This window comes from Chionomys nivalis, chromosome 9, assembly GCF_950005125.1.
Source record: "Chionomys nivalis chromosome 9, mChiNiv1.1, whole genome shotgun sequence".
In the NCBI taxonomy this organism is placed as follows: Eukaryota; Metazoa; Chordata; class Mammalia; order Rodentia; family Cricetidae; genus Chionomys; species Chionomys nivalis.
The window spans coordinates 24839597-25098946 of NC_080094.1; the positions used below are offsets into that span (position 1 = coordinate 24839597).

Genomic DNA, 259350 nt, shown 5'->3' on the forward strand with positions numbered 1-259350 from the left:
GAGATCTGTAGTATATACCCTTTACAGACTGGCTCTTTCCCCACCCTGTTGTACTGGGGGGTGGGACCGAGGACCTTGTGTATGCCAGAAAAGGCTTTATTACTCAGATCCACGGAACCAACTTGGCTTCTCCCAGGAACTAAATAAGATTCCCTTCTCTCTTTTCTTGACTTAATACCTGATTTCTTTTAAGTGTTAGTAATCTATTACAGTTTCCTCAATCTCTTTGAAAGGCCATCCGCTTGCTTTGGTAATAACAAAGGAAGCTACTTGGACTGTCCTGTGTGGATTGCTGTATGGACACACATCTTCAACTCATACACAAAACACCAGGAGACCCAGCTGATGACTCACACAGTTCAGAGATGGTTTAGTTTTATAGAAGAAATGTTGGGTCATCTTCCCAAGTGACTGTGGTATCCTGAGTTCCTGCAGCATTGAGCGACTGTGTCCTCAGTCAAGTTTGGTGTCGTCAACATTTGGAGTCTTAGTCATCTTAAATGTGCTCTTGTCATTTTGATTTTCATCTCCCCAGTGACACATGATATGGGACATCTTTCTCATGCTTACCCGTTGCCTGCGTGCCTTTTCCAGCCTTGCTCATTTTGAAATCAAGTTGTTTTCTCATGATTGAGTCAGAGTACTCGTTGTACGTTTTGGATACTAGTCTTTCATTAGATAATTATTTTGAGAACGTATTCTTCAAGCTTAGGATTTTTCTCTCTTCCTTCTTGACCTTTGCCCAGGCTGGCCTGACATTTGCTATGTAGACAAAGCTGACCTGGAATTCATAGCAGTCCTTCTCCCTTGGTCTTGCAAGTGCTGGAGTTACAGGGATTAGAACTTATTACTACATAGGCAAGGTCGATGAGTCAGTTTCTTCTTTCCTACTTTTTAAAATCTAACACTGGCTCATCCCTCTGATCACAGAAAAAGACAGATGAAAACATGGAGACAGATACAATACAAAAGCGTAGTCTGTGAAAGAAGAATTTATTCTGAGATGGGACGGTTGCTGGAGCCCAGGAAATTGAGGTTGGCCTGAGCAGCACAGTGAGACTTTGCCAAAAAAAAAAAAAAAAAAAAAAAATGAGGAGGGGGTTGAGTAAAGTGCTTGTTGTGGAGCCGGGCAGTGGTGGCGCACACCTTTAATCCCAGCACTTGGGAGGCAGAGGCAGGCGGATCTCTGTGAGTTCGAGACCAGCCTGGTCTACAAGAGCTAGTTCCAGGACAGGCTCCAAAACCACAGAGAAACCCTGTCTCGAAAAACCAAAAAAAAAAAAAAAAAAAAAAAAAAAAAAAAAAAAAAAAAGTGCTTGTTGTGTAAGCCTGACAGACTGGATTAATCTGAGTTCAGCTGGGCATGAGCCAGGCATGGTAGGCATGCCTCTATTCCCAGGGAAGCAGAGGCAGACAAATCTCTGTGAGTTTGAGGCCAGTGTGGTCTACATAGTGAGACCCTGTCCCATACCCCTCCCCCTGAAAAAGTAGCTGGGTAGTACAAGCCCAGCACCTCTCTAAACGGAAGCAGACGGCACCCCTCTAAACGGAAGCAGACAGCACCCTCTAAATGGAAGCGGAGGCTGTGGAAGCTTACAGGGCTGCTAGCCTGGCTCACACAGATGCAAACAAGATGCCCTGTCTCAAATAAGGTGAAAGGTCAAAGGTGAGGACTTACACTTGAGGTTTTCTCCTGACCTCTGTATGTATTCTGTCATGGTCTGCTCCCACCCACAAACACACACACACATTTTTTAAGGATTTTATTTTATAAGTATGTACATTTTGCTGCATGTTGGTGTTGATCTTGAGGAGGCCAGAAGAGGGCATCCAATTTCTTGGAACTAGAGTTACAGATGTGCCTGGGAACCTAACCAGGTCCTCCACAAAAGCTGTAAGTGCTCTTAACCTTCTGTCTAGCATCCCCCCCCCCCCCCCAGGGAGTTTTGGGTAACTGTACTTCATTACATTTAAAACCTGGCACTGGAAAGATGGCTCAGCACATAAAGGTGGCTCACCCCTGGAACCCACATGGTGAAAGGAGAGGACCAACTTCTACAGTTTGTCCTCTGACCTCCACTTGAGTGCTGTGGCAGTGCCAACCCCCTGCAATAAATAATAAATACGTTCAAAAATTAAAAGCTGGTCAACTGTGGTAGCATTCACCTATAATTCAGGCCCTCAGGAGGCAGAGGCAGGAGGATCAGGAATTTGAGACTAGCCTGAGCTACATACTGAGACCCTGTCTCAAAAAATAATAATTTAGAATTTTGCAAAGGAAAAATTATTAAGAAAATGAAGCCAGGCCAGGTGGTGGTGGCACACACCTTTAATCCCAGCACTCAGGAGGCAGAAGCAGGCAGATCTCTGGGTTTGAGATTAGCCTGGTCTACAGAGTGAGTTCCAGGACAGTCAAGGCTACACAGAGAAAAAAAGTGGAGCCGAGGCGAGCCTGTCTCAGTCACCTCGGCCAGTCATTACCGTAATATCCATGCAACAAAACAACCCCAGGAAGCAAAAGCTGATGATAATTATTTCTCCTTCCCATGTCTGAAGACCAGCTGGGGTTTAGTCAGCCTGGACTGGGCTCAGCTGGGCTTGGTGCCACCCTGAAGGCTGGTCCAGATTTGCTCCTCTTACCACTCATTTTCATCAGGCCACATTCTATTCAGGGACAGAGGCTGGAGGGTAAGATCAGAAACCGCGTTCTAAACTTCTGTTTCCTTTGCTTTGGCTAATGTTCCATTGGTCAGAACAAGTCTCATGGCCAAGCTCAACATTGGTAGGACAGGGATGGGTGCTCTTCGCATGAATTACTGAATGGAAATAGAATAAATTTCTATTACAAGGTTGTAAATAAGACCCTGGGCTTTGCTTTCGGACTCCAAAGTATGTATTCCAAACCACAAAGCAAGAGAGCAATTAATTAGGTTACAGACCAGGTAAGTTATGCTGAGTGTATGTGTATGTGTGATTATAAATATGAGAAACACGTGTGTGTGTGTGCGTGTGTGTGTGTGTGTGTGTGTATATATATATATATATATATATATATATATATATATATATATGATGCTGGGTTTAGATTTTGTCCATGGTTGCCGTTTTATGACTCTCTCCTCAAGTCAGGCCATAAAAGCTAAACTATGTCTTCTAAGACTGTTGTGGTATAGAATGTGATAGGGGCTTCCTCACTCCAGTGAGATCCTAACCATAGGAAAGCCACATAGAGAGGACTAAAAAAAAAAATCTTCCTAAGATAGACCTTGCTGGGTTTTCCCACCCAGTTTATTAGCAATCACGCCTAGGCAATAAAGTCTCCATAAAACGCCGAAGGACAGGGTTCAGAGAGCTTCCAGATAGCTGGCTGTGTGGTAACTTCTATGGAGTGGCAGGTCTAAAGAGGACGTGGAAGTGCCACGTGGCCCCTTTCCCACTGTGTGTTTTGTCATCGTCTTCTTTGTTGTATTCTTTATGATAAAACAGTAAAGCCCCACTCTCTTCCTGAGTTCTCTGAGCAGCTTGAGCAAAGTGATGGAACCTAAGGAGGGAGCCATGGGGCGTCTAGCTTATAGGCAGCCAGTGAGCCTGACTAAAACAATCTACAACTTCCATCTGGCATCTAGTGTGGAAGGCAGGAAGTCACGGGGACTGAGCCCTCAACCTGTAGGATCTGACAGTGCCTCCTACTAGTTAGGGTTGGAACTGAGTTGGAAGAAACTCAACTGAGTTGGTCCCAGTGGCTGACCCTTGCTGGAGGGCAGCTGTTAAATGATCTTTGCACTTTTGTGGTCACAGAAATGTTGGCTGTAGCATGAGAATGGGAAGAAGAGTCACCTTGTTTCTCTCCCGAGAATGGAAATTGAAACCCAGCTAGCCTCAATCTCCTCTGTTCTTAGACCCAGTTCTTAAGGTTAGACCCATGAGCTACTGAGGGATGCAGACTGACTTCGGTAAGTTCAGGGTTTGTGTGACCCTAGGGGATGCTATGATGTAGATGCTTTGGGAGATACAGTAATACCGAAGAGTCATTGCACTCTGTCCCATTGTCACTATCCCGTCTTTCCCTCACGACTAAAGCTAACTGCCGAGAACTTTCAGCTGAGGTGATGTGCAGAAAGGCTGCCACCTTCTCATTTCTTCTGCTTCCTGTCAGGTGCATCCTGGCCACCAAGAGCATCCTTTACGAAGTACCAGGTCATCTTATCAGTAGTCCCACCTTCAGACCCAAGACCATCGTAGCAATCATGATGGCTGCGTGGCCATGGAAAGTGGCCAGCATCCCTGAGGGAGGTCTAGCTTATATGATAGTATGGCTCAACAGGAGAGAAGTCATCTGTGGTGTCCTGACAGTCCCAGCTCCTGGAAGGCAAAACCATACAGTATCCAGGCCCCAGTTTGGGAGGCAGAGTAATGGCCCCTGAGAAAGGTGTGCATGTGTGAATCTCTGGCAGCTGAGAAAAATATTGCCTTGGCAAAGGGGACTTTGTAAATATGGTTCAGGATCATGAAGTGGAAGGACTGTTCTGGCTTATGTAGGTGAGTCCAGTGTCCTTTAGAGGATGCTGTAGATGAAGATGCGGGAAGACCAGAAGATGGAAGTAGAGCTTGGGCGGTGTGCAGTAGCTGAGTCAAAGGTGAAGGCAGCCTCGGAAACCAGAAAAGGCAAGGAAGGAAGCCCTCTCCCCCCAAATTTCCAGGAGCAGCCAAATCCTGTCAGCCTGTTTGGCACTCATGGCTTCCCCACTGTGAGATCCAGTGGTAACCATGTGCTGTTTGGCACTCATGGCTTCCCCACTGTGAGATCCAGTGGTAACCATGTGCTGTTTGGCACTCATGGCTTCCCCACTGTGAGATCCAGTGGTAACCATGTGCTGTTTGGCACTCATGGCTTCCCCACTGTGAGATCCAGTGGTAACCATGTGCTGTTTGAGGCCACCCATGCTTGTGGATTTGTTACAGAAACAAAAGGAAGCGGGTACAGCTAGCACATATTTCAGGATGGCTAGAAAACCTGGAGCATTGCTTTTAATTTTCTTTTTCTTATGCATAGGTGTGTGTGTGTGTGTGTGTGTAGGTGCACATGTGTGTGCATGTGTGTAGAGGTCAGATGCAGTCTGTCTCCTTTGAGATGAGTCTCTCTCCGATCTGGAGCTCACCAATCAGGCTAGACTACCTGGATATCGAGCCCTAGGCGTCCTCTGGTCTCCACCCCTGCACAGGAATGGCAAATGCACACCTCACACCAGCATTTTTGGGTGAGTTCTGGAGGTTGCTCAGATCCCTGTCCTTGCAGGACAAGCATTTTATGGACTGAGCCATCTCCCCACCTAGATTCTCTCTTTTCTTCGCACTTCTGGTCTCTGGGAAGGTCCTTCTTCTCTCTATATGTCAGACAGCAAGAAGGCAAATAGACATTTGGAACAGAGAAGCTGACCTTTGAGAAAAGCCTTTGACATTCGTATCTTTATTTAAATACTATTTTAAGCTTCCCATTTAAACCGCAGCTATAGCTTGGATTCAATCATCTCAGGCAAATAACAAATACCAACTTGGAGGCCCTGAGAATGGCAGATTGCAGACGACTAGAGTCAAGAAGAGGTTGTGAAGTCCACCCCCTCCCCCACTCGACAGCTGGACAGTCTGGGGCTGGAGCGCGTAAAGCAGGGGCGGGGGGGTTGGTGTCTGGAAGTGGGCCCAGAGGTTAAGGACGTCACAGGCACTCCGGGGGCTTGGCTCTGGGGCTTGGCTCTGCTCATGGCCTGCCCATTAAGGCTGCTGCTGATACTGGCTCTCAGTGGCTGTGTAGAAGTCATCCAGCACACTTTGGATGTATTCAAAGGTAGGCCGTTCCTCTGGTCGGTTCTTCCAGCACCGGGTCATGATATTATAGAGCTCTTCTGGGCAGTGCTCTGGTCGAGGCATCCGGTACCCATGCTCTAGTGCCCGGATCACCTCTGGGTTTGACATGCCTGAGAAAGAGGGTGGAATTTAGTGTGTGTGTGTGTGTGTGTGTGTGTGTGTGTGTGTGTAGTGGCAAATGGAGCTGTCATTACCATCTGACTATATGGGGAAGATACAGAAACTAGGCCTTGATAGCTGTGCACTTGCTGAGTTTGTCCAGCCACCAAGCCATACCAATCTCATACGAGGCAGAGCATAAACCAACCTATTTCCACCACTCTTGGTTGTCATTTTTTCTATCGTCTGTCTGTCTGTCTATCATCTATCTTTATTTTTATTTTATGTGCATTGGCATTTTGCCTGCATGTATGCCTGTATGAAGGTATCAGATTCTCTGGAACTGGAGTTACCGACAGTTGTGAGCTGCCATGTGGGTGCTGGGAATTGAATCTGGGAGCTCTAGAAGAGCAGCCAGTCTTCTAAAGGGCTGAGCCATCTCTCCAGCCCCTGTCTTCATTTATTTTTGAGACAAGGTCTCCCAATGTAGCTCTGATCCTGGAACTCACTATGTAGACCAGAAAGCCTCAAACTCACGGAGATCCACCTGCCTCTGCCTCGGTTAGCATTAAAGGTGTGCACTCCTGTGGCTGTTTTTTAATTACAGTCTCAGGCATCTGAATGGATGTAGGTTATATAATCTTCTGCCTGGATTTTACTAGTATACCCACAAAACAAGTGGCCAGACTCAAGGCTCTAAATAGGATCATTTCCTTATTCTACTTAAGTTTACATTTGTTATCTATAAATACAACCATGAAGTATTTATGATCACCAACTCTACTTTTATTTTTAGTTTTGTTTTTTAACTTGGAGGATTGGTGAAGAAATGGTTCAATGATTAAAAGCAGATTAAGAACCAAAGAAACCTTAAATGTCTTACCTGGATATCTATATACCACCCTTAGTGAATCAACACAAATGTCCGAAGCTGCTTCAATGCCAAGACAGCCCTCCTTTACTATCTCTGCTTCTTCTGAAATGTGACCCAGTTCATCAGCTTATCTCTGCTGCCAGTGTACCACCCTGTACCCAGGTGCCCCCAGTTCATCAGCTTATCTCTGCTGCCAGTGTACCACCCTGTACCCAGGTGCCCCCAGTTCATCAGCTTATCTCTGCTGCCAGTGTACCACCCTGTACCCAGGTGCCTGGTGACACCTGTTCACATACTCTCATCCATTCACACGAACCAAAGCCTGTGCCCTTCACATTTATTTATTTTTATTTTGTGTGTATATATATATGTGCATATATACACCATATATATGCTGGTGTCCCTTGGAGGCCAGAAAAAGACACCAGATCCCATGGAACTGGAGTGATATATGGTTGTGAGCTGCCACCTGAGTACTGGGAACTGGACCCCATCCTCTGCAAGAGTAGTAAGTACTTTTAATCTTTGATCCATCTTTCCACTCTCAATCATACTTAAGATTTTATCTTAAAGATAAAAATCATTCAGGTGTGGTGGTGTACACCTTTAGTCCCAGCACTTGGAAGGCAGATGCAGATGGTTTGCATAGCAAGTTCCATGCCAGCCAGGTCTACATAGTAAGATCTTGTCTCAAAAAAAAAAAAAATCCTTTGACTTCCTTCCAGTCGTCTGCCATCTCATGGCTTCATAGACACTTCCGTGAGCACATACATTCTTCACCATATCCAGGCCCTGCCAGTTCTGACCTCCCCAGATCTCATCTACTTCCTTCTCAAATAGTTGAGCTCTGATTGCTTAGGTGCAATAGGGTGTGCGAAAAAAGAGATAGCCAACAACCAATCCTTACGTGCAGGCTGAGGAATGGTGGATGGTGGTACCTCTGACAAGATGGCCATGACCAGACTGGGCTCTAGACAAACCCCTAAACCCATGTCCCTTTCCCTACCTGGGTAAGGGATCCGGCCGTAGGTGACAATTTCCATCAGCAAGATACCAAAGGACCAGACGTCTGACTTGATGGTGAAGGAACCAAAGTTGATGGCTTCAGGGGCTGTCCACTTGATGGGGAACTTGGCTCCTGCAGGGTTGGGCAGAGCAGAGTCAGGGTGAGTCTGGGGAGCACTGAGGGCTGGGACTCTGCTAGGGTGAGAGGAGTCAGGACAGGGGCTCCTGTTGCCCCCTGCAAACAGCGATGTCCCTGCAATGAGCCTCCCAGATCCGTGGTATCAAGACACATTTGTCTCGAGGATGGACAGCTGAAGCAAGGGGTAATGGGCAGAGGGAGATAATGCAGGTGCTGTCTCTCCTCCTTAATTCAGTTGACCCCTTGTGAATTATAACTCTGAGAAGTGGGGTCCTAGTGGTCTTTGGGGATGGAGGAGCTTCAAGGGGGCCTGAGTCCAGGCAACAGCTGATACCTAAGCTCACCTCCCCAGCCATGGGATGCAGGAGAGGATTCCAGCTGCTGCCCGAGGTTTGCCCTAGTCACTGGGTGTTCCTTCCCTACTCCCTCCTTCCCTCTAGAATGGGTTTGGTTAGCTGTTTGTGGGTATTTGTCTGAATTACAGTCTGATTGGTGAACGTGGTCTGTAGCCGCTCCTTGGTTTACGATTATTCTCTGATAAACCCACTGTGAGGCAAGAACCAGAAGTCAAAATTGCCTTGACCACTTAGCACAATTAACACTCAGTTCAGCAACTTCCCACCATGGCTTCTTTGTTTCCCCTGGTGACTAAATCAGACTTGTAGCTCACTGCTCTGGCTTAGCATCATGAGGGAGGACAGCATATCATCAGACTGGGAACGAGATCAATATCCAAAGGGGTGTATATTCTTTCTTTCTTTCTTTCTTTCTTTCTTTCTTTCTTTCTTTCTTTCTTTCTTTCTTTCTTTCTTTCTTTTTTTGATTTTTTGAGACAGGGTTTCTCGGTGTAACTTTGGAGCCTGTCCTACAGGTTTCTGTAGACCAGGTTGGCCTTGAATTCACAGAGATCTGTCTGCTTCTGCCTCTGAGTGCTGGAATTAAAGACATGTACTGCCCAGCTCATTCATTCAATTTTTTTTTAAAAGATTTATTTATTTATTATGTATAAAGTGGTTCTGCCTGCATGTCAGAAGAGGGCACCAGATCTCATTATAGGGTTGTGAGCCACCATGTGGTTACTGGGAATTGAACTCAGTGCTTTTGGAAGAGCAGCCTGTCTCTCCAGCCTCCAGTCATTCATTTGATGAGACAGGCTCTCATGTAGACAGGCTGGCCTCAGTTCACTACAGAGACTAGACAGGATGATCTTGAACTCTTGATCCTTCTGCCTCCACCTCCCTAAGGCCTTGATTGGAGGCATGTGCCCCCCTTTGCAACTATTTCTGTGCCCTCACAATGTGGAAATCACAATTCTGGAGCTCATGCTCCCCTCCTCTGCTCTTAAGCACTCTCTGCTGCCACCTGCCGTCCATGTCCCATCATGGCTGGCAGAGCACAGGCTGAATGCTGAGGGGCAGGACCAGCAGCTGCCAAACAGCAGGGCTGTGGGGTGGAAACAGCTAGAAATCTTCAAGCAATTCCATCTTAAAGACTTCAGCAGGGCATCTGGTGATCCCATAGGCTGAGAAGCTAAGCCACCATTTCTAATGACCTAATATCAGCAAGGCACACATCACCCTAAGCAACCACGAGCATGGGAGCCTTTCAGAGCTGGACATAAACCTGACTGACTTTATCATGAAAGCAGCGGCATCAGGGGAAGGAAGTGGCTTAACCAGGACCCAGGGATGAAACTGGGGTCACTTAGCCCCAGACTCTCGCTGCAGTCTAAACTGCCATGTTGACGCTAATGGCTCTTAGGGTTGGGTCCTGCCTGGGTAAAGGGCCAGTGTCACTGCCAGCACCAGTGACCAAGGCCTCCCACCTGTGCCACTCTGTCACACGAAGCTATCTTTGTAACTCCTCCACAGACAGAAGGCAAATGGGCCTTTTTTGGTCCTGATTCAATTAAAAATTAAAGCTGGCTTTGGAGTTGGAGCATGGCTCTCCCCTTCTCTAAACTCACACGTTTGTTAAAGGAAAAATCAAAATCTCTGTCTCAGGTCAGAAGAACCACCTGGTATGGGATAGAAGAAAATACAATTTATGGAACTATTCAATTGCCATTAATCTCATCATCCTTTGATTTCTATTTGATTCTTTGATACTTTTATTAAGGTATAAATATTATCTCAAAACTTATAAGATATATATTTAAACTTTCTGTCACGATATTAATGGTCATATAGAGTACTAACGAATTCCAGAAATAAGCTTCATTTAGCTTCCTATACCTGATTTTAGGCTTGAGACTGAAGCAGGTAACTAGGAACTAGGTTTGTGTACCTGAATGTAATTAACAGATTGTGGTCCTGTAACCTTTTGGAGATCTGCTGCATATGACATTGAAAATGTTAAAGTTTTCTGCAGTGAACCATGACCATTCCCCGGGAAAGGCCTCTGAGATCTCCAGGGAGATGATGGGGCCCTGCAACGATGAATCCACCTAGATTGTGATAACACCGCTAAGCTAACAAACACCACCCAAAGATCAGCTTCAGACAACAAACTGCTCAGGACAACTTCAAAGCACTTAGTTAAAATGGTCCAGCCTCATAGACTACTCCAGTCAGGACTTCAAATAAGTCTTGTACTTTCCCATCACACTGAGACTGGACAACAGCAAGCTCTCCCAGGGCTTGGACTTTATCTCATTTTCCAGGGTTTCCTAAAGATGTTCTTGCTCCCAGACACCAGGAAGCAATTTTAAGAACACAATGCACACATTCCCAAGAGATGGGGTGAGTGTTTTTGGTCATTTGGTGGGTTGTGGATGTTTATCATCATTTGGGGGGTTGGTTGCAAGCTATTTATTGGTCATGGTCAGGAAGGAAACTAAGCAAAGGAACTTAGATTCAGGGATATCTTTTTGAAAGATACATAAAAGGGGGCATATAAGAATGATAGGATAAAAGGGTAGATTATTGAATCTACTTTTAAACTAAAAAGCAACTATTAATCTCTATTATTTTACATTGGTATGGATTTTTGTATATGGATACCAATTTAAGATTGTTTTGTTAGAAAATACTTTATACATGTTTCTACTCTTGTTTAAGGAGTTTTGTACATTGATACATAGGCTACAAATTTAAGGTTATTTTTGTTTTAGCATACTGTATATATGTTTATACTCTTGTTTAAGCTATTATACCTATGTAGTTCATCTAAAAATGTAAAGTTCTAGTCCTTGAAGGCTACTACTATAAACTATTTAGGACAATTAAGAAATGCAGGTTAGTAGTTAGTCATCTATAACAATCAAATTTGTAATCATGTTAGGTATATTTTCAAAGTCAGACATATATTTTAGATAGTATTCAAACACTTCAGAAATCTACAGATATGACATTTAAGATGTTTTAGTAATGGGGCTGGAGAGATGGCTCAGCAGTTAAGAGCACTGGCTGCTCTTCCAGAGGACCTGGGTTCAATTCCCAGCAACCACATGGTGGCTCATTGCCATCTGTAATAAGATTTGGCGCCCTCTTCTGGTCTGCAGACATATGTGCAGGAAGAACACTGTATACATAATAGATAAATAAATCTTTTTTTAAAAAAGATGTTTTAGTAACATAAGTCTTTTCATGACAGTGAGACATGTCTGTTCCTGGCAGCACCAATCTATTTCAGAGAGGATGATGGGCATCAAAGAACCTTCATATGGAGTTTGCTTTCATTTGTGGCAAAGTTAGCCACTGGGCAAGAAACTGTCCTTGTCTTAACTGCTGACACTGTGCTGCTGTCTAAATTGGACAAACAGGACACAAAAGAAAACAACTGTTGAACTTTGCCGAGACAAGGTAGGACAGTCCTTCTCAAAATTTCTGCTTCTCAGAAAAGTCTGTCAGATATTCTAGACCTGTAGGCTGAAAATGGATGCCCCAGTGTTGCCGAGGAGACTTGGGTGACTGCCCGGGCAGTCAGCTGTTTCTGTCATTTCTGTAGTTTTGTAAGTTGTTTGCTCTGCATTTCCTGTTTATTCGGGTAATACTATATCCTCCTTGGGTCTCTGAGGGGTTGAAGACTAGACAGTTATATCATTTTCTTTTTTACAAAATTTAGTAAAGATGTTTACATAAGAGATGTAAAGTTTGTAAGGTTCAGTGACATAAAAGTTTAAGTTGTTTATCTAAGAAAATGTTTTAAGGTCTAAAAGGATATTTTTAGGATGGTAATAAAAGTTATGATAGAAAGTGGTTTAGGGATAAAACTTAGGACTCATCAAGATAGGACAGATAACAGAGAAATTTCTGTGAACTTGCTAAATACAAATGGACTGGGCACTGCAAATGTAATTCTTACCTGATAATTGTTCTATTTATTTATTTATTTATTTATTTATTTATTTATTTTCAATACAGAGTTTCTCTGTGTAACAGTCTTGGCTGTCCTGGAACTTGCTCCGTAGACCAGGCTGGCCTTAAACTCACGGAGATCCACCTGCCTCTGCCTCCTGACTGCTGGATTGGCTTTTTAAAAATATTTATTAATTTTATGTGCATTGATATTTTGCCTGCATGCGGGTCTGTGTGAGGGTGCCAGATTCCCTGAAACTGGAGTTCCAGATAGTTGTGAGCTGCCATGTGGGTGCTGGGAATTAAAGCCAGGTCCTCTGGAAGAACAGCCAGTGCTCTTAATCGCTGAGCCATTTCACCAACCCCAATTGTTCTTATTGTGTACAGTTTTGCTATGTTAGAGTTAAAGCCTTTCCTTTTTATTTAGACAGTCTGGGGCTATTTAGGAGGAACAATATGAGCTTCACAAATGACTTTTGCCTGGTTTTGGATTCCCTGCCTGTGGAACCTCCTGGCGTCTGCTCTGTTTAGATTCACTACTTTCATTTGGATGTCACATCTCCCCTTTAGCTGCAGGTGGCATTGGAGTGTGATGTGATGGGAGTGGAACCTAAGGCCTTCTGTGTTAGCCAAGTCTGTGCTTCTGCGTGCCCTCTCTAGCCCCCGTGCCCTCTCCAGCCCCTGGTGTGGGTTTTTTCGCTGCTGCATGATGCCACACTCTGTGGGTGACGCGGTTGATATGCTCGTCCTGTCTGTGGACATTTAGATCGCTCTGTTTTTGTCTCCTACACATAAAGTTACTCTCACCTCTCTCTGCTACCTGTATTTGCCGAAGTCGTCACTTCAATCTGATCTGAAATGTTCCTCTTCAAGTCTGTGTGCCATTAGTGTTATCATCCTGGCAGGCTCTGGAATCACCTAGAAGAAGAGCCCTTGGGCGTGTCTGTGAGGGACTTCCTACATAGGGTTAATTGAGGTGCCAAGACCCATTCTGCCTGTAGGCAGCACCATTCCGTGGGCTATGGACCACATAAAAAAAGCGAGCTGAACACCAGCATCTGTCTATCAGTGTGACCAGTTCTATACTCTTCCTGACCCACCAGGATGGACTGTGCTCTCTAACTATAAGCCAGTTAAAGCCTTCCTGAAGTAGCCTTTGCTGGGTATTCTGTCAACTAGTGTGCGCAAAGAAGGAGCCAGCCAAGCCTGATGCAAGGGTTAGTCTAGGTCAGATCTCTGCCCTTTCCGATCTCTCTTCCAGGTGTCCACTACATTGTCTCACAGCCCTTCCAGGAGAGCAGTATTTCCTACCTTCCCGAGCTGTGTACTCATTGTCCTCAATGACCCGTGCCAGGCCGAAGTCAGCGATTTTACACACCAGGGATGCAGAGACCAAGATGTTGGCAGCCCGGAGGTCTCGGTGGATGTAGTTTCTCTGCTCAATGAAGGCCATGCCCTCTGAGATCTGCACCGGGAAGAGACAGCGTCACTCTCACATGCTTAATTTTGGTAAAGAATTGGAAAGAAATCTTTTTTTCCAACATAACATTTTTATCGATTGTTTGAGAGTTTCATATAATGCACTCTGATCACACTTCCCAGTCCTCCCAGGTCCACCCTTGTAAGCTCCTCCCAGAAAGAAAGAAGAAAAAAAAATAAAAGAAAATAAACCCAAGTCTATTTTGTGTTGCCCGTGTACTCACTAGCATGGTTGAACTCTCAGCGGCCAGCCCCTAAAGACAACCGCGTCCTTCCCAACCCTCACCCTGCCAGAAGGCACCAGCTACGAGGAGCTACACTTCAGCATCCTATCAATGGCTTCCTATCTAGACGATTTCTTTTTTTTTGTGGGGGAGGGGACAGCGGGGCTGGGGAAGAGGTTGTCACGGAAGCCTTTTATGTTCCTCTTTCTCAACTGTGAGTCTGCACTCATCAATACTACTGCAAAAGTAGCTTCCTTACTCTTTACAGTCAGTGACAACATGGATCATGGACTTCCACATGGTTTCTGGCACTAGTATGGACGACGACAGACATTCACAGCATGGACCGTGGACCTCAGCACGGTCTCCAGTGGCAGTACAGACCATGGAAATCAACATGGACTTTGGCTGCCACACAGACCCCAGACACCATCATGCCCCTTGGTGGCCCCACAGCCATGGACATCAACTTGACTTCAGGTAACAGCAAAGACCACAGCCATCTACATGGTCTTTGGTAGTAACGTGTTGTAGGAGGCCACTTTTTCATTTCCTGGCTGCCCATACTCCTGAAATAATCATGTAGAAACTATATTATTTAAGTCACTGCTCGGCCAATCACTTAAGCATATTGCTAGCTAACTCTTATATCTTTAGTTAACCCGTTTTTATTATTTCATATTTTACCACGAGGCTCATGGTTTATTGGCAAGGTTCTGGCACCTCTGTCTCTGGCTGTGGCTACATGGCTTCTCCTTGACTCCACCTACTCTCTCTATATCTCTTCCAGCCTGACTATATTCTGTTAAGCCATTGGCCGAAAGCAACTTCTTTATTAACCAATAAAAGCAACACATATACAGAAGGACTTTTCACACCAAACTTAGACACAGACCTCAACATATCCTCCAGGGGCAGCACAGCTCATGGGCATCAGCACAGCCTCAGCTGTAGCACGGCTACAGATATCAGCATGGCTTAGGCGGCAGCCAAGACCAAGGGTATCCACATGCCCTTCATGGTAACACAGACCACGGGCATCAGCACAGCCCTCAGCTGTAGCATGGACCACAGACACCAGCACAGCCCTCAGCTGTAGCACAGCCCACAGACATCAGCATGGCTTAGGTGGTAGCCAAGACCAAGGGTATCCACATGCCCTTCCATGGTAACACAGACCACAGACATCAGCACAGCCCTCAGCTATAGCGTGGACCACCGACACCCTCATGGCCCTTACTGGCAACACAGACCATGGACATCCATATGGCCCTCAGTAGTAGCATGGACCACAGACATCAATATGGTCTCCATGGTGGCACAGACCACCGACATCCCTAAGGATCTCAGACATCAATGTGGATGGAGGGGCAGCACGGACCACAGATACCAGCATGTTCTCCAGCTGTAGCATGAGCCATGGATACTGACAAGGCCTTTGGGGGCAACATGGATGATAGGAGGCCCAGTCCAGAGAATGAGCTGCTCTTCATCTTGGACATCTTGTTGCTCAGAGTCAGGTCGATCGTGCCACTGGGCAGTGTGCTCAGGAAAGAGCCTGCACAAGCCCAGGCTGCTGCACTACTCTGTCAGCCCTACTCAGCAATGCCATGCTGCCCTGTCCCTGTCCACCGTAGGCTTCTCCCACACCTGTCACCGATGTCGCATCTCTATCGCTGCCTCTCTCCATCGCACAGTGCTGCTCTGTTCCTCCCTCTTGCCCACCTGTCCATCACACATTTGATGAAGTGGCGCTGAAAACTGCAGTGGGTTGCACAGCATGCACACGCGCACGCACACGCGCACACACACACGCACACACACGCACACACGCACACACACTATACATACATACATGGAAACAGCTTTATGTGAAAATATTCATTGCAATGAGTCATTGATCTGGTCCAAGGTATCTGATTTCTGAAGCACCGTAAATACTGGACTATCGCCGAGACTTGTTTTGGATATCTGGCTGTTGCTATCTGGCTGTTGCCCAGAGTCAGGGTGATCTAGTGACAAGGCAGGGCATCCAGGGGCAGGATCTGAGAGAACTCCAGTCCACTGCACCCCTCCCCGCTCTTGATGCTGGCAGGCCCAAGGCTCGCAGCCTGAGGGCAGTGCTGCTGTGCCGAAACTCTCTCCTTGTCCCATGGCGCTCTCCCACATCGCTCCCATTCCCGGCATCTCTACATCTTTGTTCCATCATTCTCTAGGTGTGGCTCTGCTCTTCCATCTTCCAATTTCGTGAGCCCATTCCTTTAAAGCATCTTCCCATAGGACCTGCTTTTAAAAAAGTTGTTCCACAGATACTGTGGGCTCTGCAGATGCCTCCTGCACTGAGCGTCTCTCCACTGAGCCGCCATGGGTTTCTCAGGCTTCTTGAAGCTCCTCCACTGGCCTGCAGCAGGTGTTGAAGCCGCTGCCATCTTTGATCAGAGCCATGCTTCAGTTTTTCATCTTCGGTGGCTATGATGTATGTGCTCCTGGATCTGGTTCTGCAGCACCAGCTCCTCCATGTGCTGTATACTGACTTACAGTGTTAGATCTCAGCCGGGATGGCAGCCGAGTTGGCCATTCCATGGCGTGCGGTCAGTGTGAAGAATTCTTATTCTGGAAGCTTCTGGTAGAAAGATACGTGGCTGTGACTTAGAGATTTTCTTACTTACAAAGGTTAGGACAAAAGAGATGGAAGATAAATCTTGGTTGCCAAAAGGCAGCATGTACAATTTACAAAACTGCCTGGGAGCTTTGTGGAAGTAGAACCATCATGATCCACTTTACAGAGATTCTTGCCCTGACTATCAGCTTCAAACCCGGCTGACACTGGATATCCCAGAGTAGATTATCTGCGGAACCCGGGGAGGCAGAGTTTGATCAGACAGACCACAGCAGAGCCGGCCTGTAAATGTAAAGCCAGAAGGGACCAGGTAGTGCACTTCCAAAGAATGAACAGCAGGGGGCGGCAAAGGCAGTGGAAACAGGCCCAACTGCTGAATGCAATCTCAAGACTGATTTTGTCTGAAATAGAGGTTGTAGTGGAGGAAGACGGGTTTTGACCTGGAGAGTGTGGAAAATTTATAGGGCATCCTTAGGAGAATAGCTTGAAAAGTTATTAGGGTGATGATACTGCAGATTATTTACTATAAACTAATAAACAGAGAAGTGTCTTTCTTTCTCTTTTCTTTTTCTTTCTTTTCTTTTTCTTTCTTTTTTTTACTATGGCTTGGGGAGGTAGTTTTGCTATCTCTTTCTATAGGAGGGAAAATGAGAGCCCAGAGAAGTAAATAACCAGCCCATAGATACATAACACGTAAGTTCCAGAAGCAGGGCTGTGAGCTATGGCTTTGCTGAGTCCATCCACCCTCTGTGCCTAGTGCTTTTCCTCTGGCTGACACTCATATGTCCCTGGTTCTTACATGAGCTCACTGTGGGCCGGAACACTAACTAGCTAACTAACTAACTAAATAAACTTGGGGGTAATGGAAGATCATGGCTAAATAGCCCCAGGGTTGGACCTGCTCATCTTGATTCCCAAGCTCTGTGACCTTGAGCCTGTCTCCCAGGGTTCCTAGGGAGATTGACCTCTAAGATTGTCCCACAGGTAAGGACATTGTCTTCCATATAGAGTCATTTCAGAGGTGGCAGGTGGCTAGTAATGCCAACAGTGTGGCCAAGTCTCTTGCCTTGTTTGTTTTCTTTAGCAGTGACAGGGAGCGTGTGACTCTATTTTCTGAGACAGGTTTTTTTTTTTTTTTTTTTTGGTTTTTCGAGACAGGGTTTCTCTGTGGTTTTGGAGCCTGTCCTGGAACTAGCTCTTGTAGACCAGGCTGGTCTCGAACTCACAGAGATCCGCCTGCCTCTGCCTCCCAAGTGCTGGGATTAAAGGTGTGCGCCACCATCGCCCGGCTTCTGAGACAGTTTTATGTAGCCCAGGCTGACCTAGAACTCACTAAACTACCGAGGATAACTTTGAACGTCTGGTCCTCCTGCTTCGGCCTCTCAAGTGTTCAGATTATAGATGTGCACCACCATGGCTGGTTTATGGGGGGCTGGGGGTCAAGTCTGGGACTTCATGTGTACTAGGTAAGCACTCTACTGACTCGGCTACATCCCCAGCCCCAACAGGAGCTCATGCTGCAGCCTTTGACTCTTGTCTGGCAAGGCTCCTGCTGGTTTGATTGTTCTACTTTAGTAACAGGTCACACTGTTGTTCCTGGAGGATTGGGGTCACTGGGACAGCAGTGCCAGGCCTTGATTTCCATACGCCTCTGGCATTCAGGGCTCTGGAAGTAGAGCCTCTGGCTAGACTTTGCCCGTGGTTCTGGTATTTGCATACTCAAATGAGTTATGACCTGGGCCTCACCACCAGGCTCAAATTTGCTCAGCCGCAAATTTCCTCAGCTCCCACTGGGTTGCACGCCATATCCCTTTCACCTGTACCACCCCGAAGCTCTGTTTGACCAGGCTCAGCCCCTTTATTTTCTCTTTGGGCTTTTGTACTGGCGTTTTCTTTTGTCGAGACCCTCTTTCCTATTCCTCTGCATGTGCAGAATTTCTAATCCCCAGGAGCCTCCTAGAGACTACTTCCTGGTGACTCTTTCCCTGATGGCTCCTGGACCAAGCCATGCATTTCCATAGCACCACTGTCCGCCATGTTTCTCCACAGAGACCAAAGAGCATGAGACAGGGTTGGAGGAAAACAGCGTCTATGTTGTGTCAAGAGGGCAGGACAAATGACAAAGAGTGTGTCTTTTTTTTTTTTTGTATAGCGCTGGGACTAGAACCCAGGGTGCCATGCACCTAGCAAAACTCTGTCCCACTGAACCATTTTTGTTATGCTTGTTTATCTTAAATGGGGTTTTAAGATGTGTTCCCAAGGCTTGCACGTCCCTTCTCTTTGCTGGATTCTGCTCTTCAGACTGTGAGCCAGGGCCATGAAGGGTGGTAGGTGGAGAGAGCCCATGGTTAATTCCCTTGGCTCATACGCAAGAGAACTGTACGAGGCAGCGGTGTTTGCCATTTTCACGGTTGTTTTACCCACCCCTCCCCTAATCAGCCCTGCAACTTAGGCCAGCTGCAGAGCTGCAAAACCTCCTTGGGCTTCAGTTTCCTTTTTTTTTTTTTTTTTTTTGGTTTTTCGAGACAGGGTTTCTCTGTAGCTTTGGAGCCTGTCCTGGAACTAGCTCTGTTGACCAGGCTGGCCTTGAACTCACAGAGATCTTCCTGTCTTTCTGCCTCCCAAGTGCTGGGATTAAAAGTGTGCATCACCACTGTCTGTCCAGCTCAGTTTCCTTATCTGTATTTAACCTTCTTCTTCTTCTTCTTCTTCTTCTTTTTTTTTTTGACAATTAGTAGCTCAGATCTATCTTGGAACTCCCGATTGTCCATCTTCTGCCTCCTGAATGTTAGGATTACAGCCATTCGCCATCGTGCCCTCACATTCTTCACACCTCAATTTCAGGACTGTAAAATGGGATGGCAGCTACCTTCCTGTGAGCAGACTCTGTTTGCTTGCCAGGATCCACCCCTCTTGTCCAGCACTGGCTCTGGTATTGCTGCTGTGGCTGGTTTTGGCCAATGGGGTACTGACAAGTCAATGTAAACAGAGGCTTAGCCACCAGTTGCTCCCTGGCTGGGTCCCTCTTGGAGCTCTCATGCTGGCCTATAAAGAAGCTGTGTTGAAATACTGAGTGATGCCAGACAGTGATGGTGCACGCCTTTAATCCCAGCACTTGGGAGGCAGAGGCAGGCGGATCTCTGTGAGTTCGAGGCCAGCCTGGTCTACAGAGTGAGTTCCAGGACAGGCAATACTGAGTGATGAGAGGCCACACAGAGAGAAATTATAAGGATTACCTTGGACATTCTACTTAGGTCCCCTCGGTTCACAAAGTGGTTCACCTAGCCTGCTACAGTCAGTCCAAAGAATCATGGAAAATATTCAAAGTTATTATTTCAGGCTACTAAGTCTTGAGGTGATCTGTTACATAAAGGATGGATAACTTCCCTGTAACTCAGAGGGAGAGCCTTCTCTGGATGTGCAAGGCCCTAGGTTCCATGCCTCACACCCAAAACAAAACAACCAACCAAGCAACAAAATGATTTCAGAAATTGGAAAGATGGTTCAGTGGTTAAGAGCACTGGCTGCTCTTCCAGAGAACCTGGATTGGGTCCCATTGCTGCATGGTGGCTCACAACCATCTGTAACTCCAGTTCTAGAGGATCTGATTCCCTCTTCTGGCATCTGAGAGCACCAGGCACGCATGTGACACACAGACTTACATGCAGGCAAAAGACCCATACATCCATATATAAAAAAAATTAAAAATTAATCTTTTCTAAACCAGGCGGTGGTGGCACACACCTTTAGTCCCAGCACTCGGGAGGCAGAGGCAGGCGGATCTCTGTTAGTTGGAGGCCAGCCTGGTCTACAGGAGCTAGCTCTAGGACGGGCTCCAAAGCTACAGAGAAACGCTGTCTCGAAAGCCCCCCTTCAAAAAAATGACAGCTATTTACATGCATTTATATTGGATTCTGTAAATCATCCGGAGATGCGTTAAGCACTACACAGGAGAATGTGCCTGGGTTATTTGTAATACTTGATTTTCTATAAGGGACTTGAGCATGCACAAGATTTTGATCTGTGGGGTCCTGGAACTGATCCATGTACATGTGGAGGGGTGGGTATTCACACAAAGGACACAGAGCACCCAAGTGACGTCACCTCTCCTGACCGTCATTGGCCTAAGCTTACCTGGGCTGAGAAGTCAATGAGCTTCGGCAATGGCTGCTTGCTCCCCTCTTCAGTCTTCAGAAACTCCAGCAGGCTTCCTGCAGAGGGGAGTGAGAAGGAACACTGCCTGCTAGTCCGTAGGGAAACATTGTTTTCATAGTGGTAGAGGGTTTTCGTCTTTGCAGTACAGGGACTGAACCCAGGGCCTCACATGTTAGGCAAGGGCTCTACTACCGAGCTACATCTCCAGCCAGCTTTCATTTTGAGACGGCATCTTGCTATATTGTCGGGATGGTCTCCAATTCTTGGGCTCCAGCTCTCTTTCCACTTCAGCTAGCAGAAGAGCCACAGCTACAGGCTTTCATCACTGCCCAGCCACGATGCTAGAGTTAGAAGCGTCTATTGCTGCTCCTACTATCTGAGTGCTAAAGCCTGAATTTCTCTGAAAGGACTTTTTGGTTGCTAGTTGGACTCTTTGATTGATGCAGCCTCATGAGACTTGGTGCCTGCGGCCTGGCTTTAGGAAGCCAGCTGACTGTAGATTTAGAAAATGGAAAAGGTTTTGAGATTTCAAATCACATTGGATGATGCTGTGTGAGATGTTAATCCAAGAATGAGCAGGGACTGAAAATGACTATGGAATAACTCTCTTAAAATAAATAAATAATAATAACAACAACGACAATTAAAAAAAAAAAATCCAGAAAAGCCAGGTGTGGAGACACAGCATTTGTGAGGCTGTAATCCCAGCACTTGAGAGGCTGAGGCAGAGGGCTGTTGTGAGATCGAGGCTAGCCTGGGCTACATTGTGAAGGCCAGGGCAGCCTGGGCTACAGGGTGAAATCCTGTCTCAAACATTCCTGAGATATACTGAATGACCACACGTAGGGTAGCTCAAAGCTTAGTAGCCTGAAGTGACGACATGAACATTTCCCATGATTCTGTGGGTTGGTCATAGCAGGCTAGGTGACCCACACGGTAAGGAGTGATGATAGAGGTGGAACATTGAAGATGATGTCTCATCTTTATGGTCTCTCTCCATGTGGCTTCTTGTCCCTTAGTACTCCAAGCAGGGTTTCTTTATAGTCCAGCACCAAGGTTCTAAGATACAAGTCACAGGAAGCCATGTGCCTCTTCTGTTGTCTTAAAGACTGCCCGCTCCCTGCTATGAAGGCCCTGCCCTTCCTCTCTGTAAACTGCCCATCACGTGATTTCACTCTGTGAGCCAGGAGGCTGGACTGGCTGTGCACTGGCTGACTGTTCACTGGCTGTGCACTGACTGACTGTGCACTGACTGACTGTTCACTGGCTGTGCACTGACTGACTGTTCACTGGCTGTGCACTGGCTGACTGTTCACTGGCTGTGCACTGACTGACTGTTCAATGGCTTTGTGAGGATTTGTTAGTGGTGCCAGGAGAGCCAGGTCAAGGTCATCTTTGAGTTGGAAAGAAGTCTGCTTGGGCCACTGTCTGGCCTAGCTCACGCACCTTTGGCCATGAACTCCGTGACGATAAAGATAGGCTCCTGAGTGACCACGGCGTGCAGCTTCACCAGTTTATCATGCTGCAGTGTCTTCATGAGGTTGGCCTCTGCCAGGAAGGCCTCCACAGACATGCTCCCTGGCTTCATGGTCTTCACCGCCACTTTGGTGTGCTTGTTGTAGGTGGCTGGAGAAAGCACGGAGCAAGGAAGGGGGTTAGGATCCAGCATTCCTCGAGGAAACTTCCCTGCCCACCTGCTCCTTTAAGATAGAGAGAGCGCGCACCACTGTGGGCTCAGCTCTGGGCTGGAGACCCGTTCCCTGCTCCCTAGCAGAGAGCAACTCAACAAACCACCTCAGTTCTCTGGGCCATGCTTTCCTCATTTAAGTGAAATGAAAATAAGCACCCAGTCTGAAGAGCTGTTTGCAAGAGTGAACAATAGCTTTCTGTGTGAGCTTGGGCACGCATCTGTCACTCCGGAGCTCCTAAGGCTGTGAAGCAGGAGGGCCTGTAGCTCCAGGCCAGCCCATGTCTCAAGGGCCAGACGGGAGCTCGGTGGCATAACACTTGCCCCGCACATGCAAGGCCCTGAGAGCGTGATTCCCAGCACTGTAAATTAACAGCAGTAACAGTAGTAACCCTTAAACCACTAATTAGATTGTGGCACAGCCTGCCACACAGTGTTTAACACTGCCTTTAAATAAAACTGCCTTGAAATAAATTCCAGACTCACTATGCCCCACAGGCCCTGCTTGACCTGGCCATGCTCACTTTTCTGTCCTTGTCATCTACCAAGTTCACCCCCAACACACACAACTAGTGACTGAGCCAGGGCCTCATGCTGGGAAAGTGCTCGACCACTGAGCTACGTCCCCAGTCCCCTTTCACTTTTTATTTTGAAACAGGGTCTTACTAAGTTGTCCAGGTTGGTCTTGAACTTGAGTCCTTCTGTCTCAATATAGTAGCTGGGATTATAGGCCTGGATCTCTAAATTCAGTCTTGCTTTTTAAAAAACAAAATAAATTCTCTCTCTCTCTCTCTCTCTCTCTCTCTCTCTCTCTCTCTCGTGTGTGTGTGTGTGTGTGTAGGTCAGAGGACAGTCTTTGCCAGCCAGCCTCCGTGTTCCACTGTGGATTCCAGGGATTGAACTCAGATCATTGGGCTTTTGCGGCAAGCCTTTTTACCTGCCGAGTCATCTGACTGGCCTAACTCTGGCTTTTATACCCTAACCACCCTGCATACACCTGTCCCTCAAGTCTTCAGCCACACTCTGTCCTCTTGCTCCATCCCACCCTGCTTCAGGGCTCTTCTTTCTTTCCATGTGTGCTTTGGATGTCAGGAAGATCAAATCCAGATTTGTGGGCTTCCTGCAGTGAGAGCATAGGGCCTCAAGGGACAGCTTTTTTGTTTTGTTTTTATTGGTCCCAACTTTGCTACTCAGATCTGTCTTTCTTGCATTTCCTTATGGTTTCATTCTTTTATTCAGTACCTGGCATACAGTGGGCTATCAGTAAATGTAGTTGAAACACAAGCTTTTAAATCTTACTGTGTGGTGGTACATGCCTTTAAGCCCAGCATTTTGGAGGCAAAGGTAGGTGAGTTCGAGGCCAGCCTATTCTACAGTTAGTTCTAGGACAGCCACAACTACACAAAGAAACTCTGTCCCTAAAAACCAAACCAAAGCAAGCAACCAACCAACCAACATGCTTTATCCGGCCTAATGTTTGCTTCTCTACGAGCTGCTTCTCCTAGCTGCCACACAGGAGAGTGTTAACACGGCAGGTCAGGCATTGTGACCACCTACCTCCCCATGAAACAGGAATTTCTGATTTTAAAAGTGGGGCAATAACCACAGGGGTGCGTCAGGCCTTTCTGGCGCCCCACCACATCTGAAATGTCACTGTGTGGCCCATGATCTGAACAGCTAAGTCTCCACCTGAAAACTCACATTCTTTCTGCCACTACGAATTTTCATCATCCCTAGAGTTCCTGAGTATGCCAGCTCCAAAAGGCAGGCTGCCCAGCTCCACACAACAGAGGGTATTTATTTGCCATCCAGGACTTGGACAATTGACCTAGAGGGCAATTCTTTGACCCTCAAGCCTGACCACAAAGGCAAAATAGTGATTTCCCAGCAGGTGATTTGGTTTGTTATCTGAGGAGTGGCCCTCTGGGGTTATTATTTAAACCTCCTTCTGCGGTTCGATAGCCCTGCACTGGTAGCCCCGCCCCGCACGGCCCTGTGCCGCTCTCGCCACAGACCCTTACCCATCCACACTTCTCCAAACTGCCCAGCTCCAAGTTTCTTCTCCATCTGAAGGGATTCTCGAGGAATCTCCCAGGCATCTTTCTCCCATGGCTTCTGGGGTTTGGGAGACACGCACGGCACTGACAGCTTCTGGCAGAGCCCGTCCTTCCCCTCTGAAACAAAGTGCCCAGTCAGCAGATGGTACATTCCCCAAAGAGCAGAACAGGACGAGATGCTACCTCTATCCCTCCACCCCCGGTGTCCAACAAGCCTATCCCTCAGGATCGCCCCACATGGCTGGTCAGGAGACCTCGGAGCGCTTCGATGCTTCATGCAGAATCCCATGTGACTGAGATTCTGAGAGACAGGCCCTTCTCCGTGGGGGATGATGCGATCCAGAACTTGCCTAGAAGACACCAGACTGGTTCCTTCTCTAGAACCAAACAACCCTTGTAAAATACGGCCAAGGTGTCAGGAATTAAAGCTGTGGCTGGCGGTAGCCTCCCAGCTGGGCTGCACCATGCAGTGGGGACCAGCTGAGGCTCTGCAGTCAAATGTGCGGGCCTGGCCTCGGGCAGTACTCACTCTTGTAGTGGGCCACAAGTTCCTGCAGGCTGCTGAAGGTGCTCCTCGGGGAGATGTAGAAGCCTCCACTGTCCAGGGTCCGGATCTTATAATGCTTCACCGTGTCCCCGTGCTGGGCGTCACAGTCTCGAACAGACAGCGAGTAACTCCCTGCATTAGTCCAAGAGAAGCCCGTCAGAATGGCACCTCGGAGCCCTGGCCATCTGGTGTCAGTACCTTGACGTCCTTACGACTGCCTGGGAGGCCTCTGCTGGCCTCATGTGAGCTCATGGACACCTGGGCAAATGCTCAGATCGTTAAGCGTGAGCTGACGCATGGGGCTGCCTGGGTTCCCACCCTAGGTCTGCATTCTCAGCTGTGAGCCCTTCTAACGACCACATGGCCTTTTGAGGCCTCAGTTTCCTCACCTGTAAAATAAGCGTAGCTGTGCCATTCCATCTCCTCACAGTGCCCGGTGACAGGCAGAAGTAATACTTGTGTATGACTTGGGCAGTCAGTAAGCTGGACGTCACTATCACTTCATCATTTCTGATTTATCATCTATCCATCCACCTATCTATCATCTATCTACCTACCTATTATCTATCTATCTATCTATCTATCTATCTATCTATCTATCTATCTATCTTCTATTTAATGATGAAAAAGCAAAGATGCCATATTAATTTGGTAAAGAGAGAGAAAGAGATAGAGAAATAGAAACAAACAAATAAATAAAAAGAGAGAACATCTGTCCTGGTTACCAACATGTGAAAAGTGCACTGTGGTCAGCTGCATAATGGTCCACGATATTTGTATGTGAATCCCTGCCCCTGGGAATACGTGATAGAACCCAAAAGGCTTCGCAGCGAATCCAGAGGGACGTGGTTAGGGAATGCACAGGTGGAGACAGGTGCTGGAGAGGAAAAGCTATGAGCCTAGCCATGCTGGTGGCCTCTCAAAGAGCAGAAAGTGAAATGGGGCCCACCCCCACCCTGTGAATTGTGAGGTGATACAGATACACGGCTCTAAGCCACTAAGCTATGACACAGACCAGAGACACACAAGTCTTCCAGTTTGTGGCCACAGTTCGCCATGTACAAGCTGTGCTAACGAGCCTCTCTGCCTTTCATTTTTTTCTTTGTTAACAGCACAGTGTCATGGGGTTGGGGGAGGTTTAGACTGCTGAATGACAGCTGACTGTACATGCCAAGCCCTGTTCTAAGCATGCTGCTAAACAAACAGCGAACGAAGAGGAAGAGTACACATTTCAATACATTAAGATTACACGATGGATCAATGGGAATAGAATGCATTTTAACAAATTAAAACTACATGGATTACATTACTCATCATAGCAAATAACCTCATAAGGCAGAGGCTTTATAGTATTGCCAATCCCGTTTATATAGGTGAGGAAACTGAGCTAGGAGGTGACATACCTTACCTGGAGTCACATAGCTGGTAAGTGGTACATTTGAGTTCCAAACCCAGTCAGATGGCTCGAGGGCCCCTCCTTGGCCACCCTGTCCCAGTCAAGGCCTGGACAGGGTGTGCAGGATCTGGGAAGCAGCCAAGCGCTCAGGGCCTCATTCTAAATCTATCCGATCCCCAGCATACCCTCACCCGCAAGGGCTGTGGAAGCTAGCCCAGCACACTCTCCTGTCTGCAGGTCTGCCATGGTACCGTTTATTTCTCTGCTTCTCTGCAGAGGTGGACAGCCCAATCTCTAAGCTATCCTAGGCACGGATGGAAGCAAAAGGCTGGGCCTCCCTACAGCCTAAATGATTGCTGACCTCAGACACAGATGGAAGAACTGGTCCCAGACACACAAATGCCCTCAATGTCCCCAAAACTATGTGCCTCACAGTTACAATAAGGTCACACTTTATACAACTGGTTTGACCTGTTCAAATCAAGTGACTTTGAGAGCAAATGACAATCAAAGGCTCACTGCACCTGTGGAGTCTAAACTCGGCGCCTGCCGCGGTGCTGCCCTGGGAAACTCACTGGGGCAGTGCTGGGGGAGCCATTCTCTGTGGTTTGAGGTTATATGTATACATATAATATAAATTTTAAATACATATATTTTAAAACACCCACTCAAGATGCCACTTTTTCAGTACAGAAACTTCAGGACAAGACTCCGGACATCTATCCATGACTTCTTCTTATCCACATGTCCCCAAAGAACTCCCCCTTATATCTTTATGGGGTAGGGCATGCATGTCGTGGCATGCTTGTAGAGGTCAGAGGACAATCCTCAGGAGTCGGTTCTTTCCTTTTTCCATGTAGCTTCTGGGAATCAAACTCAGGTTGTCAAACTTGACATCAGGCATCTCTGGCTAAGCAATCTCACTGCCCCCACCAAGAGAGAATTTTGAGTGAGTCCCAGAGGTGGTTTTGGGTCTAGCTTTAGCTCATCCCAGACTGTTTTCTTCACCAAGGAGGAATGGGACTTGTAGACAGGATACAGTAAAAAATTCAGCCAGGAGCTAGTGGGGACAAAGTGTCAGCAGGAGGTTTGTTTGCCGTCAGGGTTCAAACCACTTCCATTGACCTAAGCCTGCATCTGCTGGAACTGAGGAGAGCCACCCAGCAAAGACCCTCAGCCTTCCCACTGCTCAGAGCAGAAAACCTGGCAGCACGGCCACTTGACTGAGCTGCTCAGCCTTCCTCAGAGAATGTCCCTAGGGTTGGAGCTGGCACCATGGGGCGCAGGAAGGCAGGGAGGACAGGCATCACCTTTGGTGGTCTCACTGTCCCTGATCATGAAGGAGCCTAGCACATTGCCAGGAGCCAGGAGTTGGCGCTCTGCATCCTTCCGACTGGTACCCTTGAAGAACCACCTGCCAGGAATGAATGAGGACACTGTGAGCCTCAGGATGGACCGGCATGTTCTGTTCACATGATGCCCAGGCCATACTGGGCAGAGCCCACCCAAACACCTGACTTCAGGTAGCGTTTTTCTTACTTTTGGATGTGAGTTGGTGGAAACAGCTATTCTCTCTCTCTCTCTTTCTCCCACCCCCCGCTATTTTGGGTACTGATGGAAAGTTCTTGTTGAAGCAGCTGAAGCAGTTCTCACCCTAGCCAGGATAAGGAGCAGTTTGTGTACCCGATGGGGTCCCGAGAAGATGTCAGCGTGCCTTAACCCTGACAGGTGACTCCATTCTGTTCTCTGCTTCCTCGGTTATCAAAAAGGGAGAAAAATAGCTAACATTCATCTTTTTTATTCTCTAAGACAGGGTCTCACTATGTAGCTCTGGCTGTCCTAGAACTTACTATATAGACAGGCTATCCTTGAACTCACAGAGATCTGCCTGCCTCTGCCTCCCTAGTGCTGGGGATTAAAGAAGTGTATGAATAGTTCATCCGTTTGTTTTTAATTATTTCTCCCCCACACCATATGTGTGTGTGTGTGTGTGTGTGTGTGTGTGTGTGTGTGTGAGAGAGAGAGAGAGAGAGAGAGAGATGGTGTCCATGGAATCTAGAAAGATGTCAGATCCCCTGGAATTAAAAGCAGTTGTGAACCTCTGTGTCAGGAATCAAACGAGTTTTCTGGAAAGGCAGCAAGTGTTCTTAACCACCAAACCTCCAGCCCCAACTTTACCAAGAGACCCAACTCTATGCAATTGTCACCTTTATTATTCTTATTTTATAGTGATCAAACTGGAGAACCAAGAGGACATATAGCTTGTCTGCGGTCATGCAGCTTGGAAGTGGAAGAGACAGAATTAGAACCCAGACAGCCTAACTCCAGAGCTCATTCTCAAGAGGGAGGCAGACTGTGCACATGCAGACAACCAGAAAAACCAATGTCCCTTTTTGCCAGTGGGATATGTTCAGAAGGAAGTGAAAAACAGGCTTCTTGGGGGCCATCTTGGACAGGGTGTTAGGAGAGGCCTCTGTGACTGAAGCATGGGAAAGAACCAGCCAAGCTGAGAGCCCCAGGAAGAGGGGCTGGGCAGGGATAGAACACTTACTCCTCTGTCTCCAAAGAGTTAACACGAGCCACGTAATTGCTTGGGATGTAGCCTTCTTTCCGGGTAGCCAGGGATCGCGCCCTCCACCACTCCCCAGACCTAAGGGAAAGGAGGGAAAGAAGAGCACAGGAACCTTTCAGTCTCTTGTGGTCTCCACTCTGGCCTAGAAAGTTCCCCCTCTTTACACACTCAGGAAACCAGGAGGGTGAGGTGCAGGGCACCCAACACGGGCCCAGGACTAGGGTAGGGAAGATGATGGTCTCCACAGGAGTTTGGGGTCACAGATCACATGCCAGGTCTTTAGATCCCTTCTCTTTCCTGAATTCCAGCCATAACTGGACTACCCTTACCCAATCCAGGACCTGTGTCCAGGAAGCACTCACATTAAGTGGTTCAGCTGGGGCCTGGAGAAGAAGGCTGTGGGCTCAGGGTTTGCCTGTGCATGGCCAGGTCCCATTCCGGGATCTCAGTACAATCTGAACTCTTGTAGCGACCCCTGATGGTGAGAGCTGTGACGATCACAGGTGGGGGCCTCAGAGACACCGGATGTCTGAGTGCAAAGCCTCCTGGAGGGGCCAGGCCTGCGGGGACACCTGAAGCCCAGTCCCAGGAGCCTTAGGGAGGCTTTGCGGAGAACACCCGCCTGGAAGGGCACAGTCCCTGTCACCGCTCCTGTTACCCCAGCAAGCCCTTCCTCCTCTATGGCATGTGGTCAGATTTTTATCTGTCCTTTACTCCCAGAGTCAGACAGGCTCTAGGGTTCTTTACTGATGCAAAACAGGACTGTAAGCCCCGCGGGTGGGTGTGTCTTAGGGGGAGCAGGCTAGAACTCACTCTTCCAGGACCACCATCTGGTCTCCCTTCTGGAAGCTGAGGTCTTCACGGTGAATGGCCTCGTAGTCGTAAAGCGCAACCACGATGACGTCTTCAGAGCCTGCCGGGAAGGGAGATGCAGTCCCCAGCACCCCACTCTGAACCCCCGGGCACCCGACTTCTTTGCCTGACTGAACAGCCTTCAGGGCTGGGTGTGATGCTGACTTTGTCCACATCGCAGGGCAACGCTCTAGAAACACGGGAGCCCTGGGAAGGAACTCGGGTAATTCAGAGGATATTCAAGGATGGTGTGCTGGTTAGTTTTTACCAACTTGACACAAACCAGAGTCACCGGGGAAGAGGGAACGTCAGGTAAAGAACTGCCTAAGTCAGACCGGCCTGTGGGCAAGCCGGTAGGGCATTGTTTTCTTGATTGATGGTTGATGTGGGAAGGTTCAGTCCACTGTGGGCTGTGCTTCCCTTGGACAGCTGATTGTATAAGAAAGCAGGTTGGGCAAGCCAGTAAACTCTGTTCCTTGGTGATCTCTGCGTCAGTTCCTGTTTCTAGCCTCCTGATGACTTCCTATTCTGACTTCCCTCAGTGAGGGACTGTGACCTGTGAGTTATAAGAGAAAATAAACCCTTTCCTCCCCAAAGTGCTTTTGGTCATGGTGTTTTATCACAGCATCTCTCTCTCTCTCTCTCTCTCTCTCTCTCTCTCTCTCTCACACACACACACACACAACCAAACTGATATAGGTGTTTTTTTGACTTTTTCCTACTAGCTACAACACAAAACCTAAGTTAATAGATGGCACGCAATGCCACAACCCCTGATTCCAGATACTCACCCTCCACAAACCCTGGGGGCATGCTGTTGCTGTTGCTTGGCCCCTGCAGGAAGAAACAGGAGAAGGACATGTATAGAGATGAATATTTTGCATTGGTATGGATCTTGGTTTATTGATACAATTTTAAGGTCAATTTTGTTATATGTATACTTCTGCTCTTGATTAAGGTATTGTGTTTGTATAGCTCATTTAAAAATGTAATGTATAATTAAGAAATACAGGTTGATAGTCATCTATAATAATCAAGCTTGTAGTCAGTTATGTTTTCTAGATGTACAGAGATATATTTCAGATGGATAGTTATTTTTCAAACCTTTCAAAGACTAATAGGATATGGCATTTAAAATGTTTTAAGAACTTAGGACTTTTCATGACAATGAGACACAGCTGCTCCTGGCAGCACCAATCTCCTTCAAGAGGAAGATGGTCATCGAAGAGGCTCCTTATGGAGTTTATTGGCCATTTGGGCAAGAAACTGCTCTTGCCTGGACTGCTTGATGGTATGCTGTATAAACAACAGGAACCACAGAGAAATGACTGCTGAAGTTGCCTAAGGAAGGTGAGACAGTCCTTCAGGATTCCTGCTTCATGAAAGAGTCTGCCAGACATTCTGCAGGACACAGAAGAAAGTGACTGACAAACTGCCAATAGAGGCAAAACAGTCTTTGAAATTTTCTGTTTCATGGAGAAGTCTGCCGGATACTATGGACCTGTAGGCTGAAGATGGATGCCCCAATGTTAGAGAAGAACTTTGGGTGACTATCTAGGCAGTGAGATGTCTCTGTCAATTCTAGAGTTTTGGAAGTTGCTTACAATACACTTCCTGTTAACTTAGGCAATATTCTGGGGTCTTTGAAAAGTTGAATAAAGATAGTTAGAATTTTCATTAGTTATGATAAAGGATAAATTAGATATAAAATTTTAAAATCATGAAGATAGGATAGATGATAGCGTATTTTCCTAAATTTGTCAAATGTAAATGGACTAAATATTATAACTATAATCCTTGCTTGGTACCTGTTTTGTTATATGTAATTTTACTATATTAAAATTAAAACCTTCCTTTCAATTTAGACATAAAAGGGGAGGGAATGTGGGATTCCCCTCTGTATGCAGTAAATATGTTTTATTACTATTGGTTTATAAAGAAGCCGCTTTGGCCTGTGGCAGGGCAGAATAGAGCTAGGTAGGAAAAACTAAACTGAATCCTGGAAAAAAGGAGGCAGAGTCAGAGAGAAGTCATGTAGCAGCTGAAGGAGACAGACACTGGATGGAACCTTACTGGTAGGCCACAGCCACGTGGCAATACACAGATTAATAGAAATGGGTCAATTTAAGATGTAAGAATTACTTAATAAGAAGCCTAAGCTATTGACCAAGTAGTGTTGTAATTAATACAGTTTCTGTGTGATTATTTCAGGTCTGGGCAGCCAGGAAACAAACAAACAGTCTCTGTCTACAGACATGGGTCTAAAGTATGAGGAACCTGTCTTGAAAGGACACCTAAGGACATCTTGTTCTGGCCCTAGGTCCTTGTAGGAGAGGATTACAGGCATAAGTTGGGTCACTTGGGTATAATAAGGGGCAGAGCTTGTTCAAGGATGGAGATGTCTTAGGTTGTAACCTGGGCTCTTGCTGTGGAATACTGGAGAAGGCTGGACTGATCCTCCCACAAAGTGAGGGAACTGGTCTAGATCAGTGTTTTTTTTTTTTAGAGATGTCTGAAGGTACCTTGGGTACCAGGTTTCTCAGGGACAGACTCCATCATGCATATGGAGCAATCTGAGAGTTCAGCCAAAAAGGTATGGCCACCAGGACCATGGGGCTCTAAGCATCACTTAGAGGACTTCACAGTTGTTGCTGGGTGCTAACAGCTACTTCTGCTGTGGTGGTTTGAAAGAAAATGGCCCCCAAAGGGAGTGGCACTATTTGGAGGTGTGGCCTTGTTGGAGTAGGTGTGATCTTGTTGGAGGAAGTGTGTTACTGCGGAGACAGGCTTTGAGATCTCATACGTGTTCAAGCCATACCCAATGTCTTAGACCACTTCCTGTTGCCTGCAAGTCAAGATGTAGGATACTCAGCTGTTTCTCCAGCACCATGTCTGCCTACACACCACCATGTCTCACCATAATGGTAATGGACTGAACCTCTGAAAGTGTGAGCCACCCCAATGGAATTTTTTTATAAAAGTTGCTGTGGTCATGGTGTCTTCACAGTGATAAAAACCCTAACTAAGACATCTGCTGAACATTACATTATCGGAGCTGGGCATAGTGGTACACACATGAAGTGGCAACTCTGGGGGCCAAGCAGAATGGCTGTGAGTGCCAAGAAGCCTGGGCTGCAGAGTGAGACCCTGTCTTCAAAAGCAAGCATACAAACAAATGGATCATTATATATTTATATCAAACACGTACACATATTTCCTGTGGACACACACTTGGTGGTGGATTGGTAAATGCATGGAAAAGGATTTTTAAATGTTCATATCAAACGTTAACAATGCCTTTAGGGGATGTGTCACTTGCGGAGTTCTGTAATTCATGACTTTTTATCTTCAACAAGAGTGTGCCCCATCACACATATTCATTTGAGGGAGCACCGAGGGATACTTGATTTTTGTTTGTTTGTTTTGAAAGATTCTTAAAGGTTCTAAGATGTCCTTAAGGAAGGTGCCTATGTCATTCAGGGTTTCTCAAACAGATTTAGCCTGGGAACACCTTCTCTGAGAAACCTTCTCTTCTCTTACCTCCACCTCTGGGCCAGAACTAAGAAGGAGGGAGCAACATGAGCTGACGACTGCACCCCGTCATCTGTCCTCAGGAAGGACAACCCAAAGCTGTCCTTTGGAACCAGGGCTTCTCAAGTGAGGAAAAGACCCAGGAATGGCTAAGGGTAATGGTATGTAACCAACTCGGATGTGACGTCACCAGTGTGAGAAGTTTGTGTAACCAGGCTGTGTGAACAGAAGTCACGTACAAAGAGAGGGAGGTCACTATTGCACTATTTCCCCTTCCCAGGAATAGTTGTATTCAGAGCCTCACACATGGAAAAGGGCTCAGAAGGCTGGCTGGACCTGGGGGAAGGGTTTGCCTTCACAGTGGGCTGTCACTGGGTGAAGGGACTGTATGCCTTTGGAGCAGGCTTGGGATTGTCCTGGAACTCACTCTGTAGACCAGGCTGGTCTCAAACTCACAGGGATCCTCCTGCCTCTGCCTTCCAAGTGCTGGAATTAAAGGAGTGTGCCACCACCACCCAGCTCGGCCTTTCTTTTTTAAAATAAACCTTGAGTTCTAGGGATTGAACGCAGGTTCTTGGGCTTATGTGGGAAGCACTGTGTGGACTGAGCTATCTCCCACTTCCTGTATTACACCTTCCTTTTGTTAAGCACTCCTGCTGTTGCTCCTACAGCCACTGTGGTGGTCTGCATAGGCTCCTGCCTTTGAACACTTGGTCCCCACCTGATGGCACTGTTTGGGAGGCTGAGGAGGTGTGGCCTTGCTGGAGGAAGTATGTCACTGGGGGTGGGTTTTGAGAGTTAAAAGACTCATACCATTTCTGGTTTCTTCTCTATGGCTCAAGATGTGAACGTTCAGCTTTTGCGCCAGGCACCATGCCTACTGCCTGCTGCCTCTGCTCCGCCATCATGGGCTCGCATCCTCTAGAACTATGAGGCCAAATAACCCCTTCTTCTCTAAGTCGCCTTGGTCATGGTGTTTTATCGCGATAAAAGAAAAGTAACTAATAGATCCACTATTGCTGTTTTTGTTTTGCATGTATGTAAAGTACGTTTATGCATGTTCATGTGTGTGTACATCTGTGTACAGCTATGTGTGTATATGGTGCACACATGTATGGAGCCCCTGGAGTGGATGCCTTCCTCCATCACTCTCCACCTTATGTATGGAGGGAGGGTGTCTCACTGGCCAGCCTGTCTAGCCAGCTTACTCTGGAGAGCCTGTCTCTGTCTCTGAGTGCCGGGATTGTAGATGCCACTGGGCATCCAGACTCTGGTCTTCCCACTTGAGCAACAGTCCTTTGTCCACCATGACATCCCTCTGCCCCAATAGCACTGCTACTCTCCTTGCTGGGACTGCTGTTATACCCTGGCCAGGCAGATGGACAGCCATGCTACTGCTGTTGTCATGGGTCTGCTTGCACTGCTGTAGACAGGGCCCAGGCTCAGGGCCCACACTTGACTAGATTGTGAGGCAGAGACCTGAGCCAGGCCCTGGTTGCCACATAAGAAGCAGCTTCCATGCCTGGGGAAGCATGCTAGAGGTGGCTCATGGGTGCCATCCTACCCTAAATTCACTTAATTGGGCCAGGGTCAGAAAGGGCTGGATAGCTCCCTGAGGTGTCATACTCACCAGCTTGCTGGAGGACGTGGGATCCGGCACATACACAGGACCCTTCTGATTGGCACTTGGCTCTGTTTTCGAGACCTTGCTTCCATCTCGAAGGAACTTGGACTTCATGCATCCCATCCTGTAGCCAAAAGAAGGGAAGACAGGAGTCTTCACAGCCCCAACCTGCCTGCCAGTCCCGAGTGAAACTGGGTCCTCAGCTGCTTCCTGACTCATCTGCCATGCTGCTTGGCCAGAGCCCACATGGTATCCTGGGCTCTAGTACCAGCAGAGTGGGGAGTCCATTAGGAAACTGGCGAGACTAACGGAATCAGCACGGCAGAGCTGTGGAGCAGCGTGGGGGATGTGAGTGGTGGGCAGTGTCGGCTTGGGGTTAGGAAACTGAGCGGATGCATGGCCCCTGCACACCACCACACCTCACTTGTCGTTCCTACCCGCAGTCCCAGGAGGTTCTCCACCCCTACTGCGGAGCACTGGAAGGATGGAGAAAACTGTAGCAATGGGGACCACTCAGTACAGCCTCTGGATGGGGCCCCAGCACCCCGACATTGCCACTGTGTGCTAAGTCCCAACAATGAAGGTGTGTAGCTTGGTTCCAGTAATCCAGAAAAATAACTGGGCACCACATTCCTTGTATTACGGTTGACTTATAACTCTATCCTTCTTTCTCATCCTCCCTTCCTTTCCTCTTCTTTCTAGTGGATTTAGCTGGTCATTCATTCATTCATTTGTTCATTCAAGTTACACTTAAAAAAAAAAAAAAAGACAGGTTCTCCTGTATCCTAGCCTAGCCTGCAACTCAGCTGTGTCGCTGAGGATGACCTCTGTCTCCACCTCCCAAGTGCTGCCAACTACAAGCACACAGCCTCACATACCACCTATGTGGAACTGGGGTCCACCAGGACTCTGTGCATGCTGGGTAAGCAATCTTCCAACTGAGCCCCATTCCCTGCCAGCATTTATGTTAGTTTTTCTAAACCATGAATAAGACAGGCCAGTACATGTCTGATGAAGCTCAACTGGAGATGAAAAGGAGACAAGATAACAAGGTCACGGACAGGTAACTGATAGGACAAATTTGGTGACAAGTGTGAGGTGTGCCACTGTGGGGGACTACCGGGCAGGGCTCTGGAGACAGGACAGCTAGGGAAGGCCTTTCTTACGTGACATTAGCCCCGGTTTCTGAGTCCCACAACTGACTCTCTGAAGGCAGAGTCTGGCAGGCAGCAGAACCAGCAAGTGCCAAGGCCCCAGGGTTGAGATGTATTTGGAGGGGTGGGGCTCTCCAAGCAGGAAAGGTACGTGACAAGACCACACATCTCACAGGCCGGAAGGAACTGGGTTTTCCTCTAAGGAGGGTGGGAACTGTGGAGGCTTTGGGGTTCAATTTGGGCATTTTTACTTTATTTTTATTTTCCAGACCGACTGTTACCCCATTGCGCTGCATCTCCAGGGCATCAATAGCACTTTAGGCTGAATCACTGGTTGGGAGAAGTGTGTGGGACTATGGAAGCAGGGTACAGGCCCTGTGGGGAGAATGCTGCGGCCTCTAGCCAGGGTGATGGCAGTTCTGGGGGGCCTTAGAGGAGCTAGGACCCCACCTCTTAGGGGCAGACCTCTCCAGCTTTGCCGCTGTATTCCTCAGAGGAAACACGTTCACCTGTTTGTTTGAGACCGCCTTGCTATGTAGCCCAGGCTAGCCTCAAACTTACATTCTTTCTGTCTCAGCCTCCTGGTGCCAGGATTATAGCTGCGTGTCACCACACCTGGGTGCTGACCTAGTAACTTAATTGTAGGGTGCTGAGGGCATAGCTTGGTGATAGAGGGCCAATTTTGCATGTGTGAGACCCTGGGATTGGGACCTAGGGATGGATTCCAGCAGCGCATACATGAAAACTTGACGGTAGAGTGACTCAAGTATTTCTTCTTTCATGTGTTTGCTGAGAAAGCAGGCTACAAGCCACTGTGGAGGAAGTGCTGGCTTCCCCGGCATTGCACGGCTCTAGGGCAGCGAGAACTCGCTTCTATTATGACCAGACCACTGGACACACTCCATCTCATGGGATCGCAGAAGCTAAGAAGGCTTGGGTCTGGATAGTGCTCAGATGGGAAAATTCAGTTATACTTAAGCTGTTAAAGCCAACCTGGGTTACACGAGACCCTCTCTCAAAATAAACAATTTAAGTCTTGAACAAGAGCCAAAACCCAACATGATTTCTTCTATTTACCGGCATGTACAAGTGAGAACACGGTCAGATTCCTGGAGCGCTAGAGCATTAATCTGAAATTTCATGACAATGAATCAACTGCTTGCTACTTTAAACCTGAAACCAGCATCTCTTGATCTGTGAGAAAAGTTCTGGGAAATGAAGTGTCATCTTGGGTGTGTGTTTTACTTTGCATAAGATCACAGTACACTTGGTACGTTTTGATCAGTCGGAGGAACTTGCTGCCCGAGGCAGGGCGGTGCTGCTGCGGTGAATCTGCTGGCCCCAATCACAGAGCGCTTATTAAGCATCATTTACATGGATTATTTACATATTCATGAAGACCCAGTCCCAGGCCCCTCTCAGAAAGGATAGTGGGGTTCTCTTTTTTTTTCTCTTTCTTTCTCCCTTCCTTTCCCGGGCTGTGAATGGAACCCAGGACAGCATAAATGTTGAAGAACCCAAGCACTGAGCTATGTCCCAGCCTGGATGGTGGGCTCTGTCTCACAGGGTGGGTTTTCTAAGGTTGCTGACAGAAGTGAAATGGCTGGGCACAGTGAGCCCCATGGAAACCTCAGCCCTAATATTTCTATTTATGAGCAGATGTGCCACCAAATGGGGACATGCGGTAGGAGGCATGACTCAGTGGTACAGCACTTGCTAGGCATAGAGGGGCCTTGAGTTCGAGCCCCACCCCCTACCAGATAACACACAAACAAATGGCTAAGAGACAAGGGGAATCTGCAGCCTCCACACAGCAGGAACTTTTGAAACAGGAAATTCCCATCACTTTGGAGCAGGTGTGCCCATGCCACAGCATGTGTGTAGGTGGTTCAGAGGACAGCCTTGGTGGCTAGCCCTTTCCTCCACCGCGTTCTGAGACAGAGCTTAGTGAAGGAATATTCCTGGAAAGGGGCGGAGTCTACGGAGGCGGCTGATTAACGGATTAGATCCCCAGTGATGTACAGAGAGAGGTTGCAGCCAAGCCCAAGAACGGTTAAGCCTAATTACATGCTATCCTGAGTTTCCTAAATAGCCATTCCTTGGCCACTTCTAACATCCTGTGGCTAACATAGAAACCTTCTGGAATGGACTGATTTAACAAACCCGATTTTCCACCAAGTGAAGGGCTAAGAAAGCGAGCCGGCAGCATCTAGAGCCTAGAGCGGAGACTCTCCCTCTCTGCAGTAACCACCTAACTCCTGTTCCCACTGACGTATTTAAAAAATGTCTCAGGCTGGAGAGATGGCTCAGCCGTTAAAGGCTAGGTTCACAACCAAAAATGTCTTGATTCATGATTCTCTTTGTCTTGCTACTATAAAAACTTCATGAGTCAGGTGGTGATGGCGCATGCTTTTAATCCCAGCACTTGAGAAGCAGAAACAGGCAGATCTCTGTGAGTTTGAGGCCAGCCTTTTCTGCAGAGTGAGTTCCAGGACAGCCAGGGCTGTTACACAGAAAAACCCTGTTTCAAGAAACCAAAAACCAAAACCAAACAAACAGAAAAACAAAGCCAAAACAAACCTTCATGAGACTTCTCCATGTTGGATCATGGAATTTGGACTGACCTGCATTCCTGTCTGCGGTCACTCAGCTCCAGGGTAAACTCACCCCTTACAAAAGGGATGTCCACAGCACCTTGTTCTCTACTGCATCTTCCAGGCTAGCTGGGCCGAGAGCTTCAGCGGACCCATTCTTTCCTCCACCTCCAATTCTCCCGTAAGGGTGCATGGGGATTAGGCACCTGTGCTTCTGTGTCCAGTTTTTATGCAGTTCTGTGGACCCAAACTCAAGCTGTCAGGCTTGCCGGGGAGTATTCTACTGCTGAGCTACCTCCGTGGCTGGTCACCTGCTCAGAGCACCCGCGCTCTTTACAGTAAAGTGTCGGGACATGGCTTTTGCTGCATGGATCGAGTCGAGAAGAGAAACCTGAACACACAGAACGGAAGCCACATTCATATGGAGAAGCCACTGCTCTAGACAGTGGTAGATTGGTTGTGGCCTGCAGCGGGGTGTGGCGAGTTTTGTTGAATGGAGGCATCTTCGGTTTTAGCAGATGATGGGGGTTATGGAGGTGGATGATGACAACGGTGGTACATTATAAATATTTAAATGCCACTGAACTACACATTAAAGTGGCTAAAGTGAGAGATTCTGTGACATACGTATTTCCTACAGTCTGCTTCTATGTCATATTTATCATCTCTCTTCCCTCAATCCCCTCCCTCACACACCACTCATAAAGATGCAAATTTATATCTGGATTCTGCATTTGAGAGAATCCATGCTATTTGTCTTCCAGAGTTGGTCTTAATTGGCTTAGCATCTTTAGTTTCATCCTCTTTCCTAAGAATTGTGCTACTTATTCTTCTTTAGCGCAGACTAATCCTCCATTCTGCACATGCGTTTCATCTCGCCATCCGTGCAGCTGCTGGGAGACCTGCAGTGGTTCCACGTCCTGGCTGCTGTGATTAGTGTGGCAGCAGACGAGGATGTGCGGCTGTGCTGACTGACAGCCCAGAGGAGACAGCTGGGTCAGATGGCAGCGCTGGTCAGTGTTTTTGAGGAACCTTCATGCTGGTTTCCATAGTGGCTGCTCTAGCTTTCGCTCCCGTCAGCCAGCAGGGACAGGGGTCCTTTCTTCACGTCCTCTCCAGCATTTGTCCTTGGCTTTCAGCTTTCTTTTGTTGAGACAGGCTCTCAAGATGGATCCCAGACGAGCCCAGGACTCGTGGCAACCCTCCTACCACAGCCTCATTTGCTTTCTTGATGATAGCCATTCTGACTGGGTGAGCGAGAATCTCAGTGGAGTTGCATTTCCCTGTTGACTAAAGATGTTAATTTTTTTTTTCAAGTACTATTGGCCATCTGCATTTCTTTCTTTGAGAACCACCTATCCAGTCCATATCCCACTTCTAGATCTGGGTTTTTGATATTTAACTTTTGCAGTTTTAATATTACAGTTATCAATCACTTTTCTGACTTACAGCTGGAAAATACCTTTCTCAGTTCCACAGACTGCAGAGCGATTTCACACAAGGTCATTCATAATTCTTGGAGTCCTCTCCAGAAAGTTCTCTTCTATGCTTCCCCGGCAGTTTCATGTCTTGCACGAGGGTCCATTTTGACCTGGTTTTATCCAGAGGAGATAGAAGAATCTATTTCCATTCTTTTACATGTGCATACTCAGTTTATCAGCTGTGGATTTCGGCACTGACCATCATGCCTTGACCAGAGAAACTTCTCTGATGAGACCTGAGAGTGGCATTAATCTATGGATGTTTGGTACAATGTCTGTTAGCAAAATAATAGAAGTTTGTTCACCCCTGGAGCTTATGAGCTCCCCAAGAGTGGATTCGTGGCCAGATTTAAAAAAAAAAAACAAACAAAAAACTAGGCATGCATTTCCTTCTGCAGAAGAGGCTTTAAATCTAATCACAAGGCTCTTGGCTACTCCTCCACCATTTCTGCCGCTGCACCCAAGGCAGTAAACTGTCACCTATACCTAGAAAAACAGATGCCAACCATTCCCCCTCACATGAGGGTCCTAGCTCTGAACCTTTAGATTTGTGTGTTTAACTTGAAGTGCCTGAAGAAGGGGGTCATTGATGGGAAGGGGAGAAAGAAAGTTTTTCCCTCAATTCTGTGAAGAATACCATTGGGATTTTGATGGTGGACTATGTTGAAATTGTATATTGTTTTCAGTAACATAGCCATTTTCGCAATATTGAGTCTGCTAATCCATAACATGAAAGTGTCTTCATTTTCTTTCTTAGGTGTCTTGAAGTTTTTTTTACGGTGGAGGTCTTTTACCTCTTTGGTTAGATTTATTCCTGGGTAGTTTTTAAAAGCTGTTATGAATAAGATTCTCTTTCCTGATTTAGTTTTCTACAGTTCATTGTGCAGACATGGGAAAGCTACTGATTTTTAATGTTGACTTTTTATATGCAAGGTATAAGTGTTTATCAGGGCTAAGAGTTTTCTGGTAGAATTTTTTTTTTTTTTTGAGACAGGGTTTCTCCGTAGCTTTTTGGTTCCTGTCCTGGAACTAGCTCTTGTAGACCAGGCTGGCCTCGAACTCACAGAGATCCGTCTTCCTCTGCATCCTGAGTGCTGGGATTAAAGGCGTGAGCCACCACCGCCCGGCTCTGGTGAAATTTATAGGCGCTTTTGGGTGCAGTATCATAAACCAGGCATGACAGCTTATATCTGTAAACCCGGCACTTAAGAGATTGAGGTAGGAGGATCATCATGAATTTGAGACTAGTCTGAGATACATAGAGAGTTCAAGGCTAGCCTGGCACTACAGAGAGACCCTGTTTCAAAACAAATCAAATAAAACCAACCCAGAAACCCAAGAGTATAGGATTACGTAATCTGCAAATAGGGATGATTTGACTTCTTTCTTTTCTATTTGTGTTCATTCTTCTTGTCTTATTACTCTGGCTAAGACTTGAAGCACTACACTGAACGAGAGTGGACAGAATAGGCGCACTTATTTTATTCCTAATATGTGAGGAAATGTTTTCAGCTTTTTTCTACCTACTGTCACATTGACTGTCAGTCTGTGGTACAAAGCCTTTATTCTGTGAGGACCTATTCCTTCTATTCCTGGTTACTTCAGGGATTTTATCACAAAGACATGTTGAACTTTATTGAAGGCATTTACTGAATTTATTGAGATGATCATGCGATTTCTGTCCCTAATTCTACCCATGTGTTAACCACGCATCAATATTACATTTTCTGATTTGTGAACATTGCCAGCCATGCTTGCATCTCCGGGGTGAAGTCAACCTGGATGGTTGGTGAGTGTGTTGAATTTGGTTTGCAAGAGTTTTATTGAGACTTTTTTGCAACCATGTTTTTCAGAAACATAACTGTGTGTGTCTCATATTGCATTAGGGTAAAGTTAGTTTTGTACTGTGAGATTAGTTCTCTTTTCTTTCTATTTTATAGAACAGTTTGAGGAAACACTAATATCTGAACCCTCCAATGTAGAGTGAAGGCTGAGCCTGGGAGTTTGGGTACTGGGTTTGCCACAGACTGGTTGTGAAACTGGACAAGTCACCTCCCTCTCTGATTTTCATTTGTTTTCTTTCTGTAATTAGGAGATACTTGATTCTCAGGCTTGTCTTGAGGTCTCCTGAGACAGAGTTGTGACAAACTTTCCAAAACCCCCACACGACCATTTCTTGTCTAATGCGGTTCCTAAACAGGCACTGAGAGTGGAAGCTGCCCCCAGTCCCACATTGCCTCGGAACTTTTGACTGTGTCTAGGACCATCCTCAGGACGCTCTCTACTCTTAAGTCTGCAGGTACCACATGGAAGAGAAAGAAAAAAGCCAGCTATCTTGGCTGGTCATTTCCAGTGCTGTCACGCTGACTGCAGGTCTTCTCAGACTCCAAGCCAAGGAGGGGAACGGACCTGCTTGAGCATCCTTGGGTTGGGCATGGAATTCTGAAAGCATTAAAGGTCTAACCCCACCTTTGCTAAAAGCTCACCCAAAGCAAGCCTCCATTTCTCCGAAGTGAAATGAGACGTTCTCTGAGGGAAGCAGCTGTAGTTTCTTCCTACGTGGTGTCTCTTTGTCTCTTAGGAGCAGCTCCCCAGTTTTCCCCTGAGGACCACTCTCTCAGGCTCAGTTCATGGACTGAGGTAGCCTTGGCTCCAGTCTCCTGCATGCTGTGTAAATGTAGGTCTGTGACCAAGTTGGACCAATCAGAGCTGTAGCCACAGAAACCAAACTGGGTGTGGCTCAGTTCTGACCAAGGAGCATCAGTCTGTGGCCTCTGTCTGAGGCATCCAGATTCCCAAACTCAAGTGCAGCCTGGCTTGAATTTGGGGTCTTGTGAGCTTTTCAATAACCTCCTCTGCTCCTTGGGCCAATTTGAATTATATTTTTGTTCCTTAATACCATGTGTAGATTTCTGCCCAGAACTTAAGAGAGACTTAGGAAGAGGTTGCAATTTATACTCAAAAGTAAATGGCTGATTAGCCAAAACTTCTCTGATCTCAGACTTTGGTACAAGAGAAGCTGAACTACCAGGTCCACAGATGGTGAGGATGGGGACTATGAATCTTGCTAAGTTGGTGGCACTGAAGCCATTGGTACCTAATGAGTGCCTGGCACATGAGGGGCCCGCCATCCAGGTTTGGGGAGCGAGCACATTGTATTCTCCTCTCTACAGGCCTTACCATACAGAGCTGTAAGCCAGCAGAGCAGATTAGAAAGCCATTCTTCAGGCTGGGAAATGAAGGCCCTAAGAAGAAATTCCCATAGCCAGGAGCAGTGGCAGGGAGCATGAGTCCTCCTGCCTGTTCTTCCTCCTGGGGTCAGCAACAGAGGCTACTGCACAAGGTGTGGGGGAGTGAGGGACCCAAAAAGGAAGCTCAGGGAGGCAGTGACTGCTGTGGGGCCTGCGGCTTACAACTGCCTGCTTAGAGGAACTTTGTGTTCTTAGAACAGCTCAGCCATGAGACTGGGGCATCTTTCTAACCAGAAGTTCCTCTCTAAAACAGTTTTTGGGGTACAGGGTCCCTCAGGCACCCTGGCTACATTCTGAGAAGACCACCTTTACTCTATGTGACTTGACTTTGGTGGACATTTGGGGGTCACCCCTCACTCCTCACACCCCTCCTTTTGGAGACTTAGCTCGCTCTGGCCAGGCTATGAGTTCCATGCATACTGGAAGAGTCTTGAGGTCCAGTCCTTCATTCTCAGGTGGAGTAAAATCTCCAGAGAGGATGCACAGTAGGCCCTGGGTCACCTGAAATCTAGGGACTCCACCACCTAGAGGAAGATTCTGGCTTCTGCTTCCAAGTGTGACCCAGCTAGAAAGCTGGTGTGAGATACTTGAGCCCCAGTGGCTGGTTCAACTGCCAGTCAAATTCTTAGGCCTTTACTCTTAGGCCACCGGCCAGCTCCAGAGATCAGCAGCACCTGTGAACTTCCCCGGGATGTTTTAAATCTCATTTTATCTGTCTTGAGGCCAGCAGTTTGAGAGGTTCAGGATAAGATCTGAAACCACCTGGGTGAGAATCTCCATTCTTTCTCTTAAAAATGCAAGCGTTCTTTAAAATGCAGCCCAGAGGGCTAAAGAGAAGGCTCAGTGGGCAAAGCACTTGTATGCAAGCATAAGGACCTGGGTTCGAATCCCTAGCACCCGGGTGTGGCAGCACATATCTGTGACCACAATGTTTTGGGAGACAAGAGCTAGGGGCACCTCTGGGGCATGCGGGCCACCAGCCGAGCTTCACATTCTGTGAGAAATTCCAGTCAAGGGAATAAGGAGGAGACTGTGGAATAAAGAACAGGCCGTGAACCTAGCAAATTCCTGTGGCATCCACAGACACAGGCTTCCTCGGGACCCAGGTTTCTTGGCAGCAGTTACAAAGGTATCTGGGTGAGGAGAGCCTTCCAGTTTGCTCATTTTTCTTCACAAAACTAGGTGCTCCTCGCTGGAGCGGGTTGTCCCCTTTACATAGAACATGGTGGCCAGCTTGGTGACAGGCTACTTTTCACTCTTGCATGCTGCGCTGTTCTCAAGTCCAACACCCAGCTGTATCTCACGGATGCAATCCTCAAAGCCACGAGAACATGGTCTGAGGATGTAGCTCAGCTGCTAGAGTGTTCAGATAGTATGCACAGAGCTCCAGGCTCCACCCCAGCCCCACAGATGCCGAGGGCTCCTGCATGTACCCGGGACCTCAGCAATCAGGAGGTGGAGGCCAAAGAATCCAAAGTTCAAGGCTCTCCTCGGGAGAAAGGTGGGAAGGAAGGAAGGGAAGAAGGGAGGGGAAGGAAGGAAGGGAGGGAAGGAAGGAGGGAGGGAGGGAGAGAGAGAGAGAGAAGAGAGAGAGAGAGAGAAGAGCTGGAGGTGGGGCTCAATGGTTGAAGCACTTGTATGCAAGCAAGGGATTGGCCTTCATAATCCCTTCATAAATGCTGGCTGGGCATGGGAACCTGTCTGTAATTTCAGCGTTAGAAGCTGGAACAGGGAATCTGTGGTGCAAACTGAGTAGGGAGACTAGCTATATCGGCATACTCTGGGTTTGATTGAGAGACCCTGCCTCAATGAATAAAGTAGAGAGCAATCAAAGAAGGTTCATGACATCTACCTCCAGTCTCCTCACACATACACCACACACATACCACACAATACCACACATACAACCACACCACACAATATACACCACACACACACATAAAGAAAAAAGAAAGAAAGAAAAGCCACAAGAACACATCTTCCGGTTGATAGAGCTCTAGACCCTGGTTTAGTTTATATTTTGGAGGGTGTGTTACTATCTTAAAGATTAATTTTATTACTTTTAATTATGTACTGTCTACAGGTGGATATGTGCACATGAGTACGTACGCCTGTGCAGACCAGGGATGATGGCTCCCCTGGAGTTACAGCCTGATGAGGGTGTTGGGAACTGAACTCGGGTCCTCTGGAAGATCAGTAAATGCTCCTAATCACTGAGCTGTCTCTCCAGTCCCAAGGAGAGTATAGACTCAGAACACTCTATCAGGAGATATTAATTGCACAAAACAATCGTTTTCTCGGTGGCATTTTCATACATGTATATAATGTACTTCCATCCTATGGCACACACATGTTTGGTTTAAAAAGTCTTCTCTTGGGGTTGTTGGAATGGCTCAGAAGGTAAAAGCTCCTCCTGCCAAGTCTGAGGACCTGGGTTTGAACCCTGGGACCCACATGTTGGAAGGAGAGCACCGATTCTCACAATTTACCTTCTAGTTTGCACACCCACTTATGTGTATATAGACACACAGATAAATGCAGTGAAACCTCTCTGTTCTCCTCTGAGACATTAGCACACACATGCTAAAAGTTTAAACATCACAGTGAATCTGGGGCCCCTTTAGGTCACTCCTTTCACTCCCTCCATGCCCCTCCCCTCCCTAACCTGGGTAACCTCTGCTAACACCTGGCCTTGGGTTTGACAGTTGTATATGCAAGCAGATGCTGTGCATGCCCTGTCCCTAGCCGTTACCACCGAACCGTTCTGGAACATTCTGGTTGGACTTCCAACTGCCGGCCCCAGCTCCTCTGTTGTAGAGATCGCTCTGTGACTACAGGTGTTTGCTCTGTCTGAGCTTCACAAGCTGACAGGCCAGCAAACCACACCTACAGGAGCAGCCCCCAACCAAGGACTGACAGGCAGGAGGCCAACGTGCCAGTTCTCTCACCTCTGACCTGGCCTGGTGCTGCATCCACATGGCCTGTGGGATGGGGCTCTGGGAGCCACAGTGGGAATTGCTGGGTTGCTCCCTCTTGCCTACTTCTCTATCAAAGGTTCTGGAATCAACTCCCAAGTAAGCTATTTGCAGTTGAAACTTCGTCTGGGTCTGTTTCTGGGAAAACACAGGCCTGTATACCCACTGAAATTGTGAGCATGTGTTTTGCATGTGCGTGTGTGTTGTGATCATGCTATCCTTCTTGTACTCATTTTCCGGCTGGGTAGACTGAGTCAGAGAGAAGGGGCTAGTGTGACATGCTACGGCTTGTGTAAGACAGGCTCCCAAGCAGGCCCTCAAGCTCAGGCCTAACTGCTATGTATCTGTCCATTTCTCCTGCCCACTTGGTAGTTACTCATGTTCAAGTTCAAGCAACGTTCATTGTTTAAATCATAGCCCCAGGCACAAGAGTAGTGATGTCATTAATTTAGAGTTACCAAAGAAAAACCTTCATATGTAAAAGATATACATGCAGCTTAGTATTGCCTACAGCTCAGGCATCTACTGGAATCTTGGAATGCATCCCTCGTTGACGAAAGTGAACGGCTATCTATTGCTTTGTTTTGTTACAGACAAGATTTCACAGCCTAGGATAGCTTCAAACTCTTGCTGTATAACCAAAGATCACCTTGAGTTTCTGCTCCTCCTGTCTCTTCTCCCAGATTCTGGGATTGCAAGAGCACTCCACCACACCCAGCTCTGCTGCAGTCAGAGTGGGATTCCTGGGCAGCAGCAGTATCTTTCCCCAGACTTTTGTTCAGGGGTTGCCCTAGCAATGTGCATTTTAACATGCTTTCCTGGAGATGCTGGTGTGGGAATCTCAGGCCTGGATGGGAACAGTAGAAAGTGCACTTGATTGATAGTTAGTGCTCCAAGGACTTTTCCTCCAGCTCTCTCTCAGACTCAGCATGTGAGTGTGAGTGTGTGTGTGTGTGTGTGTGTGTGTGTGTGTGCTCTGAATGGCAGCGCCACTACTTGGCCCCCTTTCCTTCAGTTCTTAGTTTCATCTTCAAAACTGAGGGAGCACCTCAACCCTAGATCTGAAATGTCCTAAAATCCGAGACATTTTGAATACTGACAGGATGATCCAAGTAAAAAAATTGTATCTGATCTGAGGCTATGAGTTGAAGTAAAAATGTTGGTGCTAATAGAAATATGACATTAGTTGTCTCTGGGTTGTGAATAAACAATGTGTAAAAATCATGGGTGTTGGTGGCGCACGCCTTTAATCCCAGCACTCTGGAGGCAGAGGCAGGCGGATCTCTGTGAGTTCTAGGCCAGCCTGATCTACAGAGTGAGTTCCAAGACAGCTAGGGCTGTTACACAGAGAAACCCTGTCTTGAAAAACAATAATAACAACAACAAAACAAACAAAAATCATAGGCTGTGGAGATAGCCCAGTTGGTAAAATGAGTGTCTTGCAAACAGGGGGACCTGAGCTATGCCACAAGAATCCATCAGGGGGAAAAAAGCGATCTGGGAGTTGTGCTAATCCAAGTGTTAGGAAGGTGGAAACAGTTGGACCCTTGGGACTCAGTAGCCAGTCAGCCCCACCTACCCAGCAAGCCCCAGGCCAATGAGAGACCCTGTCTTCAAAACCAGCGTGGACTTTGCTTGAGGAACAACACAGAGGTTGTCTGTCTTCTGGCCTCCATGTGTGCACGAACACCTGAGCACACACCAAACCGTACACGCACACAGAAGTCTCGATAACATACACAAATTTCCTCTTTAAACTTAGTTTTCATGCCTCAGATGCCTCCCTGTATACTTAAAATCCAGAATTCTGCCATAATCTGAAACTCTAAACACCTCCAACCCTAAGCAGTTTGAATCGGGGGCAGGCAAACTCTCCTTATCATTCCCATCCCGCAGCTATGGAAACAGAGGCACAGAAAAGCCAAGCTCCGCGTCCAGGATCACGCAGATCTGTTTCCCTCCCTGAGCTACCCAGCTTCAGCGGGAGACTTAAAAGAGCATATTTTTACAGAAGAGGAAGGGGAATCCAGAGTGCAACCAGTGACCTGGCCGGGGTCTCACAAGCAGGAGTTTAAGGTGGATTATGGCCCTTGTGTAAGAGGTTCTGGAGTTTGGTGTAGGGGTTAACCAGGAGGGCAGGGGAAGAGGTTGAAGAAGAGACTCACTCAAGCTGCTGTCGGGCCTGGGTGTGGCGGGCATGGGCATGTCTTGCCCCAGCTGCTCCCTTAGCCCTGCCCGCTGCCTACCCTGCGTGACCTTACCACCCACCCACCCCCACTGGGAACTGAATGGGCATTTCCCTCCCCTCCTGCTTCTTCTTCTTGGTGTGTGTGTGTGTTTGAGCAGAAGGGGAACCTGGTGGGTCAGAGAAGCGTCAGCTCAGCAATGTCACTCCCCTGCCTGAGCTTCCTCTATCTAAGGCTATCCCATGATCGCTTTGGGCAGCGGCAATTCCCATTCCCTTCACCTGGCTACCTGGACACCCTCCACCCGCTGTCGACGGCGCATCCTACCACCAATCGGTTGCTCCTGGGACTGTCCCTTCTCTGCTCACCGCGCCGGCAGCCCTCCCTGGACCCCAGCTCCTTGGCGCCCAAGGACCGCGGGTTCTCGGGGTTCCATCCCACCACCTCACTCACCTGGGCGCCCGCCCCTCGCCTCGCGGGCAGCCCGGATCCTCGCAGCTCGAACGACCCCCCAGCTCCGCGGTCCCTGGCGGCCCAGGAATCGCAAGCGTGGAGCAAACGACGAAGACTTGCGGGCTGCGGAGGCTGCGACGGCTCTCCGAAGGGGTCGAAGTCGTTTGTCCCAGAGACTCTGCTTCCTTCCCACCCTTTTGAGAGACACCGGGGTGAGCACAGGCTGGAAGCCGCGACCCTGAGGCTCTCACTGGCCATCTGGGAGCCTTAGCCGCGCCCTGGGCGATGCAAACCCCGCCCCCAAATGACCAGACTCCGCCCCCTAAAATACTAAACCGACTCCCACCCGTCTGTGCCCAGTTCTTAATCCACCTCCAAAGAATTTCAACATTCCTTGCTAACTCTGTCCTCAAGGGCCCTAACCAGGTCTTGAATCAGACCCCAAGCGTTGATCCATTGCCCATAGATTCCCTGTCGCCTCACTAATGCACTTAACCTCGCGTTGGTTTGAACCAGTACAAAGGATTCTAAAACCCACCCTCAGGGATTCAGACTCCCTACCCAAGAGACCCAATATCCAAAGACTCATGTGGCACCTAAAGGATTTTATTGTTTTACAATAATTGATTGATTGATTACGTGCATGTGTACAAACACTGGTGCTTCAGCGTGGTGTGGAGGTTAGGGGGACTCAGGTCTCTCCTCCCACCCTGTGAATTCCCCGGGGTTGAAGTCAGGTCACCAGGTTGGGTGCCAGGCACCTTTACCAGCTGAACCTTCCGCCCCCTTGCCCGGCAAAGGAATTTTAATTTTACTTTCTGCTCTGACCTCAAAGATTCTAATCCACCCAAGTGAAGGGTCCTAATCCCTGTTCTCTAGATTTGTAATCCAACCTTCTGAAAGGATTTTAATCTCGAGGGAGTGAGTGTGTGTGTGTGTGTGTGTGTGTGTGTTGTAGAGGATGGAGTCCAGGGCCTCGCCCCAGACAGTGTACTACACCATCAGCAGTCTCCGGGATTCTAATCCCATCGGTGCCAAATCTTGAATCCTGCATTGAGTTATCAAATGATCCTACCCTTCATTTCAAAGATTCCCAACCAGCTGGGGAAGGAATGGATCCGCCTTTAAGTCTAGCCACGCCCCCAGGATTCTGGGGGTTCTCCACAGCCCCTTCAGTTCCCCCCAGCAAAGGGTTTTCCTTCTCTTTGCCAGCGCTTATTCAAACTCCATGCAAAGCTTGGCACCCACACGCAGGAATTCTCTGCCTTGTTCTGGGCAGAATTTGAGATTGCTCAGAAGACCTCCCAAGTTGAAGAGGAAGAAAGTCTGACTGGCTGACCACGGAGGCCCTGTTTGCTTGGCATCCTGCCCAGCACGAGACAGGGACAGAGAACATCCATTTAAAAAGACGGGACCGGCACTCTAAACTGCGGTGCTCCAGCCAGGCCAGACCACCAGTGCCTCTCAGTTTATGCATGCGTGCATCATGCCATCAGCAGCAGCTGATGTGTATTGGGTATGACCTCTTCTGGGCATGACCCAGTGGTAGCGGCACCCCTGAGTTCCACTCACTAGGTCCATTAGTACCCTTCCCCCAGTTCTGACAACCAGAGCTGCCTCATAGCCTGGCCAACTGTCGTCTGCCCCTCCCCCAAGACACAACCACTACTGAGAAAGACACTCACCCTACACTTACGTGTTTGTTATGTTCTTTAATATATGCATGCCCTATTTATAAAAATAGACTGAGTTTTGAGCAGGTTTTATTGACTTCAACACAGAAGTGGAATTGGTCTGTGTAGGAGTAAACAATACTGGTTATGGACAGTGAAGGAGACAGAGATGGGAAGGGAGCCAATGAAGGGTTCTGTCTGCTGAGACTAGAGGCAGTGTATTGTGTACACACACAGACACACACACACACACACACACCACACATTATCCTCTTTGAGACAAGGGCCTGGGCATTTAAACATTCCTGCGGGGTCTTAGGGGAGGGATGCCTAGAGGGCATTAGGCATCCAGCACTCTGGCCTGCCCCAGCCATGCTCCCAGGGCCTCCAGGAAGAGAAAGGCAGGTCCTGGGGTAGGCCCAGGGGATATTAGATATGACCAGCCTTTGTTGCATCTTTGTTGACAAGGTGTCATTTGATGACAGAACCACAGAGGAACCAAGTTCCTTTTCAAACCATTTCCCAGAAGTTTTTGCTAAAGTAGTATTGTCATAAAAATTGTCATTCATGTCCCTAAAGTTCCTATCATGTTTATTGTGGCATAATTAAAAATATTTTTATGAGGCTGGGTATAGTGGTTCATAGCTTTAACCTTAGCACTTTGGAAGCAGAAGCTGGTGGATCTCTGTAAGTTCCAGGCCAGTCTGATCTACACAGCAAGTTCCAGGCCAGCCAGCGATACACAGTGAGAAATTTTATTCTTATTGTGTGTATGTGTGTATGATATGCATGTGAGTGTGGGTTCTTAAGAGCCATGGCATGTGTGGGAGCAAATTTTGGGCATCGGTTCTCTCCTACTATAGGACTGGGCTGTCAGTTTTGCAAGGCAAGGGCTTTAACCTACTGAGCCCAGATGATTTTTGGTTTGTGTGTGTTCACTAGTGTGTGCATACAAGACAGCTTGGTGGAGTCATTTCTCTCCCTCCACCTTGCCTAGGGTTCCACTTCACTGAGGTATCCAGGCTTGCATTGTGAACACCTTTACCCATGGAGCGATCTCACCAACCCTGTTGTGACATAATTTTTTTTAATAAACAAAAGGCATAATTAGGGCTGGTGAGATGGCTCAGTGGGTTAAGGCATTTACTACTAGGAGGGTGACCTACCTGGGTCGGATCCTGGTAGAGGGAGAGAGCAGACTCCTACAAGTTGTCTTCTGAGCACTGCATACATGTCATGTCACGTGAACACCCGCACACATACACACTCAATAAATAAGTATGATTTAAAAATTTGCTGGGTGGCCGGGCGGTGGTGGCGCACGCCTTTAATCCCAGCACTCGGGAGGCAGAGGCAGGCGGATCTCTGTGAGTTCGAGGCCAGCCTGGTCTACAGAGCTAGTTCCAGGACAGGCACCAAAAACTACAGAGAAACCCTGTCTCGAAAAATCCAAAAAAAAAAAAAAAAAAAAAAAAAAAATTTGCTGGGTGGTAGTATTACACGCCTTTAATCCCAACACTTGGGAGGCAGAGGCAGACGAATCTCTGAGTTTGAGGCCAGCCTGGTCTACAGAATGAGTTCCAGAACAGCCAGGGCTACACAGAGAAACCCTGTCTTGAAAAACCAAAAAATAATTCAAAGGTACAGTTATTAATATTAATAATTATTAAATTATTCGTAAATCTAGGCAAGTAACACTTGCCTGTGGAACCATTCCCTTAATCAGAATTCAGAATATTTGGGGCTAGGTTTACAGCTCAGTTGATAGAGGGCTTGCCTAGCATTCGCAAGGCCCCTGGTTCGATCCCAGACACTAAATAAATGGGACACAGTTACATACACCTGCAATCCCCGCACTTGGGAAGGGGAACAGAAATTCAATGTTTTTTCAGCTACTTGGTGAGTCTGAATCCAGCCTGGGCTACATACTGAGATCCTGTCTCAAAAGCAAACACATTTATTTCTATGTCCCCAAAGGTTTCCTTAATGAATTTAAAGAATTTCCTTAATTCCAGTTAATTCTTCCAGCTCTTACGTGACTTCATGTAATTGGCAAAAGATTTTTTATTCTTTTTGAGACATGATTTCATGTAGCCTTGGCTAACCTTGAACTCACCATGTAGCTGAGAATGAGCTCCTGATTTTCCTGAATCCAGCCCCCAAGTGCTGGGCTTACAGGTGTGCACCAATATTTTTGGTTCATTGGGTGCTGGAGATTGGAACCAGAGTTTTATCTGTAGTAGACCATCACTCTACCAACTGGGCTATCTCCCCAGTCCCTACAAATTCATTGTTTGTCATTATAGATTAGCTTCGTACTTTCTTATAATTTCACATAAACATAACCACAAGGCATACTTCTTTTGTTTCTCTTCTCTCTGCTCACTTACTGATTTCTTGAGATTCTCCACATTGTTACACGATCCACTAGTTTGTCCTTTTTCGTGGCCGAATAGCGTTCTCCAGTAGAGACTTGCCGCTGTCTATCCATTTGCTCGCTGATAGGATTTGTGTTGTCTTTAGACTTTTTGCCGTATGAACAAAGCTGCTGCAGGTGCCAGGTTAAAGCCCTTGAGAGAGGCCCTGTTTCTGTTTCTCTTGAGTGACTGGGTCTGGAGTCAGGTGACTGTCTAGCTGTACCGTAAACTACTAAGCTGGCAAAGTGTCTCTGTGGCTCGTGTTTCCACCAGAAGCTTGTGAATTTTAAGTCACTGCCTCACATCCTTGCCATTTGCTATTCCCATTTTTAAATTTAACAAAGTTCTCAAGCTGGAGAGATAAGTCAGAGACTAAGAGCACTGGAATGCTCCTTTTCTAGAGGACCAGAGTTCCATTCCCAGCATTCACAAGGTGGCTCACAGCTGTCTGTAACTCCAGTCCCAGGAAATCACACACCCTCTTATGGCCTCCATGGACAGTAGGCATGCACATGGTGCACACACATATGTGCAGTCAAAACATTAACAACAACAACAACAATTTCAGTACGATATATTATTTTTTAAAAATCCCATCTAGGGCTATTGAGATGCTTCAGGGGGCTAAAAATGCTTGCTGTCAAGTCTGATAATCTGTTTGAGCCCCACCAAGATCTGTGGTGGAAGGATGGAAATAACTCTTATAAGTTGTCTTCTCCTCTCTCATGTTCTCTCTCTCTCTCTCTCTCTCTCTCTCTCTCTCTCTCTCTCTCTTTCACACACACACACACACACACACACACACAATGTAATAAAAAATCTCACCTAGCTTTGATATTTACACTAAAACATTTATATGATTACAGATTTGATGCTAAGTCAGTGTGTAACCAGACTTTGAAGTGGCAAACTCCTGTCATTCATCCATCCCACCGTTGTCGTAGACAATCAGGCTGACTACTGGAAGACTCTGGGAAGCTCAGCTTTAGCATGGCTACTTGCCGGTTGGCTTTGGTAATAATCAACCTCTTTGAGCCTCAGTCTCCTCCTGTCAAGTGCAGATGAAAATGGTGCTGACCTAAGGAGGTCACCGAAAGAATCAAACGTAGAAAGCTTGGGCCGATATCTGTGGTTGTCTGTACTGTTGAGACTTGAAACTTCTGGCCAAGCTCTGACTGGAGCAGTGCTCAGAAGCCAGTGCTGAACCACCTGCCTCATTCCAAAGACAAAAAGCAGCATGCAACCTAGATAGATGCTGCCTCCAGGAGGAAGATGGCCTGGAAAGAGTTTTTGCTGCCATTGTAGTCTAGTGACTGAAGCAGAACCTGGCAGGAAGCCACCTGGTGGGGAATGTCTAAACCTAGATTCGTCTCTTCTGTCTCCAGACAGAGGCAGTGGGGTTGGAGTAGAAGCCATGAATGGTATCAATAATAACTTTTCTGTTTTTTCAAGACAGGGTTTCTCTCCGTAGCCCTGGCTGTCCTGGAACTCGCTCTGTAGACCAGGCAGGCCTCGAACTCAGAGGTTCTCCTGCCTCTGCCTCTTCTGAGTGCTGGGATTAAACATGTGCACCACCACTGCCCAACTCAATATTAACCTTTAACTGATAGAGAAGGGAGACTTGATAGGGTTTTGAGAGAAAAGTGAGCAAACTAGACGAATTTTGAATAGGATCCACGTGGCTGCTAAGTGAAGCATGAACTACAAGAGGGCGGACAGGCTAAGGAAGTCAGTCAAGGGCAAGATGCTGTGGCTTGCACTAGAGTGCTTGTAACTTAGCAGTCATGACCGCCCAGAGAGATGATCGGGATGTGGAGGAGGCCTCATGGGCTGTACTGGGAGAATCACTGAAGTCTGGAAATAACCCAAATGTTTATAATTTAGGGCCTGGGAAAATAAAAGAATACTAAATAGTTGTCAAAAAGAAAAAGGATTTGTAAAAACATAAGTATTTCTATACACTAACCTGAAGAATCTACAAGAGAAGTGAAGAAACTCCATTTAGTCTTTCCCAGTCAGTGAGCGTGCTGGGATCACCAGGAGACTGTTTCAAAAAAATAAGGGGGAAAGTGACTGAGAAAGACACATCCCTCACCCTCCCACACACAGACTGTCATTGTGTGTGCGAAACACAACGACAACTTGATCTTAAAATTCATGTGGAGGAGGCCGGGTGGTGGTGTCGCACGCCTTTAATCCCAGCACTTGGGAGGCAGAGGCAGGCGGATCTCTGTGAGTTTGAGACCAGCCTGGTCTACAAGAGCTAGTTCCAGGACAGGCTCCAAAACCACAGAGAAACCCTGTCTCGAAAAACCAAAAAAAAAAAAAAAAAACCAAAAAAAAAAAAAAACAAAAACAAAACAAAACAAAAAAAATTCATGTGGAGGGGCTCAGAGAGATGGCTCAGTGGTTAAGAGCGTTGCCTGCTCTTCCAAAGGTCCTGAGTTCAATTCCTGGCAACCACATGGTGGCTCACAACCATCTGTAATGAGGTCTGGCCTGCAGATATACACACACACAGACAGAATATTGTACACATAATAAATAAATATTAAAAATTATTTAAAAAAATCATGTGGAAGTGAAAGCATCCAAAGCAGCCTAAACAGTCTTGAAAAGGAGCAAGGATGGCGGACTCATGCCCCCACACTCCAAAGCTTACTGCAAAGCTACGGCGACAAGATGTGGCGGAGCAGGCGCAGGACAGATATTATCGTTCAGTGGAACAGAACTGAGAGTTAAAAAGTAAATACTTAATGCCCAGTTGATTTTCAACACAACTGCTGAGACCACTGAATGGTGGGGAAAGCAGAGCCTTGCAAGGGGCGCTGGGACAGCTAGAGAGTCGCTAGTACAGGAATGCGCCACACACCTTCCTCACATCTTACACCGGAAGTCTGGACAGGTCAAGAACTGACTGTGCAAGCTAAGGTTACGGTCGGAAGGACACAGAAGCAGATCTCTGGCTTTGGCAAAATCTTAAGTGCGATAAGAAGATGAGAGAAAAATAGGTAGCTTGGACTTGAACAAATTAGAAACGTTACCCAGCATTCAATAAACTGGGGCAGGGGGATCCTGAGGTCAAGGACAGCCTGAGGTACAGAGTGACAAACACAAAAATGCATTAAAAAGTTTGTCTTTTTATTATTGATCCCAGCACCTTATCAAAAATGTCACTTCTCCCATTCTGTGAGTGGTGTTTTTTTCCTTCCTTCCTTCCTCCCTCCCTCCCTCTCTCCCTCCCTCCCTCTCTCCCTCCCTCTCTCTGTCTCTCTTTCTCATTTTTAGTTTTTATATTTGAAAGAGGATTTTACTGTGTATCCCTGGCTGTCCTGGAACTCACTATACATATCCAGCTGGCCTCGAACTCTGCCTCCCAGCACTGAGATTGAAGGTGTGTGCCCATGCTCGATCATTGTTTTCTTGATCGTATCATTCACAGCACAAAAGTTTTATTTATTTATTTTGAAGGTGGTAGGGAATGGAGACAGTGTCTCATTATGCAGCCAGATGGACCTAGAATTTTTAATCCGTCTGCATCTCCCTCCTGGGTGCTAGGATTACAGGCATGTGCTACCTTGCCCAGAGTCAAAAGATAACATAATTTTAAAATGGGCAGGGAATATAAACAGGCATTTCCCCAAAGATATTATACAAATGGTCAATAAGCTCATGAAAAGATACAGATTGAAAGACAACCGGGGGGCCTGTAAGGGGGATCAGTGGGTGAAGGTGCTTTCTGCCAAGCTTAAGGACTCGAGTTCAATCTCCAGGACCCACAAGGAGAAAATTGACTCCTTCAAATTGTCCTCTGACCTCCACATATATGGCTTGGCATGCAGGCACACACATGAACACACACTCACACTAAAAATGTAAAAAAAACAGCCTCTTTGATAAAGGGTCTATCAGTTCCTCAGAAGGTTATAAGTGGAAATTCCTAAGACCCAGCAATCCTGCTCATGGGTATATAGCTAAGGGGACTGAAAATATATGTTTACATAAGGGTCTGAAGTCTGAGAGCAGCTTTATTCAAAACAGCCCCAAACCAGAGGCAACTCCAATGCCCATCAATGGCTAAACAAAATGTGGTCTATCTCTACAATGGGCTATTAATAGACAGTAAAAAGGTATGAATCAATGATACTGATTTCAGCATGGATAAACTTTGCTAACATTATACTGAGTGAAAAAAGTCCCCAAAGTTCATATATGTGTGACAGCATTTACGCGATGTGTGCAGACTGGCAAATATACAGGTACAGAAAGCAGACAGTGGTCGCACTGAGCTGGTGACTGCTAATGAATGAAGGGGAGGGTAGTTTGGGTGGCTCAGAAGTGAACTGTGACAGATGAATATCTCTGTGAAGGATGAATATGTCAAAAACCACTGCGCTGTCAAAGCCAAAGGGTGAGTTCTACAGAGTGTAAATAATGCTTCAATGCAAACATTTTAAAAAAGATTGTGTGTGTGTGTGTGCACGTGCGCGCATGCACATGCATGCGTGCCTAGGTGAGTTTATAAGTACCACATGTGTACAGGAGCCTGTGGAGATGGAAAGAGGGTGTTGGATCTCCTGGAACCAGAGTTATGGGCTGTTGTGAGTGTTCAGGTAGATGCTGGGAACTGAACCCAGGTCCTTTGGAAGAGCAGTTAGTGCTCTTAACACCAAGGTGTCTCTCCAGTTCTGTTGAAGTCGGAGCCGCAGGCTATGTTCCTGGCACACAGCCGCCCACATGGCTAGCTTATGCCCTGAAATAATTACATGGAAACTATTCTTTTAAACACTGCCTGGCCCATTAGTTCCAGCCTCTTATTGGCTAGCTCTTACATATTGATCTAACCCATTTCTAATATTCTGTGTAGCACCACGAGCTGGCTTACCAGGAAAGATCTTAACCTGCGTCTGTCTGGAGTGAGAGAATCATGGAGACTCACTGACTTGGCTCTTTCTCCCAGCATTCTGTTCTGTCTACACCCACCTAAGGGTTGGCCTATCAAATGGGCCTAGGCAGTTTCTTTATTAATTAATCAATGAAAGCAACAGATTAGAAAGAAATCACTCCCACATCACAGTTCCACTAAAACACTTTAAAAAAAGAAAAAGAATGAGAAGCTCCTTATGTACTAATAGAGTCCAAATGTCAAGATACATGGGTAATTGGGAAGAAAGCAACATAGTGTTGGGTGGTTATACTGTTCATTAGGTGCATAGAGCAAGCGCTAAGGACCATACTGGACCGAGTCAGGATGGATAGTTGAACAGCTGGATGGTCTCCCCCTGGGAGGGGACTCGTAGGACGCCCTTTTTCCTTGTCACTTGTGAGCCATATTGTCACTTGTGAGAATATGTTAACTATTCTCAGACAGCAAAAAGACCTTTAATTTCTTTGATGTTTCTAAAGGGTTTTTTGTTTGTTTGTTTTGTTTTTTTGTTTTTGAAGACAAGGTTTTTTCTGTGTATTTACAGCTGTCCTGGAACTCACTCTGTAGACCAGGCTGGCTTCTAACTCACAAAGATCCTCCTGCCTCTGCCTCCCTTAGTGCTGGGATTAAAGGCTTGCACCACCTCCGCCTGGTTCTAAAGATTTATTTTTATGTGTGACGGGGGGCCCGAGGAGGCCAAAAGAGGGTCTTGGATCCCCTGGACCTGGAGTTACAGGCATTTGTGAGCTTCCTGGTGTAGGTGCTGGGAACCAAACTCAGATCCTTTGGAAGAGTAGGACTTGTTCTTCACTGCTGAGCCATCTCTCCAGTCCAAAGACTTTTTAAAGAAACAAAGTCAGAAACTTCTTGCTTAGTGTCATGGTGCACGTTTGTCACTCCAACACTTGGGAGGTGGAGGCAGGAGGATGATGAGTCTAAGGTCATCCTCAGCTGCCTGGGGAGTTCTAGACTAGCCTGGACTACAAGAGATCCTGTAACATGCCAACACCCCAGAGATTTTGTGAACAAAATAGAATTGAGGTTGTGCAGGATTTTTAGAGGCCAAGGAATTAGGAGGGTTGTTCTGAAGGTGTCCTGTCGGTTGGGCCTGGGGCCGAGACAGCGAAGGGCAGAGGCTGGGCTCACTGTCACTCACCAGCTGGGGTCTCTCTGCCTTCAGTTGCATGAGCTGTTTTTTTTTATGGTTTTTCAAGATAGGGTATCTCTGTGACTTTGGAGCCTATCCTGGAACTAGCTCTTGTAGACCAGGCTGGCCTCGAACTCACAGAGATCTGCCTGCCTCTGCCTCCCGAGTGCTGGGATTAAAGGCGTGCGATAGAGTCAAACAATGGTAGAACAAGAACTCAAATTCTCATGGCCAGTGGGTGTACTTTAGTGTGGCCTGTAACAGTGATGTTTGTAGTGTGTACAATCAACGTATCAGGGGTGGGAGAGGGGCACTGGTGAATGGAGGACTCAGACAGACCTCATCCCAGAAGGGCAGGACCCAGGCAACAACACAGGACCCACTTAGCAGTGAGCAAGACACTGGCTAGTTCCCGGATACTTTTCCTATGTCTATGGGCATTTGCATTCCGTATTTTGAGTTCCTTGGGACCATTGTTGGTTATCTCCTATTCAAAACCAGCTGGGTACGGTGGGGGTGCTGCAATCGTTACTTTGGGCCTCCAGTATTTCCCCTTTTGTTTGCAAAGCAGCCACAGTCATTTCGCACACATTTGTACTGACAGAGGTCACTACTGTCCTCCTTTACAAGAGGGGCAAGCATTAGCCTCAGAAGACAAGCCTTAAGATGTCCCCAGCAGCCCCTACCAACTCCCCGACTCTGCTCCCCCCAAAAGCTCCTCCATCCTCCAACTGTCTGCCCCCTCTCTTGCTTTTCTTTTCTTTTTTTTGATTTTTCGAGACAGGGTTTCTCCGTAGCTTTTGGTTCCTGTCCTGGAACTAGTGCTTGTAGACCAGGCTGGCCTCGAATTCACAGAGATCCGCCTGTCTCTGCCTCCCGAGTGCTGGGATCAAAGGCGTGCACCACCACCGCCTGGCCCTCTCTTGCTTTTCAAAGTCAGTTCAGGGAGGATTCTTGTTCCCGTTTCACAGGTGAAAAAAACTGAGGCTCATTTAGGTAAGAGCCACCAGTGAATGTTAGGATGGAATCCCAACTCTTCACTCTCCAGTTCTGATAATATATGCATTCCTTTTTCCAAGTTCCATCATCATCATCATCATCATCATCATCATCATCATCATCATTGTGTGTGCATGTATCCCAGTGTACAAATGGAGGTCAGAGGACACCTTTCAGGCGTCAATTCTTTCCTTCCTCCACCTTCTTAGGCAGCTTCTGCTATGCTTCATAACCTAGGCAAGCTGGGCCCCAACTTCCAGGAGATTCTGCTGCCTCAGACTCCTCTCTCACAGTAGGACTGTTGGGATTATGCACGTTTATCCCTGCACCCAACTCTTCTTTTGAAACATGGGTTCTGGGGCTTGACTCAGCTCATCACACTGTGAGGCAAGGCACTTTCACCCACTGGCCCCGCAGGGTGTTGTTTCTGCTGGGCTAAGGGAGCACAAAGATGGATAAGGTAGTCTTGGTGCTGGAGCAACTTCGCAACTTTCTATCCAATCGTTCAATTACAGAGGCACACACCGAAACCTGCCATTTAGAGTGAGGGGGAAAAACGCTGTATATATTGGGGTCGGGGTGGAGGATGAACACTGTGAACTGTATTGGTGGAGGACACAGCCCAGCCTGGGTCTCACCACACAGGGGTTCCTGTGGTGCCTGTGGGATGAGCAAAGGCTCAAGGCCACCCGATGCGTGACAGGAGGGTTAATCTCGTCAACCTGACGAGATCCAGCGTCACCATGGAAACAAATGTCTGGGCACGCCTGTGAGGAACTGTCTGGATTGTGTTCACTGAAGACTCACCCTCAGTGTGGGCCGTGCCGTTGTATGAGCTGAGGTCCCAAATGGACTAAAACAGAGAAGAGGAGCTGAGCGCCAGCGTTTCTCCCTCTCTTTCTGACTGCAGTGTGACCAGCTGCCCCCTGCTACCGAGCTCTCCCCCAAAACTTCCTTCCTGCAGTTGAGGTCTTTCGGTGTTTGGTCATAGTGATGGTAAAATAAGAAGACAGTCGGGGTACAGGGTGTCACAGGCAGCCCGGGAATCCCAGCAATGGGAGGGGCTTGGTCTGCTTGTGAACTCCCCACTTCTCATGGGGTACAGGGCTGCTGCGAGGAGGTGACTGGGACACCGGCCTAGGGAATCTTCAAATCTTACCTTCCCAGGCATGGTCCTTGCTCCTGGAACAGGGGCCTGTTCAGGGCCAGGTGTGATAGGAGGTGCAAGGGAGGGGAGTGGGGGGCAGCGGAGGTGCTGGGGGAGACCTTGAAGCTGCTTTTTCTGCCCCCATCTGTGTGGCGACCTCCAGCTGATAGGTCCTCCCAGGAGGCTGGGGAAGGGTTGAGTTTCATAACACTCTCTCCCCTTCCCCCAGTGTCCCCAGAGGGCAAGAAAAGAGGAAGCACTCTGTGGACTTCCTCTTGGTCAGGATATACCAAGCCAGGCTCCTCCCTGAAGGGGCAGAACCAGACCAGCCTGCAGCATGGCCATGTTCCCCACTCCCATTTGGCTAGAATCCCCCCTGGCAGGGCTGTCAGATCTGGGAATGGGAGAACAATCCCATCTCTCTTTTTTTTTTTTTCCGGGGTTGTGAGGGTTGGACACTGGGGCTCAGTATCCCTGAGAAACCGGGTCGGCCCATGATCTTCTGGCCCCTGTCTGCACTTCTAACATGCTGTGGGTGCCAGGTGAAGCTCCTCATCTCTGAGCCTACGTCTTAGAGAAGTCAAGTCCTCCCCCACTTGGCATCTTGGTGATGTGTGTGACTTAGTACCAAGGGAGTCCCATGGCACACGTGTACTGGAGTGTGGGAAAGGCTGGGCAGGATGGTTCATTCATACCTGCAGCTCTGTGTGTGTTCTAGGCCAGGCTGGGCTGCAGGATGAGAAGAGCATGGAGAAGGTTGATACCCTCTGGATGCATGTGACTAGGGGAAGCCTGGAAGCCACACACCACGCCACGTGACTAGGGAAAGGTCTGGAAGTCACCCACCCCGCCCACGTGACCATGGAAAGGTCTGGAAGCTACCCACCCTACCCACATTACTAGGGAAAAGTCTGGAAACTACCCACCCCACCCATGTGACTAGGGAAAAGTCTGGAAGCCACCCACCCTGCCCTCATGACTAGGGACAAGTCTAGAAGCTACCCACCACACCCACCGGAAACTGGGTAACACCGAAGAGGAAAAGATGTAGGATCAGAGAGGGGAGTGACTTTTTCTACATTTGGCTTTTCTTTTTCTTTTTAAACTAGAATGCTTCTGTGCCATCAAAATAATAAAAATAAACGAAGGAATCGGTGCACGTTGGCACAAAATGTCTTGCTTCCCAAATGATTTACAGTGCAGTGTTTAAACATGTAACAGAATCGAAGGGATTTTGCAGTACTACATCCACTGCCTCTCCTCTATCATTAACATATTACCTTCCTTATCACATGTGTGCACCAATTCATCGTGTGTGTTGTGTGCATACATCACTTGTGTGTTCATGTTCTGTGTACAAAACCACTGACTGCCCTTCGAGGCCATTTTCCAATTATTTTGTTTTGGCAGGATCTTTCACTGAGACTGAGGCCAGACTGTCAGCCAGCAAGGTCCCACCATGGTGCTTGGGGTCACAAGCGCATGCATAGCTTTGCTCAGCTTTTTATGAGGTGGGGGGGATTCAGACTCAGGTCCTCACAGTTGGGTATCGAGTACTCCCACCTGCTGAGTCATCTCCCCAGACTCCAATTCAGCTCCTAAATGCCAGGCAAGGGTTCTACCACTGAACTAAACATTCCTTCCAATTTATCATTTCTTCCTTTCTTTTTTGAGACAGGGTCTCACTGTATACCACAGTTGGCTGGAATGTGCTACATGAACCAGTCTGGCTTCAAGCTCACAGAGGTCCACCTGCCTCTGCTCCCAGGTGCAGGGGTGAATGCATGCACCACTATATGACTTTATTTACTTGTCTTTATTTTGTGTGTCTGAGTTTTTGTCTGTATGTGTGCAAGTGTGCCACATGCATGGGTGAGAAAAAGGTGTTGGACCCCAATGAACTAGAGTTACAGGTAATTGTGAGTAGTCACACGGGTGCTGGGAACCGAGCCTAATTAAATGTTTTCCTTATAAGGGTTGCCCATGGCTTGCTTATAGTTTCAGAGATTCAGTCCGTGGCAGCCCACAGGCAGATGTGGTGCTGGAGGAGCTGAGAGTCCTATGTCTTGCAGGCAACAGGAAGTCAACTGAGACACTGGGTGGTATCCTGAGCATAGGAAAACTCAAAGCCTGACCCCACAGTGGCACACTTCCTCCAACAAGGCCATACTCACTCCAACTAAGTCACTTCCTAACAGTGCCACTTCCTGTGAGATTATGGGGGCCAATTCTGTCCAAACTACCACAACCCGGGTCCTCTGGAAGAGCAGCCAGGGCTCTTTAACTGCTGAGCCATCTCTCTAACCCCATAGTAATTACTTCAGTATAATCAAATACATAACAGTAAATGTTCATTTGCTGAGTTTTTAAAAAAATCCATAGAAACAGTGGTGGTGCATGCCTTTAATCCCAGCACTTAGGAGACAGAGGCAGGGAGATCTCAATGAGTTTGAGGCCAGCCTGGTCTACCAAGTGAGTTCCAGGACAGTCAGGAAGGACTATTACACAGAGAAACACTGTCTTGAAACCGCCTCCCCGCAAAGCCATATACAGCTCTATAAAATTAAACCCATCAAGCTATATATTTTCACGACTCCAGAAAGTTCCGTATTGTCCTATAGTGTGTTCATGTTGCCCATATCCTGAATCACCACCACTCACCACAAGCCAGTGGTGCAGTGAGAAGAGAGGGTTTAAAAGCATCTGTGCCAGCAGTGATGAGTCTGGGAACAGATGCACATGTGGTTTGCTCCCCCGAGGTGCAGAGCATGTCTGTTCCCATGGTATCCCTCACGGAATCAGCCCTAAGTAAGCACTCCATCAGGACATCTTGACTGTGTTAGTTACACATCACTGGGTAAAAAACTGCCCCAAATTTAGTGCCCTTAACATAGGCATGTTTACTGTTACCCAGGGTCTCTGGGTCACAAATCTGGAAGCAGCTTAGTTTAGTCATTCTGGCTGGGGGCCCAGTCTCTTGTCAAGCTGATCCGCCGTCATCTGAAGTTTTAACTGTTCTAAGATGCCTCAGTCACATGGTCGTTAGCAGCAGACCCCAGTCCCTCACCAGGTAGACCTCTGCCCGTGTTCTTGGGTGGTGGCAGGCTTCCCTAGAGTGAGGAAGCCATGACAGCCAAGAGGAATGTCTCAGTGACTGCACATGGCATCTCTGATCAGCTGCAAGAGGGGTCTGCACGGAGCGTGACTACCAGGAGGTGAGAGTAACTGGAGAACACGGTCTCTGTAAACACATTTTCAAATGCCCCAGATGTCTGCCGTGTGAAGGGTGATGCCGAGCTCCTGGAGGGGGGAGTGAGTCAGAAGGAACCCTTCTTTATAGGATGTGTGCATGCCTGCATGCTATAGGTGGGGATTGCAGGTCAACATATGGAAACAGACAGCATCTATCGAGCTCAGTAAATAGCACGACAGGAGAACGGAGGTTCTTTTCTCTTTCTTTTTCTTTGTGTCTTTTACGTCATGTATCTCAATCCCATTTATTTCCCTGTCCCTTACATCCAACCTTGGTCCCTTCACCCACTTCCAAAATAAAACAAAATTTAAGAGAAGAAAGGGAAAAGAAAAAAAAGGAAAAAAAATAAAATCTCATCACGGAAGCTGCAGTGCGACGCAGTGAGTCACACAGTAAACCCTTCTGTCCATGTATCTTCACTTGCAAGTGTTCATTGCAAAGAGCTATTGGTCTGGTTCGAGGCCTCTGGTTTCTGCTGCACTATTGGTATTGGGCCCTCACTGGGACTCCTCTTGGATAGCCTGCTGTTGCCCTGTATTGGGGAATCTTGCCTCTTTGGGTCTTTGGGTCAGGTCCCTTCATGTGCTCCAGCAATCATAGATGAGGTGGATGTTGGGGCGGGCCAAGCCACAACCCTGATCCTGAGCCTAGGCAGTTGCAAGGTCCACCTGCCAATTCTCCCCTGTCCTCACCACCAGGGTGCGCTCTCCGGCATTGTCCCAGCTAATTCAAGGAGTGAGGGGTGGGCCAGTTCTCCTGCTTTCACACCCTCAGGGTTTGCTCTCCCACACTCTCCTGAGTGCTACAGCCGGTAAGGGTCAGGAGCAGCTCTCCCACTCTTATGACCCCTTGGCCAGCTCCTTCACTTGTCTCAGGTGTTGAAGGATGGGAGCAGACGAGTAGTGGGGGCAGCAGAACAGTGGTTCTTAAGGATAGCTTTGCTATGAGGTGGATACATGACTCATAAAGAGAAAGTCTCCCCCACCACCTCCCCCATTCTACAGCCGACACACTCCCCAGCTCAGAACTGACTCAGGAAGGGGGGAGTGTACCTGTATCTGTCCAGAACTATTTCACAACCATGAAGGCATTTCCTATGTTACTTTAAAGCACATAGGTCAGCACCTTGTCTGTTTCCCCCCACTTACATTATGGTGGAAATACTTCTGAATCAGCACAGAGAGCTACCAAATCCTTATTTACGGTTGCATGGTGTTCTATTTTCTTCAGAACCTACAGTTTATCTAACTGGTCCTCTGTCACCCACTTCCAGGTAGGTAGCTGCACTGAAATACTGACGTCAGTGCCTGGTCCTCCCAGCCATAGCCTCAAAGTCTCACATGCTATGAATGTTGCCAATTGCCCAGCTGACAAATAGCTTCCCAGCGTAGTATCAGTTTTGACCTCTTTCTTCATGAGTGAGGTTGTCTATTTCATCACAAGCTTCAGGGTCATTCATATTTTGTTTCCTGAAAACTCTGTGGAACTCCTCCTGATTTTCTACTAGGATCTTTCATATTTGTGGATCTCTTTAGTCATTAAAGGCTCTATCCCTTTGTCTATGTGATGAACTTGAGAAATGGATTTTCTTTGGAAACAGGTGTCTTTTCGATAGAAATTTCTGCTAGTCACATCTGTGTCTACATATCATTGCACAGAGTCTACCAAGCACGCTAGAACCTGCAGTGACGGAAGGCGGCAGTGACGGAAGGCAGCAGTGATGGGGCACTTGTCAGTTTGCCCACGGTGGCACAGGATGGTGCCAAAGACTCTGCACTTGCCATAGGAGGGATCAGGAAAGACAGGTTGGCCTGGCTTTATGGCCTCAGTTTCTCTGCCTTGCATCTGAAACACCCCAGGGAGGACAGAAATGTAAGAATGGGGCACCCAAACCTGCCCCTTTGGCCTGGGGAAGGGGTAGTTGGACCCAGAATTTTCAAGGAACATTATTTAAAAGCAGAGAACCCGGATATGGTGGTTCACACCTGTAATCCCAGTACTTGAGAGGCGGAGGCAGTAGCATTGCTGAGGGTTTGCAGCCTGGTTTGCAGAGTGAACTCTTGCCTCAAAAAAAAAAAAAAAAAACAAACAAAAAAAAACACCAGAAACTGAAATGCCTTAATGTCAACTACTAGAATGTAAATTCCAAGCAGCCAGTGTCTAAGTTCTAAGTGATCTCCTTTCCTCTTTGAATTGACCCCCACCTTTCTTCCTCTGCCCTGTCTGAGATCTTCTTACCACCTGACCCTTGCTCCAGCCTCTGCCCCATCTCCACTCTCCTCTGCTCTCTAATTCTTTCTCCTCTCCAGCAGCTCCTGGCCTACCCCTGCAGGGCTTCTCAATCTTCCCACTTCTCTGATTTCCTCCCCTATAAGCTCTGCCCACTCTGATCCCACATCACCCCCTTGCTCCTCCAGCAATAATAATGTATGTATTTATGGAGCACCTGCTATCTATCTATCTATCTATCTATCTATCTATCTATCTATCATCTATCTATCTTTGAGCTAGCTCTCTCAGTATGTAGTTCTGGCTGGTCTTGAACTCGAGACCCAGAGAGCCCAGCTACATAGTAGGACGTATCTTGTTCAAGCTGCACAATGCTCCATTTGCAATGTGCTGCTATCTCCATTCTTACAGATAAGAAACTCAAGGAACAGAAACGTTTAAGAGGTTACCCAATTTTACCCAACTAGCAGATAACAGCTTTGAGATTCAAACCCATTCGGTCTGATCCTCCACCATCTCACATTTAACTGCTTACCATGCTTGTTTGAGATTAGGATTCCCCTCTGTATGCTGTGAATACCATTGGTGAATAAAGAAACTGCCTTGGCCTGTTGATAGGACAGAAATTAGGTAGGTGGGGAAAACTAAACTGAATGCTGGGAGAAAGAAGGCAGAGCCAGAGGGAGAAGCCATGGAGACACTGCTGGAGACAGATGTGCTGAAACTTTTGGTAGTGGTGATGCACAGATTAATGGAGATGTGTTAAATTAAGATGTAAGAGTTAGCAAATAAGAAGCTAGAGCTAATGGGCCAAGCATTGATTTTAATAATATAGTTTCTGTGTGATTATTTTGGGGCTGAGCAGCTGGGAACCAACAAGTGACCTCCTCACAACACGTTTAAGTTTTCTGCCTCTGCCCATGCTGGGGGTCCTGCTTAGAAGATTCTCCCTCTCCATTGTCTACCTGCCTTGGCTGTCATAGAAGGTCTTGCTCATAAGTCATATCTGTTTCAAAGTCCTTTCCAGATTCTTCAGAAAATTCTCTTTGGTTTTATAACTGAAAAACTTTATAATGCCACTTAGTGTCATCATCATCACTACCACCATCATCATCATCACCATCATCATCATCATCACCATCATGACCATCATCATCATCACCACTATCATAACCATCACTATCACCATCATCATCACCATCATTATCATCATGACCATCATCATCACCATCATCATCACTATCATCATCATCACCATCATCATCACTATCATCATCACCATCATCATCATGACCATCATTGTCATCACCATCATCATCACTACCACCATCATCATCATCACCATCATCATCACCATCATCATCATCGTCATCACCATCATCACCACTATCATGACCATCACTATCACCATCATCATCACCATCATCATCACCATCATCATCATCATCATCACTATCATCATCAACATCACCATCATCATCATCACTATTATCATCATCCATGACAGGCCCATACCCAGGCTGGCTTCAAATTCATAATCCTCCTACATTAACCTCTCAAATGTTGAAGTTACAATCATGTGCCTCCACACTCAGCTTGTGTTGAGATCTCCCTCCAGATTACATGTGCCACTCCACCCACCCACACACCCACACCCAGGAGCTGCATTGGCAGGAGACGTGCTCTGTCTCCCTCTACTGTCTAGCATAGAAGGTATTCTCTAAACACTTGAGGATCAAATGGCAGGGGCCTCGGCACTCATCCCTGTCACACAGTGGGAAATTTCCAGAAGATGTGTCTCCAGCTGGAAAGAAACACGACAGGAGGAGGAAGCTGTAGTGCCCTCAGGTAGGAGAGATCTCCATGTAGGGGACACTTTCTGAGAGACAGTTTTACTAATCTTACCGTAACTTACCATTTGGATCAAACTCCCCAGGGGAGCCAGCTGGTGATGAAGTTCCACACTTGAATGATCCCCAGAGGTCTTTGGGAGCCAGCTGCTCTACCCTTGGGGATTTCCCCCTCTTCTGATGCCAGGAACTGAACCATGGGCAGAAGTGACCCTGGCAGGATGCCTTTGTGTCATAGCAGGAAGTGTGGCCAGAGTTCCTAGGCTCATTGCTTAGACTACCCCAGCCAGACCCATAGGACCTCTGACAGCAAGTGGTCACATGACTTTAATAATACGATAGTTCTGGGGCAAGCATGAACTTCTCTGCCTGTGAGGGAAATTGCCCCATCCTCAGGGATATGGGGTAAGAACCATTCTAGTGTTTCTCACAGTGCTGCCATGGTACCCTGGCTATGACTATGGGCAAAATCTGAGTTCTTAAAAGCCCAAGGCCTTTAAGAGAAGCTGTCTCCCTCAGCAACTTCCTAAGACCCCTGGGGCCTCAGACCCAGTGTCACCAGGCATCGCCACATCCTTTAGGGTAGGAGGCAAAGCAGGAGCGAGGCTGAAAAGATGCACTGTGTTGTTCAGTCCAGATTGCAGTTCACTGTACAACATGGCTCCTTGACATCTCTTCCTTGATCTCCAGGCAACTCACTCACAAGGTAAGGAGAGACACCTGGTAACATCATACTTAAAGAGCATGCTCAATAGGACACATTTGTTCGATAGCCAGCACTGTATACCAACCGCTCTCTACGTGAGTTCTCTGGGTCACTAGCACCGCTAGAGTTCAGGTTGGCAGTGTAAACTTCCGGTTCCATGTCTACCCTACCTAGTCAAGAACTCTGGGTATGTGGCTCAACAGTCTGTTCCAACAAACTATCCTGGAGGCACAGGGGCACACTGAAGTTAGTCAACCAATGCTATGGAGAAACTTAACAGATGGGCAACATATTGGGAGAAGATATGTGGAACACCAATATCCAACAGTGGAGTGATATCTAAAATTTGAATGCTAGTCTTGCAAATGAATGGAAGTGGAAGTGGAAGTGAGCAAGCAGTACAGTAAAGGAGCAGTTCAGAGCAGCGGAAGCTCAATGTCCAGTATGTACAGAAGGAGGCCCCAAATCTCAGGGTCAGAATATAGCTTAGCTGGGAGAATGCTCACTTGGCATTCATAATGCTCAATGTTGCACAAGCCAGGCATGGAGCTGTACACATCTTTAATCCTAGAATTTAGGAGGATCAGAAGTTTGAAGCCAGCCTGGGTTACATGAGGCACTATCTCAACAACAAGAACAACAACAATCTCAGGATTAACACAGAAATGAAGAATGCATGGTAAATATATATTTGTCTGGTGTGTGTGTGTGTGTTACTGGGAATTGAATTTAAGGTCACATACACACCAGGCAAGCATTCTACTATTGAGCTATATCCCAGAATGAAGATGGATGCTAAAAAGAAATCCCACACTAGCTCAGAACTGAGTATTAAAAAAGGGTTATTTATTTAGGGGTAGACTCAAGATCACAGACCTCTGCTCGAATGGAGAACAGCAAGTGAATCCCGCAGCAGGAAGAGAGAGCAACCATGCTTTACATAGGCATTTATAGTATAAGAGTCCATGCCCAAGTGGACGGGTAACTTAAAGGCTACTGGCTGTAAGAATTCCTACAGCACCTCCCCCTTTTGTTTAAATACGAGAGTTCTAAGCCTAACACAAAATTATATACAATAAGAACAAATATCAGGCATAAACATTAGAATTACAACCAGCATAAACAATATCAAGCAAGAAACATGTGATAAATGTTTCAATAATTATCCTGTCCTAATGAGTTTAAGTCTTGTATTATATATAACTTGGCCAAGTCATGAGAGGAAAGTTACTACAACTATCTAGTCTTCAAGTTCATCGAAGATCCGAGAAGGGAAATAATATTATTTGATTAAACAGGAAGTGCAATCAAGCAACTTTCAAAATGTGCAACAAATGACAGAGACAACTGGCTACCTGGGCAATCACCCAAAGTCTCATTTGCAATGTTTGAGCAACCAACTTTGGCTAAGGCCTAGAGTAACTGACAGACCATTTTCAGAGGGAGGAAAATTTTCAAAACCATCTTACCCTGCCTTGGCAAGGTTTGACAGTCTTTTTTCTTGTATCTTGTTTGTCCTGTCCAGATATTGTGCATTTTGTCAGTGGTCAGTGTATGGTCAGTTTGTTTCCCAAAGGCCAGTTTTGCCAAGAAGAAAACAAGCTCCAAGTGGAGGTCTTCAGTGCTCAACATTCTCTGGGGATAGATCTGTGCTGCCAGGAGCAATTGTGCCTCACGTCAACAGAGCCCTAAGTTATTTAAATGCCACATTCTACAGCTCTTTGGAGTGGTTGAAGATTACCTATCTATGCAGAATACAATCTCTATGTATCTAAAGAACCTGATTAGTCTAACTATAGGTATGACAAACGTGGATGACTATTGACCTATAATTCTTAATACCTATATAACTTAAAGACTAAGACTTCATATTAGAATATTAAGCAATCTTTACACAACTGTGCAACAAATGAGGACAATAACCTCAAAATGTAAACAATGTATAAGTATCTTGATCAAAGGTAGAAATGTATATTGCAATATGATAAATATACCCTAAAATTGTATCAATATACAAAATGTCTTAAGCAGAGGTATAAGCATGCATGCATACAATATGACTAAGTAACTTTGCCTAGAATAGCACCTGAATCCTGCAGCATTTACAGTATAAGAGGCCACGCCCAAGTGGGGGTGTAACTTAAAGGCTACTGGCTGTAGGAATTCCTACAGCACCAGTATTTCTTAGGCTTTTTTGACGCTGAGTCTTGTTTAGTTGCCACATCAAACTGATAGAGAACAATTATAGTCAGGCATTATAAGGAAACAGATGATCGCACAAGGCAAAAGCATTGTTTGAAAGCTATGGTTGGGCTATTTTGGAAGGGTTTTGTGAAATTTAAACACACATATCTGGGATCTACTAATTTCACTTCTGGCAGGGCTCAAAGGAATCATCACGTGGGTCCACAAGGGCCGACTACAGAGATGTTCATCATAGCAGTGTTTGTAGTGTGAGAGGTTGAAAGGAAACTGGGGGCCATCATCAGGGGAATGGAGAAATAGAGGGAGTGATTAACTTGGAATATCTGGCAGCTGTTGAATGCAATAAGTTAGATTTTCCCACAAGAATATGTTTAGATCTTAAAAACACTGCAAACTGGGCTAGGCATGGTGCCGTACACCTGTTATTCAAGCACTCAAGTGACTGAGGCAGGGGGATCTTGAGTTGGCTGTAACCTTGGTGACACAACACGACCCCACCAAAAAACAAGAACAAAATACCACACACTGACCATCCAACTCAAATTACAAACTTTATGAATAGAAGCCGAGGAATTAGAACCCATACCAATGTCACTTATGTTGTGTTCATGTGCACACAGCGTTGCACTGTGTGTGTGTGTGTGTGTGTGTGTGTATCCACTTGCATGCAGGTGGAGAACAGAGGTCAGTGTTGAGTGTCTTCTTCAGTCTCTCTCTGCCTAACCCGGTAAGAAAGGGTCTCTCTTTTTTAACCAAAAATTATTATTATTAGTGTCTGTGCATGTGTATGTGCAGTTTGGTGGTGATGACACCACCGTGCGCATGTGTGGAGGTCAGAAGATAGCTCTGAGTGGCTGTTTTCCTTCTTCTACCTTTATATGGGTTCTGGGCCTGGAATTCAAGTAGCCATGTTTATGCAGCAAGTGCTTTACAAGTGAGCCATCTTCCTGGGCTGCGGGTCTCTCACCCACACATACTGATTAGTGGCTACTCTCCGCACCCGCAACCCCAGCTAGAGTTAAAGACAAAGGGGACCACACTGGCTTTTTACATGGGTGCTAGAGATCTGAACTCAGGCCATCATACTTTTGTGGTAGGGGCTTTGCTCACAGTGCAATCTTCCTGGCACAGCATTGTGCGTTTTATGAACAGGGATGAGTTTTGACTGTGGTGTGGAGAAGAATGTGGACGGGAAGGGATGGAGCAGAACATCAAGAGAGCCTTGCATGAACCAGTGATGAGAGGATGGTCACCAGCCACAAACCCAGAGGGAATCTGGAGCACAGTCCCAGGGATCACATGATTTGAATTTGGCCATGAAAGGCTTTGCGAGGTTTAGCAGACACATTTTTATCTCTTCTTGAAGTATCTGGCCCTCTCTCAAGGCTCCCCGTCCTCACTCAGGCTGTGCCAAGGGCTGGCCTTGTCTTAACCTCCATAGCTCACAGCAGAGCCTGCCTGCACAGTTCTTTGACTTGCCCAGCTCCAGGGCAAGCGTCTACAGAGTCCTGAGTGTGTGTTTGGGACTTGGGCACAGGGCCAGGCTATGAGACCACTGTGAAGGTCAGTCCTGTTTTGTCTTCAAACTAGAAACTCCTTCAGTCTTTATGATAGCTCATTCCACCCACTGCTCCCAGAAAGGATAGGGAAACTGAGTCAAGAAACATTCCAAGTGGAAGGAAACAGCTTTTATTGGGCCTCTGCATGCTAGGCTAAGGTCTTGACCTCCATTCATCCCCATGACCACCTGTGAGGAGAGTGAAATGGAAATTATTGCATAGATATGGAAATGAATAGCGATATCCGAGAACAGGGGCATTCCCTCATATCCATTCCATAAAAAGAAAAGAAAAAAAAAACCCCAGACATCAACAACAAAAAACTTCTCAGTTTCTCAGCTTGTAAAATCGAAGAGATGTCTCTGGGCTCTGGAAATGGTCCTGGTTTGAGGTTGACTGGGGCATGCAGAGAGCTTCTGTCGGCCAGTAGGTGGAGCGATTCTTCATCCTGCAGAGAACTCTAGGGTCTGGCTCTCCCTAGAGTAAAGCCACCTGCAGGACTTTCTCAGTATTGCAGAAATTTAAGCCCTGGAAATCCAACTGCGGAAACAGAAGCCTAGAAGGCACAGATGGGAATCCAGGATATCTAGGCACTCGCAGGAGGGTAGCCCACAAGCAAGTGTGCAAGAGCTTAGGCGGGCAGCAGGGCTACAGGTAATTGTCTTCACCCTGGTCGCCCCCGCCTGGGGAAACATCCTCGTAGACATCGTCGTCATCGGGGGCCAGAGCCTCAATATCGTGTGTAATGTCCGTCAGCAGCTGGTGGAAGGTCTGTGCCTCGGGCCGCTGGGCTGCCCCGTCGTAGCTGCGCACGGCAGAGGCTGATGTGGAGCTCATGCTGCGCTTGATGCGGCCGAAGCTGTCGGTGAGGATGCCACCCTCGCGGATGCCCACACTCTCTAGGAAGCTCTCGAAGTAGCCAATGTCCTGGTCCGGAATAAACGGCCGCATCCCTACAGGATACATGGCAAGGCGATTCCTTCATTCAGCTAGCCTGTAGAGTGTCCCTCTCTGGAAGACTGAGTTCAAATCCTGTCTCTGCCAGTGTGGCTTTACCTAATATTATTTTTTTAACCTCATGAAACAGCAAATGACCCAAGACTCCTCACATATTGGCTAGCTTAGTATATTCCTAGAGTTACATTCCCACTTCGTCGCTACACAGCCTTTGTTAAATAACTAACTCAAACCTCACTTTCCTCACCTGTAAAAACAGATATTTTTACCTGTTTTGGTGCAAATGTAACAACAGTTACTTCCCACGTTGAGGCCCATAAACATTGGTTTTTCTCCTGGCCCTTTCTAGCTCTTTGATTTTCTTCCTTTACTTTGCTACTCTGAGCCTCAGTTTCTTCACATGAAAATGGGCACAAAGTAAGTGTAATTACTTCCCAGAAGTGGGGACAGTCTATGAGCTCACGCTTGGCTCATGATAACTGCCAAACACATCTTGTCTGCTGCCCAAATTATTCCTATGGTGCTTATGAACCCCTCCACTAGCTGTGTGACTCTAGACAACTTCCTTTGCCTCTCTGAGGCTGAGCCAACATAGGCTGTGTGTGTGTGTTTATGTTTGTGTGTGCGCGCACGTGCACATGTGGTCACAACCTGACCCAGCTTTGCTACCCTAGGCTAGCCTTGTTCATGCCAGCTGTTTCTCGGAAATTCCTTTTCCTTTTCAATACTCTTGCTCTCCTTCTCTGTCCCAGGGTCTTGGCCTTAGGAGCTGGAAGAACAAAGCCCTCCCAGGTGGAGCCGGGCTAGGGATGCCTGGAGCCAAGGGGTGCTGGGGCTTACCAATGAGAAGGAACTTCCGTCGGTCCCCGTAGAGTTTCTGCAGGCCTGCACAGAAGTCCTGGATAGGCAGCCCCAGGCGATAGTCTCGGAGCAGAATTGCAAACTGCTGGATCTCAGGGGGACCCAGCTTACTCCGCAGCTGTGGGAGTAAGGGGCACCCTTGGAGACCAGGTTCAGAGCACAACAATACTCAACTGCTGCTGAAAATGCCGGAGTTCTCTCTGGCAGCCTGCCTGGTCCAGTCTGCCCCCCCCCCCCCCCCCCCGGCAGAACATCTGGTCCTTTGCATCTAGGAATAGGATGTGTATCCAGCTTCCCGAGCCCCAGTCCTTTAGTGATCATCTCTGTGGTCTGACTCTTGTTTTCCTCCTCTACATTTAGGGTGAGGAGGAAGCCCCCCCCCCACTTGGGGTTGTCAAAAAGGTCAAAGACAAAAACGCACAAAAACGTGCTTGGAGCATTCTGTGCTGGCTAATGCCAGTCAAGGCTTTTCTAAACCTGCCTCTCCTAACCACACCTCCCTCCCTGGCCTCTGCGCGATTCCTGCAATGCATCATGCATGTGCGGAGCACTGCCGCCCCACTCACCGTGACCATGTAATCCTGCAGCTGCTCGAAGGCCCAGCTGCTGTGGTCGGTACTGCTGCAGTGGGAGCCGTGGAAAGACGGTGTGGATGCGCCACTGTAACAGGCTTCAAATGTGTCCTGGGAGCCATTGCTGCAGAGACAGGAGGAATAGACCCTCACCAACCTCTGTTCCTTTCCCTAGGGCAGGTTAAAGTCGGTTGGGCCTATATACCAGGGCTCAAGACCCCTTCCTAGACTCATCTTGCCCTCCAAGACCCTTCATGAGGCCCAGCATCATTGAAGCTCTCTCCTGCTATCAGAACTCTGGTCATATTGCCTTCATTAACCCATCCGGGGCCTTTGCTCATGATGTTCCCTGTACCTAGAATCCTCTCTCCTCCCCACTTTCTCACAGCTCATGTTACAGTCACAGAGCCCCTAAGAGTATGTTCTGAATCCTTGCTGTTCCTGTGTGGCTACGTTCATTCTCTGCCCTGTCTCTTTTATCCCCAGCTCAACTATTACCAGTTCTGGGAAGCCCTCCTGGTTCCTCAGTAAAGCCCGTTCTGAATCTTCCATAACCCAGGAAGCTGCTCTTCAATGCAGGTTGCCTCCTGTGCTAAATTGTATGGCCCTTGCTTTCTCCTTCTGGAGTCCTTTCTGTAAACCAGACTGCTTGGCTCATCGTGGAGGGCTTTGTTTTGTTTTTAACAGGGTCGCACATGACCTCGACTGGCCGTTAACTCTCTGTGCAGCTGAGATTAGCCTTGGACCTTTGATCCTCCTGCTTCCACCTCCCAAGTACCGGGGTTGCAGGCATGAACTACCAAGCCAGGTTTATGCTGTGATGGGGGTTGAAACCAGGGCTTCTGATGTGCTAGGCAATCAGTCTCTCAACTCAGGTGCACCTCCAACCGCACGTAGGAAGTTCTCTTTATCAACCGCTTTTAAAATAGGATGTTCACTCTGGGCTCCTGCCTCGCTTGGTTTTTAATTTGTTTCAGAATCATTTTCTATTATTATCTACAGGACAACATAGCTTCCCGGCCAAGAGTGTATACTCTTTTTGCTTTTTTGTTTGTTTGTTTATGATCTCATGCTGCCCAGGTTAGCCTCAAATTCATTATGTAATTGAAGTGGGTTTCGAACTTCTGATCCTATGGCTTCCACCTCCTAAATGCTGGGACCAGAGACCCTGCAAGGGTGTAGACTTCTGAGGTCACACCCCAGCCTACTTGTGCTCACAGTCCAGGTCTATGCAGTTTGTGGTCTGTTTGACCCTTGCAATGTTAAACTCTGTTTCCCTAGACCTCAGCTTTTCTGTCTGTAAAAGGGGATGATGAAAATTGGTGTCACTGTGAAAATGGCAGCAACTAATATTTGCAAAGCACTTCAGGTCATATGTCCTTTGTGATAGATAACCAGCCACATAGCTGCCAACAAAAGCCAATGATATGCTTTTCAGCATACAGCCAGCTCAGCAAGCTTGTCATTGTGTGATTTTGCTCTCCTTGGCCAATTCATGTTGGTTATGGACTAGCCTATGCACACACAGGCATAGGAAGGCAAATGTAGTGCCAATAATAACAATAGTGGGGACAGGGCATATTACTTGCCAACACCAGAGTCCTTAATAACAGGACTTATTACTATAGGTTTGATCAGGACTTCATTAGATTTAAACTGAAAATCCCGTATCTTGGGAAACTCCTTAATCCTGAACAAACTGGGATGGGCAATATTCTTAAGAGAATTCTTTAAATTTTATTTTTGAGTCAGGTTTCATGTATCCCAGGTTGGTCTGGAACTCACTATGTAGCCAGGGTGACTTTGAACTTCTGATTCTCTTGCTTCCACCTTCCCAGTGCAGAGGCTACAGGTGTGCATCATTTAATATAGTGTTAGGGGTTGAACCAGGGCTTTGTGCATAGCTAGGGAAGGAGTAGTCCACCAAGGAGCTACAAGCTACAACCCTGGTACCCAGAATGTGTTTTAGCCTCCATTTTCCATTCTTGCTTACAGCTAGTTCTGACCAAGCAGCCAAGTTCTAATTACTAAAGTGTAAGCTAGATGAGACGTGCGTGTGTGTGTATGTGTGTGTGTGTGTGTTGCTAGGAATGGAGCCCAGGATCTTTGGTATGCTAAGCATGCATGGTGACGCTGAAGTACTTCCTGGCCTCCATTCTCCCTATAGAGGCTACAGCTTAGACCATGAGTCACTCTGAGGATGGTGAAGAGGAAGCTGTAACCGGAAGACAGGGTGGGGCCCAGAGGACCAGGAAGCTCTGAACTCTCGTTACAGTTTATGTCATTGCAAGCCTACCCTCCTCAGGGTTTTCTATTATACAGAGCCAACACTAAAGTAAACCAATGTTGTTTCCAGCATTAGCTGTAACTTTGGACTCTGCAGGTCACTAAACCTGAAGCCCTCTGTGGAACCCAGATCTGAGTTCCGGTATCTTTAGGTCTTTCAGGGTCTATCTGGAGCTCTGTTAACCTCCCACCCTTCACACAAATCAGGGTTCGGTCCCTTTCCCTCGTGCACACTAGAGGAGTGGCCCTGTTTGGGTAGGGGCATCCCCGACAAAAGCAATACCCACAAGGAGCTGCAGCAGCTCAAGTCGGCGTCATAGGCAAAAGTCCCATCTGTGCGACAGCTCTCACCTGGAACCACAGATAGAAGTGTCAGAAGTGACGTGCAGGGACCAATAGCTTAGGTTCCCCGAAGCCCCAACCTTAGTGGCACCCTGGGATTTAGCTCTGGTCCAGTCCCAACATAGAGTCAACCGTGGGCAACTGACCTCACTAATCCTCTTAGCATCTGCCCATTTGCTGGGATACAGGGAGGCAGATGAGAGCCAATGGGGAAGTGTTGGCAAGTGTGTGTTTAGGGGAGTCAGGACGATTCTGCAAGGGGGAACAGGCTTGGGAGCCTGAAAGAAAAGTAGCATTATTTGTGGAGACTGTGCCTCCTCCTCAGTCTGCTCCTCATCTGCCCACGTATGGCTTTTGCATCCCAGCACACTCAGGGTCACTTGGTCACCCTGACTTCTCAGAGGCCAGTTCCTCATTACAGGTTCTCACAAAACTGTCTGTGCTTAGACATTTATCTCTGTGACTATCCCATGCAAGGTACAGGAAGGCAGGGCCATGCCTCAGTTTGCCCACCATCACTACCTCTTGCAGATCACAACGGGGCCCGAGACAGTAAGTGCTTGGTAAATGTCTGTTGAATGAAAGCACCTGTCGACTACCAGATAAGTGCTCTCATTCCTCCATGGGGTTTGATGAGTTAGCCCAGTTTCCCAGCAGGCACAGCTGCAGGTAGGAGGGTCTTCAGAAGGCCAGTGCCCCAGCTGCTGGAGCTGTATAAACAGAGACCACCCTAGAGCAGGCTGTGGAGAGGAGAATTCACTCAGTGGCCTCAAGAATAGCCCACACAGAGGTTGTTGCAGATAGAAGTTTTGGAACTAGACAGATTGGGTTTAGATTCTAACTCTGAATTACCAACTGTGTGACCTGTGAAAATTTATTGACTACTCTGACAATGTTTTTTTATTGTAAAACTGGATCCACGGGGCCTCAGAAAGGCTCCTCGCCCCTTTTCCTTTCGAGACAGGGTCTCACTATGTTGTCCTAGCTAGCCTGGAACTTGCTATGTAGACCAGACTGGCCTTGAATGCATCGATGTCTGCCTGCCTCTGCCTCCCAAGTGCTGAGATTAAAAATGTGTACCACCACCGTACCTAGATTTTTCTCTTTTTTGAGATAAGGTTTCTTCATTGTAGCTCAAGTTGACCTTAAACTCTGCTCCTTATTTTACCAAGAGCTGAGGACTATTGGCATATGCCATTATGTCTAGCTCTGAGAAGTTTTTTATTTTTTAATTACACAAAATTATATATTTTTGTATATATATTATTGGACTTGAGTTTGTATATGCCATGGTGCCCATGTAGAGATCAGAGGACAACATTTGGGACTCAGTTTCTCCTTCCAGCCTGTAGTCCTGAGGATTGAACTCAGGTTGTCAGGCTTGGCAGCAGGCACCTTTCCCCATTGAGCGATAGCTCAATCTCACCAACCCAGACTCTGAGTGGTTTTCATTTATCCAAAGACTACCTGTCTATCTCTGCAGTGTGCCCAGTCCTATGCCCAGGTGAATGAGGCAAGTAGGTTGTTATGAAGATTCAAGAAGACTTGGCACCTTGCCATTGTGCTTGGCACACCATTGGCACTCAGTGAATGCCCCTGTTAGTCTCACTATTGTTCCAGTCCTTGATTGCATACATGGATTAATTCAGGCATGACAATCTAGGAGCCTCGTGGAGTGAGATGGCTCATTTAGCCCACAATGCGCGAGCTGAACTTCTGCAAAGCAGGGACACCCAAAACAAGTGAGAAGTTTCAGGTGCCCAAGTTCAAACTCATCCCAAACTTGACAACAACCTGATCATCTCTTAAGAGGTCATCATGAAGAGGGACCCCTAGAACAGGGGCACAGCTCAGAACCTCTAACAGCCTTTACTAGCCCTGACTCAGGACATCCAGCCTTTCCCAGTGCTTTGTGTGAGTTTGGATACTCACTGCAGCTGGAGAGCCATGGCCGCTTAGGCGTGGGTCTGTAGTGGTAGCCAGCCCGGTCTACACACTCAATGCTCTGGTCCCCATAGATGATCTGGAAGACTTGACAGATGAGTGCACAGGACTCCTCAGCAGCATCCTGGTCCAGGGGAGGAAGAGAGCTCAGCTCTTACCCACCATCAGGGCACCCCTGCGTCCCCAGAGGCAGTGTGAGCCAGCGCTGAGACACCCCACCCCAGACTCCCTTAAGTCAATTCAAGACATTTCCCCCCAAAATTATATGGCTCCTCTCTTGTTCTTATGACCCTTCTATGTCACTCAGAGGTGACTCTGACTCCTCTACCATTAAGGTACATTTCAGATTTCCAGGGGATTCATGGCCTATCATGAAATTTATCTAACATAGGGTTTGTTTAATTTACTGTACAGGGGCAGCAGCTGAAGTCCAGGGTGGAGATGGGACACTTCAGAGAATCAAAATCTTAGGTTCAGTGCTGTTAACTATTACTGGACACAATATACAGCTATGGGCTGCCTGGTACCCAATGCAATAATGGAAGCAATGCGATAATAGTCTCATGATTGAAAAAGATCATGCTTGCCAGGCAGTGGTGGCGCACGCCTTTAATCCCAGCACTCGGGAGGCAGAGGCAGGCGGATCTCTGTGAATTCGAGACCAGCCTGGTCTACAAGAGCTAGTTCCAGGACAGGCTCCAAAACCACAGAGAAACCCTGTCTCAAAAAACCAAAAAAAAAAAAAAAAAAAAAAAAAAAAAAGATCATGCTTATGAATATACTGCCTCTAAAAAAGCCTAAGACAAAAAACTAAAATGTAATTCAGGATGGGTATCTAAGGTCATAGCAGGTACAGGTATTAATACGAAGGCTGAAACTTACCATGACCCTAGAGTAAACAGGTTAGATGGGAACCCCGTTTTATAGTTAATGCTGGCACCAGGAGTTTTAGCTCTGATTGGTGTGCTTGGGACCACTGTGTCTCAGACAGGAGGCCAGAAACTCAGGCCCCAGGGAAGCAACTCATTTACTTATTCATTCCACCACAAGGCCAGGACTGCAGCCTTAAAGCCCACACAGTAGAGGGGATAGCTAAGGCATATTGTTGCCTGTCTGGGACCCAATTTGAAGGCCCTTTGAAGGCCCTTGGTTCTACTGACCATTTCTTCTCCTTATTTCATTTTAAACAGCACAAACTAAACTTTCCTGTTGAAACAGGGTCTCTTCCTCCCTTCCCTATTACACAGGCAACTCACCTCCTATCAGAGCCTAGTACGACCCATCTGATCCTAGCTTTACTGTATATGTGTCTATGTGTCTGTCCTTTTTCATGTCCTTATCACCCTAGTCAAGTCTCCAGGATGAAGCTGTGTGGAAGGCGGCAGTAGAGTACAGAATAAGAAAGGGCTGAGCCAAAGGGGTGGAGCAAGACATCATTAGCCCAGCAAGAGAAGCTAGGTACGGGCAGTGCGGGCAGTGCGGCGCATAGGATTTGCATATATTTAAAAACAAGGCCAGTGGGATTTATTGACAGAGTAGATTGTGTGTGTGTGTGTGTGTGTGTGTGTGTAAGACAGAGACAGAAAGAAAGACAGATAGACCAAGGCCCCCTGCAAGGTTTCAGCCCGAGCCACCAAGGATGGAGCTACCATTTAATGAAACATGGAGGCGAAGGTGCTTTCAGGTTTGGGAGGAGACTGGGAACTCAATGCGGGTCAAATTCACGCTGCAATGACAAGCAGACCCTGGAAAAGACAGGCTGAGTGGAGATTTGGTTCGAGACGAATTTCAGGGTGTTCTTTGGGTTTTAGAAGGCAGCAGGGTCTAAATCATCTAGAAACAAGTGTGGATAAGGGGAGCAGATTGCGGATAGCGTCTGGACAACCCCCACTTTAAGAGGCTGGAGAGAAAAGGAGGTACCAGCTTCCAAGAAGAAGCGCGGGGTAGGAGCGGGGGAAACTAAAGGAGAAGCCAGATGCCAAGTGAGAAGGTATCTCAGCCTGGGGACCTGAGCCACCGTGCTGCTCCAGGGACTGGCCACCTCTCCCTGCAGACAGGCACACTCATTGTCCAGAGAGGGCCCAGGGCCCTGGGGCAGAGGAAATGTTTGCAAGGCTCAAGGCTTGAAAGTGCCTGCTAGACTGGGTACTCCTTAAGGGAGAACACCCAATGGCTTGCTCACCTCCATACACACAACGTCTAGCCCAGTGTGGACCACACAGCTGTACTAAATAAACACTATGAAGTCAGCCAAGCAGTGGTGGTGAAGGCCTCAGGAGGCAGAGGCAGGCCAGTTTCTGTGAGTTCGAGGCCAGCCTGGTATACAGAGATACAGAGAGACAGGACAGCCAGGGCTACACAGAGAAGCCCTGTCATGAAAAACAAAAACCACACACACACACACACACACACACACACACGTATATTCAAGTGTGTGAGAGCAAGGGTGAATAGGGACAGAGGTGACAGGCAGGGCAGGCAAAAATGATGGCAAGGCTTCTGCCTTGGGTGGCTACCTTAGTTATCAAGAGTAAGGCTTTGAACTTCCTGTGTTCTAATCTTGAAGTCATCTGCTTTCCGCAGGACCTAAATTTTGAGCCTGCATCCTTCCCTAAGGAATGGGAACAGGTGTATTTGCCCTAGGGGCTGCTGTGGGGATAAAGTGTTAGTGGTGTCCCATGCCTGTCTTAAGTGGATGCTTCACTTGTGGGTGTTGTGATTAGTGCGATTTTGACTGTTAGGGTATGGCAGTACCAACACTGCCTCGCGCTCACCCTGTTGGCCACAGCGAGGATGACCAGGTTGCAGTAGGCGTCGGGGCTGGGGTTTTGGGGATCCAGCGGGTTGGGGCCGGGGTGGCGTCGCTCCCAGCTGCCGCCTACGCCGCCACCCGCCTGCCGCCGCTCCCAGCTGCCGCCCGGCTTGCCCGCGCCGCCGCCCGCGTGCCGCCGCTCCCAGCTGCCGCTGAACGTCTGTCGCCGCTCCCAGCTGCCTGATGCCCGAGCTCCGGCGCGCTGCCGCTCCAAGCTGCCGCCACCGCCCGCCGCCCGGGCCTCGGCGCCGGCGCCCCCGCCCCACGCCATTCGCCAGTCCAGGCTGCAGATGGTGTGGCGCCGCTCCGCCGTGCCCACCCGCCGCTTTTCAGGCGCGGCGCCCGGGGGGCCCGGATCGCGCCCCGAACCTCCGGGGCTGGCGTCCACGCCCGCAGGCACCGGGTCCACGCCCAGACCTAGGGGAGGCCGGAGATGGGAGGTCAGCAGCAGGAGACTGCGGCCTTCGGAAGCCATCTGGAGGGCCGCCGCACAGTTTTGGGGTCCCTGCACTAAGGCTCCGCCCGGCACCAGTGCCCGGGAGCTGACTTCGTGACTTTCTGGATCTGCCCTGGGCCTACAGACTCCGCCTCCAGCCTTGGCTCGGTCCCAGACCTCCAGGGTGGCGATAGCATGGTCTCTCCGCACCCCACCCCCACACCCTAGTGCTCTTCCTCTTAGATCTACTTTCTGAGTTGAAGGTGGTGGTCCAAGTTGTCCCTTCTCCATACCCTTCATTTGAATGGTGACCCTGGTCCAAGCATTCCCGCCTTCCTAAGCGACTTTCCCTGCTATCTTCAGTCCCTCCCCGAGACTGCTGACTGAAATAGCCTACAAGTCCAGAATCCTCCCCTAGCCCGAGGGTGTCCCCTACTGTCAGAACCGAAGGGTTATGTCTTTTATGACCCCCCCTTTAAATTGAACTCTACTAAGGTAGCCCTGTGTTGAACTCAGGACTTCAATTTCGCCCTACCCAACCTCCTTAATCTGGTCAGGCTGCCCAACCATCATCGTCAATCCCTGGCTCTCTGATCTTGCCTATGGTTTCTTTCGCCGTCCCTTAGTCTCAGAATAGTGTGCTCAGGTTTTCTGCCATCCCTCCCCCAGCCTCGGACACATCCTTGGTGCCCTTCGGGTTGGCCTCCCACTCCCCTCCCCCACACCTCACCAGTCTTAAGCACTAGCAGGTGCAGCGCGTCGTCCTGCAAGTAGGAGGCAGCGGCGATCTCGTGCGTGGGGATGCGCAGGATGAGCTCCTCGTTGTCCCGCCAGGTGAGCAGCAGGCAGCGGGCCGACAGGCTCAGGATGCTGTCCTGCTCGGGCGTGGTCTTCAGAGGCAACTCCTTCAGCTGCTGCGGGGTGGGTCGGATCACCTGAGCCCCCAGGGACTAGGGTAAGGGAAGGGGACCCTGCCCTCCTCCCTCCTCCGCAGAGCCTCACCCTGGCAGTGTCTAGCAGCTGCAGGAGCTCGTCTCTGCTGGAGGGGTTCAGTGAGGAAGTCACCCAGGTGAGGTGGCCCAGGAACTGGATGGGAAATGGGAGGTCACCGTGGAGCCTTGGGAGATTCTAGCCTCCTTGTTAATGCAGGACAGGCTGAAATCTCAATGATAACCAGTGTGATGGCTAATTTTGGTTGTCATCTTGACTACATATGGAATCAACGCAAACCCAAGCAGCAGGGCACTCCTGTGAAGGGTTTTCTTGATTGTATCATTTGAAGTCAGAGACCATCTTAAATCTGGGCCACACTGGTGGCAGCGCTCTCCCTCTCTCCCTCTCTCTCTCTCTCTCTCTCTCTCTCTCTCTCTCTCTCTCTCTCTCTCTCTCCCTCTCCCTCTCTCTCTCTCCCTCCCTCCCTCTCTCCTGTTCCTGTTCCTCTAAAAAACCTGGGGTAATACATCCAGTATCATTCATTCACCTTTGTTTTAAAGATTTAAAGACTCAACACAGTATAGTTAACTAAAAGTCTGGTTCAGTATTATAGCTAGAAAGGGTTAGGTTGGCCAGATTGTAGTGGAACATGCTTGTAATCCAGCACTTGGGAGGCAGAAGTAGGAAGTTTAATGTCTAAGTTCATCTTTGGGTACGTAGCAAGTTCAAGATCTCCCTGGGTGACATCAGATTCTGTGGGGTAGGGAGAAGGCTTGATTGATTACATGTGTCAGAGCCCACTTTTAACAGCTAGCTCATATTCACTAACACATGGCCAACTCACTCTACGAGGTTCTGCAGGAAGCAAAAGTCACTAATGTAGTGTTCCCTGCCCAGCTCCACTGCCATGCTGGTGATCAGGTTTAGAGCTTCTTTACCTGCTAGGCCAGACTGCCATTTTTCATGTTTATGTGTGTGCATATTCCTGTAAGTGAGTGCAGGCATATGCCACAGCACCTGTGTGGACGTCAGGGGATAAGCTCTTATTTTCCACATTGTCGGAGGCAGTGTGTGTGTGTTTTATACTTTACATGCCAGAAGAGCTGGTTCCTCAGCTTCCAAGGATTCTCCCCCTCCCCCTACCTTCTTGACTGTGTGTGTGTTTTTTTAAGGGTCATAAGTGAATGTTTTGTGTGCATCTGACTTTACAAGAGTTTGGGGATTGGTATTTTGGTCCTCAAATTTGCCAGCAAGCACTTTACCCATTGAACTATTCCCCTCTCCACATCTGCCCCAGGCTCTACTATTAAATCTTGAAGGAACCCTGGGAATTGTCTTGCCCAGTGGCTCTCCCTATACCATGCGTTATAAATCCTTTTAGTGACCTCATTGCAGATTAAATGGAAAGGAGCATTGAATTAATATATCATTTCTTTTTTTTTTAAATGACGTTCTCTTGCCAGATGGTGGTATTGTAGCAAACAGGAGACAGAGGCAGGTGGATCTCTGTGAGTTCGAGGCCAGCTTGGTCTTCAGAGTAAGTTCCAGAACAGCCAAGGCTTCACAGAGAGACCCTGTCTCAATCAAACAATAAAAGTAATAAAAAGCTTTATTGTGGGAGTTGCCAACCAATGACTGCTCTAACTTGAGGCCCACACCACAAAAGGGAGCCCATGCCCAAAACTGCCTGAACCTGAAACTGGATAGTTCAGGGGCCTGGGGTAGAACAAAACAGGACTGACAAAAAAAAAAAAAAAAAAAAAAAAGTCAACTGATTGCTGACACTATTCTGCTCTACTCATAGATCAGTGGCGAGTCCAGTTGTGATCAGAGAGGCGTCCTCCGACAGCTGATGGAAACAGATGCCGAGACTCACAACAGAACTTGAGGCAGAGCTTGGGAAACCCCATCAGAAGAGGGAAAGAACGGATTGTAGGAGCCAGAGGGGTCAAGACCACTATGAGAACACAACCCACAGAATCAACTACCTAAGGCTCATAGGGCCCACAGAGACTGAAGCAACAATCATGGAGCCTCCAAGGGTCGACCCCAGGCCTTCTGCATGCATGCTGTGGTTGACTAGACTGGGATTTTTGTGGGACCCCTAACAGTGGGAGTGGGTGGGGGCATCTCTGGCTCGTTTGCTTGCGTTTGGGGACCGTTTGTTCTGTGTTGCCTCGTCCAGCCTTGATATGAGGGTTTGTTTTCCTATCTAGTCTAACTGCATTTTGCTATATTTTGTTTGGTGTCCCTGGGAGGCCTATTCTTTTCTGAAGGAAAACAGAGGGGCAGTGGATCTGGGGGAGAGGAGAGGTGGTGGTGGGGAACTGGGGGGATCGGAGGGAGGGGAGGTTCTGAATAGGATGTATTGTACAAGAGAAGAATAAATAAAAAGAAAAAACGATGCTCTCAGTCAATATGTGAGTTCCCCATTCATTCTTAGTTATAGCAACATTATCATTTAAATGTTATTATTCAGTATAAGAATTAACATTTTATTACTTTAATTGCAGTCTTCTGGGATAATCTCACCACGCACATTTTTTCTTTTTATTCTGCAAATTTTCAGTCCTTGGTTTTAAAACATATTCATTTTCTGGCTTTTCTCTATTTATAGGGTTGCCAGATAAAATACTAGATGTCAGTTAAACAACAATTTTGTTTTTAGGATTTTTTTTTGTACCTTTGGTTCCATTTAACATTTGGAGCATATTTATGTTAAAACAAATAATCACTGCTCATCTGCAATTAAAATTTGATCAGGTAGCCTGTTTGTTAAATGCCCTAACCCTACCTCACACCAATCTTTGGCTGATGAGAACCTGGCTTCCCTCCCCAGTGCTCCTTCGTGGTGGTTCTAAAATACAACGAAAGCTTTTGAGTAGTAAGGAAGTCCTCTACTGTGACTTCTCCCCCTACCCCACCTCCAGCCCTGCCTCCTGCACTGGACATGCAGCCTGGTGCCTTCAAAATGCCAGGCGAGTGCCCTACCACCGAGCCACACGTCCAGCTTCTCCCTTGCCTTTAACTTGGACACTGAGTAGTGGAGACTTCAGACAAAAATCTCGTGAGTAGGCTGAGCTTTGGAGAACACAGCACAGTTTTCCACACAGCCCCCTGTGGGGGTAGGTTCTGAGCCCCACGTTGGGGCAGGAATGCTGGGGGATCCGTGGGTAGGTGTCACCTGCTGAAGATAAGCAGCCTGTGGCTGTGAGGTAGGGGGCTGCTCCCCAAGAGCCACAGCTTCCTTCATGTGAAACAGGGTGTGTCAGGGGTCCCCCCACCGTCTCATGCTCACCTTGACCTCTTTCTCCAGGTAGTCACACAGCAGAATGTGGGGGTCGATGAGGTAGTCGGGAGGATAAAGAGGCATAGAATGCAGGGGTCTGCGACTGGCATTGCTCCTGAAGGCAGCCTGGCGCGCAGCCTTTGGGAACACCAGCCTTCGGATGGGGGACACAAAGCCCTGGGGGAGACAGGAGAGTCCCAGTGACAACAGCGCTGGCTTGACTGAGCACGCATGAGCTGAGTTCTGCATCTACAACCTAAGTTAATCCTCCTAAACCTGCAGGAGGAGCAGCCCTGCGCTCCTCTTTCCCAGCTGGAGCAGCGAAGCCCCATAATGAGAGCTAGAATACCAGCTGGTGACAGTCCAGGTAGGCATCCCAGTTCCCAAACCTTCCGGGGAGGGTGATGTTCCTGCCAGCCAGATTCAAAGAGCAGCCAAGGCCGGCGGTGATACCTGGAGCATGTCTAGGCATTTGTTAAGCTATCGCACGTTCGTGAGTTAGAAAATAAGCAATCAGTAAGCGGAAGTATAATCCAAAGGCACCAATATAAAAAGGCCCAGGATGGATCAAGGCTACAGGTGCAGATTCCAGAGCACAGCCCAACCTAGCAGTGCCCAAAGCTTTGCTCCAGAGTTGCCATTCTAGATGGGCATTCCTGGACCACCAGCAGTAAAACCTGGGAGTCTGAGAAACGTTGCTTCCTGGTCCCATCCCAGATTTACTGAATCTGAAGCTCCAGGGGCTCCCCTCCCTGGTAGCATCCTAGAACTGTCTTGGCAGTTCCTATAGCTCTGGGCGCTGGGACTACATATGCCCCAGCCAAGCAAATCACAAATTCTGGTAGCATGTGTCGCATGTTGCTCGACTTCTCCATAAGTCAAGTACGAACAAGAGAAGCCGCCACCTAGGAATGTGCATTCAAGACTACATGTTCATTCAACAAATATTCATTCATGCCTGTGCTGGGTGCTGGGATTTGGGAAACACTAGACCCGAGTTTTGCTTCCAGGGTCATGATGTGTGGCCTGAACTAGTACATGGCAGATTTGACTGTGCTTGAGAATTCTGATTCAGTGTGTGTGTGTGTGTGTGTGTGTGTGTGTGAGTGTGTGTGTGTATAGGCCATGTTCACACCTGTGAAGGTCATAGGACAACCTCAGGTGTGTTACTGGGAGCTGTCCACCAAGCAGGTCAGGCAGGTTGGCTACTGAGCTGCGGTGATCTGCTGTCTCTGTCCCCTACACTGGGATTACAAGCATATACCAACTACTCTGGCTTTCTTTCTTTTTTTTTTTTTTTAATATGGGTTAGGGTCTCCATGACTGTGCAGCAAGCACTTTGTCAACTGAGCCATCTCCCCAGCTCCCATGTTGCCCTTTGACCCATGTGTATAACCTGGAGATGAGACCCATGGTCTCTGATTAATTCTGACATACCACCATTCAAGTCTCTGAGGGACCATCATGGAGTCTGCAGTAGTGTTTCAAAACTCTGAGAAATGAGAGCCGGAAATCTGAGAGAAGCTCTCCAAGCAGAGGAGAAGCTGAATAAGACCCCAGAGACTTCAGAAGCAGAGGGAGAGGAATCAGAGGGCACCGAGAGCCATGCATCTATCATAGCTGGATTATAAGAGACAAGCCATAAGAGCCTTCAGAGCTAGTTAGAACTAGGACGCTGTCCTATACCCATGAGTGGTGTGTGTGTGTATGTGTGTGTGGTGTCTGTCTGTCTGTCTGTCTGTCTGTCTTTGCCCCAAGTGGTCCAGTCCCACCTTCCATCCCCATCTTACTATCCAGTACTCCTTGTCCCCATCTTTCAGCCGCTCAGTTTTTCTAATTCCTACCATGGATGGAGCATGCTGTTCCTTAGCCCCACACACTCTTCCCAATTTGTTTTCCTTGTACCCATCATCAGCTCATATGCCCAACTCAGCAATCTAGGACTGGATACCCTAACGCTGCATCTTCTAGCACTGAGCACAGCTGCTTCGCGGAACATTTACGTTAATTCCGTTTGTTGCCTTGAAAAAAAGTAATCGTTGTTTTCCTCATTAGACTGTGAGCTCCCAGAAGTGGAGACCTTATTTGACATTGCTTATCATTGACATCCCTAGCACGAGGCACAGTTCACAGCACAGAACAGGTGTTCAATAAGCATCTATCAAAAGAATTGGCCTTACTGGGTGAGTTCTAGCACTCAGGAGCCTGAAGCAGGAGAATTGCTGTGAGTTTGAGGCCAGCCTGGGCTACGTAGTGAGTTCGAGATCATCCTGGGTTACAAGACTAGATCCTGTCCCGTAAATCAATACAGAGACGCAAGAGAAGACATGTGTGTATGTTGGCCCCAGTGACTCACATGGGCCATATGTGTCCATACTGGGGATTTTTATCTGGGATAAAATACACAAGTACCTCTGAACTGTGTCCCCTACCCTCTTTGCACTTAAAATTCTTATTATCAGTTTGCAGTTTTGGGTATCAAACCTGGGGTCTTATGCATGCTAGGCAAGTGTTTGACCATGGAGAGACACCCCCAGCCCACTTTCACAATTTTGAGACAGGTTCTTACTAAGTTATCCCAGACCGACCTTAAACTTGCAATCCTCCTGCCTCAGTCTCCAGATAGCTGGGATTACAGGCCTGTGCCATCATACTGACCTCATGAGAATACCTTATAAAACATTCTGAGCTGGGTTTCTTGGGTGAAGAGGGCTCTGGGCAGATGGGGATGGAGTGGAGTTGGAATTATAAGATGTAGCAAAACAACTCAAATTCAGGAAAAGAGGAAGATGGGGAGGGGACTTGATGATTTGGGCTGAGAAGTGAGTTCCTGCACCAAGGTGGGAGACAACCAGGGAGCAGGTGGGAGGCCCCAGCCTGGCTGGGCAATCTGCCAGCCCATAATCACCTTGGCTGGGCCTTTCTATCTGGGAGAGCAGGGAATGTGTCTGCTGGGTGTCTGTCTGTCACTCTCTTTGAGAAGCAGTAGGAAGCTACCCCCAGGATGTCCAGAAAGCAGGTTTCCCAGAAAGACCCCATCTGTCTCTCGGGACAATACGGCAGAGGCCACTAAGAGTAAAGTTTAGAACAGGGTCCAGATGTCTGGCTGCCAGGGACAGAAAGTCAGATCCTTCCAAAAGAGAGAGACAGAAGGTCCCTCTGGTGCCTTTGCCACCTCCGTGCCAGCTCCTCTCTCTACCCCAGCTTCAGGAAAATTTCTCAACCCTGTCCCTCGCAAACTCCCACCTACCTTCTTCCCCTTCTTGGCTTCATATTCCATGGTGAAACGGTTCCTCTGGTCCTGCCACCCTCCTGGCCACCCCCGCCAGACCCCCCTCGCTTCCTTTGTTCTTTTTCCTGCCTGGTCGGAAACTCCACCAGCACCAGAGTTCCTGCCCCTCCCATCTGGTGGGGGCTGGGGTAGGTGGAGAACACTGCCTTGGGTCCCTATAACTAAGGATGGGAGACAAAGGTGGTATCCAAGGGCTTGGCAGTTGGAGCAGACGGAGGAAATTCCCCCAAGCTGGAGATCACCTTTGGATCATCCCCTGTCTGCCACCAACTTTGCTGGATGACTTTGAAACCTGCTGCCTGCTTCTCTGTTTACAGCAAGAGAAAACCCTGCCTCTCCCTGAGAAATAAACGAGGGAGTGGGTGGAAAGTGCTTCAACTGTGTCCAAGCAATTTAAGATTAAATTAATAATAATGATGATCGTTACTTTTCAGAGAGGTGGTATATGGGGGCCTCTGGGACTGGCTGCCTGCTGCTTACTTAACCACTTGTGGCTCAATTTCCACATTCAGCTTGACCTTATGGTCGCTTAACTAGGATTAAATCCACTCAGAAGAGCTGCTGTAACATATTAAGTACTCAATAAATATCAGCTACTAGAGCTGATGGTGTTGCTCAGTGGTGGAGCACTAACCTAGCAGACTACAGGCCCTGGGTTCTGGCCTTAGCACTGAAAATGAATGAATAAATAAATAACCAAATTCTATCTTCTTATCTAGAGCTCCTGGGCTGCTTAACTGTCTTTTTTGGCATCTTTCATCTCTTTCTTATTCTTCGCTATATCTGGGAACCACGCCTTTTGTTATATAAATTAAAAAAAATATCCAGCTCATGTATAGATCCTGGCTCAAGGTCACACAGGTGGTGTGCTCAGCAGACATTCTATACTGGAGGTGTGTGTCCATATAGTGAATATGAGGCCCCAGGGCTTCTAGCTTGGCTGGACCTGAAGTCTATGTCTAGTGCTGCTGGGACGCTCACGTCCTGTGTGCCTTACCAAGCATACTGAGGGACATTTGAGGGTCCATGCATACCTGCCATGGTGCCTGGGTCTGGATGCTGAAACTCTCCCTGGCTGCAGTGAGCATTTTAAGCTCTGGGTCACACCCAAGGAAAGGTGACCCCAAAGCTCTACCTTGGTAGTCAGGGCGTGCCAAGAGAGACATGAGGCCATAGATAGTAAAGAGTGGGTGCCAGGACTTGGAACTCTTTGCATGGTGCTTTTGAAAGGGTAGGTGAAAGGTCAGGGCTTTCATTGCTTCTGGGTGTGTGAGCTGCAGGAGACCCCCAGCTCTAGCCATTTCTGTTTCTCTTTCACATCAGAAAGGAAACAGTCCAGGCAGTTTGGTGCAGGACTCACAGCCTCTCCCTCCTAAGCTTCTATATCTGCCAGTCACGTCTGAGCACCAAGACAGGAGACCTTCGCTCAGCCTGTTGGGCCAATGAAAAGAGACCAGGACATGCAAGTCCATCCCTGACTCTGTTCTAAGCATCAGAATTGCTCCTTGACCCCTGAGCCAGTCTGGAATTCCCACCCTTGCCATGATAGGAGGCTGTGACGGGTGGGTGTCCCTGGTGCTTCTGTAACTGGCGTTTGCGAGCCTTTCCCTTCCTCTGGGCTTCAGCCTCCCGACTGTAATTGGACCTTATATTATTCCAAGAGTCACTAATAGGGCCAAACGTCACTGCTTGGACTCTCAACGAGGACAAGGAGAGTTGTGGAGACAACGAGGAAGACAAAGTAGCCTCTGTGTTGCCTGCTGCACCAGGGCCATGAGTAGATTAAGTGCTTAGTGTCAGTAAATCAGTCAGAGACAGAGGACCTGGGTTCAATCACGAATGACCTTGAGCAATTTACACCCCATCTCAGAGCCCCAGAGTCCTCACGTGTTAAAAAGCAGGGATAATAATGGCACTCTTCTCAGAAAGCTGTAGCAGGGACAAAATGGAAGAGAAACGTAATGGCAACACACATCACCAAACTCAGTCAGTGAATCAAAAATGCGGTAAGCAGAGCCAGCGAAACCCCTGTTGTCAGCCTCACCAGCATGGCGGTCAAGCTCTAGCCCCGTTAAATCAGCCGCCTGGGAGTCCTAGGCAGAGAAGGGAGATGTGACAGCTGCAACTGACCTGGAAGAACCCTGCTATATGGCAAGCAGCTGGCGGGAGAAGCCATTCCTGCTCAGCCTTGAAGGGCGAGTGCAGGCTAGCTTACTCTAGGCGGAGGGAGCAGGTTGAGCACACACGTGGTCCTGAGTTGTGCCGCTTCCGGTGGCAAGAAACAGCCAATTCCGACCACAGGTGGCCCAGCAGGAGTCTGATTGTGAGTGTTTGCAGGGCTGGTTAGCTGAGCAGCTCCACAATGGCTTCAATGTCCTTATGTTTCTCTACTTCGTTTCCTGAGATAAGTTGTGCCGTGAGATTTACACAGTGAAGACTCAAAACCTGGTACTTTAAGATGTGACAGGATTTGGATATATAACTTTGATTTATTTTTCATTCATTCATTCATTCATTTGTTCATACATACAGACATACATTCATCGATTGGTTTTTCAAGACAGGGTTTCTCTGTGTAGCTTTGGAGCCTGTCCTGGAACTCGTTCTGTAGACCAGGTTGGCCTCGAACTCACAAAGATCTGCCTGCCTCTGCCTCCTGAGTGCTGGGATTAAAGACATGCATTCAACTAACTTTATTTTTAAAGATAGGATTTCATATAATCTTGGCTGGCCTCAAACTCACTCTGCAAACAAAGATGGCTTCGCAGTTCTGATCCTCCTACTTCTACTTCCTTAGTGCAGAGATCACACTTGGTGCTGGGGAGGGAACCCAGGGCCTTGCACATGCTAGGCAAGCACACTGCCATCTGAACTCCAGCCTCAGTCCCCTTCCCCCAACACTGAGACAAGGTTTTTCTGTGTAGTCATGGGCTGTTTATGGTAGTTTGAATGTAATTGGCCTCCATAAGCTTATAGGGAGAGGCATTATTAGGAGGTGTGGTCTCATTGAAGTAGGCGTGGCCTTGTTGGAGAAAGTGTGTCACTGTGGGGTTGGGTTTTGAGGTCTCCTATGCTCAAGCTACCCCTCAGTGAGACAGACCACTTCCTGTTGCCTGTGGGTCATGATGTAGGCATCTCAGCTCCTTCTCCAGCATGTCTGCCTGCCTGTCACCATGTCACACCATAATGATAATGGACTAAAGCTCTGAAAATATAAGCTAGCCTCAATTAAATGCTTCCTTTATAAGATTTTCCATGGTCATGGTGTCTCTTCACAACAATAGAAACCTTAACTAAGACACTGTTCTAGAATTTGCTCTGTAGACTAGGTTAGCCTCAAACTCTGTGATCCATCTGCATCTGCCTCACAAGTTCCAGATTAAGGCTGCATGCTACCATGGACAGGATATATATAAATATATATATATTATATATTAATTAGAAGAAGCAGCCCTTTCCCCTGGCTAGCAGCACGGAGGCCGCACGATGCCTGGAGTTACTGTAAAAGATGTTAACCAGCAGGAGTTTGTCAGAGCTCTGGCAGCTTTCTTCAAAAAGTCCAGGGAGCTGAAAGTTCCCAAATGGGTGGACACAGTCAAGCTGGCCAAACATAAAGAGCTTGCCCCCTATGATGAGAACTGGTTCTACACACGAGCTGCCTCTACAGCACGGCACCTGTACCTGCGTGGTGGTGCCTGGGTTGGCTCTATGACCAAGATCTATGGAAGACGGTAGAGAAACGGTGTCAGGCACAACCACTTCAGCAGAGGCTCCAAGAGTGTGGCCTGCCGCGTTCTCCAAGCCCTGGAGGGACTGAAAATGGTGGAAAAGGACCAGGATGGGGGCCACAAGCTAACACCTCAGGGACAGAGAGATCTGGACAGGATTGCGGAGGGTGGCAGCTGCCAACAAGAAGCATTAGAACAAAGGATGCTGGGTTAATAAATTGCCTCATTCATAAAAAAAAAGAAGCAATTAACTTGAAATCCTACTGTTATAAGGGCCTGTATAAAAAAAGGAAGAGATTTGACACATATAAAAAGACACTGGGGACATTTGTGCAGAGACAAGTCCCCCTGAGGATGCAGTGAGAAGCCAGATCTGCAAACCCAGGAAAGGGGCCTCAGGAGAAACCAACTCAAAATACCTTCATCTTGGACTGCCTCCAGGACTGTGAGAAAATGGTTTCCTGCCATGTCCTTCTCTCTGTGGATCAGGTCAGGAGAGCTCTAGCAAGCAATGTATCTAGCAAGATGGCTGCAGAGTAACAGATGAGAAGTCCCTCAGGCAGATGACACCAAGCTCCTCCTTCTAGTGTCTTTTACTTTTTTAAAGATTTATTTATTTATTGAGTATACAGTATACTGGTATGTATGCCTGCAGGTCAGAAGAGGGCGCCAGATCTCATCACAGATGATTGTGAGCCACTATGTGGTTGCTGAGAACTCAGAACCTCTGGAAGAACCTCTTAACCTCCAAGCCATCTCTCTAGCCCATCTTGTGTCTTTTATTCTGGAAGAAAACCCTGCTGGTGACTTTTCAAAAGACTTCCTTTAGGGGCTGGAGAGATAGTTCAGCCATGAAAGAGCACTTGATGAACGCAAGTTCATTCCCAGCACCTACATGGGAGGCTCACAACCACCTGTAACTCCAGTGCTAAGAGATCCAATGATGCCCTCTTCAGACCTCCTGGCACCAGGCATACACAAGGTGTACATTCCTGGAAATACTCACACTCATAGCAAACAAACAACAACAAAACAAGCATACAAGCAGAGAAACCAAAAACCTTCCCTTAGGAGACAGTGGTCCAGATACACCAGCCAGGATTCATAACTGAGAGCCTCCCAACAGCAGCTTCCACCTGATACTTTATCTTTCATCATAACAGCCAAGGCACAGAGTCTAGACAGGTATAACAGCGCTGTGTGTTGGGATCCAGCACAACCTGCCTTGCTGCATCGCCCCATCGTCTGTATGGCAAGGTGTCTCTCCATCCAGTTCAGCCAGTGCCTTAGGCTGAGAGCGAGGTGCTGCCCCCTCCTTTAAAGAGATGCCCTAAAGTAGTACTAAGTTCTGCTGCTCACATCTTAGGGGCCAGAACTTGGCTCTGTTGGAAAGGACATCTGATGGATCTTCCTTCAAGGTGCCTCCAGCTTGCTTAGGTCCAACCATAAATGAACAGAAAATACCAGACTCCTAACTCCTGCCTGTCAGTTTCGTTACTCCCTAAGTGCCCACCCTCAAACCTGAGGTTTAGAGTAGAAAACTCACAGCCAAGTGTCTCTGCAAGGTCAGGCATAGAATAAGCTCTAAAATAAACAGGAGGGGAATGATAGAGATGAGCCCACACATGGTTTTCATGGAACAAAAGACAAATGTGATGGACAGGAACATAAGACCTAGATAGTGCATAAGATCATAGCCTCCTGATGACCCCAGAGATAGAGGAGGGGTCATGTCTTAGGATATATAAAGATTTCCTCAGCCTCCATTAGTGAGCCTCCTCTAGGCTGACATCTGACTTTGCAAGCTCGAAAAATAAACTGCTTCCCTTCAACTCCTCTGAGACTTCAGTACTCTTATTATGAAGCAAGGATTAGACTTTTCTTCTATGGTCACACAAAGCGGCAAAGGAGGTTAGGAAATGGAGTCTTTTATCCAGAGTGCCCATGTAAGATAAGAAGTTCTTCATAAAATAGGGGAACAGGGCTAGAGGAGAGTCCTGGAACCAGCTCATGTGCACACAAGCACCCAACCCCTAGCCAAGGAAATTAACACTCTGAGGTCTGATTTATGCACACGGGGGCCAGCACCAGTATCCTCAGGAAGGCTTTCAGAAACAGATTTCTGCAGGAATGGGAGGTGACTGTTATTTAAGATGTCAGCTAAGAAGGTTTACTGCTTCTGCAGAGGACCCCGGTTAGGTTCCCAGCACCGTTCTGAGGTGGCTCACAATGGCCTGTAACTCCAGTTCTGGGAGATCTGGCTCTCTGGCCTCTGTGGACACCTGAGTCCCACAGCACCCATGTAGAGGTCAGAGGACAATTTGCAGAAGTCTGTTCTCCCCTTCCACCCAGTGGGACCTGGGAATCAAACTCAGGTCATCGGGCTTGGCTGCAAGCGTCTCTCATGGCTCTGCTGATAGTTAATCTTGGGGTCAGTTTGGGGTGAGAGACACCTGGGAAATGAGTCAAGCACACTTCTGAATTTGTCTGTGAACTCCATTCCAGAGACAACAGCATGTGGCATAGAAGCTGAGGGGGAAGGCTGCCCTGAATACAGATGGCACTGTCCTATGACTGGGAGATCAGGCAGAGCAGAAGCCAAAGAGGAGGGAAATGGCTTTGTCTCTTTCTCCTCTTGTCTGTCACACGACAAGCCGACGTACTGTACCACAGACCTCCTGCCATGATGCTCTGCATCAGCACACACCCGCCCTGAGACAAGGGGAACCAAGAGGCCATGGAGATGGAAAGCCATGATACATCCTCCCTCCTTCTAGGTTGTATTTTCAGAATTTATCTGCTTGTCACAGTGCTGGGTATCACTAACATGTGCTTCCAACAGTGTTTGGGGGCCGGCTTCTAATAAGTCATCATCAGCCAAGAAAGTTGATCTTTATTGTCGTGGCCAGGGAGCCACGAGAGGTTTTGCACCAAGAGAAAGCCACCATCAGACTTGGAGGAGGACGTAAAACAGTGGTCATCAGACAGAGGTCTTTAGACCTTCCCTCACATCAGGATCTCCAGACACCTTTTTATTCTGGAAATAGGGTCTAACGTACCCCACACTGCCTTGAACTTCTGATTCCCCTGTTTCTACATCCCATGTGCTGTGGTTCCACAGTGTGCACTATGCCAGGCTGAGACCTTCGGAAATACAGAAGCCTGTACTTGGAATGAACCCTCTCTATCACTTCTTGGCCTTTTGGCTAAGATCAAATGGTGTGAGTCCCTGCTAAATCTAGTTGTCATACTCTCTAGTGTTTGGGAAGTGCTATGTTAAAGTCAAATCCAGGACTGGGTACAAACCAATGGTAGCATGTCCCCTAAGCATGCGCCGTGTACCCAATCCCCAGCATGGGGAGAGTAGAAAGCCTACCCCGAAGGCATCTCTTAGGGCCAAGGCCCCCAAGAAGGTCAGTTCTTGAGGGTGGGCCCTGTTTACTCTTCTTGTTCGCTGTACCTAGAATTTGCCCTGGAACACATATCCTAAACGCTCAATGCATACTTGAGTTGAGCTGGGAACTCTAGGCAGAGTCTTAGTTTTGTAAGAATTCATTCTATGACCTTGGAGAAGTACATTCCCATCTCTCACCTTTTCCCCCTTTTTCTGTAAAATGGGCTTGGAGTGAATCCCCGGAAAGGTTCTGGTTGTTTGATTGAGGTTCTGTCCATCTGGTCTGGATAAGGCCCTGCTCTTTCCCACTCAAGCACCTTTAAAGGATTCGGTGGGTTTGCGGTGGAAAGCAGTCTTCTTCATCTCCTAGCCCTGGCCCAGAATAGCCAAACAGGACACAAACAAAATGTACTGAAATGACTTTTAATATCTTATGTTGCAGCAAAATTAAAAATATACAAAAAGTTTGTGGTGTACAAAAGTCTCAGTACAGAAGCCCCAGCCTGGCCCCTCCCCTGCCCAGGGAAAGCTGGAAAGGGCGGGTTGGGCTGGGGGGCTGGGCATGGCACAGATGTAGTGAATACCAGGATGGGGCCTAGGGATAGGCTAAGAAGCGGGCAGAAGTTGGGGCTGGCCACAGAGGGGAGAGAGGACATGGGGAAGTCCCCTGGAGTGTGCTGACAGGGAGATTGGGCCCTTAGGCATGGCTAGTGGTTCCTGTGGACGTGTTGGATATCAGAGGCGAAGGGATTCTGGTGGGATCCCCCTCCCAAGGGACCTTGGCTCGAGTCCTAGCTTACCACCAGCTTGCCTTGTGAACTTGGGCAAGTTGCCTCCCATCTCTGGGCCTGCCCCATCTGTAAACTAGGAAGTAACTGGATAATTAAACCACCGATGCCCAATGTGGAGGTCCCAGGCCCCACCCAAGTGTCTGCAGGGGCAGGGCCTGACACCGTGAGTATTCTTGAGGATTCCGCATTAAAGTCATCCAATACAGAATGCAGATGTCCTTCACACTTGAGTCCTCACTGGGATGTATCTGCTATCCACTCAGCTTTAATCTAAGATAGCGAAACAAACGCTTTATTAAGGTGGCTTTTGAGGGAGAAAAAACCAAAACAACTTCTCGAGCCACAAAATCCTCAGGGAATCCGAGGGTTCTGAGGATGGTTCGGACCCCTTCTTATGCCTGGTTTGGAAGCCAGACAGGAGGAGGGCAGGGAGAGAGAGTCTTATTAGGTCTGACTGGACTCTGAGACTTGGGTGAAGGGAGGGAAAGGAAAGCCCTCCTCCCTCCTCCCTCCTGTGGCTATCCTCACTCCCGCTTTGTCCCAAGACCCCCTCCACTATGAGATTATTGCAGGCATCCTGGGCTCCCACCATCCAGCCTGGCCTGGGGACTCTGAAAGAGTTGTGCATAGAATAAAGGCCAGCAGTGCTGAGGAGGGGGTGGCCTCGGGGTGAGGTTACAGTGGAGGGGCTGAGCATGGGAACACTAGGTGCCCTGGGATTCTGCCTGCAGGAATCAGACCTGGTTGGAGAGGACCCTCTGCCTTGCACCCTTCTGTGTCCTGATTCGGGTCTTCCTGTCCTCGCATCTACTAGTAGAACTCAGTATCCCAACCCAGAATGGCACACATGTTCTGTTTCCCTAAACCCAGGGTCTCAGACGTGTCCTTAATTAGAAAGGGGACTCAGACCCCTATCCCACACTTCCTCTGTGGATTGGCACTGATCCTTTCCCTTCCAAGGCAACACCACAGAGCACTTCCTATAGATTCCTTCAGCCTTATACAGGCTCAGTCTAGGAAGGAGGCAGATGCCAAAGAGATGTGGGGCAGCCTGGGATGGGATCAGGATTCTTGGCGTTCAGTTAGCAACCTGTGCCTAAACTCTCCCTCTGCTTGGAAAGATTCCTCCTGAAGGGAGCCCCCAACCGGAAAAGACTCCAGGTCCTAAGCAACCTCCTTGGCACATAAGGGACCCCTTATCAGATGCCGGGAACAACCAAGGAACTGGAGTCTTCCAGACAACCAGGGTGAGATTTAGGGTTAGACCAAGCCAAATCCCAGAGGCTCCCAACATCCCTGAAGGCGTTGATGCATTAGAAGTCTCAAACTGGTGGCCATTAGGTTGCTTTCCAAAGTCTAAATAAACCTCATTGCTCCTTGGCACAGAACACCCTCCTTCTGCCTCCCCTATAGTTCTGCTCTCTCGAGCCTCCACTCACCCTACTTTCCGTTCTGGTGGCATCTGACTTTATTTATGCCCATGCACGCTGCCTCAGAGAACCTTCCCCTCATTGCCAGGCCTTTGTAGACTCCAGCCCCAGGCAAGCTGCAAGGGAAGGGCTTGCAGAACCTTAGTCTTCAGGGGAGTGTTTGGGGATAACGGTCCCAAGCTCCCACATTCTCAATCAGAAACCTGCACATTCTCAGCCTTGCTTGCCCTCCTGGGCCTCTGCTTCTCCAGCCCTTGGGGTGACACACTTCAGGGAGACACAGGTGTAGGGGAATCCGGCTGAAAGTAAGGCAGATTTGGGGGAGATGAGAGGAAGGGACCAAGCCCACATTTTCAATAGTCCCTGCAGGGGAGAGTGGAGGCCTGTGCTGCCGGCTGGGGTGACCGTTACAAGGCACATGGTACATCGGTGGGTGGAGGTACGGTAAGAGGTGCATGGTGCCTGGGGAGGTTTGAGGAGCACAGCCAGCAGCTGGAGTTGATTTGAGGGTGAAAGCTCACAGAACAGGAGGCGCGGTTCTACATTAGGAAGGGAGGGCCTGGCATTTCTGTTCCCAAGATGGCCTGTTATGGCTGCTCCTGAAGAAATTAAGACAGACCTCACTTTTATTGACAAGATGGCCTGTTATGGCTGCTCCTGAAGAAATTAAGACAGACCTCACTTTTATTGACACCCAGGAAAACTCTGTGGTTCCATTTTACTTGCTGTGTGACTTTGGGTAAATGTGTGGCCCTCTTTGTTTCTTCTATATAATGAATATGAAGGTCAGGTGACTTTGGGAACCCTTCCTTCAAGGCTGTAGTCCTAAAGTCCTCTCTCACTGGAAGAACCTTACAGGGACCCTGGGAATCCAGACTCCATTAATGGTCTGGGAACAGGAGTGAAGGACCCCAGGGGTCCATTTGTGGCTGAGGTAGATTGTGTCACAGAAAGGAACCAAAAACAGCTCCAAGATGGGGCCTTTCCCCATTCCGATTCTTTGTCCTTGTGAACCAAAAACACGGGCCGATAATGAGAGAGGCCTCAGGCCAGGAAGGATGGCGGCCTGAGCTGGGGAGAGGGGCTACTGCGGGGTGGGGGCGGGGAGATGGGCTCTGTCCTGATAGTGGGAAAGGCGAGGGCCCTCTGACACAGCCTTGCAGGCAGGGGTCCTGGGGAAAGCTCTGTGAGATTGGGGTGAAATGTGGCCTTGGCTTTCCTGCAGCCTCAGGCCATGCCTGGCTCTGCTTATCCTGCTTCCCTGCCTGCCCTGGCCTCCTTCAGCAACCAGCTAAGGAATCTGAAACCTTTCCTTCCAGGCTGCTGGAGAAAGGGGCATCCACAGAGCCATTCTAGGGCCTTGGGGGTGGGTGGTGGTTAAAATAGCTTGCCAAGGGTAGCCCAGATGTCACCATACTGATGTGTGGGATGGAGGCGTAGCTCTTGTAGGGTGCCACACACAGCGGAAACAATGGAGTGACAATTCCTGGCACCATGAGCCCTGCAGAATCAGGCTGCTTGGGTTTGGGGCCCATGCCCAGTGCTCCATCTTACAGAGAGTGTGACGGGTGTATAGCTCTGGGTAGAGGGAAAAGGGAAAGGGTGACTCCCTCGGAGCAGCCTGCATCAGGGTGAGCTGTCTGTCACTCTGGAGGCCTCTTGAGGGTCAGGGAAGCAGAGGGAAGAAAAAGCATTCCACACTGACAGACGAATATAGCTACCCACGGGGCCAGGCAGGGTGGCTCGAATCCTGGGTATGATGTGTGCTTGTGTGTGCATACACACGGGGTGCCCTCTCCGCCTCACCCCGAGTGTAACTCCCTCCCAGTATCCTCAGCAGATCAATCGTTGCCACATCACCACGGATGGGGCAGCCAGGAGTCTAAGACCTTGTGAGAGAAGCTGGAATTCTGGGCCTCAGTTTTCTATCTGTAACTCCAAGAGAGGCTGAGCCAGGGAGGGTTAAAAATCTTATTTGCATAGTCTAGGATTCTCATGGCCTCCACACTTCCAGCCCAGTCTGCACTTGTCCCCATAGTCCCTGGCTGTCCCTTTCCAGTGAGCTCACCTCAGTTGGCATAGGGGAGTGGCAAGAGACTCCAGGCCCTGCCTAGAGCGCCACCTTCTACTTCACAGAGCTGCCTAGCTCCCTAATCCCATACTCCCATCAATAATGTGCCCTGGGCTGTCAGTATGGGCTGTCCCAGGCTGGGGGCACATTCTAGGATAATGGTCCCTTGTGTAACCCAGGATGTCTGGACAATGGGAATGGGTCACAGACCTGGGGTCTTGTCAGATTTGAGATAAAACAAATCAGTTTCCCAGAGAACCTCAGTTGCAGGGTGGCAGGAAGCCAAGATTTATGTCATGTCCCCAGAGAATTTTTTTTTTTCCAGCTGAGAATCACTTGGCAGCAGAAATGTCTCGAGGGTTCTGAGGACAATTTCCTTTTAGAGATGATAGGGCTAGGGACATGGAAAGGGATCTAGAACTTCCATAAACCTTGGCGACCTAGAACTAGAGCACCCATGCTAGAATATCCCCCGTGGTCCATGTTTCCATATCTCCTCTCCCACTGCCCATGGCAGAAGCTAGAAGCATCCACATCGGAGCAGCAGGTTCCAGTGTCCTTGATCCTTAGAAGAGATCAGCAGCTCCCTGGGACCTGTTTTCAAGAGGTATTCTAGAACTAAGACGTCTCCCCAGCTAGAGCCTCATCTGTAGTTGAGCCAGATGGAGTACCACTGGGGACATTTTATCCGCTGTGCTGAAGGCCTTCATCTCCAGGGAACATCTCAGATGCCCATCTGGAGCAAACAGCACCTGTGACCTCTCACCTGAGGGGTCTAGACCTCATCTGTAACGGAGCTCCCAACAAGTGCACCTCCCAAGCAAAGGCACCCACCCCACACTTGGACCCCTTCGTACTGCTATCACCCCTCACTCCTTGGGGGTCTCCTCCTGCCAGTGTCTGCACTGTTGGATCCCCAAGTTCTCTCTCTGACTTCCTGCTCTAATCCTCCTGCTGTCCAGTTCCCCTTCTTACAGGAACTGTGCCAGTTCTGTCCAGAGATCTGTCCCCAGTCCATCCCACAGCCTTTTCATCCTCTCAGGGATCCCCTCCTGTCACAGGCAGCCCCTCCCCCACCCCGGGCAGCGCCTTTCCTCTGGTTGGCCCACCAGGGGTGATGTGGGTGATTCTAGGCAGGGGAGAGGGTTGAGACCCTTGTGCCAAGCATAATATGGCATGCCCATGAGAGTGGGGCAGTTCGTGAGGGGGTAGCACCAGTTGACGCCCTGTGCCCTGGTCCAGGGGAACTTAGTGAATGGGTCATAGGGCTAAAAAACGAGACCTAGGGTCTCCACAGGGCTGCCCTCTCCCCTAAGGGAAGCCAGTGGCGGGGTCATTCTTGGATCCAAAGATCTACTCCCACTTAGCCTGGTGGCCCTGACATACAGACTCAACACTGTGGTCAATGTGGAGTCAGTCAAGCCTGTCCCTGCTGGGAGGCAGACGGTGTCTACACTGTAGTCTCGTACTCCAGCAGCTCCTGGGAGGTGCCCATGCTCCGGTACTGCAACCTAGGTGTGGCAGGTGAAGAATACTCCAAAGCCAGGATGGTCTTCCGGAGCCGGCGATCAATAAAATGAGCATCCCAAGCTGGGTACTTTTTCCGAGGCAAGTCAATCCGAATGACAGGCCCCTCTGTCCGCAAGGGGCGAGCTACTGGCGTGGGAGGCAAACCAGGTCGCACCTGGAAGACAGGTAGTGTAGGGGTCCCGGCTCGCTCACCTCCCACCGAGGCCCCGTCCCTCTCAGTGCCTGTAGTCCTTGGCAGCGATCTCGGTGGACTTGTGATGGCATCAGCTGGAGGGGCGCAGGGCCCCGGAGCTTCAGGGAAGATGCAGCCCGGTGCCTGGGGCCCCAGCATGGGCCCGTTGGGATGCAGGAGACAGTAATAGACACACATAAAGAATATGCCCAGTGCAAAGCTGGCGGCCACCACGCAGACCAGGATGAGAGAGTAGAAATCGGGGGAGAAGTTCCGGCTGGAGTACCAGAAGCCGGTGAGCACTGCGTTCTCCAGCAGCACGATGCAATAGTAGAGCGTCACCCGGCGGCGGCTGCGGCCCTCCTTGACGTTGAACCAGCAGAAGATGTAGATGATCCCCACCACCATGTTGTAGATGATCTCTTCCCACTTGGACATGCAGAAGTCTGTCTCACCCTGGATAACCCAGAAGGTCATGATGCACCAGTGGGCTACGATGAAAATGCCAAAGTAGAGCTTGTAGACGCTGGCAAAGAGGGCGAAAGCCAGGGTTCGGGCTGCAATGGTGAACAGGTGCCACAGCACTTGGGCTACAGCACCCTTGTAGGACAGGGGCCGCTTGTCATCTCTCGAGTCTCTCAGTACCTTCTGGTAGGATGCCAGTGTCCAGGCCAGGGACACAAGGGAGGCAGAAATGGAGAGGGCTGTGGAGACAGGGTAGGGATGGGGTGGGCTGGGTTAAGGGTGGGTCCAGGTTGGGTCTGGAGAGGAGGTTCTGGGTCAGGACCTGGACTGTGAGGAGGCGTAAGGGAAGGATCTGTGGAGCAGGCGTGAGGAAGGTCTGGTTGGGATCTTCAAGGGCAAGGAAACGGGGTGGGGGTAGGGAATGAGGCGGGCTGCTTCTGTGGGTATGGGAGCATAAAGGGAAATAGATTTGGGCTCATTTTGATCTCCATGGGCGTTAAGTCTAGGATTCTAGTATGGGGTAGACAGTGCTCAGGGGTCTTGGTGGGAAATTAGGGTCCAGGACTCTGGGAGTAGAAGAGGAGGTCAAGAAGGGATCATTAGGTCATGGAGGAGTCGGCAGACCCATCAGAAGATAAGAGGATAAGAGGGTATGGAGGGGCAACTAGAGCTAAGCAGAGGTAGGGAGGGGATCGCAGCGAGATACTGAATTCTGGGCTAGAGAGAGGGAAAAAGGTGTCCCCAGGGGGGCTGAAAACTAGTGATGGAGTCTTGGGACACTGAGGGTGGGTTAAGAAGGGTGTGGGTGGGGCAATGCTGGGGCAAACAGGATCTGGTGCAAGGGAGGAGACTAGGACATCCAGTGGAGGGTCTCTGAAAACCGAGGGGGACTGGGCAGGTCTGTAAAGCAATGGGTCCCGGTGGATGCAGGCTAGGACTCAACAATTTGTAGAACGCAGAGGGCAGAGGACTCCCTCAGGGCCTAAGGTTTGTTGGAGGGAGTAAAGGGCAGTGGTAAGATATGATCTGCCCTGACAATCGGGGAAGGAAAGAGAGGAGCCCAGGGTGTCTAAAGGGTGGTGTCAGAGTGGATGAGACAAGGCAGGGGGAAGGGGAGGTCTGCAGAGGCCTAGAGGGTCTTGAGGGTGTGGTTTCCTAAACCCTGGCCAGGCAGGACAGCCTTTGGGGCGGGGCGCAGGTTCCCTAGGGGCCAGCAGGTGGCGGGGCTCACCAGTCAGCAGGTCTGGCTCTTGGTTGTGGTAGACCAGCAGGCTGAGCTGCAGCACCAGCTGTGGCGCGCTGCGCAGGAAGGTCTCCAGCAGACGAAGCATGCTTACATCCGCGCTCTCGAACAGCATCCGCCAGTAGAAGTGGCGCCGCAGCCGCTCCCCGCGCCAGCGGCTCTGTAGCCCGAGGTACAGGGCTCGCAGGTACCTGCCGGGAGGTGGTGCTCAGAACCAGGCTCTTCCCGGCTCGGCTCGTGTTCCCGCCCACCTCAGCCTCCCCGCCTGCGCCAGGGAGAGCTCCCTACCTGGATGACCTACTCTCTGACTGTCAAATGGGCTGGACTCTCCTAGACGTGGTTGCGGAGCACCGAGTGCGTCCCTTAGCTTCTAGCCTAGTCCTGTCCCCATCTCCAGTTTTGGGGAAGGAACTGGGGGCCAGTGACCCCATGACCACACAGTTAGCCAATAGCGGAACCAGAACTCAATTCTGGGCACTAACCACTAGACAACACCGCTTCTCGATGGAAACTTTGAAGAGGTTTGGCCACGGGTTTCTTGTATGGATCACAGCTGGTGCCAGGCCGCAGTCCTGACCCACTGCTCCCTGGCCTCAGCTGCTCACCCAACAAACATATTGGGTTGTTTGACACAGGCCACAGATTCCAGGGCATTTGACAGATGTCCTCAGAGTCTGACTTTTACACTTGCTGTTCTCTTTCCTGGAACATCCCTTCCTGTTCCTTAACCCCACCCCAGCCCCAAACCTACGTAAGTCTTGCTCCTGTTTCCAATATTGGGCTTTTGCTGACCACAGCCTCCCCCCGAGGTAGGAGCCTCCCTCAGCCTCTCAGCCCCCAGTCCCAGTTCTGCTCCAGATCTTGCCACAGTGGGTTGAACTTCCCGGCTAGGCACACATCTCCCCCAGCTCTAAACTCCGTGCCAGGGACTCCATCACCTGCTAAACACTGCACACTCAGTTCTTAGCACCCAGTAGGTGCTCAACCCACGTAATCACAAAAGAATGAATGCCCGGCTGCAAGCCTATTGACTTTAGTAACTCTGGTAACCTTGGAGTAGACAGGAAGGATCTAAGCCCCGAGTTCAATTCCGGACTCTACTTCTCATTTACTCTGTTGAGCATGTGCTCATTCCTACCCAAGTAGCAAAGAGGATAGATGTTCAAGAGCAGTGTTCACGTGGGATGAGGATTTGAGTCTAATTTCTCCCTGTGCCCACAGAACCTGCCTTTCCCCAGACCCTGAAAAGCTTTGGAAATGACAGGTTAGCTCTTTGACCAAACCACAGAGGGATTCTCTAAAAGTGGCTTCCCAGAAGACAGGAGGAGAGGGTCTAACACAGATCCAGTGACCTGTTGCCTGAATCTCAAACTGAGCCACTAGGGATGGGAAAGTGCTGGCATTTCTAGGCCATTGGAACCATGGGATCAACAGATACACCGTGTGCTGACAGCTTATGGAAGGAAGTGTGGTGCTATAGGGTCTCCGTATGAAAATTAGAGGGCTTGGTGGCTCCGACCCTCCCAGAACTAGTGATCTGTGTCATAGACTTTCTCCCCAAAATGTGGCCAAGAACATCCAATTTGGGGTCCTCTTGTCCCCAGTTAATGCTGCTGACACTTCCCCAATACGGCACTGATTTTTAACATCCATCCTCTCTGCTACTTGGGTAGCCGGGGAGAAAAGGGGACTGTTTCTTTGGCTGCTTGGCAACCCCAGAATTTTACTGCATTTCTTATGATGAATGGTGATAAGTCGTTTCCTCGTGTCCCCCAGTTTTCTGGCGGCATCATTCAGCCATGTAGCAGCGTGCTTCGACCTAGCTCAGTACTAGGTTTGTGCCTCTACGTATCTCGCCCTTCCCTTCCTCCCTTCCATGAGACTGAGATGGGAAACTTTGGCAGGGAAGAGGGGCAGTCAGGGAGAATTTTCCCCCCTCTCCATCCCCTCTCTCTTTCTCTTTCTTTCCTGACAGTATCTCCTGTACTCCAGGCTGGTCTAGAACCGAGTAGCTAAGGATGCCTTTGAACTCCAATCCTCTTGCCACCATCCGAGTGGTGGCATTACAGATATGCGCCACCTTGCCAGGTTTTGTTTGTTCTGTCTCTGTTTTTAAGGTGGGTTCTCATGTAACCCAGACTAATTTCAAGCTCCCAAGTTAACTCAAGCTGGTACTGAATTCCTAATCCTTTTGTTTCCATCTTCTACCTCCCTTCCTATAGGCACTGCAATGCCTGGTTTTAATTTCTGTTTTCATGAAAACATCTGGCATCAGGCCTGGTGGCACTGTCTCTAATCCCAACACCCGGGAGGTTGAGGCAGGAGGATCACAAGTTCAAGGCCAGCTTGGGCTACATAAAGAGATTTTGTCTCAAAACCAAAACCAAAACACATCAAATCAATCAACCAATTGAGCAATGAAATACAATAAAAAAAAATACTAGTGGTGGGGGAAAGCTGGAGAGATAGCTCGTTGGTTATGAGCACTGGCTGCTCTTCCAAAGGACCCAGGTTCAATTCCCAGCATCCACATGGCAGCTCACAACCATCTGTAACTTTAGTTCCAGGAGATCAAATGCTCTCTTCTGTGGGCATTGCATACACATGGTACAGAGACATGTATACAGACAAAACACACATATGCATAAAATACAAAGAAATAATCTTGCACACACATACTTGAGGAGAGCAGTAGAGGAGAACAGTCAAGAGAATGGGCAGATACAAAGTGCAGAGGCAATGGGAGCCCATACCCTTTAAGGGGGATAGGTTGAGGCTTGCTGTGCTTCACTTAGACTGAAGGCTTCCAATGAGATGGGGCACAGAAAGACCAGAATTGTGAAAGTTCATCAAATCCTGCAGCCAGTTCTAGGCTGCAGAGCTAGGGCCGTTACTCAGCAGTGGGGGATGTGCTGAGTATGTGCAAGTCCCCGGGTTCCATCCCTGAAAAAAGGAATCGGAACCGGAGAGCACAAGTTTAATTTTTAATCTGAATCCCAAAATTGGAGGTAATAGGATCAGCTCGGAGCCTCGAAAGCCTACTCTGAGGACTGCATTGGAGGGAAGCCAAGGAAAGGCTGGGTTTGGTCCAGGCTAGAGTGACAGGGATGAGCTAAGGGGATGATGCACCAGATCTGGGAAAGAGAACAAAGGACTCTGAGGACTATGGGGTGGAGGGACAGGTGGTCCCCAGGGCTGCTGAGGGCCCGAGAATGCAGACCTTCATTCCAGGCCTGCCCCCACTCCCTTCCTCGTTCTTGTGGCTTCGAACAGGAAGGAGAGGCCAGCTGGTCCAGTGAGAAGGGGCCTGGGGAGTTGGAGAAGAGCAATACCCTGGAAGTCTCTCTGAGGCTAGAGGACCATCTGTTTCCGCCCAGGTTAGGATGAGGGAGGTGCCAGCCCCGCCAGCATCCGTCACCACCTGGCAGACCTCCTGCTACTTCCCCGCCCACTCCTACTCTTTCCTCTGCCAGCTTCCAGCTAACCGCAGACAAAGGGCTCACATCGTCCAAGACTGAGATGGAGAGGGTTGGAAAGGAGGCTTCTGCCACCTGTCCATGGTGCTTGGGGGTCAGAGGGTAGCACAGAATCCACACTGCAGCCTAGGGACAAAAGGCCTAGCCTTTTTGAGCCCAGCCTCACTCTGGTCCTTTTGGCAACGGGACCAAAGCAGTGGCTGTGTCTTCCAGCCAGCACTAACTACTCACTGCCAGGGACCTGGGAGATGTTCACGGGCTTAGGGGAGTGTTTGAGGCTTGTGGGGGGAAATTGGCTTCAAAACCCAGGGAAAAACTGCAGAATCAAAATTAATAAATGTTTAATTAAATGTCTGCAAAACAGAACATGATGTCAGCTAGTCATTTGCAATTTGGCTTTTATCTAGTTATATATAATTTACATTTGATGTTTGATGTGACTGTGTTTTAATATGCTTGATAGATGTTGCGCCACAGAGGTCTTAAAACAACACTGTCCAGGACATGCAACCTCATGTCCCCTGATCAGTTTCTCCTTCTCTGAAACAGGGCTGGAGCCTATCATCCTGTATGCACCACTGTCACCAGAATGAAGATCCCAAAGGCAGAATGGAGGTATACTGGGTGTGTGTGGTTGTGTCCCAATCCTGCCCTGGACCCTGCTTTATGGTCTTGGATAGTCTCTGCTTCCCTGAATCTAATCTTTTTCCTTATTGTGAGAATCAAGTGATAGAGTTAGTAGGAGTTTTCAAACTGTAGAGGGATGTGCACATAGTGCTGGTGGAGAGAAGAGGAGCATATATTGGGTAGTGATCTCTGGCTCCTTCTGACCACTAAGCAACTGCTCTTCAAACCTCCACCAGAAATCCCACTCCACTCTGCTGCCTTCTCTGTTTGAAAGAGGCAGATTTCATCACGGATGGGACTGGTAACGCCCACACAGGACACTCCATCTCTAAGCAAGGAATCCTGACTTGCTTTTTTCCAAAGTGCATCCAGTGCCACTCCCATCCACCTCTCCAGTCCCTGCTCCATCCGTCTCACGGGTGGGGGCCACCACCTGGTACAGGCATCTCCCGTCATCTCTTGTCAGGATGACCACAATCTCAGCCTCCTCTGTGGGTCTCTGTCCAGCCACTCCTGCCCCCTACAGTCCATTCCACAGATAGCAACCAGCGGGTAATTCTTAAAGCCTATTGGATCGGGTCACCCCCTTTCTGGAAACCTCACACAGGCTTCTTATCACACTTGCAATGAAACCCAAGCTTCTCCCCTCAGCTCACAGGCTCCCAACCATCTGGCCTGCCCGTTTCTCTCACTGTATCTCAAACCACTGTCTGCTTGTTCTCCACACTCCAGCTGCATTGGAAGTCCCTGCCAGACTTGCTCCAGCCTCAGGACTTCCTTACTCACTGCAGGCTCAGCCTGGAATGCCCTTCTCCAGATCCTGTTCTGGCTCCTCATCAGCTCCCCTGACACATTCTTTGAGGAGACCACCCATCCCACACTGGTATTTCTCCCTTCCAAGGATTATTCTAGTCCATCACATGCCTGCCCGACTCCTCCTGATCCCCCAGCCTTTATCTCCTGAGTGCTGGGATCACAGACATGAGAAACCACATCCTGTTTCTGAAGCACTGGGATCAGTCCCAGGGCTTCGTGTGTGTGATACAAATTCTTTGCCAACTGAGTTCCATCCGCAGTCCCTAGACAGTTTCTTTCTGTTCAGTCACTGGTGCTCCACGAGGTAGGGACCTTGCTTGTCCTGGTCACCAGAGTGTCCTCTGCTTTTACACGGGTAGAAGGCAGGGATAAATGGTGATTGAAATGATAAATGTGTGTCTTCTTCTGGTCTCGGCAAAGCCTGGGCCTCCATCTCAGCCTGCACGGAGTCAGAACACTTCTCAGATCAGCACCGCCCATTCGTTCTGTTGTTCTTCCGGGAAGCCTTCCCTGGTGCCTCTCTAACGTGGCTAGGCTCCTTTCCTCTATGATTCTCAGATGTCCGTGGCCTGAAGCCAGGGTGGGCTCTTAACCCACAGGCCACTGTAGGTTATGACTCCACTTTACAGGGCTAAGGAGACAGCTACTGGGACTGAACTTTCTGCTTCCCAGTCTTTGTCAGTTTTTTGAGATAGGGTCTTGCTATACAGTTCTGGCTGGCCTGGAATTTGCTAAAAATTCCAGATGGCCTTGAACTCATGAAATTCCTCCTGCTTGGTTCTCCCAAGGGTTAGGATTACAGACCTAAACCCTGTTGTGTCATTTTTGACTTCCTGTCTCTAAAACAAACTAAAATTACCGCATTCATTGGTGTGTGTGTGTGTGTGTGTGTGTGTGTGTGTGTGTGATGTGTGGAGGTGGGGGACATCCTGCAGGAACCAGTTCTCTCCTCCCATGAGACTCAAGTCAAGTGGTCAGGCCTCATGGTTGGGGCCTCTGCCTTCTGAGCCATCTTGCCAGCTCTTATGCTAAGAGAGGAAGCGAAGCGTGCTCTAGAAACCCAAAGAACCAGTAAACATAAACAGCTGGGGCTGGGAGCAAAACTGTCTGGCCTGAGAAGTAAAGAAGCCAACAGTGTCTGAATCCATCTGCTCGAGCTCCTCAGCTCCCTCAGGACCCCATGACCTCCATGAGCAGAGTCAATAAATGGACAGAACTCACTCATCTTCCCCTCTCAGGTCACCCCTGTGATCTTGCATCTTCTAGAGCCCAAGGGATTTGCTTTAATGCGAAGGAGGGGGAAACAAGAGGGAGGGGTCAGTGTTCCTGAGAAATTCTGGGCTTAGCACCCGGCTTACCCCATCTCTCTCTTGTTGCTGAGTCACCCCAAGTCTCTAGCATGAGGTGATGTTTCTGTCATTGGTTTTAGTCTCTCTTCAGATAGGCAAACCTGGCCTCAGACCCCAGGTCATTGTCTGTTGCTTGAATGGCCATCTTCTCTATCCTTTACCATTGTCTGTCAATTTGTGAGTCTCTTGCAGGGATCCCGAGCCAGCCCACCTGTCTATCCTGCCAACTATACATCATTCTATCATCCAGAGACTTTGTTCATCTGTCTGTCCTGTGGACACAAGCTTTGCTTTTCTCCCTGTGGATCTGTCTGCCTGGGGCTCCCAGTCCTTCACTGACTGGTCCATCTGCTGGCCTGCTGCTCAGCTCGTGGCTCGGCGTGACTGCCCGCTTTCCAGCCATCCTCCACCGCTTGATTCTCTTCTTCCTGACTCTGGGTTCCTTTCTGTCTGTCTGTGTCTCTCACATCCTCAGCTCCTCCATCTGTCGGTCTCCGAGTTTCTGAGAGTGTGTTCTCGCCCCTCCCCACACCCCTTTGGGGCTCTGGGCCAAAACCACAGCAGCTTCCAGAGGCTTCCAGGCTCTGCCCGTTCCATCCAGGGAAACAGCCTGTTAAAGACCTCTGTCTCCAAGATGGGCCTCGCCCTGTGACCCCTGCAGGCTGAGGGTGGGGGCTCAGGAGACAGCAGTACGCCCACCCTCCAAGCCCTTCACCTCTTTGTAGGACAACAGAGGACTGTGCGGGGCCTATTGATGATGCTATCAACTCACATTAAGCATCACCTCCCAGTGCAATTGTGAAACCAGAAAGTGGTAAGAGAAGACACTTAAGCAAGGCTTCTTAAAGGAGCTGCCCACTCAGAGGCCTTGTCGGAAGGGAGGCCTGGGATTTTCTATCAGGCATGATGGTACTCGCCTGTAATCCTGTGCTTGGGAAGTCAAAATAGGAGGATTGGTGGTCTGAGGCCAGTCCAGGTTGTACAGTGAAACTCTATCTCAAAATGCAAAACAAGGAAGCGGAGGCAGAAGGATTTCTGTGAGTCCAAGTCCAGCCTGTGCTACATAGTAACTTCCAATTAGTCTGTCCTCATAGTGAGACTCACTAAACAAAGCAAAAAGTCAAAATTACTCAGCATAGAGGAAACCAGTGGGAATGGAGAGGGTTGGCAGTCAGGAAAGATTTTCTGGAAGTTGCCATTGCTGATTAGTCTGAAGCAGGCACATGAGCTAAGCAGGTGGAAAAGGGAGGGGAGGGAGAGCCTGGCAGAGGAAGCAACCGGGGCAAAGGTCCTGAGGTTAGGGAGAGGGAGAAAGTGAGAGATGAGGAGCCACCATGAGGACCCAGGAAGGTTTAAATGGGGGCGATGGTTTTAGAGGTGCTGCTTAGGTGTGGGGAACTCAGTCAAGGGGACAAGAGTGGAGGGTGGGTCGCTTGCCAGGTGAGAGGAAAGGTTGGCCTTTTGACAGTTACCAGGCATTTGGAGGAGAGACTTGGCACCAAGTCCAGTAGTGGAAAGCACTGGAGTTGTGTGCCCTTCACTTCAACAGGGCATGGATCAAACTAGCCGAGGAACAAAGTCCCCACCTGTGACTTCCGCAGTGCAGCCCAGGAAGGGGGGCATCAACACCCTTTCCCATTGGTTTGCCCCTCAACGCTGAACACTCCTGCACGGATGCGAAAATAGTCCCTTCCTGGGGTTGGCAGCCAAAAGAATCCTAAATGTCAGTAAAGATTGTGATTTTACACGTTTGGCTCCCATTTCATGTGGTGCGGGGAGCCAGGCTGTCTCCCTCTTCCTTCACAGCCCCTCTTCTCTGCTGGCCTCAGGCCAAATACTTCCGGCCACTGTTTTAGGCCCTAGCTAAAAGTCGGAGACTTCCTCCCATCCCGCCCTGCTCACTAGCTCCCAGCCAGGGTCCAGACTCTTGCTTCGTAGAAAAACAGACAGCTGTTTTTGAGCAAAGTATTTGGGATCAGGTTCTGGCCTCTCACAACCCTCCTTTCTCTGAGCCTCAACTTTGCCATTTATGTTATGGGTTGGTGATGTGCAGGAGAGACTAAGATTTGGCATCCTGTGCTGTGAGGGACCTTTGTTTGCTCTTTCTCTTCCCCTCAGTCCCTGGGTGGAGCGAGGATGTCAGGAGATGGTGGGGAGGGCCTTGGTTCCAATCTCCTGGTGACTTGAAGGTACCGGGACACTAATGTAGAAAGGAAGAATTGCATCTGGTTACTTGTGGTCTGACAGAGATTTCAGAAGTAGAGTGCTCTGAGAACTGAGCTGTTTTCATTTTCTGGGGCTCTGGGGGAGCTACAGAGGCATGCCCTATCTAAAGAGGCAGCTGCACCTCAGCGCTAACCAGCCATGCCCTGAGAGAATATGAAATTCAATGACAGAATATGGAATGCAATGTTTTCCCTTATACATTTTTCAAGCCCAGCCAGCAATTAGGATATCAATCAAAAAGGAAAAGTCTCAGGTTAGAAATTATGCAACTAATTAAGGAAATATCACATGACTTTAAAAGAAAGCCTTCCTGGGTTTATATGCATCACACACTCAGTAGTTAAGAACACTGGCTGCTCTTCCAGAGGACCTGACTTTGGTCCCCAGCACCCACGTGGTGGCTCACAACCATCTGTAATTCCAGTTTCAGGGGATCCAATGCCCTCTTCTGACCTCTGCAGGCACCAGGCGTGCATATGGTGCTTAAGCATACATGCAGACAAAATACTTTTATACATAAAAATGAGAATGTAAAAATCCAGGCATGGCAGTTCCCACCTGCAATCCCAGGGATGTCAAACTGGGAGCTCAAGACAGGCTGACCCCTGGAAGTTTACTTCTTGTGTGAAGTTCCAGGTCAATGAGAGACTCATGCACATACAATAGAAATAAATTTTGAGAAATTTAATTCACTTAAAAATGTATTTCATCTGTCCCTCTGCTCCCATTCCAAGGACTCAATAGCTGTTGGTGGCTGGTGGCTCCCATTAGAAAGTGCAGATACTGAACACTGCTGACCTCACAGACTCAGCAGACAGCACTGAATGCTACAAAACCAAATTGGCCAAGAGTCAATGACATTAACGATCCAATGTGGGCTTCATCATCCTAGTCACTCTGCTTTGTATACATTTAGAATTTTGCACACTAAAAACTAAAATGCCGCCTTAAGAAGTAGGCAATGCCTGGGATGTGTAGCTCAGGGGCAGAGCACTTGCCTAGCATGCGTGAGAGGCTGGATTTGATGCCAGCATTGTGAAATGGAACAGGTAGATTAAATTTTAGAAGTAAATACATAAAATGAAAGCAATAGAAAATAGGTGAATAGCATTATGGGGAAGGAACACATCCCAGGCTGGGTCTCCCCAAATGTCACGGGGTTTGCAGCCTGCAGTGTGCCAGTCCAGCAGCCTGGGACTCAGTATTGTAAGACCCCGAGTCAGAACTGTGAATTTAAACCATAAGGGGCTTTACAGTCATCTAGTTTGTCCTTTAAACTGAAGTAAAGTCCCTGATTACAGTGTCTTTGCCAGCTAGCCACTTCCTCCACACCCTCTGCTGGCGTTTGCGCCCTTGCAAGAGCGGCAAGGTCTTCTCGTTTTTACAAAAAAAAAAAAAAACCCACCTCCCGTTTAACTTTGGATCATCTGTGTGCACACCACAGAACAAGGATCTTTCCTTGGTGGGGCTCCTCAGAAGGTGCTCCTCTCCAGCCCCTCCCCTTTGGCCCCTAAGCTTTAGGATGGGATGCCACTGGGGCCACAAGGGCAGCAGCACACTTCAGAGGTGCCCCTGGAACAAGTGCTGATGTCTCTGGAAGAACCCAGAGGCTGAACCACCATCTCTCTACTTTCTAGACAAACTCTAGCTGGTGAGCAGTTCTCCCCAGGATCACACAGCTACAAGGATCTTGACCAGCCCGGGACCCAGAGTGCTCTGCTCCTTTTTCTTTCCTGAGCCCTGGGAAAACTCGGGCCAAAATTCTCCAGTCCCCATATGAACTTCACAGACAGAGGAAATGACTGGCCCAGGACTCTGATCTCAGAGGTTCTGTTCAATTCACAACATCACTGAGCATCCACTTCCCACAAGGAGTTTTACTTCTTGTCTCCTAAATCAGCTATGCCTTTTTCCTCTGCGGAGCTGGACTCAGGGTTCCTCTGCTTAGCCCTCAGCCCACTGGCAGCAGAAGGCTGATGCTGGAGTCCCAGCAAACCTCACTGCTGTGCCCTAGCGGCAGGCTTTTACACCGCCTTAGCTCTGATACCACAGCCACAAAGCCCAAACTTGTTCCATCAGGCTCCTCATCCAGGAACTGACTGAGTGCAAGGCCAGCAAAAGTAGCAAGGACAAGGCCAGGCCTCCCCTGGCTTGTGATCTGTGGACAAAGCAGCCAGATGGGCTGACAGGCATGAGTGATGAGCCCAGGGGACGGCTGAGAAAGAGCCCGGAATGTTAACAGCAGATACTTTATTTTACATTAAAATAAAACGGTTTAGAGGCTTTTCTGATATTTTTTTTCTACCCAGCCTCAAAGTAATACCCGATTGATGAGTCTATAAAAACACATTTAACTAGGCTGGGGGTGGACCAGTGAGCAGAGCACTTGTTGTCCAAGTGTGGAGACCAGCATTTGAATCCCCAGAACCCATGTAAAGGGTGTTGGGGGGAGGGGTGGCGGCAGTGCAGTAGTGTGTGTGTCTGTAGTCCCAGGACTCCTATGGTGAGATGGAAACCAGAAACAGGAGAAGCCCCAGGAAGTGGTGGGCTGCCAAAGCAATAAGAAGCCCTGTCTCAAGGTGTAAGGCTAGGACTGACCTGTCCTCTGATCTCTGCACATGCCCATAGCGTATCCACTCTTGCACTCACATATGAAGGCACAGATACACACTCACATGCACACAAATGCCTTAAGTAAATATATATATATATATATATATATATATATATATATATATATATATATATACTTAGCTATATATATATAGTTAGCCAACGCTGGAAAGATGACTCAGCAGTTAAAAGCACTGGCTGCTCTTGCAGAGGACCTGAGTCCAGTTCCCAGCACTGTATCAGGCAGTTCACAAATGCCTGCCACTTAAGCCAGGATCAAGTGACCTCTGCCAGCTTTGGAGGGCAACTGCACTCACGTGTACATACCCACATGGATACACCCATTTTTAAATCTTTTTTTTTTTTTTAAATATGCTTAGCTAGCAGAAGGAGGGATGGCTTAGAACCACACACAGAGGGTTGGGAGGCTTGACCACATGGTTTTTCAACCCTGGCTTTGCTACCAGCTGGGAGGCTAGTCCTATCTGTAACTCAATTTCACATCTGTAAAATGGGTCAGTAATGCCTGTTAACACTGACGCTGTTATGGACTTAATAATTCTTAATAATGTATAAACCTGCTCTATGCATTCCTTCACTGTGCCTGCACAGCGGATAATCACATGGGACTTCAATCCCAAGGTTCAGAGAAGCCCAGTGGCTCGCTGAAAACCGTGGAGGTGGCGGGATAGGTTTTGTTTCTGTAGGTCCTTGTGCTTCATCCTGTCTGTCACAGATGCAATGATGTGATCTGATTCTTAATAAACAATAACTCTAATTTTTAGTCATATTCTTTATTTTCTGAGACAGGATCTCACTAAGTAGTCCTAGCTAACGTTACCTAAACCAGTCTGCCTTGAACTCTTAGAGATCAACTTGTCTTCCAAGTGTGGGGATTACAGAGTCAGAAGCCACCACACCCATCAAAACAACTGATTTTTTTTTTTTCAAGACAGGGTTTCTCCATATAGCTTTGGAGCCTGTCCTGGAACTCACTCTGTAGACCAGGCTGGCCTTGAACTCATAGAGATCTACCTGCCTCTGCCTCCTGAGTGCTGGAATTAAAGGTGTGTGCCACCACCACCTGGTCAAAATTGCTAATTTTTACAGCAGACATGAATGTATACATTTATATCCTCATGAACTAAAAACCAGAAGTAAAATCTTCAAACAATACAAGAAATATCAAACTGTGGGCTGGAGATGTAGCTCAGGTCATAGAGCGCTTGGCTAGCATGGACTAAGTCCTGGGTTTGATCCCTAGCAACACATAAATCAGGGCGTGGTGGTGCGTGCCCTACAAACCTAGATCTTGAGAAGATTAGAAGTTCAAGATCACCTGGGGCCGCTTAGGTGTGTCTGCCTGGGACACATAAGACCCTGTCTTTAAACATAAGAAAACTCACAATCAGCAAGTGGCGATCCCCTTCATCACACCTCTTCCCAAGGAGACAGTTTTGGGTGAGGCGAGTGTACAGCTCTTCCACAAGCAAAGCTGCCAAGCAGTTCCACTTGAGGTTATAAAGACGGCTTTGGCCCGGATGAAGAAGTGGAAGGTGGTGTGAGGGGCTGAGGGTGGTGCTGGGGCCGTTGGGGAAAAGCTTTGAGAAAGAAGCAACAGGGAGTGTGGCCTCGAAGGGCATCTTAGGGGAACTGTTTCTGCGATGACAACAGGTCCAAAGCAACAAGAAAGGGCTTATTCGGTTGACCCTTCCATATTGCTGTTCATCACTGAAGGAAGACAGGACGGGAATTGATGCAGGACAGGAACCTGGAAGGAGGAGCTCATGCAGAGGCCATGGAGGGGAGCTGCTTACTGGCTTGCTTCCCATGGTTTGCTCAGCCTGCTTTCTTATAGGACCTAGGATCAGCAGCCCAGGGGTGGCACCGTGCACAGTGGGGCGTGGTGGGCTCTCTCCCATTGATCGTTATTAAGAAAATGCCCTACAGCTGGCACTCATGGAGGCTCCTTTCTCTCTGATGACCCTAGCTTGTGTCAAGTTGGCACAAAACCAGGCAGTCAGCCCAAAGGGTATATAGAAGTGGGGAGAGAGGGGATGTTGATGGAGAAAGTAGCCCCTGGGCATCAGGGACCAGTGAGGGTGAAGCCAAGAGCTCTGTTGTAAGATGGGGAAAAGGAGAGTCGAGGACACCCTGGGCTCCTGAATATCAGGTCCAGAATTCTCAACTGCTTCTGGCTATGGGTGGGGGTGGGGTGGGGTGAGGTGGGAGGGACTTGGTGGAGGGGCTGATAGCATTTCCCAGGACAAGAATTTGGACACTTTTACAAAGGCAGGGTGGAGAGTGGAGAGGCCAGAGCAGAAGCCAGAGTAGATCTCCAACTGCCTCCTCCTCTCCCCAGGGACCTTTGCCCCGGCTGCTGGGGTTCAAAGCCACTTCCTTGCTGCTCTCCCTCTCCTGGCTCCCCAGGGTTTCTCGCCTGTGTGGTCTTTATAGATCAAACAGAGGACAGGGCCTCCCTGCCGCCCCGTGCATCTGTTAGGAGAGGCTCTGTTGGACTGTTGCTGCCTGGTGGCAGGGGGCAGGAAGGGTGGAGAAGAGCACACTGGCCAGGGTCTCCCTGGAGGTGGGTGGGGAGGCCACGCTGGAACAACCCTGCCAATTCAACACAGGGAGGAACATTTGTGAAGGGGCTGTAGCCAAGCCCAAGCAGTTGTAAACATGTTTCAGATGTGGGTGTGATGATTCAAAACGCCAGACTCATAATCAACATAAGAAAAATGGGCACCAGGGTTGAAATGACAGCGAGAGGACCGTGACACAGACTGGAAAGACTACAGACCCTAACTTGTGTCCACCGTTACAAATAATTATGAGACAGCAAGGGCTAATCACAACTGAGTGCTTCTGTGTTCCAGGCAAGGGGTGCTAAACACGACATATACTTTATTTAGCTTATGACACCCCAAGCCAAATGATGGTGTTATTGTTACCAAGAGACAGGTAAATTATGTCTTTGCCCAAAGTCACACGAAGTGGCAGGTGCAAGGATATTGCTGGTTCTGGAGAATGGGTTGTGGTCATTACCCACATGAAGGAGGGAACTGAGGAAAAGCCAGAGAAAGACAGAGCTCCTGTGGACCCAGCCTGGTGTGGAGTCTACCCCTGCTGCCACAACTCTGGTCCAGCTCCATCCTTAGATCCTCTGGAGACTCCTGTGTTCCCAGACTTGCCCTGACCTCCCTGAAGTCCACTCTTCACCAGCAGCTAGAGTGGACATTGCGAAAAGGAGTCCATCCCTTCTTCCCTGGTCAGACACTCTTGGCATTCCCTTTCGGAGTCGAAAGGCCCGGCACCAGCCTCACTTTACCCTCTCCTCACTGCTGCTGCCTCTCAGCACTCTGGCTGCTCTGTTTCCCTTTGCCTGTGGCACCCTTGCCCTTCCTGAGACCCCTCCCATCCCTCTCCCTGACTAGACCAGCCATCCACCCACATACCGCCACCTCCTTTGTGAGGCTTCCGTCCCCAGATCATCCGAGCCCTGCTGCTTACTTGATCCCTGCCTGTTTCAGCTTTGTGTGTGCGGTGTATGTACCTGTGTGCACGCGCAGGTGTGCCCACACACAGAAGGATGCCGAGTGTCCTGTTGCTTCCTTCTCTGCCTTGTTCCCTTGAGACATGATCTTTTTCTGACTGTGGGGTGAGACTGCTAGCCAACAAGTCCCAGGCATCCTCCTGTCTCCGCAGCCCCAGCACTTGGGTCACAGGCGAACATAGTTTTTTATGCGGGTATTAGGCATCTGAATTCAGTTCCTCCCTGACTGTACAGCAAGGGCTTCCACCTGTTGGATCATCCCCCCCAGCCCCAACTTCATCTCTTCTCATAGCATTTCTACCATGTAACCCACTAGAGTTCACATTACCACCTTAATCTTTTCTTTATCCTAGATATACAGCAGGTACTCCATAAATGCCTGCTGGACGAGTGACTGCAGATTAAATAAATACACGAGAGCCATGTCACTGCGGCGCACAGCCCCCTCCCCCATAGCTGACTACTGTGCACAGAACTATGATGGTACTAACTGCTGCTACCAGGTTGTTTCTTTTTCATGATCTTTAAATTAATATATTTTGTGTGCACGTGTGTAGGGGTGGCATGGGTGTGACACAGCTCACATGTGGGACTCAGGGGTCCTTTCCTTCCACCATGTGAGATCCTGGGATTGAAACTCAAATTGTCAGGCTTGATAGCATTTGCCTTTACCTGCCAAGACACCTCAGCTGCTCTGCCACCTGGTTTTGAATACTTAAATGAGGGACCAGCCCTTGCTAAGTCCTTGGTACATATCACCTCCTTAAACACGAAACAATACAAGAAGCAGATAGGTGCAGTCATGGTCCCTACGTCAGAAGGGATGGGGACTATGTGGTTTGACAAGACAGTGGGGGCAGGATTTGAGTGGAGTCCCTGGATCCAGAGTTCATGCTCTTCACATTACGCCAGTGATTCTGTTTCCCAGAGGGGAACCCAGAACCCGATGTCACAGCGGCACTGACTCACGGCAGAAGCTCTCTGGAGTGTAGGGTTTGCTGGCACACCCAGGCAGAGATGGAACAGCTAGACACGGTGAGCTGCTAGAAGAACCCAGAAGCTCACTGTCACCTCCCCTCCTCCCCACCTCAAGGTGCTCCGAATCTGACAGCCGGGGAGGAATCCCATGCCAGGTCTCACACTAATTGGCTTAGGAAGCCATGCTTAGCTGAGTAAAGCCGGGGCCCATGAGTTCAAGATTAGGGAGAGCGGGATTCAAGGCTTACTGCTTTGCTGGCCACAGGGCCAGAGGAGGCAGAGTTGGGACTTTAATTGGCTTAGCAGCCCTCAGTGGCTTAACAGCTCAGAGGGCTGGGGGTGGAAGGTGGATAAGGACAGCCTGGTGTCCAGCCCACTGCCAGATTTATGCCCCGCCAAAGGATCTGTTTGCTCTCCTCCCAGGAAATCAGTCTGCTCCTGCCTCAAGGCATTTTTTCATGACCCCCCTCCCATCACACTAAGTATGTCATGATCGGGGTGGAGTTGGGTTTGGGAACTAGACAAAGAGGCAAGCACCTTCCCTCCCCACACTTACTCCTCTGACCTCAGTCAAGTCCCCTGAACTTCTCTGGGTTTTGCATCCTTGTCAGATGAATGAATGTATCAATAACCACCGGGGGAAGGTTTCAGTGCAAGATGCCTGGACCAGCTCACACAGCCCTGGTTTCAACATGGCAGAGTGCAGTGTCTGTCTATGAGCCCCCTCCTGTTAGGTTTAACTAATGACATCTGTGTGTAGGAACCTTATCTCTTGGGAAGGGTTTGCTGGGGTTGTATAAAGAAGATGCCCCTACTCCAATGTTTCCTTTGACTGATACTATTTTTTAAGTGCTCTCTCTCTCTCTCTCTCTCTCTCTCTCTCTCTCTCTCTCTCTCTCTGTGTGTGTGTGTGTGTGTGTGTGTGTGTAGAGGTCAGAGAATAACTTGCAGGGGTCAGTTTCTCGTCCTATCATAGGGGGCCTGGGGAGTGAACTCAGGTTGTCAGGCAGGCTTGGGAGCAGACACCTTTACCCACTGAGCCATTTCACTAGCCCTCACCGAAACTATTTGAAAAAAAAAAATTTAGTAGCTGATTTCCCAATTTTTTAATTCCCATTTCTCTTGAGAAATCAAGACCTAGCAACATTAGATCCATGATTTCTCATGGCACCATTAGAGAGGCCAGGTGGTACATTGGTCATGTCTAGGACTCTTGTTTACCATCAACACCTCCTTGTCTGACAGTCCATGCACCCATGTCCTCGTGACCCCCCTGGCTTTTGAAGGCAACATTCAGGCATGAAAAGTGGAAATTATCCTTATGATTGAAATTCAGAATTAGGGTATGGGATTGGGAACAGAGTGACCTGCAGTCTCCCAGACTTCACTCTGGAGGGCTCGGGTGCACGGTTCCCTCCTTGCCGCCCCTGCCTCACCACCCAGAACATCTGCTGGAACACCTCATGTGGTAGCCTGTTGTGCCAACACCACTAATTTCTAGGCATGTCAAACTGGATGGCTTCTCCCTGAATATTCTCTGAATGTTCCTGCTCATTCCAGGCCCTTGGCAGTTTAAGAATCCAAAGCTTGTGGGACAAGGGTCCAGAGTATCAGTGACAAGAGAGCCAGAGTCAGAACCACAGCCTGGTTAACATGACCTGGTGTGCACATCTCCTCCCCAGTAGCCATTTCTAGGAGACCTCTCCTAACTGACTGCAGAGTCTGAATTTAGCGAGCAGTCAAGCTGTCAGCAATTGCTCTCCAGCTCTCTGTAGACCCCAGTCTCACTTCTTTCTTTAAGTGATTTCTATTCTATGCTGGAACGAAGTACCCAGCAGGTGATCAACTCAATTGCAGTCTCTCCAAAGGGCAGGCGCATTAGGAGGCAGAGGGACAGAATATTGTAACCCAGACATAGAAGGGGTGTTTGGGAAGGACCCCAAATTGACTCTGATGACCTTAAGCTGTTCTGTGGCAGTGTACCACGTCATTAAGGGTCATGAGAAAGATATCAGACCTTAGGATCACCACATCTAATTGCATCATTTCACACACAGGGAAACTGAGGCTCAGAAATGGAAGAACCTGGCCCAAGGTCACTTTCAAACCAAGATGAAAACGTAAATCCTCTGAAGGCATGCCCTCCCCCAAATCCAGCATTTTCCCACAGTACCCAGTTTCCTCATCGTTACCCACATGGTTCAACTGCCTCCTCCTGTTTCCAGAGTCTTATCTCCCCGCCGCAGAAGCCGGAGGTTCTGTCATCATGCAATCTCACAGCCTCAGACTTATAATTCTTCAAGCTTTAGGGAAGACTTTGGTGGCAGAATTGCAAGGTGGATGAACTGAACTTGGCTTGTGAAGATGCAGCCTCTTGAGTTCCAAAGCTTCCAGTTGCTCACTGTGTGACCTTGGGCAAGGGTGCCCCCCTCTTCCAGCCTCTGTTCCCTCATCAAATTATAATACCAACCACACGACAGAATTATTAGAAAAAGACACAGGAAAGAATGAAGATAAAAAAGGCAACCAGTGGGCTTGGCAGAAAGGGAGTGCTTAATAAAATAATTGTAATGGTATTGTAAATTAGGGCTTGGCGCCTAGGTGGATGCTTAAGAGAAATGAAGAGGAAGAACTCACAGGCTGGAACCATGCAAACCCTGTCTAAAATTTTTATGAGCATGATACTACTACAGCCAATTTCTTTCCTTTTTTCCCCCAGAAAGAGCCTGAGTTTTAAAAATGCCATACTATGGACACAAATCTCTCCCATAGGTTGGGTTCCCCTTGCTCATTTGACTGTTACCCTGTCCAGTCATCTCATCCGCATTCTCACTTTCCCAGTGTAGAACAGTGGAAGTAGGGGAGAGAGCCACGGAGTTGGGGGGACACCCAGCCACGTCTGGCCACTCCCCTTGGATGCCCTTCTATGGTCATTTTTTCCATATTTGAGGGAGATTCAGTTTCTGTTCAAGAAAGAAGACTCCTATTTGCTTTGTGTACGTGGACTCTGAATGGGGAGGAGGAGGGTGGCCTGTGAGTCGCGGGGTAGCTGGCCCACTTTAGGCTGAAGGGAAAGGGGAATGAAGCTTTGGCTACCCAGAATAGGAAGTTACCATTTCAAAATCTAAAAATAACCCACCATCTGTCCATTTGGGCACAGAATGATAAATGCAGATTAGTTCCTGGATGTAGACATGAATATTTTTGTGTGTCGAGCTAATAATAATAAGACCGTGGATAGTGTTCCCCCCTCTCCCAACTCCAGGGCACACAAAGCAGATTAAGCACATCATCTTGGAGGGTGAAGATGGGGAAACTAAGGCAGAGAGAGGATCAACAACATAGCAAGAGTGACACACGGCAAGTGAGCAAGCAGCTGGGTCAAACACTAGGGGTCCAGTTTCCAATGCTCAGTCCAACTGTACTTTCTGAGTTAGGCAGAATCCACTAAAAAGTAACAGAGTAAATAACCATCCTCTATATCTGCAGAGGGACTTTTCCCATGCTGTCTGCCCACATCTGTTATGATAATCCCTTACATTCCCCAACTACGCAGAGTCCTCACACAGACCTCCCCTCGCCTAGTCATCCCAACAGGTTAAAAAACCGTAACAGTAAGTCAGTGAGCTGGGGAAGAGTAGAGCTTCCCTCTCGCTTCACAGGTGAAGAAACAGACTCAGAAGGAGGAGGTGTGCCTGAGATCACACAGCAAGCAAATTCATTTTGTCATTGCAGGGTACAGTCCAAGGAAGTAGAGTGATTCTGATTCTAGAGGAGTTGTGGTTTAGAATTTTCCCCCTCTCCAATTAACTCAGCCCAGCAGGCACCCTACTTGCTGGCAAAGGAAGAAGCCTGGAAGTGAACAGTTTGAATGAAACCCTAGCCTTGTTTTCCGGTCGGAGGACTAAGGGACAGCCGGAAGCTATCTAGAGTCAGAGTCAAGATTCCAAATCTCCTTGGCCCCCTTTGTTGGGGTGGGGGTGGGGCTCTGTGGAGCTCCTTAGGAAGTAGGAGCCAAAGAGTGGTGGACTGGATCCACCACACCCTTTCTCAACGAAACCAGGAAGTTTAGACGGGATAGTCACTTAGCTGCCTCACGTTCTGCCTCTCCCAGGATGTTGGGGGTGGGCTGCGATTCTGAACTGAGTGCCTCTGAGAGCTGGGAAAGACTTCTGAATGTTTTCCCAAGTCTAGGCTTGGTAACTGGACATGGAGGAGGGGTCAGGACTGGAAGGATCCCTGTGCCCTGTTCCAAGCATAACACTTGTCCCCGTGCTCCCCGACTCCTTGTTCACACATAACTAAGGATCTCTGGCCGTTTCTTGCCCCATTAGCCAGATCAAAGCTATGGATCTGGGGTCCAGCAGAGTTTGGCAGAGGTGAGGGGCTGACTGAGAAGAAATCAGAGCTGCATTGGAATGGGTCAGGTGAGGGTCAGGACAGGAGTAGGGCGGGCTAGAAAGGCCAGAACAGATCTGGGGCAATATCCCACTCCCAGGACTTAAGCTTCCTTCACCTGCTCTTTTCCTACCTCCAGACCTGGCCGAGCTGCAGGAGGTGAACGAGGGTCTGCAGCAGCCAGACGCAGAGGCGGCAGCAGCGTCGGCGGTAGGTGCTGGCCGAGGACTGCGCGGGCCGGGGGACCAGCTCCGGGCTGCCTTCTTTGGTACTGAAGGCGACAGCGCTGTCCTTGGTGCTGATGGCGGCTCCGTCGCTGTCCTTGGTGCTGACGGCGGGTCCCGGGGTCCCCGCGGGCTCCGAGTAGTCGTAGACGAACCAGCGGAAGCTGAGCAGCTGCACGACCAGCGAGGGCAGCAACACGAAGAGCAAGGTGAGGCCGAAGTAGGTGTTGTTACCCTGCAGGTAGTAGGAGGCCGCCAGCCACAGGTCGGTGGCGCCGTCGGAGAAGAACACGAGCAGCGCGCACAGCACCCAGCAGCAGTCCCGCAGCTCGTAGCGCGGCCCCGGGCCCCCCGCCGCCGCCGGTCCCGGGCCCGCGATCTCCGTCGTCACCTCCCCGCGCCCTCCCGCCCCGCCCCGGGCTGTTCCCGCCGGCCCCTCGGGCCCCGGGCCGGCCGCGGCCGCCGCTCCATCCGACTTCGCGGCCATGTTGGCGGAGCAGGAGGCGGGGAGCGACTTCCGGGCGGCGGAGCGGGTGGGGTGCGGAGTGGGGAGGACCCTGCGCGGGCGGGCGGCTCCCGCCTCCCGCTCTTCCTCCGCCGCTCCTCTTCCTCCTCCCCTCTACCTCAATTATTCATCCTCGCCGGCGCCGCCCCACCCGGACTCCGGTCTGGATGTGGGCCGCCCCCTGAGAAGGGAGGGGGCCGGGGCGGGGAGAGCATCCCGGGTCACCCTCGCGTGGCTTCCTCGGAGGCGTGGGGCCCAACCACATGCTTGCTGTCTCTGGCCTCCCCTTGGACCCTATTTCTCTTTGATTGCCCCCGCCCTTTCATCTCCCTTCCATTGATCTCTTGCGGTACCTCCGGTGATTTGGGTCTTGCAATGCCCCAAGAGGGTGAAAGGCCGGGGTCTGCGAATAAAAGGGCAGGGGTGGGAGCAGTTGCTTGGGTACCTGCCATAACCTTTAGCAGTCACTCCCATTCCAAAGCCACTTCCTAGTTCCCCGCGTTCACTTATTGTTTCATCCCCTCCTTTGATCTTGAGAGGTCTCTTTTTTCATTGTCTTTTTCAAGCTGAGAAACTGCAGTTCGGAGTTGCGGTCTCTTTTTCACTCTTCCTTCTTTCAGGAACCGCGTTCATCTGGTCACTAGCTCGGTTAGGAAAGGCAGAGGGAAGGGATGGGAGGGAACCTTTGGGGAGAAAGAGCAAGTGCAAACTGCTACCTCCACCATCGCTGGAGGTCACGTTGTCTAGGATGTCCGGATGAGGATGAGGGTGCAGAAAGATAGAACTAGCGACTTCTGAGGGAGCAGCCACTGCAGAATGTCAGCTGAGGAGCTGTGTGGCTAGGTCAGGACTTAGCAAGACCCAAAGTGGAGCAAGGATCACAAAGCAGCAGCCTGGAACTAGAGAGACCAGAGACATAAACATGGTCTATAAGAGGAGGTGGGGGTCCCTAATGTGCCTGGGTACTCCATCAGCCTTGGCTTGGGTCAGATGGCCTGGGACATTGTTTATTAAACAGTGGAACTGTGTTGTTGTTGTTTTTCATTATTTTAAGCAACGTGGAACCACTAATCATTTTAGTCTCACAATTTATGTGGTTTATATATTCATCCACCCATTTTATAGATGAGGAAACAGAGTCAAAGAAATTCATTCAGTGACTTAGAATTACATCATAAATGCTAGAAACGGATTCAGATGTAGCTCTTGAACAGCCTTTGAAACCTCAAGGGCATGAAGAAGGGGGAGGGGGAAGTAAGTGAAGTGGAAGGACCACCCTGCCTCAGAGTGACAGGGAGAGGAGACAGCTGCCCTGGGCTGGGTGGAGCAGCCATCTGCTGCCCTGCAGCCTGCCTTCCCTTTAGTGTCCAGGGACTGTTTTGGTCTCAGTGATGCTTGGGAGGTTGGGGTACCAGCTGTTGCCTAAAGCTAAAAGCAGAGGGAAAGTGTTAGGGGCTAAGGGAGTTTTCAAGGCTGGATTCCGGGCCAGCCGCCCACATTCAGACTGACAGGAGACTGGCAGGTCTGAATTAGGAAGACCCGTCCCTGTCTGTTTGTCTCCTACAATCCCGGACCTAGAAACCAGTTGAATGCACAGACCCTTGAGTGGGATCAGAAGAGTGAGACTGACTCCGGGCACCCTCTTGTCAGTTCCTCATGGCCTGTGTCACCACTGTTGCATGTTTGGATGGGCCTGGCAAAGACAGGATCCCACCTTTGGGCCCAGCTACATGGAAGCCTTCATATAGCTCATAACCGGTTTAATCAAAGCAGCAGCAGAAGTCAGGCTGTAGGGTCTGATAGTCTGACGTCAGAAAATAGGGTTTGAGACCCACAGACTCTCCATGATTCCATGGCTGTTGGTTTTTCTTGGCCTTATAGGATAACAAAGTAGAGGATATCACTGCTTTCCTGCTAGGACTCTGGTGGGGACAATTAATGGGAAATTTTAATAGGGGCAATGCTTCCCATAGAAGCCCCACTGAACATCTACTGGTGGCCTGTTCTCTGTCCCTCAGAAATGTCTCCCCAGCACTTCAGTTATGAGTGGCACAGCACCCTGACCTTTTCCGTCTACACATTGACGAACCAGCAGTTTATCTTTTCATGTTTGTCTGGGATCTTCCTGAGGCTTTGGGAAATTCATCCTGAGTCCTTCTAGTGTCCAGTACTGGCTCTGGTACTCAGTAGGTATCATATGAAAATATGAAGATAGCCTTCTATACTTTACATAATAAAATTTTAAAAGAAAGGAAAAATAAATAACCATCCAGTGAAACCCAGGCATTGTGACAAAGACCTGTAGTTCCAGCACTTGGGATGAGAGGTATGGCTACAGAATTGTGAATCCAAACCTTGTTTGGGGTTCATAGTGAGTACCAGACCAGCCTGAGCTATACAGCAAGACCCTGATGGTTTTCCTTTAGTCCCTACTTAAATATTTGCACATGTGCAAGCTATGCATGGGACAATTGATAGATACTACATCGTTTATAGATGCAAGTATCAGGTATGACCCAAATGCCAGCCGTGAATCTGGCTAAATAAGTCATGGGACTTGGGACAATGCAGTGACCAGGAACCGTGAATGATCTGCCCCAATACGGAGAAGTCCTCATGGAGGAAAAACAAGTGCAGAAGAGAGGTGACTCTGTGTGAAAAGGGGAAATAACAGCCTTTGATTTTATATGTTTATATGAACATAAAGAAACCCTGGGGCTGGTCTGATGGCTGGGGAGTGGGGGTGGTGTAAAAGTGTCACCAACAAGTCTGAGTACCTGAGTTCAGTTTCCAGAATCCACGTGGAGGAAGGAGGGAAATGATTCCTGCAAGTTGTCCTCTGACCTCCACATGAGCCATGAACATGCACTCTCCTCCCACGTGCACAGAAAATACATAAATAAAACTGTAATAATTTTTTTTTTTGGTTTTTTCGAGACAGGGTCTCTCTGTAGCTTTGGTGCCTGTCCCGGAACTAGCTCTTGTAGACCAGGCTGGTCTCGAACTCCCAGAGATCCACCTGCCTCTGCCTCCCGAGTACTGGGATTAAAGGCGTGCACCACCACCGCCCGGCTCTGTAATAAAATTTTGTTTTTAAGAAAGGAACTTTGGAATTACATAATAAAGATTGCTTTAAGACACCACTGGGAACTAGAGATAGGATGGGAGGAAAACTGCATTATTTGTCTCTGTATATATTTTTGCAGTCACATGAATGGATTTGCTTGTTAATAAAATATAATTATAATGGGACAGCTGCTGTGTGAGCCTGGCCGGATGTTATATCACAGGAGTAAGCTGCCAGTGTGGTCAGATTTTCTAATTATTCAAGAGAAGACAGAAACCTCAAGTTTACTGTAAAATTTCCTGAATTTTAGACATCAGCTCCAGATTTCTTCAAACACTTCTCTGATTGGTAAATAAGCCAGTGGGGCATATGCGGCTTGATCTTTGGCCTTAGCCGGCATGACTTCCTGCCCCTGGCCCAGAGCTCTCAGCACTCCAGGTTTTCTTTCTTATGTGGGCAGCTGCAGGCTGAAAAGTGACTCCTTCTGCCTCTCTCGACACCCTTCAATCCCTGCCCCGTGGGGCTGTGACACTGAGGCCTTTTAACTCAAGATCCAGAATGCAGAGAGAGGCTGCGAGCTCTCAGATAACTCCCTCCCCTGGGATGCTGTTGGCATCAAGGCCCCCTAGCCTCCTGCTGTACACCCATCTGTCCCTTGGAAGTGGGGACAGGAGTGAGGCTGGCAGCGAGGGGGGATGGAAAGGGCTTCCCATCAGTGCTCACACCACGGGGTTCTGGTCAATCGTGGGAGGATTAGATCCAAGAAGGGAAACCTGAGACCCGAGAGCCTGTCAGAAAAGAAAAGCCAGCCATACACACTCGGTGAGTGTTGAGGTAACTCAGCGAATTCCAAATGCTGAGGCTACCAAATTCCAAACTCAGAACAACCTTTAAGGACCATCTTGTTCAGCTCCCTTTGATAGATAGAAAAGCAGACTGCTCCCAGCCCCACTTCTCATCTCAAGACCTTGTTACCTTTTTCCTGGCTGTCTGGGTGACCCAGGCTCCTCCCTTGGTTCTCTGTAGAACCCATCTCTTCTTCCTAGGGTCAAATCTCTACCCTCAGTCAGAGAAAGCTCTTAACAGGGAAATCTGATCAGACCTCATGTCCACTCTTTCCTACCTCGCTTTGGCTAAGCCTTGCAAATGTCTCCATCCTGCCGTCTCTCTCGTCCTTCATCAGCTTCATCTCTTACCACCTTCCTCTCACTCACCCTGTTCCAGCCACACAGCCTACTTGCTCTTCCTTTTATTTTTATCTAAATCGCTTCTATATTTTGTGCTGAGACTTGAACATAGAGCCGTGTGCATGCCAGGTGGGTTATGTACCCCTGAGCCACTCCGCAGACTTCCTGGTTCTTAACAAGCCCATCTCCCTTTTCTGGGCTTTTTTTTTTTTTTTTTTTTCTGCTCTTCTCCTGGGTTACAAGCCTCTGCCTTTTTCTCTAAGATGAGGCCTGTTCAGGGGCGGTTCCCTGTCCTCAGCCACAGCCTCCCTGGTGCTGAGGTTATAGTGTACACCATCAGGTCTGGCTTCTCAGGGCATTTTCTTGCTCACCATACTTGAGGCACTGGACTTTCTCCTGCCTTAATTTTTCTCTTACTGCTTTTGTTACTACCTGGCTATGATACACATGCAGTTGTTTCTGGTACAGAGTGGAAGGCCTGCATGCCTGGGTTACAACCCATTGAGTCTTCAAGACTTTAGTGGAGCCAGCAGGCTCCAGAAGGAAAGGGCAGAGGCCTGTGATTACAATGACAGTCAGTTCCTCAGATAAACGATCCTAAGGTGTCTTCCTCTTATCGATGCCTTGTTCTTCTCTGTAGGATATGAGAGTCACTCAAATAAACACAAATGTCTTTGTTCATCCAGTGAATTCTCCATACATCCGCAGGATCAAAAACTGAATGATACAAGGGGGCACATTGGGAAAGGTTTCTCCGGTCCTGTTCTACAGCCACCAACTCCCTCTGCTTCAACTGCAAGGATACCTCGCTTTATAGGGTTGTGAGGATCTAGGGACATGGTGCTAGAAAGGGCTCAGCGGGGTTCCCAAGACCCAGCAGGGGCTCTCTGACTTCCCATCTGCTTGTACACAACACACTCCCATCAGGGACAAGTCTGTCTTTGCTGGTGATATAGCACAGGCCCTGCTTAACCATAAGTGTTCAGTAAGTAATGTTCAGTGGGTATGTCCATTCGCTAATTCCTCTCTAGCCACCGGGCCTTGGTTATGGCCTATCCCATTACCCTATTGTCTTCAGCCACACTAGCCTCATCCCAGTTCCCTCCTGCTGTAGGGACTTGCTCTTTTCTGTTTTCTCTTGCTGAAGACTTCCGTTACCCCATCCCTACCCATAACCTCTGCTATGAGTGTGCTATTTCTGGAATATAGCTGGATATGCGTGTATTTCTAAAAAATCCCAGATTTAATGACCAACAATAAGTTAACCAGCTTTGTTGCCATCTTTGACTGCCATTTACCAGGTTATTCCAATTTTCCTTGCTATCTGGCAATCATAAATGATTATAAATTCTTTTTTTGTTTGGTTCTTTTCAAGGCAAAAACTCTGTGTTGCCTGGCTTTCCTGGAACTCACTCTGTAGACTAGGCTAGCCTCAAACTTACAGAGATCCGCCTGTGCCTCCTCTCAAGTGCTGGGATTAAAGGGATATGCACCTGGTGCATAAATTCTTTTATTCTGATCTTAATTACTGATATTAATCCTCAGATAACATATTACACTCATACAGGTGTTCCAGGGGTAGCTACAAAGGGGTTAAAGGGATGAAGAGTTCCAAGAAATCTCTCTGGAGGCAAAGACAGAGAGCAGATATTATTGTGTGTGAATAGAGGACAACAGAGCCTCTGGGTGGACACTGATGGAGGCATGCAGAGCTCAGCACACTTGAGAAGAAGCACAGGGCCAGTCCGGAGAGTTGGAGTTTCAGATCTTGGGCAGTTGTATAGATGATCAGATGGAAGGTCGGTTTCAGTGGAACCAAGCCACGGGCACCACTGTATTGAGTTGAAATCCAGGGACAGTTTGGAGTCTCTGCCTATTGGTCCCTACACACACACACACACACACACACACATGCACGCACGCTCACGTGCACCACACAGCAGGTGGTCAGATGGCAGGTGGGTGGAATGGTAGCAGTCACCCTCCCAGTGTTAAATGTCCTTTTCTTTATGGAGTTCAGGGAGGGTGCTGCATCCTTCATCCTTCTGGTATATTCAGTACGTCCTCAGGCCTGGTTTTTCTGATACGGTTTTGATACACCCACACACCCATATGTTCTCAGTCTACTTTGTAAGATTAGAGGTGGCACCTTTCTCGTTGGAGGAGTACGTTGTCACTCTCTGCCTCATAGCTGGTGCTACACAGCGGTGGGGTCCGTGCCTCATGTCTAGAGCTACACAGCAGTGGGGTCCGTGCCTCATGTCTAGAGCTACACAGCGGTGGGGTCCGTGCCTCATGTCTAGAGCTACACAGTGTTGGGGTCCATGCCTCACGGCTGGTGCTTCACACAGCGGTGGGGTTCGTGCCTCACGGCTGATGTTTCACAGCGTTGGGGTCCATGCCTCACGGCTGGTGTTTCACAATGGTGGGGTCCGTGCCTCATGTCTAGAACTGCACAGCGGTGGGGTCCGTGCCTCATGTCTAGAACTGCACAGCGGTGGGGTCCGTGCCTCACGGCTGGTGTTTCACAGTGGTGGGGTTCGTGCCTCACGGCTGGTGTTTCACACAGTGGTGGTGTCTATGTAGATAATCAAGATGCAAAGTCATCCTTCCTTTGATACATGCAAGTGCAGCCAATGCTGCTTTTAAAATGGAGTCTCCCAGGACAAGGCACAGCCTGAACCCATTCACACATCTTAGAACATCATATAGGCCCATCTCCGCACTTTTCCTTTGCTAGTTTATTTCTAGTTATTCTTAGATCTCAGCTTAAATGTCACTTTCTCAAGAAGCCTTCCTCCAACCCTAGATTTCATTTAGGACCATCCACACAATCTCACAGGATTATGAGATTCTGACTGAGCAATATCACAATTAGGAAATGGTTCATGAATAAATATCTACCACATGATGCTCGCGACTGAAAGCTCATACAGCCAACGACTGGGCCTGTTCTGTATACCACTGGGTCCCTGAGGCCTAGCACAGTCAGGCTCACAGCCATTGTCCTGAATGCCAACTCCCATTTCACAGAGGCTCAGTCCACACATACCTATCCAAGAGTGAGGACATTTTGACCCCTCCCATCCCATTATCACTGCTTAATTTACCTGTAAGAATGAAAGGGCAGAGGAGAAAAGGGAAGAGAAGAGGGACAGAGAAATAACGGGCTTCTGGGGCTGAGGATGCTGCTCAGCTCAGTTTCAGTGTTTCTCTAGCATGCAAAAGCCTTGGGCTCAATCCCCAGCACTCTGTACAACGAGCCTATGGGGCTGTTCCTATTCAAGGGACCCTTCACTTCCTACAGTCCACAACAGAAAGCAGCTTAGAGGCCTGGCCACAGAGGCAGTAAATACAGTATTTACTTACATTGCCATCGCCAACAGCAAGCCACAGAAGATGGACGTATGCGGACTGGGGAGGTGGCTCAGGGGGCAATGGTGCTTGCTGCACAAGACCATCCCCAGATCCCACATGAAGGTGGATCTGAGCTGGACTTCCTGATGCAGACCTATGATCTCAACTCTGTAATGTTACCCAAGAAGCCAAGAGGGGAGGGCCCTAAGTGCTAACCCTGTTTGAGTTGTCGAGTGAGTTCAAGGCTAGCCTGAGCTACTTAGACCTAGCCTCAAAGTACAAAGCTATAGCTCAGTGGTAGAGTGCTTGCTCGGCATGCAACTTTCAGTCCTGCGGTGAACGCGGGTGGGCTCTAATCACGAAATTTCACATGAATAAATTTAGGATTGAGGTAGTAGTACAAATTTGCTCCCAGAGCCTGGATATTCTGGACTTGTACTCTTTTGGGGGTCGTTGAAAATGTTTCAAGTCAAACCACAGAGCCATCTGTTGCCTGGTGAAAAGCTAGGCATGGGGAATTGGAGACAGGCCCCCACCTGGTGTCCCCATCTGGCTGCATGACCTCAGGAGGTCCTGCCCTCTTTCCTGACCTTAATGTCCTCATCTGCCCAATGGGAATCATATTTCTGCATTATCCAGGGATGTGGGAGGATGAAGCAAGGGCACAGGAGGATCCCATGAATGGAAAGGATTATGCTCTGCATCATGGGAGGAGAGGGATGGAGGCCTCCATTCCACCTTCCGAGCTCACAAAGGAAGTCAAAGGAGGAGCTGGGGACCACCCAGGCCAGCAGGCAGCCCATATTCAGGACAAGAGCAGGGGTGTAGGCACCTGGCCTAGCCACCCAAGTTGTCTGGAGCACTGGGACACTGATATAGCACTTGGCTGTACTCTCCACCCCCAGTGCAGCTGCAGCTGGTCCCCTCTTCAAGAGCTAGGCACCAACCTCCCACCCACAACAACATACTCGCCCTCTCAGCCCACCATCCCACCAGAGTCAGAGAGTCTCTCCCAGGCAGACCCCGCCATGCCCATCCTTGCTAAAAACTTTCCACAGTTTCTTGTCAATCATTCCCTTCATCAGTAGAGCCTGGTGGGTTGTGCCTCTTCCTGTCCCCACCCCAGTATCTCAGCACAGGCTTAGGAGCCTAGCCTTGTGAAGAAGCTGCCTTGGTTACAACTCTGGTTCATTACCTCACTGGATGTAGTGAATTGAATATTTCATTTGTATTTTAATAAATGAAGAATTTTGGTCAATGACTTAGCAGAGCAAAGCCAGACGTGAAATCTGAAGAGAGAGAGAGAGAGAGAATAAGCGGAATCAGAGGAGACGTCATGTGGCTACAGAAGGAGAAAGATGACAGAACCTTACTGGTAAGCGACAGATTCGTGATGACACACAGATTAATAGAAATGGGTTGATTTAACATGTAAGAGCTAGCTAGGAATATGCCTAAGCCATTGGTCAAACAGTGCTGTAATGAATATAGTTTCTGTGGGAATATTCGGGTCTGGGAGACCAGGAAACAAAAGCACCATCTCCGTTTACAATCAGAACATTGCTGAGCACCTACTCTGGGACAGACACTGTTCTGGAACATATCTGTCTCCAAATAAGATGGATTTATAGCCTCACAGTCTCCTTTATGGCTCAGGGGCATTGACAAGTGACACCCTAAGTCAAGTACACAACATACAGAACAAAGGAGAAGAGAAAACTGCCCAGGAGTTCTGTGAAGAGTGCTTTCCCCCACTTCTCTGTATCCCAGACTGGCCTTGAACTCTTCATGATCCTCCTGCCTCAGCCTCCTGAGTGTTAGAATAACATGCACCATCTTAAAAAACCAAAACCCTCTTAGCTTCTCTGTTACAGCAGTAGTAGGTGGGTCCTCTAGAGCAGGCTAGGGAGTGAGGGGAGAGTCGTGGACAGTTTTAAAGCATTAAGGGGATGGGAGGGCAGACGTGGAAGTCAGTATAACTATGGTCTCAGCCAGAGGTACAGATGGTGGCTTCATCTGCCTAATGCCTAGGGGACTCCATCTGTAAGTTAGAAGACGATGCGGTGACCTCCCTGCTTCACCTCATTCAAAAAGACAAGCCTCCGAGCCCCGAGCTGACGGCCAAAGCTAGGAAGGAAGGTTTATCCTCTGAGAGGCTGCAGCAGCCTGAGGACCGTGCTTCCCAAGGAGAGTCATGGGTGGGGTCACCGAACACACAGAAATAGCAGGAAAGGACTCCAGGGGATGGGCAGAGCGCCGCTTCTATTGACTGCAGTCCCCAAACACCAAGACCCAAGAGCCATACCCCTAACTTGATGTGGTTAAAGTGTGAACAGACCCAAATGTGATCGGGTAGAATTCTTTAGATTAAGAAGGAACCAAAGGAGGCTGGTGGCATAGTGGTCGCACACACCTTTAATCCCAAGTATTCAGGCAGAGACAGGCAGATCTCTGGGTTTGAGGCCTGCCTGGTGTACAAAGAAAGTTCAAGGACAGCCAGGGTTACATAGAGAAACCCTGTATCAAAAACAACATCAAAAAAAAAAAAAAAAGAAAAAAAATGAGGCGGAGGAACAAGGCTCACCCTCCTAGAGCTTACATTGCCTCTGTAATAGACCAGCCATGTGGCCTCCCAGCCTGGACTTACCTACTGGCCTCCTGGGCTGGCTCTGCCACAAGCATTGGCTGAGCATGACTGCACCATGCACGTTCTTGGTCTAGAGATACAGTAGTGAACTGGATAGCCAAGGTCTGTCAAGGCAAACCTCGTTGTCACCTCAAAAGGAATAAACAGTTTATCCTGAGCCACCAGTCTGAAAGCTCACAGTCCCAAACGCAGACTCAGCTGACCTCAGATGTCTGCTCCACCGTGGACAGAAGTTACGTGAGTTATTTTGTTGTTTCTGGTTTGTTTCTGAGACAGAGTCTCACAATGTTGGCCTGGCTGGCCTGGGAAACTATGTAAGCCAGGATGACCTTGAACTCACAAAAAATGCCTCTCTCGACTCCCAAGTACTGAACTTGAAGGCAAGTCCAGCTCAGCCCAGGTTACATGCCTCTCTCGACTCCCAAGTACTGAACTTGAAGGCAAGTCCAGCTCAGCCCAGGTTACATGATATATATATATATATATATATATATATATATATATATATATATATATATATAATGTATACAATATTCTGTCTGTATGCCTGAAGGCCAGAAGAGGGCGCCAGACCTCTTTACAGATGGTTGTGAGCCACTATGTGGTTGCTGGGAATTGAACTCAGGACCTTTGGAAGAGCAGGCAATGCTCTTAACCTCTGAGCCATCTCTCCAGCCCTACATGAGCTCTTAGTAGTCACAGAACAAAACAGGCAAAATTCAACCCGTTTATCAAATACGCGTGTGGGGACTACAGTTAGATGAAGCACAGCAAGACGGGAAAAACTGTTACGGGCTTTAGACACTAGCTGCAGACATCTTTAGTGTTTGGTTGGCAGGGGATCTCGTGGTCCATTTAAAATATATTCCAGAGGTGGGCAATGAGAGGCGAGTAAGGAGAATAAAGATAGCATGAGGGAATTCCGCTCTGAATCTGCCATATTCCAACTCTCCACAACCAGAGTTGTAGAATCATTCAGATCGGTGTGACTTCTCTCGGGTAACTTCTGTTCACAGTCTCCATTTCAAGAAGCTCAGAAAGGGAGGTGTTTAAAGCGAGATTAAAACGATGATGCAGTAAAGAGCAGAGGTGGGGACTCGCAGAAAGCTAAAGGGGCACCTGAGACGTGGAGACATGTCATGGCTCTGCAGGAGGAAATTAAAGCAGGCTGATGGTAAGCGTGTGCAAGTGTCCTGAGGATCCCTCCGTTGGTCACAACTCCCCTACCAGCCCTTGGCCCAGTGGCCCTTCACTCTCTGAATGGATGCAAGAGCCCCACATGAGGAACATCACTGACAACCCGCAGAGGAGTAAAGACACTAGGGACGCCATCACTCATCCCTCCCTCCTCTTCCTAGAGCTTCATTTCTGCAGGTCACACCTGGTACTCACCACTGATTGCATCAGCGAGCAGAGACAAGTCACAGGTCAGGGCAGCAGGGAGTGCAGAAGATGCCCCGTGAGGGCCTCATGGACATCGACACCTCTTTTCTCCAGTCATATATTCCAGTGCCTCCATCACCTCTCTGGCCCCATCTCCTATCTTTCTTCCTCACCCAATCTGTTCCACTCACATTAAAGCCTCGCTGTTCTCCAACTGGGCAAATGCTCACCTCAGGGTCTTTTTACTCCTCTGCCTGCAATGCTGCTTCTCCTCACCCAGATAGCCACACGGCTCACTCCCTTGCCTCCCCTACACTTCTCTTCTAACACTCCCTCCTCAGAGAAGCCCTCCTTGTGAAGCACGATAAATATAAACTCAGAGAGAAATCTGAAGGTTTAAAAAGCAAAGCAGCCAGCCACTGACCCTTACCTCGACCTCAGTCTGAAATGGCGACCCTGCCTCTAGGAATCTCAGAATGAGACTGAGAGCTGTCCCCTCCCGTTTTATATTCCTCTCTAGTTCTAGGATTAAAGGCGTGCACCACTGGGATTAAAGGCATGCACCGTCCAGTGTCTATGGCAAACTAATGTGGCCACTGGGATTAAAACTGTACATTATAAGGCAGAGGCAGGTGGATCTCTGTGAGTTTGAGATCAGCCTGGGCTACCTGGGCTACAAGAGCTAGTTCCAGGGCAGGCTCGTAAGCTACAGAGAAACCCTGTCTCAAAAAAACTAAAAAAAAAAGAAGAAAAAAAAAAGAAAAGAAAAACTAATAATAATAATAATATTATTAATAGTGTGCTATTGTGGCCTAGTCTGTAAGGCCGGCCAGTGTGACTGTTTTACTCTCTGAACTACAGGCAAGCTTTATTTATTAAAATAAAAATGAAATTCCACAACATGACTGCTTTATCCCAATAACTCCTGCATCACTCGCTTTCCACTCCTCATTGCTGGGCACCTGACAAGACTTACCTGCACTTGATACAGGATACATTTGTTTGTTTACCTCCTGATTGTCCACTTCCTCCCTCAGCCTGAAAGCAGGCACACCTGCTTTTGCTCGTAGTAGACTCTTGAATATACGAGCCTGGGAAATTGCTACATTTTTATGACATAAATAGTTAGGAAATATCAGAGATGTCCCAGAGTCCACAATCAGTTCATTTTTACTCTTGGAGATGATCGTAACCTCCTTTCCAATGTCCAGTGACCAGATGTAGCCTCTGAGGGATGATCAGAGCCAAAAAAATGTTACCATGGGGCCTACTCTAATTCTCTCCATGCAGGCCCACCTGGCAGGGGTCAGAGGTGTCAGCCTGTCCAGTCATCCTCGGCCCCAAGGTGGAGAGACCCAGGGCTAGGGTCCAGGCCCCAGGGATTCCTGGAAAGGCTCATTTCTCCTTTGGCAAATATCCCCACTTCCTTCACAGGGCTTGTGCCTGCATTTCTGAACCAGAAGGTGTTTACACAAAACATCCTGGGTTTGGCGACAAATTCACCCTCCATGAGGAATCTTAATGAAGCTTCCGCCTTCCCCACACCAGGCAGCTGCAGAGTAAACTGGCTCAGTCTCTGGGAACTGAAGGCAGTCCAGAGTCAGGCAAAGTGGAGGTGCTTCTGGGTTCCATGAGCCACAGCTTGAGAATGTTCAAAGACAGCTGTGTGGTAGAGACCAGAGCGTGCCCCGGACCCAGATCAGTGTCTGACCTGCCCTCCTCCCAGCCGCAGCCTGCAGCCCTAAGCTAAACAGTAATGATCCTGTCTATACAAACGTGGCCATGAAATTCAAGTGAGGTAGAGTATGAAAGGCCTAAGTTTCCGGGAGTCAATAAGGGAGACTAAAAAAGATGAACAGCAGAGCTGGGCCAGAGGGCTGGGGCGGGGGTGGCTCAGTGAGTAAGAGTGTTCACTTTGAAAGAAGAGGGTCTAGGTTCGAATCCCAAGCACCTGCTGTGTGGGCCTGTTACCTCAGCATTGGGTAGATCCAGAGAACTTGCTGGCTAGCCAGCCTAGCCCAAAAATGAGCTTCTGGTTCAATGAGAGGCCCTGTTTCAAGACAGTAAGATGGAGAATGACAGGAAGACACCTAACACCCTACTCTGGGCCTCCGCGATGGGCACAGGTACCCCCACGTTTACATGTGTGCACCACATACATACACAACACGTACGCCCACACAAAAGAAAACGAGCTGGGATACAGCTCAGTTGTAGAGCTGAGTGTGTGGGAGGCACTGGGTCACACGGAAAAGCACAAGGGCACCGGGTTTCACCTTTGAGCCCCCAGCTTTGCAACTGCGCAATAAGAGGTTGGAGGTTGGAGGACCTCCTCTGGTTTTGCTACCTCCTCAGGGAAGACTTGGAGCCTAATTCACGCTTCAGCTCTTACTGACACTTCATCCGCCTACCCTGGACAGTTTTCAGCTCCTTCTGTGGGTCTCACATTGGCTTCAACAAATGCAGCGGCCAGATGAAGTTTTAAATGATTACCGTTTCCTTTCCATCTGTCGGAGAGAAAGGGGGGGGGATTCCTATCACCCATTATTTACAAACTGGAAGCCGAAAGCATCGCCAGTTAAATCGAAGTCTCTTTGCCACACTCGGTTTCTTGGTGTCGTTAAACAGGACTTAGGATTTCTGTGTCTCCAAAGCCCTTATCTCTAACATCCATAATATGTAAATTATTTTGCCATCAGTGTTCGTTGTTTCCCACTGTGATGACGTTCCTAAATAAAGCATCGGGATGTTTTATTCGTCGGGATGTTTATGCGTTCTCGACACACAACCTGGCACAATGTGGGGGTGCTCAAGAACCCTTTAAAGGACCGGAAGAAGCAGAGCACTGCGCTGCTCCGTCAGAGACTGAAGGGGGCGCTCCTGTCCCCCTCCCAATGCTAGGCCCGCCCCTCTGGCGCCCCGCTGTTGCGCATGCGCCACCCCTCAAAGGCGGTGCTCTTTTCACACGCAGGCGCGCCGGAAGTTCTCAGCGCGGCGCGTGCGCGGAAGGAGCAGAGTGGTGTTGAGACAGTGTGAGCGACATCTCGGAACTGCGTATGGCTATGCTGTCCCCCGAAGCGGAGCGGGTGCTGCGGTACCTGGTCGAAGTGGAGGAGCTGGCCGAGGCGGTGCTGTCGGACAAGCGGCAGGTGAGAGAGGCGGCGGCTAGCTCCGTACGCAAGCGCGCGGGGTCCCGGAGCGAGCGCCTCCTCCTCTGGGCAGTCGCCTTCCTTTCACCCTGCCCCTACCGCTCCCCCGGATCCTTACCCTCTGCTTGCGGCTTCCCCGACACCGGTTTCCAAACGCAATCCTGATCCCCATCCTGAATTAGGTTGCCTAGACCCGAGCGGCTTTTGGCTGGGCAATAGTGTGACGTCGCGGGCGCGGGGGTGCTGGTGGGGGAAGTGTTGGAGGGCCTCGTAGATCCGAAAGGGGGGGTTGGCTCTGGTTCTAAGCTAAGTGGTGAGTCTCTAAACGGTGTTCGTGCTGGAGAATGTTATCATTGGATTTTGATTGGTTGATTGATAGGTTGGTTTAAACTTTAGAGGGTCTCATGCATCTTGGGACTGGCCTCGAACAATCCGTGGCCTGCCCTTGTCAGCCTCCTGAGTTCTGGGATTATAGACATACTCGAGATGTAGGTTTTAAAAGTTTTCTCTGGCTGCTTCCTTAGCGTGCAAAGAACCATTTAAAACACTGGTTCTCAACCTTCCTAATTCTGCGACCCTTTAATACAGTTCCTCATGTTGTAGTGACCCCCCAACCATAAAATTATTTTTGTTGCTTCTTTGTAACTGCAATTTTGCCGTTGTTATCGTAAGATAAATATCTGTGTTTTCCATTGGTCTTAGGCGACCCCCGTGAAATGGTAGTTCGAGCGCAAGGATCAAGACCCACAGGTTGAGAATCACTTGTTTAGTTATCCAGATGATCTGGGTTTGGACCACATGGTAGAGAAGTCATGGGGTGAGAAATATACTGTGGCAGTGGCCTCCGAGCTGTTGTAATTAATTACTCCTTGTGGTCTATTGTGGCCCACAAGCCCCAGGATTCCTGTGTACCCCACTCCCAGAGTCACCTCCTGAGTAGCTGTCATGGTGATACCCTTCCATAACTGTTCCAGTTCAGTGTGGTTGACTGTCTGGTGAGACTGTCAGAATTACCAACAATAGCCTGTCAATAGTCACTGTCCAGAGGAGACACTCAACTCCCTGGTGGCCCGGGTGCACGCTCAAGTTTGAATGGTTGATACAAATGATTCCTAATTGGTAAACTTTTTCCTTGCACCTGCTCCAGAGGAAGGAGGCCCCTGTACAAGCTGAGGAGCTGGCAGCTGAGTGGGTGAAGAAGCACATTCTCACTTGAGTCTGTCCATGCTAGGCAAGACATTGGGAGTTAGCCAAGAATGACACCTTGTCTCTTCAGGTTGGAGTAGGAGGCAGCTGAGTTCTACCTGCTTCTGTTTTTAGATTGTGGACTTGGACACCAAGAGGAATCAGAACCGAGAAGGCCTGAGGGCCCTACAAAAGGACCTGAGCACCTCTGGTAAGTTTGGCATCCTCACTGAAGCCCTGGAAACTGGTTCAGTTCTCTTCTGAAGGCCTTTATTGTCCCTGGTAGAGACCAGGCAGGAGGCTGGGACTGCGTGACTCAGCCTCACAGGAAACTCAAAAACAGCTTGTAGAGAAGAGCAAGCAAACGCGGCAGGTCAGACATATGCTGTGACTCAGGATTTTAGCTGCTCACTTCGGTGACAGGCCATTAGCTTATCACTCATTGATGGCAGATACTGAGTGCTTACAGCACATAAAAGCAGTAATAGTTCTGCCCTTATGTTCCACATGAGGAAAGGCAGCATAAACACATAGCTGAAAATTGTGAGAAAGCCAAAGATGGAGTTGGCCGTGAGTGGGTGTTGAGACTGTCTAGGAGGGAGGAAATGGGGCTCCGTAGATGCAGCCAGGTGGCTGTGGCTGTGACAATGTGAGCAAACAGGGGACAACATGAGGCAGTTCCAGAAAGATGGGCAGTGTTTGGGCCATAATGAAGAGCACTGGCTGCCTGTCTCACCAGAGTAAAGCCCAGAGTTGTCCTGCAGGACTGCACCTGACCCAGCCCCACACAAACTCCACCCTACTAGCCCCACTCCCGCCTACTCATTGACTCACTGGGCTCTTGGTTGTTCCTCAAACCAAAGCACTGCCAACTCCAGCTGTTGCCATTCCTCTGCCTGGCTCTGTCTTCCCAGTGTCTAGGGGCGATGTCCTCTCTTTCCTCAGTTCTCTACCTGGATGTCACAGCTGCAAAGAGGCCTCGTGCCTCTCTGACGTTTCCCATCACTCTTAAACAGATTATTCTTTATAGTAGTTCTTAGTGGTATGTGGAAAAACAGCTTGTTTAATTCCCCACCTTTTGCTCTGAGTTCCACAAGGGCAGGACTTGTCTTGTTCTGCTATGTTCTTAGCATCTAAACAACACCTGATAGTTGGTGCTTCAAAAAGAAGAAACAAAACATGTTGAAGAAATGTCTGTTTGCTATTTCAGAAGATGTGATGGTTTGCTTTGGGAACATGTTCATCAAAATGCCTCATCCTAAGACGAAGGAAATGATCCAGAGAGGTAAGCTGTCCTGGGGACGGTCAAGGACATGCTGCCTTCCGCTCCCACAGCCATGACCCAGCACTGAGAGTCAGCTGTGCTGTCGAGTTGTAAATGGGCATCTACTCAGCACAGTTGGGAAGCTGAGATAAACAATATGTCTAGCATTATTGTTTACTAGTGAGAAGTCAGTTGAGTTACAAAAATTTGACAAATGGGGCTTAAAATCCCATTCTGTTTTCCTCATTAAAAAGTTGTCCAAAGGAAGGAAAGAAAACCGAGAGTGCTGGTGAGATGGCTCAGCAGGTAAATGTGCCGATGATGCCCGGAGTTCACTTCAGGGCCTGTATGGTAGGAGGAGGAACCAACTCCAGCTGACCCCTGTGCTCCAGCCACATTCATACATTCACACAAAATAGTTAGCAACACAAAAGCAGCTTCCCAGATGCTCGGCAGTGGCCCCGTAGCGTAGTCCCCTGGTCATTTAGCATTTCTGTAGTGTTACAGGCTTTATAGCTGTATACCAGGCTGGGGAAAGGCGAAGGACCTCATGTGAGGTCTTTGCTTTCTGTTTTAAAGTAAAGTCACTCTGCCAAAACCTTACTGGTCAAGGCCATCCATAGCTATAAAGGGGCCTGGATATGTGAGCGTTTGCTTGAACGTGTGTGTATGTGTTACACTGGGTATGTACATGCAGATGTCAGAACAGGATGTCTTCCTTTATTGTTCAACACCTTACTGTCTTGAAGTGGGGTCTCCCAACCTCTTAGGTTAGGCTGGTTGGCCAGCAAGCTCTCTAGATCTGCTTTTCTCCATCCTCTAGGGCTGCTGGGTTATAGGCATGTTCAGCCATGCCTGCCTGTTTTTGTTTGTTTGTTTTGGTGGGGATGGCACAGTTTGAGACAGGGTTTCTCTGTGTAACAATCCTGACTGTCCTGGAACTCACTTTGTAGCTCGAGCTGGCCTTGAACTCAGAGATCTGCCTGCCTCTGTCTCCCGAGTGCTGGAATTTGTGTGCCATCACTGCCCATTTCATGCCTGGCCTTTAACGTGGGTGCTGCAGATTCAAACTTGGCCTTCGCACTTGGCGAGTAAGCCCTGACTGACTGAGCCATCTGCCCAGCTCCTGAATGAACTGTCTTGTTTCATGTCCCTGCAATTGAGATGGCTCATGTTAAGAGCGCTGGCTGTTCTTTCAGAGGGCCCAGGCTCAGTTCCAGTCACCTACATAGTGGCTCACAACTGGTGTGACTTCAATTCCAGGGGATCGAACACTCTCTTTTGGCCTCTGTGGGCACCCAGCATGCCATGGTGCACAGAAATACATACAAGCTAAACACCCACACACAATAATAGTAATACATTTTTCAAGTTATTTTTAAAATTTAAGGGTTACTGTGCTTGAGTAATGGGCCAGAGACTATGCAGCTGAAAATTGGGTCACTGCCTGAGTTCAGGATTTGGGTCCTGCTGACCCACAAATGTTGTCTGGTATTTATGTGGGTTTTCCCCAAATCAATTTAGACTGAACAAATTCACAGGACACTTTCTTATTTACAGTGAGAAATAAAAACCATTACCAAGGCCATGAAGCATGGCTAGTCAAGACTTCCTCATCGGGAAATGAGGCTAGGCAGTGGGCTCACTGAGTAGACTGTCCCTCCCGGTGGATTGATGGAGCTTTGATGGGTCCCTGTGCTGTCGTACCACCATTTCTCAGGTGCGGTCTCTGGTGATGGTAGGCTAGCTTCATGTCCACCATGGCTGACCAGATCCAGGTTCTGCTAGAGCAGTAGGCTCTCCCATTGGCTACTTCGGTCACATTTTCACAGGGCCTTGATGGGACTTGGGTTGTAAAGTTTCTTGACCATCCACCAACCAGCCAACTCGCATACTTTGCGTAAGTATGAGTGTCAGGCCTTATTCTGGGCCAGCTCGGGGACTTGGGCAGATAAGATAGTGTCCCTCTGGTGTTCAACCCTTTCTTAGCTGGTCCTTGAGGTCACCTTTTCCTTCTCAAGCGTGTTAGGTGGATAGTGGGGACCCTCTCTGTAATATAACCTTGTCCTGTCTGCCTGCTGCACTTTTTTCAGATCAGGAGCACCTGGATAAAGAAATAGAAAGACTCCGGAATCAACTGAAAGTGAAAGTCAACCGCCTCTTTGAGGCCCAAGGTATTGGCCTGCAGGGGTGGGAGCAGGGCAGGAGGAAACCATTGAAAGAATGATAGAGAGCAGGTGTGGGAAGCCTCTCAGCAGGGCAGGGGGCCGTGGTTGTCTGCAGCTGCTCAGAGCTAGGACTCGGAGGCTTATGGGGCTTATCCTTTTCCAGGTACCAAGAGCTGCCTGGGGTCATCTGACATAGTGTAGGCACCTTGCATAGCTAGGACAGGAGAAACTCAGAAGGCTTCAGTCAGAGGTCAGAGCTTAAATTTGAGTAAACTTAAGCACATCAGATTGCAGGTCTGTGTGCAGATCATGACTCTGCTGGTTCTTGGCCAGGAGCAGTGTTGACTTATGTCAGCCTGTGCACTACAGAATCTGAGGCCCGGCCCTGCACCTCTCGGACCGAGTTGGCAGTGTTAATGCAGTGTTAGCTACTTTCCTGGGCCTGGCTCCAGAGTCAGCAGTAGGTTGGACAGCAGGGGCCCAATTTGATCATGACTATCTTCTCCTCACAGGAAAGCCGGAGCTGAAGGGCTTTAACCTGAACCCCCTCAACCAGGATGAGCTTAAAGCCCTCAAGGTCATTTTGAAAGGATGAGACTCAAAACAGCAGAATGGGGGACCTATGGCCAGGCCCCTGCAGCCTTGAGACCCACAGGGACAGGATTGTCTCTTTAAGGGGTTGGCATCAGGAATGTGGCTTCTGTACCAAATCTTTTTCTGTACTGCGTGGCTGCTTTGTGACAAGAGAGAACCCTTAGCCTGTTCTGTGTGCTTGGCCTGGCTGCCAGAGCTTAGTGGACACAAGACCTATTGACAGACCTGGCAGCCATCTGTAGGTGTGTGGGGTGAGAATGCTGCAGCCAGACACTTCCCAACAGTAGCCTGCTGTTTAGATGGGCGTGGCTGGGGTGGAGGGAGAGGGCGGACTGGGGGCTTCATTCCAGCTTTCTGCATGGAGAGGCATTTTAAGGCAGTGTGTGTGACGGTGAAATAAAACAGGAGATTGACGGTTGGCTTCTGTGTGAAGCCCTGCACCAGCTGCAAGGTAGACACATTTCCCCAGTGCTCCAGTCCTGTGTTTTCCTGCTGGCTTTCCATAGTAGGTGCTGTCAATCACCCTGTGTGGTTGCTCTGGAGATGGGAGACCTTATAGAGTACTGGCCCAGGGCAGGCAAGCCGTGTCCTTTCTAGTGTGACTCAACATGGAGCATCCTTTGCGGCCTCTGACAGCAGGGCTTGGCCGGATGGCCTGACTTCACAGGGTGAGTGTGGCGTGAGAGCGAAACTGGCCTCTCTTCCCTGAGGTTCAATAAACATCGACTGAGCAAACCACAGCTCTGAGTTGTCAGCTCCCTCAGTTCTTCACCGGGGACCCAGCCCTTTCATTAGAGGGCTACTTAAGAAAGGAAGTGGCTCTTGCCTTGAAGTGCATGGCATCAAGAGTAGACAGGTAGAGGCCACTGTCTTCCTCTGCTGCATTTTGGTCCATAGTTACATCAGGAACAAGCTGGTTTCTTCCAAGAGGAAGAGCTGGAGAGGTGGCTCTGGGTTAAGAGCACTTGCCATTCTTTCAGAAGACCAAGTTCAGTTCTCAGCGCCACATGGTGGCTTCAAATCATCCATAACTCCAGGTCTAGGAGACTTGATACCTTCTAACTTCCACACGTGCGTGTGCACACATGTACATTCAAACAAAACACTCAAATACTAGTCTTTAAAAATTAATTAGTCAGGTGTGGTGGCGCATACCTTTAATCCCAGCACTCAGAAGCAGAGACAGAACAGCCAGAGGGGTGCTGAGACCTTGCCTCAAAAAAAAAAAAAAAAACTAAACTAAAAATTAGAATTCAACTAAATACTGATGATGCCTTTGGGGAATATTTAAAAACCTGTGTTGAACAAGAAAAATACCTAATATAAGGCAAATTTGGCCCGTGTTTGCTGTATTGTTCTTTGGGTTTTATAGACGTTCCTGTGATAGACCCAGCCCAAGCTGCATGTCTGTGCTGGGGTCTTCTTAGAAGACCACAGCTTCAGAGAGCAAAGTGCTGGCTTAGCCCAAACTGATGGAGGTTCTTGAACCGTAAAGTGGGCCGAGCAAAGCAAGGGCTGAGTAGTGTGTGACCTACTGACTATAGATGCTGTGTAGTCCCCTCAGGACAAACTGCTGTCCAAAGGGAGGGTGTTACTTTACCCACCGTTTCATGAGCTTCGAACCTTAGAATACAAACCCAGCAGAATTCACTTTGATGGCAGCCACCTGGTAGGTCAGCCTGGCACACAGTTTCTCTCCTGAAATATTGCCTCTGCCTGCCTGTCAGGGTGGATGCTAGGCCAAAGAGCCTGTCAGGCCTTTATTCTGGAACTGAGAACCTAGAGCCCATGCCCCGGGGCTGTGGGTTTGGGAAACCCCTGAGCTCTGGAAGCAAGACGTCCAGAGTGGCTCAGCTCCCAGCCTCCCAAGGCCAGTTGGTTCACTTCTTGCTTTGCTGGTGTTTCTTTCCCAGACTTCCCTTCAGGCTCTAGGTATTCAGGTTTGCGTTTGTAGGTGAAAACACTGCCCAGAAGGTAGGTAGAGCTACCTGGCCCCTCCCTCCCCGAGTCCCCTTCTCCATGGAGCAAGTCACCTCCCAGCTCAGGCTCACTGCCATCTAGACCTGGAGGCCTCTGAGCAGAGCAAGCGCCTGACTCCTTGTGACCTTGTCAGCTGTAGCCTCCCTTTCCTAAATCGCCAAGCCTCAAATGAGAGGTGGGATTTCCCAGAGCCCCAGGCTAAGCAGTGTTGCCTTCCCAGGTCTCTTTCCATCTGAGACACAGGAAGCTCTAGTTCTGTGGTTTTCACGTGGCCCGGTTCTTGTGAATCAGGGCATCACAAAGGACAGGCTTGGCACCCTCCCAGGCTTCCAACGGGCAATCTAAAATCATTTACTTTGCAAGCATAGCTTAAAGACAAGTTTCCTAGCCCAACGGACCCTTCACTGTGACCAAAGAGATCAAAATGCCAGTGGCATCCAGAACCAGGCTCAGTGACTCAGTGCCTATGCTTTATTAGACATGCTCTGTGGGAGGCAGGACTTGCTTGACCTCCTTGGGCCCAGTCAACAATCTGTCAAGGATGAGCACCCTCCCCCCCAGTCCCAAGGATTGACTGTCCCTGCTTCAGAGATGGAGAGGAGGTGCTAGAGTGGGGAGTCTAGGGTGTCTGGTTCAAGTAGCAAGTAGAGGCTGCCTCCAATAAAATGGCTGCCAGGCTGGAGGGAGGTGAGAACAGGTGTGCTGTGCCAGAGGAGTCCTGTTGTGAGAGGCCACGGCGGCACCTGCCAGGGCCTCCTTCCCGCCTGGGGTTAGCCAGGAGCTTTCTTCTGCACTTGAAGGGATCGAAACAACTGTCTCAGCTGCTCCTTCCGATCATTGACGCAGCCTAGAAAGAACATGAAATGTTGTTTGGGGTGGCCTATATACCCACTAGCTGGTGTGGGGAGGAGGCAGCAGGAATGGCATGGCCATGGGTGGCCCGCTCCTATGCTGGCCCACATGGCTTGTTGAGCCCTCACAGGGATGGTGTGTAGCCAGGAGACTTAGGTTGTCAGTGACCCCAAGTTGCATGAGGAGCAGAACTGAGAGTGGATCCCAGGTTATGTGGTGCCAGAGCCACATTCAGCTGATCCTCTAGACTACATTGTCCTTGTCGATGAAAACACACAAAAGCCTGCAGCACCTGATGCGAACTTCATCCCTTACCCAGCGCATCTTGGAAGTGTGTCCCAGGCAGTCCTCGCCAAAAGGCTGCCTCTCCCCATACATTCACCAGGCAACCTGTTCCCTGCTTGGTCTCAGAGCTGGTTCTGAAGGCAACACCGGTCTTTAATATTAGCCAGGCACATTTATGATACTCATAAGTGCTGCTGGAATGACCTGACACCATGGCCACAAGAACTGACCTGGAGATGCCTGCTTCCCACTTAGAAACTCCAATTCCACCCTTGTCTCCCAGGCTGTCCCAGCTGTCAAGGCTTCAGCATCACACCCTGTGCATCCTTGACATTTTCAAAGTGATCCAGGGAACCTGCTTTAACGCTTGGCTCACTCATTGTGCCAAATCTTTAGGTTCAGCTAAACCCTTTCTTGGAGTTCTAGACTCGTCCCGGGTTCGTGTTTGTTTTCCTCGCCCTTTCACCTACTATCCCCAAACACATTCCTAACTTGTCCTCCATCAGCGTTCTCCCCTGCCTGCGCCTCAGCCAGCTCCCCCCATTTACCACCAAACACTCGGCTAGAAATCGGAAAGTAATTCTAGAGACTTCTACAGATATGGTTCTCTACCTGCTCTGCCTATCTGAGCGCCTGCAAATCAACCATATCTTCATTCCCATAAGCATCTGCATTTTCCAAAGTCTTGTCTGCTGTGGGAGCGACCATTTGTAACCAGAAGACAACATGAGCATTCAGCCACGCTGCTGGATGTGGCAACGAGGGGAGGAGTCACCCAGGCACCTCAAAACTAACACTCATGGCCCGAGACACCTCTCCCCCACCTCCTCCCACCTTCAGGGTCTTGTGAATATTAGGCAAACCCTCTACCACTTGACACAGGGGTTCACTAAGTTAGTTAGTCCGGCCTTGAACCCACTCTAGTGCAGGTGGATCCTGAGCTTGTGATCCTCTGACCTCAGCTTCCTAGTGGTTGTATTTTGTTGTGTGCAGCCAAGCCCAATCCCAAATTACTCGAAACTCCTTAAAAGATACAAAATTTCTTAGGGTGGAGAGATGTTTAAGAGCACCCATTGCCCTTCCAGAGGACCTGGGTTCAATTCCCAGAACCCACTTGGCAGCTCACAACTGTTTGTAACTCCAGTTCTACGGGATCCAACACTCTCACACAGATATATATGCATATATATGCAAAACACCAGTGCACATTTAATAAATAAATAGATAAAGGAAGGAAGAAAAAGCTAGGAGAAAACAAAAATCCAAACAGAAAGTACAACTGAGATGTTCAGGAAGCCAGAAACATAAAGGCAGGCCGGGCAGCGGTGGCGCATGCCTTTAATCCCAGCACTTGGGAGGCAGAGGCAGGCGGATCTCTGTGAGTTTGAGACCAGCCTGGTCTACAAGAGCTAGTTCCAGAACAGGCTCCAAAACCACAGAGAAACCCTGTCTCGAAAAACCAAAAAGAAAGAAAGAAAGAAAGAGAAAGAAAGAAAGAAAGAAAGAAAGAAAGATGAAGGCAGATATGGCAGAGCCATGAACAAGTGTCTAAATAAATAAATAAATAAATTCTCGTCGTAAAAGGAACAGAAACTCAGCACTCGGGAGACAAAAACAGGGAGATTTCCGAATTCAAAGCCAGCCCCATCTACATAGTAAGTTTCAGGCCATCCAGAACTACATAGTGAGACCTGTCACAAAAAAATAAAATAGAAGCCATAAAACAAAATTTAAAATAACATTATTTAACAACATTTTTAAAAATGAGAAACTCGGAAAAATATTTACTACTGTACATTTGCTAGATCAGAGTGGGACAGGCTGTGTCTGCGGCCATTAATATCATGTCTTTACAAATACAGAAAATTATAGGCAACCCAGAGAAAAACAGGAATAGGCTAGGCATAGCAACACACACATTTAATCCCAGCACTCTGGAGGCAGGATCAGGTGGATTTCTGTTAGTTTGAGGCCAGCCTGGTCTATATATTGAGTTTTAGGCCATTAAGAACTGCACAGTGAGATTCTGTCTCAAAAAAATTAAAGAAAACAGGCATGGTAGCACACGCCTATCGCCCCAGTACTTCATAGACTGGGGCAGGAGGATTAAAAAGGACTTCAAGACCAGTCTTAGCTCCATAGGGAATTCAAGACCAGCTTGGCCTATGTGTGGCTCAGTTGGTGGAGTGATTGCTGACATGCATGAGGTCCTGGGTTCAAGCCCCGGTAGCACGAAAACCTGGCATATTACCACACACCTATGGCCCTGGCACTCAGGAGTAGAGACAGAAGGATCATAAATTCAGATTATTTTGGCTGCATGGTGAGTTAAACAACAGCCTTGGCTACATGAGCACCTGTCTTAATCCCGCCCCCAAACCCACACACACACAAAGTAAATTTCCTGTAAGAACTTGGTTCATGTTCCTTCATGGAAGTAGTCTATTATTAAAAATAAAAAGGGAAATCATAAAAAGCCAGGTCAGCTTACAAGAGAAGAAAGACAAAGTAAAAACTGAAGCCCCCTCAGAAATCAATGGAATTCACATAAAATAATAATGAATTCACTAAGGGGCGAAGACCAGGCTTGGCTTCCTTTTCTGTTAGTCCAGTGAGTCTGTCCCTTTGTCTCTACTTCCAAAGGTCTAGAAAGAAATCGTTTCAGTGGGTTTCTTGGAAAAGATGTTCACCACAGTGTTATTTAGAAAAAAAAAATGAAATTGTGCCAGATGCCCAGTGATAAGAAATCGGCTTGGTAAGCGCTGGCACACACTCGAGCTGAATTGTTCTGCAGCCTTGCGGTGACCACTTCGTGACTCTTCCGGGACTAGGAGAGTCTAGAGTAAGGATTGGGGGCTAGTGTTCATCTTCCGGGACTAGGAGAGTCTAGAGTAAGGATTGGGGACTAGTGTTCAGGCTGGCCCATCACCATGACAACAGCCTTCTGCGGTGGGTGCAACCTTTGGAGACCATGTCCTCATCCATGGGGCGGTCACAGAAGCGACCACATGGGATGTGGTAATGCGAGTAATCGTTTAGCCCGGCCTGGCTAACACATGCTGCCCGCGGGAGGGCCTTTGTGTTACTGAATGGAGGGTGCCACGCGGAGAGCGGGACTCCGAATGCCAGTCTGGTGCCAGGCTTATAAAAATATGAATATATGCATTTTTTTAAACTGGAAGGAAACAACAGATTGTTAATGATGGTTATGTCTGGATGTGTTTTAAATTTTCCTTCTTTAGTTTTCAAATATTCTACAATGAGTGTGAATTTCTATAATTGGGAAATTCTCACATTTTATATCCTAACTTTATCACAGAGATCCGCAGTCTTTAACTTTTCTAATGATAATTTGTTCTGCACCTGAGTCTTGAAATCCCCTTCCTGATGGCTCAGGAATCTCTCACCGTACTGGGCAGGGTCCTACCAGGAGTGTCCATCCTGGGCAGGGTCTTACCAGGAGTGTCCAACCTTTTAACACCTAACCAGGCATTGTCATCTGCAAAGCTCACACTTAAGAACTGTGCAAAAAATTACACACACTCGAAGAAAAATCTCACACTTTTGAGTATATGGTTTTGTGTTAGTCCACAGTCATTGCTACCCTTGGCTGCATTTGGTTCATGGGGTCCCCGGATTGCAGGTTGGACACACTCCCTGTAAGACCCTACTCATCTGTATGTTATGAATGAAGAACAGAGAGGGCAAGCCGTTTGCCTGAGTCACACAGCTGGTATGCTGCAGATTGTATTTACATGATCTCACCGCAGTGCCAAGCTGCCCCCAGTCTACCCACACTTCCTGTGATGTTTCTGTCCCACCCACTTTCTGTCTGGCTCAGCATACCTAAGTGTGTGTTGGTCACAAAGTTTCCCATCCCTGATAGGTCAGAAGGCCCCTCCTCTCTGCTGACAGGGCCGTCATTCCACATGAGGTCGAAGCCCCCAACTCTCTTCTCCCTTCCTGTGAGTCTGGGGTGCAGAGGGGGAAAGAACATGCAGTCTGTGAGACTTTGAGACAGGACCAGTCCCTCCCACCTGAGCCAGGTACCAGGCAGCTCTTCAACAGGGCCACCCTCACTTCCTCTGAGGCCCTATTCACAGTTAATAATGTGCTCCTAATTTGTAGTTTCTGGTTTAAAATCTGTTCCTCTCCCCAACCTAGGGAGTCACCCACCCTTGACATGGCCCCCTGTATTCTTTCCACTGGAGACACAGTGTTAAGAGTGGTAATGAGCCTCTTGGTGGATACCATGAGCCAGGTACTTAACGATGAATTGTCATGGTGAGTTAATCTGACAGCCCCAAGGAGAGTTACACCGCTCTCCACACATGAGGAAGCTATAGCTCAGCAAGATAAAGTGCCCATCGCAGGGTCCCACAGTGGGAAACTGAGTGAATCCAGCTATACGGGGAGTTCTTGGGCCTATGGACATCTCAGTTTCTCCATCTATGAAGTAAGTATCTCAAGGATCTGATTCCCCTCTCCCTCGACAGGGGACCATCAGCCATAGACAGGGTACAAATGACAAAACCCCACCTGGCCTCCATGTCCACCACATGCAGGGTGTCTTCCAGCAGGCAGGTCTTGAGTTCATAGTCCTCCTGGCTGCTGGCTGTCAGCGAAGGAGATGCGTTGACTTCTAGGAGCCACCTGAGGAGGGCAGGGGATAACTGTGGGGAAGGTATCAGAGATCCCGCCTGAAGGTTTCAAGGCATAGCACAAACAAGTCTCTGAGTGTCCTACAGCTTAGAAAAGCATCCAAAAGATGGGCAAACACACCCAGGTGAGGATGGGAAATAGATCCACCCAAGACGCAAAGGTTTGGAACAGCTATAAGTTCTATGGTTGCGTGGAGAGGACACTCAACAAGATGATGGAGAAAAATCCCACAACAACCCATGTCTGGAAATGCTAAAACAATGGTTAGAGAGTTGGTTAAAGCTACCCCATTGGGCAGAAAAGATACTCCTGGAAGCTGTAAGGTCACTGGATACAAATTCTAGTACTACCGTAGGTCCCCCCCCCCCCCAGTGGTTGGCCAGGCTATTACACTGCTATTGTTGGATGCCAGGACTAGACGGTAAGACCCTATTGCTGACGACAGTGCACTCTGGTTGCAGGACATCGAGATGTCAGGCTGGGACTGGCTAGCACCTGTGGGGCTGAAGGCACCGTGCAGGCTGGCAGAGGGGAGTTAACGGTTTTGCTCAGCTATAAGTACAAACTGCTGGTACCGCCAGCATGCCCGATGTGCCCGCTGGCGCAGCAGTGATCCACTTGGGCCACAACTGTTTTCCAGCTGGATCTAAGGCCTGTTCTGCAGGAGGGAACTCATGTGTGACACCGTCAGTCAAGACAAAACCCTGTAGCAGGGAGGGTATAGACCCTAGTGGGGAAGCTACTGCGGTTGTTCTGCTAAAAGGACATTATGCCCATGAAATGCCTTCTAAATCTAGATGCCTCCACAGCCTGATTGTTCCTGCTTCGGCCCTGGCCTGGGAAGTCTCTTTCTGCAGATGGCTGCGGTTACTGCAGAGACTCATGGGTACAAAGAAATAGCAATGATTACAGTGGCAATGCAGCCGAGTGCTCAGCCCTAAGAGAGAGAACGTGATCAGCTCTCTTTCACTCCCCCTGAGGCTCAGGTGGAGGAGAAGGCAGAAAGAATGTAAGGCCGGAGCCATGGGAGAAGTGTGCTGTGAAATGCTGGCCCCTGGCAGGGTGCGGCTACTGCTGTCTCTAAGTCAGAGAGACTGTGATTTCCTACAGGAGACCCTCACAAGACTGGGCCCACTCACAGTCCTTGTGAAGGGTGACGAGGGCTCCCATGGCCTCCTGAGGTGGGAGCTCTCTTCCTCTGTGGTGTCCCTGTCTGCAAGCTCCCATTCTCTAGAAACTGCTTAGACTTGCTCCTAAGAGTCAAGGCACCTTACTTAAACTCATTGGTTTCCCCAGCTAGACTTAGGTAGAATTGTTTTCTCTTTTTCTTGGTTTGTATTGGCCTCTATCTGTGAATAGAAATAGACTCCTCCAGGAAGGTCATGCACCATCAAATCTGCAAATACCTGGTAGAGGTCCTTTTAAAACCAGCACAGATTCGATCTCATTTATCCCTTTAACAGTCCCATATGGACAGATACTCTCATCAGCCCCAATTTACAGACTGGAAAACTGAGGCACAGTAAAAGGAAACATGTACAAGTTTGCACATCTAAGAAGCAACAGAGCTGGTCTTCCAACCAAGGTGTGTGCCCTGGGATGTGCAGCCCATCATGGCCGCCCTGGCCCCTGGCTCTCTGGGCCACTCACTCACGGCTTGAGGTCCTGGTCGATGAGGATGTCATAGCCGTACAGCTCGAAGCAGTGCTTGTCACTGATGATCACCTTCTGCACACTCTGCAGGCTCCTGATGAAGATGTTGTCCATGTCACTGAAGAGCGTCTCTACGGCCTCGGGACCGTGTTTGGAGGCCAGGTACTGTCGGAAGCGCTGGATCATCCATTTGCAGCCCTGAGCCCCAGGCAATCGGGGTGGGAAAGGAGCCCATCTGATCATCCTCGAATGAGACCCTGTGCAGGGCCCCTGCAGCCTGGCAGGAGGGCTGAGTCTGAGCCCCGGGATTGGGGAGTTTGGGTGTACCCCTCACGATGGAGTAAAGGCCTAATAGCTAAGAGGACGGGATGTGTCTCTGGCCCATGGCCACACAGGGGGCTTCTCTTGGTGACTGCAATGGTAGCCTCTGAGGGCTGAAAGGCAACCAGAAAGCTTCTGCCCCTAGGATTATATGATGTAAGAAGAACTAGGGGAGGGAAAACCTGATTTTATAGTTGTACTGACTTTCAGGCTATCATATGGATTGGTGATAAATAGGTAGATGATAGATAGACAAACAGACAGACAGACAGATAGATAGTCAGACAGGGAGATAGATGATTGATAATCATAATATCTTCTGTATGATCTACCAATTGATGGGTTGGTTGATCAATAAGAGATACCTAAGATATGAGGATAGAATACATTTTGTTTAGGGGTACATTAGTTTGACATTCAAATATTGCGGTTCATGCTAGATGAACCCATCTCACAGATGGGAAGGGTAATCCTGCCCTCTCTGGTAAACTGTGGCCCGTCTTGGGCTCCATGTCACTCTGCTTGTCCCACCCACTTGGCCTTCCTCACCTTTTTTGGGTGGTAGTCAGGAGATGTCTTCTGCACGGCGACATTGGTGAGGTGAACATCTGGCAGAGTTTGACAGTCAAGGGCTAACGTGCACAGAGAGGTAGCTATATCCCCTGCTGCCAAGAGGCTGAACTGAGACTCTGGCCCTGGCTCGGAAGTTAACAAGAAAAGCTTTAAAAAAAAAAAAAAGGTGCAAAGTTTATGTGCATGGGCTTTGGAGTCAGACAGGCCTGGGTGCAAGTCCTGGGTACATCTCAGGGGACGTGAATTCTTCAACAATCTGGGTAAACTCTCAGAGCCTGTTCACCAGCTGTGCTGGCTGATTTAATGTCAACTTGACACAAGCTAGAATTACCTGAAAGGAGGGAGCCTCGATTGAGGAAATGCCTCTGCAAGATCTAGTTCTAGGGAATGTTCTTATTAGTGACTGATAGGGAGGACTCAGCCCAGGTGGGTGGTGTCATCCCCGGGCTGACGGTCCTAGGCTGAGCAAGCCAGTAAGCAGCACCCCTCCATGACCGCTGCATCGGCTCCTGCCTCCTGGTTCCATCCTGACTTCACTCAATGAGGGATTACAATGTGGAAGGAAGTATAAGCCAAATAGGCCTTTTCTCCTCAGTTTGCTTTCGGTCATGGTGCTTCGTCAGAGAAACCTAAGACCCAGCCCGTTGTCTGGAAACAACACAGCACACTGGCCTCCCAGGGTTGTTTGGGGGATTGGATGAAGAACTTCTTGAGTACCTGGCAGAGCTGAGAGGACGATGCTACGATTTCCAACACACAAGGCGACGCCTTTGTAGGGATTCAGAGAAGGGACCCAGTGTTGGGTAGGAAGCAGGGTGCTGAGGAACCCTGGCCTGAGAGTCTGCCATGTGTGTTACCACCATCATCACCTCTAGTACGACCCTGTGATCCAGAAAACGCCATCTTGTTTGCCCCTGAACAATCTCTATATCAAGGGTGACACTTTAGAGGCCCAGAGAAGGACAGTGACCGCCATTCGAAACCCTTCCTCAACATTCTTCCCCTAGGACTATGGGAAAAGAAGCTATGAGTTCCAAAAAGAGCCAGGAGGGAGGAAAGGAAAGGGGAAATAACATAATTATATTACAGATTATAATATAATTATGTATTATAAAGATTGTAATATAATTATGTATTATAAAGATTGTAAAATTATGACATTTCCCCTTCCCTTTCCTCCCTCCACACCCTCCCATAAATAAATCCTAGTGGGGGAGTATATTTTATATGTCTAACAATAAATATAAATTTTATTATCTCTCTTGGGAATAAAAGTAGTGATGGGATTGTTAACAAATCAATCGCCCACATGGAACTTGTCTCATTCAGACATGTCCTTGTCAGAGCATTCTGACACCTCAGTACTTCAACATGTGATGTGGGATTCCCCTCTGTATGATATGAATATGTTTTTATTACCATTGGTAAAGAAGCTGCTTTAGCCTATGACAGGGCAGAGTATAGCTAGGTGGAAAAACTAAAAGCTAAATACAGGGAGAAAGAAGGCAGAGCCAAGCAGACACCTTGTAGCCACCCAAGAAGCAAGATGTGAGGTAACAAACCATAAGCCTCATGGTAAAATATTAAATAATAAAGATGGGTTAATTTAAGATGTAAGACTTAGTTAATAAGAAGCTGAGCTAATAGGCCAAAGAGTATGTAATAAAAAAATTAAAACATATTCACAGCATACAGAGGGGATTCCCATATCGGACATGATTGGTAGATACTGAACACCATGCAGACCAATTCCTTGTAACCCATCCCAGCACCCAGGCTAAGTTGTGCTGTATTTGTTTCTATGTGTGTGTGAATTATTGCGTGTATACTATATATTATATATCAAAATTAAGACTGTCATTTCTTGTTTTGTGATCCAAAAATTATTATTTTAAATGTTTAGGGTTGGAGGGATAGCTCCGTCATAAAGAGCTTGCCTCTTAAACGTGATGCCCACAAGCCATAGGGAAAAAATTCTGGGAATGCCCAGGCATGGGGGCACACATGTTTAATCCCAGCACTCAGGAGGCACAGGCAAGTGAATCTCTGTGGTCTACAGGTTGAGTGCTAGGCCAGTCAGAGATACATGGTGAGACCTTGTCTCAAAAACCAACCAAGCAAGCAACTCTGGACATGGTAGCATGTGCTTGTACTCCCAGCACTGATGGGGAGACAGGATCCCTAGAGCCAGCACGCCAGCCCAGCAGACCGTGTGAGCTCCAGGTCCCTAAGAGACCCTGAGAACAGGTGAACTCCAGGCCAGTGGGAGGCCCTGAGAATGAGTGAGCTCCAAGCCAGTGAGAGACCCTGACAACGTGTGAGCTCCAGATCCCTAAGAGATCCTGAGAACAGGTGAACTCCAGGCCAGTGAGAGACCCTGAGAATGGGTGAGCTCCAGACTGATGGGGTACTCTGAGAATTAATGAACTCCAGGCCAGTGGGAGGCCCTGAGAATGAGTGAGCTCCAGGCCAGCGAGGGACCCTGACGCTCCTTCATAATCTTTTTTGAAGTTTTCTGTATATTTTAATTTCAAAATAATTTTGTTTTGGTTTGGTTTGGTTTTGGTTTTTCGAGACAGGGTTTCTCTGTAGCTTGGAGCCTGTCCTGGAACTTGCTCTTGTAGACCAGGCCAGCCTCGAACTCACAAAGATCCACCTGCCTCTGCCCCCAAGTGCTGGGATTAAAGGCGTGTGCCACCACCGCCCGGCAAGAAGGGTGGAAAGTGCTGTGCTCTCAGTGTGAATATTTAGCAAGTGGACCAAGCCCCTGGGAAGGCTCTGCTTCTTCATATGTCCTCAGGAGCACAGCGCTTGCACCAGCACTCTGAAGTGGCATTTACTGAAGGGTCACTCAGACAGACAGTGCTCCATGTGGTTTGCATGTGTCACTTAATTTTAATAAAAATAAACAGCAATACAAACTAAGTTGATGGCATGCATGTGGCCCAGGCTTGTTGGAATTGCGGTGTAGAATGTACACACTGGGAGTGGATCAGCAAAACAAGGAATAGAAGTCATAAAGCATGCGTGAACATGCACAGGAAGGCCCAAACGATGGACAGGCCATTCAAAGGTATTACTTGAGGCACACACTTAAACTGAAAGCTGAACACAGGGCAGAGAGAGGAGGCTGGCTCAGAGCCTGGGCTGGAATCCTCCACTCAGTAGGCTGCCCCGTGTTAGCCCCGTTTCCCCCAGGAGCTCTGGATTGTCCCTCCATTCTCTGTTGAAGCTAAGGCCTGAAAATTGGAAAACAAAACAAAACCTGCCTATTTGTTTTGTTATTGATGCTGCAGCCTAGGTTGGCCCCAACTCACTCCATACTTAAAATGACCTTGAACTTCTGAGCCTCCTGCTTCAGTGCTGGGATTACAGGCCTGGGTCATCACAGCCTTACAGCCTGTTCGTTGGCTGTGGGACGGAAGTCAGGGCTTTATGTATGCTAGAAAAGCACTCGCTGAGCTACAGTTCAGTCCTGATAGTTTGTTTGTTTGTTTGTTTGTTTGTTTGTTTTTAAATACAGAGTCTCACTTTATGACTTAGAGTAACCTCAGACTCAAAATCCTCCTGTCTCAACCTCCCACATACTGAGATTACAGGCATGTGCTCTGTGTGTGTGTGTGTGTGTGTGTGTGTGTGCAGATAATCTCCTTTCCCCTCATTTTTCCTCGCCAAGGCAGTTTCTGTGTCTAGTTTTTCTTTCTTCCCTCCATTTCTTTCTTCTTTCTTTTTCCTCTTCCTTCCTTCCTTCCTTCCTTCCTTCCTTCCTTCCTCCTTTCTTTCTTTTCTTTCTTTCTTTCTTTCTTTCTTTCTTTCTTTCTTTCTTTCTTTCTTTCTTGTCAGTGCTGTCACTAAATCTATGGCCTTGCATATAAGGCAAGGGCTCTACCACTGAGCCATACTGCCAGGACTGTTTCAAGTCTCTTGTCTGTTAATCAGAGATGCCTGTGCACAAAACAAGCAAACCACAGACATGGTTCAACCTGAATGGGAGTAAACATTTTGCTGTTCTATTTTTTTCTTGGAGACTGTTTCCTATTGGTACCTAACGCCCGTTCCAGCGTCCCACTTAACAGTTGTGCAGTAGTCCACTGTGTAAGTGCACCACTGTCTGTCTTGTTGTCTCCTGGGTTTTGCTCTCCATCAAGGCTATGCTGTGCGCAACCTTTAAGCCCATCCGTTCCCATGTGTGGGTGTATCTGTGGTACACACACCAAAGGGGCTCACTGGTTCACAGGGTATGTGCATCAGATTTTTGGCAGCCATTTATCAGCTCATTCTTGATGGTTATAGCATTTTACACGCCCACCGGCCACACACACACACATCCTCCTTCTGCCCTACCTTTGCCAGGACAGTGATGTCTACCAATCAGATGGTGAAGAAGGAACTGTACTTGAATGAATGATTGACATGAGCACTGTGGAAATGCCAGAAGAAGGATGCAGAGGTTCTGCGAAGCTCAGCCTGTCCGCTCCTGTGAGTATGGGTAAACCTGAGTGCTGGACACCCTTGAGATCATCATCCAGCAGAGACATTGAGGGGCCCTGCTCTGAGCAGATCGTTCTCCAGAGAGTCTGGGAACCCCAGAGAGAAAGAACCAAGCAGGTCTTGAATAGGGCTTCTCTCATGCTCAGATCCCAGGGAACCTGGCAAGTATCCTTGGGGTGGAAAAGTTCCTGGGGCCGGGGCTGGGGGCACTGGAGGAGGGGACTGGAAGGGACGTCTCTGGAAGGATACAATGGTCATCGATGCTATTCAGTGTGAAGCGGGTGTTGGAGAATCGGGCAAAGCCATCACGGTACAGCCAAGCCCGCAGAGGGATGTACTGGTGGGGATGAGGGAGAGAGAAAAGGGAAATGATGCTCAGAGTGTTTCCATGCCACCAAGTTTCTCACCTGTCTTCCTTCTCTCCATAGCAGCCTTCAATCATTCCCTCTACGCCCACCCTGTGACTCCCCCCTTCCTTCCCTGGGGGTGCAAAGGAAGCAAAATGATGGGTCTACCACCATGCACGACACCCCACCAGGACCTCAAGGTCCTGAAGGATAGGCTAAGCATGAGGCACTCAATTCCTGTTCCCAGCAGTGTGTACATCATGAAGGTTTAAGCAGGTGCTAAACGGATAAATGAATGAATTATAAATGGGTGAAGAGAATACAGCAGGCTCTGGAGTTCAAGTGTCTGGGTTTGAATCCCAGTTTAGCTGTTTACCTGCTGTGTGACCTTAGACAAGTCATTCAACCTCTCTGTGTCTGTTTTGGCTTTTACTTTTCTGAGATGGGATCCTGCTATAGAACTGGCCTGGAACTCACTATGGAGACCAAGCTGACCTTGAACTTGAGATCCTCCTACTTCTGCCTCCCAAGCGCTCTTGGTTAACCTTTATGCATCCATTCTCTCTGTAAACTGAGGCTGACAACTGAGGGCCTCACTGAGTTGTTACAGCGGAGTGAGCAGCACCTGCTGAGTGCTGGGGCCTGGTGCTCAGGCGATGCTCAGCACATGATTGCTATGGTTACCTTCTGAGCTGAGTGAGAGAGGTGGAAACTATAGCTCTAGACACGGACCGTTAGGACGTAACACTAGGGACATCTGCCTCAGGGGCCTCCCTCCATGTCCCTGGGCTCACAGGAGGCCCAGCCTGGGTGACTCACCGACATCACCAGAACATAGACTCGCAGGTCAAACTTGCGGCCTGTGGGGAAGAACTGGCATGTGTAGCAGATACTGACCGGCTGTCAGGCTGGGCTAGGCTGTAGATCATATCAGAGGATGGACAGACAGACAGGGATCTACCTGTTTGAGGCTCTAAGCACAGCTATGCAGGGCACAGAGACTGGGTGGGACAGTGTTGGAGCAAGGCTGGAGGCTTAGTGGCCGAGGAAGGCCCTATGAGCGGTAGAGACTCACTGACAGACACACGGACAGGTGTCGGCCCAACCCAGGCTGGGTAGGACCTAGATACAGATGGGCAAAGGCCCGTGGGAGAGGAAAGAAAGTGAGGCAGGTGGCAGAGGAGACAGGTGGCAGGGGCCAGGCCATGTGCAGATGAGGACAGTTATGCAGACAGGGCCACATCGCCATCAATCTGTGGGGTTTGTTCTATAAAACACAAGGAGCTACTGGCTAGAGTGTTTCCTTGCCACCAAGTTTCTCATCTGTCTTTCTTCTATCCAAAGACCCTGCCTCTCCATGGCAGCCATCAATCAATTCCCTCCAGTCCCACCTGCGCCTCCACCCTCTCCTTTCCTATGGGTGCAAAGGAAACAAAAGGAAGTGTCTACCACCATATGTGACACTCCAGTAGGACCTCGAAGTCCTGAGGGATGGCTACTATGCTGGCACGGAGTCTAAGGGACCAGGGCAGGGGAGCACCATGAGGCCAGTTCAGCCACCCAGGAGGGAGACAAGCAGCTAGGACTGGGACGGGAGAGAGAGGGGTGGCCAGATGGCAGCTTTAGAACCGCGGGACTTGATGAAGAACAGCAGAAAGGGGGCTGGAGAGACAGCTCCAGGGCTAAGAGTGTGGACCTGAGTTCAGCACTCGGCACACACACCTCCTTTATCTCCAGCTTCAAGAGATCAGATACCCCTTGCCTCTGCAGGCACCTGTACTGCCTACACCTGCACATACCCCCACACAGACACAAGCACCTATACATTGTTAAAATAGTAAATACAAGTTAAAAACAAAGAAGAAAGCAGTGGCAAGAAAGGACCAGACTCTGGCTTAGCAACAGGGGGAGGAGAAGCCGTGGCCCAGGTGGAGAAACTGCAGAGTGAGCCAGACTGGGGAGCAGTTCTGAACCTGATCCACATTGGTACGGAGTTGCTGGGAGAATCCCAAGTGATTTGGGGTTCAAGTGCAAGGGCTTGGCTGGGGACAGAGAGCTGGGGTCGCTGGGGGAGGAAAAAAGAGGAGAGACCCAGAGGCTGCCCTCCACCAGGGGTCATTGCCAGGGGACAGGGAAGAGATTGGGCATTAGTGTGGCTACAGTGAGACCCCTTAGGTAATTCATATGGGGAAAGCCCAGGGCAGCTGTCTGGGCTTTAGGAAGGGTTTCCCATCAGCCTCTGTGCTGGGAATGGCCTCCCAGCAGCATTCTTCCTCCACGCCTGCTCGTAGGCCGTTCCTGAGGTGACCTGGTTTCCTGATCCCTGTCACACACACTCTGTCCCCTCGCCCTGTTCTCCATAGCCCTGTGTGACTCACCTTCAGGCTTGCTGCTGCCTACTCACAGAGCACAAGCTCTCAGAGCATAGCCCTGGACAGTGGCTGGCAGCAAGGAGGCTCCTGGTAAAGTGTTTCATTGGGTGAAAGCAGGAGTGAGTGAGCTGGCTTTCCACGGAGAATTTCCCTGACCCCCGTGGGAGTGGGAAGAGCATGCCAGGCTGGGGGAATTGTCCAGGCCATAGGAGTGTACAGACAGGTCTCTGTCTAGGTCCCCTTCCAGGCCTGGTGACAGGCCAGGTCTTTGCTGACTTAGGTGTTGACTGGATGCTCAGAGGGCAGGGGACAGACATAACCCACCCATCTTACCTCCTATCAGGTAGGGGTTTTCCACGTAACGCTGAGCCACATAGTTCTCCACTGGTATCTCCTCTTTCTGGTCATCAGAGCTCTTCGTGTCCTGGTTGTGACAGTGCTAATCAGTGCCACACACTGAGAGTGCCCTGTGCCCTGGGTGCTAATCAGTGCTACACACTGAGAGTGCCCTGTGCCCTGGGTGCCATGCTGGGCACTATCTGGGGGATCTGGTTGGGTCCTCATGTCAATCCTCTCGTGTAAGAACTAATGTAATTCCCGTTCTACAGATGCACACCAGAAGCACAGAGAGGTGAGGTGACATGTCTGAAGTCACACAGCTGGCCAGAGGGCCAGCAGGGATGTGGAGTCACATGCAGTCTCTACACAGAGCCTGAGTTCTTCTTTAGACCTGGGCTGCCCACATATGGGTATTGACATTTACATTCATAGTGATAAAAAGGAAATCAAACTGCATGCTGTGACATGGGCAAAACCCGAAGCCAGTGTCTGCGTGAAATAAGGCAGCAACAAAGGATCCACTTCTCTGAGTCACCAGAATAGCCAATGCTTCAGAAAGTGGGGGTGGGGGGTGGAGGTCAGCATGGAAGGGGCGTGGTGGTATCTTGTTTGTGCTTTAATGAATAAAGCTTGCCTGAAGATCAGAGAAGCAGAGGAGCCAGCCACTAGTTCTTACCTCTACGAAATCCTCAGACTGAGTAGGGTATCCTGTCTCTACAAATTCTCAGACTGAACCCTGGACTCCTGTCTCCTCCCACCTTACATTCCTCTCTCCTCCCAGTCATATCCCTTCCTGTCTCCACCTTCCTGTTGCTGGATTAAAGGTGTGAGCTACCACTGCTTGGCTCTGTTTCTCTTACAGACTGATTCAACCTCGTGTAGGCCAGGGTAGCCTTGAACTCACAGAGATCCATCTGCCTCTGTCTCCCTAGTGCTGGGATTAAAGGTATGTGCCACCACTGCCTGGCTTCTATGACTGACTAGTGACTAGCTCCATACTCTGATCTTCAGGCAAGCTTTATTTGTTAAAGCACAAACAAGATACCACCACAAATGGGTAGAGTTTTGACTTGGATTGGTGCGAATGCTCTGGCCATGGGGTTTCATGACAAGTGCACGAGATGATTGCTCCCAGTACTTCAGAAATGAACACCAAAAAATGGTCAAGGAGGGCTCAGTCGGTAAACCGCTGGGCGCACAAGCATGGCAACATGAGCTCAGATCCCCAACACCCTCTTAAAAGCAGGCATGTAATCTCAGCACTGGGGAGGCAGAGACAGGAGGCTCCCTAGGGCTCACTGACCACCCAGTCTAGCTCAGTAGGTGAGCTTCAGATTCAGTGAGAGGCCCTGTCTCTGAGGTAAGGGGAAAAATTGAGGAAGACACTTAACCTCTGTCCCTCCCCCGACATGCATGCTAACGGTCAGAATGTTATTATATAGAACACACGGTGTGTTCTATACAGTTTAATCCATCAAGGGAGGGGTACTGCTGGGGACAAGGGGGGCAATGTGCCTGATAAGCAGCTACTACTGGACCATGCCCTCTCACTCCTTCGATTCTCAGAGGAAATGAAATGTCAAAACTTAAGCCCTTTGTTGAGTTTAGTGGCGTTATGTCTAGTGCATAAAGGGCTCTGGGTTCCATCAGAGAGAGGGGTGGAGGGAAGAAGGGAGGAAGAGAAGGAGGAGGGAGGGACGGGGGGGAGGGAGGGAGGGATAAAGAGAGGGAGGGAGGGATCAAGAGAGAGAGAGAGAGGAAAGGAGAGAGGAAGGGAGGGATGGAAAGAGAGAGGGAAAGAGGGAGGGACAGAGAGAGAAAGAAGGATGGAGGGAGAGAGGGAGAGTCAGTCCCCCTTTGGGAGCCCAGTGCTTAGCCTGGGAGGAGAAATCACCCAAGCCATGGCTGTAGAAGTTCCAGCACAGTGCTGCCTAGAGGCCACCAGAGCAGGCCTGTCCCTTTCTCCTCTTTCCCACCAGTTCAGGGGACAGCAACACTCACAGGTACAACTCTCCCTATCTCAGTGACCTCTTGAAGACCCAAGACCAAACCCCAAAATCACACACTGTCTGGGCTGACACACCTCCCAGTGGTAAGCACTTGGACTAGGGCCTCCTGGCTATCGGGACATTGCCTCTTCCTGCCCAGCCATGGCCACCTGGGCAGCCAGGGCTCTCCTTCCCAGTCCCTGCCCCTCACCACTTCTACTCACATGGCTGCCTGAGGGGTTCACATTGGCACGGTTAGGCTGTGCCTCCACAATGGTGAGCTTCTTTCCCACAGTGCCCTGACAGGTATACGGGATACAATGGCATGTGTGGAATGAGAAAGGCATTGATTAAACAGCCTCTGGGACCTGAGCCCTCCTGCTCCCCACCCCCAGCATCGCTGTCACCCCCAGGGTTCAAGAGACCCTGGTCGCATTTTTAAGAGCACAGCTAACTGGGATCCTTCTCATCAGCCCATCGGGTCCTCAGCAGGCCTTAGAAAGGGTAGGGAGAGGTCAGGATTTGAACGCTCCTGTGAGCAACCTTGGCAGGCAACCCCGTGAGTTCTGGGGGAAGGAAGGAAGGCGAGGCTTGGAAGAAGAATAAGAAAAAGTGGGGGGGCTTACCTTCCTCCAGTCCATGATGTCCTTCAGTCTCCGGAAGAGAAAGATGCCCTTCCCCTGAGATCGGGCGACCTGATGGGGGGTTGGGGGGAATGGAGGAAGGCAGAGTTCAGTCAGGGTTCCTCCCTCACCCCTATTCCCAGAGCCTTCCCCAGCTCATCTCTGGGTCCATCTTCCCGTGGGTGCCTGTCTCTGCCCAGAGGAACGGCCATTCAATCCCCATGGGCTGAAGGAAGAAAGTGAGCTGGGCTTTGCTACAAAGACACACATTTGCATGAATAATGCAGAAGGACAGACAATTAGAAAACCATCTCGGCCAGTCCTGGAACATATCATCCAATGCTTTTTTTGGAAATCAATTTGCCTTCCTAATTAGGTTTTGCTTTGGCTAATACTGGAATCATTCTGTCTTTACTGCACCCTGCCATAGGTAATTCATGGCCCCCCAGAGGCGAGGGGGCAGGGGGAGTCAATAGCTTGTCGTGTTCCTGCCTTCCGAAATGTTCACCTCCCTGGTCTTGCACAGGAACGTCGCCAGCATGCTCACTACCCTTTCCACACCCCACAGCTCATTGGTACTGCAGGATAGTTTTGTTAAGCAATCATTATAAGGTATGTTGGCAACTATGTAGGTGCGTGCATGCATACATGTGGTGTGTGTGTGTTTTGCAAAACCTGCCACACACTGACTGATCTAAATGACTTTCTGGAACCGATGAACGCTTCCATGGCTCAGTCTCAAGTCTTGTACTTTCATGGCTGCAACCAGAACCATGTGGGTGCCGCTGCTGAATTCTTCTGCCAGCTTGAGGTATAGTCTGGCGCTGGAATTGAACCCAGGGCCTTGTGCAGGCTAGGCAAGCACTCTTCCAGCAAAGCCACATGGCCAGACCTTATAACTTTGACTTTATAATAGTGTGGCCACTCTCAGTCCTTATTCCCTAATCAGTCCTGCCCTGCCCCCAGAGACCACATCATTATATACCGTTCACTGGTACCATTGTGAAGCATCGTGGTTAGTGGGTGATCTTCCACAAAGGTTCTCCCACTTCATCCCACCCGACAGACTGCACTTGATCAACTCTTCCTAGGGCCTCTGTCCTTGGCTGAGGTCTGAGTCCTTGTGGTGGCTCAAGGCTAATGCCATGTGATTTGCGTGGGCATCAGCCTTCAGGGTGCCAGGGAGTCTGCTGCAGGGACATGTGAGCGAGGACAAGGACCTTCATCTGGTGGCAGCTGGAGGTGTGATGAGGCCAAGGCAGGGCTGCAGGAACTGTGTTGAGGTGCAGAGGAGCAGTTTACCTGGATGAATGGTACTGTTGAGCTAGCCAATAAGCCATCCTCAGCTTAACTGTTCTCGTTAAATAACACCATACAGGGTTTAGGAACTTCAACGAGAAAGGTTTTTTTTTTCTTTCATCTTTAGTTTTATTAATATCTAAGCAGATTTTTGCATTTCTCTCTGTGATGCGTGCTGGCGACACATCTTGGGCGTATTAGTTACACCTGTGGCTTTACCGTCAGAAGAAATCACAGTCTCTTTATATCACATGGCACCTGTTTCCTAGATGGCAAAGGCATGTCTGTGTGTCTTACAGCTGTAGGGATGGGACCTGCCGTTAGGCCCTTTAATATGCAATGAGGAGGAGAGACAGGCTGAACAGTGTTTGGGCTGCACCCTGCAGGAAAGTAACCCCTGGTGCAACAGCTCTCTCTCACCCATGCCAGTTCCAGTAGGAGCTTCTCTCTCACCCTATCCCCTCCCTCTTTCTCTCCTTCCCTCCGGGTCTTTCCACTCCACCTGCTTGGCCCTGCTCATTTTCTCCAAGAGGCACAACTCTGTGTGTTGAGTCTTTTCCGAATCTGTTTCCTGGAGGGCCCAGACGAATGTGGTTTCCATAACCGTTTTTCAGCATAACTGCTTTCTTTTGGAGTTTTCAAACTTTGGGCTTTGAAAACCCCCCATTCTTGATTGTGTTTTGTTTGGGGTTTGTGAGACAGTCTTGCTACATAGTCCTGGTTGGCCTGGAATTCCCTGATAGACCAGGCTGGCTCCAACACACAATTCTCCTGCCTCAGCCTCTTGAGTGCTGGGATTACAGACATGTGCCATCACCCCTGGCTGAAAACCACTGTGCTGTCATGGGTATATGCTCCTCTCCAGCTTTATGACATTGGTCAGATTTCATATGTCAATTGTGCCTCAAATTAAAAGTGGCTTTAAATAAAGCACTATTCTGTGACTTGGTTGGTGCATGTCCCCACACACGCATGGACAGACAGTTCACGAGCCCCACACTCCTGCTCAAGCCCCTGGGCGACGCCTTAGCATGGGGAACAGCTCAAGATGTCCAAGATACCACATCCTGGGGCTTAGAGTGGCTTTATGGACACATAGACTGATGGACAGGCACATTCCTGACCCCCCACACTTGCTGCCTTGCACCCTGAGAGTGGCTAAAAGAGCCACAGTGGTCCTGGGGTCCGTGCCCTGCCCAGGCCCTCCATACCAGCCACAGTGGTCCTGGGGTCTGTGCCCTGCCCAGGCCCTCCATCCCAGCACAGGAGCTGGGATGCAAGGGCAGGTGGAGAAAAGTTGGATGTGTGTGATTTCTTTTATCCTAGATGGGACTTAAATTCTGTTTGTTAAATTTGTTTTGTTTCCCTTGTTTCAGGGCTGAGGGTTGAACCTAGGGCCTCAGGCAGGCTGGGCAAGCACTTCACCACTGAGCGGTGTCCTCAGCCTTTAAACTGGACTTTCCATGGCCAAACCCAAAGACCTACATATTTGTTTGCTTGATCTTTTTAATTTTTTTCATTTGTGTGTACACATTTATGTGTTGGGGCACACACAGCTGTATGGTCTGGGTACCAGTTATGTGCATGTGTGTGTAGAAGCCAGAGGTCACCCTCAGATGTCACTCCACCTTAGTTCTTCATTTTGAGACAGGGTCTCTCTGTGGAGCTCAGATGTCCTAGAACTATGTAGACCATGCTAGCTTCAGAGTCACAGCCATCCAACTTGTCTCTGCCCCCCGAGTTTAATGCCCATTAAACGCCCATTAAACACCATTATGCCCAGTTTATCCAGCGGTCCCTGCCTCCTGAGTGCTGGGATTAAAGGCACGGGCTGTTACTCCCAGTTTATCCGCTTTACTTTTGAGGCAGGAGTTTTCAGTAGGATCTGGGGCTCAGTGCTTCAGCCAGGTGAGCCCCAGGGATCCTCCGTCTCTAACTCCTCAGTGTTGGTGGTACAACCACCACATCTGGGATTCACATGAGTGCCAAGGCTAAATCTCTGTAGCCAAAGACAACTTGGAATTCCTGATTGCCCTGCCTCTACCTCCCAAGTGCTGGGATTGCAAGCCTGCACTACGATGCCCCAGCCTATTTTTATTATCCCTAAGAGAGTAAAGCTGGGGGTGGATGGCCCTAGAGCCCCAAGAGTCTACAGAGCAGTATTGTGGTGGGGGTGGGGCATTGCCAAAGCCCCCTTCTACTTTCTGTGCCTAAGAGGATGGCTAAGAAGAGGTTGAGGGAAGAGCGCAGGGCATAGCCTTCTGTGAGGAACAGAGGAGGCTTGGGATTGACTGATGAAGAAGTAGCCCTTTAGCCCAGGTGCCTGGAGGGGGTGGGCTTGGGCAAGGTAGTACAGAGGAAAATACACTAATCCACAATGTCCCCCCAGGAAGGTGGCCCCAGAGCCCTGAACGGGCTGGTGAGCCCTGCGGGGGCAGCAGGATGAAGAGGATGAGCAGAATGGACGGGCAGCCCCAGCTGCGTCGGGCAGGACCTTCTGCTGACTGGGAACCAGCAACTGCATATTAAGTCGCTTCCTCTCCCAGCCCACTGTCTTTGTTAGCGGCAATACCGTGACAGCTGTGGGTAGGGCTGTGCGTGCGTCCCCCATGGTGGAGGCGTGCTGGCTGGGGACTGAGAACAGGTGCTGCTGCTACTCAGTTGGGCCTGGGACTTATTTCCTTTCTCTTTTTGGAGATAGGGTCTCACTGTATGGCCCAAGCTGTCTTGGAGCTCACTGTGCAGCTTAGGTGGGCCTTCAACTTGTAACACTCCTGCCTTGCCTCATGAGAGCCTGGATTTTTAATTCTGTATCTGCCATCTGAGAGCTGTGTGAGCCTGAGCTAAGGCGCACTGGGTCACCTACTGCTTTGTCTGTAAACTGGGGCAGTGCTGACCTAGGAAGCACAAAGCACACAGGTTAGAGGAAAGGCTTGGAGTTAGATGTACAACAGTGGTTGTTCCTCCTAGCGTTTCCAAGATAGGAAGTGGACCTAGGAAGCTCGGGTCAGTGTCACGAACCCGTGTGGCCCAGAGTAGTGCTGCACACGTTTAATCCCAGCGCTCAGGAGGCAGAAACAGGGGCATCTCTGTGAGTCTGAGGCTAGCCTGGTCTACATTGTAAGTTCTAGGACAGTCAGGACAAAATAAGCAAACTTGAGTGTGCACACGCCTTACCCAGGAGCAGGTTCGAAGGCAGAAACATTGGGCAGATGGGTGAACCTGAGCACTCTGGTCTGATTCACGTAGAGGACCTTGCTCTTGCTGCTGGTCTTAGGTGACACTGAGTGGCAAAATTGGAAGGCAGGGCCTGGAGAGACGGCTCAACAGTTAAAAGCACTTGCTGCTCTTCCAGAGGACCCAGGTTCAATTCCCAGCACCCACATGGCAGCTCACAACTGTCTCTAACTCCAAGTGTCTGGTCCAGGAGGCCTGAGAGGCCGGAAAGGGTGCTCTCCTGCCATGTCCCAGGGTTTTCAACCGGAACAGAAGCCTCGGGGTGTGGGTGTGGAGGGAATGCCCCACACCAGGCTCCCCAGTCTGGGAGCTTGGACAGGACACCCACGATGGAATAGTTCTGGGACAGAGTAGCTTCTTTTTCGTGGAACCTCAAAGGGACAGGAGGCATTCGTTCCTGGGACCCCAGCCCCCCCCCCCCGCCCCCACTCTCCCTGCAGAGGCACTCACGGGCTTCATGATCCAGGTGATTCCGGGGTTCTTGCGGAACTCCTCCACAAACAGATGGTACTCGCAGGGCATCTCGAAGGTTTTGGGGAAGAAGTCGCACTTGGCTGCCTCCACCTTCCCTGCCTCGCGCTCCAGCTGCTTCCTGAAGCGCTTGAGGTTCTTCACCATGTAGTTCTTCCTGGTAAGCTGAGCAGCAGGGGACAGGGCAGATGTGAGCCACCTGCTCCCTGCCTTGCCCACGTCTTTTTAGAAACAATATTTCATTACCTTTATTTATGGGGGGGCGGGCAGCTAAAACGAGAGAAAGAGGACGTGATGACCCCCTTTCTGAGCTTTTCCTCTGCAGTCAGTTTCCATTTCCCCAGAAACAGGACATTTTCCTTACTAGCAGTAAGTTTCTTTCCGCCATGTACCAGAGTGAAAAGAGTGTTGGGGACCACTCTGACCCCAGCCAGCCAACAGTTGCTTCTCTAACCATGCATCAAGACAAGGTCCCTATTAATAGTTGCCTCCCTACTTGTGCACCAAGGCTGGGGTTTCTGCTACAACCACTTCTGTGTTTATGGACAGAAACAACTACCCAAACCCTACAACAGAAGGGACACACAGAAACCTTAAGATCAATAGAAGGACTGACATAGTGGCCCTTTAGTCTCAGAGGCAGATGGATCTCTGTGAGTTCGAGACCAGCCAGGTCTACATAGTGAGTTCCAGGACAGCTGAGGCTACATAGAGAAATCCTGTCTCAAAAACAAACAAACAAACAAAAGATCAATAGAAGAGTAGAGAGAGTTATCAAGATGTGGGTACCTGAACCCTAGAAAAAAACCCAAGCTCCCTTAGAGTCGACACCCAGCTCAGGGCCCCTCTCTGTCTAGAGAGCTCTGACATTTGTCAATAAGCTTCACTTTTGTTTTGAGCCCTTTTCCAGTATAGTGATCATTTAACTGATAGAACCCACTAGTATCAGAGGTCAGAAAGCAACCTCTGGGAGTCAGTCTCTCCTTCTACTTTGTAGGTCTTGGGGACTGAATTCGGGTCCTCAGGCTTGGCCACAAAAGGCTTTATCCGCTGTATCCTGCCCACCTCTCGATCCCAGCCTCCACTATCAGCCCCTCAGAATAGCAGGGACAATCAAAGGACCCCAACAGACAGCCTGCTGGTCTAGCACCATTCTCACGTCTTGGGCCTGGAAGCTGAGGCTCACCTCATAGTGGTTCCGGAAGTGGCTGATCCGCACGTGCTCATCCATGTAGGTGTGGTCAAAGTTCTCGCGCAGCCAGCTGACGTCACACCAGTAGAAATCCCACTCACCTTCGCTGCAGTGCGAAGACACAGGTCAGACCCGAGGACTGAGGATTTCTGGGGTCTCACAGCACATGAGTGGGTGGAGGGGGGGAGTGCTGGCCACAGGAACTGACTTCCCTGAGGCACCAGCAGACGCAGCCACCATGTGCCCAGAGTGCCTTATATAACTTCTCAATAGACTGGTCGGTCACACCTGCTCCATCCCAACCATTTCCTAAGATGCAGGGACACCCTGCACCCCAAAGGTCCATCCATCGCACTCACTGCTGCCTCTTCAGGCTGCGTTACAGGGTGGCAGAAGAATAATCCACCCTCTCTGCCCCTGCCCTGCTACCTTACTTTGGATGTTGATTGTCCCCGAAGGCTGGAGTGTTAAAAGCCTGTGGCAATAACGGGAGGTGGAGGAGTCCTTTAGGGACAGGTCCAGAAGAAGGATATTGGTTTATGCTCCTGACTAGCTCTTGACTTCTGGCTTCAGGCTTTGCTTCCTGGTTACCATGAATTCCCACCATGCTGTTCTGCCTTGCTATAGGCCTAAGAGGAAAGGTCCAACTGATTGATCATGGGCCAAGACCTCCAGAAACAAATAAACCTTTAAAAAGAAAAGCGGGGGTGTCTCTCTATGTAGAGCTGACTGGCTTTGAACTCACAAAGATCCTCTTGCCTCCACCTCCCTAGTGCTGGGATTAAAGGTGTGTGCCACTACTCCTATCATCCCTTCCCATTCTGGCATAATTTCCAGTTAAGTTGATTGCCTTGAAGATATTTTGGAAACTATGGAAACCTAACTAAATGTCCTCCTCCTGCTTTTTTTTTTCTATTAAAGCCAAGTAGGCTGAGTTTTGAAAAATTCCTTGAGCGAAATAAAAAGCAGTGAGGAGGTGGCTACCTAGAGTGAGGAACAGAGCCAGTCCTGACCTTGACCAAGTCAGGAAGAGCGTCTCCCAAAGGCCTGCACTGTCTCTTTCATCCCAGCGCCTACAGGTTACAAGGACAGGGAGAAGCCATGAGAGCCTTCTTTGGCAGATGGCACAATGAGTTCTCAATGTGTGAGCAAAAATGACCGCAGCTGACTGCTGACACACAGTGACCTTGACATGGGTGTTTCCGGGCTGATGTCCCAGCATCATAAGGACAAACCAATCTTGTGTGGCTACGGTGAACCCTGACCTGCATGCAGGAGCTGGCAGCCAAATGTCCGAGTAGCTGAGTGCTGAGGCTTCTGTAGAACAAGGGGAACAGTGGCCGACAAGTTCCGTTGGGTGTGTCACAGTTTCCAGCAGCTAAGGAGATTGCTTCTTAATTCCTCTCAGCTGTGGGATGGACACCTCTCCTGGATCCCAATCCTGCATAGGAACTCGGCCTTCAGGAGTGCAGGGGTAGGGTGGAAGTCTTCCGTCTCTTGTAGGGGACACTGTGTGGGAATGTCTCTGAGGACCCCAAATTTCCAACAAGCTCCAAATGACTTTTTAAAAGTTTAATAGCCACATTCTTGCTCTTAATTGAATGTTAAGTAAGAAAATAACACACACTGAGGCAAGCTAGTAATCACTGTCACCCGATGCAAAAGGCTGGCGCATCTCTAGGGAAATCCCAAAGAAGTCACGTGGGCTAGGATACAGCTGGCCTGGGGCTGGGGTGGCACTGTCAGGAACTACCCATCTCCACGGGTCAGGGAAGCACACAGGGAGGGCCAGCAGGATGGAGGAAGTAATGGGGATTTGAGCAAAGTACAATGAGTACCATCGGGAAATTTACTATTTGGGATGCTAATTTAAAAAGTTTAATAAAATTTTCCACTTCCAAGTTTTGTTCTGAGTGTCTTTTTTTTTTTTTTTTTTTTTTGAATTTTTCGAGACAGGGTTTCTCCGTGGCATTTGGTTCGTGTCCTGGAACTAGCTCTTCTAGACCAGGCTGGCCTCGAACTCACAGAGATCCGCCTGCCTCTGCCTCCCGAGTGTCTTTTTAAACAGGCTAAGGGGGTGAATAGATGTTTCTGTAAAGATCTGCTCATGACCCACATGCGCAGGAAAAATGTGTTATCATTAATCACCAAAATACGAAAAGGCAGCATGGCATCCCAGGAAACACATACCTGGAGGGCAAAGTTTTGAGTGGCTAATGATGAGCCCCGGCAAGGGTGTGGAAAACTGGGTTATATTTGTTGCTGCTGGAAATGTGAAGTGGGGGCCACTTCAGAGGATTCTACTGCTTCCTCAAGAATTTAAGTGCGAAGTTACCACAAGACCCAACAATTCCACCTGCAGGTCTTTCTTCCAGGGGAAAGGAAAACATATCCACTCAAAACTTGTGCATGAACGTTCACAGACTTTATTTATAATAATGTTAGTGTGGAAACAGACCAAATGCCCTTCTGCTAATGAAGAGATAAGGACAATATGGTACGAAATGGAATATAATCCAGCCAAAATAGGGGCAGGGGTGGATAGTCTGATGTGTAGCCTAGAATGCACAAGGCCCTGGGTTCCACCTCAAGCAATGAGGATAGAGATAAGGTACTGATAGAAATGAATCCATGCTTGCCATGGCTGCACCTTTGGAACAAGAAGAAGACCAGACAAATGGCGCAAAGTGTCTCGTACCTGTAATCCTGACACTCAAGAGGACCACTGAGAGTTTTAGGTCAGCTTAGGCTACATAGAGAATATCAGGCTAGCCAATCAGCTAGCCAAGACTACCAACAAGAAGCTGACTCAGGAGGGAAGGAGGGAGGACCGGAGGGACTGGGAGGAAGGAAGGAAAGGAAGATGATGATAAAGGGTAATTGTGCAGCTCCATTTATGAGGTGTTGAGTGGAACAGATTGAAGTGGAGGTTGGGGCTGCAGGGAAAGGAACATGGGGTAACTCCTGGAAGGCGGGGCTTCTTTGGGGGAAGAGGAAAATGTTCTGGGATGGGACAGTGAGAATTACACAATGTTATGAGCATAAAAGACAGGAATTGAGCTAAGGCTGGTGTGCAGGCCTGGAGCCCCAGCACTCAGAAGGTGGAGGCAGGAGGATTAGGAGTTCAAGGCCATCCTCAGCTACGTAGTGAGGCTCAGGATGGCCTGGGCTATAAGAAAAAAAAAAGAGGGGGTGGAATTGGTTTTTTGTTGTTTTTGTTTTGAGACAGAGTCTCACTGTGTAGACCAGGCTGGCCTTGAACTCACAGAGCACAGCTGAAATTGTTTTTTTTTTTTTTCTTAAGGTTTATTTTCTGACAGGTGAAATTACCTTCCAATAAAAAGGGGAGAGATAAGGAAGGGGCTAGCAAAAAAGTAACCAGTAGATCTTTCAAAGTGTGCTGTCACTGTGATGGCTGCCCGAGGTCTGGGAAGACTCTGGGAGATCTTTCAAAGTGTGCTGTCTCCTGGGATTGTGTTCACCAGAAAATAGCAATGGGTTTCAGAAACACGAGGGTATGAATGGGCAAAGTGATCAGCACCTCATCACTCCCAGAATCCTCTGGGGTCTGTGTGAATGACCATTGTCCATTTGCTCATCTGTGTGTGTGGAGGCTGTCTCCAGGGAGCCAGGGAGAGGCAGTGGTGGCCAGGTAGGGAGGGACATTGACAAAGCACCTGGCCAGCTGTTGCCAGCACTCCAGTAAGCTTGATCAGCAACAGGTTTCACATCCTCTTCCTCAGCAGGAAGCGAGGGAAGGGACACGACTGGCCATATCTGATCTAAATCTGAACACACAGGCTGATTCTGACCGAGATCTAATTTTGTTTGTAACTCTGCCAAGGGCTTGGGTTCACAGAGGATGAAGAGATGCAGAGGCCCTGGCCTGTGGGCTCTTCCTGATTGTACAGCTCCTGAGGCAGCCAGTCTAGGATCAGCCGTTGAGGGTGACTCGCACAGTGTTAGCTTCAGATGTCCGGCCACCTGACCAGAGAAGAGGCTGGGAGGGAGAGGGAGGGACCCAAGGACATACAGCAAATGGGGACAGCGTCCTTTTCTCTGAACCACCTTCCAGCCCCTTTACTCCCCTCCAGCTTGTCCCCTAACTCCCTGGCTCATCCTACAATACCACAGTGCCCCTGGTTCCAGGGAAGGAAAGGCCATTCTGTCCCCAGGATGATTATGAGATGGCCAAGGCACACTCATGGCAGCTGCTGTGGGAGCCAGCCATGATAAGCTAACTATGAACAGAGCACCCAAAGGAAGTGCTTTACTTCCAACCATTATCACCTGCCAAGAGTAGGACTCAGCGTGAGTCTCAGTAATTTACTCTGAAGCAATACCTGGTTGCAGGAAGAACCACAAACTGAGATTGCCCGAGCACCACCCAGAAACAGACCATCCAAAAGAAATGCCTAACATTCCAACTGTTGTAGATAGGATCACCTGCTAGCACACTCACCACGACACCCCTAGACAAATGTCAGCCAGTCAGGGGTCTTGAACCTCAGAAACCCTTCACTCCCACATTTACTACTATAAAAACCCAACTCTAACTGAGCTCAGGGCACTCTGTTTATTCCAATACATTGGACATGCAGAGAGACTAAATTTGCAAACTTGCAAAAAATAAAAGCTCTTTGTTTTTACATATGGGACTCAGTCTCCTTGCTGGTTTTGGGGGGACTTCGCAGATCGGGGCATAACAGCTGCCACCACCAGCTTCATTAGCACTGAATAATAATGAGAGGGCCGCCTGGATGCATCTTGCCATGGGCAGGTGACCATTCCCAGTGGGCTGATTTAGTGGGAGCCCATCTCCTGCCGCACTGAAGCTCTGGGCTTCCGAGTCCTTGCTCTTGTCTTCCCTTGCTCATGGAGAGGCTGCTGGGATTGGAAGGACACAAGCCGAGATCCTGAAGACAAGGCATTAGGCACACACCCTGCTCAATGGTTTTCTGTGCAGAGTGCTCTCAAAATGGCATTTACTCTGTGTCCCAGTTTCTTGTTAGTGAAATGGGAATTATAATAGTGCTAGCCTGGAAGATTTGAGGTGGAAGATCCGTGGTATGGTTAAGAGATGGTTTGTGTTAAGTTCTCCAGGGCGCCCAGGAGGCTTAGTGACTGGGACACAATGAATTACTTGTTGGGTGCCTTGACATGGTTGAGATCACGCTTATCTCACCTCATGCTGCCACTGCTGTTTGAAAGCAACCGTAAAGCTCTGCCTCAGTCATGAAGATGTGGCTTCCCTCAGAGGAGAGCAGGATGGAAAGATGGGAGGAGCTGGGCTCCACGTTGTGTGTGGAGGGGGACCCTGCCATCTCTGAACTTTCATGTCAGGAACTTCCACCTGCCAACGACTCCTGTCGGTCTCTGTGACACACACTCCAGCCCCAGCCTTCAGTGACTGCACCTACTGCCACGTGCCATGTTTTGTTGTCTCTGTCACAGTCCCCAGAGTCTGACAGTCAGGCACTCATTCTAAGTCGCAGAGTAGTTAGCAGCAGGGGAAGAGCACTCCTTGGCCAGGCTGGTCCCTGGTGAGCCTGTCAGCTGGTCTATGTGATCACATTCCCTGTTTCTGCTGAGAGTGATAAGTCACTGGCTGGGCAGAAATCTGTTGTAGGAGGCTGCTCAACCCCGATATAATCACACATAAACCATATTATTTGCAATACTGTTTGGCCAATAGCTTAAGCATATTTCTGGCTAACTTATATCCTAAACTAACCCATCTCCATTAATCTGTGTATTGCCACGTGGCTGTGGTTTACCAGGTAAAATTCTGGCATCTGTCTCCCACAGGGCTACATGGCTTCTCTCCAACTCTGCCTCCTCTCTCCAAGTATTCAATTTAGTTTGTAAAAATTAAATAAATAAATAAACTCTTTAAAGAGACAGAGTACAGACAGTCATAGATTAAAGGAGTAAAGAAAAGAAAATAAATATTAAACTTGTAGAAAAAGTAATAGAGTAAGAAAAATAAGCCACATAAAGATGGAAAATACACAGAGAGTCTAGATTATGTATATCATTGTGTGTACAAGGAGCTAAGTACAGAGAGACATTTCATTGTATGGGCTGCTAAAGGTTTCTTGACTTCAAATTTTGAGTCTAAGGATATATTGCTTTGGAAAAGAGGTTCTTCTTTTGTTTCCACAGAGGATGAGAACCTGTGGAATTCTTCCAGACTAATGTGGTTTGATGGATGAAAATTCCCTGAAAGGTAATTGTGAACACCCCCAAAAATTACTTCACCCAACAAAAAGCAGGAAGCAATTTGGAGAGAACTATACCCAAATTCGCTAAATGTTTGTCTATAAACATTTCTTTAAATTTAAAGGGGAATATGCTTTAGAGATTTGCATTAGTATAGATCTTGCTCTATTGAAACAAATTTTAGGTCAATCTTATCATATGAATATTTCTGCTCTTGATTAAGGTATTGTGATTGTGCAGTTCATCTAAAAATATAATGGATAATTAAGAAATACAGGTTAATAGATAGTCATCTAAATAGTCAAGCTTGTAGTCATATTAGTTAGGTTTTCTAGATATATAGAGATATATTTCAGTTGGATAGGTATTCTTCAGGTCTTTCAAAGGCTACAGAATATGGCATTTAAAATGTTTTAAGAGCGGGGCTGGAGAGATGGCTCAGGAGTTAAGAGCATTGCCTGCTCTTCCAAAGGTCCCAGTAACCACATGGTGGTTCACAACCATCTGTAATGGGGTCTGGTGCCCTCTTCTAGCCTGCAGGCATACACACAGACAGAATATTGTATAATAAATAAATAAATATTTTTAAAAAGAAGAAAAAAATTTTTAAGAGCCTAAGACTTCTCATGACAATGAGACATCTGCTACTGGCAGCACCGATTACTCTAAGATGAAGATGGGCATCAAAAAGGTTCCTCATGGAGTTTGCTAGCTAGCAACTGCTCTTGCCTGGACTACTTGATGTTATGCTGTGTGAACTGGACATGCAGGACCCACAGAGAAATGATTGCTGAACTTGCCTAAAAAGTGAGACCATCTCTCAGGGTTCTTGCTTCAGGAAAGAGTCTGCAGACATTCTGCAGGACACAGAAGGAAGTGACTGACAAACTGCCAATAGAGACACAACAGATATTCAAATTTCCTGCTTCATGGAAAGTCTGCTGGATGCTATGGGCCTGTAGGCTAAGATTGGATGCCCCAACAGTACAGAAGAAGTTTGGGTGACTATCCAGGCAGCGAGATGTCTTTGTCAATTCTAGAGTTTTGGAAGTTGCTTACAATGCACTTCCTGTTTACTTAGGTAATATTTTATCCTTCTGGAGTCTTTGATGGAGTTGAAGAATAGATAGTTATAATTATAATTTTCCTTAGTTATAATAAAAGATAAAATAGATATAATTATTGTAACTATAATTCTTGCTTGATACCTGTTTTGTTATATGTAATTTTACTATGTTAAAATTAAAACCTTCTTTTTCATTTAGACAGAAAAGGGGAGGTGATGTGGGATTCCTCTCTGTATGCTGTGATTACCATTGATTAATAAAGAAACTGCTTTGGCCTATCGCAAGGCAGAAAAGAGAAAACTAAACCGAATTCTGGGAGAAAAAAGGTGGAGTTAGTGAGAAGCCATGTAGCTCCGCCAGAGACAGACCTGGACAGAAACTTGCTGTTAAGCCACAGCCACATGGTGATACACAGATTAATAGAAAAAGGTTAAATTAAGATGTAAGAGCTAGCCAATAAGAAGCTAGAGCTAATAGGCCAAGCAGTGATTTAATTAATACAGTGTGGTTATTTTGGGCTGAGCAGCCTGGAACAAACAAGTGGCCTCCTCCTATGGAAGTCACCCAGAACTGGGCTGGAATCCTACAGGGACATTTGCATGCTGTGTTAGTTTTCTCTTTGCCAGACCCAAAATATTAGACAAGAAGGAATTTAAGGAAGGAAGGAAGGAAGGAGTTGGAGGGGATACAAACCATCAGAGTGATAGGAGCATGTTGGTCAATTCCCTGCAGTCAGAAAGCAGGGAGGAATGAATGCTGGTACCCAGCTGTCTTTCTCTTCTTTAAATTCAGTTCAACCTGGGGCCACGCCCCCTCCCCTTCCCATGATTCTGCCTACTGTTAAAATGGAACATCCCACCTTGATTAACCTAATCTACAAATGCCCTCACAAACACGTGGGGTCCACGCCACCTTGACTGAAGTTCAGAGAGTTTATGCCTACTCTTGCTGTTTCAAAGTTATTGACAAGAAGTCTGACTTAAGGAGCAGCTACAAACAAGATATCCTGATCTAGGGTGTGGTTACCTGGTGTTTGGGATATTAAGATGGTCCATGGAAGTAGATCCGCTCCACCTTGACCAAAGGTCAGAGAATTCAAACCTATTCCTGCTCCTTCAAGGATGTGACAGGAGGTTTGACCCAAGGTGTGGCTGCCTGCAGGATGCTTGGTCTAAGGTGTGGTTGTTGCATGTTCTGCCCAAACAACAGAATGCTTAACTAAAGGAATAGATGTCTCAAGTATTGAAGCAACTAACTGTTCTGTTTGTCCTTTGTGTCATGTTAAAGCAGTCTTTGCCTTCTTCCCCCTTTTTGGGATGGTCGTATATAAGCATATGGAAAATAAACACAGGTGGATTGAGTATTTGCTGGATTACCCTCCCGGTTCTCTGTATTTCTTTCTTACCTCTGTTCCTCTTACCTAGTTTTTCTAATCCACATGTCCCAACCCTGGAACGTGTTAACCCCAGCAAGGCTGGACCCCAACATAAATATACCTAGTGACTTTTCCCTATAGATGATTCTAGGTCCTGTCAAGTGGACAATTGGTAATCATCGCACATGCCACAGTGTCTTAAGCAATTGGCTAGCACCTGGAAAGGTATCACACCATACTAGATGCTAGTAGGGCTTCAATGCAATAGTGATGATGTCAACAATGCATGCAACACACTGTGTTGCTAAAGAAACCTCACATTACTTTAGGGCAAGTCCTGGGATCTACCAAGGAGCTACTAAGAGGAAGACAAAAGGATCCCAGGGCCTGAGAGACCAGGGAAGAAAGGCTGAGTGGAGGGAGGAGAGGGCATCTTACTCTTTCACTTCTACCCATCCAGGCCTGTGGCGCAGAACGTCCATGAGAGTGTTCATGAGTGTGGTCTTGAAGCGGATTAACGTTCTTGGCTCTCTGCAACAAAGACAGCAAAAAACATGCTTAAGACTGTGACTTTCCTAGGATTCCCCCAAGGATTGGGACAAAAGGGAGGAAAAAAAGCCATGTTCTACCTGCAGCTGCCACAACCAGACTCTTACCAGAGCCTGTGCTGCAGCTCAGACTCAACACCACAACCTGTCAACACTCAGACTAGCCAAACTGAACTCTGAGCATCTCTGAGCTTTGAAAATCAGGAAGCTAAGCATATGGTGCCAGCCTGTAATCCAAGAGGCTGAGGCTGAGAATTCAAGGTCACCTAGATTTCAGTGCAAACCTATAATCCAAGAGGCTAAGGCCAAGAATTCAAAGCCACCTGGATTTCAGTGCAAGCCTGTAATTCAGGAGGCTGAGGCTACAAGTTCAAGGCCACTTTGGTTTCACAGTGAGTTCCAGGACAGCCTGGAGTACAAAGTGAGAGTTTATATCAAAATAACAGTAACAATAATAATAATGGCTAGAAAGATGGCTCGTGATTAAAGCACTGGCTTCTTTTCCAGAGGAGCCAGGTTCAACTCCCAGCACACACATGGCAGCTTACAACCATCTATAACTCCATTCCCAGGGGATCCCAGGGTCTTCTCTGGCCTCTGTGGGTGCCAGACATGTGCAGGGTACACATACATTCAGACATAATACCCATGCACATAAAATAAATAATAAAAATAGTAAGTCAGGCATAGTGGCTCACGCTTGTGATCTTAGTACTTGGGAGGTAGAGGAAGAAGGATCAGTTGAAGGTCATCTTTGGCTAAATAGGCTGATGCCAGCATAGGCTACATGAGATCTTTTTTAAAAAAATAAAAATAAAATGATAAAACAAAAACCAAACATTTTTCAAGTCCCTACTATGTGCTAGGCAAGGTCTGGCTGCCTCACATGTGCTGTAACTAATTCTTATATCACATGGTAAGTGTTTGCAGATCCCTTTCCCAGGCTTTCAGCTGGGGAGATGGAGCAGATGTACTTTTCCCTATTCCTCCTACTAATGCAACTAAAAACCCAAAACATGTGTAAAACAAATGTAAGAAGACGAATGGTACACAAGGAGGCCAGTTAGGGACCTCGGAGCAAAGGGATGGCGCTAGGGACTTCCCCAGCTTCCTTTCTGCCTCTCTGTGTTCCAGATGTGGCGATGGAAAAGCCAGCCAATAGGCATCCAGAAATGCTAATGACCATCGACCCTAAACGACCTTCAAAAGGAGCCTGTTCTCTCCAGCTTAGGGAAGCCCAAAACCGAACAGCCTTCCACAGCAGAATATATAATAACGGCTCCACTCTAGTAAAAGACCAAGAGGACACCTGTTGTCTACCTCCGCGGGGGCCGACAGAGGCAAAGTGGGGCGTCCTCCCTTCTCATGAGGCTGCATACATGGACTCCAACACTGGCTCTGTCACTGGATGGTGCAGAGGAGGAGAAATGCAAGGCTGAGGCATTCATCTGCCTCAGGCAGTGAAGAGTCCCCATTGTCCCCTATCAAAGGAAGCCAAGGGTTGGGGGAGCCTGAGCTTCAACTCCATGCAGGTGTGAGATTGCCCCTCCAACTCTGGGCTAATGTTAAAGGGCACAATTACCAATCAATACCACTGAAAACAGTGTACTGAATCAAGAAAACGATCTATCAGCAAGGCTGACCAAAAGCAGACACTACAGGTGGGATGACACGGAGGCGGGGCTACCTCCGATCCTGCAGACACCAAGCCCACCGCGAGAGCCTGCTAGTCCTCTGCACAGCGACACATGGCAGATGAGATGACATGACACAGTCCTTGAAAATTCCAGATCACCACAGCTCTCCCGGTGTGGCACACATTTCAGTAGCTGTATACCTAGAGAAATTGAATCCATTGTGTGAAAACACCCCCAAAAGATGTCTCTGGGCCCAGGGGGTTTCCCTGGAGAACGGATTCCCTGGGACATCAAAGCAGCCTCCGTTCTGCACTGTCTTCCAAAAAGAGGAAGAGGGGAGAGGACCTCCAGACCATCTAGTGTAGCCTGAGAGTGAAATCAGACACGGACAGTTAACAAACAAAGCTACGAGCAAGGGGCTGAGGAGCTAGCCACAGAGCGCTTGCTTAGAATGTGGAGGCCCCGGGTTACATTTCCATCACCACACAAATAGACACACATATGTATGTTCATAAACTTACACAGGCAAAGGAAATTCAGTAATACAAAAACAAAAATCAAAAACAAAGAACTATACCCCATAACCAAGTGGAGCATTTCCAGCAGGCAAAGCTGGCTCAGTGTTAGGAAATCTGATATATTTATCACAGTAACAGACTCAAGAAGCTAAACCACATGATCATAATCAATTAAAGCAGAAAAAGCATTCCCGTTATTCGACCTCTAAATAAACAAATTAATATCATCAATTCTAGACTGTTTTGGAGTACAGGGAGCAGATGGACAGACAAACCATAACTGATGTATTTTGATCCCCTAGGATCACAGGTTATGAGTGTCCCTGGGAGTTTCCTTCCAGCTCTGTTTCAGGGGACATGATCTTCCCCTTTCCAGCTAATCATCTTTATGGAGAGATTTTCTCCTAATTCTCTAACAGAACAACAGATTGAATGAACATAGTTTTAGATATGCATGGTGGTGCATGCCTTTGATCCCAACACTAGGCAGGCAGAGGCAGGGGAATCTCTTTAATTATGAAGGCAGCCTGGTCTACATAATGAATACCAGGACAACCAGGGCTGCTTAGCCCCTGTCTCAAAAAAATTTTTTTTTCCTTGAAACAGGATCTCAAATAGGTGAGGTTGGCCTTGAAAACAATTGTTTTGCCGGGCGGTGGTGGCGCACGCCTTTAATCCCAGCACTTGGGAGGCAGAGGCAGGTGGATCTCTGTGAGTTCGAGACCAGCCTGGTCTACAAGAGCTAGTTCCAGGACAGGTTCCAAAACCACAGAGAAACCCTGTCTCGAAAAACCAAAAAAAAAAACAATTGTTTTTGGGTCTCTGTGACTCGAAGGCTAGAGCTGCAGCAGGCACTCCGTGCACATGAGGAATCAACACAACCCTAAAGCTCTGGCATCAAACCTCTGCAGCCACACTCTGGACACGTCATCCCATGAGGGAAAGAAATGCAGTTGGCTGTTGTGTTTCTTGTAGGCAAACAAGACATGTTTCTAATTGACAGGTGCCCTGGTACGAACAGCTGGATGGGTCCTGTTGACTGAAGTGCTCATGGCTTTGTCAGGGTAGGGTAGGGACGCCAAGTCCAGGGTCAAGACCTGGAACAGGATTAAGAAGTTCTGCATGTGGGCTGGAGAGATGGCTTAGCGGTTAAGAGCACTGACTGCTCTGTTCTTCCAGAGGTCCTGAGTTCAATTCCCAGCAACCACAAGCACCCTTAATGAAATCTGGTGCTCTCTTCTGGCCTGCATACAGGTAGAACACTGTATACATAATAAATAAGTATTGAAAAAAAGTAAAGGAAAAAAAAGAAGCTCTGGATGTAAGAGAGAGACTTGACTTGGATGAGATAGTACCAACCATATGGAGAGAGAGCCCCCAGAGAGTTGCCTGAAGTCACCACACCAACCATAGGAACCTCAGTGAACAGTAAGCACCAAACCCCTCCATACCCCAAAAATCTCCAGTAAAGAGTATTGCTCTCCTGCTTGGTCCAGGTGGGTTGGTCTTAAGGCAGACTGGTAGGTGCTGATCTCTGAGCCCAGGCTGTCATGCATGCTGAGTGTAGAGGGGAGGGATCAGTGTATCCTGCAAGCATCGAGTTTACAGGACTGGTTTCCAAGTCCAACCAACCCTGCCCCACGTGTGCAGGATTCCCAGCAGGGCACTTGGCTCTTCAGAGTGTCCGGTTTCTCCATCTGCACAGCGAACACATTGGCAGGATCTGCACCAAGGGTGGTGGTGAGATTTTGATGACACAGCACAGGGAGTGGTGGGGTGGCCCAGGGGCTGACTTCCAATAGCTGTTCAACAACTGTTTACTATGGTCACTAGGGCTACAATCATAATCATTAAACTAAATAATGGCGAGACGGCCAGGTGTCACGGAGCTCACCTGTGATCCCATTGTGAGTTCAAGGTCAGCTGAACCACAATGGAAGAGCTCTAACTCACAAAGATAATGTGGGAAGGATAAAGACAGAAAGATTAAGGAGGAGATAGAAAGAAGTGGAGGAGAGAGAGAGGGCAGGAAAGAGGGCCAGTCCCGTGTGTACTGATTGGGTAAGAACACTCACCGTTCTTTTCCTTTTGACAATCCATGGCCCTTGAAACTTTGATTCTGTAGAGAGAAAAGAAAAATGATGTAACTGGTTTTGCACACCCACCTACCTTCCTGTTTAACCTAGTTCAGAGAGTGAGACTCTCAAATTACCACACTCAATGGGGTGTAGGTTTTCAGGCATGAGCATCCAGCCTGGCTGTTCTCCCTCATCGTCTCTGCCCAGAAATCAGGGCAGAACTTACCTGCTTACCAAGAAATGACTTCTCCATCACTGAAGAATTGTACCATAGGCAAGATTGCTGTATGAAGGTCTGCTCATCGGTGTTTCAAATGCCAACCCAAAGCCCAGCCTGAGAGCTCCTCTGACTCCGTGGGGAGAGTCTGGACCTTCTATTCTGTGTTTTGATTGTACACAAGATCTAGGAGGGGACTGTTTAAGGTTTTTTTTTTTAAACTCTTTGTTCTTTGGAGGCCTGCCACCCAGCTCCCAGATAAATACACAGAGACTTATTCTTACTTTTGAATGCCTAGCCTTACCTTGGCTTGTTCCTAGCCAGTTTTTTTTTTTAAATTATCCCATTTATTTTTTTGCCTCTGGGCTTTCATCTTTCTCTGTTTTATATGTCTTTCTCTACATCTTATTCCATTGCTGGCTGGGTGACTGGCCCCTGGTGTCCTCCTTTCCTCCGCTTTTTGCTCCTCCCTCCTCTCTTCCCCTTCTATTTCTTCTCTCTAGCTGGCAGTCCCGCTTATCCCTCTCCTGCCTCGCTATTGGCCGTTCATCTCTTTATTGGATCAATCAGGTGTTTTAGGCAGGCAAAGTAACACAGCGTCACAGAGTTAAACAAATAAAACAGAAAAGAATGCAACATATCTTTGCATCATTAAACAAATACGCCACGGCATAAATGAAATATAACACATCTTCAACTAATATTCCACCACAGACTGTGCCCACTTCTCAGAGTGATTTCCTTACCTCCCAAAAGACCTCCCCAGTCCTCTATGGATAGGGGTGTGGTTTAGCTCTAACCAAGTTCCAAAAAGATTGACCCCAGTCCTGGTTGGATGGCTCCCTGAGGCATGGATGAATATAGGGAACACACTGTCCTGTTCAGGATGACATCTTCAGGGCGGATGGGCTTTTCTGTTGCCCTCTAACACAGTACCACAGATGTAGTGGCTATGCATGCATTATCAAATTGTTTCTGTGGGTGGATAGTCTGTCCACAGCTTAACTGAACGGTTTGCACATGTCTTACACGGCCAAATCAGGTGCCTCCCCAAGAGATGGCTCTCTTTTGGAATAGGAGGTTTCTTCTACTCTCAGACACATGGTGGGTACAAGTCAGTTGCTTGGGGTCCTAGGCCAGAGGTCCCTGGCAATTCATTCATTAGCTGGGACTTGCTCCCAAGTCTCTAAAGACATGGATGTCTGTTTTAGAATATTATTTTAACTATATAAAGATGTGTTACATTTGTTTTTGCTGCAGAATCTTACTTTAACTGTGTAAAGGTGTGTTACTTTTGTTTATGCTGCATTTGTTTAGTTATGTAAAGATGTGTTGTGTTTGTTTCAACTTGTCTGCCTAAGACACCTGATTGGTCCATAAAGAACTGAATGGATAGGCAGGAAAAGAATAGGCGGGGCCAGCAGGGAGAGAAAATAAATAGGAGAAGGACTCTAGACTCAAGAGAGGTAAGAAGGAGAGAAGGAGGGAGAGAATGAGAGAGAGAATGAGGGACACACCCGGGGTAAGAAGCCAGGCAGACACCAGCAAGACAGACAGACAGAGAGAAACAGATATACAGAAGTGAGAAATGTAATAAGCCCCAATGCAAAAGGTAGATAAAAGAAACAGGTTAATTTAAGTTAAAAGAGCTAGCCAGAAATGTGTCTAAGCTAGGCCGAGCATTCAAAACTAATAATAAGTCTCTGTGTCATGATTTGGGAGCTGGCTGGTGGCTCTAAAAGAAAAAGCCTGGTACTGATGTCTGTTTGCACCCAGGTTCCCTCCAGAGCGCTTGTGGTACTGCTAAACTTTCCCCTCCACATAGCTCTGATGAGTCTATAACCTAACAGGATCACAGGAGGAGCTTGTCACCATTTCACAGGCTCTGCCCACACTCTGGGTTCATCAAGGAATGGTTATCTTTGGGATCATCTTGGTGTTCTGATTACCACTCAGTCATACCCTTTAAAGGGGCCAGAGTAAGGGCACTGCTTTACCAAACTAGTGAACCCCAAAAGCAAGTAAAATTATAATTCAGTCTCACTGCAGTCCCTACAACACAGCCAGTGTGCTTCAAACTATCCTAATCTTTTTGTTTGCTTGCTTTGGTGTTTCAAGCCAGAGTTTCACTGGGTAGCCCTGGCTGTCCTCGAATTAACTCAGCTGATCAGACTGACCTCAAACCCATGAGATCCACCTGTCTCTGATAGAAGAAAGACATCATGTAATCTTCCTCTACAACTAAGAAAAGTCGAGGAGGCCAGGCGCGTGTCAGGGATGTCCTTGAATGGAGGCCCAGAGAGGCCATTGTGTGAAGCGTGAAGGAGAAGCCTGGCTTGCCTTAGAGAGCCCGAGACGTTGGAAATGCCAAAATTGTGGGATACTTGCGGATGAAAGCTGCTAATAGGGGATGGAACCAGCCCAAGAGAAAGTGTGCTGTAGTCAATAGAACTGAAAGGAGCTGCAGATCTGAAGAACGTTTTGACATCAGACATGAAAATGCAGAGTTTGGAGTTTGTCCAGCTGGTTTTCGGTTTTGCTTTGGTCCAATGTTTCCTCACTCTGCTCCCTTCCCTATGTTTTGGAATGGTAATGTATATCCTGTGCATTATATGTTGAAAGTATGTGATCTATTTTTTGATTTTGATTTTATAGGGAGTTACAGTTAAGAGATTGCATGAATCTCAGAAAGACTTTGAAAATTGGACTTTAAAATATTGTTAGACTGTGATAGACTATGGGGACTTTTGAAGTTGGACTAAATGCATTTTGCTTTATGTTATCATTACAAGCTTGTGGAGGTCAGGGAGTAGAATGTAGTTGAATGTAATTGCCTCCCATAAACTCATCGGGAACGACACTATTGGAAGGCGTGGCTTTGTTGGAGTAGGCATGGCCTTGTTGGAGGAAGTGTGTCACTCTGGGGGTGGGCTTTGAGGTCTCATACATGCTCAAGTAGTGTCCAGTATCTCAGTCCACTTCTGTTGTTGTGGAAGTTTCAGAATGACCACTGTGAGGAAGATGGACTTTACAGCAAAAGGAGACTGGAAGCCAACGAGGAGGGCAGCCATTAGATGCCAGAGCTGCCATGAAATAGCCTCTGCCAGGAATACAGCTCTGCATGGTGCCCTAATCCACGCCCCACTTCACACTTCTGACCACTAGGCTTGTTGGATAACATACTGTCCAAGCCAGTAGACTTATGGTAGCTCGTTACCACAGCCACTGAAGCAGATACAAACAGAAGCAAAACTGACTAATGTATGCTACCTGCAGTCAGCACCCTCGCTAAACTATCAATGGAAGCAGCTTGTAGATTCCCTCATTTTGTCTATGTACATACATGCTATCTATGAACAAAGACAAATTTGCTCCTTCTTTTCCACGTCTATGTCTTCTGTTTATTTTTGCTGCGGTGGCTAAATGCTAATCTAGTGCTGGCTATAAGTTTTTAGTGCAAACATCTTTACCTTAGGTCTGGCCTTAAGGGACATTTCCTGTTTCAACTTTTAAAAAATGATATTGGGGAAGCCATCAAGATGGCTCCATGGGCAAAGGTGCTTGCAGCCAAGCCTGACTCTCTGCGTTCAATCCTGGAGACCCACATGGTGGAGAGAGAGAATGGACTCCTGCAACTTGTCCTCTGGCCTCCACGCATGGGCTGTGGAACACATATGCACACTCACATAAATTAAAAATGTAATAAAATTTTGTTTTTAAAGAACAATGCTACTGTAAATTCTTATAATTGCCCTGTACCAAAAAGGGTAAATGATGGAGGTGGGTCTGTATCTATCTGTTGCTTTTATTGGTTAACTAATAAAAAAAACTGCTTGGCCCATTTGATAGGCCAACCCTTAGGTGGGCGGAGTAAACAGAACAAAATGCTGGGAGAAAGAAGCCAAGTCAGGCAGTCACCATGATTCTCCCACTCCAGACAGATGCAGGTTAAGATCTTTTCTGGTAAGCCAGCTCGTGGTGCTACACAGAATATTAGAAATGGGTTAGGTCAATATGTAAGAGCTAGCCAATAAGAGGTTAAAACTAATGGGCCAAGCAGTGTTTAAAAAAATAACAGTTTCCGTGTAATTTTTTTTTTTTTTTTTTTTTTTTTTTTGGTTTTTTGAGACAGGGTTTCTCTGTGGTTTTGGAGCCTGTCCTGGAACTAGCTCTTGTAGACCAGGATGGTCTCAAACTCACAGAGATCCGCCTGCCTCTGCCTCCCAAGTGCTGGGATTAAAGGCGTGCGCCACCACCGCCCGGCTCCCGTGTAATTATTTAAGGTGTAAAGCTAGCCGGGTGGCAGGACACAGCCCGGCTGCTCCTCCCTCACAACAGGTAAATTTTCTGCTATTCCCTAGTTTTTCAAGAACAAGTATTTCATTTAATTTTTTTACTTAAGGCATCCTTTTTTACATCACTATGGAAATCTATAAAATTCCCTGACCACATCTTTCACTGATAATTATTATGCTATTCAGCCATCGCGGTCATCAAGTTCCGGTTTTTCAGAGATGTTTGACATTCCCTTCTGCCTGACACCGCAAGAACTGTATGTGTCAAATACACACACGGTGTGTGTGAGGTGCATACATGCATTTTTCTGTGTAAGAGTGCCTGACCTTGTAGCATATGTAGAGTTGGAGGGCTGTCTCAGTCCTGAGTGTCAGTCTTCACCTTCCACCTCGTTTGGGACAAGGTCCCTTTTGTTGTTCACTGTCCTGTATGCCAGGCAAGCTGGCCTTCAAGTTTTCAAGGCTCTCCTGTCCCCACCTCCCATCTCACCCGAGGAGTTGGGATTACAGAAGTGTGCTACCATGCCCAGCTTCATCTTGGTTCTGGGCCTTCTAACTCAGGGGTTCACAATTTCACAGACAGCATCCCTCCCACTGAGCCACCTGCCTGGCCATAAACTGTACATGCGATGTCAGTGTCCTTGCTTGCCTTCCCAGAGAGCATAAGGACCCATCCAAGGTTAAGGATTCTCAGAAGAGACTGGCTTTTGTATCTTTTGGGAATAGCAAATGGCTTATCAGGACCACATCATTTGTAGGTGACAGCATATCCAAGTGACAAGCAAGCAGAGGAAGATGGGAGTGAGGCTTGTGGAGCTCCGCACAGTCCCCGGGTGCCTCAATCTCCCAGCCCGTCTCTGTGTCCATGTTTCCCATGTTGCACAGGCACCCTAGGGCCTCAGGTGAGGGCGAGTAGCTAGGTGGCTCCCTCCATCAAAGGTAAATCTATTCTAGTGAATACCTTCGCTGGGGTGGGACCCTCTGGAGGGTCTGGGACTCAGAAAGAACCCGCAGTTTCGATTATTGGCCCCACTCTATTTGTGATACAATCCACCTCCGCCCCAAGGGGCACGAAGAAACAATGGCGTAGGAGAGATTTCTTTTCTTTTCCTGCCAGGCGGTAGTGACGCACACTTTTAATCCCAGCACTCGGGAGGCAGAGGCAGGTGAATCTCTGTGAGTTCAAGGCCAACCTGGCCTACAAGAGTTAGTTCCAGGGGACAGGTTCCAAAGGTACAGAAGAGAAACCAAAAAAAAAAAAAAAAAAAAAAACAAAAATAGAAAAAAAGTTCTTATGGATTTCTCTTTTACCACCAAGTTTCCCCCAATGTGTGTGTATATGTGTGTTGTGTGCATTTCTGAAAATATCTTTCCTTGCATGCAGTGGGTCTCTCTGCCTTCATTACACCCCAAAGGGCAGAGAGGGTTAGGGAGCTGACTCTTATCCCCATCAACCAACCGACATTTCTGTACTGGCTCCCCAGACATGGGCCCTATCACCGTTACCTCTGTGCTCATTCGCCAGCGCAGGGTCTTACCGCACTTGTCTTTCTGATCAAGGACAAAGATCCAGTCCTACTGTAGAAGGGCCACATGGCACCTTTACACTGATAGAGGGAGGACGGGGGATAACCAGGTGGAACACCTTACGCCTAATAAAAACCCAACTCCCATAGGAGTTGAGGGTCTTCCCACCTCTGGGGCCTCTTCCTCTGTCCCGGGACTCTATGATGCTTGCCAATAAACGTTTCTTTTGCTTTGCTATCAGAGCACTTCCTGCCTTGTAATTCTTTAATTCACAGAGAAAATTACTCCATCTGCTAGTTGATATCAAAATAATTCATGTAAGAGAGTTATTGACAACCACTCTAATTAAGCCAATTAAATGTTTTAAGTATTTTTTATTAATAACCAGACCAAAAATGAGATTGTGACTATTGCTGCCCAAGCTCCAGGGTACAGTGTTTTTAAAGGCAAAACCCACAAAGACATAATTTGCGTCAAAGTTAGATGAGGGTCAAAGTAACCTTGAAACGTTCATTCCTGGAAGAGCACAGTAATTATTTTAGACATAACATGCCAATTATTTTTGACTTATATAGTTCCTAGTTATTTTAGTTTGCTTTAATTATTTTGATTAATACAACTGAACCAGGGTCAAAGCCATGGAAATCTCAAATAATGCTGCCAAGGCAGACATGACCACTGTGGGGGTCGGGGGTAGAAGGCCTGTGAACTAAGTAAACAAAATGGAGTTAGAACAAGACAATGTTGCCTTAATCGTTTCACTATCAAAAGAGAACAGGATTTATGGGAAAGGCTACTGCCACAGACATTTGTTTTACTTCTGTTAATGACACTTTAATAGCGAGATGTCTCTAATGTGTGTGTTAAAAGAGTGTTACTTTAGGAGGTGAATCATGATGACAGCATAGTGGAGGTGGAGAGAACCATTGTAAACCCACAAAATTCAAAGAGGAGGCTTTATTGGATATGGGAAACGAAAACAGAGGAGTCAGAGTAGCGCCCCAGTTTCTAACAGCTAACTCAAGAGAGATAGCTGTGTGCGGTCTCTGCTTGGCGCTGGGGTACAGGGCTACAGGGAACAAGTTGATCCTGGAATCTAGAAGGAAAGACGTGAGCTAAACAAATGTTAGACGGAGTAATGAATCCTGGCAGGAGTAGTAAACTCATGGCACTCTGCTGGCAGACAGAGTCACTTTCTGTTCTGCGGGGGAAAGAATCGGAGGTGGCATTCCGAAGAGTTGAAACACTAAAGAAGCAGCAGGTTGGGACCAGAGTGCTGGGTTCTAGGGCGACTCGTTTCCCTTCTTTCGGATCTCATTTTTCTTGATCTTAAAATCAGGATTGGCTTGTCGGTTCCTATAATGCAAGAGCTTGTCTAATTTGAGGCTCAGATAGAATTGGGATTGGAAAAGCCACTAATGAAGATTTGATGGACGGACGGACGGACGAACAGACAGGCAAGAATCTCTAAAGGTTTCTTTAAGTCAGGATAATATGTAGGGGCCACAGAAGACGTTGGGTACATTTTTGATTCTAGACTCAGTAAATTTCCGGACAGCATTCCAGTCTCGCAGAGCATGCGCTGAAGTTCCTGTGGCGCACGGCGTGTCGGGCTTGTAGTCTTTAGAGAGATGAGGGTATTCTTTCCTCCCCACCCCCACCCAACCTTTCTGTTCTAAATCCCTCCGCGATTTTCCTTCCTCTAAGGACATCAAAAGCATCGAATTGGTGTCACTCTTACCTTCTGTCGCGACATGACACGGGCCCAAACCAAACCGCCACCGGCGCCCGGGAGAGCGTGTGCGTCTCGTTACCACGACAACGAAGGGAAGCGTCCGAATCCGCCACTCTGATTGGATGATATTAGGCCACGCCTCTAGGCAGTAGCGGCTGTCTCTACCTCGGGCTCTTTGAAGTGGTGCCTAACCTTTTGCTCCTAAGCCCCAGCCACTGTTCTACTTAGGATACACTGCCCGCCGCCGCACCTACTGTCCAACCAGCTTCACTCCCCACGATCTTCACTCCCTGCATCTGAAAAATGGTCACGTTTCAGAAAATGCGGTCCTCCGATCTTACTGAAGGAAGTTTCCTTACCAGGTTCAGCCCAAAACACTCAGTCATTTTCTTTTTTAATATGGGTTTGGATTTGTTGTTATTTGAAACAGGGTTTCACATTACCCAGGTTAGCCTCAAACTCACTTCATAACCAAAGATGACCTTGAACTCGGAGATATACCTCTACGTCTGACTCCCTCACAATTTCTAACACTTAAGCACCCAGCGACAGTGGCATTTACTTGGGAAGTAAAGGTAGGAGGATTCAAAGGCATCCTGGGTTAGAAAGTGAGTTTAAAGTCAGCCAGTGTGACATAAAACCCTGCTTCAAAAACAAAATTAAGCTATTTATAATCTTGGGTTTTGTGTGTGATGTTAGGGAGGGAGCCTAGGGCCTCTTGTATAATAGACAAGTACTCTACAGCTGAGATATATCCCAGACAGAAAATAATTTCTTTTCTTTTAAAGACAGCGTCTCAATGTGTAGTCCTGGCTGTCCGAGAATGCATCATGTCAACCAGGCTTGCCCCAAACTCTGCCTCCTCTGTGTCCACCTCCCAAGGATGGGATCAAAGGTGTAAGTGCCATTGGTCAGGTCATATAATAATAATTAATCCTTAAGTACCAATTGCATGCCAGAGCTAACCCACATGCCTGCTGCAGCTCCATGATTGACTGCCCACTGCACCCTGTCCAGCTCAAGTTATTCTCTGCTTGAGCACTTGGAGCACACATTCCGTCACCTCCCCACCCAAGGGCAGCCTTCCCGAGCTCCTCCAGCCCACTCTGTGGCCCTGTTCTTCCCATGCAGTCTGCACCCTGTTTCCAGTTGGTGGCTTGACCTTTATTTCCCATCCCCACCTTCTGCATACACCGTACTGAAAGCACTTTCTCCTCTTCTGCCCTAACCTCAACTTGTACCTTATCTCATTCTGGAAAAAGTTCACACCCAAAAAATTCACAATGTCCCCCAAATGGAAACAAACTGAATGTCTATTAAGAGTCAAATTAGTGACAATTATTACTAGATACATACAATCGAACATTACTCGGTCATGAAGAGGCATGGAGTGCTGAAACACACTGATGTGTCAATGAACCTGAAAAGTATGCTAAGGGAAAGAAGGTCATAAAATGTGTGTGGGGTACCAAACAACTCTCACAAAACGTTAAGAAAAAGAAGGCCCCACCCTGGCTTCTACAAATAAAAATGGGCAAAACAATAGCTTGTTAGTCACCTTCATTGTGGCTGAAGAAAGGGAAGGTTTCCTTTGGCTCAAAGTTTGAGGGTACAGTGCAGCGCTCTGGGGAAGGGGTGTCAGTGGGAATGTGAGGCCACATGGCTAGCTGCAGCCACAGCTGAGAGTCAGAAAAGATGAAGGCTGCTGCTCAGCCCATTTCCTGTCTTCTTTGTGTGCAGCCTAGAGGCCATTTTCTTCTTTCCGTGAAGCCCCTGGGATGGAGCCACCTCCTTCAGGTGAGTCTTTCGTACTTCAATTAACCCAATCTAGAAAATTCTTCACAGGTAACCCAGAGATGCGTCTCCCAGGAGGTTCTAGATCCTGTCAAGCAGACAATATTACATACCACAGTCTGTTGGGAGCCGTTATCAAAAGCTTTTGTGGGCCACAATGCAACTGCAGCTTATAACAATTGATAAGTAGGATGTCAACCCATCTGAGGAATTATTCTCAGATGGAGAAACCCAGCCCGGCAAGGCCAGCAGGGCCACTGACTCTGAAACCTGTTGAGAGTCCAGGGTTCAAGTCCCTGTTCCGGTGCCAGCTGTAAGGGTCAAAAGTCCTACTCCAGCCCCTACCCGGGATTCCAAAGGTGAAATGCTGCTTAGGAGAGAAGGAGGGGGTGAAAGATCTCTGTAGTGACTTCACACACCATTTGAGGGTTGTTACTGGAAAGGGGGGTGGACGCGATTCCAACAATTCCAAGCTAACTCCAAAAGATTTCATTTATTATTCTTTATTGTGTGGAGAAACTCACAGAACAGGAAACGAGAAGTCCAACCTCAAGGTGTGTATAACGCGGGAACAAGTGAGCGAGATCTGGGCGGGCCAGCGGTTTTCTCTGGTACCCAAAAGGTCACACTCTAACCTGGTTCAGCTTCTTACAGGTCATTGGCTGAAGGAGGTTCCCCATCAGAGGGTCATGCTCTTTATTTCTTGTGTTCTTTATTCTTCTTTAGTTCTTATTTTTTCTCAGTCTTATTTCTTCTGCATCCTTATTTCTAGCTCTATGATCTTACTCTACTTCTTTTGCCATAACAACTCCCAAGCACGCACACACACACATATATCCATTCATTAACAACTTGTTAGTAATAAAAAACTACAAGGAAAATTCTCAAGGACACAGGCATTCTTTGAAGATATGTGGCAAAACTTATCAGTTCATAGCTAACAGCAGCTGCAGCTGTGAAGAGGTTCCGGCCGTCTTTTATAGGGGCTGCTACAGGTTACAAAGGAAGAAAACTAGACCACTGAGGAATCTAAAGAAAAGACAAAGACTACATGCATTATTTTACATTTCTTAAGTGTGAATAATAATATCTGGACATGGTTAGTCAGTTAGGTGTTATTGATCTCTTGAAGAACTAAGATAAAACAAGGAGAGACACCCACAATACCACCCTAATTCATCATAAATCCCCTGAAGGCTTAGGTTGTACAAGGCCAGACATCTGCAATTTCATAAGTAATATCTGTGGAAGTTTCATCTGTGTTCTGTTCAGAAGGACGCATGTCTGGCCAGCTTGCTCTGTCAGTAAGGCTAGTGATAGAGAACAGGCCTCTAAGTTTCTCACCGTAATGTGGAGGACATAGTGTAGAGAGTAGTCATGCTTTTGAGCATCCACAGATACGTGTGCGCGTAAGATTGAAATGTAATCATGAGATCACATGTCCACATTACATGATAATGCACAGTTTGAGGAGATATCATAGCTGTTATTGTACAAGCAAAATTACAGATGAAAGCAACCATTTTCAGAGTCAGCGGCCCTGCTGGCTTTACTGGGTGTGGAAGCCCAAAAATATGGGCCCATTTCCTCATTGTCTGATGGTCAGAGATTTTGGAGGGCACTCAAAATGACAAGCATAGTTGCACCCAACTCAGGATGTGATTACTTGATTCCTTTGACTTTAAGATAGCTCCATTCCATCCTGACAAATGGTCAGGATATACAAGTGTACTTCTGCCCCTTCTTTTGTAACTATGAGGTCACCTGGGGAGTGGCTGTCTTCAAAATATATGATCTAGATCAGTTCCCTGCTTAAACTACAGATTGCTAATGATTTGATGTCTCAGAGCGATAAAGTGATTGATTGTTAAGTTGTCCAACATTATCATGTTAATAAAATCCTCTGTTACCTCCCCCCATTTACATTGGTTATAAAAGATGTGGAAAAATAAATACAGGTGATTTTAGTAATCACTGAAATGCCCTCCCAATATTATTCTATGGTTTCTGTCTTACTATTTTTACACATCTCCGTATTCTTTACTTATATTCCTAAATTCCCATGCCCCTACCCTGGCAAGAGATATTTTTGTTGAGGTCAGTCCTTGACAACTTGACAGGGTTCATTCATCTGAAAATAATTTCTCGGGTGGGCTGACATCTGAATTATCAATTGCTATAAGCTGTAATTGCATCCTGGCCCACAAAAACTTGTGATAAATGCTCCCAACAACAGACAGGAACAGGGAATTTTCTGCAGAAGAAATTCAAATGAAAATGGAAAGATCTCCCGTGCTCTTGGGTAGGCAGAATTGACATAGTAAAAATGGCAATCTTACCAAAAGCAATCTGCAGAGTCAATGCAATGCCCATCAAAATCCCAGCAAAATTCTTCAAAGACCTCAAAAGAGTGGTACTCAACTTCATATGGAAAAGCAAAAAACCGAGGATAGCCAGAACAATCCTGTACAATAAAAGAATTTCTGGAGGCATCACAATCCCTGACTTCAAACTCTACTACAGAGCTACAGTACTGAAAACAGCCTGGTATTGGCATAAAAACAGACAGGAGGATCAATGGAACCGAATTGAAGACTCTGATATTAATCAACACACCTTCAAACATCTGATTTTTGATAAGCAAAAATTATAAAATGAAAGAAAGAAAGCATATTCAACAATGGTGCTGGCATAACTGGATATCAACATGTAGAAGAATGAAAATAGATCCATATCTATCTTCATGCACAAAACTCAAGTCCAAATGGATCAAAGACCTCAACATAAAGCCAGCCACACTGAACCTCATAGAAGAGAAAGTGGGAAGTACACTTGAATTCATTGCCACAAAAGACCACTTCCTAAATATAACCCCAATAGTACAGACAATGGAGAGAAACAATTAATAAATGGGACCTCTTAAAATGGAGAAGCTTCTGTAAAGTAAAGGATATGGTCAACAAGACAAAATGGCAGCCTACAGAATGGGAAAAGCATAGGTAAGAAATATGGGTTAATTTAAGTGTAAGAATTAGCTAGTAACAAGCCTGAGCTATCACCCAAGCATTTAAAACTCATATTAAGCCTCTGCGTCAGTTCTTTGGCACTGGTGGCCAGAACTGGAAAAAAAAAAAAAAAAAAAAAACCACAAAAACAAAACAAAAAAACCATCCACCTACAGGACAGTTTTTCCTAAAGGAAATAGAGAGTTTCTAATTGCTACTTGTAATTTGCGCACACTCTTGGTGACTTAAAAATCTCATGAAGGTGTTATCTTAAGGTTCTGAGAAGAAGCCTGGAATGGGTCTCACTGGATGGATTAAGGTGTCCACACAGAGGAGTTCTTTCCGGTAGCTATAAAAAATGTAACTCTGTTGCCTTACAGTTCCCAGCAGCACTCCTGAAGTCTCTTGTGTGTGCTAAGAGGACCTCCACCCCAAGGAAATGAGTTGGTTAGTGACACACCTGGGTCCCTCCCCACTCTTACTGAAGTAGAAATTCTCTCCCTCCCTCCATTAGCCACCTCCCAAGCTCAGCTATACATTTCCAAAGATGTTGGCTATCTTTGAAGAGCATTTTGAATCTTTTCAGGGAATCTTGCCCGCCTAGGTATAGATGCTTTCTTGACATCTTGGTGTGAAAAACAGCTCAGAAATACAGTTGTCTCACCACGGCTCCCCTCCACCCTCAACACCAGACCCCTGTCCCTCTGCTTCCTCCAACCCTATTGCCCTGCCTCCCTGTCACCTGTCCACCTCCCAAGGATGGGATCAAAGGTGTAAGTGCCATTGGTCAGGTCATATAATAATAATTAATCCTTAAGTACCAATTGCATGCCAGAGCTAACCCACATGCCTGCTGCAGCGCCATGATCGACTGTCCACTGCACCCTGTCCAGCTCAAGTTATTCTCTGCTTGAGCACTTGGAGCACACATTCCGTCACCTCCCCACCAAGGGCAGCCTTCCCGAGCTCCTCCAGCCCACTCTGTGGCCCTGTTCTTCCCATGCAGTCTGCACCCTGTTTCCAGTTGGTGGCTTGACCTTTATTTCCCATAAAGGTGGGGGGGGGGTCCTGGACACACCAGCATCCTTCCACCTCGTCCCAGCTGATTCATGACTTTCATCCAGCTCCAGCCTTAACCTGCCCCTCCTGTATAACACAACATACTCAGAGTTGACAGCGGCTAGCGTGTGGACATCTTTGAGAACCATCATTTTGCTTAGCACTGGGAGCATGGATGGGTTTCCGGGGAGCATGGATTAGTTTCCGAGGAGGCCTGTGTTTTTGCTTACCATGGTGAGCCCTGTGTCGGTTTCCAGGGAGCATGAGTCGGTTCCCGGGGAGGCCTGTGTTTTTGCTGAATTTCTGCGGAGCCATCACTTCGTGATTCACTGAAGGAAGTGGAGCTTTCCCATAGCTCTCCCTCGCAGAGCAAACAGTCATAGCTATTAAATGTGCTGTGTCTAGTAACTTCCTTACTTTTTCTCCTCGGGGCTTTTACCACGCAGAGGGCTCTCATATGTGTGACTTGTTCATTCCCTCTAAGAACCAAGCAGGGACACAAAGAGCTAAATAACCTAAGAAAATGGGCCCTCCCACGTAGGGCTCTGGTATAGGGCCTTGTCTCCGAGGTCTTTTATCACCCCACCCCCAGTATGTGTGTATTTGAGACAAGATTTCATAAAGTCTAGGCTGGCTCAAGTTTACAAGGTAGCCAAGGCTGGATTTGAACTCCTGATTCTCCTGCACGTCTTCCAAGTGCTGTAGTTACAAGTGCACACCTCCACAGGCCACTTACCAGCATCTCTGTGCCATCAGGGGCCAGGCCTTCTGGGAGACTCAAGCCAACATCAGCACATCTTTGGTGTGACTTTCCACCTAGAACTTGACATCCAATACCCACATGTTGAATTATTGATGTTTTCCTTTTTGTGGCAGACATAATGATTTTTTCAGGTCAGGGAACCTAGGAGTCCCCTCCTTCCCTACGGGCCTCTGTCTGCATACAGGGGAGCCATGCCCTTAAATCGTCGCACATAGCGAGTGCCCCCTCTTTGCAGCCTCTTTGTCTGCCCCATCCCAAGTTGTCTTCATCTCCCACCTGCACAGCTGCCCAGGCCTCCTTGATGGCTTCCCTAAGAGGAGGGCCAGTGGGGGACACAGAGAAGGACTTAAACCCTTCAAACCAGATGTCATGGGCCCTGGGTTAAAGTTTCCCTTTGGATTTCTGTTCCACAGAAGAGAAACCAACGCTAAGCCTAATTGTGCCATGGAGGGTTCTTTATGCAGGGGACCTGACTGCGCTCTTCAACCCATGTCATACCCCTGCCTCAGCTCCCTCTGCTCCAACTATACCTGCTCTGCCCGCAGGCCACCCTCTCCCAAGCACAGGCCTCTACGGTGCTGTCTTTCTGTTCTCTGCTCTTGCAGTAGCTGTGCCAGGTCTCAGCTCCAACGTTGCCTTTCCAGAGAGGTTCTCTTGGCTGTCCCTTCTTTGTTTATCAGCTGTGGCCTTCAGTAAGTGCAGTATCTGTCTATTCACAGTTTTCCTTGGCCTTCTTGCCTAGATCTGGGGCAGGAGTTTTGTTGACATTCAGCACAAAAGACTACCAGCATCTGCCACACAGATTGTCTGAGACGAGCCCAAAGTGATGCCACACACTACATTTTGTAGGCTCAACACATCATCAATAATTTCTACACACTGACTAGAATGATAGTATCTGGATACGCTGAATTAAACCAAAACATTATCAACCATTAACTTGCATCCACTGTCTTCATGTGAGTGCTGGAAATTTTCCCTTTATACATGAACATGTGTTGTACCTCTTGGAGGGACAAGCCCAAGGCCTCTTAGATTTTTTTCCATTTGTGATCCCTGCCGCTTTTTGGTTTGGGTTTCTTTGTTTCTGAGACAGGGATTCTTGTAATCCAGGCTGGCCTCACACTTGCTGTTCTGATCTTGCCACCTCTGCCTCCCAAGTGCTAGATTGCAGAAGGTTACGAGTGCAACCCCAGGGCTCATGTCTGCCAGACAAACACTGTCAGCTGAGCTGTATCCAGCCCTTTTTCCTCGTAAGAAAGAACTCCTGGGCATATAAGCGTATCCAGTAGGTACACAAATCAAACATTTACTGATAATAAATCATAAAACAATTTATTTTAAAATATGTTTAAACTACATACAATTTTATCACATATAAAGGCCTCTAAAAACATGCATCCTAATGAGATCATGTACTTGTTTAATTTCTGCATAAAGGACTAAATCTTGGCTGAATATTTGATACCATAGGATATTTTTCAGGTTTGATATTTTAATGTTATAATCATCGATGCTGAGAATGCCATTTTGTATAAATATGTAGCACAAATGTCAGAAAAATCTGTCCTAATCCCAACCCAAAATTCATGTAATAATTCTTAGGAAATTGAGTTCAGGAACTCGATCAGAATTTTTAAAAAAAAAATTTCAGTGTAACATAATCCGAAGATATTTTAGTTTGACACATGTTGAGGAATAATGGCAGGAAAATATTGAATCTTTCCTCCGGTTAATTAAGTAGTCTGTACAGTAAAGCCACTGACTGCAGTTCTTAACATAACAGAACCTCAACTCTGGCCTGAGGTGTTCATGGGTGGTGTGGACCGAGCAGCAGATTCAAGAACAAGACTGCAGGAATGTTACACCACCACACAGGTGATTGCTGTCTGAAAGACCCCAGACTCACTAGGGGGCTGCTTTGGGATGTTTAATCATTACATATTTAGAAACTTTTACTGTTGCCAAAATTTTCACAACCATCACACATACAGTTTGAGCCAAACCCACAGCTTCAGAGACTGAGGTCTAGACGGCTCCCTACCGAAGGGAAGAACTGCCTTTGTCTCTTCCCATGACTGTGTCCCTAGTCCCTACTGCTTGTTAAATATTTGTAGGCTAATTTGTGTTTTATGAAAACAGAGAACGCTGAGTCAGACACCCCACATTCACTGTGAACTCAAGGAAGGGAGAAACCTAAAGAATGGGTTTCTTTTTCTCCAGTTGCACTTGAACAGATTCTCTGTGCCTGCCCATGTGAACAGGCCCCTACAGTCACTTAGAAGGACAGCTATGTGGGCCACAGGCACAAAGCAGGTGCAGCAGCTGTTTCTGTTCGGTCCCCACAGGAGGTGCCTAAGCCCCTTTAGCATGCCTGTGCAGACAGCGTCAGCTGAAGTCGCAGGGGGACGGTCTCAGATTATTCAACAAGTAAGTGTGAACGCGGGCTGACATCTTGTTGCAGTTTTCTGAGAGCCAGGATCCGGGTGACTGGAACCTTTTTATACCTCCCTCTCCTCCACATTGACTCCTGATTTCTTCAGGCCTCTAACGGCAGTCATGCCTGAGGGCCTAGTAGAATTACCCACATGGCACCTTTTCCTGGGGACCAGAGTATACTGAAGGGTAGGTAGGAGAGAGGAAGGTTGAGAGACAGTGGATTGACGGGATGATGTGAGGATGGATGGGAGGGAGAGAGAGAAGATAAGAGATGAGTGAACGGGTGGACTGACGCATACATGAATGGAAGGGAAGGCAGGTGGAAGGTGAATGGATGAGTAAATGGAAAGAACGGATGAGTAGACCTGGATAGGGGGATGAGTGGGAATGGGGAGGATGGCTGCTAGGACGGCTTCATGAGCTGGGGGATAGAATGGGCCGAGCAACAGAGCCCTTAGCAATGAGTCCAGCCTCCATACTAAACTCCATACTAAAGAAAAGCTGGCTGCTTTGCCCCCAGCCGCGGGCAGGTGCAGGCACAGCCGCAAACTGAGTGTCTGGGCCCCGTTGGGGGCTCCCCACCACATTCCCCTCCAACGCCGCGCCTGACGGTGCCAGGGTGGGGGGAGCGCCCCGCCCCCACCTCCGGAGGTGGCGTCCCACGCGGCCGCAACAAGCTGCCGTTGTCCCGCGGGCCGTGGGCCCCGCACACTGGGGCTTTGTCCGGCCCCCCGCCACGATCCACGGGGGAGGGTGGCCCCACATGACCAAGGGGGTAGGAGGAGCCTGCGGCGGTGGCAGCGGCGGCAGCGGCGGCAGCGGCTGCGGCTCCATCACTTTCCTCCCGGGCCGGGGGTCGGCGGGCGGTGGCACCGGCGACTGGACAGGTCTGGGCAGGGCCGTGGACGCCGGGCCCCTGATTCCCCATCAGGCTACGGGCTCTGGGCCTGGGGCCAGCTGGGCAGCTGTGAACCCAGCGCTTTCCAGGCGCCGAGCTGGGGGTGCGCCCGGCCACCCGGCCTCGGGATCATGGGGAATGGCATGACCAAGGTAGGGGGAACCCCCGCTACGCCTGGCCGTCCCCACCCCGCGGCCGGGCCCAGGACGGGTCGCTGACCTTCTGCTCCCGTTCCGAGATGTATGCCACATCTCTGTCACGCTGCCCTCGGAGACTCCCTCTGCCTTTCTCTGCCTCCGCCTGTGCCTGTCTGTCCTCTGCGCGACTCTGACTCTTGCTGTGTCTTTCCCTGGCCTCTCTGGGAGCACCTTATTCTCTGTGCCTCGCTGTGTGTGTGTGGGTCTGAGATTGCTGGACTCTGGTGTCTCTTCTGTTCTTCTCGCTCTGTTCCGCATGGCCTTCCACCTGTGCCTGTCTCAATCCCCTCTGTCCAGGGTTCACTCTGTGCCCCTTTCTGATCTCTACCTGGGACTTTCTACCCATCCCTCCTCTTCTATCTGTCCCCAAGCTGAGCTCTCCTGACCCCTCCTGTGGTTAATTTATTGCCTTTTCTTGCATCCTTGCCAAAGGCCCAAGACCCCTCACGCAGCACCCAGACCTATCAGGGAGATGGCTTCCTGGGGTCCCATCACCAATAGAGAAGAGCTGCGGGCCCCAGCTACCATGGGTGGGAAGGGGTGCAGCCTGCCCCCTGACCCCTGCTGTCCTTCCTCCAGGTACTTCCTGGACTCTACCTTGGAAACTTCATTGGTGAGCACTTTCCACTCTGTCCCAAGGCCGTGGCTCTCTGCCTGTCCCAGGCCTGTGTCCACTGTTCACACTCAGGCCCACACAACTTAGACGCTCTCAAGAATGGAGTGGGGGGAGGGAAGGATGCCAGGCTGGGAGGAAAAAAGAATCAAGGAGGATTGGGGGGTACAAGAGCAAGCAGTCCCCAGGCTGGAAAGATCCCAGTTCAGCCTTTCCCCAAGGTTCACCAACAGGCTAAGGCCTGCACAAAGGGCTCCTTGGCATGAGGCCCACCAGCCCCAAAGGCTCTTCCATAGTTATTGTTGAGGTCTGCCTGGAGGTATGGCTAAGCTGGGGTTCTGAAAAGGATGCTGGACCGGCTCCTGTAAGCAGAGTCCTGAGTGGAACCGTCAGGCAGCCTCAAACCAGGGGGTGGCAAATCTGCAGGTTTCTGCCTTTTTCTCCCCACTATCCCTTCCACAACCTTCTGTGGGGGAGGGGCAGTGCCCTCCCCAACCCCAGGCTGGTGGTCAGGAGCCAGATCTGGACATAGACCTTTGACTTGGTGGTGGAAAATGTGCTGAGACAGGCTGGCTCAAGGCCTGAGGACCCAAGGTGGAAAAGGCACAGAGAAGACGCAGGTGACCCACCCCACAGCCCTGGCTCCTTCCTCCCTAGGAGCCTCCTCAGCAGCTCCTCCCACATTGATTTCTGAGAGGATTCAGCTTAGCTGTGTGTTAGTTCCGCCAGGACAAGAGCCATGAAGTTGACCCCAGACTCAGTGCACATAGCGGGCATATGGGGAGCATTTGGTGGATGAGGAAGCAGGGGTATGGGAATAAGGACTGCATGTGATTTACCCTAGTTATAAAAGGTACATGCTGGCACATGTCACTCCCCAGAGATGACCACTGACAGTCCTAAGGGGCATTTTGTCAGCTATTGTAGATACAGATGGGACCTCATTCTGCATGCTGCTCAGGAAGTGACATGTCCCACTTAAAATATACATCGGCGACAACCTCATACATCAGCTCCTGGGGATCATTTTAATTGTGGCACAGGAGTCCAAAGTACAGTTGTACTTATTTTTTCGTTCTGTCCCTTTTTGGTTGACATTCGGTTGCTCCAAACATTTAGCCGCTTCTGCAATAAACAGAGCTGCAGAGAACTTCAGCCTCCATGTGTAACCGCTCTCTGTCCACAGATTCCTAGAAGTAGAATTTCTGAGTCCAAGGATGAGCTAGGGAGTTAGGGTCTGGGATGGGAAGAAAAACAACACCAAGCTGGGGAACACCAGCCCGTCTCTGATGGGTGCCCCATAGGCAGGGAAGGAACAGGCAAGCCAATGGGCAAGGGGAGTGGGTCAAGCTGAAGGGAGGGGTGAGGAGGCAAGCTGGGCACTGGCTTTCTCTGCACTTGGCCCTTAGGAATAAATTAGTCCCATCTGCCAATGTGGTTCAAGTGTCCTGTTTCTTTCAGATGCCAAAGACCCCGATCAGCTAGGCCGGAATAAGATCACACACATCATCTCTATCCATGAGTCACCCCAACCTCTGCTGCAGGTATCTAAGCTCCCCATTCCAGGCTGATAGGTGGGGAGGGCAAGCTGTAGGACCAGGACTGCACCCCACCCCATCCTGACTTTCTAGTACTGGAACTGCAGCCCAGAGTGTCAGACACGCTAGGAAAATGCTCTGTTCTTGGGCCATAGTCCTTGAAGAGCCATCTTGACCCCAGCTGACTCATCCAGCCTCCCTGGACTGTTTTAGCATCCCTGTTTGGCAACTGAGGCCACAGAGGTAAGTGAACTCATGTAAGGTCATATGGTGAAGAAGCTGACCAACTAGAATTTGAACCTAGGCCATCCAACCCTAGAGATCTCATAGCAATCCTTAATGTTAAGACCTTAATGAAGGTCTCATGTTAATCCTTTTTGCACCTACCTTGGCATGCTTCCAACTGTCAGGTGTCTGGATCATTCCAAACAGGAGATCCCAGGTTTTGTGTGTCTTGCTGTGCAACTTTGAACCATGACCTCAGCTCCTTGGGGCCTTTGGTCCAGACTGCCCCAGAGGGCTGTTGTGAGGCTGCAGAGGGCTGCCAAGTGTGGAAGACAGTTCTGTATAAGGCATAGTCTCATTGGATGATCGGTTCTGTTCTCATGGAACCCTAAGGAAGAGATGAGGGTGTTGAGCCCCAAAGGAAGAGAGTAAGAAACTCAGACAACTGGTGCTGTGGTCAGGAAGCCATTTATGCTCTTTGCGACCTTGTGCACAAGACAATCTGAGCTCCGGGCACCCATCTATTAAATGGAGATTTTGCAATAGCACTGACTTCACCAAGTTTCTTTGAGCCACATACAGATGCTCAACATGTATATCCCATCAATATCTAGATCCAGGCTAGGGAGATAGCTTGGTGTGTGTCTAAGAGCACTTTCTATAGATTCCCAGCACCCATGTAAAAGTCAGGCATGCCCATATGTGCCTTAACTCTGGCACTGGAGGTGGGGTGGGGGAATGGAGTAAGACAATCTCTGGGACCAGCTGGCTGTCAGCCTGGCTGAAAACCATCTCCAGGTTCTGTGAGAGAGCCTGTCTCAGGGGGAATAAGGCAGAGGGTGACAGAGCAGTACACCTGACCTTGACATGCATATACACAAATGTATATAGCCATTCCCCCATACATACATATGTGCATCCATAGGTACACACACATGTACGTACGTGCATGTGCACACTCTCATAAAAAGCTCCTTGTCCTAAAGTCTGTGTCTACTACATCTATTAGAAAGAATGGTAGATTGAAAAGGCTCTGAAGATCTGAGATAAAAACAAACAGGCTGTAGGGGGCTGGAGAGATGGCTCAGTGGTTAAGAGCATTTGTTCTTATAAGAGACCCAGGCTTGGTTCCCAGCACCCACGTGGCAACTCACACTGTAAACTCCAGTTCCAGAGAGATCTGATGGAGACTGGGCACACAAACAGTATACATACATGCACGCAAGCAGAACACTTGTACACATAAAATAAATCTTTTATGTTTATAAAAATGACAGAATCCACCCACAAACTTGCTGTGATGACCTTGGGCAGGGTCTTTCATCCTCTCTGGGCCTTGAACTTGTTTGTTTATTGGTCACCTGTCAAATTTAATGGTCTCTAAGGGCAGCTGACAATAATCTATGACTTTCATGGTCTATGAAGAAATTTCCAGGCCAGTGCAATCTGATTTTGCATTCTAGGGCAGCCTCGTTCTGGAGCACTGGAGTATGTAGTCTGAACAGATTGCACAGGCAGGCTTTCCAAGTTATTAATGTGTTTATTAAGAAATGAGTGCTTAGGAAAAGCGCCCTGCCCCAACACCTCACCGGCAGCCGTCCCTCCCATCTGGGAGTTTAGCAGGCAGGGTTTGATGGTACCAGGCCAACCTACAGCCAAACACACTGAGAAGTGAAACTGCAGATCTTGCAAACAATGTGGGATTCCATGACCTTGAAACTCTTGGAAAGGGATGGGACAAATCTCCGTGGACACAAGAGAGCAGGTCCTGTGTCCTTTAAGAGCCACAGCCAGCAGCAGACCAGGCACCTGAAAAGGGCTGTGTGAAGTAACAAAGTGTTGAGCAAAATCTTTGAGAAATAGCAGGGAAATGTTTGGGATGTGGACATAAATATCCTTGTGTGGAACTTCAGCAGGAAGCAAAGCCTATCAGACCAGTTCATGAAGCTGTTGTTGATGGTGGTGTCTGGTGGTGGTGGTGGTAGTAGTGGTGGTTTTGGTTGTGGTGGTGGTGGTAATGGTGTCTGGTTGTGGTGGTGGTGGTGGTGGTAGTAGTGTGGTTTTGATTGTGGTGGTGGTGGTAGTGGTGTCTGGTGATGGTAGTGGTGGTTGTGGTGGTTGTGGTGGTGGTGTCTGGTGGTGGTGGTGGTTGTGGTGGTGGTGGTAGTGGTGTCTGGTGGTAGTGGTGGTGGTGGTTTTGGTGGTGGTGTGTATGTGTGTGTGTGTTGCTTGTTTGTTTGTCTTTTGAGATATGACTTGCTGTGGTAGCCCAGGCTGGCCTCTCACTCATCATCCTCCTGCCTCAGCCTCCTGAGTGCTAGGACTACAGGTCTGTGGTCAGGTCACTATGCCCAACTGTTCTTTTCAGAGTTCACACTCTTCAAGAAAAATGAGCTCTGCCCTTTTCACTGTATAACTTTGCAATCCCTGCCGGGAGGAGAATCCTCAAAGAAACACCTTCACAATTTCCAAGTCCTTCACAGACAGAACTGACAGTTCCATACAGATAGTACCTGCTCTTTGTGGACAGGAAACAATGATGGCCCAGAGAGGAGCAGGAATGGTCTGGTGTCACCTTCTGAGTTTGTGTTTTATCCCTGCAGGATATCACGTACCTTCGAATCTCAGTCGCTGATGCTCCTGAGGTACCCATGTAAGTTCCCCCGAATGGGCCACCAGCTGATGGAGAGCTGTCCCTGGGGTGGGGGTGAGGGCACGGAGCATTCAGACCAGAAAGGGCACCCAGAGACAGACTGAGTCTGTTTCTACCATGCCCTTGCAACATGTCCCCACTAGCACTCTCCAGAGCCTCAGCCTGCTCCGCTGTCACGTGGAGAAAGTGTCCTGTCTCCTGGGACCCAGCGCACAGCAGATTCGAGGGTCAGACTTGACCTGCATCCTGGCTTGCAGTTAAGACACCTGGTTCACAGCCAGGCTTTGGCATTTACTGCTGTGTGACCTTGGCAAAATCACTTGTCCTCTATGAGCTACGTAACAGCAGGATGTGATGAATCGAGGGTTTGCAAAGATGAGGTGACCTGAGTTGAGGACGTGGGACTGGACCTGGTAATTGCAGGGACTCTGGAAAACGGGGGTCTTGTTTGATTTGCTAGCATTGATATCTCAAGACTGGAATGGACTCAGGCCGAAGCCTGGCCCTTTGGGGCCCTTGTCCCAGCCCACGGCTCACTATTGTTCCAGTTCCTCCAGTTACAGGCCCCAGAGAAATGGCACCTCGCTCTCCCCATACCCATGTCCCTGAAAGGCCGGAATATACCCATAGTGGAAGCTCATTTCCCATGTCCGCTGGAGAGGCGCCTACCTAGATGGTGGGGCAGCCTCTCTCGCTGCTTGCTGTGCCGCCTCCTTCCCAAGCAGTGTTCCCCTTCACTCTGCATGCTGGCTGCACTGAGGATCTAGGGTCTCTGTAAGGGAGGGGGAGGCAGCTCCTGAGAGACCTGCCCCCACACACACACAGCATTCCCTTCCGTGTTGCTTTCTTCTCCAGCAAAAAGCACTTCAAAGAATGTGTCAACTTTATCCACAGTTGCCGCCTCAACGGGGGTAACTGCCTTGTACACTGGTGAGTTCTGGGGCGCCCTCCCCCCATGCATGCCTATCCCGTGGGGCAGGTTCCCTCCAGCCTGTCACACTGCTGACAGTCCCTTGGGACAGACCACCCGGAGGTTCATTACTTCTGGCACCCAGATGGCCCTAGCCCAGGAGCTGTGTTTTTCTGAGACTCAGTCTCTTTATCTGTCAAGTGAAGGAATGAATGCCATGTTCACAAGGCTACTGAGGGAGCTGGGTGGGGTCACATAGGGAACCTGCTCATTCTATCCCCAGCTCTCTTCACTTTGAGGCCATAGTGCATGGCTAGGACGTTGAGCTGAGTCTTCCCCAGGGTCCCTGACCTAAAGGATGTATTCATCCCATGACATCTCACCAAGGGCTCTGACTGGGGCCAAGTGACTAGTTCCCTCAAGACCTAGGTCTCCAGCTGGACAGTTGTGTCACGTGCCTTTAATTCCAGCACCTGGAAGGCAGAAATAGGTAGATCTCTGTGAGTTCAAGGCCAGCCTGGTCTACAGAGTGAGTTCCAGGACAGCCAGGGCCACACAAAGAAACCCTGACTCAGAAAAAAAGGAAAAGAAAAAGAAAAAATGACCTAGCTCTCCTTGTAGTCAGCCCTCTTCCTGTCCACAGCTCACCTTCCACCTCGAGATTGTGCACGCTCTTCTTAGAGTATTTTGTCTTGTGTTTTTCTCGTGGTGTGGGCAATTGAACTCAGCCTCATGAACACCAAACAAGACCCCACAATCACCCATTGCCCCAACTCCACAACATTCTTGTCTACCCCTGTCTTTCAAGACTCGGCTTGATGTCACTTCCTAGGGAGCCTCTCCCTAGCACCTCTCTACTTATGTACGGCTCTTTAAACCCCAGACTCATCTTGTCTTCAGGCAATCATCTGAAATTGCTGCTTTGGCTAGTGACTGTCTCGCCAAACAATACTATAAGCTCCAGAGCAGCAGGGACCATGAGTTTTGTTTGTTTGTTTTCCTGGCCACACCCTAGTGCCTGAACAAAACCACTATCGGAGGAACTTTGTTGAATGACGCCTCAGCCAGTCCCTTGGAGTGGGGGAGAGAGTGCTGCTCAGAGGGAAGGGAAATGTCACAGGCAAATCTTAGAGCAAGGAAGGCAGATCCAGGCAGGCTCCCCATGGTTGGAGCTCAAGGGGCAAGCATGGGGAAGGACCAGGGAGGCAAGGGAACTGGCAGGGAGGGATGTGGAAGGGAGGGGGACCTTCCTGAAGCCTGGGTTGTCCGGGATCCAGCTTTGCAGGTATATCTCGAAGTACCACCGTTGTGATCGCCTATGTGATGACGGTGACCGGACTAGGCTGGCGGGAGATACTTGAAGCCATCAAGGCCACCAGGCCCATCGCCAACCCAAACCCAGGCTTTAGGCAGCAGCTTGAGGAGTTTGGCTGGGGAAACTCGCAGAAGGTAGGGACTATGTGCAAGGCTTTGCTGTGCAGGGCTGGGGCCGCAAGAGGCTTGGGAAGCATCCTTGATCTTAACACCCATTGGAGGTGATCCACCCTGTGCCTGTCCCCTCCCTCCACTCTCACGTTGGTCACAAATACACAATTCTCCTGCCTCAGACTCCCCAACACTGGGATTGCACCATAGGTAACCCACACCTGGTCTGAATTTTAAGGTTTTGTTTTGTTTGTCTTTTAAACTAAGCGTTTAGATGTTTATGAACCAGACTGTGACAACACAGGTGTCCCCAACACAAGGCAGTCCAGAGTTTGTCCACTTGGGGTCTGTATCCTATTCCACCAGAGTCTTTCTGAAGCCAAGGGTGTCCCTTCTCTTAGCACTCTGGGGAGACAGCACATGGAAATATCAGCTTGGTATTTCAGTCAGCTAGGAAAGGGAGGGAGAGAAAGGAATGAAGTGGCTGGAAGGTTCTCAGAAGGTGGCACTGGATTCCAGGGCTGCCCTAGTCCAGGAACAGACAAGATACCCCTGCGGTGTGGTGTCATTGAGTCCAGGGATGGGGACAGAGGCTCAAGGGAAGTTGTTTAGTGCGGTTTGGGAAGTCTGGAAGACGGAGTGTCAAGGGTAAGTGGGGTTTAGGAAGAGGTTAGGGCCTCAAATGTGAGGCGGGGCGCCTCGGTGAGTGTCGGAAACTCTTAGAATGAAGACAGGGAGCTTAGAAGAGCTAGGTGTGGGGAGGGAGCGAGGGCGAAGGTGGCAAACTGGTGGCAGCTGGACCTGCGCTCCGCTTCCCCTCCCCGCCTCAGCTTCGCCGGCAGTTGGAGGAGCGCTTCGGGGAGAGCCCGTTCCGCGACGAGGAGGAACTGCGCACGCTGCTGCCTCTCTGCAGGCGCTGTCGCCAGGGTTCGGCGACCTCCGCCACGTCGGCCACAGCGTCCTCCGCCGCTTCCGAGGGGACCCTGCAGCGCCTGGTGCCGCGGGAAGCCCACCGGCCGCTGCCGCTGCTGGCGCGCGTCAAACAGACTTTCTCCTGCCTCCCGCGGTGCCTGTCGCGCAAGGGCGACAAGTGAGCGCCCTGCCCGCTGCTCCGCCTGTCCTCACGCCACAGCCCTTCGTCGGCGGCCAGGGCTTCCCGCATCCGGGATGCGCCCAGAGCTTGTGGGAGCCTCGCCCATGCCCAATGTCCACCACGCTTGTCTGCGTCCGTCCTCAGTGTCCCCTTTGTGAGTCCGTGTTCCGCCGGCCTGCTTCAAGCCACCTGGTGCCTTAGTCCTTGAGCCTGGGGAAGGGGTCCTAGGCCTCCACCCAGACAGACAGGGAACAGGAGGTTGGTCGGGTGGGGTGGACCGGCCTGGAGGAGATTAAAGAGATGCGGACGTTGCCTGGCCCGGTGCCTCTGGTCATTCTGCAGAGCCTGGGTTCTGCAGCCTGCGTGAGGCAGGCCGGGAACAGCTTCCAGGGGCCGGGGGAAGCGCCATTCTCCATTAGTCTGCAGAGCTGAATTCCAAGACCATACCCTTCTCAGACACCCCAGTCCCCATCTCTCCCAGAGCCCTGGACTCCTGACGCCCCCCCCCAGCTCTTTGGACCCATCACCTCTCTGAGGCCCCTCCCTCTTCTCCAAATAACTGGCCGGTGTGCGCCAGTTGGTGGTGTTGCCTTCACATCAGCTTTAATGGTCTGAGATGACTTTATACTCAGGGAGAACACCCAGGATCATAGAGGCCAGGCTGCTGGCCCAAGCACACACAGCTAGAGCAGGTCATTCCAGCTGTGGTAGGAGGGAGGAAGCAACTCCTGGTGTGGAGGTTTCTGGAGAGGAAGACCCAGCACCAACTGGGGTGCAGGGGGTAGCAGGACACCCAATAAAGAGTAAGCAGCCCTGTGGATGGACAGACGAAGGGGTGTCACAAGAACTGATTACCTGAGGGAGCTGAAGTCGCTATTGCTCAGTAGACTCTTCTGGCTTCACGGCTGATGGGGCACAGCCCTGAGGAACTGAGCGGAAGGAATGGTGAGCTACCCACACCAACCCCAATTCTTCATCCACTCAAATGTTCATTGAGCACACAGTGTGCCGGACTGTGCTGGACTCTGGGGCTACAGCAAGGAGCACACTTCTGTCCATGGCTGACCTTCTAGAGGAAGATACCAGATAAAAGAGGGGGTAAGAGAGTGGACCATCTTGCCATCTGACAGGAGAGCGGAGAGCGACAAATGGGAATCCCAAGATGCAGGAGCAGTTAACTGAAAAGGCCCGGAGTTAGGGCTTTGTGAAGAGAAAGGGTGACTGTACTCCCCAGAGGACAGGGAGCCTGCATCCTCCTAATTGGCCGTTGCCACCACAGTTCACCTGTCTTCTAGCCCTTCTGTCCCAGACAGAGCCATTCCCTCTTTGAAACGATAATGTGGTCCCATCGTCCACAGACAAAACCAAGCCCTTTGGTATAGTGTTCCAGACCCTTCCAGAGGCTCCCTGGCTGAAGTGTCGCCTCTACACACAGCCTCAACAGTGCAGTGCTCTCCCCTAGGACACTGTCGCTGTCCTGAACACTCCAGCTCAGCCGATCCTCATCCCACCCTAACAGCTGCCCCATTTATCAGAAGAGAAGATGGAGGCTGGTGCCCCGGGTCATGAGCAGGAGATGGGGCTAGGATGTGAACTCGGGCATCTAGTTGCAGGCCCCAGCCTCCTATCATTTTCCTCTGTAATCTAGAAATCGGAAGGGCTCCTCTGACACACAGGAGGCTGCTTGGATGGGCGGGACACCTCAGGCTGGCTTCTAAAACTCCAGCCTCAGCTGGGGGATAGAAAAACTAGCCCTCCCCTCCTATACTGCGCAGCTGCAGACTTTTTCCCTCTTCGTTATTTCCTAAACGGTCTGACAGCCTCCCAGCATTTGCTCCCCAGTAGGCTTTCTAGAGTTTAAAATATGGCAGAGGATTCTTGCAGATTCCGTGTGAATAGCCCACCACTTGGCTTAAGGGATTTGCCATGCATTTCGTCACTCAGTGGGGTCCTGGAGCCAACCCCTCACCGATATAAAAGGACAACTAATTCCTACTCATGTTCATCCCATGAAGTGCTTTGTGCCCCTCTAGAGTTCACAGGTCTGAAGTGGACTGAGGCTGCATAAATGTCACAAGACAGCTGCTGGCATGTGGGGCCGAGAGGAGGAGGAGTGAGGGCAGCCTCCCACAGGTGCTTGTGAAGGGGAGACCTCACTCCCTAGCTCTGTCCAGGCTGGACTAGCCACCGCACCAGGAATTTTCTTCTTTCAAAGCCTCGGTTCTGCCACATACACAGCAAGGGCTGATGCAGCTGAACTACTCAGCACCCTTCATACTGCAAAGATTTCTTGATAATAAAAGAGAAATTCTAGAACTGGGCATGGTGGTGCATGTCTACGATCCAACACTCAGGAGGCAGGGGCATAAGGATTTTTATTCAAAACTAGCCTGGGATAAATAGAGAGGCCCTGTTTCAATCTCCCCCTCCTTGTAAAAGACACCAATCCCCAAAATATATCAGTGTGGAAATGTTCCCATACAATCTCAGAGGATCTTGGACCCCACCAGGAACCTGCAAATTCTAGATGTAGTTCTCAGGAGGTGGCAAGGGGGCACAGACACAGAGCTCTGGATCCTGGCCATCCCTGGTGGTGCCACATAGCTTCCTAATAGCTATAAGTTGTTGAAGACGCACTGGGAAAGGATTCAGCCAGGCCAGCAGGAGGACAAGCAGCCACTTGGCAGGCAATTCCAAAACGTGAGGGGAAAAGTACAATCCATGGAGTGCCTACATGGAAATGAGAATGGGAAGCTGGCTTAGCATCCTGGTCCCTGGGCTTCTCTAAGGTTGCATGGAGGTCACCTGTGTGCCTCCCGCTGTGACAACAATAGGTTTGAGAAGCATTTTCCTTTTCCAACTTCCAAATGCAGGTCCTGAGGACAGACTGACAGGTGGGCCTCATGTGGCACCACTATGTAGAAGGTGCTGAGGCTGGAGGATGCTGGAGTTGAGGAATCAGAGACCAGTGTGTAACACAGCAAGGTGTCTCAGAAAAAACGAGACAAAAATAGGCCGTTTACAGGTGGTCTAAGAGAAGCAGAGCGTAGGTACTGGGCTGGAGCAAGATCGCTCCTCTGCTGAAGACTTTCTCTATCCCTCACCTACACTCACAACCATCACCACCCCTAACCCCACCCCACCCCGTTGCACTCTGGGAGCTCATTCTTGTCCCTGGTGCTCCAGGACAGCCAGCCACCAGCAGTGGTGGAAGGCAAGGGCCTTGGGATAGAGGAACTGAAGAGAATGAGAAACTTTACCAAGCCGACTTTACTTTCTTAGGGTCCGTAATCCATTCAGGTGACCTGGTAATTCCCTGATGCTCACACAGCCAGTGCACCATCCCTAGCATTTTGCCTAGGAAAGAGTCTGTCAGTGGGAAATCTATGGCAGGAACCGTGGATCCTTTCTGTCTCCAGGACTGATTGGTGGTACAGACAGAAAGTTGATGCTAAGAAGGGTTGTGCTGGGAAGATGTAGGCAAGACTCTCTTCCGCATACCCTGGAAGGCCACAGCTCAGCAGCGGCCTACCAGAGACAGCAGGATGCAGAGGTTTTTCTGGGTAAGGAACAGGGTCCTGGAAAAGCCTGGCCAAGCGGGCTTGAACTCACAAAACTTCAGCATCCTGCTGGAGCCTAGGTACTGGCCCATAAACTGTGACCTTGGACCGTCCACACAGTCTCAAGGCTGAGTGTAGTGTTCCCCAATATATATAGGGGAGCTTTTGACACCCTCTTAAAATAACATTAGCCTGTCACTGCCTGTGACCTCTCCATCCTTTGGAGGCCTTTCCTCCCACCCCAAACTCTCACCCCAAGTGGCCAACCTCAGCATCTTGAGAACCATCTTTTCAGGACCTCCTGCAGGAAAGCCCCTTGCTCAGACATCACAAACTTTCTGAAATTAGCTGCTTTGATGAGGCAGTTAAAACTCTTTGAAGCCTCTCCCCTGAGCCGCAGGATCCAGCTGCACATCAGGACACTATCCTTACCACGAGCTCCCAAGTCATCTCCAGCTCCCCTCTCCCGAGACACTTAGTGTCCCCCTATTAACTCCATCTGGCTTCTGTCTCACCTGATAATAAAGTCACTAGCTTCCAAGTTCAAAGAAGGAAGCATCCAGCCTTCACCAAGATGGTCCCGCACCTGGTGAATCCATCTTACTCCAAACGGTCTCACTGGGTCTCCAGAATCTCACCCTAGTTACAAGACCTCTGTGCTCCTCCTGCCCATCTTTGTCCAGCATCTCTCTCTAGGTCACTATAGACACACACACACACACACACACACACACACACACACACACACACGGCTGGGGGGGGCGCTTCTCCTGACCCTCAGCAATCCCCTCAAGCCCTCAGAAGGTCCTTCCTAGTGATGAGATGGTCATAACCTGCCCTTCTACAGGGTCACCTATGGCTCCTCACTGCCCAGGTGCTGTAGGTCCCTCCTCCCCCTGAGGCCACAGGAAGTACCCCTCCCAGGCCTTATCTCTAGTCTGTCTCTCTGTCTCTCTGTCTCTCTGTCTCTCTGTCTCTCTCTCTCTCTCTTCCCTAACTTTCCGTTTCTAAATGCTTCCTCTCTCTCATCTCACCATTACAGCCTCCCACACAGTGCTCTCTCTGCCTACATTGCTTCTTCCACCTTCTCCGGCTGCTCCCCTGCTTAGCCATCTCTTCCTGGAGACAGCTTTCCCGGGTGCACCCATTGATTTAACACACTTACTAAGCTCCGGCTCGTTGTTTTTCCCACGTCATCCCTCCTGCTTAGCTATCTCTTCTTAGACAGCTTTCCCGGTGCACCCACCCATTGATTCAACTCTGCTCTCCCCCAGGATCCTAGAATGAGTCTGTCATCTCCTCCTGCCACACCGGGATCTGCCTGAGGGTGGCGACATTGAGCACAGGGCCTGACGTTCACTTACCATCCAGTAAATGTTGAATGGGTGGCCTGCCCCTTAAACTTTACATACTGCTATTTAGAGAAGAGTGTTCTGGAGCATCCTAGTGGCTGCCTGCCTCTCCACCCACCAGGGCACACAGGACCTTCACTTCAACCCTCCCTCTGTCCCAGCGCTCGTGGATAAAGCTTTGCCTTCAGAGATAATCATGATCGGCCTTCAAGTGTCTCTTCTTCCGTAATCTCTCTTCACCTCTCGCCACCACATGGATTCCGTATCTGCACATAATGTATTTGTAACCCCTAAACCAACACTCTGCAAGCAGAAGGGACTGGGGGAGCTGGGAAGGAGGAGTTAATGAAGGGGGTGCCACTCAGGAGAACAGAGCTGGGTTTTTAGGGTGACGATAAGCTTGATGAACAGTTGGCTATTCATGGCTCAAAGAGAGGTTTGAGAGAGTTTTTAAATGCTTTTCAAAACAGCCAGTTTCGGGCATGCAGATAATGGGGAAAATAATAGGTTGGCTGGGTTATTCTGGTGGTGCTGAGGAGTTGAACCCAGGGCCTTGGGCATGATAGACCTGGGTGTTATCACTGAGCTGCGCCTACCGGACCCCAGGTCTTGACAAAGAATTGGTGTCCTGTGAGTTAAGCATTAATAAAGAAACAGCACCTTCGCTCTAGCTCTCATGCAGACACGTGTCTATGGCATTTTTATTAGAGCACCTCTTTAATGGAGGAAATGGATTCAAGCCCACGGAGGTCATAGCCAGTTAGGCTTCATAAGCTGTTTGGTTTTCTCAGGCATTTTAAGGGTACTCTTGGTTGTTGTTGTTGTTTTATTCCCCCCTTTTTAAAATTTTTTTACATACCGATCCCAGTTCCCCATCCCTTCTCTCCATCCACTCCCCTCCCCTCACCCCCAATTCACTCCTCAGTGAGGGTAAGGCCTCCCCTGGGAAGTCAACTAAGTCCGTCCCATCACCTCATTGAGGGAGAACCAAGCCCCCCACCCTCCATGCATAGACTGAGCAAGATATCACTCCATCCATAGAGAACGGCTGCACAAAGTCAATTCATGTATAGAGTGCAAGGCCACATTTTAAATACATATCCTTTGGAGAGAGAGAGAGAGAGAGAGAGAGAGAGAGAGAGAGAGAGAGAGAGAGGAGATTGCATTATCTAGAATGGCCCTGAACATAGTGTGAAGTGCTGGCTAGTGCTTCTAGGGGTCAATCATCTCCTGTCTTCAATACATCTACACTCATCACCTTATTATGTACATCAGTCACAAGCCAGAAACTATTGCAGAGGGGTTCCTTGAAAACAAGGTTTGTTTTGTCTTACACACTATCTAATTCCCATCTCGGCTAGAGTATAGTAGGAGCTCAAAGAATATGGGATGTCAGAAGGGATGGGGAGAGAAAGAAAAGGGAAAGGAGATAAGATGTCAAAAGGTCCCTCACCCCTGTCATGGTGCCAACCCCATCTAGGCCATTCCTCTTCAAGTCCCCCACTCATCTTCAGGCTCAGGCTGTGCACAGGGCAAACACCTGGAGGGTTCTGACGAGGAGGAAGCCTCCATCTGGAAGACCTGGCTCCTCTGTGCCCTCAACAAAAGTATGGACTTCTGCACCTCTGTGCCCTCAACAAGAGTATGGACTTCTGCAACATGCGAGAGTGCAGCCAACTGGACATCACCCAGGTACCCACCTCCCTGCCCTTGAATTCACAATGGGGAAACACTGCTTGGAAAGAAGGAAACTGGGCTTGTCTGAATGACCTCTCTCTGCAGCAAGGATGGCCAACTATTCCCTGGGTCCCCCAAAAAGCCATCCTTGCTTGATACAATGACCAGGCTTCAAGCTCTCTGTGATGCGGAGAGCATTTTCCAGGAGTCCCTGAGGGAAGTGAGTGAGCAAGCCTGCAGCACAGACCAGGTGTATCCTCTCAACCCCATCAGCCTGGTCAGCTCAGGCACATCTTAGCCAAGCCTGAAAGTAGCCTCACCCTCTCTAACAATTCGCTCATCCCCTCCACCAGCCTGACTCCCTGTCTGTCCCCACTACCTGTCCTGCCTTGAGGCCCATCATTCTGTTTCCCTCAAGTCACATCCACCACTCTGCTGTCACCCACAGGTCCATCCCTCTGCCCCACTTGCCTCTCCAGATCCAGATCCCTTACTGGTCCCCTCTCCATATCTGCATGCCTCCTTTTTGCTATCTGCTTATCTGCCATCCCTGTGAATGCCTCTCCATCATCTGTGGCTCAGTGCTATGTCACCAAGAATGAGAAAGAATGTGGACATCAGGGCCAGGGGCAGATTCCTTTAAGGCCTATAGGGGGCGTAGGTAGGGGCACCTTTGGAGGTGAGACATGAGCACAGGTCTTGGGCAGGTGTTTAAAGTGGGCATTAGGGACAGTGGGCACAAGACAGGCATTGACGGATAGCAATGGGCAAGGGATGGGCAAAAGGCATGGAGTGATCATATGGGGTAGGAGGCAAGGGACATAGACACTGGAGCATGGGGTAGATGGGGATGGGGCATGGAAGTGGGCACAGGGGATGTAGGTGTAGGATATGAACACTTGGCCTAAATCCCGTGTTTGGATGCCAGTAGCTAAAACACCAGTACCTGTTGAACTCTTGTCTTTGGAAAAATGAACACAGCTTTAAGGCAGAATCCAAGACTACAGGCCGGCTTCTTCCCAGGGCCACTGTTCTTTACAGATTGCTAGAGGGGAACCTACTGAGGATGGGGGGGACTTTCAGTAAGGACGATGTCCTCTTTGTCCTCCCCCTGCCTTGTGAGTGGGGTGACTTATCAGATTCTAATTATGGATGCCAACATAATAAATCCCTTTTAACAACGTGTCAATGTTCCCCTGCTTTTTTTCTTATTTCTTGGTGCTGGGACTCAAACTCTGGGCCTTGTGCATGCTACGCATTTGCTCTGCCACTGAACTACACCCCCAGCCAATAAGCCGCTTCTGTGTGGAGAAAATGGTGTGATTTGGCAACAGACTGAAGTTCACTGCATTTTTTCGCCCAGCCATTTCAGGAATGTTTATTGAGCTGCTGCTGTACTCCAGTGCCCAGTGCTGGATATAGGGGACAGGCCAAAAGAGCGTCGTCTTTACTCTCTTGGGGTTCACAGCCGGCTTCCAGCTGAGGCCCTAGGACTGCCCCCCCTCCTGACGTTCACTAATGTGATGATGGTAAGGAGTTACAGAACAGCTGAGTTAAAAACCACGTTTATCATTCACTAAATGTGCAACCCCAGGAAGCGACTTTCAGAACCCCCACCTGTGAAGTGCTCTGCAGAGGGCCTGGTGTGAGGTGTGAGTGCGGATGGGTGGATAAGCTCTCCAGGCCCACTGCAAGTGGCCGCTGACTTGGGAAGGGGCAGAGAAAACACTGACCCACTGGACAGGCTGACTTCGGCCACACCCTTGCTGTACCCCAGCTCCAAGCTGAGTTTACAGGACATCTAGCTCCTCCTCTGCACTCTCCCAGGGCCATGGCTTCTAAGGGATCCAGGTTGATTGCTCGGCCCAGAAGGCACTCCTCCCCACACCAGTCACTAGAGGGCGCCAGGGCTCAGGGGAACTGTATTGAGCAAGCTCATTCCTGTCCTTGCAGCCCTCCAGAGTCCACAGGCCAAACACCAGGACCTGGAACAGTGCGGCTCCAAGGGCTCCGCAGTGCGGGCAGGAGGTGGCAGAGGAGAGGAAAAGCCAGAACTAGGGTACTTGAGAAGCCCCTGTGGCTTGTCCCACTCCATAGGGACACTGCTTAGATTCTACGCTTCTCCCCTGCCCCACCTCTGGTCACACCTGTGTCTCTGCAGTCCCTCTGTGTCCAGGCATTCGTTTCAGCTACTGCGGACGGCAGTCTCTCTGTATGCTATGGTCCCTCTCCAAAAGGTCTCTCTCTTTCTCTCTCTCTCTCTCTCTCTCTCTCTCTCTCTCTCTCTCTCTCTCTCTCTCTCTCTCTCGTCTGTCTGTCGTCTGTCTGCCTGTCTCACTCAGTTTCAGAGCCTGGCTCTGCCCTCCCACCTCTTCACCCTGCAGAAGCTCACAGCTACCGACTGCTGGCCTCTCTTGCCCGCCTCCGTAGACTTGACAAGGGCGGTGAGAGAGGAGGGAAGGGCAGCGTGGTGGGCCCACCTCCTTTTGCCTTTCTAGGCTGGGAGGCTGGGCCAGTGGGTCTTTTAACGGCCTGGGCAGCCTGTGCAGATCGCCAGCCCTGAATGCTTTGCCTGGCTCTGCAGTCAGCATGCAGCAGCAACCATCGTCAGGGCCCTTGGCTCCTTCGGCAGAGCCCACCAAGCCCCCTTACAGCTACATAGCCCTGATTGCCATGGCTATCCAGAGTTCACCCGGTCAGCGGGCCACCCTCAGTGGCATCTATGGCTACATCATGGGCCGCTTCGCCTTTTACCGGCACAACCGGCCGGGCTGGCAGAACAGCATCCGCCATAACCTGTCCCTCAATGAGTGCTTCGTCAAGGTACCTCGCGACGACCGCAAGCCAGGCAAGGGCAGCTACTGGACCCTGGATCCCGACTGCCATGACATGTTCCAACATGGCAGCTTCCTCCGCCGCCGCCGCCGCTTCACCAAGCGCACAGGTGCCCAGGGCACCAAGGGCTCTATCAAGGCAGACTCCAGGCCTCTCAGAACCACCAGCCCGGACCCAGGCGCCCCCAACACCACTACTGGCAAGTTGTGCCCATTCCCACCAGAGGTGCCAAACCCCAAGGGCCTAAGCTTTGGGGGTCTGATGGGGTCTTTGCCAGCCAGCGTATGTCCAGCAACCAGTGATGCCAGGCCCCAGTTGCCCATTGGACCCAAAGAGATGTGTTCACCCAAGTCTGCAGGCCCAAGAGAGCTCACCTCGCCCTCCCCATGCCCAGCATTCGGCTTTTCTGCTGCCTTCTCTGAAGCGGAGAGTCTCAGCAAGGCCTCCACACCTGGTGTGGCCCCTGAGGGCATGGGGAGCAGTTACCAGTGTCGGATGCAGGCGCTGAATTTCTGTGTGGGGACTGACCCGGGCCTTGAACACCTCTTGGCCTCGGCAGTTCCCACCCCCGCACCTTCGACTCTTTCAGCCTCTCACCGGGCCCCACTGCCCCTGCCAGCTGACTCCAAGGAACCCTGGGTGGCTGGGAACTTCCCTGTCCAGGGAGGTTCCGGATACCCCCTGGGGCTACCTCCTTGCCTTTACCGGACACCAGGAATGTTCTTCTTCGAGTGAGTGACTGCAGCGGGTCCCTCTGCAGGGCCTCCGTCAACTGTTCTCTGCAGATTCAGTCTGGCTATAGGACCTAGGACACTCTTCAAGGACCCAGCCCTGGCAGGCCAAGGACTCTGAGGAACGGAAGGCAGAAGTGAGCAGTCGTCAGCCAGGTGCCCCGGGGCCTCCTGACAAACTTGGGATGAGGGGAAGTGGGGCCCTCGAGACTTTCTCTGTGGTTCTCAGGGCTAATAAAGCCAGTGTGATGGTGAAGGTCTGTCTGCTGAATGGCTGGGGCTAAGGGTGTGTGGGCACTGTGGTATGGGGGGTGCTCTAGGGGAGGGGGACCTGCCTGGAAAGGTTCTGCTTGAGACTTTCTCCTACTGGGGACTTTCTTGGGGAGTTTCCCAGGAAGGGAAAGTAGGGCATGAGGGCAGGCAAAGGGGAGAAGCAGCCAAGATCCACAGAGTATGGGAAAGCCTGGCTGGCAGAAGAGGCTGCCTTCGGTCCTTGAACTGTAGCTAGATGCTGTCTTTATAAAGCTTCATCATGCCCACTGCCATCCCCTCCTAGGCTTGTTTCTATCGTCTTGCCTGGGTTCTATGGAATATAAGCCCAGTTTACAATAGTAGAATCCAAGGCTCAGAGCTCACCCCAGCTCCAGGAGAAGGTCAAAGGACTGGTGGAGAGCAAGGGTACCCAGGTCCGTGTGGCTGACACACACTGAGGGAAGTACAGGGTGGAGAGCTGGCTGGGGTCAGCATAGGATGCCCCAGATGAGAAATTGAGCTTTTCTGAACCTGGGGCTGATAAGACACCCTTCACTCTGCGGACAGGGAATCCGCGGTTTAAAGGTAGCGCCTGGTCTTTATTTGAACTCTCCGCAGTAATGAAACCTCTCCTGGGTCCCTGGGTCTCTGAGGTTTCCTGCTTACTTTTTGCCAAAATCATATTGCATTAATTTGTGTGTGTGTGCGCGCGCGCATGCGCGCGTGTGTGCACATGTGCGTATTTGTATGTACACAGGGCTCAGAGGCAACTTGTGGGAGTTGATTCTCTGCTACCACTGTGTGAGTCCTAAGGATCAAACTCAGGGGTCATTACCCACTTAAGTCATCTCATGAACACATTTCTTTGAGGGTGGGGGCATGGGTGGGGACCCATGATTGTCCCAGACACTGAGCACAGGCAACTGAGCTCCAAGCTTCGGAGTGAACAGAGCAGGAAGGAGGGCTGTCCACATATACCCTATAGAAGAACCTGAGACCTCTGTCGCTCCAGCACTTCAGAGAACAGAAGCAAAAGGCTTCCTGAGTCTTGGTCTCCTCTACTGCACCATGGGTATGGGCTGAGGCAGAGGGGACAAAGTGCTGGTGTGGCCCCATTTCGTCTTCTACAGAGAGCCCACAAGGCCTTATGTCCCATGAGGTGGCACCCAGTGGCTGCCCTTTCTTAGTCAGGTGGCCTAGTCTCCTCCGCAAGTCCTTCCCTGGGCAGCTTATCCAGTGACTTCAGGCTCTGTGACTCCCCCTTCCCTTCACAGGTCCCCTGGGGCTGTAGAGGAAGCTGGCCTGCTGGCTGGCCTGACTGAACTGTCTGGTTCCCACAGACTCCAGAACTGAGGTGGAGGGAGAACTGAGGGGCACAAGCTTGGTATGACTGGAACGAGGTGGGGAATGCCTGATCAGCTGGGCAAAGGAGACTGCCCCCTTCTCCCCTCCCAACCATGCCTGCTGCACCCCAACCAGCAAAACAGTGGGCTGTTGCGGTGGGGAGGTAGCAGGCAAGGTCCTCTGTAGTGAGGGGCGCAGATACACAGAGCAGGGGACCCTCATTCATGTGATGTGGGGTCAGCATTGTGGAGTGTGGGAGTGGGTATGCTGGGGAGACACGGTCCCTAGTGGTGATTCTTTCTCAGCTGGGTCAGGGAAGGAGGCCGCGGTTGGGCACTGTTCCTTGCTTTGCATTCCTCTGGAGCCCTGGTGACCCCAAGTCCCTTCTCAGCCTGGCAGGAAGAGAGAAACCAGCAGGACTAGGGAAAGCACCCAGCCTCCCCAGGATGTTCAGCCTCTGAGCCCAGGGCCCATGTCCCAGCAAGGAAGGCTGCCACCTCTGTGCCTTCCAATGAGACTCGGGTTCCTCTCCGGTTCTCTGGTCAGTACTGCCCATACCGCCATTCCACTGACCTCCACCCAAGGGAGTAGCTAGCTCATAACCAGGCTGAGGCTTTGCAGGCCCAGTCCTCAGGAAACATGTGGGGGGTGAAGATAGTGGGGAGAGACAGCCAAACTCAGCTATGACTACACCTCTGTCCTTAACCCCCAAGACTACTTGTCTGTCAAGAAATGGTGATATTCCCAAACAGCTAAGTAGGACCTTGGTCTAAGCCTACCTGGAATACAATCTTGGACCAGAACCAGTCCTTGGGGCCCTGGTTTCAGTCTTTTTGTCCAGAGGGTATGAAATAGGTCATCTGATTCGACGTGTGAGTCTCAGGGGAGTATCTGGCCTGGGGGACAGCCTGGGAGACGTCCCATCCCTTGGTCAGGAGGCCTAGACATCATGATCTAACACTATGCTCTGCTCAGTACCCAGCAGGGACTTACCACTGGGCATCCTGGCCTCACGTTCTTTCTGGTGGCTTACAGATGCTTCTGCCTCTTGCCTGACTGCCCTTATTGGGAGGTTAGAGCCAGTAAGTGCCCTCATCTAGGTCAGTCTAGATTAAAACATCTTGATACAGATGGTCAAAGTCACGCAGCAAGGCACAGCAGAGGTGTCTCCTCAACCCACCCCATGCAACTCGTAGGGGCAGAGATGTGGTATCTGATGCCTCTGCGCCTCCTTCAATGGAGACTCATCTGTCTCCAGGCCCAATTCCAGGGACCACTTACTCTTCTTCAGAAAATTAGAGCAGACGGGTTTCCAAGACCAAATCAAATCCTAAAATGGTAGAATCAGTATTTAAGACTATTCCAGAGTTCTTAATCACGTCAGCTCAGATCTGTGGAATGCAGTTGACAGGGACTGCTGACCCTTTTGCGTTATGTGCATTCCAGGAAGCAGAAAGGGCCGGGCCTGTTCCAACAAAATATAGCCGCCCTATTGGACTGGCATTACCTGCTGGCATTTGGTCTGGCTGCCCAAGGTCAGCGTGCCCATCTGCCTTCAGAAGGGCACGGATGGGGTCCCCACCACACCCCCAAGGGCCCACCTCCCTCACGGACTCCTTCACTGAGCTTATCACAGGCCTGCCTCCCGCCCACTGCTTCCTTCCCTGCTGAAGGCATTCCCCTGCCTGAGTTACAAGTTACTCATGCCTTCCCACACCCCCAGACAGCATTTGGCTGGTGAGAGACCCTCTCCCCCAGAGGGCGGCTTCCTGCAGCTGCCACAATGATGAGAAAGCAGGGGGAGGTTGTGTTGGCCTGGCACATCTGCCTGTGGGGAGTGCAGGAACCAAGGAATCCAGGCCCAATATATCCTCCCTGACCAAGCTCCCATCATCCCCAACCCAGGCCACTAGAGGCAAGACTGCCTTCATTGCTGCCGCAGCTGTGTGACCTAGGAAAAGAACTTCCTTTCCCTGTTCTTCTGAAGGATACAAATGCTGTCATTCACCCCCGGGGGGCTGGTGGGAGGACTCTGTAAGTTAGCATTTGCAAAGTGCTTAAAACTAGGCCTGGTGCTCAGAATTGCAATATAAATGATAGTTAAGTGAAATAAATCTGTATTCGGGGGGCTTATATGTCCCCTTACCATGATGTATCCCCCGCCAAGATAGTGTCTCATTGCTCTGGAAGACAGGGACAGAATGTAGAAGCAGGACTAAACAATACTGTCCTTTTGATTTCTTGCTGTGTGGATTCACTTGTCTGAGCCTCAGTTTCCTCCTCTGTAAAATGGGGTGCTGTTTTCGATGCCCAGGGCTGGCATGTGGGACCCCATCTGCAGAGATGAGATTAGAATTAAGAAGTATCCACACCTGAGGTCTCCCCAGTCTCCACCCAGGTCTCTCAGCCCCACCCTTCGAGTACACACACAGCAAGCCATACACTGGAGGCTCCTCTGCGCTCCTGCTCCTCTGTCCTCACCCTGCTGTAACTGACTGGGTGACTCAGAGGAACAGTTAGTAGGCAGAAGGAGGTGGCCCCACAGTTAAAAACAGACCAGAGGCTCCATTAGCCACTCATCAGCCAGGAAAGCCAGGGATGCCCCCAGGTCACTGTCCTCTGAGCCGGTCCCAAGGTAGCCCAATGTCACTTAGGTACACAGCAGCTGGTCCTCCCTCCTTGCTGGCAGCCAGCTCCTACGAGCTTCTCCACTTCCAGCGCTATGTGCTTGCTGCCTGCTCTCCAAAGCCTGTCCCCTCCTTGCAGGGTGTCGTGCTACATACGGTTTCTGTCATTGGTCAACACCACCCAAAAGGACGCCCCCAAAGCTGAGTCCAGCTGCCTTCACATGGCCCCACTGTGAGGCGGTCACAGTGGTAAGGTCTGTACTAATGCATCTTCACCTTAGAGCACAGGTTTGGGGGCAAGGGCTGTGTCTGCCCTGTTCACTTTTCCTCCTGTCTACCTCACAGTAGGTGACGAAGACACAGTAGGGATATGGCGAATGCTTACCAAGTGTGTAGCGCCTTGGCTACCATTGTCCTCAGTGGGCTGTCCCAAAGGAGCCCAGGGACTCCCTGCCTCACTTAGCACCACCTAGGGCTTCTGGGTAAGGGCGTGCATTTGAGGTCTCTCCCTTCACTGACTGAACCCAGCTTTCATGGCACCCTTTCTTCTGCCTGCAAGGCCCTCCACTACCCTCCACAGGCCTCTCTCCTCGCTCCCACCCCCCACCAAGCATCCTCAGATAAACACTCCCTGACCACTGTCCCGTTCTCCCCCAGTCAGTGCGTGCTAAGGTCAGTGTGCTTTGTCCCCTAGTAGCTCCCTGAGACCAGGGACTTTGTCTGGTCACTGCTGTCCCTTGCTGCAACCACGGAAATAGCCTGACACTGGCTCAGGAACCTGCGCCAGGCTCTGCCTGGGCATCTCACTTGACTTTGGCACTGACCTTAGGAAGCAGGTATTATCATAACCCCGTTTTACGGACCGGAGCCTGAGGCTCAAAGAGAGCAAGTAGGTAGATTTGAACCCGGAACTGCACGTCTATAACTGCCCTTGAAGCATCTGAGTTCTCCGGATTCACTGCTGTCTCTGCTAAAGCCACTGGATGCAGCCTCCTCTGCTCTCCCTGGCCGCAGTCTCTCCCAGTTACCCAGTGGGCTGTGGGCAGATAGCCGTCTGAAGCATGAATATTACCATGCTCTTCCTCTGCTCAGAATTCTTCTGTGGCTCCACTACCCCGACTCAGCCTGTCCCCCCAAATTATTTCCTTCAACATACGTAAAACCTTCCTACAATGTGCTCAGGTAAGTTTGCTTTCAGGCTTTCTGACTTCTACACCCGCCCCGCCCCCATACTCTCCCCGCTACCCTAGAAAGCCCTGCTCATTTGCCCTCACCGGGAGTGTCACTCCTAGAGAGATGAGACATCAGGTTGGTGACTTTTTCCTGTCCCTATGGTCTCCCGAGTTTTCTTCCAGCTTCCTCAAGCCCCTACCCTTCCTCTGGGGTCCCAGAGGTTGTGAGCCCTCCCTGGAGACTGGCCCAAGGAAACTTCACCCACAATGCCTGGCTCACAACCTAAGATCCACTGGGAAACCCTGCACCTTAGTTTCCTTAGCCGAGAAATGCTACATGGTTAACACAGGGATTTTCTCAATGCAGTGCTAGGGTTCAGGAGGTGCTTCCTCTTGAGGCAAGCGGCGGGGGGGGGGGAGGGGGGGGGGAGCAAGTGCAGAGCTGTCTCACAGGCAGGAACCAGCCCCCCACCTCACAGAACAACCCTGGCGGCCCTGCTCCCTCTGGACGGCCAAGCAAGGGCCTGTGTCTTTTCCCACCACTGCCTGCTGGGGTTCAAGGTGGCCAGAGGAATTCAAGGCCACTAGACTCAGACAGGAAGAGGCAACGTCACCAGTGCTGGTGTAATCTAAACCAGATGTGGCCTCGGTGGCTTCCAGACCCAGGGGGTGGTCACTGTGGGCCTGGCCCAGGCCCAGAGGCAGGAAATGGCCTTGGAGGAACACTCTCTGGGCTGGGCCCAGCTAGGAGGAGGGTCCACTGGAAGCTCTTAACCCTTCTTGGCCCAAAGGAGTATCCAGGCCCAGCCCAAGGCAGGCACACACATCAGTAACACAGGGGACAGTCACTGTCATGTTGCTGAGACCAACGCTGTGCAGAACCAGCCATGACCCTGGACTGTGAGGAGCAGGGTACACTCTTCCTGGAGTTCAGGAAGCTCACAGTCTGGCATCCTGGGGATGGCAGTGCCCCAGGCCTAGAGCCCTGGCCGTGGACTACACTCAAGTCTGGCTCCAGCTTGGGAGCCCTCTGTCAGCTGTGGCCTCCGGCCTCCCTTGGGCAGTGCTAGGGTGCAGATCGTTTCTCCCAACTGCAGCCAGGGACAGAACTCTATTGAGAGCAAGGGGCTTGGGTTCCCAGGGAGGCCAAAGACACAGCTCAGCAACAAGCCAAGGGCTCCGCTCTGCTGCCCTGCAGGTTCTGAGAGATCAGTAAGTCCCTATGAAGCTGGGCTCAGTGGCATACCCCTTTAGTCTCAGCACTTGGCAGGCAGAGCCAGATGGATCTCTGTGAGTTCAAAGCCAACCTAGAATAGGCAGTGAACCTTCCTGTCTTGGGGGAGAAAAAGTTCTTATAAAACCCCATTTTCCCATCTATGTTGTCAAGTCTATCTGCTCCGCCTCTGAGCTCCCGGGAGGCCCAAAGGTGTCTGATTACTCACGCAGATACAGTTCTGGGAGACAGGGTAGATTTGGGGTTGGAGCGTAATCATCCCTGCCTATGATTCTTGGAGGGCTTCTTGCCCCGGAAATATTAACTTGTTGTGTGGTCTTGGGCAAAGTCATCTTTCCGCTCTGAACCTGTCCCTCACCAGTGATATACAGATGAGCCCCCATCCTATCTCTCATCTGTCGTGATGATCCTAGAAGTTGAAGAAGAAAGAAGAGCTAAGGCTGTGATCAAGTTATGGAGGTGGAAACAGAGCCAGGCATGGTGGTGCACACCTTTAATCCCAACACTCAGGAGCAGAGGCAGGCAAATCTCTGTGAGTTCAAGGCCAGCCTGGTCATGTACTGAGTTCCAGGACAGCCGAGATAGAGAGAGAGAGAGCTCCTGTCAAAAAAAAAAAAAGAGGAAATAAACCTTGTACTTGAAGTCAGGGTTCTAGGTCGTGTTGTTGAAGTCTTTGGTGAGGGGCCTATTGTAGCCTCGGTTTCCCTGACCGGATCCAGACCTTGCATCTCTGCTCAGGCTAAACCTCATTCCCTCCCCTCCCCTCTGGGGTGACTCATCCCTCATCATCTCATCATCGTTCTGTGTGGCCCGATGCTCAGCCAGGGTGGGGCCAGGGAGGCAAAGAGGACCATTCAGTGACAGCCCAGGCCCAGCTGGTGGAGGTCGGGGTTGGGAGAGGCAGCAGGGTACCAAAGGGCACTGGGCAGCAATGTGTGGTCCTGGGGGCCCTGCTGTTAGGACAGCTGCCATTCACACCCCCAAACAGGTTTTTGAACCTTTCAATTCCCAGTGCTAAGGTCAGGCTTAGATTCTCCCCCCTGCCTCAGTCCCAGATCCCACACCCCAAGTGATACCTGATGCTGCATGAACAAGACAGGGGGAAGGCGTGAGGTGCCTGAATCTGCACTCATGGAGGAAGGAAAGGTATGACAACATCTCTGCCATCTCAGTCTGTGAACACACCCAAGGCCCAAGCCATTGCCTGATCAGTCTGGATGCTGAGTCTGGCTCCCTGCCGCCTCTCTAGCCATCCTGAAACCAGCTGTTCCATCTGACAAAAGGCACAACACTTTCGTGCTGGTTACTGCAGGCTGGGGACGCTGGTGTTCACTTGTCACCTATCGCCTCTGCCACTCTGGCAGGGACGCCCCTCTAGCAAATGGCCCCCGCCTGCATGGGCTGCCTGGATGAGGCCAGTGAGAGCAGAAAGCAGGGCTGACTAGCATCACAGGCCATGGGATCTGTTCGCCTTTTTCCTGGATGCCCTGTGTTCTCTTCCCTCCTTGATCAATGCTTCGAGTTCCTTCCTTGCTCTGAGCCTCGCCTGTTGAATGGGGACAAGGACCACCCCCATTTCCTCCCTGGGCCTTCTATAACTAACTCATCTTGTCTCCATCTCACCAGAGCGCCATCCTCTTCTCTCTGTGAGGCTGCTCTTACCTGCGTCTCACCTGACTCAGTTTCTCTCTGTGAGATACAGATCATATCTACCTCACCATCCCACTCAAAAGAACAAGGATCTAGTCCCCCGTTGCACCCATGACTAGGGTCTAGCAAGGGGTCACTCTGTGCTTCGACTCAGGTGAGGAAATGGAGGCACAGCAAGGAAGCCACTTGAACCCATTCTCTCCTCCTGAGCCTGCATCTGTGAACACCACACTGTGAGTGGGTGTGTGAGCTCGGTGACCGGCACGTAGTAGGTGCACAATTAATGCAATCTGTGATCTCACACGAATATGGGCACGTGCAGAGGGAAGGCGGTCGCCTCCAACCTGTATGTTTATTTACAAGGCACAAGCTGAGAGCAGGTTGGGGTCAGCCCGATGGCTTCACACTCCTGTGGGACAGCTCATCCGGACATCTGGGACCGTGAATGCCCCTGAGATGGGCACAGAGTAGCCGGGCTGGGAAGACTCGGTCCTCGGGTGAACTTGGGGGTAGTCTCATGTCTTCCAGGCCTCTCCCCACCACCGCCACCGCCACCACCACCACCATCACTCCAGGCCTGCGCTGGCTTTCTCTCACAGAGTTCCTGTGTGTTGGTGGTCACAAAAACAGTGGGTGGGGGCCAGGAGGCCAGATGACCTGTTGGGCTCCTGAGGCAGGGCATGGAAGTCCTCTCACACAAAGCCTACTCTGTCCTCCCCTAGCAGCTGGGCTGCGTTCTTACCCTTCTAGAAGCTTCCCATCCACCACCACAGCAGCCCACTTGCTGGACCCCCAGCCATCCCACTCCAGGCAAGGGTGCCCCAGGTGGGGCAAAGCAGAGGCTACAGGGCAGTAGTTCAAAGGAGGGAGCTAGGGAGAGACTGGGGAACAGCCTGGACGTCCTTGGAGTCTGGGTGGGGCTGATGGGCCACGGCCCTGTCTGAGGAGGCGGTAGCAAGATGGATTCCAGGCCACACTCCACGTTCACAGAGGAGAAGCGATACTGAATGAGGGCCTGGGGAGCCTCGAGCCTCCCGGCCTGGTGCAACTTTGCTCTGACCAGCCTCCTCTAGAGATCTGGCTGGCTCTCTCTGGCCTTCTGAGCTGTGTGACTTCAGCCTTGACCACCGTGCAGCTGCGTCCAGGCTTAGCTGCTCCTGGGGCTCAGACCCCCAGAGCCATCAGTGCCCCTGAACTACTGATCTTCTTGAAGCGATTGGCTGCGCTGACAGCAATGAAGTTTTTCTAGGGGACGAGAGAGAAATTCTGGTCAGCACTTGAGCAGAGGAGAACCTGGGGATGGCGTGTCCTTCAGAGTCCCCCATTCTGGCCAGAGAGAGGGCTTAGCAGACAAAGAAAGGTGCTTGCAGACAAGCCTGAGTTTGTTTCTGGGACCCACACGGTAAAAGGAGAGATCGGGCCCTCAAAGCTGTCCTCTGACCCCCACACAGAGGCCACTGCACGAGCGTGTCCTCTGGACCCTCCATTATATGCTGGCCACTGTTTATTTATTTGCTAATAAATAAATGTTAAATAAAAAATTTTAAAGACTTTTAAAAGACCCAACCCCATTAAAGGAGTCAGAGGCCAGGGGAGCCACAATGCCTAGCCCAGCTCTGAACAGCACCAGGACACTGTGCAAACAAAAGAGGCCCCTCACCCCAATCCGTGAGTCCCTCAACCTGTGGGTGTCGATCCCTTGGGGGTCAAATGACCCTTTCACAGGGGTCGCCTAAGACCATCAGAAAACACAGATTTTTGCATTATGATGCATAACAGTAGCAAAATTACTGTTACAAAATAGCAGCAAAAGTAATTTTTATGATTGGGGTCACCACAGCATGAGGAGCTGTGTTCAAGGTTTGCAGTGTTACCGATGTTCTACAGCTGGCCTCCTGTTCCGCTCTGACCTCCCCTTCGAGTCCAGCCATGCAGCCTGCGGCCTGGTGCTCTCGCCATTCAGGTTCCACCGTGGGGCTTCTCACTGACTGCTCCTCAGCCTGGATCCCTCCCCGTCCCCCATCTCCTCCGAGGTCTTGATTCACCTGTCGCTCCTCACCAGGCCCTACCTGTTCAAAGGTGGAACCCCTCCCCCGGCACTCCCCACCATTCTCCTACAGCTCTCTATTCTCACTGCAGGTCAAGTCCAAGACCCAGATTCTTGCCTCCTGTCTCCATGGCAGCAGTGGAGCCTTTAGTAGTAACAGGTGTTCAACAAACATTCGGGACATGAAGGGGGTCGGAGATGCTCTGAACCCCCCATTAATGATCCTCCCCTGGCAGGAGAGGTGGGCGACAACTCCAGGTCAGAGGGGGAGCCAGCCCAGGACCCAGAGAAAAGCCGACATTTTCCAGACCAGGTCAGGCCCTGCCAACAGAGCCGGTCGGGCTGGACCTGGCCGCAAGGCTCTCCCACCCCTCGGCCTCCTCCTCCTGCCCCAGCTCTGGTACCTTCCAGCGCCTCTTCATTAGGTATTTCTTAAGCAGGATCTGGGACTTCAGACGGCGGTTGCAGCGTTTGGCTTTCTCTGCCAGGTTGTTGAGCCAGGGGTGGGCCAGGCACTGTTCCGCACTCATTCGGGCGCTGAGGGGAAGGCAGTGTGGTGAGGGCAGGCCCGTGCCAGGCCCACTTGGCCCGGATATGCTCTCTGCCCTTGAACATACAAGGTCCCCAGCCTCACCTCTGGTCCTTCATGATGAGATTGGAAACAAAATCTTTGGCCTCGTCCGACACAGCCTCAAAGGTCTCCTCATCAAAGTACCAGTTCGCAGACAGGACATTGTTTAGGGTCTCTGTGTCATCATCTCCCAGGAAGGGGGAGAGACCACTCAGCCTAGAGGGAAGGAGAGTCCGGCAAGACAGTGAGGCGGCAGGGTGGGGCAGAACCCAGGAGGCAGCATGTGCTAGAAAGACCCGGGGCTTCCAGAGTAGGACAGACCTGGGTTTGAATCTGGCTGGGTGACTTTGGGCAAGTCACTTCCCCTCTCTGAGCCTCACTCTTCTCATCTGTAAAATGGGCACGGTCACCCCAGCTTCCCAGGGTTGCAGTAAAGATGGGGAATGTTGAGTGTGAAACACACAGTGGGTGCACACAAAAAGATGTCCCCTGTCCCTCCGTCCCCACCCCAGGGGCATGGGGAATCTGATGTCCAGAGTCTGCCCAGGATGGGATGCTGTGCTTTTTGGTAACCTTGGTTCTTCCAAATATAAAATGGGTATAAAGTTCCCCCTTCTGATTCTCCCTAGCATCCTCCCCCCAAAAACAAAAACACCCTGGCTGCGGGGTCAGACCACTCCAGCAGAACCCCAAAGTCAGTCTTATCTTCTACCCATCCCCGTGCCCCTGCTGACTTGGGCCAGCACCTCCCCAGGGCTCACAGCATGTAGGTGATCACCCCCAGGCTCCACATGTCAGTCTTGTCAGAGATCTGGTCATAATTCACCACCTCAGGCGACAGGAACTCCGGAGTCCCAAAATTCACCTTCAGTTTTTCGTTGGGGTTGTACCTGGGAGAGAGATTGAGAGCTCAGGTCCCCAGCTGCCACCAGAAACATCCAGCCCCTTCGCCACCCCCCTCTCGGCCCCACCCTCCCACACACCCAGGGGTACCTCCGTGCTAGCCCGAAGTCAATTATCTTCACCAAGTGGCCGGTGGTGTTCACACACAGGATGTTCTCTGGCTGAGGAGACAGGGATGGCCCAGGTTGGCCTCTGACCCAGCTCACCCTCCTTTCCCTACAGGCTTCATCCTGGCCCCTTATTGGGGCCCCACATGTGGGCGCAGATCCTTAGGTGATGCTCAGAGACCCTTCAGGCCTGTTTGCCCTCTCCCTAAGGAGACTGAAGTCCTGTGAGGAAGGGGCTTGCCTCAAAGCACAGGACGGCCCAGTAGGCACAGATGGAATCTTTCTTCACTCAGTGGTGTGGAGGGTGGAAAACCGAGGTCTGCAGATAGGCAGTGTGTCCCGGCCAGAGGCCAGGCAAGGATGCTATCAGAATGAGCAGCCTTGTAGGGCCATGAGAAGGCCTCTAATCTGCAAGGTTTCTGCTGCCTGCAGCTGGGCAGTGCCCGCCTCTCACGAGCACGAGGCCTGTGCTACTTTATTTAACACATGGGTGCATTTGGTGTATTATGCCGCTGTGCACGCATGTGTGGAAGTGGAGTGTCTTTCTCAATTATTCTCCACCTTGCTTTTTGAGATAGGGTCTCTCACTGGACTTGGGGCTCACTGAATGGTGAGACCAGTCAGCCAACAGGTCCCCAGATCTTCTGGTCTCCAGCTCCCTGCTGCTGGAATCACAGGCATGAACCGCTGCACCTGGCTTTCTTACTGTGGTTGCTGGGCATCCGAACTCAAGTCCAAATTCCTGTGCTTGCAAGGCAAGCTCTTTACAGACTTGGCCATCTCAGTTACTTTTATCTATTTTTTTGAGATGAAGGTCTCACTGTGCTACCCCAGTCTGGTTCTGAATTGCCAGGCTTGAGAAATCCCTCAGCCTCAGTGCTTGAACTATAGGCACCTGCCACTTCTCCACCTTACTCCTCAGCGCTCCAGGCCAGGGACCACCTTCTCCCGGCCTCTCCCATGCTCCGTCAAAGTTGGTGGAAAAGTGTGCTAGTGAAGAGCTCATAAACTCACCCCAGGCCTTCACTTTATCTTCTTCCCACAGGGGACACAGGACTAGGTCAAGAGTAAATGGGGTGAACATTGAAGTTAACATGGTTCAAAGACAGGAGCTAACATAGAAACTCCGCCACCTCTGCAGAGTGACACGTGGTGCCACCTCTGCAGAGTGACACATGGTGCCATCTCTGCGTAGTAAAATGGGGTGCCACCTCTGTGGAGTGAAATGGGGTGCACCTCTGTGGAGTGCCACGGGGCGCCACCTCTGTGGAGTGACATGGGGTGCACCTCTGTGGAGTGAAACGGGGTGCAGCTCTGTGGAGTGACATGGGGTGCCACCTCTGCAGAGTGACTTCCACACCTACACCATCCAGGGCCTTCATCCTCCTGACCTGACCTTTCAGCAGAGCTGTATGGTCTATTTGAGCTTTGTGGTCATTCAAGAAAACAAGACATGGGAACTTCTGTAGCTTCGCTAGCATCCCAATGCAGAGAAAGAAAGAACAGCTCCTGGTAGAAGTGCACAGGGACCCAAAAACTGACCCAAGCCTTCTCAGAAACCTATTCCCACCAGACTTAGGGATGTCCTGCAGCCGAGACACACTGCTTTCTGCACTACAAACCCCTATGAGAGCACACTCCCTTCTCCTGGGACCTTGCATTTTAATTAGGGGCCTACTCTACGCCCAAATCAGCCTTCGCGGGGGAATAACAGACACCTAATGTCCCACCATGTAGCTCTCCAGCTATCCTAGCTCCTGGAGGGACCCCATCTATCCCTGTAACTCAAGAATCACCTCTGACTCTTTCCCAACCCACTCCACACACGCCCTCAGCCAGGTACTCCTATGTTTCCAAGTGCACCCTGCAGTTTCCCCCGCCCAGGCTCTCTCCTAGCTTCCTACCATGGCCTCCTAAGCCCCCATCTCCTCTGCTCCCATTTGTCCTCATAGGCACCTGAAGGAGCTGCTGGGAGAATCCCACACCCTCTCAGACCATGACACTGAGCAAAGCCAGCTGTTGGATGCTCCCATCCATCCACCCATCCACAACTCTGCTCCACCCGACAAATGTTTGCTTCTCCACCTCTACCCTCTGCATGCCCTGGGTACTCTGTTGTGCCTTCTGTAATCTGTTTTTTAATAAATTTTACTTATTGGACATTGTATAATGAACAGGGAACAAGTCCATCCTAGTCCCAGTTGTAAGTTCCCGCACTAGGATGCTCTTTCCTGCTGCAGGCACTCAGCAACTGTGAGTTGAGTGAAACAGGTACCCACCCCCATACTGATGGAGCTTATTAACTTTCCCTCTCGATACTCATTAGCGTCTGCCACAGTGACAGGAGACACCTGGTAGCTTGTGTTTCTCCTCCCCATTCCAGGCCCTAAGCAGTTGCCTCTAAGCTCTCAGCAGCCACTGGTGCTGATGGGAGTGGGTGCACCGTGGTCAGCTGTGGGCAGGATGTGAAAGTCCTCTTAGAGTTCATCACTGGCGCCTGCCTCCTACTCACTGCGACCCTGGCATGAGGCTTCTCAGTGAGCTCCATGGAAGAGTCCCAGAACATGGGGCTGTTGGGAAGTGAACCCTCAACTCTAGGTTCTCGATCTGAGTAAGGAATGCACACTGGCCATTCCCAAGCCAACACAGATATAGCCGCTATGTGACACCGGCAGCTGGAAGGCATCTAACACCAGACAGTGAGCTCCATGGACGTTGAGACTACGGGATGCCTCCCCCGACGCACCCCTGCCTCTCTATTCCTAGCACTTAGGGAGCACTCGGGGTCCACTTGGAAAAAGCTGGAAGATGGAGAAAGGGGACTAGGAGGAGCTAGAGAGATGGGTGGGGTCAACAGCGACACCGGGTGGTGGCACCGGTTCAGGGAGCTTCAGCCACTACCTTGAGGTCCAGGTGCAAGACTCTCATCTTGTGCATGAAGAGGATCCCATCACAGATCTGCCTGACGAACACCATGGTATCCACCTCAGTCAGCTGGTAGTCCTCATCCACGATCCTCTCAAAGAGCTCGCCGCCCTCGATGCTGTGTGCACAGACCCCTCTGCAGACTGGCTCCGGGCCGCTGGCCCTGCCGCCCAGCCCCGGCTCCCACATCAGACACTTACTACTCCATGAACAGGATGATCTCATGTGAGGTCTCAATGGCCGAGTACAGCTGGATCAGATTGCGGTGGTTCAGCTGGTTCATGACCTCGATCTCCAACATCACCATTTCCTGGGGAGCAGGAAAATCAAGGGGACCCACTGGGCACCAACACCCCCACCCTCTAGCCTCTTCCCTCCTGGTCTCCTTGCCTCTGCCACTCTCTCCCTATAACCTCACCCCGAGCATTTGCATCAAGTCCATAACTATGTTGTATCCACGTGGAACCAGTTCCCAAAGCCATGTGTGGTGGCACATGCTTGTAATCCCAGAATTCAGGAGGCAGAGGCAGGAGAGTCAAAGGTTAAAGACTAGCCTGGAACACTCAGTAAGACCCTGTCCAACCCCCACCCCTAAAATGGGATTGATTCTCAAATACATAGCACTGCCACTGAACTCTGCCCTCATCTCTAGACGCTAATCTATCCAGCGACTATCTTTACCATTTCCCTTGGGGATCTAAGCAAGACCCAGATTCTTCGCGTGCTAAATAAGTCCGTGGTACCAACCCCTCTCCATGATTGACTTGCCAGCAGCCATCAGAAAAAAAAGACAGAATCTTCAACAAGCACTGGGGACAAAGAGCTAGGAGCTATGGTCTCTTCATGCCCACCAACAGTCATTAAGGCCTTTGCCACAGTTCCACCATAAACTAGATCAGAATCTCCGCCAACCCTCACCCCCCCTCCCCACAAACAACTGTCACTTGTGACGGTCAGGCCAGTGGTTCCGTTGCCGGCTGATATAGGTAGGAATGTGACCGGCATGTGCTATTGTTCAGGCCTCTCCATACACCCGCATTCCCAGGGAGCTGCTAAACTCTAGGTGCCAGTGCAAGGCTGTCCAGCTGTGGCTCTTTCCCCTCATTCCACCCCTTCATCCACCTCTCAGTTCGCCTCCTACCACTTCCCCAGAGAGGCCCGCATGTGACATGGTCCCTCTGATCAAACTCCCCATCCCTGCCCTGGTTCTCTCAACACCTGGTGCCATGCTCTTCGTTTTGTTCCAGCTTTTAGTCATCTATCTGTCCCTAGTCTCTGATGTTCTGGTCCCATGAGGTTGGGGACTTTTTCAGTCCTGTGACATTTCTGTGGCACCTGGTACAGTGGACGGCAAGGAAAAAAAAATGTTCCATGATTAATGAACCAACAGCTGGCTCCAGTTAATTCACACGGCACATGGGCACTGAGCATCCATGCTGAACCAGATCCTGTGATAGAGGCCAGGGAAGATCAGTCAAAAGTGCAGATCAGAGTGCAGATCTGAGGCTGGGGATGTGGCTCAGTTGGTAGAGCATGCCTAGCATGCATGAGGCCCTGGGTTCAATCCCCAGAACCATGTAAACTGGATGCAGTGGCGAACACTGCAATCACAACCCTCAGAAAGCAGAAGCTGAGGGACCAGGAATTCAGGATTCAGCCTCTGCTCCAAAATGAGCTCAAGGTCACTCTGGGATACGTAAGCCTCCATCTCAAATAAATAGGTAAATAAAAGATCCACACACCGGAGCAGGATAGAGCCACACAGAAAAGTCCCGGCTGTGCTCAGAGCAAAGGGAATCAGCATTCTGTAGCACCATGGCTCTGCTCCCATGGTCTTGGTGGGTCCCAGCCTTCCATACATGTGGCTACCTTTGCCTAGGACACTCTGTAACCTCAGCCCCTGCTACCTCTGCCCTCTGGGCTCCTCCTCCCTTCTCTCTCCTCCTCCTTCCATCTCTGTGATGCCAGAGTGAATCCTGAACGCCAGGAAATTGCTCTGTTTGAGTCTCATTCCCACGGTCCTCTGCCTGAAAGTCTCCCGTGGCCCGCCACTCAACACATTCGTCTGCAAAACCGTCACTCTGTAAACGCTGAGGCAGGAACCCCTCTGTTGCTCCTCACGCCCTCCCCTCCCCACAGCTTTCCTGAGACACAGCTCTGTTGGCACCTGTTGCCAAGCAGACTTCACTTCGCCCACGGCCCTCAACCCATGTGAACCCGCACACAGCTGCTCGCTCCTGGAACCAGAGCTGCTTAGACCTGCACAGACCACACTGGCAGTGGAGGAGAAACTCTCCACTGAGCTTCCTTTCCTTGACACAGGCTGCCTGGGGGCAGGTTCCCCGGTGTCTGTCACAGAACCCATGCTCCCCAGTGCTACTGAGCTTCACAGAGGGCCCAGTAGGAAGAGTCCCTGAGAACTGGGGTATCTGGTTTATGGCTTGGGGCACCAGCCTCCTGTAACAGGCTGTGTCCACCATTTCTCCTTATGTGGTATCTTTAATGACACAAGCTTCTCGTATCAGAGCCCAAGCCTAGCGCTGTGGGTAGGTAGAGATAAGAGATGGTCCGCTTTCCACCACTACCTTATCCTTGGGAGTCTGTTTCTTGATGACTTTGGCGGCCAATTTGAGGCCTGTGGCTTTCTCCGTGCAGGTGCACACAGCTCCAAACTTCCCACTAGAAAGAGAAGTTGAAGTGAGGATGCTTCCAAGACCCAAGGGTCAGCAAGAACCTATGCTCTGTTCTCCTCTGCCCAGGCCTGATGGTGACTCTGGCTGCCCCTCTGAGAGATGGGCGCATTCATTCCACTGGACCTAACTCCCTCATGATGGTGTTTGGAGAACATGGGGCGAGGTGGACCAGCCTTTGCATTTCCTATAGGAATGGCCAAAGGCACATCCGGGGAGGTGACCACAGTCACCACACCTCAGGGTGGGATGGATAGCACGTGTGACTACATAGAAGCAAATGCATGCATGTGAGCCATGTCCTAGTGGGTGTGTCTGTGCCACGGGAGCTGGTACACCGACCCCTGCCTTCCCCGTGCATGGTTCAAGGCTTGGGTCCCTGGCTCACCCTCCCAGTGACTCCTTTGAGTTCATGCTGAATTCACTGTTGACATTTCCGGTCCTCAGCTCCACGATCCTGTGTGGGAAGGGGGCCGGGGGTGGTGGGCAGTCATCTAAGGAGACAGAGTTGAGCTGTTAGAGCCAGGGGTGGGGACCCCGGGAAAGGTCTTTGACACCACTGCCTCCTGCCTACTGATCTGCCCCCACTCCCCCCGGAAAGATGAGTTTACCGAGTGATTCCTGAAGGATACCTGATCAGAACGGGACCCAGTTTCCAATTCTAGTTCTGCTGTGTACACCCAAATTGGCCTTTGTACACCCAAAATCTGTCTCCATTAGGGGAATTCAGGTTCACTGTAGAACTGAGGCCACTAGCTGACTGAACTCAAATGCAAGCTCTAGCGGGGAGGAAGGGCTGTTTCCATTAAAAAACCTCTAAACACCCAAACAAGCCCCCACAACAGCTGTGAAGTGGAATCCCAGACAGTGCGACTGCTGTGTCTGGGTGATGGTGTGGGTGGAGACACTTGCTCACCACCTGATTACACCACAGCGGGGCGCCCAGGGACGCAGCAGTTCGGTGGTGACGTGCTGCCATCTAGTGGACATCATGGGGACAGCGGGCTTGGAAGGCCAGCCGGCTGACTCATGGGAATGGAAACCTTTAAAAATAGTCCGAGGCAGCAGGGAAGCCACTCTGGTGATAAATCAGACAGCCCTTGGAGGTGGTTCAGGTCCTGTCATGCCAAGGATGTGATCTCTGGGCGGGGTGGAGGTCTCTGTCGCCGCGAGGGCAGGAGGCAGGGCCCTGGCCACCGCCCAGCCGCCAGGTCCTCCCACCCTGTCTGGGTGGCACTCTGCCGCAAGCCAGGCAGACTGGCTGGTCTCCTAGGGCACCTCAGTCTGGAGGAGGGGGTGTCAGGACACTCGGGGCTCTTCTGACCCTATGTCACCCCACCCCCAGCCCGACGGCACCCTTGCTGGGACCCCTTCCCCCTTCCTGCTGCTCAAGTTGGCTCTCCTGCCACCCAGGGCTTTCGCTGAGTACCTGTGGGGCGCGGCGCCAGCTTCCCTGGCCACTGGTCCCACACACAAACACCTGTGCAGCTCGTGAAACCGCTATGACTCCCTGAAACCCTCCCCTCCACCATTTCGTTGCCCTGCACCTGTAATTGGAACCCTTCCTCAGACAGCCTGCAAGCCCACTTGGCAGCAAGTCTCTGCTGCTCCACTCGGCTGCGTGATTGTCCTTCTTTAATGCCGTGTTAGCGGAAGTAGAAGACAATCAAAATTGGTTTTTGAGTCTGACAGCCTGCGCCATCTGTCTTTGGGCATTTAGTTTCCCTGTCCCACCTCTATCAGAAAGAAACACTGCCCGGTGCCCTGTGCCATTTGAACCGGGTAGCCCGGGGAGACCCGGATGAGGGTAAGATCAGGCCCCTGCATATGGAAGGAACCTTGGGACTATCCCATCCCTTCCCTCCCCCATCTTCGGGACACTTCAGCCCCAACCTGCCCCTACCTACCCAGAATTTGGAAGCAGTCTTCCTCCCTGGCAGTGAGACAGAGGGCCTGCCCCACCTCCGCTCTCTCTGAGGGAACAGCCTGGAACTCGATCCTCTGGGAGGTGTCCCCTTGCACCTTAGCCTGGCCAGCCTGGCCTGGGGCTTTCTCTGCCTCTGCTTTCTGGTTCTCTTCCAGGGTGTTTGTCCCGCCTTCTGCCTTGGCTGGCCCAAGATCTTGGGAGTCGGGGGTCATAGACACCCCTGTGAAGATGAGTTCTGTTGTCTCGCTTAGGGGCTTCTCAACCTGTGTCTTCTCAGAGCTAAGAAGTGAGACACACTGTGCAGGTTAGAGGCTTCAAAGACAACCTTGTTCCCCCTCCCCAAATACGTCCACCTCCACCATCCACTTCAAAGGCCAATTCTCAACACACGGAGTAACTACTGACGGAATCTGGCTGCCATGACGTGGCTCATCCTACCGACTGACAGGAAGCTATAAGCTCCTGATTCATAAAAACGGTTGCCATGTAACTGCCACTAATGTGTTACTATCAGATGGTGCAAGAAGTGCCGCCATTGTGTCTACAGTTCACGAGTGTCCAGTGTGTGGAACTGATTGCACTGGCTTGCGAGGGAACTGTTAGTTGCCTTTTTGTCTTAAATTAAGAAGGGCTACTCTCTCCAGCTCGCCACTTGCCACTCATGAAATAAGTTCCCAGAAGTCTTGAGAAAACAAACAGACAGGCAACCTGGGTGGCCTTTGGGGACATCCCCTGTCTGACGTTCTGTTCTCTGAACAAAGGCAATATCCTGGTTTCTTCGGGGACAGTGTGGGAGAAGGGGGGTCTGGGACAGAACTACCTTCCCAGTGCTAGATGTGATAACACCCAGTACTCAAGCCAGGGGGGATAAGCCTGGAAAGGGAGCTCCCCACTGTTTCCCTCCCCGAGCAGGGACATTCACCATGAGATGACAGCAGGGCAGCTAGGGCTGTGAAGAAAGGCGGGTGAGCCTCTTCGTCCCGCTTCTCGACACTCCACTGCTTTCCTGCCCGCCTTGGGCTCTTCAGGTCCCTGCTTGCCCGAGAGTGCTTGCTTGGCATCCTGATTCTGGACGCTGGCCTCAGGGGTGGCAGAGGGCTGGGGCAAGGCTGCAGGAGGCCCCACACTGCCTTCAGCAGGACCCCCGTCCCCGTCCCCCTCTCCTGAAGGGCCTTGGCTGCTGGCTGAGGCTGGAGTTGGGTCACCCTTTTCCTCTGGAGCAGGGGCTTTGGCATCTTTCTTCAGGGAGGGTGAATCTGAACCTTTCTTTGGGTGCGGAGTATCAGGGTCTTTCTTTGTGCTAAGGGGCCCCACATCTTTCTCTGTGCTAGGGTCTTTCTTCATGTTAGGGGGACCTGGGTCTTTCTCTGTCCCTAGGTCTTTCTCTGTCCCGAGGTCTTTCTCTGTGTTGGAGGGGCCCAGGTCTTTCTCTGCGCCAGGGTCTTGCTTTGTGTTAGGGGGACCTGGGTCTTTCTCTGTTCCAGGGTCTTTTTTCGTGTTAGGGGGGCCCAGGTCTTTCTCTGTGTCAGGGTCTTTCTTCGTGTTAGGGGGGGCCGGGTCTTTCTTTGTTCCAGGATCTTTCTCTGTGTTAGAGGGGCCTGGATCTTTCTCTGTTCCAGGGTCTTTCTTCATGTTAGGGGGGCCTGGGTCTTTCTCTGTTCCAGGATCTTTCTTCGAGTTAGGGGGGCCCAGGTCTTTCTCTGTCCCAGGGTCTTTCTTTGTGTTTGGGGGCCCTGGGTCTTTCTCTGTCCCGGGGTCTTTCTTCATGTTAGAGGGGCCTGGGTCTTTCTCTGTTCCAGAGTCTTTCTTTGTGTTAGAAGGGGCCAGGTCTTTCTCTGTTCCAGGGTCTTTCTTCGTGTTAGGGGGGCCTGGGTCTTTCTCTGTCCCGGGGTCTTTCTTCATGTTAGGGGGGCCTGGGTCTTTCTCTGTTCCAGGATCTTTCTTCATATTTGGGGGGCCTGGGTCTTTCTCTGTTCCAGGGTCCTTCTTTGTGTTTGGGGGGCCTGAGTCTTTCTCTGTCCCAGGGTCTTTCTTCATGTTAGAGGGGCCTGGGTTTTTCTCTGTTCCAGGGTCTTTCTTTGTGTTAGAAGGGGCCAGGTCTTTCTCTGTTCCAGGGTCTTTCTTCGTGTTAGGGGGGCCTGGGTCTTTCTCTGTCCCGGGGTCTTTCTTCATGTTAGGGGGGCCTGGGTCTTTCTCTGTTCCAGGATCTTTCTTCGTATTTGGGGGGCCTGGGTCTTTCTCTGTTCCAGGGTCCTTCTTTGTGTTTGGGGGGCCTGGGTCTTTCTCTGTCCCAGGGTCTTTCTTCATGTTAGGGGAGCCTGGGTCTTTCTCTGTGTCAGGGTCTTTCTTGGTGTTAGAGGGGCCTGGGTCTTTCTCTGTTCCAGGGTCTTTCTTCATGTTAGAGGGGCCTGGGTCTTTCTCCGTGGCTGGAGGGCTGGGGTCTTCCTCTGAAGCTGGAGTTCCATCGCCTGCAGCACCTTTAGGTGTCTGTTCTACAAAGGAGGGGGGGCATCATCAGCATCCCTGTCCTCCCTTTCCCTGCCAGGCCTGACAGAGATCGCTCTGGAACAACCTGTCAATGCCTGAGCCACCAGGACAGGCCTCCCACCACTCTGCATACTCGCGCTGAAGTGAACCCCAACAACCACTGATGGAGGCTTCCCATCTCCCCAGTCCCTCCAGCAAGGGGCTCCTGGACCCAGCCAACTCCACGCACAGATTATCCCCATTCCCGTGCAAAACAACCTTGGGCACAGACTTCCCTGTGAGGAACCTGCCCAACCCTGGCTTCAAAAACATCCCTTCTGAAGCTCCTCCCTCCCGTCTCCTGCCCTGGCTTGGCACCTGCTGACAGGCTCTGGATTCCGAGCTCAACTGCTCCGTTTTCCGTAGCCATGAGGTAGGTAGGCGTGTGTCTCTGCTTGTCTAACTCAAGTCTTTCTTGCTGCAGAAAGAGGAGAAAAGTGTATCAGGCTGTCAGACACCCTCCCCCTCTTTTCCGGTTTTGGAGAGAGAACACCAAGGCCAAGCAACTGGGAGGAGAGATGTACCTGGATAGAGAAGGGCAACGTGGTGGCCGGCAGTCTGCTCAGGAGCAATCCTGGGGTGGTTGTAAGGGATTGGGCCCGGTGGGCAGAGGCGGAGGCAGGGGTGTGGGCAGTGGAGGCGGAGACTAAGAGGAGGATCTTTGACACCAGGGGCCATGGAGTGCGGGTTGCCACCACCTGTCACTCTTGGCCCCCGTTCAGAGGACACGGCATTCTTCCCACAGCCTGACACGGGGTAGAATAGCACTGGAACCATCAGGAAGGAAAAAGGAGGGGGCACCCGGGCCCTGGGGAACAGACTGTGGCCAGGCCTTGCCGGGCATCCCCTGTGATTGGGATAAGGGTAGGGGCTATAAGAAGAGGGGCTCTTGGTGGGCTGAAGGGCAAGACTATGGCCAGGACCAAGTATGGCTCTGCCCATCTCTTTGCCACACCTCTCAGGGTTCCCAGGAGCTTGGGGAGAGCCACCGTGACTCCAGGGCCCAGCTCTGTGCCCCTTGGTATCCGGATCCACTCAGACCATCTCTGGGTAAGAAATCACGCCAGGGTCACTTGCTTAATTGTCTATAGGTCCAATTTTTTTTCCTGAGAAAAAGTTCCTTTCCCTGAGTTCTTTGGGGCTGTGGAGGTTTGGGTGAGTAGCCCAGGGAGATCAGGAAACATAAGAAGAGGAAACATAAGAAACAAGAAACAAGAAGGGCTGATGGGAAATTTCTTCAGGGACGGGGACCCAAGTTCGAGGTGTTCAGGCTGAGATGGGGCAGGGAGGACCATGCTGTAGGGTGCTCTCCCCCTGCCCAGAGGCTGCGGCCCACACTTTTCTGGGAGAGGCCCTGAGCACTGGCCAAAGCTGAGTGTTGATGGGATTATGGGGTAGGTGTCTGGGTCCAGATCCCAACTGAGGCAAACCTTTCAGTGGCTCACCATGCCTAGCCCTGGCCACCGCCCTGCAGAGGAGGAATGGAGGCTGCCAGGAGCCCAGGACCTCTCTGTAGTGGGGGAAATGTGGCATTGTGGAATGGATCAGGTAGCTGTTAGGGACAAATATGATGTCACCTCCAAAGGAGGGAAAAATCAGGTGCAAAACAACACAGAGGGCTGGAATTTGTGCAGACTTCTTTGGCAGGATAATGTAAAATCCATAACTTGGGTGGAAGGAAGCCTTCAAGGCTTCTTACAATTATTTGTTTTAATTTTATTTTTGGTTTTTAGACAGGGTCTTGCTATGTGGTCCAGGGTAGCCTAGAACCCACGATCCTCCTGCATCGGCCTCCAGAGTGCTGAGGTGACAGACATATGTCACTCACATCTCCAGCCTTTTACTGTTTTCCTTGGGCTTGAGAATGTATTGAATTTCAAAATGCATGATTTCTTTGAAAGCAGGCAAATGTGGAAGGCACTTGACAAAGCTAACAGAAGCTAGTGCAGGAGCCCCAGGCTCGGTTTCTGGCTCCATCTCCTCTCTGGGCTGTCCTGTTCACTATTTCTCTTCTTCAAGGTTCAGCAGACAACATGCCTCTTCCAGGAAGCCAAAACAAGCAATGTCCATGTAGCACTTCCCTGTGAGGGCTGGGCTGGATATGAACCTAAGCTCACCTAAGATAAGAAAGGGAGTCCCAGCCACCAAGCACCTCCTGTTGGCCTTTTCCAACTTCTCATTTCTCATTGTTGTTGGTCGTAACTGTGGGCCACACTGACCCCATTTTCTGGATGCAGGCAAGGAGGGCTATAGGAATGAGTGACTTGCCTAAAGCCTCCAACGTAGAGGAAGTTAGAGATACAGGTTAGTAGGATGTTTCATACACTTCGCTATCTTCTGCCATGTAGATCCATGGCATTCAGAAGGTTGAAAATGTCTCCTACCCTCGCCTGGGATGGGGACACCTCTGGCCCTCTATTTAACTGTCTCCCTAGCATGGCTTGGCTTGCCTTGAAATGTCGGAATTCTCCACCCACATTGCTCCTTGGTGGCCCCAGGCTGTTGCTATGGTCAGCTCACAGCCTAGGCATGGCCACCTGATACTTGGGTGTGTCCCCGACATCACATACCTGCCACAATGGCCAGTGGTTGACTAGCAAGGCTGGCTGGGAGTCTGGATTGCTTTACTAGGGTGGTTCTTGACGACATCCTCTGGTTACCTCTGTGGTTATCAATATGTCACCTGTCAGACCCTGAGCATCAGGTCTGATGATGCCACGCGTTTTCTTTTGACCCAGCTCCCAGGACCCACACAAGAGTCCTCAGAGTTTGGTGTTTCACATGTTAAAGATGCAGAGACCGATGCTGCGGATGCGGAGTGGGGCGGTAAATGGCTTGTCCCAAAGCCCTCAGCCTGGTGAGTGGCTTCAGAATGGTCAGATTTGAACTCGGAGCTACCTCTCATCACAACAGACTTTTATTCTAATCTGTTGGTCTTGTTAGTTTTCCCACACAAGAACCCTAGCACAAACCCTCGCCAGTGCCAGTCAGGTGCTCAAGGAGCATCATGGGTGGTGGGGGCAGAGGTTGATATTCAGTTGTGCCACCTGATCTGTGTAGGTTTTGTTTGTCCGTCTTTGTCAACTTGATACAAGCTAGCATCCTCTTAGAAGAGGGAACCTCCTTGGTAAGATTAGCCTCTGCACAAGCCTGTAAGGCATTTTCTTGATTAGTGATGGATGTGGAAGACACAGCCCATTGAGTGGTGTCATCTCCTGGGCAAGGAGTCCTGGCTTGTATAAGAAACATCCGTGGCCTCAGCTCCAGCTCCTGCCTCCAGGTTCCTGCCATGTCTTCCCTGCGTTCCCTTCATGGTGGACTGTAAGCTGTAAGCTGAAATAAACCCTTTTCTCCCCAAGTTGCTGTTGGTCATGGTGTTTTTTGTCACAGTGATAGAAAGCAAGCTAGACGGGGTCTGTCACTGAACACAGTTTAGCTGGGCTGACTAGCAAGGGGCCCTTTGCCTCTCTGGTGCGGCCACACCCAGCTTTCACATGAGTGTCCAGGGTGGAACTCGGGTCCTCATGACTGTGACACAGCACTATACAGACTGTTCCTCCCAGGGAACTGGCTTTCTCACGGCTGACTCTCTCTGGGGCCTCTGGCAATGTGTTTTGAAGAGTGAGTCTCCCGAGCCCCAGGAACATCCCGCCTTTAATCTCCAAGCAGCCTTATGGGGTCAGGGTCAGGGGCGCTACAAGGGAGTTCTCAACCATGAGTTATGAAGATGGCATGCGCCCCAGAGGTCTCCTCCTCTGCTGGAGGACCCCCTCCCACAAGGAAGCTCACTTGAGTTTTTAGAGACCTGTGAGCACCCAGGGTGGCTGAGAATGTGCGCCCAGCCTGTGTATGTAAAGCACTTGGTACAGGAGAAAGAGGCCCAGGACTTGGTGATGCGGTGACCACTGCAGATACAGAGTCCAGCTACTTTGCCTGCTCTGTCTACCGAAAGTGCCTGGGATGGGAAGTCGGCCTAGTTCTGATCTGTGTGGGATGACCTGGTCTTGTCAGCTGCTCGCAGGGAGTCCCCAGGGTTCTCAGAACTCTCTTGGAGGCGCAGGGGAGGGGCACAGGGGGAAGGGCACAGGGGAACCTCCGCAACCTGGCAAGAATCTACCAGAACCACTGCCCACCTAACTCATGAAGGGGTTTCCCCGCCCCGTGCCAGCTGCGCAGATGCCCTCTGCTTCTGTGGGGCCAAGGCAGGAAGTGGGACAGTGCCAGGCCCAATTAAACCCGCCAGGGGAATTAAGGTCAGCAGGATGCAATTATGCCTGTTGGATTTAACAAGGCCAGAGGGAAGGCTTCTCTAGCCAGAGTTCACGGCTCCTTAGGCCACTTGCCCTGGGCAGCTCTGCCTTCCAGGAGCACGGGTCCTCCCCATCTCCAGGCAATCTCACTGGGAATGCAGGGGTTAATGCCACCCAGCACTGCTTCTCAGCTCCCCAAAGGAAATCAGTCTGTCCAAGAGGCTTTACAAGGGCCTGCTTGAGGAGATGCTCCCCCCGCCTGACCCTTCCCTCTGTGATGGAAAATTCAGGCAGTTGAGCAATGGCAAGGGAAAGGCCGCGTTCACTCCAAGCCTTCTATGAGAGCCACTGGGCTGTCATCAGCACATTGCTTTCCTTGTCCTCTCCCACTCGGAGCCCTGTCAGTCCTTCCCAGCCAGTCCTGTGAGAAAGCTCTGTCCCTGCCATACACTCTGTCCTTCATGCTGAGATTGGTGGAGGAGAGACAGCAGCAGGCATTCTGAGTGTCTCTTACTCGTTTGAATTGCGTGGTTCTTTTCAATGACCCCTTCTAACTATGACTGGATGAATCATAAGTGAAACCCTGTCAGCATGGGCACAGACAGAGCACGGTAAGGGTGACGCTGAGATCTGAAACACACGGTGGGCAGGGCTGAGTTCTCAGCAGAAGGCACAAGGCCCACTGCTCCAAGCTCTCTCCCTGCCTGAGCTCCTGGAATTCATTTCGGAGGAGGGCTGCCTGGGATTGGGTACCAGGAGTTTGTCATTTTGAGCAGCTGAGCAGCACTTCAGATGTTTTGAATGCAAACCCAAGATGGAAGATTGCCATGCCAGAGACCCACTCACTAGAAAGCATTACCAGAGGCACAGAGAGGGCCAGCTGGGAGGCAGGCTGTCTCGGGGTGAGTCACCTGGGTACAACCAGAGGAAAGTTCTGGGGACACATCCTTGTCCTGTGAGGCCATGCTTCTTAGCCCAGATGCACACAGAAGCCCCTCAGGGCTTCCATAATCTATGATGTCCCCCTCTCCTTGAACTTAGCCAATTACATCAGAGCCTGAGGAAGGGAGCATCTCCCCAGAAGAATCTGAGGTGCAGTCAGGGACTTTCCTGGGGGGCAGGAACTGCTTCTCCCTTGCCTTGAAATCCCTCCAGGGTTGGGAGAAAGTGACATATGTGGCAGCTGTCACTTTTGACTTGTAGGGGGCATTTGCACATCCTCCTGAGACCTCTGTAAGCCCAGGTGTTAGGGACCACATCTCCATCAACCCCGTGTCCCAAACAGCACATGGCATGGTGCTGTGTGGTTGACAGTGACAGATGCTGCTATTTGCCATGTGTTGATGCTGTGCCGGTCAGGCATCCTTAGTTCCCCTCACCACAGACAGTAGGTGTCAGAATCATTCTCTTATCTAAGAGGAAACTGAGGCAGAGAAGAAACTGAGCCAAGGCTTCAGAGGCAGGATTTGAATTCTAACTTCCCCTGGACCCCACGGGTTTCATTTCTTCTGTGTGCCAGAAGCAGTGGCCACTGAAAAGCAAACTCTTGTGTGAAGAAAGCAAGAGCCAGGGGTGGCAGAGCAAGCCTTCTTAACCCCAGCACTCAGGAGGCAGAGGTAGGCTACCCAATGAGGCCCTATCTAAAAACATAAGAATACTGGGATATTGTCATCAACTTGGTGGCCCCAGTGGTTCTATTAATATGGAAGAATAAATACTTTCTTTGGCATGGCTCTGGGACAAGGGAAGCGGGTCCAGCCCCTCCTCCTCCTTCCCCCACCCCAGTCCAACCTCTGCAGCATAAACAGCAAAGCTAAAAATAGTTCCCTAATGACGTCAGAGGAACAAGGTCATCTGAAAATTGCCCACAGCCACTGGACACCTCCCTATAGGATCAAGTGGCAGGAGGGTACCCCAGTCCGGTGCAGCTGTTCCAAGAACAGGAAATGTCCCGGGAGCAGGCTTGAGCACAGTGCAGGGAAGGTAGGGGCAGCGGGGCGAGGCGTGAATGTGTCACGGAGGAGGAGTGGGTCATGCAGAGTGCAGACCCAGGAGTTAGTAATCTGACTTTGTTCTGGGAGTTATTCTCAACACACGATCCCAGGAAATGGCTCAAGAAGTGGAGAATGTGTGCTCTGTCCTGTGGGTGGCCAGGCAGCTCCTGGCCTGGCCTGCCTCTGCTATTTTTAAAGCTCCAGGTCTCTTGGCTAACCAAGCTGTGTTACCATAAGATTGAGGGGATCCCTGGCAAGCTCCGAAGGGCTTCTGGGTAGAGGAAGATGAAGGGTGTCCAAGCTGAGTAGAAGTAGAAGCTGAGGAGGTTCCTCCTGGGTGTAGCCCACCTGACATCTGGGCCACTCTGCCAATCAGTCAGGCCTGCTAAAGCTTGTGGCTCTACATCCCTGACAGGAGCCTGAACATCCAGCAGGGCACGGCCCCCATCGAGGGGATTCCTGTTCTGACAACTGTGGAAAAAGGAAAGGACCTGCCCCGTGCCTGAGATGCTTAGCTGGAGCGCCCCCTCCCCCCACAACACACATAGACAGTGCCCAGTTCAGTGGATACCCCAGCTCACAAGCCTCACCCTCTGGGAGCCCCTGAGGACACCCACATCCATGCACAGACCTTGCTACTTCCAGCAGCATAACAAAAAATAATAATCTCTGGTCTGTTACATGACTTGTTGGAAGAATCTATGGAAAGGCATCCACTCTCAATCCTCCTCCTAGGCATGGCGTTTCACAGAAGAGATAAACACCAACTCAAGGAACTTAGCAACAGAAACGGCTGGACAGAGAAACTCTCCAGGGCCCCGAGTAGGGAGGAGAGTGTACTCATCCTGGGTGTTTCTGATTAGCCTGGGCACTTAGGGTCAGATGAGAGAGTGGCTGCCAACTCCAGGGGAACCTGAGTCAGGATCAGCAGGTCCCCTGCCTGGCACAGTGGTCCCCACATATGGGCATGCAACACCTCCCTTGGAGGGTTCATGAAAACACATAAGCCTGGGCCCATACCAAGGGCATCTGATTCAGCGGGGCCAGAATGAGGATAGTGAGTTTGCATTTCTAGTTGTGGGTGATTCTGAAGCTGTGGCTTCATGGAGAAAGCTCTCAGGCCAGGATGCTGAGCCTCCCTTTGCCAGGAAGCCTGCGACAGTAGCCAACAGTGCTGGTGCACATGAGGAAACACAGATACACTCAGCGAGACACACTCAGCGTTCCACCACGGCAGCTGGCTAACTGCTTCCTGGACTGGCCTTTCATCGCCTCACTACAAACTTCAAGGAAGGGAAAAGCCAATGTGCACATGTAAGGAAGCCGAGAAGAGCCATAGCAGGCTCAGGGAGCCCACCACCAAGACAGCAGCCAGCGGGACCATTGCCACCAGCTCCGCTCATGCCCATCCCTTGCTCCTCTCACTTGTGTGAATTCCCATAAACCTCCTGCCTCACAAAGAAGGCACCCGGTTTCCTTTAATTGGCTGCTAACAAGGCCACTGAGCCTGTCCTGTCAGGCTCTTAGCCAAGGATGAGCAGCAGGGGCTTCTAGCCACTGACAACTAATACTGAAAATGTGACTCAAGTGTGGTCACGGTCACAGAAGCTAGCAGTGACCATTGGTACCCACAGTGGCCGGGGTCACATTAGAGCCAGGGAAAACTCCCCTTCACCAAGCTGGAGAGGCCCATTCTGGGCACATTGTTCCAACAACCTTCATCATCATCTTTCCTTTCTGAGACAGTCTCCAGCCAGGCAGACCTCAAGCTTGATACAGCCCAGAGATGACCTTGAACTTCTGGTTCTCCTGCGCCCACTTACCCAGTGCTGGGATTACAGGCATTTGCCACCATGCCTGGTTTAACAAAGAAGCTTGGGGTTGAACCCGGGGCTTTGTGCATGCCAGGCAAGCACTCTGCCAACCAAGCTACACCCCAACCTCTACCACTCCAACTAAGATGAGATTGAAGTCCGGAGAATTCGTCATACTAAAGGCCATGAAGCCAGAGGAGCAACTCCCAATTCCCTAATACCAGGTTTGTTTAGCTCTCCAGTGCTCCCCCCAGACTTTGTGCAAGCTTACAAAGCAACCAGTTTCCTCGGCCACCAATGCCATGAAAAGCAAAGCGCAGGGGGGAGAAATAAAAAGAGCAAGATGAGGCATTGGTTTCACTGCGCCATCTTAAACCGTCTCCAACGACAGGACTGCTTCCAAGGGGGGAAAATGAAAAAAAAATGTATCACATGTTGGATGGGGCAAGAGGTACCTTTATGGAGTCTGTTAGTAATTGAACATTCTGTGCAATCTTTAACCAGTTCCAAGGTCAAGAGAAACATCAGAAAATATGTGTGTGTCAGAGGACAGCAATATTCGGGGATTAGTTCCCTGGAGTGATCTGGGCTAGATTTCCGCTTCCAGAACAGCCCTTGGAAAGTCCTCAACAAGACAGCACACTGGCCTCCAGCATGCTTTATTGACGTGCACGTGGGAAAGCAGGGCTGGGAGCTAGAGGCGTTCTGGCAGTGCGCAGCAGCAGGCTTTAGAAGAGCCTGAGCATGGAAGAAATTACCTAGGAAAAACTTGGGAGGTGATAAGATGAAAGGAGCCGTATGTATTGTCCTGGCTCAACCTTACTTGACAGAGGTGGGAACCGAGACTCAGAAAAGAGGAATAATGCGCTAGAGGTTTGCCACTTGTCCGTAGCAGAAGAGAGATTATGAGCTCCACCCCCACTTTCCAAAAGACACGTCACAGCCTCCAGAGCAAAAAAGTCCAAGGACTTTCTCCTTTCCAATCTGACCAGAAGGCTTGGGGACAACAGGTCCACTGTGGACATCAACTTGAAAATGTAGCTGCAAGGCTTTAAAACAACATAACTGGAATTATTTCCAGGAAGGCTTGGCTAGGTGTCAATACATTTTTGGTTTTGCTTTTGCTGGGCATGGGTGTCAGTAATGCTGACACCACGCTAGCTAACAGCAGCTTTCCATTGCAACTATGAATAACTTGCAAATAAACATGCATGCCAGAATAATGTTACTGGCTGTGCTTTTCCTGTGCTGTGTTGCATGTACTTGTCTGTGCGTTATGTGCACACATGTGCCTCTGTGTATGAAGGCCAGAAGTCAGGTGTTCTCATTTATTCTGCACCTTTGAGAGAGGATCTCTCACTGAGCTCCAGAAATCTGCCTGTCTCCCTCCATGTCTGGCTTTTTCCATAGGTGCTGGGGGTGCAGATTCGGGTTCCTACGCTTAGAGAGCAAGGGCTTTATAAACTCTAACCTTATCCATGACTGCAGCTTTTAGGGGAACTTGTGCTTTTGCATGTGCATATGTGTGTACGTATGTGTGTGTTTGGGAGCACATGTGCATATGAACGCCAGAGGACATTGGGTGTCATTCCTCAGGACACCCTCTACCTCATTGTTTTTTAAAGAATCTCTTTTTCTTACATTCTAAAAATATGGTTGCATTTATTTACTTATTGTGTATGTATGCATGCCATTGCGTATGTGGAGGTCAGAGAATAACTTGGGGAAGTTCATTCTTTCTGCCATGTGGATCCCTGGGATTGAACTCAGGTCCTAGAGCTTGGCAGCCAGCACTTTCACCCACTGGACCATCTCCCTAGCCCCACCACAGTTTTTTTTTTTTTTTTTTTGGTTGTTTTTTTTTTTTTTTTTGATTTTTGAGACAGGGTTTCTCCGTAGCTTTTGGTTCCTGTCCTGGAACTAGCTCTTGTAGACCAGGCTGGCCTCGAACTCACAGAGATCCGCCTGCCTCTGCCTCCTGAGTGCTGGGATTAAAGGCGTGCACCACCACCGCCCGGCTCCCACCACAGTTTTTGAGACACGGTCTCTCACCTAACTAAAACTCATCTGTTTGGTTAGGGTAGCTGGCTGCAAGCCCCAGAAAACTGGGATTTCATCATCTCTTCAACACTGGGATTACAAGACTATATTTTTATACGAAAACAGACTAAAGTTTCAGCCTGGGCACAGCAGCTCTTCAATGCCCTGTGGCCGTGACAGGAAGTCAGCAGGTGCCTGGAAAGCTTACTGTCACCACCCCACCACCTCCCCTTACCACCAAGCACTGTTGAGCAGCGCGGCCCCAAACTGCTTCTCACGTTTACTGTTTAGTAGCTGACATCTTCTTCTCTGACCTTTGCTCCTGAAAGAAAACCTGAGAATACCATCAGAGCCCAAACAGGCTGGGCAATGGCCCCTGGCCATGGTTCTTGGCAGAGTCACACACCTACCCGCAGAGCTGGGGATAGCAAGTCCTAGCTACTCCAGGCTCTGCATATCAGAAATGGTCAGCATCCCCTGCCCAGTCTTTTTTGTCCCCCTAAAGAGAGAAGGCCAGTTGATGCTTCCAAGGCCAGGCTTCTTTCCTGATAAACCTAAATCTCCTCAAGTCTACAGCCTGAGTCTGCAACCACACTTTCACCAAGTGAATGGCAGTATTTGCACACTGCTTTCAGGGAGACCAGGACCACAACACACAGGCATGGCTTGACCTGAGCTCAGCTTCTGTCATACAAGACAGGAAAGGGCAAAACCCATCAGCCTGCTTGCAATGTCAGCTGTTGCCTCCCCCACCCCACATACGCGTACGCTTGCGCACGCAGCATTGAGACGGCAGGTATGTAAGAAGGCAGAGGAAACAAGGGGCCCATGCCTCTCCCTCTGCCCTGGACTTTTCTGTAGCAACATTGGCTTTAGCTGAGTAACAAATTGTCCTGGAATTCTTGGCCTTGGAGCAAACATGTCAGCTCCCTGGTTACACCTTCGTCACTGCTCAAAGTGCCTTCCTGCTCTTTCCATAGGCCTGGGTTTGTCCTGTCTCCAGGAAACTTTATATGTTGTCTAAAGTGAGCGTCCCAGCAGGCTGCGAGGCAGATGGCAGCTCAGGCTTCAGAGTGTTGACCAGCTCCTACCAGGTTCCACACCAGACTGACAGCCTCTGCAGAAACAGGAGCCTAGCCACGTGGATCACAGCTTTTGTTAACTGCTGCTGTCAGCACTGAGGAACTTCCCCCAGAGACTTCTACAAAATTGAAGACCCAGAGGTGTGCACCTATAATCCTAGCACTTGGGAGGCTGAGGAAGAACCATCCATAGTTCAAGGCCAGCCTGAACTCCAGTGAGGTCAAAACTAGCTGTGCTATTAGGGAGCTCTGTATAATAACAGGAGAAGGAGGTTCAAGCAGGCCCTCCATTTATGATACACAAGTCCCCAAGGCTCAAGAAGGCCAAGCCAACGCCAGGTGTTGCTGATCCGTCCCTGGACTTCAGACCCGGCACTTGCTGCTAGATTCCCATGAGACTTCACACTCAGAAAGCCAGGACCTGCTCAAGACTGTACATGACTGCATCATTCAAAGCCAAAACACAATGAAATGAGCAAGAAACAGAGTGATGGAATTTGCATATAAAGGCAAAGGTGGGAACGTGTGTGTGCAGAGGCTACAGGGAGAATACAAGAAACTGGTGACACCATCTCTGGGGAGGACAACTGAGCAGCTGTGACAAATGCTTTGCCTTTCTACCTTTGCAGCTTTGAATCATATGCATGTCATGTATAAACTTTCCAAAACCAAATCAAGAGCATATACATACATACATACATACGGACTGGAGCTAGAGTTCAGTGGTAGAGCACTTGCCTAGTACGTACAAGGGACTAATGTCACTTTCTAGACCTCCCTGTCAAATGTTTGTGGGCACTGCTTGATAAACATGCACATACAGAGACATTTCAATGAAACCCGGTATGGATGGGTTACTCCTACAGCCGGGCATGGTGGCGCACGCCTTTAATCCCAGCACTTGGGAGGCAGAGGCAGGCGGATCTCTGTGAGTTCGAGACCAGCCTGGTCTACAAGAGCTAGTTCCAGGACAGGCTCCAAAACCACAGAGAAACCCTGTCTCGAAAAACCAAAAAAAAAGAATACGAGGTGACGAAAGTCAGGCACGTGTTCTACATAGCATGCACCATTTTGTGGGCAAGGAGCAGTACAACTTCAGTGGCAGCTTCTCTTCACCAATGCTGTTCTGCCAGGCAGGGTACCGAGCTGTGAGCCTGAGTCACGGCCATCTGGTACAGCTGCTTCATTTGGGTCTCTTCTCTAAAATGCTAGAGCAAGCAATACCAACCACAGTCTGCATACCACTCAGGTCTACTTCCCGGGGACAGAAACTCGATGGAAAAGAACCTGGAAGGAATAAAACAGCAATCAGAATGGCAGCCAAGCTACTGCATAGGGGCAAGTGATGGGCTGAAGGAGAGTGACAATGGTCTTGCCTGAATTGGCACAGAAACATGCAAGGGGAAGTCATACGTAGTTAAAGCCACCTTGAGATTCACTCCCCAAACTGTGGGGATTTCAGCAGTCTGCATGTCAAATATTGGCAAATTCGCAAAATTGTCAAGCAAAATGGTAGCCAGATTTTTTTAAGAGAAATCCACTAAATTCTTTTAAATTTGCATTTGATAAGTTTAAACTGGGAACTATCAAAAGATAAAAGGCATCAAGATCAAAATAAAAATGAAAGTCAGGGGCTGGGGCTCAGCTCCTTAGAGCTGGCATAGACTGCACTTGTAGAAGACCCGAGTTCTGTCACCAGTACCCACCTGCAACCCCAGTTCCCGCAGGGACCTGACAGCGCTGGCCTACACGGGCACCTCCCTCATATATACACAAGTAAAGTTACAGCCATGACTTAATAAAAACTGAAATTCAGTGGGAAGTACTTACACGTATAAAAGGTGAGCAAATGCACGTTCTTTTATTTGGTTTCTTGAAGCAGGCTCTCACACCTTGGTTGTCCTGGAACTCAGTCTTAGACCTGGCTGGCCTTGAACTCAGAGATCCACCTGCCAGTGCTCAGACTTGTAAAGCTTTATCTCAGGGCGTGTACCAATCCCAATTCAAAGGTGTACAGTTTTATCATGGGACGTGTTCTTTGTTTAGAAAAGTTTCCAAGCTACCTCTGAGTGTGGAAAGATGAAACTCCTTAGGAAACAGCCTTAAGGGATAATAAGGAAACAAGACCAGGAGCCTCTCTGCCCTCCGCAGAGTGCCTAGGTGAAGTCCCAGTGCTCACTCTAATTCTGTTCCACTCACCCTTGCATCAAGCTATGTCCCCATGGTCACCCCCAGCAACAACCCAGTGCCCTTTCAGGATCATGAAGACATGCCTGATGTGCCCAAATACTGCCAGCACCACTGATGGTGAGCATGGCACAGCAGAGAACTACGGAGGACAGGCCTGGAGAAGGGACCCAAAAGCGGAGTGCAAACACCAGGAAACCAGATAAAAATAAAAGCTCCAAGAATGGACAACAAAATGCAAGGATTGCTACAAAGGCGGGTCCCCTGCACCCCAAGAATAGGCTTTGCGCCGGGCGGTGGTGGCGCACACCTTTAATCCCAGCACTTGGGAGGCAGAGGCAGGTGAATCTCTGTGAGTTCGAGACCAGCCTGGTCTACAAGAGCTAGTTCCAGGACAGGCTCCAAAGCCACAGAGAAACCCTGTCTCGAAAAACCAAAAATAAATAAATAAATAAATAAATAAATAAATAAATAAATAAATAAATAAAAGAATAGGCTTGGCTTTGCTTAGTCTCCACAGCCAATCTGTCAGCAACAAAGTACATTCAGAGGGGCTAGAGTCACGGCTCTTCAACTGCGTGCAACTCCAACGTCAGGGGTCTTTCGGTCTCTGAGGGCACACACCCTTAAACATTAAAATAAAAGCACTCAGAATCCAACCACGCTTACCATCCCTACCGCAAACTCAAGCCCATGTTACAGTCGGTCCCCTACTGGATGGAACCTCCTTGCCAACAGCCTCATCAAAATGCCACAGGCTCCCCGCCACCAGGCTGCTTTATCACAGACACGT

General features: G+C 49.4%; 8 protein-coding genes and 1 pseudogene across 11 annotated transcripts; 4 read left to right on the top strand and 5 right to left on the bottom strand.

The window, feature by feature from the left end:
• Positions 1-5471: 5471 nt before the first annotated feature.
• Hck (HCK proto-oncogene, Src family tyrosine kinase) lies at positions 5472-70372 on the bottom strand. Of its 2 annotated transcripts, none has more exons than XM_057780596.1 (13): positions 70340-70372; positions 35028-35145; positions 30658-30700; positions 29828-29927; positions 28994-29092; positions 27753-27856; positions 25029-25178; positions 24464-24616; positions 22202-22381; positions 20735-20811; positions 13589-13742; positions 7842-7973; positions 5472-5972 (listed from the first exon to the last, which is right to left on the bottom strand). In XM_057780596.1, the coding sequence occupies exons 2-13, from the start codon at positions 35142-35144 to the stop codon at positions 5770-5772; spliced, it is 1512 nt and encodes a 503-aa protein (XP_057636579.1). In that variant the 5' UTR covers position 35145; positions 70340-70372; the 3' UTR covers positions 5472-5769. The 2 variants fall into 2 exon arrangements, with proteins under 2 accessions (XP_057636579.1, XP_057636580.1); XM_057780597.1 differs by lacking the exon at positions 70340-70372 and adding an exon at positions 49116-49354.
• A 3002-nt stretch (positions 70373-73374) lies between these two features.
• Positions 73375-90969, bottom strand: Ccm2l (CCM2 like scaffold protein). The gene is made up of 10 exons (XM_057781292.1): positions 90910-90969; positions 87669-87836; positions 84440-84523; positions 84168-84351; positions 82964-83418; positions 80178-80313; positions 78191-78254; positions 75612-75741; positions 75025-75163; positions 73375-74180 (listed from the first exon to the last, which is right to left on the bottom strand). Exons 1-10 carry the CDS (start codon positions 90937-90939, stop codon positions 73876-73878), a joined length of 1695 nt encoding a protein of 564 aa, XP_057637275.1. The 5' UTR covers positions 90940-90969; the 3' UTR covers positions 73375-73875.
• Positions 90970-94437: 3468 nt separating this feature from the next.
• LOC130882048 (40S ribosomal protein S19-like) lies at positions 94438-94873 on the top strand (annotated as a pseudogene).
• A 5298-nt stretch (positions 94874-100171) lies between these two features.
• Xkr7 (XK related 7) lies at positions 100172-126562 on the bottom strand. Its single transcript, XM_057781016.1, has 3 exons — positions 125948-126562; positions 105764-105966; positions 100172-104771 (listed from the first exon to the last, which is right to left on the bottom strand). Exons 1-3 carry the CDS (start codon positions 126523-126525, stop codon positions 103816-103818), a joined length of 1737 nt encoding a protein of 578 aa, XP_057636999.1. The 5' UTR covers positions 126526-126562; the 3' UTR covers positions 100172-103815.
• Positions 126563-141160: 14598 nt separating this feature from the next.
• On the top strand, positions 141161-147298 carry Pdrg1 (p53 and DNA damage regulated 1). The gene is made up of 5 exons (XM_057780957.1): positions 141161-141333; positions 142654-142729; positions 143729-143803; positions 145876-145956; positions 146463-147298. Exons 1-5 carry the CDS (start codon positions 141241-141243, stop codon positions 146543-146545), a joined length of 408 nt encoding a protein of 135 aa, XP_057636940.1. The 5' UTR covers positions 141161-141240; the 3' UTR covers positions 146546-147298.
• A 1766-nt stretch (positions 147299-149064) lies between these two features.
• Positions 149065-194499, bottom strand: Ttll9 (tubulin tyrosine ligase like 9). Of its 2 annotated transcripts, XM_057780883.1 has the most exons (15): positions 194455-194499; positions 186672-186715; positions 182332-182424; positions 173224-173335; positions 172017-172202; positions 167034-167102; positions 166632-166706; positions 164414-164504; positions 162528-162568; positions 161611-161698; positions 156847-156905; positions 155978-156174; positions 154201-154314; positions 153508-153632; positions 149065-149371 (listed from the first exon to the last, which is right to left on the bottom strand). In XM_057780883.1, exons 1-15 carry the CDS (start codon positions 194467-194469, stop codon positions 149295-149297), a joined length of 1386 nt encoding a protein of 461 aa, XP_057636866.1. In that variant the 5' UTR covers positions 194470-194499; the 3' UTR covers positions 149065-149294. The 2 variants fall into 2 exon arrangements, with proteins under 2 accessions (XP_057636866.1, XP_057636867.1); XM_057780884.1 differs by lacking the exon at positions 166632-166706.
• Positions 194500-204313: 9814 nt separating this feature from the next.
• Dusp15 (dual specificity phosphatase 15) lies at positions 204314-215323 on the top strand. Of its 2 annotated transcripts, XM_057780801.1 has the most exons (7): positions 204314-204558; positions 205183-205216; positions 206678-206760; positions 209583-209632; positions 210488-210562; positions 211820-211991; positions 212798-215323. In XM_057780801.1, the coding sequence occupies exons 1-7, from the start codon at positions 204538-204540 to the stop codon at positions 213059-213061; spliced, it is 699 nt and encodes a 232-aa protein (XP_057636784.1). In that variant the 5' UTR covers positions 204314-204537; the 3' UTR covers positions 213062-215323. The 2 variants fall into 2 exon arrangements, with proteins under 2 accessions (XP_057636784.1, XP_057636786.1); XM_057780803.1 differs by lacking the exon at positions 205183-205216 and having other exon boundaries at positions 204345-204558.
• Positions 215324-222214: 6891 nt separating this feature from the next.
• Foxs1 (forkhead box S1) lies at positions 222215-223462 on the top strand. Its single transcript, XM_057781588.1, has one exon. The coding sequence runs from the start codon at positions 222239-222241 to the stop codon at positions 223217-223219; it is 981 nt and encodes a 326-aa protein (XP_057637571.1). The 5' UTR covers positions 222215-222238; the 3' UTR covers positions 223220-223462.
• An 8665-nt stretch (positions 223463-232127) lies between these two features.
• Mylk2 (myosin light chain kinase 2) lies at positions 232128-245795 on the bottom strand. The gene is made up of 13 exons (XM_057780946.1): positions 245715-245795; positions 245509-245608; positions 243587-245156; positions 242645-242943; positions 241126-241231; positions 240633-240726; positions 238248-238357; positions 238024-238165; positions 235106-235176; positions 234874-235002; positions 234176-234328; positions 233946-234078; positions 232128-232739 (listed from the first exon to the last, which is right to left on the bottom strand). The coding sequence occupies exons 2-13, from the start codon at positions 245558-245560 to the stop codon at positions 232659-232661; spliced, it is 2940 nt and encodes a 979-aa protein (XP_057636929.1). The 5' UTR covers positions 245561-245608; positions 245715-245795; the 3' UTR covers positions 232128-232658.
• Between the last annotated feature and the right edge of the window lie 13555 nt (positions 245796-259350).

What these genes read in the sequence shown, in the direction of transcription:
- Mylk2 (XM_057780946.1), bottom strand. Translation starts at nt 245,560, where the DNA reads ATGGCTACGGAAAACGGAGCAGTTGAGCTCGGAATCCAGAGCCTGTCA. An exon ending in AATCCAGAGCCTGTCAGCAG is followed by an intron (nt 245,157 to 245,508) that starts GTGCCAAGCCAG and finishes CCTCCTTTGTAG; the next exon opens with AACAGACACCTAAAGGTGCT. An exon ending in TCAAAGGAGTCACTGGGAGG is followed by an intron (nt 240,727 to 241,125) that starts GTGAGCCAGGGA and finishes TTCTCTTTCTAG; the next exon opens with TGGGAAGTTTGGAGCTGTGT.
- Xkr7 (XM_057781016.1), bottom strand. Translation starts at nt 126,525, where the DNA reads ATGGCCGCGAAGTCGGATGGAGCGGCGGCCGCGGCCGGCCCGGGGCCC. An exon ending in CAGCTCGGCCAGGTCTGGAG is followed by an intron (nt 105,967 to 125,947) that starts GTAGGAAAAGAG and finishes ACCTCCCGGCAG; the next exon opens with GTACCTGCGAGCCCTGTACC. An exon ending in AGAGCCAGACCTGCTGACTG is followed by an intron (nt 104,772 to 105,763) that starts GTGAGCCCCGCC and finishes CTGTCTCCACAG; the next exon opens with CCCTCTCCATTTCTGCCTCC.
- Ccm2l (XM_057781292.1), bottom strand. Translation starts at nt 90,939, where the DNA reads ATGGAATATGAAGCCAAGAAGGGGAAGAAG. An exon ending in GCCATGGCTCTCCAGCTGCA is followed by an intron (nt 78,255 to 80,177) that starts GTGAGTATCCAA and finishes CTGTGGTTCCAG; the next exon opens with GTGAGAGCTGTCGCACAGAT. An exon ending in TGCAGGATTACATGGTCACG is followed by an intron (nt 75,164 to 75,611) that starts GTGAGTGGGGCG and finishes TTACTCCCACAG; the next exon opens with CTGCGGAGTAAGCTGGGTCC.
- Foxs1 (XM_057781588.1), top strand. Translation starts at nt 222,239, where the DNA reads ATGCAGCAGCAACCATCGTCAGGGCCCTTGGCTCCTTCGGCAGAGCCC.
- Ttll9 (XM_057780883.1), bottom strand. An exon ending in TTGTCAAAAGGAAAAGAACG is followed by an intron (nt 182,425 to 186,671) that starts GTGAGTGTTCTT and finishes TCTTTGTTGCAG; the next exon opens with AGAGCCAAGAACGTTAATCC. An exon ending in TCACCTGGATCATGAAGCCC is followed by an intron (nt 167,103 to 172,016) that starts GTGAGTGCCTCT and finishes ACCCCCCATCAG; the next exon opens with GTCGCCCGATCTCAGGGGAA.
- Pdrg1 (XM_057780957.1), top strand. Translation starts at nt 141,241, where the DNA reads ATGGCTATGCTGTCCCCCGAAGCGGAGCGGGTGCTGCGGTACCTGGTC. An exon ending in TGCTGTCGGACAAGCGGCAG is followed by an intron (nt 141,334 to 142,653) that starts GTGAGAGAGGCG and finishes TTCTGTTTTTAG; the next exon opens with ATTGTGGACTTGGACACCAA. An exon ending in AAAGGACCTGAGCACCTCTG is followed by an intron (nt 142,730 to 143,728) that starts GTAAGTTTGGCA and finishes TTGCTATTTCAG; the next exon opens with AAGATGTGATGGTTTGCTTT.
- Hck (XM_057780596.1), bottom strand. Translation starts at nt 35,144, where the DNA reads ATGGGATGCATGAAGTCCAAGTTCCTTCGAGATGGAAGCAAGGTCTCG. An exon ending in AACTCTTTGGAGACAGAGGA is followed by an intron (nt 27,857 to 28,993) that starts GTAAGTGTTCTA and finishes CATTCCTGGCAG; the next exon opens with GTGGTTCTTCAAGGGTACCA. An exon ending in TGAGTACACAGCTCGGGAAG is followed by an intron (nt 7,974 to 13,588) that starts GTAGGAAATACT and finishes CCAACCCTGCAG; the next exon opens with GAGCCAAGTTCCCCATCAAG.
- Dusp15 (XM_057780801.1), top strand. Translation starts at nt 204,538, where the DNA reads ATGGGGAATGGCATGACCAAG. An exon ending in CTACCTTGGAAACTTCATTG is followed by an intron (nt 205,217 to 206,677) that starts GTGAGCACTTTC and finishes TGTTTCTTTCAG; the next exon opens with ATGCCAAAGACCCCGATCAG. An exon ending in GATGCTCCTGAGGTACCCAT is followed by an intron (nt 209,633 to 210,487) that starts GTAAGTTCCCCC and finishes TTTCTTCTCCAG; the next exon opens with CAAAAAGCACTTCAAAGAAT.